Source organism: Sus scrofa, chromosome 14 (genome assembly GCF_000003025.6).
Source record: "Sus scrofa isolate TJ Tabasco breed Duroc chromosome 14, Sscrofa11.1, whole genome shotgun sequence".
NCBI lineage: Eukaryota > Metazoa > Chordata > Mammalia > Artiodactyla > Suidae > Sus > Sus scrofa.
The window spans coordinates 51028569-51289002 of NC_010456.5; the positions used below are offsets into that span (position 1 = coordinate 51028569).

Genomic DNA, 260434 nt, shown 5'->3' on the forward strand with positions numbered 1-260434 from the left:
GGTGTCAGTGGCCACTCATCCAGGCCTCCTTTCCAGACTCAGGACCACACAGCTGGCAGGGAGGCAACAATGAGGTTTAGGACCCAGGGGAGAACGTGCTTAGCCTTCCCTATGCTTGACGAATCTGACTCTCTTCTCCTGTGGGTCAGCATCTGGATAACTTTCTAAGAAAATCCCAATTTCCAGATAATTCTTCAGGAAAATCAAGTTTGTTTACTGATGAAATTGGCAAGTCAGTGGCAACCTTTGGTGTCCAACACGATCAGGGACCCAGAGCACAGAGCAGACAGAACCACAGACCTTGACACCAGGCTGGGGAGAAGACATGTACAAGGAGCCAGTCTGCTAGGCCAGCTCAGATTGAGATGCTGCACGGAAAGTGACCTCCATGCTGTGAAATGACTTCCGTGTGGAGGGGCCGGGGGGATGAGAGGACATCAAAGACCCCTTCTGGCTCCAGTGTTTTGTCACTGCCCATTTCAGGAGCAGAACCCACAGTGTAGGTGAGGAAAGTGGAAGTTGGAAGGTAGAGGCTGCTGAAATCAGGATCATTTGGTATCCAATGCGTGTTCATTTATTTTACACTTACAAAAGAAATCACCCGCCCTCCGCCCTATTCCCCCCAAAAGTCTCTTTTTACAAACATTGAAAAATTAAAACCAAATGAAGATAGACAAGTTAATTTCAGTACAATTTGTTTTCAATGTAGCTGTCATAATTAGAGTTTAAATTTCCTACAAGTGACCAATGTCCAAGTGACTTATAGGGAAATCCTGATTATTGGCCAAAAGGAAAATTCCATATTACAAGTTAGCAAATTCTAGTACAAAAATAGTCCGTGTGTTGGATAGCCTTTCCTTTCACATAGGTCTCAGGTCAGTCTGCTGACCACACAGTACACTAGCGTCTCTGGGCTGGCTCTCTCACACACATGGCTCATTTGTTGTAGTGGGAGCAGCACAGCACCTCCAGTGGCAGGGGCTACTATCCACCTTGGGGCCGTGCTGGAGACAGCCGGCCTCGGAGTGCCTCACTGGCCCCCGCTCTGCACTGAGGTCCTGGAGGGAGGGATGAATTGTGGGCAGAGCTACCTCCCTGAGGGGCAATAGGCCCAGGACACAGGGGAAGTTTGCCCAGGGGGCTGGGCCAGTGCTGGTGCAGGACAGCCCACCCCCTATTAGCATCTCTTCATCCTCCTGTGGCCCAGCGAGGTGAGAGGCGGCTCTGCGTTTGCTGTGGCCGGGGTGGGCCTGGGCAGGCTACTTGTCTCTCAGGATGTCGAGCTGTTCCTGACACTCGGTGAAGAGGCGCTGGAAGCGGAGGTTCTGCCCTATGACAGGCAGCAGCTCCTTCAGCAGATCCCTCTTCCGCAGACCCTGTGGGGACAGGAGTAACAGCTGAATGCAGATGACAGGAAGGAGACCTAGCCTGGGAGCCTTCACTGGTCTGACAGAGATCCCTGCAAGCACCTCCTGAAGAAACTAAAGATGGACAAAAATAATTTCTCTGTATGCTGGGAGGCCCTGTGACAGCTGAAAAGCTGAGCTGGGGCATTTGGGGTGGAGTGGCGGGGTGTAGGGAGGGACACGGGAACAGGTAACAGGGTAGGCTCTGCTCTTCTGTGTCCCCTAAGTCTGCTGGCATACACCTGGACTTTGAATGCATGGGTTAGTGGCCAGAGTAGCTTATTAGCTTTCCGGGAAGGATGGAAGCAGGCTATCAGGGCATAGGGACGGGTAAATGCTCTCCAGGGGATTGAGGTCAAGCCCAGGTGCCAGGAGGGGCCTGGGTGACAATGATGGCCCTGGGTTTGACAGTCCTCCAGTCTCTACCCTTGGCTCTTGCTGCACCTTCTTTCATGCCTGGGTGCACGGGCACCAGATGTGCTTGGGCCCTTCATTGCACAGGTCTGTGAGGAGCACAGCTGCTATAAATGGAAAGCCACCAACTGACAACAATGACCACTGGAAGAGAAGGACCAAGATGCTAAAATAAGGGGTAGAAAGATGATGAATTACAGAAAAGAACCAAGTATGGTATTAACTTTGAGCAACACAGTGGTTGAAGGAGACTGGACACTGCTGAGGGTAAGTCAGAGTGAGGTCAGACGGAACAGCGGTCCACACTCGAGCAGAGGGTTCACTGCAGGAGGAGAGACTGTGCAGTTGCCTAAAAGGATGATGGAGAGCAGCAATGGGCCCAACATCTATATAATGGGTCCCCCAGGAGATAAGACAGACAGAAGGAAATATTTAAAGAAATAATATGGGTATACTTCACTTAAGAATCAAATCCAGATGATGCTAAAGGGACAAGGAAAGCAATGTGATTAACTCTTGCTGAAGTTGATGTTGGTCTTAAAAATGACACATACAGAGGAGTTCTCATCATAGCTCAGTGGAAACGAATCTGACTAGCATCCATGAGGACACAGGTTCAATTCCCTGGCCTCACTCAGCGGGTTAAGGATCTAGTGTTGCCATGAGCTGTGATGTAGGTTGCAGACGTGGCTCGGATCTCATGTTGCTGTGGCTGTGACCCCTAGCCTGGGAACCTCCATATGCCGTTAGTGCGGCCCTTAAAAGACACACACACACAAACATATATATATATATATATATATATATATATATATGGTAACAAAAAAATGTAAATGGCTTGAATTTGGTGGTGAAAAAACAGCTGGTTAGATACAACAAAAGCCAGTTTTACCTGATGTTGGCAACAACATATACAACACAAACATGTATACAGAAAGGCTAAAATTTAAGATGGAGAAAGCTATATTAGTAAATAGTAAAAAACCCCAAAAAACTAGTATTACAATTATCAGATAAAGTAGATTTTGAGACAAAAACCATCACCGGAGAAACAGTCAAAAGAGAAGAACAAAACCACCCTTATAGTGAGGTTTCAATATACATTCAATTAGTGATGGGTCAGAAAGGCAAAAACCACCAGATTCTGGTAACTCAATCTGAACATTAATAAACATGACCTGACAGACATATACAGAACGAGGCCCCCACAACTAGAGAACATATATTTTTCTTTGGCATACATGGAGATATGAAAACTTGTTCTAATGCAAACCTCAACAAAATAAGTATCATGTAGATCATGGACTGGCATAAGCCAAATCAGGCCTACCATCTATTTTGATAAATGATTTTATTGAAATGCAGCCAGACCTGCCTATCTGCAACAGCAATCACATGGGTTTGCAAAACTTGAAAAACTTATAGAAAACCTAAGTGAATGAAGAGTAGTGATCGAACAGGGGCACAGTATGGAGAACAGGATAGAGGCTGCAAAAGATAGTGGTGAGCACTGTCGCATGTGAGAGCTTCAGGGGTCAGGAGATTATGGGTAGAGTACAATAGACATCTAAGGTTGTGGAACGAAACAGGAGACTTTCAGGGAAAGTAAATCATTAAAGGCAGTCTTGTACATGCCTGGGAAAGATGCATCTCCAGAAAAGGTCTGAGAGGACCACGAGCCTTCACAACAGGCTGAGTAGTGGAACCAGTGTGTAAAGATGGGGAAAGGTGTTTTTTTTTTTCAAGTGCCCAATATTCAATAAAAGATCACAAGTCATACAGAGAAACAGGGAAACATGGCCCATTCAGAGGAATAACATACATCTCCAGATTCTGACCCTAAAGGGACATAGGCTTGGAAGTTACATGACAAAGACTTTTAAAACGACTGTCTTAAATATGCTCACAGAGAACACGGACAGACAACTAAATGAAACCAGGAAAATGATATGTGAACAAAATGAGAAGATCGACAGACAGAAATTATAAAAGGGAACCAAACTGAAATTCTACAGCTTAAAACCACAATAACAGAACAGAAAAATTTACTAGAAAGGTTACAGCCAACTTGATTAGACAAAAAGAAGAACCAGTGAACCCGAAGTCAGGTTATTTGAAATTACGGAGTTTGAAGAACAACAACAAAAAAAAAGGCAAAGTGAAAATAGCCAAAGGCACTTAAAGGGCACCATTAAGCAGATCAATATATGTACTATATGAGTCCCAGAAATATAACAGAGAGAAAGGCTAAGAGCTTATTTGGAGAAAGAATGGCTGAAAATGTTTCAAGTCAGAGGAAAAAAAACATGGATCTACAAATTCAAGAAGGCTACCAAACACTCCATGCAGGAAAAACCCAAAGGGGAGAGTTCCCATTGTGGCTCAGTGGGTTAAGAATCTGACTAGTATACACGAGGATGCAGGTTAGATCCCTGGCCTTGCCCAGTGGGTTAAAGATCTGCTGTTGCCAAAAACTATGGAATAGGTCGAAGATGCAGCCTGGCTCCTGTGTTGCTGTGGCTGTAATTGTAGGCCAGTAGCTGCAGCTGTGATTTGACCCCTAGCCTGAGGACTTCCATATGCTGGAGGTTCAGCCCTAAAAAGGAAAAAACAACACAACAAAACAAAACCCCATACTGTGATACATTATAATCAAACTGTGGAAAGTCAAAGACTAAGAGAGAATTTTGAAAGCAAAGTGATATGTTATGTAAAAGGGATCCTCAATAAGATAATAAGTGGATTTTTCAGCAGAAACTGTGAAGGCCAGAAGATAGTGGGATGGCACATTTAAAGTGTTAAAAGAAAAAGTGACGTCTGGGAATACTACATCAAGCAAAACCATCTCTCAAAAACAAGGAAGAATTTAAGACATTCCTAGGTAAATAAACCTTACAGAGTTTATTACTATTAAACCTAATGTATGAGAATTGTTCAAGCTGAAATGAAAGGTCACTAGACAAAAAAGCATAAAATTCTCCAGGGGAGTTGCCACTGTGGCACAGCAGGTTAACGATCAGGCACTATCACTGCAGTGGCTCAGACTGCTGCTGTGGCATGGGTTCAATCTCTGGCCTGGAACTTCTACATGCCACAGGTGCAGCAAAAAAAACCCAAAAAACAAAACAAAACATAAAAAAAACAACTCTGGTAAACAAATACACAAATAAATATAAAAATCTACATTATGACGGGGTTCCTGTTGTGGCTCAGCAGTAACGACCCTGACTAGTATCCATGAAGTTGCAGGTTCCATCCCTGGCCTCACTCAGTGGGTTAAGAATCTGGTGCTGCCGTGAGCTGTGGTGTAGGACGCTGACATGGCTTGGATCCCACATTACTGTGGCATAGGCCAGCAGCTATAGCTCCGATTGGAGCCCTAGCCTGGGAACTTCCATATGCTACAGGTGTGGCGCTAAAAAGCAAAAACAAACAAAAAACCCAACCCATATTATGTGATAATATGGTAACTCCATTTTAATTCTTTTACAGGGTTTAAAAGACAAAAAAAGAGATATTATAAATTTAAGTTAATTGTGACATAATATATAAAAATATCATTTGTGACTTCAATTACAAAGTGGGCAGAGTGGACCTGTAAAGGAGTATGCAATGTTTTTGTATGCAACTGAAATTAAATGGTAATTTGGTTTAAAATAGATTGTTATAACTTTACAATGTTTTTGTTATCTCCTCAGTTACCAAAAATAAAATATCTATGAGAATATACACAAAAGGAAATGAGGAGGGAATCAAACCATTTTACCAAAACAATTAACTAAACAAAGAAAGATAGTAAAGGAGGAAGTGAGAGACAAAAAAAAAGGTATAAAACACACAGAAATAAATTACAAAATGGGAACATTACATCTTTACATGTCAATAATTTTTTACACTATAAATGGATTAAATTCTTCAATCAAAAAATGGATAAAAGGGAGTTCCTGCTGTGGAATGGGATCGGTGGAGTTTCTGGAGCGCTGAACACAGGTTCAATCCCCAGTCTAGCACAGTGGGTTAAGGATCTGGCATTACCGCAGCTGCAGCATAGGTTGCAACTGTGGTTCCGATCTGATCCCTGGCCAGCAACTCCATATGCCACAGGCTGGCCAGAAAAAAAAAAGGATTAAAGAACAGGATCCAACTACATACTGCTTACAAGGAACTCAGATCTGAAGGACACATATAGGTTGAAAATGAAAAGATAGAAAAAGATAACCTATGTAAATAATAACCAAAACAGAGAAGAGATGGCTATACTAATAGCAGACAAAATAGATTTTACATCAAAAATTGTTACAAGAAGACAAAGGACACTGTATAACAATAAAAGGGTCAATTCACTAAAAAGATGTAACAGACAGAAACATATATGATATGCATCTAACATCAGAGTTCCTAATCATACAGTGTAAACATTATCTGAGTTGAAAGGAGAACTGAGACAGTCCTACAATCTGTAGGAGACTTCAATATCCCATTTTCAATAACAGAACAACCAGATAGAAGATCAATAAGACACAGAGGACCTGAAAAGCATTACAGATTAATTTGACCTAAGGGACATACAAACAAAACACTCCATCCAACAATAGCAGAATATATATTTTTCTCCAGTGCATATGGAATATTCACCAGGACAGACCATATGTTAGGCTACTAAACAAGTCTCAGTAAGTTTAAAAAGACTGAATCATAAAAGCATCTTTTCCATTCACAATGGAAAGAAACTAGAATTCAATAGAAGGAAAACTGGAGTACCCACAAATATGTGGAAATTAATACATTGTTAAACTAATAATTCAAAGAAGAAATTACAAGGGCAGTTAAAAATATCTAGAGACAGATGAAAATGAAAACACAACACAGTAAAATTACGGGATGTAGCAAAAGCATTAGTTAGAGAGAAATTTGTAATTAGAGGACTCTGCAAAGAGGAGTTGAGTTCCCTAGTGGCTCAGCGGGTTAAAGATCTGGCATTGTCACTGTCAAGAAATTATATGTTCAATCCCTAGCCTAGGAACTTCTGCATGCTGTGTGCAAATCAAAAAAAAAAAAAAAAGGCGCTCCTGTTGTAGTGCAGTGGGTTGGTGATACGGCTTGTCTCTGAGGTGTTGCCAGTTCCATCCCTGACCCAGCGCAGTGGGTTAAAGATAGGATATCTCTGCAGCTGTGGCAAAGGTCGCAGATGTGGCTTGGTTTTGATCCCTGGCCCAGAAACTTCCATATGCAAGTGCGGCTGAAAAAGGAAAAAAAAAAAAGAATCTACAGAAAGATCTCAAATCAGTAATACATCACATTTAATAAAACTAGAAACATAAGAGCAAACTAAACCCAAAGCAAGCAGTGAAAATAAATAGAAAAATAATAGAGAAAATAATAAAAGCAAAAATGGTCATCAAAACTGACAAAGCATTTAGCTACATGGACTAAGAAGAAAAGAAAGAAGACTCAAATAATGACAATCAGAAATGAAACAGGCACATTACAACTGATGCCACAAAAATAAAAAAAGGATTATAAATAAGAGAATGCTATGAGCAATTGGACACCAACCAACTGGATGACCCAGATAAAATGGACAACTTCTTAAGAAATATATAGCCTACCAAGACTGAATCATGAAGAAAGAGCAAATGTGAACAGACCTATAAGGAGTAAGGAGACTGAGTCAGTAATCAAAAACTTCCCAACAAAGACAAGCCTAAGACTGACCATATGCCTTTACTGGTGAGTTTTACCAAACATGTAAAGAATTAACAACAATCCTCCACACACTCGTTCAAAAAATGTGAAAAGAATATGTTCAGATTCATTCTATGAGGTCATCATTATCCTGATATCAAAGCCAGACAAAGAAAGTATAAGAAAACAGACCAATGTCTCATGTGAACATTAATAAATCTTGAACAAAATACTTTATTGAACAGAATTTAATAGCAAACTGAAAGAATTATATACTATAACTAAGTGTGACTTATATCTGGAATGCAAGGGTGGTTCAAGAAACTAATCAACACCACATTAATAAAATAAAGGGGAAAAAAAAATCCCAGACCATCTCAATTGATGCAGAAAAAGCATTTGACAAAATTCAACATACTTCCACTACTAAAATACTCAACAAACTGGTAATAGAAGGAAACTACTTCAATAAAATTCAGGTCATGTATGAAAGGCCCCCAGCTAGCATCTTATTGTTAAAAGACTGAAAACTTTTGTACCAAGATCAGCAACAAGGTGAGGATGCCTCACCTTCACCACTTTTTCCCCCCTGAACCCACAGCATGTGGAAATTCCCAGGTCAGGGACTGAACCTAGCCACAGCAATGACCTGAACTGCTTCAGTGACAGTGCCAGATCCTCAACCCTGTGCACCACAGGGGACCTTCACTTTCACCACTTTTATTCAACTTCTATTCAATATTAAAAAGTCTTCGCCAGAACAATGAGGCAAAAAAGGAAAAAGGCACATTTGAAAGAAAGAAGTAAACTTATCTGCTTGCAGGCAACATAATCTTATATGTAGAAAAACCCTAAAGATTCCACAAAAAACTTGTTAGAACTAATAAATGAATCTAACGAATTTGCAGAATATGAAATTAACACACAAAAATCAATTTCGTTTTATACACTGACAACCAACAACCTAGGAAAAAAATTAAGAAAAACAATTCCAGAGTTCCTGTTGTGGCTCAGTGGTTAACAAATCCAACTAGGAACCATGAGGTTGCAGGTTCGATCCCTGGCCTTGCTCAGTGGGTTAAGGATCTGGCGTTGCCGTGAGCTGTGGTGTAGGTCGCAGATGTGGCTCAGATCCTCCGTTGCTGTGGCTCTGGTGTGGGCCAGTGGCTACGGCTTTGATTAGACTCCTAGCCTGGGAACCTCCATTTGCCGTGGGAGCAGCCCTAGAAAAGGCAAAAAGACAAAAAAAAAAAAAAAAAAAAAAAAAAAGAATTCCATTTGCAATAATATCCAAAAGTACAAATACTTAGGAATACACTTAACCTAGGAGGCAAAAGACTAGTATACTGAAAACTAAAAAATGTTGCTGAAAGAAATTAAAGACACAAATAAATGGAAAGACATCCCATGTTCATGGATAGGAAGGCTTAATATTGTTTAAGTTATCAATAATGCCAACAGCAATTTATCGATCTAGTGCACTCCCTATCAATATCTTAATGGCATTTTTCACAGAAATAGAAAAATCTATCCTAAAATTCTTATGGAATCTCAAGGGACCTGGAATAGCCCCAATTATCTTGAGAAAGATGATAAAAGGGTAAACAGCCTCATGCTTCCTGACTTCAAAACTTAATCAAAACTATTGTACCTTTTAATTTTTGAAATATGTGATCATTAAAAATAAGTTTAAGATAAATTTTAAAATTAAAAAACTGAAAAATGTATTAAAAATGAAATGGGGGAGTTCTTGTTGCGGCTCAGTGGTAACAAACTGGACTGTTATCCATGAGGACACAGGTTTGATCCCTGGCCTTGCTTGGTGGGTTAAGAATCCAGCATTGCTGTGAGCTGTGGTGCAGATTGCAGACAAAGCTTGGATCCCAAGTAGCTGTGACTGTGGTGCAGGCCAGAAGCTGCAGCTCTGATTCGACCCTAGCCTGGGAACATCCATATGCCGTGGGTGTGGCCTAAAAAAAAAAATAAAAAAAAGAAAAAAGAAAAAAGAAAAAGAAATGGAATGAAGTAAATTATTATAAGTAAAGCAAAATGTTCTGCTTGCATGTGGCATCAGGGTGAACTACCAAAGGATGTGCCCTTGGGCCTGAAAGGTGTACCTTCAGGTCCCCAGCACCATTTCCCACCCTGGGCTCTCAGAAATGGAAGATGCTGTCCACTGTTGTCAGGTAGCAGCCTGGACAGGATCAACACCACTTCTCTGGGCAGTGTCACAGGTATTGAAATGAAGATCTTGTCAAAGGGAAGCTTCCTAAGAGCAGGGAGGGCCTGGCTAGGGAGACACGTCACCAGCACAGCTGCTCAGTGCCCCAAGCCTCTGACTACTGCTTCCATCTTGCACAAAGATCTTTTGAGGGAAAGGATCCTGGATTTCTGGGGTCCTCCAAGGCACACAAGCAGCTCATATCACAAAATTTCCCAATACATAAAAAATTTCTATAAACTAGTAAGAAAAACACATGACACCAAAGTATTTCAACAGGAAATACAAGTGGTTCTCTTTTTTAAATTTAGGGCCACAGCTGTGGCATATGGAAGTTCCCAGGCAAGGGGTCAAATCAGAACTGCAGCTGCCAATCTGTGCCACAGCCACAGCAACGCCAGATCTGAGCTGTGTCAGTGACCTACACTGTAGCTCATGGCAACACTGGATCCTTAACCCTCTGAGTGGGGGCCAGGGATCAAACCCATGTCTTCATGGATGCTACCACTGAGCCACAAGGGAAACTCCACAAGTGGCTCTTAAATATATGAAATGATGCTTTTTTCAATACGCCTCTTGGGAGGGCTGCTGGGTTAGCACTGCTCATCAGCTCCATTTCCCAGACATCTAGAGGACCAGTCCCATTTGAATGACCAATTCTCACCATAAAAGTCTTCACAAAGAAACTCAACAAGAAGGCAGAGGGTTCATATTCAACTCACACCTTCTGTCCCTAATATTCAAATGAAGAGACAGTAAAAATATTTTTAAAAAAATGCATAAATTCAGAAGAGTGCTAAGGTGAGAGGGATGTGCAGACAGCAGGTGCTGGCTCTGTCCATACCTGTGCCAAGACTTTTCCCATGTGCTCTTTGCGGCTCATGTTCCCAACCTCCCTCCATATGCTTTGCTGCTTGTGTGGCACAGGCTGGCTTCTGAGAGCCTTTCTTTTCCTGGTAAGAGGGAAGGACACTGCTGCTGGCTTCCTTCTGTCCTCCTTCCTTGAACTGGACTTCCTCCTCATCTTGCAATCATGAGGCCAAGAGAATCACAAAGTTATAGACTAGCACTTAACTCCAAATGACTGGTTTTGGAAGACAGAATAAAACTAACTTCAGCCACTATTAGATGGGGTATCCTGTGATTTTAGGGTTTACGTATGGGAGAAATCCTGATGGTGCCCCTGAGAAGGTAGCCACAGGCTCTCCTGGGCAAAGTCCCAGTGAGGATGCCAGCAAGAATAGCAGGAAGGAGGGGGACTGGAGGGTGCATGGCTGTTGGCTGGTGGTCTGTCTGTGCCCCTTGCTCCCTCACCACTTTGGCCTAGAGGGCTTGCCTTCTGCTGAGACAGAGAAGGGGTATGTAGAGCTCTGGCTAATGTCTTGAGCTAAGGCTCCCAGAGTGGCAGGAGAGTCAAAGAGCAGAGCCCCACAACCTGGTCAGGGGGATGGCTTCATCAGGCCCATGCCTACCTACTGCCCACTCAAGCATATGGCAGGGAGGTGTGCTGGGAAATATCTACTACTGCAGGTAATTCAGAACAGCTCCTCCTGTTGAGGACAGAGGACAAAGCTGAAATAGTGTGTGCGGAGGTCAAGGACTGAGCCAGGGTGTAGAAGGTGAAAGCTAGAGGGACACTTTTGCCTTGGGAACATGCATTGATGAGGAAAAGGCTGAGTGAACGTCTGTCAGACTTGAGAAATGGGGGTTCTTGGGAAAAATGGGGGTCCTTGGGACAGCACCTTCCTCTGTGCTGGTAGACCCAAGGGATGCACCAGCAAGTGCCCAGGTTTGCGAAGTTCCCAGGCAGCCCAGAAAACCTCTAGCCCTGAACTGGGTGAAGAGACTCTGTAGTGCTGGAGCTTTAAGAGCTGGCACAGCAGTGCATCAACTGTTCTGCGGAGAAGGTAACATCACCTGAGGCTCAAACCATTTCTACAAATGCTTTTTCAAATACCATGTCCAGTAGATGGCTGAAAATAACCAGGCACATGAGATAGGATGATACGAATGACAACTAGCAGAAACACTTACAGGCAACAGAAACAGACCAAGAAGGGCACCTGGTACTAGGACTACCAGGCTCAACTTTTATTTGTGTGTGTCTTCTTAGGGCTGTACCCACCGCATATGGAGGTTCCCAGGCTAGGGGTCAAATCAGAGCTGCAGCTGCCGGCCTACACCATAGCCATAGCAACGCCAAATCCGAGCTGTGCCTGTAACCTACACCACAGCTCACATCAAAGCCAGATCCTTAACCCACTGAGCAAGGCCGGGGGTTGAACTTGAGTCTTCACAGACACTATGTCGTGTTCTTAACCTGCTGAGCCACAAGGGAACTCACAGACTCAACTTTCAATAACCAACTTACTGTGCTCAGCAGGTGAGAAGGATAGATTGAAAATTTGAGGGAGAATTAAAATCCTAAAAAATGATACAGCAGACTTTAAAAAGGGAGGATATGACCTTTCTGATGATGGGGAAAATAGAAGGGAAGACATAACCACAGAAGAGAGCCAAGTAAAGTCCACAGAAAGAATGAAAGCCCTGGAGCTTTGTGAGTCTTCAAACATGGAGGCAGGGTCCCCACAGAGCTTACAAAGCAATGGCAATCAGATTTTTAGCATCAACAGCAAATGCTAAAAGTTGGTGGCACATTGCTTTCCAAATGCTAAAGGAAAATGATTTTGAAACTTAGGATTCTATTAACCAACCAAGTTAAGACCTATGGCAACAAAATAATGGACTAAAAAATACAGGAAGCCAAGCACACACCAAGGCCTCCAATCCTCCCGGGACTGACTCTCCAAACTTCAGATCTCATCCCTTTCAGCCCCCTTGCCTCTGCTCAGCTGCTCCTTTTGCACCAGCCCTCCCACCTTGCCGTCCCCATACTTGCTGTTCCCTTTGCCTGGATTTCTTCCCCTAAATATCTGCAGGGCTTGTCCCTGATTTCTAACCTCCGACAGTCAGTCAGGACCTGCTTGATCACCTGATATAAAGCAGTGCCCTGGTAGTTCTCTGTACCCACTGCCCATTTTTACTGGTCCTCAGGGCACCCACCTCTGCCAGCACATTCTGGGTCCCCGTCACTTGTTTCTCCCCAAGAATGCAGAGCTGTGACAGTGGGGCCCCCCTGGTCTGCTTCACCGCTGCTGCTAGAACCCAGACCATGCCTGGACAGAGCAAGCACTCCACAGCAGCTGCTCAGCCACTGGGTGAAGTGGTGGGACCCACCTCCCCCTCGCCAGGTGGCTCCTTTGCACAGCCAGCCGCTGCACCAACACCCACTTGTGTGAGCCCAAAAGGTCTCATTGTTGTGATTTCATGATGTGTATCACTCTCTCCTTCACTGGCTCCACACCCACCTGCCTGCCCCCTGCCTTGTTGGATACATATAGACTCCATTTCCTTTTCCTTCTCTGTGGCTACTACATGGGGCCGAGTCACCTTCAGCTACTTTTGGGACCATGGCAGAAAAACATGCCCTGACTGGCTTGTTCCCACAGCTCACATGCCCCACGATCCACTTCCTACCCCAGTCGGACTCAGGTCACTCTCTTTTGTCTCCATGTACCAATGTCTCTGTGTCTCCTGTTGGCTCTACCAACAGACTCCCCAGGTCTGCACGGAGCTGGCTCACTTTTGCCCCGGTTTACCCCAAAGTCCTTTCTAGGCGAGGCCTCCCCAGCCCACTCTCCCAGGCACACTTGTCTCACTTCTGTTCACTTCTTTCTTAGCATGATCCACAGCCTAATACCACCTGGATGACCGAGGTGCTTATTGCTGATGTCTGCCTTCACCGCTAAACAGAGCCATCGCCCCTGGGGGGTAGCTGTCCCAGCACAGGTGCGTGGCTGAGAGGAGGCTCCCTTGGCCCTGATGTTAAGGCCCTGCTCCCACCAGGGTGGTCAGGGCCAGAACCTCACCCTCTGACACCGGGCCCTTGGCAGTGTGCTGGAGAAGTGTAACAGAGAAGAGTTGCAAAGTGCGGTGGCTTACTTTTCAACCCCAACTTTCACTTTTCAAGAAAGAATTCTTGTGGCAAGAAGGAAAGCAGCACCTACCACTACTGTGGACTCCCACTGGCTTCCAGTGGAGGAGTGAACCGGACCCAGTAAGTCCTTGCATATTTCTCGGAGTCGGTATTCAAACCCTAATTATAGAAAACAAACAAAAACAAAAACAAAAACAAAACAAAACAAATAGGAACACATTACAAAAAGAAATTAAAAAATCAAGAATATGCTAAGTTGCTGTGACGTCAAACAGAATGAACAAAGGCCACTTGCTGCCTTGGGGGCAGGTCAGGGCACCAAGACCTAAGGGACAGGCCTTGCTCACTCTCCCATGCCCTGGCCCAACGCAGTGGCCTCTGTGTCCCAGGCCCAAGGGAAGATGAATGGGGCAGCTTGGGGACAGAGTCCCCAAGGGGATGGGCTGCAGGGGGTTGAGGAAGGAGGGAGCAGGCCTGAGGCCTGCTTTCGAGAAGACCTGGCAGTGGCGGCAGTAGATGAGCAGGGTCAGAAGCGGGCTCCAGACAAGAGATGGTGTGGGAATGAGTCTGGGCTGGGGAGGTGGTGAGAGCAGAGGAGACTGGAGGAGACCAGCAATGCTGGAGGCAGAATGGGCAGCTGCACCACAGGGAGTGGATGAAATCACCCAGAGATGAGGGTGGAAAACAGGGGATGAATCTGGAACCTGAGGACCTTTGGAAGATAGCAGGGGTTCCTCCTCCTTCAGTGGAGGGAGCAAGGTACAGGCAGAGGGGGGATCCGTGCACAGATCATGGGCCAGATGCATGAAGACGGAGGAGGAGAAGCAAGTGGTGGAGGCAATGGCACTGGGGTAGTCCAGTGAGGGACGCCCACAGGGAACAAAGCAGAGGGGCTGGAGGCAGGCTTTCTGGGAATGGAGTGAGGCTGAAGTCTGGGCAGGAAGAGCACAAACCTAACTTGGCCCTGGCGTCTGGTAGGGAGGGGACTTGGCAACTCAACCTGGGAGTTCTGCTTGTAGGGGTCTGGCAATTTTTTCTTTCTTTCTTCTTTTTTTTTGGTCTTTTTGCCATTTTCTTGGGCCACTCTCGCAGCATATGGAGGTTCCCAGGCTAGGGGTCCAATTGGAGCTGTAGCCACTGGCCTACGCCAGAGCCACAGCAACGCGAGATCTGAGCCGCATCTGCGACCTACGCCACAGCTCAGGGCAACGCCAGATCCTTAACCCACTGAGCAAGGCCAGGGATGGAACCCGCAACCTCATGGTTCCTAGTTGGATTCGTTAACCACTGCGCCATGACGGGAACTCGAATTTTTTCTTTCTTATACTTAATTTGTTTTCTCCAAATCATACACAAAACAGGGAAGGAGCTGAAAGCAAAGCAAGAAGGCCAGAAAAGGCTTTGGGGGAATCTGCTCCGTAAGCAGGCTGGGGCTGTGTGGTGACACATGGAGAGCTTGGGCAGGACAGTCCCCAAGGCCATAGCCTGGGGCTATGCTTGCCTAGTGGGGAGATGAGAGGCAGCTGGAGGCGGCAGAAAGCGGTAGCACCTTGCTTTCTCCTGGTGGGCAGGCGGGCACACCACTGGGAAGGGGGACACAGTGAAAGAGCCCTGGTGGGGAAAGTTGGGCTGGAGGGCCGGCCCTTTCACGATATCAGGGGCTTGGAGGAGGAACAGAGGTGAAGGCCCACTGATACCAACAGATGCTGTTCCCTGGGGGAAGCTCACAGACTGACTACTGGCTGAGGGGCAGCAGGTAGGGGCCAGGGGAGAGCTGGGCTTGCACCCACTCTTCCGAGTATGCTTTCCACACATCCTCTGCCCCACACCTCCTGGCCCCGGGGAAGGGTTCAGAGCTGCAGTTGCAGCTGCACCTTGGCCCCACCTTGCAGGCCACTAGGAAGCTTACCTTCATTCACGAGGTACCGGGCGTAGAGGAGGAGCCAGTGGCGGTACTCGTGGCTGGACTGCAGGGTGAGTGCTGCGGCAACCTGGCTCTCCAGGTAGGCCAGGGTGGCTTCCCGCTGCACAGCATGCGGCACGGAGAAAAGCCGGGCCGCCTGCCGACCTGAGCTGCTGGGATGGCAAGTACATGTCACAAGACTGCCTCCATGTGTCCCGGGAATGGGCAGGAAGCCAGGGGGTGGGGCAGGGAGTGGGGCTGAAGCTGGTGTCAGACTCCACACTGCCTGTGGATCCCAGGTGTGCCCACCCTGCACCTCCCTCTCACCCGGAGGTGTCAGGCCAGCAGCCCACCCCCACCCAAGGTTCAGCCCAACATGATCATCCATGACCTGCTGCACCTCAGACCATCACCCTCGTGCTGAGGTGAGAGCTGTGTCCTGTACCCTGAGACAGTGCCATCACAGGTCCACCACCCGTGTCGGCACAACCCCCCATCCCACCCCAGCCCTCTGGTCACCTACGTGGAGGCGCGGCCCTGGACTATGGCTAAGGGCCCTGAGCACAGCATGGCGTCCTGGGGAGGCAGACTGCTCCTGAAGTCTGCGCACTGGGCCAAGGAGTCCTGCTTGTCAGAAACCAGGTTCCTGGGAGCAAAGGCAGGAGCAGAGCTCAGGAGACTGGGAGGTCCACCGCCAGAGCACCAGAGGCCACGTCCTCTCCTGAGGAGAACACTTCTGCTCTGGGAACACGGGCAGGGGGCTGTGCTCGGAATGTTCCCGGGTGCCCACCCTCCCTGAGCCCCCACAAAAGCCCAGGAGTCCACCTGCTCTGGACCCTTTGTGTCGTTGTAAAGAAAAATTTCCTTATACACTTTTAAAAACAGCCCAGTGCCTTTGTAATGTGTCTCAAACACACAGCCCAGATTTCCCTTCTTATATAACCACCTTGTCTCTGTAGTTACACTAACCACATATAATACAATATTCTGCAACTTGGAAAAGCAGATAGTGGGTTGTGTTTTGAAACTCAAGACGGAGATCTCAGTGTGAGGATATACTGGTGTCCAGCAACTCTTATCAGGAAGGACTGGGAAGCAGCAGTTGGGGGGGCCTAAAGGACAAGGGTACAGGCAGGAGAGAGCCGAGGGCATGCGATACAAGGCGTAACCTTCTTTCCAGGTCTGGGTTAGGGTCTCTGATGGATACGAGCTTTTCAGAAAGGGACTCCAAATGGCCGAGCACAGGCACAGACCTCACTAACCCATGGCGTCGGCCAGAGGTGCCACATGACTCCCACCAAGCCACAGAACAAACCAGGGCTGAGGAGTCTGCTGTGAAGGTGGCACAGGAGGCGAGGGCGGAAATACCCGTCAACAACCATAAAAATGCTCAAATGCCTGTTCCAAACAAAACGACGAAGGACAGTGCAGGCACAGTGCACAGGCCTGCGGGTGGAGAGGCTGCAGCTTCCATGTAGATGACGGCCTGAGCTGGCGGGTTAGAGCTCCATGTCCGCCAGCAGACAGGCTCAGGGGGTCACTATGGCCCCCACTCCAGGCGAGGCTCCAAGAGGAGAGGGCCAGGCAGAGGCTGTCGCTCGTTGGGCTGGGCTCCAGCTCAGACGGACACTCCCAAGAGAAGGGCTGGGCGGGTGGGCTTACCATGTAGACAGTGATGGGTTAAAGCAGTAGGCCTTCCCATCAGACAGGTTCATCACGGGGATTCCATGCTGTGTCAACAAGATCTGTGAAACTGTCATGTCACTTCCTAGAAAGACAACCAAGAAGGGGTCCCAGTGAGTTCTTGTCAAGAGGCGCCCCAGGGGCACCTCAGGGGTCACTGCTCCACTCTGCACGTGCTGTGCTCACTGCCACCCCCAAGCAAGCACACGGGTGCCAGAGCTGAACTTGGGCTCCCCACCCTGCCCACCCCTGCCAGCCTTACCTGCCAGGATGGAGTGGAGAGGCTCTTCCTTGACCACCACCACCTGTCTGTGAACGTCCCTGGAGGGGGACAGGAGTGGCTTACCCTGTGGCAGGGACAGTGCACCAGGACAGGCCTCGGGCTCAGACCCTGCTGGCCTCCTGAGAGGGGTGCAGCCTCAGGCGGCTTCCGCTCCCCACGCCACACTCCCCTGCACATGCAGAGCAGAGGGCTGAGGCTCTGACTGTAAGTCCATTACCAATGCCACGTCAACTTGGGAGAAGCATGGCCCCTGCCTGGTGCTGAGACCACATTTCTGAGGTCTCACAGACTTTAACACATGTGATCTGGCACCATGTCTTGTCACATGGTTTGCTCCTGTAAGGGTGGTGGTGGGCAGGCCAGCTGCCCCACTTCTGCAGGCCTCCCCTCACCCCGGAGAGCCCCCCAACACCATGTCCAAATGCTCAGGCCTCTGTGGGCATTAAGACCCACTGAGGGCCTGTCTGTCAGGGACAACCTCCCTGAAGTGAGGGGGACTGGCACAGCCCCTCGGGCCCCAATGCCACCTGCTTCTCACCAGACAGACAGCGTGGCCGCAGCGGTGAGGGCCATGACGTAGGAGCCGGTGCAGTGCAAAGTGGAGATCGGGGACGGCAGGAGGATGGGAGGGAGGAGGCGGCGCCCACAGGTGGAGAAGACTGACAGCAGCCTCTTTTCACAGGCGACACACACCACATCACTGAGAGGCAGAGGGGACGGGGTCACGGGGGGAAGCCATGGTGGCTCCAAGATACGGGGCGTCCCGCTGCCTGGACCGGCCCGTGTCTGGTACAACTGGTATAGCTGGCAGACAGGGACAGAGCAGGGCTGGGCAGCAGGGCTGCTGGAGCCCTCTGCCTGGAGACTGTCCGCCTTCTCCCAGGTCTGCTCACTGTTCTGAGCTTACAGCAAACCAACCCAGGGGAGCAGTTCGCAGGAAGCCAAGATGCAGCCGCACAGCAGGGGCTGACCACCTCCTGGCTATAGGAGGGCCTTGCCCAGGTGGGGTGGACACCAGAGTATGGCGGCACCCACTGTGCTCAGAAGGCCTTCCAAAATGGGTGGGAGAGACAAGTGACTCCCTGAGCAAGAACACCTGCCCGAGAGTGCAGGTGCTATCAGGTGTCTCTCTCTAGAGTGGCTACCAGGCCCTTGGGTGTGCCCGGCACAAGCTGGATCTGCCTTCTCAGTGAGGCCCCTGCCATAGGCCCAGGGTGAGGATGGAGCCTCAGACCCTGAGCAATGGGAGCTGAGCGCAGCCAGTGGACCACCAAGGCCCTGCTCTGTGTCACTTCTGTTCCACTTGGCCAGTGCCTTTGTCTCCAAGGCAAAGACCTGCTCTTACCAGCTGCCGGCAGCGGTGAGGATCCGGCCAGTGAGCACCGTCTCCCACTCCTTCCCTTCCCGGCTACACTTCAAGCGGCTCAGCTTTGTGCCCCCCACAGTCGTCACCTCATTCTCCACCTCGATGTACATGGAGGGGTCGGAGCTCACCTGGTGAGGAAATCAACCAGAACTCCTTGAGGCGCAGTGGGGAAAGATGTGGAAGGCAAATGGGACCGGCCGGCCAACAGGAAGCTGGCTGGTGGTGGGGGCAGTAACAGGGCAGGATGGCAGTAGGTGGGAGTGGGGATGGGGTCAGAGGTCCAATGTGCAGCCCTCGAGGCAGGGAAAGTGATGGGGGCTGGTCTCTGCTTTGTCCTCCAAGTAGTGGGTGTGGTACAGAATTGGGGTCACAACTGAAGACGCCCCAAGCCTTTGGATCCCACCACCTCCTCTCACGAGGCAGAATGCAGTGACGGGCAAGCACCTTGCCAAGAGCACAAGGCATGTAAGGCCTCGCCTGCTGGGGGTGACAAAGGTCTCTGGTCTTCCAACTAGAGGATCTTCAAAGACTGGGGGGCTTGGCAAGAACAGAGGCTATGTCGGCACTTGAAGAAAGTTCTGGAAACCCCTGAGTTTCCCTGGTTTCTTTGGCAGTGCACCTCCATGTGCTCATCAGAGCCCAGTGTCATGGGAGTGTCCCCAGAAGAGCGTGGCTCCACAGGAGGGCAGGTAAGCAGTCTTCACTCCCCTCACAGCAGGGGAGCCAGGGCCCGAGAAACCAAGAACAACCCCAGGCACCACTCTGCGAATAGGCCCCAGTAAGGGGTGAGGTGGGAGATTTGTGAGAGAAGAGCCAGATGACCCCAACTTGCCCACTGGCACCACCAAGGACATGAACCTCAGCCGAGGTGCAGAGGGAGTGAGGGAACAGTGTGTGATTTCTTCCAGACCCATGCTGTGAATAAGCACGTGGTTATAAGATGGCACTTGAGTGCTTCCCAGGGCCCTGGGAAGTGGATGGGGCCAGCAGGCTGGTGGGAGACAGACCACTAGCTCGCAGTCCAACAGGCATGGAGCTGAGACCAAGTGTGCAGATGGAAAAGGCTTCCAGGTGGGACACCGAGACGGGTTGTGAGGAGCAGGGCACCTTGCTGCCATCAGGAACATGGAGGGTACAGCCACAAAGGAGAAAGAGGCGGGGGGAGGGGTTGGTGGGGGGAAGCGAGGGGCCCTGGAGAGACCGGCCATCTTGTTAAGATTGGGGGGCTGCTCTGAAGGGGATGAAGGGCACCTGAAAGTGAGGTGGGGTGGGGGGGGCTGAGAGAATGTGCCAGCTCGGGAAGGAGGCAGGAGGCCCACTCACCTGGAGGGTGAACGCTCTCTGGGGACCCGGCATGGGCAGCTTCAGTGCAGGTGCTGGGACAGACAAACACATGGCATCCTTCTCTGCAGTCAGGGCGGCGGGGGACTGAAAGAGCAGAGATGTCCCTGAGCCCTGCCCTTGGTGAGGACAAAGGTGCGGAGGAAGGCTGACCCTGAGGACTCTGGAGGGGCAGGGGCAGCAAGGACCTGTGGCTTCACCTGCATGGATAGGGACATGGGCATGAGCCGGGAGTCCTTCCGAGGCCGCCCTTTCTTCTTCTTCTCCACTGTCTCCACCTCCAGGTCCAGCTTCCGCTTAGAAAGCGAGGAGGGCTTGGCCACAGGGACCTTCTCGTCGCTGTCACTGCTGCTCTCCAGGACATCCCGGGGCCTCAGCTCCTTCACAAGGCTCTGCTCTTTCAACCTGCATAAACATGGACACTCATGGCTCTTCCATAGCACCACTTGTTTTATGAAAATCAATAAAATCCATACTCATCCCCTAAAGCTGAGAAATTAAAAGTTGGGAGGGGATTTCTGGCTTCTGCTCTGAGATGCAGAGAGCTTATCCTCAAAGCAAGAAGAAAGCTGAAAGACTGAACATCAGCAACTCTTCTTAGATCCATCAGAGAAGTAACGTTACAGGGGAAACCATCACCCTGAAAACTGGGGACACAGGTAGAAAACCACAGCTCACCTGGAGCAGAAGTCCCTGGAGCCCTAACAGGGGGAAGAATGAAAAGGGCCCCAGTCCCTGGCTGGGTGCTTGTGAGTTAGAACTTCTGAGGGGCCAGTGGGAAGAGGGCACCCACACTTGGTTAATTTTATCTCCAGGAACTCCACTGGGTTCACAGGGTAGAGATCAGGAACAGAGTGCTCCCCCTGCATGCTTTGGGCTGGGGGAGGGAAAGTAAACATGATGAAACACACCCAGAATTCTGTCTGTCTTAACAAAAGCTTTTCCCCAAGGGAAACTATTCTTCTAGAGTAAGATGTGACCTGGGAACAGTGCAATTAACCAACTTCTGCCTAGGCCCCTCCACATGCAAGGAAACCCTCCTGAAAGTCAGAGGCAGGGACTCTGGCTCCACAATAAAATAGGAGACTTTAAACAAGACCTAATTCTTGCCCAGGTAAGCAAAACCTCACATTAAAGACTTTGGAACCTCAGTTCCTATATTATTCAGTATATTATGTTCAGCTTTCAACAAAAATTACAAGACATGATAAAAAGCAAAACAAAACCACACAAAAACCCAAAATGAAACACAGTTTTAGCAGATGAAGCAGGCTCAGAATAAGTCAGACATGGCAGCAATTTTGGAATTATCAGACCAGAATTTTAAAATAACTATGATTAATATGTTAAGGGCTCTAATGGAAAAAGCTGGACAACATGTAAGAACAGATGGGTCATATAAGCAGAGAGAATTTAACAATAATAATGATAGCAATAGCTGAGAATAATAGCTGAGAATTTTTCATAATTAATGAAAGACACCAGACCACAGATTTGAGTTGCTCAGAGAACACCAAGTAGAATAAATACCAAAAAATCAACACCTAGCTACACATATTCAAACTGCAGAAAACCAAAGACAAACAGAAACTCTTTGAGCGAAGCAGAGGGAAAAATACACTTCATATATAAGGGACAGAATAAAAATTATGTCAGACCTCTCTTCAGAAACCATTCAAGCAAAACTTGACTGAAGTGAAAAATTTAAGACATTAAATTAAAAACAAACCCACCTGAAGTTCCCATTGTGGCTGGGTGGAAATGAATCTGACTAGCATCCATGTGGATATGCAGGTTCAATCCCTGGCCTCGCTCAGTGGGTTAAGGATGTGGTGTTGCTGTGAGCTGTGGTATATAGATCACAGATGCGGCTCAGATCTGGCATTGCTGTGGTGTAGGCCAGCAGCTACAGCTCCAATTCGACCCCTAGTCTGGGAACCTCCATATGCCACAGATGCAGCCCTAAAGACAAAACAAAGTAAAAACAAAAACTAAACAAAAAAATCCCCTACCAATCTAGAATTCTGTATCCTGTGAAATTATACATCAAAAACAGAAATAAATACATTCTCAGACAAAAACAACAAAAAGAAATCAAAGGAATTTAGTTGCCAGCAGAACTGCCTTGCGAGAAAGGTTAAAAGAAGTTTCTCAGCAGGAAAACAGTAGAGGTCAGAAACTCAGATCTGCATGAAGAAAGAATAAATGAATATAAATTTTTAAATTTTTATTATTCTTAAAAATTTTTTTTTTTTTTAATTTTTAGGGCTGCAACCCAGGCTAGGGGTCCAATCAGAGCTACGGCTGCCAGCCTACACCACAGCCACAGCAGCGCAGGATGTGAAGTGCATCTGCAAGCTACACCATAGCTCACAGCAACGCCAGGTCCTTAACCCACTGAGCAAGGCCAGGGATGGAACCTGCAACCTCATGGCTCCTAGTTGGATTCTTTTCTGATGTGCTATGACGGGAACTCCGAATTTTTCTTATTCTTTTTTTTAAATTTTTTCTTTTTTTATTATAGTTGATTTAACACATTGTGCCATTTCTGCTGCACAGCAAAGTGACCCAGTCATACATATATATACATTCCTTTTCTTTTTTTTTTTTTTTTTATTTTCCCACTGTACAGCAAGGGGGTCAGGTTATCCTTACATGTATACATTGCAATTACAGTTTTTCCCCCACCCTTTGTTCTGTTGCAACATGAGTATCTAGACACAGTTCTCAATGCTATTCAGCAGCATCTCCTTGTAAATCTATTCTAAGTTGTGTCTGATAAGCCCAAGCTCCCGATCCCTCCCACTCCCTCCCCCTCCCATCAGGCAGCCACAAGTCTCTTCTCCAAGTCCATGATTTTCTTTTCTGAGATGTTCATTTGTGCTGGATATTAGATTCCAGTTATAAGTGATACCATATGGTATTTGTCTTTGTCTTTCTGGCTCATTTCACTCAGTATGAGATTCTCTAGTTCCATCCATGTTGCTGCAAATGGCATTATGGCATCCTTTTTTATGGCTGAGTAGTATTCCATTGTGTATATATACCACTTCTTCCGAATCCAATCATCTGTCGATGGACATTTGGGTTGTTTCCATGTCCTGGCTATTGTGAATAGTGCTGCAATGAACATGCGGGTGCATGTGTCTCTTTTAAGTAGAGTTTTGTCCGGATAGATGCCCAAGAGTGGGATTGCGGGGTCATATGGAAGGTCTATGTATAGATTTCTAAGGTATCTCCAAACTGATCTCCATAGTGGCTGTACCAGTTTACATTCCCACCAGCAGTGCAGGAGGGTTCCCTTTTCTCCACAGCCCCTCCAGCAGTTGTTATTTGTGGATTTATTAATGATGGCCATTCTGACTGGTGTGAGGCGAATTTTTCTTTTTTTCTTTCTTTTTTTTTTTTTTTTTGTTGTTGTTGTTGCTATTTCTTGGGCCGCTCCCGCGGCATATGGAGGTTCCCAGGCTAGGGGTTGAATCGGAGCTGTAGCCACCGGCCTACGCCAGAGCCACAGCAATGCGGGATCCGAGCCGCGTCTGCAACCTACACCACAGCTCATGGCAACGCCGGATTGTTAACCCACTGAGCAAGGGCAGGGACCGAACCCGCAACCTCATGGTTCCTAGTCGGATTCGTTAACCACTGCGCCACGACGGGAACTCCCGAATTTTTCTTATTCTTAACTAAAAGATGACTTTTTGTTCAAACTAGTAACAGCAACAATGTACTGAATTACTATAGCTTATGCATAAGTGAAATAAATAAATAGTAGCAATGTTCTAAGTCATGGAAAGAAGGAATTGGGAATACTCTGTTATAAGGTAACTTTGGCATTGTAACATTTGAAAGTATATTCAGATAGTTATAAGTGTTTATTTCAAACTGTAGGGCAACCACCAAAAAAATTTTAAAAAGCAGTATATAATGTAAGAGAAGAGAGAAAATGGAATCATACCAAAAACATGCTCAGTTAAAACCAGAGAAGGCATAAAAAGAGAGGAGATAAGAACAAATGCAACAGATAGAAAACAGTAAAGAATAGGAGTTCCCGTCGTGGCTCAGTGGTTAACAAATCTGACTAGGAACCATGAGGTTGTGGGTTCGATCCCTGGTCTTGCTCAGTGGGTTAAAGATCCGGCATTGCCGTGAGCTGTGGTGTAGGTTGCACACATGGCTCAGATGCTGCATTGCTGTGGCTCTGGCGTAGGCCCGTGGCTACAGCTCCGATTTGACCCCTAGCTTGGGAACTCCATATGCCATGGGAATGGCTTAAGAAATAGCAAAAAAAAAAAAAAAAAAACAAAAACAAAAAACCCAGAAACAACACCAGTAAAGAATATAATAGATATCAATCTACCTATAGCAATAATCACTTTAAATATATGTACTAAAGATACTAATAAAAAGACAAAAAAATGACAAAAAGAACAAAAAAGAAGACCCAACTTACATGTTGTCTACAAGAAACTCCATTTAAATATAAAGACACATAGATTAAAAGTGAAGAGTGGTCCCAACTGTATGGCATTCTGGAAAATAAACAACTACAGAGACAGAAAAATATCAATTGTTGGGGGTTAAGAGGGAGAGAGGGATGAACAGAGTGTGAGGGTTTTCAAGCCAGTGTAACTGTTTTCTATGATACCATGATAGTGATGGATACATGTCCTTATACATTTGTCCAAACCCACAGAATGCACAACACCAAATGTGACCCCTAATTTAAACTATGGACTTTTGGGTGATGTGTCAATGCAGTTTTATTGACTGTAACAAATGTACTACTCAGACGTAGGATGTGAATAGTGAAGGCAAAGGAGTATATGAGAACTCGCTGTACTTTCTGCTCAATTTTGCTGTGAACCTTAAACTGTTAAAAAAAATTCAGTCTATTTTTGTGTGTGTGTCTTTTTAGGGCTGCACCTGTGCTATATGGAGGATCCTAGGCTAGGGGTGGAATCGTAGCTGTAGCCACTAGCCTATGCCACAGCGACAGCAATGCCAGATCTGAGCCATGTTTGTGACCTACACCACAGCTCATAGCAACGCCTGATCCTTAACCCACTGAGCGAGGCAAGGGATCAAACCTGCACCCTCATGGATGCTAGTCAGATTCATTTCCACCGAGCCACAACAGGAACTCCTTAAGTCTATTTTTGAAAAATGGGATAGAGAAAGACATGCCATGCTAATACTAATTAAAAGAAAGCTGAAGCAGTTGTATTAATCTGACAAAGCAGTCATCAGAGTAAGGAAAATTACCTCTATCAGTAATCAACAGATCCAGCAGACAGAAAATCAATGATATAACTCACTGAGCAGTTATCATCATCCATTGAATTTAACTGACATTTATAAAATACTTCATTAACCAAGAGCAGAATATACGTACTTCTCAAGAGCACATGGAATATTCGCTAAAATAGACCACATTCTGGGTCAAAAAAACATATTCCAACAAATTTAAAAGGATAAAAACCATACAAAATATGCTTTAAGACCACAAGGGAATTAAACTAGACATCAATAAAAATATATATATACCTAGAAGATTCCCAAATCTTTAGAAATCAAACAACACAATTCTAATTAACACATGGGTCAAAGAAAAAGTCTCAAAAGAAATTTTAAAAATGTTGAATTAGGAGTTCCCTCCATGGCTCAGGGTTAATGAACCCAACTAGTACCCATGAGGATGCGGGTTCAGTCCCTGGCCTCACTCAGTGGGTTAAGGATCTGGAGTTGCTGTGAGCTGTGGTGTAGGCCAGCAGCTGTAGCTCAGATTTGACCCCTAGCCTGGGAACCTCCACATGCAGCAGATGAGGCCCTAAAAAGACAAAAAAAAAATGTAGAATTAAATGAAAATGAAAACATAATGTCAAAATTTATGGGATACAGTGGAAGCAGTGCTTAGAGGGAAAATTTATTGCAGAGAATGCATAAATTAGAAAAAGAGAAAGACCTGAAACAATATCACCTTTAGAAACTAGAATAAGATGAGCAAGAAGCAGCAAGCAAAGGAAAATTAATAATAAAAGCAATATAAAAAGTTCCTGTCATGGCTCAGCAGTTAACAAACCCGACTAGCATCCATGAGGACTGGCCTCGCTCAGTGGGTTAAAGGTCTGGCATTCCTGTGAGCTGTGGTGTAGGGTGCAGACGCGGCTCGGATTCTGTATTGCTGTGGCTGTGGCTGTGGCGTAGGCCAGTGGCTACAGCTCTGATTGAATGCCTGGCCTGGGAAACTCCATATGCTGAGGGTGTGGCCCTAAAAAGACAAAAAAAAAAAAAAAAAAAAAGTACAATATGATAATACAATATTAATGTACTAATAAACAAAATATACAAAGCAAGCAAAAGAAAGTAAAAAATAAAAATTAGAGCATAAATCAATGAAATTGAAAATGGAAAACAAGAGAAAAATCAATGAAAAGCAGTTCTTTGAAAAGATCAATAAAATCAATTAATAACTTACAGTGAGGATAATCAGGGGGAAAAAAGAGCAAAGACACAAAGTACTAATATCAGAAACGAAAGATGAGATAAACAATAAGGACTTACTGTATCATATAGGGAACTACACTAAATGGTCTTATAATAACCTTAATGGAAAAGAATCTGAAAAATATGTAACTGAATCACTTTGCTGTACACTTGAAACTAACACAGTATTGTAAATCAAAAATGCTTCAATAAAAAAAAGAAAGAAATGGAAGGGGGCTCTTACTATTGATGCCATGGACAATAAAAGGATCACAAAAGAATATTATGACCAACTATAAAATGGGCCTTTTTTTCTTTTTAGGGTGGCGCCTGTCGCATATGTAAGTTCCCAGGCTGGGGGTCAAATCAGAGCTGCAGGTGCCAGCCTGTGCCACAGACACGCCAGATCCAGCAATGCATGGCTGGATCCTTACCCCAATGAGTGGAGCCAGGGATTGAACCTGCATCCTCATGGATACTAGTCAGGTTTGTTACTGCTGACCACAATGGGATGACTGGGCCAGCTTTTTTTTGGGGAGGGGGAATCCACCTAAACTCACATAAGGAAAAGGAATCAGAATAGGCTTGTTACCTATTAAAGAAATTGAAGCAACAATGAATAATCTTCCAAGAAATAAATCAGCAGGCCCAGACAATTTTATTGATGAATTTTACCAAACATTTAAGAAAGAAACTATACTAATACTCTACAACTGGTTCCAGAAAATAGAAGTAGAGGAAATAAATTCTAACTCCTATGAGGCAGCATTACCAAAATCAGATTATAAAAAAGAAAAACTACAGACCAGTATCTCTCACGAACAAAGATGCAAAAATCCTCAACAAATTACTAGCAAATTTAATCCAACAGCATATAAAAATAATTACTCATTATCATCAAATAGGATTTGAGCCAGGTATGCATACTGATTCAACATTCGAAAAAATCAATGTAATCCACCACATCCAACAACATTAAAAAGAAAAGTCTCATGACCATATCGACAGATGCAGAAAAAGGATATGACAAACTAAACATTAATCATAAAAACTCAGCAAATTAGAAATAGAGAACTTCTTCAACTTGATAAAGAATAATCACAAAAAAACTTACTGTTAACACTGTAATAGAAGTCTTAGCTAATACAAAATGACAGGAGAAGAAAACAAAAGTATAAAGATTGGGAAGAAAGAATAAAACTGATTTAGTGAATGAAGACATTAGTGATAACACTGTGTCATTGTAGAAAACCCCAAAGAATCAACAAGAGAAAATTTTTTTAACTGATTAGCAATTACAAGAATTCCTGCTGTGGTGCAGTGGGTTAAGAAGCCAACTGCAATGGCTTAAGAATCCAATTGCAGTGGCTTGGGTCACTGTGGAGGCACAGGTTCAATCCCTGGCCTGGTGCAGTGGGCTAAAGGATCCTGCCAGTTATGGCTCAGATTCAATCCCTGGCCTAGGAACTTCCATATGCTGTGGGAGTGGCCATTAAAAAAAAAAAAAAAAAAAAAAAGCAAAGCAAGTATACCAAGGTTGCAGGATACAAAATTATCATATAAAAGTCAATTGTTTTTCTACATACCAGCAACGAACAATTAGTATTTGAAATTCTAACCATAGTACCACTTACACTCATGACAAGGAAATGATCTGATAAAAATCTAACAAAATATGTACAAATTCTGTATGAGGAAAATCACAGAACTCTGACGAAAAGTGAAAGATCTAAATAGAGATATTCTACGTTCATGAATAGCAAGACCTCACATTGTTTTGTTTTGGTCTTTTTGCCTTTTCTAGGGCCATTCCTACAGCATATGGAGGTTCCCAGGGCAGGGGTTGAATCAGAGCTGTAGCCGCCAGCCTACGCCAAGGCCACACCAACACGGGATCCAAGCCGCTTCTGTGACCTACACCACAGCTCACGGCAACGCCGGATTGTTAACCCACTGAGCAAGGGCAGGGATCGAACCCGCAACCTCATGGTTCCTAGTCGGATTCGTTAACCACTGCACCACGATGGGAACTCCAAGACCCCATATTGTTAAGATTTTAATTTTTTGTAACTTGATCTAGAGATTCCATGGAATTCCATTAAAAATCCCAGGAAGTTATATTGTAGTTATCAACAAATTGCTTCTAAAGTTTACATGGAAAAGCAAAAGACTGAGAAATTGATCCATACAAATGTAGTCAATTGATCTTTGATAAAGGCAAAGGCAGAGAAAGGATAGTCTTTCAACAAATGGTGTTGGTGCAATTGGATGTCCACAAGCAAAAGCTAAATCTAGACATAGACCTTACACCTTTCACAAACATTAACTCAAAATGGATCACAGATCTAATGTAAAATATGAAACTATAAAATTAGAATTTAGAAGAAAACACAGGAGATCCAGGTGAGCTTGGGTTTGGCTATGGGTTTTTGATAATCACCAAAAGAATGACCCATGATAGAGAAATAATCTAGTGAGTTGTACCCATCAATATTAAACATTTCTCCTCTGAGAAAGACACTTAAGAGAATGAAAAGCCAAGCCAAAGACAGGTAACAAATGTCTGTAAATCACATTATCTGGATAAAGACTTGTATCTAAAATATACAAAGAATTCTTAAAACTCAGCAGTAAGAAAACAAACAAGCAATTAAAAAAATGAACAAAGATCTGAATAGGTACTGCACCAAAGATACAGATGGCTAAGAAGCATATGAAAAGATGCTCAACAGCATATGTCATTAGGGAACTGAAAATTAAAATGAGATACCACTAAACGCTTATCAGAATGGTGAAAACCCAAGCAGCTGATGATACCAAATGCTGACAAGGATGTGGATGCAAGGAACTCATTCACTGCTAGTGGGACTGCAGCCATTTTGGAAGAGAGTCTGGCGATTTCTTATAAAGTTAAAGCTAGTCTTATCATATGATCCAGCAATTGCACTCCTAGGTATTTGCCCAGTGGAGCTGAAAACATGTATTCACACAAAAACCTACACATGAGTACTGACAGTAATCTTATACATCATTTATATATAATTGCCAAAAAAATGGAAGAAACCACAATGTCCTTCAGTGGGGGAAGGGATAATCTGTAGTACATAGAAACTGTGTGCATCCATAATACGGAATATTATCTAATGATATAAAGAAATAAGCTACTACACTATGAAAATGCATGGAGGAACCTTAAATGGCCATTACTAAGTAAAACACACCCATTTGAAAAGGCTACATACAATGTGATTCCAATTATATGATATTCTAGAATGGGCAAAAAAGACAGTAAAGAGACCAGTGGTTGGCAGGTGTACAAGGAGGAGGAAGGAAGGGATGAACAGCTGAAGCAGAAGGGGTATTTAGGAGGTGAAATACCAGGGCATACAGTGGAGGTTCTGCCCTCCAGCAGCCTGATTCAAGGGGCATGCTCTGCACTCCTCAAGCAGGGTCTGCACTACCCATGAGACAGGAACTGACTGTGACAAGGGGCGTGGAAGCCAGCAAGCGTCCTTCCTCATTGAAGAGGTGTTTCTGGCAATGGTGCTCCTCTGGGGTTTCACCAAAGTGGAGATTTCGTTTTATTCCTGCTATTCAGAATTCCCTCCATTTCCAAAATTGAGATTTCAGTACTTGCTTAACCCTGTAAAACAGTGCCCTCTGCCTCTGGACAGCTGCCCCATGGCATGTCCTCCTAGGAGCTCCATAGCCTCTCCTCAGACCATTCCCTCAGAGCAAATGCTCTTCAGCTGGTCTCATCTGCTGTCACGCATGCCCTGACTTTTTACTGAAATATTTATTATTATTCCTTTCTAAAAGTATTTTTGGGCTCATTTCCAAATTTATCTGGTTTTTCTGATGTATTATTTTTTTTTTATGGAGCTATAATTCACATACCATTAAGAGTCACCATTTTAAAGTGTAGAATTCAGTAGTTTTTAGTATATTCATAAGGTCTTCAACCATCACCATACCAGATCCTTTAACCCACTGCACTGGGCTGGGGATCGAACCTGTGCCTCCGCAGCAGCTAGAGCTGCTGCAGTTGGAATCTTAACTCACCGTGCCACAGCTGGAACTCCAAATATTTTCTTTTTTATCTTTCATGTTTTTGACCATCTTACACATTTATTTTCCAGTTTCCAACTGCCAATCTATGATCAGAGGCATATAGAGGTCTGTACCTTCTGCTCATGATGTTTCCTGCATTTGTGCATAAGCAAGGTTTCTTTTTTCTTTTTGGGGCTGTGCTCATGGCATGCAGATGTTTCCAGGCCAGGGAACAAACTTGTGCCACAGCAGTGACAATGCTGGATCCTTAAACTGCTGTGCCACCAGGGAACTCTAAGCAGGGTTTCTTCATGCGCTTTGTTTCTCTGGATTCCAAGTCATCTCAGGCAGTGTTTCTTTAGTGGGAATGCAGCACATCCTTGTCTGGGTCAGCTGCATTTGTAGTTGCTTTGCCAAGGGCCTCTGGGGTGTTAATTAGATCAGATCTTCCGTGTCCATTTCTCAGCTTGGTGCTTTCCAAATGACACAGGGAGTGTTTCACTGACCCCAAATCCCCAAGAGGGCAGGCCCATGTCTCCATAGCCTCAGGGAGACAGTCTTCCTAACTCAGAGAGCAGGCTGAGACACTGCAAGCTCTGGCCCATGTTTCTATGCTTTCCATTATGGCTTTCTGGTCCCCTCACTGGACCATAAAGTCTAGCAGCTGGACTTTAGTGTCTTAGTTCCATCCCTAGATAGCTCAGGCCCAAGGCTCAGTTGAATCTGTATGGCCATTAAAACTCAAGGTGCTTGGTCACTAGACCAGTAACTAACCTCCTAGCCCAATACCCACTGCTACAGTTGTTTTTGCACTCTTTGGCCAGGTTTTGGCTCCTGGGGACCTCTTTTGCTTTCTTGTCAACTAGTCACACATTTGAGGGATGTGTCACATCTCACCCAGCATGTCATAAGTTTTAGCACTGGGGAGATGTGAGATCCTGCATACTGCCGACAGAAATCCTGCTAGGTCAAAAGTTACATGAAATACCTGCACACTAAAACAGATGAGCACACTGGAGAGAAGAACACTAGCTCAAGGTCACAGATGCCACTGCTGGCCTGAAGGGACAGTCCTCCCAGGCTGGCTTCTGGGCCTGTTCTCCAAGGAGAACGAATCCTGCCTGAGACCCGAGGTGAAACCCCAGGTCGGCACACTGTGGCTTTTACCTCCAAGACATTGTCTATAGCCAGGTCCTTGCACACTTGCTGCCACAGTCTGACCCTAGGCCTGATGTGGATGGTGGCACAAGCGGAGAGCACTGGCCCAGGATGGATGAGTTCTGGCCCCCTCTAACTCTCCTAGCCCTTGCCTTGTCAGACCAGGCCCAGAACTTTGTGCCACAGCCTGCTTGGAGGGAGGTGCCCTCCTGGGGGGCAGGGCTCTGTACCACTGGCCCAACTCTGCACCTTCCTTGGTCCCTGGGGCCCCATACAGCTACCACCTACCTTTCCACGGCCGTCGGAGTCAAACTGGCCAAGGCAGGAGCACCTGGTGTGGCTTTAGACCGCTCCGTGAATCGGGAGTCGAATGCTTTCATAGGTTCAATTTTGGACGGGGTTGTCAACACTGAGGGCGATGATGCCGCAGGGGTGGAGGTAGCGTTCACACTGGGGTGGGTGAGGAGATGGAAGGCACATCAGCACAACCCTCAGGACCCGGGATTCATGCGATTGGAGCCAAGGGAATGGGGACATATCAAACTTCTAGAAGAGACTTCAGGACGAAACCTACTATTTCTAACTTTCTTTAATATTTTCACGTTAAAATTCTGGAAGATTGACTTTCTGAGAAGGCTGTGCATAAATGCACTCACAGAGGCCCCACTTTATTGTTCTGGGAGATTCTGGGGGTAGTGTGGGGCCTAAAAATGGTTCCCACAGGCTTTTCCCCTCACCATGGAGCCCTATCCTCACAGCCTGCCTCCAACTCCACACCCACCTACTCTGATGCTGGGCTTCGACAAGACCAGAAGCCCCAGCCTCACAGTGACAGTCACACACCCTTCATACTCTCCTTCAGGGCTCCAGGAGCCTTGCTCCCACTCCAGAGAAAGGAGGGCCCAGAACCCACATGTCAGCTTCTCCTGGGAACTGTGATACCTTAAGCCTAGAACATGTCTCCACAGCCATGTTACCCAAGCCAGGGCTAGGAGGCTGTGAGGATGCAACGGAGAGCCACTCTGACAGTGTCAGCGATGTACGCTGGGTGGCATACGTCTGGGCACTGGTGATGCTGCCCTTCCTAAGGGGCCAGTCCTGGTTCCCTCCGGCCCATTCTATCCTTCCCAGTGCTCCTCAGGGGTCCAGGCTCTGCTCTTCTGCTGCCGCTACTTTCCAACCCCTTCCCTGGGTCAGCCTTCCTGAGACCTACCCACCAAGGCCCTCAGAGGGCCAGCCCACACCCCTGGGGTCACTTCTTCCCTACCCATCTATAGATACTCCCCAGAGATGAGGACGCATTAGTCAACCCCCTGCAGCTGCCTGGCTCCTGGCTCTTAGCCATGCTCATCAGGCCCCTTCCAACATCTAATTTGGTTTTCAGGTGATGGTTGCTGAAGACCCCCTGGTTGGCTGGGGGGTGACACTCTGCACGGTGCAGACCGAGATGGACTGGTCCTGTGTTCCCACCCTAGCAGCCAGATCCTGTGACTGCCTATCCCCCGATCAAGGCCTCCTTTCTGAGCCCTCACTTGAAACCAAGCATCTCTTTCTTTGCTTGACAGAGGCTGCAAACTGTCCTTGATCTGTCTAAACTTTACTTTCCCTAGGGACCTACTTACCTGTCCTTACTAACAGAATCGCCTGCAGGCCTGGCGCTGGCCACCGACTCCGTGGAAGGCTTCGTGCCAAAGGAGGCGGGGGTGCTGGAGTCCAGGGGCAGCAGCTGTGGACTGCTGTGTGAGGTGAGCACAGTGCCTGCCAGGGAGCCCGAGAGTGGGATGCTGTTGAAGAACGCTGTGGAGAAGTCCCTGTTGTTAAGGAGGAGAAAAGTCAGCTTCACACTTTCAACACCAGTCAAGTGCCTACACATTCTAACTTTTGCTGGGACCAATGGTAATGTATTTTCATGGTAGAATTTTCAGGCAAGTTACAGAAAAGTACAAAGGGAATGAAAGTCACTTCATACACAATATTTAATCAAACTGAAGATGAACGGGTACTTTTATGCACCATTAAGAAACTGCTACCAATGATAATTGTCAGGCGCCAGTCATCTCAAGAGGTGCTAACATGTGCAAACCGCTTCAGGACTGAGAACAGCACTATCAGTGGGCCTCACTTTCATGATGGGCAATGTGGAGGTGCCACGATTTAGCAGCTCCCCTGAGGGACTAGCAGACGGCTCCCTGGCATTGCTGTAACGCACGCTGCAGTGTTGCAGCTGAGGGCCAAACCAGCTAGGTCTGACTGCTCTACCAGGCACTGGCTCGGGCCAGGGCCACTTCAACCAGTCTGTGCCTCAGGGTCCTGCCTGAAAAACAGGCAACAGGACCCCCCCATCTGGAGGCCACTGTGTGGACCGAAGTAGCTCCAGTTATACACTGGGAACACAGAGACACCTGCTATTTTAACTGTCATTCCACTGTTGTTTTCCTTGTTCCGTGGGACTGGGACAAGTTCCTAGAAGCAATGGCGGCAGCAAAGGCAAAGTTCACTGACAACTTTGGATAAACAGTCCTCAAGCGACCTCCTTAGAGGTCCAACTCCAAGCTGCAGATGAAGGTCTATTTCCCACACCCTCATCTACGGTTTTCATGCTGGACCATCCAACAGATGAAAAACGGTACCTTCAGTTTTACTTATTTATTTTTGGTCTTTTTAGGGCCGTACCTATGGCATACGGAGGTTCCTAGGCTAGGGGTCAAATAGGAGATGTAGCTGCTGGCCTATGCCACAGCCACAGCAAGGCCAGATCCTTAACTTACAGAGTGAGGCCTTGGATAGAAACTGTGTCCTCAGGGATACTAGTCAGATTTGTTCCACTCAGCTACAATCGGAACTTCCCAGTACCTTCAGTTTTAATTTGCCATTATTTTGATGCAAGGTTGAAAATTTTTCATCCAGAAACATCTCATTCCCACTTTTTTGGTGAACTCTTACATACCATCTGTTGTCATTTCCCTCGCAAAACATGTTATTTTTGTGTGGCTTAATTTTCTTGTTTTTGGCCACACCCACAGCATGTAGAAGTTCTTGGGCTAGGGAATGAACCTGAGCTGAGTTGCAACACCACAAATCTGACTGCGTCTGTGAAACAGATTTCTTCTTTTAGGGAGTTCCCATTGTGGCCCAATGGGTTAACGACCCAACATGTCTATGAGGATGGCGATTCAATCTCTAGTCTCACTCAGTGGGTTAAGGATCCGGTGTTGCTGTGGCTGGGCTGTAGGTCTCAGCTGCAGGTCTCATTTGAGGCCTAGCCTGCAAACTTACATATGCCACAGGTGTGACTTTTTTTTTTTTTTTTTTAAAAAAAAGGAAAGTGATTTCTTCTTTTATATCTTCTAAATGTAGTAACTGGTACTACTTGGTCTCATTATGGTGGTTATTCCCAGTTATCTTACTGTCTTCCTTTATTGCCTACGATAGTTTTTCCAGTTGATTCTTTTATAGATCATATCATCACTGAGTAATAACACATTTACCTCCTTTTTTTGAAATTTCTTCTTTCTCTTCACTAACCATATGAGCTAGGATCTCTAGAACGATGTTAAATTATAGTCACAAGAGTAGACACTTGTTTGGTTTTTAAATTTAATTTGAAAATGAGGTAGTTTATCAAGTTAAACATATATTTATTTCCATTTAATTGAGTTTTAAATAAGACTGATATTGGATTTAATAAAAATGCCTCTTAAGCATCTATGGAAATGATCACATAATTTCTTCATTTTTACCTACTGACATGCAGGAGTAAATTAAGTTTCCCCAAATTGTTTGAACCATCTCGCTTTCCTGAAATAAATTTTAGTTATAGTGTACCAGTACTTTAACATGTTTTAAGTTTCTGTTAACTACTTTATTTAGGATTTTGCATTGACATTTAGAAAGGAGATTGATCAGAAACTTATATATCTTTGTCATATTGAGATTGCGAAATTTCAGTATTGTGTTCATTTCAGAAAGATTCTACAAGCTTTCCTTTTCCTATGCACTAGAATATTTTCAACAGTGTTAGAATGTTGTTCTTTAAAAGTCTGTCAGAATTTTCCCATAAAGTCTTCTGAAGTCTGGTGGCTTTGGTAGGTTAACTCTTGGACTATGTCCTCTATTTCTTCTACAATAATTCATCTATACAGGTTTTTCTTCAATTTTGGTAATTTTTGTTTTCCTCAAAATCTTCTAATTCAAATTTATTTGCATAGAATTCAGCAAAAAAGTCTTTCATTCTTTTATTTTTCATCTGTGATTATTGCTCACTTATTTCTATTTTAAATATTTACACCTTTTCTTTCTTGATTAGCTAATAATTGCCTATTCCACCACTACTTGTTTTAACACGGGAATCAGGAGGACAAAAAAGACCAAAAGAATCAAGCTCCAGTGCCAGAAATATGAACCCCTTGGCAGAAAGCTGGCTCAAGATTGGGCAGCTACCACCACTGCCTCCTCATCAGGTGAGGCCTGGATGGACTCCATAGAACCAAAGTGCCACCACCACCTCTACCCCTTCCACCACCCTCACTCCCATAAGTATGACGAAGTTCTCAGGTAGTCGCATACTTGGTTCTAACAAAGGGCGGGCAAGTGGCATTACCTCCTGGCTCTCGATGGGAAAAAGGCTTGATCAAGGGAAAAGCTCTCCACAGGAGGAGTGTGAAGTTGGTTCTGGCCCCCCAGATCAGGCCTCTGCTCTTCAGAGCCCTTGCTTGCACACCTTATGTGAGAAGGGCATCAGTACATCACATGACTTAAAGTCTTGCAAGACTTCAGGGAAAATTTGGAACAGCTCATGGAGGAACTAGTGAGAAGTACAGAGGACACCCAAGCACAGGGCCTTACCATTCTTCATGTCACACACCTCACTCTGGGGAGAATGAGCAAGACAAAAGCAAGCCTGACTATAGATGCCAAGACAAAAGCAAATTAACTGAACCTACTGCCCCTCAGGGAGACCTACCTTTCACCCAGCAAGTCCACTTCTGGGAAGTGGCTGGAGGAACAGTCACAGGTGTGCAGAGTCATTTAAAATCACAAGAATACACGGTTAAGGGGCTAGGTAGGGAAATCATGGTGCATTCATGGGTTGGGCACCAAGATAGTCGGTAACCAATGCTTCAGAGGACTATTTATTAAAGTGGATGCAAGGTCAAGATACAGGAACAAGCAGGAGATACACACACCAAGATGCTAACAGTGATCATATCTGACAGACTGGATTATGGGCAAGATTTATGTCCTTGGGCTTTACCTATTTTCAATAATGTGTATATATCCCTTCTACAATCAGAAAGAGAGGCTAGAAAAGGAGAAAAAGAGATAGAAAAAAATCAGTATGACTTTTCTCTCTCCAGTGTTTTCAACGAGGCAGGGCGGCCACATGGCCACACTGGAGCTGTGCAGGCACCTTGCCAGCTGGCCTGCTTGTAACACCATCAAGTGTGCATCGGGCTCTGTGGGTGAGGCCGGCCCACGAGCCCAAGAAGACCCAGCTGTGACAGTGCTACCTGGCAAGAGCAGAGTGGCAGATACCCAGGGAAGGCCACAGAAAGCCTGGGGAGTGAACGAGTACCCGGTGTCCAGCTGTGCTATGCAGAGTGGTGTGATTCTCCTCCGGCCATCCGCTGTCCGAGTCTCCACTTGTTTCTTTAGAAGATTCTGGCAGGGAAGAATGACATAAATGAATAGAAACGTGGCCGAATCTCCAAGTACCGACAGACAAAACCGCTGATGAAAAGCATCCTAATTTCCTGGCCTGTGTCCTTTTGCTGCCTCATTGAGGAACAAGTGCTTTTATGAGGGTGTATGCTCGACCTCCTGCACAGCAGGGTGACAAGGACACAGGCTCCAGCTCAATCAGATCCACACTTTCCTCTTGACCTCCAACTTGCACCTGGCCAGGTTGCCAGGACGGCGAGGACATGCCAGGCTGGCCACCTGTAGCCAGCAGCCATGGGGTTGGATGAAGGAACTAGCAGGTGAGACCTGTACTCCCATCTCTCAGCCGTGCTTTGCAGACATTCCTTCACTGAAGGCTCACAACCAAGGGTTTAGTCACACGAGTCCAAATCACCTGGGGAGGTGTGACACCTTGTACAAGGTCCTGGAAACATTTCAGGGCCCAATATCGGTCCTGTTCCCGTCTATCTCCACCTCACCTCCCAGGGAAACATCGGCTTCCAGAGGAAAAGGGGGAGTCCATGGATGTCTCCTAGGGCAGAACTGGAAACCCACTCTTCCCAATATCTGGATTTCCTGGAAAGGCTGGAGTTCCCAAGAGATGCCCTGTCTCAGTTGCCTCTTCCCTTCAAGGCCCATGTCCTAGAGCCACTGGCCAAGCCCTCACCTTCCTGATATCCTCCAGACTCTCCCCATTGACGACGCCAGCAACTGAGGCAGTGGAGCCTGTCTCTCTGGCCGTGGTACTCTTCTGGTCCAGCTGCTGCTGCTGTTGCCGTCGCTGGTACTTAAGCATCTCGGGGTTCTCAATGACAGCAGTAGACAGTTGGGCTTCAGTCATGATGGCCAAGCTCTTGCCATAGGTGGACTGGTGAATGCGGCTCTAGAGGCAAAGAGAGTGCAACAACCCGGCTGTGACATCACCCGCCAGGCTCAGAAGCAGGAGAGCCCTGGGCAGGTCCCAGCTCTGAATGCCAGCTCTGCGAAACCTCCCCCTTTGTCCCGCCAGTCACTGATCGGGTGCCTTTGGAAGGTGGTGCACCCTCACAGGATGTCTACAGCCTCCAGGGGATGAGAGCGAGCCATTGGGGAAACACCCACAGAAGATATGGTGCACAACCAACAGCAGTAAACTCTTGCTGAACTAAAGACACTCAAATTGCTAATGTAAGGCTCTTAAATCACTCTAAGGACCCCAAACACCTCTTGGGAATCAGACACTGAAACCTAGAGTCTGCTTTCACTGCTCCTGCCTGCAGCCATCAGTCCCACATGTGGCTGGAGGCTACCTGAGAGTAGAGGGAGGCCTGGCATGCAGGCCTGGGGGAATTCTTCTCTGCCTGTGTTGTCCCCAGAGAGTTCTGACCCTTCTGAGCAGGGCCCCGACCTTCGCAGGTCTCAGCAGTTCTGTATCACAAGCCAGGCCACATGCGGGCAGGGAGAGTGGCCCAGCACACTGGAGCAGCAGGTGTGATGAGTAGCAGACTCACACAGAACATGCTAATGACCAAAGCTGGACCAGTAGAAGAGCTGCCTCCTAAAAAAGGTGCTGGCCAGGGGAGGCCTTGACCCACCCCATGGCCCAAGACTCCCCTCCCTTGCCACTGAGGCTCCTGCCCTGACTGGTGCCTCAAGCTGGAATTTGGAGCCTGGCCTAGTATTCCTCAAACCCAGGAGTGCACATCTAAAGGAGGATCCCTGCTGGCTTCTGGCACAGGTTAGTATGCAGCCCCTGTCACTCTCTAAGCTCCCTGATGACAGTGACCGGTGGGGAGGAGAGCTGAAGCTACAGACATTCCTCCACCAACATGACTGTGGGGCACCAGGCTGCTTCCAGGGCCATCAGTGAGGCAGACCCTAACCCTGAGGGTTCTGTCACAGTGGCGTCCCCACAGCAATTGCACCACTGCCCTGGGTGCTGTGAGTCCCTGTCCCTGTGTGTGGTGAGGGCCTGTCCCCAGGAACGCAGGCTCTGGGTCTCAGGCAGGGAGAGCAGCGTCTGCACAGAGCCCTTAGGTATGGACACGGGGCCACTGTCCTGGACAGAGCACAGCAGAGAGGCGGCCTGGTCCAAAGGCTGTGGGCAGGGTTCAGGCCTCCATCCCCAGACTGGAGGGTCATGACAGCCTCGGCATAGGAAGGGCCAGACCATCTTCTGAGGCTGTTACCTCATCAATGAGATAGGATCAGCCCTGCCTTGAAAGGTGTTGTGTAATTTAAATGAAATAATACATTAAATGCAGGTTAGGGTTAGGGTTAGGGCCCAGGGTCTGGCACACGGTAAGGGCCAGGAAACGACCACAATCACCATTATAATCACTGTCCCAAGGCAACCAGGCCAATACCCTGCGGATGGGGATGGGGATGGCAGTGAGCAGCCTGGCAGGCCTCCCTTGTGCTCCTAGGCAGACACCTCCCTGGGCAAACAGAATCAGCTCAAGAGATGTCGTTATTCTTCATTCCAGAATGGATTTCTGACATGAAAAGAGCCTTGTTTTAAAATGAATCTCTCTTGTCCAGAACATAAATACCACAACCTATAAAAGGCCAATATCCAGAACATTTCAAGAAACAGTGTGCCTGTGCAGGTCACAAGAGGAGGCCTCTCAGAGCTGCCAGGGACGCAGCTGTGCAGCACACAGGCCACGAGCTGACTGCATGGGGTGCCCTACCTTCTCCTCCTCACTCAGGGGGTCCCCGAGCTCGTCCTGGGAGAAATCGAGGAACGCCACAGACCCGTCCATGGAGCATACCAGGATGCCCAGCCCGTTCAGCGTCCTGGAAGAGACAGCCGTCAGCAGCTGGGCACCACCCGACGGCACTTACCTGCCATGGGGGTGGCCAGGGGAGGCAGAGCCTGGGAGATGTCCCTGTGCCCTGGTGGGGTGGCAGGGCACGTCCCACAGGGCTCTGGGCCCTTCACCTCTCAGCATATGTACAGAGTATCTCTCACCTTATGTTCTGTGAGTTTCCTTTTTTTTTGGTCTTTTTAGGGCCATGTCCAAGGCATATGGAAGTTCCTAGGCTAGGGGTCAAACTGAGCTATAGCTACCAGCCTACACCACAGCCACAGCAATGCAGGATCCGAGCTGTGCCTGTGACCTACACCATAGCTCATGGCAACAACAGATTGTTAACTCACTGAGTGAGGCCAGGCATCAAATCTGAGTCCTCATGGATACTAGCAGGGTTGGTTACCACTGGGCCATGATGGTTATTCCCATGTAAGTTTCGTTTTTATCTTATTTTGGAAACCATTAAGAAAATAAACAGGAAGGAGTGCACATCTAAATGAGGTCATTGAGAAGCAGGAAATGGTCTCCACGCTGACGTTGCTCTGATCCATGCAGCGACAGGGCACTGGGGTCATGCCCCTCCACCCTCCAGAGCCTCATCTGTCTGAGCAGGTGTTTCAGCAGCAAATCCCAGGTGTCCAGGGGTACAGCTGTGGACTGGCCGCCCTCCCCTGAGTCACTGCGTTGCTGGGACACTTGGGCCCCAGTCACCCAACCCTAACCACACACACAAGAGGTCCTGAGTTCCGACATGTGGCTTCTCCTTTCCCAAACTATACATCGCAATAAGAATCCTTACCAAGAAATGTCCATAATGGATTTGTCAAATAGCTCATGGATAACAACCAACGGCCGCTTCAGACACGTGAGCTGGAAGAGAACATTAGCGAGGGTTAATCAGCGAACAAAACCCTCCAGTCCTCTCTAGCTCAGCGAACGCCACCACAGCCAGAAGCCTTGGTTGAAATTTTCCTAACACAGTTTTCCTGAGTTTTGGACTCCACCCAAACAACCACCACCAAGACTGCAACTGTGGACCCCAAGCCTGCCAAAGATGCATGTGCTTGTGTGGGATGTCCCCAAAGGGCCTGGCAGGGGAGACGGCTATATACACAATGGAGGGCTTGGAAGGCGCAGGAGCAGGTGCAGGGCTGATGCTGAGACCCAGAGAGGGAGTGAGGCAGCAAAGGCAGCCCCAGGATAGGAAAGCAGCCCATCCAGGCCCCAGGTTGGGCACACGTCCCTAGGCTCAGCATGACAGATCCCAGGTCCATAGGCATAGGCTGTAGACTATGTGTGGACAGCTCGCCAAGCCAAGCAGGCTGCCTCAATGAGCCCGGGTCAGCCTCTACCACTGCTCTGCTGACATGCTGTCTCCCATCTCTGCACAGGCACATGCCCACACAGAGGTTTTTCTTAAAAGAGTGCCAACAATGGCCCTCACCACTCTAAGTGTTCTCCGGGTCTGGACACAAGAGCTGCTCTGGCCAGTGGGTCAGGGTGGCCTCTCCTGCCCAGGCCCCGCTTCAGGGAGGAAACACCCACTAACCACCATGAAAGCAGGGATCTTCCCTTTCCCAGGTCCCCAGAAGTGTGAAGGCCACGCTGGGCTCACCCAGACAGACAGCGAGCGATCCTTGCTGCCAACAGCACAGCAGCAGTATGGGCAGCTAGGCTTTGCAGAGCTCCCATTCTTCTGTTTCTTCTTGAAGATTTTTGGGTTGAATTTCTAAAGCCAAATGACAAACATTAAATCATAATTAAGCAAGCATCAAGCAGGTAACCCACCCAAATATGAGAGACATGCACAATCCCAGCCCACCAAGGAACCCAGCAGACACTCTGCAGGCCTGGCACGTGGTTCTGTGGCCTCACAGCTACCTGACAGGTATGCTGCTGCTCAGGGCTGGAGCATGCCTTATCAAACGAGCAAGTGGTGAGACCTGTCAGATGCTGGCTTTACCAACTAGCGCTCCCAGCCTGCAGCCAGGTCCATACATGAATCTCCTGACCAGGCCCTCCGAACACCTCTTGGTTTGGGTAGAACCAGCTCTAGGACCAGGCTTTAGGAACCAGGTCCTAAGGGAGGCCCAAGTGGTTGTCAGGAAAGGCTGGCTCTACCAATCCCTGCTCCTTTCTCCATATTTGATGCTCAGTCAAAACTGTCCAGTAGAGAAGAGTCAGTCCTACAGGACATGACCAGGCCAGGGTTGACGGCCAGGTCATGCTTTGGTCACTTCAGGGGGTTAACCCCCTGTCACCTCGGTGTCAATTTCTGAAAAGTTGGAAGCGCATGTGGAATTGAAAGGGGTGGGAGGAACTCCAGACTCAGACGTGGAGCTCGCAGGCCAGGATGAGGAGAAGCCTGGTACAGGCGGCTCAGAGCAGATCCAGTCCCAGAGGACAGGCAGGAATGGTCAGGGCTGCATGGAGTCTGGACAGCCTAGAACCAGAGGTGTGACCCTGGGCCTAAGTCAGCTGCAAGGCCTGGGGGCAGGAGGCTCATAGGAGAGTGACTGGAAGCACTGTGCCAACCACGAAGCAGTGCTCTCCAGATGTTTTAGCAGATGGGTTCTGGGCTCTAACAGAACTCTATGTGAAGTCCAATGTAATTACAGAAGCAGTATTTTACTTGCATAAAATTTATAGCTGAAGTCACAATATCTGATATTTATCATCAATTTAAGCAAAGGGAAGGAGGAGTCCGTTCTGATGGATGTCAGGGTCCGGCACAACCCTTCACCTTGGTTAACTGTAGCTGCCATCTATTGACTGTGCTTGCCTAGAGGTGACAAAGTCCTGGCTCTCAGAGGTTGTTTGCAATGAGGCACTCAGCCTGCCTCAGCTAAGGAATCTGGAAGCACTAACCCAAAAATAGATGCACCCAATCTTCTGGTGCCTTGCACCTACCATCAATGTTGGGCAGGTGAGTGTCCAGTGACCCACTGTGTGGCCTTGAAGCTATGCCTGGCTACCGTGGGCTGCAGGGAGCAGGTGTGCTCAGTGGGTACAATGGAATCCAGCCCATGTTCCTGGAGCCTGGCGAGTATGCGACTTGTCAGGGCCACCACGCCTAGGTACCCCTGAGTAGGCCCCAACATGTGAGGAGGCTAGTGCAGGCCTGAAACATCCCTGATCAATGCCTGATTTGGGTGATAGTCATCATGTCCATCTGCTAGTAAAACACATGGGTGTGTATGCTGCTTTGTGTGCTCAGTTTTTAAATAATGAAAATTAAATATTCAAAATGAAACAAGAATACGATATGTACTGAATCTCAGAGGCCAGCTCAGTCCACATGTGACCAGGCTCTGGCCGAGAGGACTCACCACGACCGTCACAGCTTTCCGGTGCCCAACAAAGTCCATGTTGGTCTTCCAGCCCTCCCGTTCGATAATCTGGGCAGTGGGGCCAGAGTTGTTCATGGCATGGGCAGACACCAGGTAGTGCCCGTCAGGTGACCAGCTGAGCCGCAGCACATGGGTCGTCCCTCCACACTGCAAGAGACACCCGTGCTTTAGCCCAAGGCCAACTCTGTGACCACACGTGGCCCCAAGAACCAAGCTGATCTCAGATCTACAGAGGCATGATGATGCTTCCGGCTGCACTGCAACTGCGTTCTGGCCTCTCCAGGTAACCCCACAGAAGGCTGTCAGGAGAGGCCCTCTACCCTCCCCTGAGGCATGGCTGCCTCTTCACTGTCAACCCTGTGTGGGCCTGACCACTGACCCTTTCCTCCCGCCAGTGCCTGTCAGCCTCCCATAAAGTCCTCAGAGCACTGACTGCAGCAGAGGGCCCTGCAGCCCCTCAGAAGCCATGTTGGGAGCCTGCCTCCTCACTGAAGCCTGGGGATGCTACCTGTCAAGGTTTACAAACCATAAAGGGCACAGCAGAAAGGCACTGTTCCCCCTGCTTGGAGAGAGGGCAGAGGCAGGGCATCCTTTCCCAATACACCTCCTGCAAAGTGAGGTGTTGGGTACAAGCCAGCCACCAGAGCTCAAGGCCAGTCCAGGATAGCCTGAAAGACTCGGGGTTAAGACCTAGGCTGCACAGCCCTAGAAGAAGCAGGACAGTCCCACCCAGAGGCTCCCACTGGGATACCAAACATTCCTGCCTGCCTCCCACAGCTGCCTCCCAGGCCCAGCTTGAGGGACCCCTGTGGCCTGGGAGTTGGAGCCCTGAAGAACCGCAAAGGGCATGGAGCACATAGCCCACTATACCAGGCAGCTGCCAGAGAGGGCGGAGCTAAGTACAGTGAATACCTGTGCTCTCAGGAGTTGCTGGCAGGGGGAGGGCTGAATACATGACTTCCACTCTCCTCTTGCTCCCAGACCTAAGCAGTTGGTAAATGCCCACCTTTCCTGCACAACTTGTGCTTATGTCCCTCTCTCTGAGAAGCCATCCCTGATGTGACCATCCCCTGCCCCCCCCCCAGCATTTCTGCACACTCTGCATAATTCCATCCCAATCCACATCCATTTCTTGTACTCAAGACTGCCTTACACACAGGGGCACTTAAGACACATCAACCGAATAACAGCGACTTTGAGCTATGATCCCAGGTGAAGATGAAGGCAGAGCTAAAATAGGGGAAGTGACAGCAAAATACCACACACCACTGTAGCCCGACCTGCATACATTCTGCAAACTGGACTATTACCTCCACCCCAGGTAGCTGGCTGGCCCAGGGAATAGCTGTCAGCAGGGATAGCCCAACACTGAGGAAGACATGAGAGCTGCCTCTATCCCCCACCCCCGTATACCCTTCAGCTTTCACACCTATAATCCTTTTCACTTCAAAAGTGGATGTTTCCCAGCTTCTGAGAAGTAAAAGATTTCTGTCACCAGCTCTCGGGCTCTAGGCAGGTCTGGCCCCGGGTAGCCCCTGTTCCATGTGTGGAGGCCAGGAAGGCTGCTGGGCCACTCTCCATACTACCCTGTTACCTCGTCAAAGGGCTTGGTGATGCTGGTCTCTAATTGCCAGTCCAGCGTCCTCCACACCTTCAGGCTGCGGTCATCAGCTTGAGAGGCAATGTATTTACCAACAGGGTCCCAAGTCAACCCCTTCACCAGGCCTGAATGACCTCTCAGAGTAGCCAGAATTTCTGTAAGGAAAAATAAGAAAGATTCAGAATGCATCACCCAGGGGGATACAATGACTCTGAACAGAAACAGGCCAAGGGACTTCAGGAGCAGCCTGCCAAGCAAAGGGACTTCAGGAGTCCACCCTGGCCATTCCCCACCCCTGGACACAGGCAGAAGAGCCCCCTGGCCTGTCCCCCTTTAGGAGTGGGCACCATACATTCCCCCCAGCCACAGACAACACTTGGAGGGACAGCCAGGGGCCAGGCCTGGGCTAGAGTCAAACCCTGCCCACCCCCCCTCAATCCTGACTATAGCCATAAGCCCTGCCTGTGGTTTCCCTCTCTGGAAAGAAGTCCATGCCCACCCAAGCACTTCTGATGTGACACTTCCTGGTAAATGGGGACAAGAGTTGGGGCTCATCAAGTCCTCTATTGTCACTAAGGACAAAGATGAGAGAGACTTGACCTCACAGAGCTGCAAGCTGGGTGCCACCCCAGCCCTGGAGGCTAGGCTGAGGCTCTACACACAGTGGACGCTCACAAGAAAGTGAGTGCCTAGGACCGAGCCCAGGATTAGAATACACTGCAGATGTGAGCTGTGAAGTGCCTCACTGGGTGCAAATCATGGTGCTGCTCCAGGCTCTGCCATTGGCAGAGACTTCAAAAACATCCATTGGGTGTGTCAGCCTGCGTATGCTCAAGGGCTTCAGAGAGATGGCTACTGAGCTGGGGCCAGAGCCCGGGCTGGGGAGCCAGCCCTTGAGAACCACCTGAGCACCAGTGCGCAGGGTCCTGGGCACCCACCCTCATAGCCTATGGCACATCCATGCCAACTGCATGCTTTTTCTTTAACATAGACATCTTTTTAAACCATAAATGGAACTGATAAAGAAGACCTAAGTTACTAAGACGCCAGGAGATCCAGCTGCTACCAGTGGATGGAGACCGAGCCCACCCGTTCCAGACCCCACCAGGCAGCGGTGTGGACAGGCTGCTGCGTCAATATGGGCCACTCAGAGGAGGCGCAGACCTGGGAACTTCACAGCGTTCCAGATGACCACAGTGTTGTCCACGCTGCACGAGGCCAGCCAAGCATCATGGGGAGACCATGCTACATCCATCACATCTGGAAGACAAGGGCTGGTAGTGAGTCTCTTACCTGGCACTTGGAACTACCCTGTTCATCGACTGGTCAGCAGTCCCTGATGTTCTCACATCTGAGGAGACAAGACCTGGGACCATAACTAGACTTCTTAAAACCAATCTGAGAAACTCCTCCATTACAGTTTCTCTATCAATCCTAAAGGCTGAAGGATCTAACTGACCCCGCCCACCTCTTCTCAGATGAAGCCACCGAGGGCTTCACAGAGAGCCTGGCACAGGCAGAGCTCCAAGTGCCTGCCAACCCAGTGAGTGTGACACTGTCTTCAGGTCCTGCTCCTCACGAGCTGGATCCCACCTCCACGGCCCTGGGAGCCCCACACAAGGTTACTCATGATTGTTTCTCCGCAGCTCAGCTTTACTACCTATGAAACACTGATAAGGAAAACCCACCAATCAATCTGTAGAGGGTCATCGTGAGGACTGAATGTGAGCAACGGCAACATGTGCGCTGGGCACATACCAAGGCAGTGACAAAGACCAGCTGTGATGATGACAATGACCACAGCCAGCCCGCCACGCTGGTGGGATGGGCAAGGTCTCACTGGCTTCCCACTTTAGGGCCTGCTGCCGCACTAGGCACACAAAGAATGGCTGATAAGGTGAAGAGACAGACATGGTGGCAAGTCATGGGACCTAAACCTTCAGTCAGTGTGGTGAGGTTCTGTCCTGTGCAAAGCAGCGATTTTACTAGCCCACACAGACCTGGTTCAGTGGATGTGGGCGGGGTCCCAGCTTCTGACGCCAATGAGCACATGCATGTTCTTCACCCTCCATGTTCTGGACTCTTCTTTGAGGGAAACTGAGCATCTTCACTTGTCTGAACTCAACGCTGTGGGCTGCTTTGCAAAGACCCTATAACTTCACACTTCTATAAGCAGAATGTCCATTTCAAAAGCTCCCTTATTAGCTGAGGACTCTTTTTCCCTTTTAACTTATTAAGCACATTTTCATGTTTTAAGTTTCCCTTTAATTTGCAAAGTGAAGAGTGCACCTTGGTTGTCTGAAGTTGTCCCAGACTTCTCTGCTCCTGCCCTGTCTGCCGGCGGGTCCGAGGCGAATGTGGCGTTTGCAAAGGCAGCCCCTTCAGTCTGCTGAGCAGACTGTACTCAGCTGGGAGCCCAGAAAGGAGACCGGTTTTCTTTTAGACATCCACGGACTATTGATAACTCAGACATGAGCTGCAAATCCCACCAGTTTGCCTCCTGTACTATAGAAGATTTATGTAGTGAAGTCTGTTATTCTCCTTTGTGGTATTTTAAAAGTTAATTATTTCTTTTATTGTTTGTTAACTTTGAAAAATATTCACTCTGCTAGAAACTTGATAAAAAAAATATACAGTTGTGTTTTCTCTTGCTTGATTTAGAATATTTCTTCAAAATCTGCAGTTGATTATGCTGTCTTTAGCTGAGGCTCTAAAGTACTCTTCTTTGACCCCGACCTGCCGCATGGCTAGTTACTCCAGTGAGTGCAGGGATTGAGAATTGATGCTGCCTTGACAAAACACGAGTTCTCTGGCACAGCAGCCTACTCTGACTTGCCAACCTTGCCCAGCTCTGAAGGAGTTCTTCTGCATCCTGACTCTTCTCCCCAGGACACCCTTTGCAGTCACTGCTGCGTCTGCAGTAAGTCCACACACAGGATTTGACTTCCTCCCTGATTTTGAGCTTTGGAACATCTGTATTCAGACCATACACCCCCTTTCCTCACCATAGCTCCACACCACGTAAGACCCTCCCTGCACTTAAAGAATGAAGTTTCTGGTCACTGTCATTTCCACCAACCCTCCATCACCATTCTTGGTGATTCCAAGAGGATGACTTCTCCTTTTTTCCTTTTTCTTTTTTTGGCTGTCATAGAAATGAATTAAGGAGAAATTTTATTTCTAAGCTGTTTAAAGACTATTACAAACACCCTCCAACTCTTCCACTTGCTCAAATGACTGTGGCTTCCATGGGCTCAGCCGCTATTCTCATGGTCACGCTCAGAGACCCTCCCTGCTCTCATCCCACCTTCTCAGATGCCCCCTGCCCCTTTCCCAGCTCACTCTCTGATGGGGCTCCTACCAACTATCTTCTCCAGGCTTGGGATCTACCTTCCTTTGGCTTTTCTGTCTGCACAGGCTCCTGCCTACACCAGCCTGGTTCCATCCAGCTCTGATCCCTGGTTGGGTCTTTCCTGAGCGGCCTCCACGCTGACCAGCCCAATAGCCAATCCTCAGCCCTAAAACTTGACCATGAGGCAAGATGCACGGTTCACTCTCTCCACCACCCTAATTAGCCTCCCTGATTCAGCTGTATCCTGGGCCCACCCCTGGCCTGTGTCCACCTACATGTCTGCCTGTGCTCTGGACTCACTCACCTCAACACCCAGGGGGCAAGTCCCCTCACCTCGCTGCCAGGCGGTATAAACCTTCTGTTCCATCCACAGGTAATGGCTGTCCAGGCTGCAGTCTGGGTTGCCAGCCAACTCCACAACCTCACCCCACATCTCCTCCCCCAGGAAGCTTGTGTGACCACCTCTCCCATGTCACCTCGGCAACACTGTCTCTCACTGAGACTGTCACTGGTCTCACCAATGTGGCCTTGGCCCCTTGGAGATGGGACTCCATACTGCACCATGGCCCCCTCCCTCCTCTATCACTCAGGGGACCCCCGTGGCCTGGAGGGCCCGCCCTTATACTCCAGGGCTCAGCCCTGGCTGCTCCCTCTGCCTGGGAAGCTCTTGTCCCTCACCTCCTCCACCCACTCTCCCCATGGTCACCACCTTCTCAGTGAGACCCTCCTTGGGACTCTGAGTAAAATCACACCTATCTTCTCATCTCTTACGTGGCTACTTGACTGTCTGTCTCTCTTATAAGAATGTGAACTCCCTGAGGGGTGAAACAGCACCTGGAACACACCAGGTGCTCAATAAATATCTATTAAATGAATAATAAATATTAATTTGGTAAAAAAACAACAACTTTATTTTAAAGTATTTAGTCTTTCCATTTATGAAGTTGTCCCTTTATCTCCTTCAAAAAAGGTTTGTGCTTGGGAGTTCCCATTGTGGCGCAGCGGAAACAAATCTGACTAGTATTCATGAGGACGCAGGTTCGATCCCTGGCCTCGCTCAGTGGGTTGGTTGGGTGTAGGTCGAAGACATGGTTCAGATCTGGTGCTGCTGTGGCTGTGGAACAGGCTGGTGGCTACAGCTCTGATTTGACCCCTAGCCTTGGAACCTCCATATGCCTTGGGTGGGGACCATTAAAAAAAAAAAAAAAGTTTGTGCATTAAGTCTTAGAAATCTCACATATTTCTTGGCAAGATTATTCCTGAGCATTTTCAATTTTTGATCCTACTGTGTAGGAGTTTTCTCTCTTTTTTTGGCCCCATCTGCAGCATGTGGCAATTCCCAGGCCAGGGATCAAACCTGCACCACAGCTGTAGCACTATCAAATACTTAACACATCGAAACACACAAGAGCTTCCAAGAATTCTCTTTTTAATCATTAGATATGCTAACTGGCTATTATTAGCGAAAGATAATTAAAAATTTTCTTGTATGAAGCCAATTCAATGACTCATTTTTATTAGTCTTAAGTGGTTTTCAATGCTTTATAAGTTCTAAGAGTAATATTCCTTGGCGTTTTCCTGATGTACAACAATGCCATCCTCATGATCACCTCATTTTTGTATTTTCCAGTTTGTCTACCTTCTTCTGATTCTGTTTAATGCTACTGCAGAAATTCCAAGGTAACAAATGAAGTGACAGCACCCATGCTTGGCTTTTCTTGATACTGACAGGAACAAGGCTCAATGTGGTAGGAAAACAGCTTTCTGTGGCCATTTTAAAAAGTATTTTTATTAGGAATTGATGCTGAATAATCTAATACTCCTTTCAGAACACTTCCTAGGATAACTCTGGCTTCTCTTATTTAACCTTTTAGTACATTATGATATGTTAATAGAGTACCCTAGCACAAAATTCTCCTGTTATAAGAGTTCCCATCATGGCTCAGTGGTTAACGATTCTGACTAGGAACCATGAGGTTGCGGGTTTGATCCCCGGTCCCACTCAGTGGGTTAAGGATCCCGCATTGCTGTGGCTGTGGCGTAGGCCTGCAGCTACAGCTCCTATTAGACCCCTAGCCTGGGAACCTCCATATGCTGCGGGTGCGGCCCTAAAGAAACAAACAAACAAAAATTCTTCCGTTATAAATCATATTTAGTGAAAATGAATTACTGCTTTCAAATGTTATTAAATTCACAAGTATTGTTTCTGACTTTTCTAGCTTTGTTCACATTTGTCTACACTTTATTTCACTGTTATTTTTATTAGGTTTGGAAACACAGGTTTATAGCCTCCTTTGAAGAATAAATATTTCTTTGCTCCATAATAGTTTTTCTTAATAGTTTGAAACAATGCATAATGGATAATGTAGAGTCAGAAGCCATTTTTGTAGCTAACTTCCAACTTCTTCAGTGTTTACTACTTTGTTCAGGCTTTCCTAACCCAATGTTATCAATTTTGAAAACTAGTATTTTCTAGAAAACAATATTTTAGTATTTTGTTTTGTTTTTCAGTTCAATACTATGAACATTATGTTGCATGCTTTGATAATTTTTTTCCCCCTTTAGGTTAAATGTTTTCCTAGACCTTTAACTTCTAATTTTATCTGTTTTTTTCCAACCCCCTAATTAAAGATACCAAGTATAGGTTTTTCACATTTTGCTTTTAAAGACCCAGTGCTTTCTATTCATTTATTTCTGCTTTACTGCTGATTTTTCTTGTTACATGGTTCTAACCATACCTGCTATGAGGACCACTGTACAAGAGCTGCAGGTAACCCCACTGCCCGCCTAATAGGGGAAAGCCCAGGAGAGAGGCTGAGGTCATGGCTCAGCTGAGTTTCAGGTGACAGGCCCCAGGTCAGCCCTCACTGAGGCCTGACTCCACACTGGATCACCTCATGGACACCGTGCCCATGTTCCAAAGAAGCCCAGTTAGATGCACCCTGGGGAGCTGTGAGTCAGGGTAAGTTACACATTTTTACTCTTATCAAAAATAACACAATGTTACTTTATCAGCTTTCAAAAGTGTACACCCAGCCTGTGATCACCAAGGGGTGGGTCTGTTCATCTATAAAGCTTCATCTGCAGTGTATGCTGAGCAATGCCCACCCCGCTGGTTCCACCCTGAGCTGTAGGCTCCATTCCAATAGGCTCGTGACACATCCCCTCCCCCTTAAACTCAGCACCTCCCAAACTGGTCTGGCACTTGGCCCCAGAAGCCTGAGTATGGTCTCAGCAGAGGAAACCACGTACTCTCTGGGCATTCAGCTAGGAGCCCCAACACCCCCAAAGAAGTTACCAAGTCAGCCTCCATCTCTCTCAACGACCACAGGCCTGGCTGGGGACCAAATCACTCCTTTTCCCCAGTGCTGTCTGATGACTCCCTCTCAGGCTTCAAAGCTTTAGTGGCTCCTGCCTCTTCCACAATAAAGGACACCCTCGGGAAGGGGGCCCAGGCACCCATGACCCAGCCCCTGGACACTCAGCCAGTCCAGCCCAGGCAGCTTGCTGCCTTCCATGTAAAGACTGGCAGGGTTGAGATGCTGCCAGCTGGCCCCCACCTGGCAACAAAGCTTTGTTTCTGCTGGACCCTGCTTTGGCACACCTTTCCTGGCCTGGCCGCAGGCTCTCTGAGGCAGAACCGGACTGTACTCACGCTGGGGTCCTGGCATCTAACTGAGAGCGATCAACTGCAGTCCACATCTGAAAACCCAGTCTCTTTCTGCACCAAGCCTACTGAGAACACCTTGCAAACACCAAGTCAAGTGAAAAGCCTTAGAGCGGGCCCCTGTGTGGGTTTCTGTGGAATAAGGAAAGTGAGCTTACGGACTTAGCGATCCACTGATGGAGGTAGTGACTCAGTTCCCCAGGACAGACAGCACAATGCAGGGAGTTCTACATTAAAGATATAAACACACACCCCATGAGGGCAGGGGTGGTGACTACCCAGACCTTGGGGGGCCAGGGAGGGAGTGCCCCACTATAGGGAGGGCTATCTGAGGCCCCGCCCCCCAAGGGCTGCCCACTTACCGCCTGAGTGGCTCCGTAGGATGGAGACACAGCGCCACTGCTCCACATTGGCAAGCTTACCACTGGAGCTGAACACAGTGCTGGGCCCGATGTACCTGCGTGAGAGAGGAGTCAGAAGGGTGCTCTGGGCACTGCAGAGATACTTGCTGCAGAGTGGCTGGTCAGTGACAGAACAGAGCAGACAGACAGTGCTGGAGAGCCCCACAACACTGACCAGTGGGACTGTCCTATGTGTCTGTGGCATACTGCATGCCTGCACCATACATCATCAGGTCACGGTAGCAGGCCACATAATGTCATATGGAACAGAACACCACCCATGTCATCTATGCGTGAAAATGGATCAGGACACATGTGAACATGTTAACCATGGCTTCCTTTAGGTGGTGGCTGAATTTTTCTTCTTTCAGTTTTCCAAATCATGTACTAAATATGCCGTGTGTGATGAATCAACAGTATTTTTCAAACCCTCTTGTAACGACTAGATAGATGCCTTTGCCATAACACCTGAGGCAGAGAAAGCATGGAACCAAGGGTGCTGGCTCCTGCTGCTCAAGCAGTAAGGTCCCAGCTCTTTCTGAGCCCAAAGGAGAGCTCAGTGGGGGGCAGCAGCTGGGTAAGAGGGCAGGGTTTGGTCCTAGCTGGACCCACCCTGAGACTCACTGAGGCTCGGAGGAGAAGAGTCTCCAGGGGATGGTCAGTTCCCTGAGGGTGCAGAGCAAGACCTTTAGGGTAGAAGGGGTCTCCTCAGAGCCCCGTGGAAGGCTGACAGGGAACAAAGTGAGTGGCACAGAGGGCAGGCTGTAGACCCCCTGCCCTGGATTCCACCAGAGCACCCGACCTTTAACTACTTTGTGTGCTGGGAAATTTCACTTGAAGGACAAAACAAATGAAGCCACCAGTGTCACCCCCAGAAAGGATCAGCTCTTCACTTTCAGGTGGAAACCCTACAGCCTGCTGAAGGGCAAGAAGGTCCCCAGGCAGGTGGGTGGCTGCCCACCTCCCTGGTCAGGCCCCAGCTGTACCCACTGACATGTGCTTCCCACTACTCCTCAAGGGTTCTACTCCTTGGAGCTTGGGGAACCTCAGTGCCAGGCAGGGGAAAGCGACTGTGATAAAGATCTGCAAAGAAGCTTTTAAAAATAAAATGTGAAGAAAGGAAAATGATGCTTACGTAGCCCGCTTCCACACCATAATCAGTTTGTCATCTCCCCCAGAAGCTAAATACATCCCACTGTTTGACCACCGCACACAGTTCACACATGCTGGGAAGAAAAAAAAATAGGGTGATGAAAATCCAGTACTCATGCTCATTTGCTCTGTGCAGTTTGGTAAGATGCAGAGGGTTTACCAGATCTCATCTACCTAATCTACTCAAGGCACCTACTGTGTGACAGCCCTGGAACAACTCGATTCAAGCACTAACCTACTAGTGCTGTTGAGAACAAATCTCCAGAACAGTCTCGAGGGAGAAGCTAGGTCTTCTGAGAAGCATTAGTGCTGGACGAAACCATCAACAGGAGAGGACTTTTTTCCATGAAAACTGATAAATAAACAAATCTTCTTATTTCAAAAGGGCTGTCTAATGAAGAGATCTATTTCTGAGTACGGATAATTTTCAAAATCAGGGCATGTCTTAAAAAGGCTGAGATGCCTTTTCCAGAACTTTCAGGGGAGCAGCTTGGTAGAGCATAAAGCTCTGAGCTCAAGCCACCTATCAGCTCTCTTAAACTTGTCAGCACTGCAGGTCGATGATCCTGCACTTCCAAGCTAAGCAGGAAGAACCCCCCCCCCCCCGGCCCTGAAGGGCCAGGGCCCCTGGGAGCCCCCCGTGGGAGGGGCGATATCCATGCTGTGGTCCACGTGTGGCCTGCGGGGTGCCTGGTGCTCCAGACTGGAGGATGCCAAGAGGCAGGCTGGGAGCAGGGACACACAGAGTGGAGGACCTCAGGGCATCCAGGTTGGAAACCAGAGCTGGGTATAGTCACCCTGATACCCAGGGCAGGTGTCTAAGGCAGGACAAGAAACCACATGGGCCTGGCAGAGGGCCTCCGAGCAACACGGTGGCCATCTGAGACGTTTGGGAGCTGTCTTTGTGCACCCTTCCCCAGAACCCTACTTCCTCCAGGTTGTTGGCCCCAAAGCCCCATGGAATCAGGCAGTAACGACTCATGAGCAGGAAATCACCAGAGGTACCTGCAGACTGTCCAAAGGTGGTTCTGTGGGCGGGCCGAGTCTTCTGCTGAATAACTCACCCAGGTGTGCAGCAACATCTGTGCCTTCAGACAGCAGGCCGAGGGGAGCTACCGCCGCACGGGCCTTATCTCTCTAATTACAAACACACGTGCTAACCTCGGGCACTGTGCCGACACGCAAAGCCTGCAAAGGGCCACCCTGTAATACCTAAATGATTGTCCATCTGGCAAAGCATCTTGGGGACATTTTCATCCTTCTCGTCATCCTCCTGGAGGACTGGAGACATATTCCAGATCACAACCTTCCCAGAATCCTGTCCTGGAACGAAGAAGCAGAGACAACTCAATGTGTGAGGAGTGTTAACAGGAGACTATGACTGCCCTCACCAGGCTATCGTATCAGGCCTGACCAGACTGGGGGCACTGGGGACTGTGGACTCAGCAGCAGGCTGAGGCCAGCCTGACCTTGAGAGAGGAACTCTGGCTGCCTCTAACACAGACCCCAAGGACCCCTAGAAGGACCCAGACCCCCTCACTGGTAACAGCTGATGCCCTAGGGTGCTCCCAGGTCTTGTGCGTGGGCACCCCAGCTACCAAGAATGTACCCTCAGCACAGGAAAAAGGCATTACTATCTCCTATTGCCCTCTGCTGCCCCTACAGCCGGGAGTCGGACTAAAAGGGGGCCCTGGGCTTCCTTTGGTCATCAGCTGATGCAGTGCTCTTATGAAATACATGCCTACATATGTTAGCAGTGATTTCGCTTTCTAAGGTTCCCATTATTATTAACTACCAGAAAGGCAGCCCCTCATTTAACTTTCTATTGCAGACGGCAAACACCAGGACAACACTACCATAAAGCACATTTGAAGTTGCCTCTTGGCCGGTAGGTAGAAACAGTTCCTAACAGTTTCCTAGACCCTGCTGAGTAGGGCGGGAAGCAGCTACTCCTCTTGTGGACCAGGACAAAAGCCTGGCCACAGTAAGGCTGGAGCTCCTGGGTGAGGTAGCTGGATTCACAAAATGGGCCTGATAACTACATGGCTGACTTCATAATCTAACCACTTCCTCCCCTTGCCTCTGGGGCTAAGACTTTGTCCATGGAACCACTGGCCACTCTCCATGCTCAATAAGGTTGAGATGCAAACTGATTTTTTTTTCTTTTTTGGCCATGCCTGCAACATGTGGAAGTTCCAAGGCCAGGGATCGAACCTGCGTCACAGCAACAACCCAAGCCACTGTAGTAACGCTAGATCCTTAACCCACTGAGCCACTAGGGAACTCCTCAAGCTGACTTTAATATCAACCCAATTCCTAGGAATTGGAAAGATAAACCCGCAACCAAAATACTTGCAGAGAGCATGCTGGAGCCCAAAAGGGTATTGGGAACAGCAAGCCCTCTCTGCAGCCCAGGGCACAGGATAAGTGGGCAAGGCAGCAGGGCCATACCACTTCCCCTACCCTCCCATCCCCGCCCCTGTTCCTCCAGAACATACCTTGTCCTCCAGTTGCAAACTTGGTCCCGTCAGGGTGAATATCAACTGAAAAAATTGGCTTGCCTGGGAACAAAGAAAAAAAAATACGTAACATCGATCTTGGCTTTTATTCATGGGAGAACAGCGAAGACTCAAACATGTAAACTATTGGTTCTTCAAGTAATGTCTCTAATCACTAGTCCTAGGAAAAAAAAGTGTCTACCAATAAATTAGCTGTGAACAAAGGTGGAATGATCTAACTTTTAGTTAAAATATAAATTACTGAGACTCTCCCCGTGACATTGAATAGCTTAGAGTCTGAAAGCAGGACAGGGCCTCCGGTCACTGAACAGTTGAGCCTGCAGCCCTGGGCACTCAGAAGTGAGAGCCTGCCCACTTCTTGGGGTACATGCTTGTTAAGGCCACAAGTTTCCTGGTGACAACAGCCCTAAGTCACAGGGGCTGCACCTCCAGCCATCTCCTTGTCCTACAGAGCCCCAGCTTTTCCATCCAGCTATCTGACAACTGAGCATGACCAGTGGCTGCAGTGCTCGGGCACCGCTTCCCTCACTGCCCTCCAAACCCCCCCCCCATAGGTTTGTGCTGCATTACAGCCCAGGCAGAGTCCTTCCCGATGTCTCCTCCAGCTGGGCCTCAGTGGACACACCCCAGGGTGCAGTAAGTTAGATGCCTCATCCCTGCAGGGGAAGGGCTGTGGCACAATATGGGCCCAGGAGCCTATAACTGTCCCCAGAACTGGACGGTTAGCTGAGCAGACCTGAGTAGTGAAGGCACCACAGTGGGCTGTGGCAGTCATCCTGGGGCCTGTAGCCAATGGGCGTGTGTCCAGCTCCTGGCCTCCATCCAGTCCAAGAATGGTATGTCAATAGCTGTGGAGTTTATCACTGCAGCAGCACCTGGCATGGGCCTGGGGACGGTGGCTCAGTAATATCTGTTCAGCTACAAATTAGATGCTTTACAATGAGCTGAACATCAACGATTGCTGATACAAAGGGCTGTTGCCAAGGAGTCTTTTAGCTGAGGATGCTCTGGCTTCCAGGAGGAGGAGGGATGGGTACTAGTACCAGGGTCACCACCGCTGAAATCACGTGGCAGCGAATGCGGGTCAGGCAGAAGCAGGTGGTGGCTGATGAAGGTCTGGCTGAGGTGCCCATCAAGCATGGGAGACCAAGCGCTGGTACCAAGGCCAGCATGGCCCCCAGCCTAGCCCACCTTCCTCTGGAGAGCACACCCCTACGGTCAAGCGTGAGCTTCTATGAGCCCAGGGACCATACCCTCTCCCTCTTACTGGTCATTATGTGGTGGGGGAAGCAGCTGTGCAGGGCCACCAGCCAGCAGAGGTACCAAATGCAAACTCCCTCTCCTGTCCAGGGAGCTGGGAGTAGCACTGGGAAATTTGGAAATCACACCACACGTCATCTCAGCTCTAGCATTACTGGTTCCAACAGCAAAGGCTACCACAACAGGCTCCAGTTGGGCTGGCAGCTCTGGCTGGGTCCGTGAGCTAGAGCTCTTCAGCGACAGGTCAAGTTCAGCCAGGCAGCTGCTGACTGGGCCTGAAGCACATGCAATGTGCTCAAACCTGTCCCCACACATGGGAAACTCAGTCCCAGCCTGCTGTGAGCACTTGCTCAAGGGCTCACAAGGTCAAGACCTGACACTGTCTGCCCTCCACCCAGCACTGAACAGCCAGACCATAAGTGGACAGTGATCTGAGGCCCAGCTAGCCAGAGCTCTTCCTGCAGGGCCCAGACAGGACAGACCCTAACAGTCCCACCTTGACTTTCAAGAGAAGGGCCCGGAGAACCATCATGGCGACTCCAGGAAGGCAGATATGCGGGGGGCTGAGGGGGGGATGTGAAGGGCTCCCGATGAGGTGGGGATGCTTGCGCCCTCCTGGGCCAGGTGGCTGCCACCCATGATACTCCTGTGCTGCTGGGAACACATCACCCTTCCCCACAGGCTGGGGGCTGGAGGGAAGCCACTGTGAGAAGGTGGTCTCTTGCCATCTGGGCTCAAGAAAGGCCAACCAGGGCTGCGGGTCCTGCACTGCTGCTCCTAGGAGCGAGGAACAAGGGACTGCAGCATCCAGTGCTGAGACCTGGCTGGGCCCTGCCAACACCAGAGGACAGTGAGCCTTGTGAACTCAGATGTCTCCCTGGGTGGTGATGACCTTGGCAGGGGTCAGGCAGGCGCCTGCACTCAAGGGTCCCAGGGAACTGCCTTTCTAGGACCAGCCAAGCTCCTTGCCAGCCCTAACTTGCTTCAGAGCCCCTCTTACCCATAGGCAGCAAAGCCCGGGGCCTTCCCTGAATCCCACATGGCCCTCGCGCATCCTCCCTTCAATGGGAGGGGAAATGGAGGCATACAGAGAAGTCAGAAAAGTTGCCCAAGGCCTCATAGATGCCCAGGCATAAGTGCCATGGTGTGCTCCTGCCAGTGAAGATGGGAGGGTGGGGGTGCTGCTCAGAGGGAGCCCATCCAGGCCAAGCCCCCGGAAGGAGAGAATAAGGGAGCACAAGCCAGGAAGAGAACAAGCACAGGTGTGAGGAAAAGCACCCTACACACCTCAGCCCTTCTACTCTGTGTGCCCCACTCATCCCCACCCATCCCTGGAACCTGGGCTGGCTTGGACTTGTCTTTAACTAACCAAACATGACAAAGGAGACGCTGTTGCAGTGGTGGGCCAGTGCGGAAGACCCAGAGGTTCAACATCTGCCCTGTGGACAAGGCCCTGTCATGTAAGAGACCACCATGCTGAGAGGGGGCCCAAGCACTGAGACAGCAACAGCCAGTGCTGGGCTGGGACATGGGCCCCATGGTGGGGACCCACAGTGGGATGTCCCAGTCCCAGGCTGTTCAAGTGGCCCCAGCAGATTCTGTGAGGAGCCGAGATGAGCTGGCCCCACTGAGCCCTGCCAAGGGCAAAATCACACACAAGTAATAAAAATGCTGTTTTAAGCCAACAAGTTTAGGGGCAGTTTGCTATACCCAAGATGCCAATTTCTTCACTTTTCTGCCTGTGCTGACCTGAGCTGGGCACTCATCATTTTAACCAAAAAGGTTCTGACTGATCCAGCATCAGTCATGAGTGGCCATCAGCAAGAAGAATTCACCTGTGAGCAGAGTGCTTTTTAAGTTCTGAGGTCTGTGCAACGGAGTTTACATCCCCTCCAGGAGCACATCAGAATCACATGCCTACAAGTCACAGGCCAGCCTGACTCCCTCAGAGCACAGAGGTGGGGGTGGGGGCCCTGCTTCACAGGGACCGACTACACAGCCCAGGTCCTTTCCACCACACCCTCTCACGACACTTCTAAGATGCATATGCCTCACGGGCCAGTGTTTCTGAGACTGGGGTGTGCCTGGGACAGGTGTGACTGGCGTAAGTGGTGCTGCATTTCTAGAGCAGACGTCACAAGGAAGTGGACCTACAGGAGGCCACCAGTATAGAGCTGGCTGCCCACCCCACAGAACTGGGCCTCTCGATTCCAAGGATTGCGGTGGCACCCTGCCCTGCTCCTCCCAAGGGCTTCTGGGGGTGGAGCTGAGGGAAAGGGCATGGGGCTGGACTAGTTGGAGAACTTTCCTGAGGCCCTGTACAATGACCAAGATGAGCTCCCGACTCCCTCTCCACAGAGACAGAGCTGAAAGCCAGATCAGCACACTCTGCTCCCTAGAGCCACCAGCAACCTTGCAGCCTCTGCAGGATGGCCCCCAGCATGCTTAGCCCACACCAGCACTGCTCTCCCATTCTGCTCCAATGATCCCATTCTCATTTGGACAGAATGAAAAATAAGAGTTCCTGTCATGGCCCAGTGGTTAACAAACCTGACTAGCGTCCACGAGGAGGCAGGTTCAATCCCTGGTCTCGCTCAGTGGGTTAAGGATCTGGTTGCCATGACCTGTGGTGTAGGTCGCAGACACAGCTTGGATCCCAAGTTGCTGTGGCTCTGGCATAGGCTGGCAGCTACAGCTCTGATTAGACCCCTAGTATGGGAAACTCCATAAGCCATGGGTGCAGCCCTAAAAAGACAAAAAGGAAAAAAAAAAAAAGAGTAAGCTACAGACACTGGTTCTTCCTGGAGTCAGGGAGATTCTGAGAGGAGCAGGCGAGCAGGAGAAGGGATACCAGTAGGGCACAAAACAGACGGCCACCGTTGGTAATCCGGGGGCCTCCAGTCTGGGCTCTGCTGGAGCAGAACCTGGAAAAGGCGAGGCCTTCACTCTCCATGCTGTTCTCACACAGCCCAATAATACTTCAGATCTAAAAAAGTCTGGTACATTTGTAATTCAAAATGAAACACCGGATTGTCTGAAACATTTACTAAGTGGAAAAAAAGTTACAAAACAATATTTAAATATAAGGTGGATACAAAAGACATGATCTTATATGTGGAAAACCCTGAAGATTCCACAAAATAAAGGAATTTAGTAGAGCTGAAGGACACAAAATCAACAAACATTTGTTGCATTTCTATACATTAACAATGAAAATCCAAAAGAAACAAAGAGAAAAAAGTCATCTAAAATAGAATCAAAAAGGAAAAAAAAAAAAGCTTAGAAATAAACTTAACCAAGGAAGCCAAAGACTTGTGCACTGAAAATTAGAAAACGGCTGCCCTGAGAACTAGCAGAGACACAAATAAATGGAAAGACAGCCCATGTTCATGGACATAAAGACTTACCACTGTTAAGGTGTCAACTACATGCAAAGCTCTACAGACTTAATGCATTCTCTACCAAAACTGCAATGACATTTTTTTTTTTGCAAAGACTGAAAAACCCATCCTAAAATTCATATGGAATCTCAAGGGACTCCAAACAGCCAAATGGAATTTTGAAAAAAGACAAAGTGGGAGGTCTTACACTTGCTGATTTCAAAACTTACTACAAAGTCACAGTAATCAAAAGTGTGTTATTGGCATGATAATATACAGACCAATGGAACAGAATAAAGAGCCCTGAAATAAACCTTTGCATATGTGGCTACATGATTTTCCACAAGACTGCCAAGACCATTCAACGAGGTAAAGGACATTTTCTTCAACTAATAGATGGAGGAAAACAATATCAAGAAGAATGAGGCTGGAATCTTACCTAACATATACAAAAATTACCTCAGAATGGCTCAAAGACCCAAATGTTGAACCTAATGCTCTAAAAATTCTCAGAAGAAAACATAAAAAGAAAGCTTCACAACACTGCATTTGGCAATGATTTTTTTAGATGTGACAGAAAGGGACAGACAGTAAGAGAAAAAAAAACAGACAAACTGGACTTCATGGAAACTTTCGCCCATCAAAGGAGACTATCAACAGAATAAAAAGGCAACCCACAGAATGCGGGAAAATACTGGGAAGTCACATTTCTGATAATATATGGAGAACTCCTAAAACTCAATGACAAAAAACCAAAAACCTGATTCAAAAATGGGCAAAGACCTTGACTAGACTTTCTCCAAAGGATAGCTACCATTTAAAAAAAAGAAAAGAAGGAGTTCCTGTTGTGGCTCAGTGGTTAACAAACCGGACTGGCATCCCTGAAGATGTAGGTTTGATCCCTGGCCTTGCTCAGTGGGTTAAGGATCTGGTGTTGCTGTGAGCTGTGCCATAGGTCACAGACGAGGCTAGGATCCTGAGTTGCTGGGGCTGTGGCATAGGCCAGCGGCTACAGCTGATTGAACTCCTAGCCTGGGAACCTCCATGTGCCACCAGTGCAGGCCCTAAGAAAAACACAAAAAGTAAATAAATAAATAAAAAGAAAAGAGAAGAGAAGTAAAGTAAAAAAGAAAAAGTAACAAGTGGTGGTGGTAGGGATGTGGTGAAACTGGAACAATACACAACTGATGGGAATGTAAAATGGTGCAGCTGCTGTGGAAAACAATACGGAGGCTCCTCAAAACATTAAAAATAGGCATGACACTAAATCAACTATACTTTAACAAAAAAAAAAAAAGAAAAAAGAAAAAAACATTAAAAATATAATTACCTGGGTATAGCAGAGCACAAGTTTGTAATAAACTATATGGGAAAAAGAATGGAGATAAGATATACCAATCCACTTTGCTGGACACCTGAAACTAATACCACTTTGCTGGACACCTGAAACTAATACAGCATTGTGAGTCAACTATACTCCAATAAAATTAAAATTAAGGAAAAAAAAAGGAATTACCTGTGATCCAGCAATTCCACTTCCAAGTATACAAAAGAACTGAAAGTAGGGTCCCGAAGAGTTATTTGTAGACCCACATTTGCAGCAGCACTATTCATAATAGCAAGAGGTGGAGGCAACCCCAGGGTCCATCAATGGAAGAATGGATAAGTAAATATGGTGCATCCATACAATGAAACATTATTCAGCAATGAAAAGGAAAGAAATTCTGACATAAGCTACAACATGGATGAACTGTGAAGACATTACTCTGATTTACACAAGCCAGTCACAAAAGCACAAATGCTATAAGATTTCACTTATATGAAGTCTCTAGAATAGTCACATTCATGTAGACAGAAAGTAGAATGACGGCTGCTGTGGACTGGGGGGCAGAGTTTTAAAGTTCTGCAAGATGAAAAGTTATAGAGATGGTGGCACAACACTACTGAACTATACCCTTAAAAGATGGTCAAGATGGTAAATTTTGTGTTATATTTATTTTGTCACAACTTTAACCAAAAACCAAACCAAATAAAACCAATAGTATATAAGCTGGAAGGGTGTGGGAGGGAGCTGGGTGTGGCTGTAAAAGGTACTGGAAACAGTCTTGACTGGTGGATACCCGAACATGCACAGGCGAAAAATTGTGTAGAACTAAACAGCTACCCCCACACAGATAAGTACTACAAATAATAAAGGGGAAGATCTATACAAGATAGGTGGAATCTGTCAATGTTGAGGTGGCATTATATTGCAGTTTTACAAAATGTTACCCCTGGAGAAACTAAGCAAAGTGCTCAGATGACCTCAGCTGGGTGGGAATCTACAAGCATCTCAATAAAGAATAAATATACATATGCATCAAGTCTGTTTTCTAAAAACTCTAAGTATGAGTATGCATAATGAAAGGTAAGAAAGATAAATATCCAAATACCAGTGGGCTCTCCTCATAAAGTTGGTTCTTTCCTTGTGCAGGGTATGCACCCTATGACCAACAAACCCTCCAGAGGCCCTGCACCAGAGCATTCTACCTAATGGTGGGAAACTCCTCTATCTGGCTGCCTGCCAAGTGTCTCACCCTTCACCTTGCCACAAGCAACTCCTGGTCTTCCTGCCCAAACCTGCCATCTCAGTCAAGGCCATGCCTCAGACAGGAGAAGCCAACAGGCCCTGCAGGACAGCCACACTCCTGGCGACTTCTCTGGCCTCATCTCTGGGTCCCCTAACTCAATGGGTGGTCCAGCATCCCCCTCCTCTCCGCTCCTAGACTGAACAGGCACCCTCCCACCGAGGAGGCCCGCCTCCCCTAACCGCCCAGTGTGGCACCACCATTCTGCCAACACTGAGCTATTTTTCCCTAAGCAATTTCTTATACACTATTTACTTTCCATCATTGTATGTCTGGCCGCTCTACCCAACAGACGTAAAATCCAAGAACTTAGTACTTCTTGTCTGTTTTAGTTGTGGAGTCATCCCCAGGGCCCAGTGGCTTAACACCTAGTAGGCACTCAATAAACACATGCTGTTGTTAATGGCCGGAGGAAGCCGGAGGCTGAGGCCCCAAATTTGAAGACCCCGATCTTGGGAAGGCAGGCCCCTCACCTCCCGAGGTGAGAGCTCACATCAGCACCCACCTGCAGGTGGAAGCACAGCCTTGGCGGCCCCCAGGGCCATCTGCTGCTGTTACCTCTACTGAGTTCAACCACAAAAACTTCTGTCTTCCTAAGTTGGCACCACACAAGGACACTTCACAGGGGTCAGGTGCCTGAGAAAGCCAGAACGCAGCACAGGAAGGAAGTTGTAACACTCATGCAACCGTTTTGGGTTTTTTTGTTTTGTTTTGTTTTTGCCATGAACTAGAGGGGAAAAAGTGGCAGGTATGTCATTCGCAGACCTGAGCCACTTCTGCAGCATTTGCCAACACCTTAACAAGGAAGTTTTAGTGTCTCTTTATATACTTTTCCCCTAATTTTATAGGACAGAGATACTCCTTAAAAGTTATCTGCAAGATGAATTTCTATAAATAGTCACTCCTCCTATCTAGTTCCATTAGGAAACCAAGACCAATTAAGGACAGCACTTCCATAGAGGCGAAAAATCTGTTAATTTAACAACAACCAAAGTTAAGGAAGTAACACTAGTTTGTTTGTTTGTTTTTTTAAGGGCCGCACCAGCAGCACAGGGAGGTTCCCAGCCTAGGGACTGAATTGGAGCTGTTGCTGCTGGCCTACACCAAAGCCACAGCAACGCAGAATCCCAGCTGCGTCTGCAGCTATACCACGGCTCACAGCAACACTGGATCCCTAACTCATGATGAAGACCAGGGATCGAACCTCCGTCCTCATGGATGCTAGTGACATTTGTTAACCACTGAGCCATGGACGGCAACTCCCAGAAATAACACTATAGTTAATAATACTGTATTATTGCATATTTGAAAGTTGCTAGAGAGTAAATCTTAAATGTTCTTGTCAAGAAAAAATAATTCTGTAACTATATGAGGTGACAGATGTTAACCAAAATTACTGTGGTGATCATCTTGCAATATATACAAACACTGAATCATTATGTTGTACACCTGAAACTAATCAATGTTACAAGTCAATTTAAAAAAAGGAAAAAGAAAAATAACAGACTGCGCTACAGTCAACCTCTTTCCCCGTCAGGTGCCTAGAGCTGGGTTCCAGGACCTCTTCAGTACTCCTGCTCATGGTCTGCTGCCTGAGACAAGGTCTCAGTTCACAGGTTACCTTTTCGCTCAGGCTTGCCCAAAAAACCCTATTTAAAACCCTTCCGACCCTGACCCCAACCCTGACCCCAGGGCTCATCTCTGCCTGCTGTTTCTTCCACACTCCCTTAGCTACTGCTCTGTTTATGGTCCCTGCCGCCTGTCTCCCTAGGGAGCTCCCCTCCTATACTTCTCCTCACTGGTCAATGTGACTCGGGCTGCTCCTGAGCAGAGCCCAGCACATGGCCTGGTCCATAGCACTTAGCCCCACACAGTTCACAGGCATGTGTGTTGATGGGACAAATGGACTGGGTGCCTCTCTGCGCAGGGCCCATTGGAGGATGCAGAGAGACCAGGAGTCTGCTCCAGTGCAGATCCATTCCCGGCCCTCAAGTGACACTGCCTTTTCTGTCTGTTCTTCACCGCAGTGGCTCTGGACAGGGTAGTTTCCCTGTCCTGGGCTGGTTATGAATGAAGACAGGTATTGCTTTTAAAAGAGGCAAGTTTTGACCTAACTGGGCTTACGCTTTGCCAGGGGTGTTCTAAACCATTTCTATCTGTTCTGTGTCATCTACTCACCCTCCTACAACAGAAAGCTTTAAGACACAATTGTATAAATGTGCTCCTAGGGTAAAGACTAGAGCAAAATGTGTCCCCTTGTCACTGGAATCCCCAGTGGATTCCCCAGTGGATTCTACCACAAGGTCTGGTCTACTAGAAGAGCTAGCCAAGATGAACAGAAAGTTTTATGAAGCAAATTAACGCTACCAGCCAAGGGCAGCAGATACTGTGGGCTGCCTGTCTGCTGGCCGCCTTGTAGTCGACACCCCAAGTACATGCCTTTCAGAGGGGTGGTCTCGAGTGGAGCCCCAATCTTACCCAGGCATCTACTTCCCCCACCCCCGATGCAGTCAGCAGGCAATGGTGATGGGTGTAAGAGGGCACGTGACCTAGCTGGCTTGAGCAATCAAACAAGGAAGATTCAGAGTCCAGGATTGGCCATAGGCCTGCCCTACCCCTCCCAGAAACCATTCTGCTGATATGTCATGACCAGAGAATTCTCAAAAAGTAAACGCCAGAGAAGGCTCACCAAGCACATCGAAGAGAAACCTGCCAGGTTAGAAGCCCTATGGCTCTCTGAATGGCTAGAAGCAGCCATGGGATAACAATACCCAAGCACGAGAGCACTCCTGGTGCCCAGATGGAGCAGTGCTTCCTCCCTTCCTCCCCGCCCCTCACTTTTTAGGCTGTATCAGCGGAGTATGGAAGTTCACAGGCTAGGGGTCGAACTGGAGCTACACCTGCCAGCCTACACTACAGCCACACAGTATCCAAGCCTCGTCTATGACCTACACCACAGCTCATGGCAACACCAGATCCCTGATCCACTAAGCAAGGCCAGGGATTGAACCTGCATCCTCATGGATACTAGTTGGATTTGTTTCCACTGCGCCATGATAGGAACTCCTGTAGCAGTGGTTTCTGAAAGCTCTTTCTACAGATGAAAAGGAACCCAAGCTCTCCAGGACAGAGGTGGCCACCCTCAGCAAGGGGGCCACCATTTGGCAACTAGAAACAATGAGCTTGGGTTCTGGTCAGTCTGGATGTGCCTCCCAACTCGTACCCTTCACATCAACTGCAATCCTGGGGCCACCTAACCTCAGCCTCAGTTTCTATCTGCACAATGCACTGTTGGGGATGTTTTCTTTCTGCTGCATGTCACAGAGGACTTCAAGGGTAACCTACTAACTCATATGACGAGTTCTGACGAGGGTCAGTTTCAAGAGTCATTAATTAGCAGCTTAAGGAGCCATGTCCTTCAACTGTCCCCTCCTGTCATGCTCATGGTCACACGCTGGCTACCATACACAGACGCAGTGAATCCAAGAGAAGAGAGATGGGCTAGCCTCTCAAGTATCTCTTCTTAACTGATTCCCCATGAGCCCCAGAAGACATTCCCCCAACACAAGGCCTACTGGCTGGAAGGGCACCACACAGCCGTTCCCCAACAAGTCTCCGCTCCATCCACAATCCAGCTTAGAGTTATTAAGCCTTGGCCCTGCAACTGGTCTGCAGAAGGGGGCAGACATGTGGAAAAAACCTGGGGTTCTGATAGAAAGGAAGAAGGGGGTGAGACACTCCCTCTCTGCTAGTTAGCAGTGCAGATGTTCACATCCCAAGGTGTTGCTGCTCACCTGTGTTTGCATCCATTTCTGATCCCCGGGGTTTATTTCACACGCTGGACACCTGTGCAGTTCACAAGCAAACACCCCAGATAAACCGGATAGCCTAGTAACCCTTGTGGAAAAGGAGGGGTCAGGGGAGAAAGGAACCCAGATGGGTGCAATGGCAGCAGGTCCCCTCGGGCTAAGGCTAGGCACTGCCTAGAGGTCACTCCCAACTGTGTAAACACAGCTTGATGCAAAAGATGAAAACATCTTTTTAACTACTTCTTAGATTAAAAGAAACATTTAAGGAGTTCCCATCGTGGTGCAGCAAAAACAAATCCAACTAGGAACCATGAGGTTGTGGGTTTGATCCCTGGACTTAGTGAGTTAAGGATCAACGTCGTGACCTATGGCTCAGATCCGGTGTTGCTGTGGATGTGGCGTAGGCCGGCAGCTGTAGCTCCAATTGGACCCCTAGCCTGGGAACCTCCATATGTTATGGGTGCGGCCCTGAAAAGCGGAAAAAAAAAAAAAAAGAAATATTTAAGAACAGTTCCTACTGTGGCACAGCAGGTTAAGACTCTGATGTTGTCACAGCTGTGGTGTAGGTTGCAACTGCAGCTCAAATTCAATCTCTGGCCTGGAAACCTCCATATGTCTTGGATGTAGTCAAAAAAGAAAAAAAATTAACATTTAAGAAAACCTCATTTCTGAGCGCTCATCTCCGCTCTTTCTTCTGCATACGAAAGAAACTAACTCTTGGAGTTCCTGCCATGGCTCAGGGCTAACAAACCCAACCAGTATCCATGAGGACACAGGTTGGATCCCTGGCCTCACTCAGTGGGTTAAGGATCTGGTGTTGTCTTGAGCTGTGGTGTATGTCACAGATGAGGCTTGGATGTGGTGTTGCTGTGGCTGTGGTGTAGGCCAGCAGCTGTAGCTCTGATTCGACCCCTAGCCTGGGAACTTCCATATGCCACTGGTGTGGCCCTGAAAAGGCAAAGAAAGAAAGAGAGGGAAGGAAGAAAGGAAGGAAGGAGGAAACTTTAAGTCTCAGATCTACAGTTATGTGCCTCTCCCCTGTCTTCACCTCCACCAACCTCCTGTCTCCATCATTACCTCTCTACCAAGACCCAGGGAACTGCCTCTGAGCTTGACCATTGGGCAATGTCCAGCCCCCTCAGACATATCAATGCTCCCCTCTCACAATTCCTAGAAGAAAGTCCAAGCTTCCAGGCAGGTGTCAGGGCCCTGACTCCAGCACCAACTCTCATCACATGCACTGTCCATCCCTAAGTGCCCCCAGCCCTCCTGGGGCCTCTGCTCCTGAGGTTTCCCTCACAGTCCTCCTGTGGTCCAGACACAGCTCAGGCCCTCTTCCCTGGGGCTTCCAGCTACCCTGCACCCTAGAATGTGGTCTCTTCCCTTCTCCCACATGGCGCAAGCTTCTCCCACACAAGGAGAGCCTTATTTACTTCTGACCCCACAGAACTTCTCTCCAGAAGGGTTCAATGTCTGGGGCACACATCACTGAAAATTCTACAAGAGTAGTATCCAAGGCAAAATCCCACCTAGTCTTCTGAATCCTCTCCAGAAGTATTCTGATTACTTTTTAAAAAAACCAAACTACTGCCCTCAGTGCTAAGTCAGTGAGAGACTGTGAAGAGGGCTTGCATTTCCTGAGCCTTCACAGGTGAGCAGGGAGCAGGTGAGGCAGGTGTCAGTGGCTTCACTTAACAGAGCAGGACAAGAGGCGTAAAGAACCTTCTGGAACACACATTTGGGGAGCAGCAGAGCACAGAGACTTGAGAACAGGATGGCTACCTGACTCCAAAATATAAAAGGCAAAATTCTTCTCTTCAAGAGGCTTACAATCTGGTTTGATGGTTGACACAAATACACAAAAAGGGAACTAACAATAGATACTCTTACCTAGAGCACTTTCTCAACCTTGGCACTGCTGACTTTGGGGCAGGGGATTCTTTGCTGTGGGGGAATGACCTGGACCCTGCAGCATCTTGTGGGCAGTCCTGTCCTCCACCCACTGGATACAAGAGCACCACCCACTCCAGCTCTGAAAACCAAAAATGTCTCCAGACACTGGCCCATTTGAGAATCCCTAATCTAGAGCAACTGCAGTTTATCTGAATGACCATGGCCATCACAGAATGTCACTGCTGGGATCCCTCCTGGCCTCTGTCTCAGCAGCTGTGTAGGTCTTTCCACACCCAGGCCAACCTCACTACTGTGTCATCCCTCCCTGTGTTTCCCTTTCAAGCTGGTTTATGTTCACCCAGATGTGGTCCATGTCTCAGGAGGAGATTTTAAACCTTTTGTGGAATGAGACAGGGTGGGGAAAAGAATCGAATCATAGGCAGGACAGGAAAAAACACACCATAAAGAAATGTGATTCACTGACATATTATCCCATTATTTAAAACTTGCCAAATAACTTTCCACAACACTGCCCTCAGTGTGATCAAGAGGGCAAAGGAGGACACGTGTCCTTCACTCCTGGTCCCTCTGGTGAGAATGGGTTTCACCAATGAGCTACTCATGAATACCATGAGAATTCCAGACAAACTCTCAGAAACAGAGGCCCAGGGATGGGAAGAAGCAGGGCTCTCAATGAAATCTTTTCAACATAAATGCTACATTTTCCTACAACTAATAACCCAACTGCTTTCACTTTCTGACCAATATGTGGTTATAACCTAACTTAAAAATAAACTTTATTTTGGGCAAGCCTAAAATAATATATGTAAGGAATATTATATCCGAGAACACAGAGCAAGGCCCATGCGTGTGTGTGTGTGAACAGTGTCTAGCATATATGTCCACAGTTCTTATCATACACCTCAGTTTAAGATAGTCCTTTTTTTTTTTTTTTTTTTTTTGGTCTTTTTGCCTTTTCTAGGGCCGCACCCATGGCATATGGAGGTTCCCAGGCTAGGGGTTTAATTGGAGCTGTGGCCACTGGCCTATGTCAGAGCCACAGCAACTTGGGATCCGAGCCATGTCTGCGACCTACACCACAGCTCACGGCAATGCCAGATCCTTAACCCATTGAGCGAGGCCAGGGATCGAACCTGCAACCTCATGGTTCCTAGTCGGATTCGTTAACCACTGAGCCACAACAGGAACTCTAGTTTAACATAGTCTTTACGTTTGCGGACAGGATTGAATGATGAGCATGAGTCTATATGCTTATTCAACTTCACCAAGGCCCAGAAGTGGAATCACAGTCACAAGAATCTACAGTCAATACACGATGGTGTCTGAATCCGTGTTCAACGCTCCTTACTGTGATGTGACTTTAACATCTGTGAACTTACTGATCACTTCAAAAAGTGATTCTGGAGTTCCCGTCGTGGCGCAGTGGTTGACGAATCCGACTAGGAACCGTGAGGTTGCGGGTTCGGTCCCTGCCCTTGCTCGGTGGGTTAAGGATCCAGCGTTGCCGCGAGCTGTGGTGTAGGTTGCAGACGCAGCTCAGATCCCACGTTGCTGTGGCTCTGGTGTAGGCCAGTGGCTACAGCTCCGATTCAACCCCTAGCCTGGGAACCTCCATATGCCGCGGGAGCGGCCCAAGAAATAGCAACAACAACAACAACAATAAAAAAAAAAAGACAAAAAAAAAAAAAAAAAAAAGTGATTCTCTGCTGGGGGTGACCTGGCCAACAGAGGACACTGGATGTCTGAGGCCAGGGATGCTGCTAATGTCCTATAACACACAGGCTGGTCTCCACAGTTCTGTAACCCAAAATGTCAACAAGTGCTGAGAATTAGAAACTCTACCTTAGAGGAAAAGTCTTACCATTATCATCAGTCAGAAAAATGAAGACCAAGGGCGCACTTGCGCCCAACAGATTGTTTTCCCTCTGCTTTCATCCTGCCCTCGCCACTCTGCCTGAATGGATCCTGCCGCCAGGGGGAAAGTGCAGGGCTCTCTGCTCCTTCCCTCTCTTGACTCTTATTAGACACCAGAAAGTATCTTCGAGCTGCGTAATGAGTGAGGAGACATGAATGCAGAGTCAGGAAGCCAGCTCTCCAAAGTACGATGGTCTTTTTTTTGCTTTCTAACCCAAAGAAGTGAGATTATACCAGCCACTACACAGCACTTGGGCTTCTGGCTGAGCAGCACCCCCACCCCGGCAGTTTCCACTAGTCACAAGACTTTAAAGGACTACTCAATAGTAATCCAGACCATCATCATGTCCTTCTGGAAAGTGGTTATTCTCCCCAACAGTCCTCCTGAACACTCAGTGAGACAGGGGTTGATTTCAGAAGATTTTAAGAGAAAGGAAATTTGACAAAGAACAGGTTTGTCTCAGTTTCTGTACTATCATCTCTCATATTTCTAAGGCACTTTAGAGTGTGGGAAGCACTTTGTGGCCTCACAATTGCTTATGAAGAAGGCAGGGCAGGTATCCTGAGTTCTACCCTAGGACTGTGGCTAGGCCATGGCAACAAGAGCCCCAGGTCCACTCCTCTGCTCACTCTGCCGTCAGGATGCTTGCTTGCTGGCCTGGCTGCACACTCTCACTCATTTGTACCTAAGTAATCGCACAAGCATCTTGACCTGCTTATGCTTACAGCATAAAACATGTGTCCTACAAAGGAGCTTATCATGAAATTAGAAGTTACATAGCAAAAGGCAGACTAGAGAAGGATACACTACACAAACAAGTCAATCTAGGCAAAGCATGTCAAAATAAAAATTCCTTCAGACTTGCACAGCAAACTAGATCATAAAACTTTTTCCTCTCTTGATTCACCAGCACCACAATCTATAATTACTGAACACTCACCCAGTTCTCCAAAGAAAAATCTCACACCACACATCAGGAAACACTCTTGGAGAGCAACACAGGAGAAACGAAACCAGAGTTCACAGCTTTTGCTTTCATGTACAGTAAACCTAGATGTCTTAGTAAGTTATGGTCACCTCAGCTCTCTTACCTGTATCAGCCAACATTTACCACAGACCCTCTGTGTGGAAAACATTGCCGAGTGTGGAGAGGAAATGTGGAGAGGAAAAGAGGGGAACCAGGCAGTCTCCACCCTGAGGGCATATGGAATGTACACCCACAGGGACAGGGTCCATCTAGCAGAGTGACTCAGATGGAATGTTACCAAAATGGAAAGATGACCTCACCTGGACCCTGAAAAACGACACAGATGACCTACAAGAAGATGGCAAGGGAAAGCACGCCTGATGGAAAGGACACAGACATTCAGTTCAGTTCAGCTGCAGCAGTAGGAAGCATCCTCAGATCAAGTTCAAAACCAAAAACCTAGGAGTTTAAGGAAGGTAAAAGCATCTACTCTACTTGGTAGAAAAGAAAACCGGAGCTCCCTCTAGTCATACAGCGAAGCAGAAACGAGGACAAAATCTGGGTGACCCTTTGCATAAGAGCAGTCAAAAAGGCCCTCCCTGGAACAGTATTCCCTGGGCTTCAGCGCTGTCAGGAGAGAGATGGGGCTCTCTCCCCTCAAAGACCAACTCCTGTAGCAGGTGCACGGACAAGGCAAAACTCAAACAAAACTGCTGGCGACCACGTGCTTCTCTATACCAGAATCCCTTCTCAACCAGGGAAACTGCATGCTCCCCCAAGGTGTGCTTCGGAGACACTGCCACAGAGCTAAGGAAGGCCCTCTGTGCCCTGGAGGCCCCAGACAGCTAGCGGGAACGTGGTTGCTTGGCTCCAGAAACAGCCTGAAGACACAGTTTCCCACCTGGAAGCACTGTCACCAGATCTAGCCCAGCTGGTATGGCAGGGACGTACCCATTCCAGGTCTACACCCTGCCACCAAAAGGCCAAGGCGGATTCACACACTGGACCATCCTGGCACATCCCTGCCAACTCCCGGAACCGGGCCGTGACCCCTGGCCGGACCACGCGTCGGCGACCGAGGGCTCAGCGAAAGGGCTGGGGCGAGAGTCGACGTGGCCGCGGCCGGGCGGAGCACGTGCCCGGTACCCGGAATCCCCGCGCCAGGGCAAAGTCCGCGCCCGCCAGTCCCGCGGCCCGGGCACCGGGCGCCCGGCATGGAGCACGCCGGGCAGGACCTGCGCACGGCACCCACCCGGCTCCAGACCCTGGCCGGTCTCCGGTCCGGCCCCCCGCGACCCCCACACGCACTCACCATTATGGTTGACCCAGGTCGGCTTCAGGAGCTTCATTGTTCGGCCGCCGCCGCCGCCGCCGCCGGGCTGAAGCGAGAGCCGCGTCCCTCAGCGCGCCCGGGCCATGGAGCCGCCGCCGCCCGCGCCGCTCGCCCTCCGGCTGCCGCCCGTCCTGCGCCCTCAGCGCCGCCGCGCCATCGCCGGCCTGCGCCCCCCGCCGCCGCCGCCACAGCCGACCCCCGCGCTCGGCCGCCGCCGCCGCCGCCACAGCCGCATCCCCCGCGCCGCTCCTCCTCCGGCGGCTCCCGGGCAACGCCGGAAGTCACGGCGCGCACCTGCCAAACCGCCCCGGCGGGAAACCGCTCTCCGCGCGCACGGGGAGCCCGGCTCCTCGGCCCGCTGGGCTGAGCGGGCAGACGGCTCCGCTTCAGGTCCGCCCCGTGCGGCCGCGAGCTAAGTGCTAGCCGACGGGAAGCGGGGCTTGGGGTGCACTCGGGCCGGCGGAGCTGGGCGGGGCGCGGCGGCGGCGCTGACGGCCTCGCCGCCCCGCCCGCCGACGCCGAGCCGACTAATTAACTGGCTTCCGCCGCTCCCAGCGCGCGTTCATTGGGCGCTCGCGAGCGCCGGCCACGTGCCGCGCCGGGCGCGGCCCGGCTGCTCCGGCTCGGACGCGCTTACTGGGCGGCCAGGCCGCCTCACAGACGAGGACACTCGGTCCCCTCCGGCCACGCCGGCCCCACTATGGGTATCGGCCCTCGCGTGGCGCAGGCCGAGCGGCCGGTGGCTGCGTAGGTGGCAAGAAGAACCCTAAGCCGAGCGAGGTGCGAGGCGCCGGGCGCGGGGCGGAGCCACGTCGGGGGCGGGGCAAGGCGCGGCGGCCGGAACAGGGGAGCGCGGGAGGGCCAGGCGGCCGGACCAGAGACCGGAGCACCGCGGCCCGGGGCGCGCGCCCGGAAGCGGCCGGTGTGGACCGGGAGTCATGGCGGCCGCCGCGCTGGGGGCGGCCTCACGCACTCTGCGCCCGGCGAGCCGGTGAGTGTGGACTGGCGGAGCCGGGGTCGCAGGTCTGCAGTCTCCCCCAGCGCTTCGAGAATCAGGCGCTTACGCCCCCTCCGTCTCTTCCAGGCTTGTGGGAGCGTGGCCGACGCAGACCAGAGACGCGCACGAGCGAGGCTCGCTATTCTCCTTTTGGGGTCTCGTGCCCATGAGGTAACCCGATTTGGGGCCGGCCTCGGGGACCCAACGTTTCTCAGTTCAGAGTAGGTGGACTCTATACTGTAGCTGTCAGTGTCCCGTGATAAACGTAATGCGGAATAATTTGGAGAAGAATGTATGGGTATAATCTAGTCATTGCTGTACGCCAGAAACACAACATTGTAGGCTAGCTATACTTAAATTTAAGAGAAAATTTGGTCAGATACCTTTCTGTCTTTTTATATGGAATACTGTTATCTGTACTCAGAAAATAAAAACGTGAAAATAGTCTTAAAAAGTTAGTTAGCTTTGAAGGGACTGTTGGGTGTTTTAAAGAGCCCAGCACTTCCCTTTCTTACTCCCTGGAGAGGTGGGAGAAGGTGCAAGGATGAGTTTTTCCACCTGGGACTCTGTGTCCCTTCTAGACTTGATTCATGAAAATCAGTCTTGATGCTGGAGGACTTATTTATTCTTAGTAGTAAATTGTCACCATAGGAGCTGTGTTCCTGGGAGTAAATCAATCTCATAAGTGCTCTAGGATGGGAAAATTTGTTAAGAAAGCCCAAGTAAATAGGAACCTGCTGGTCACTTTAGTTATACTATCTCTCTTTAGTCTTACTCAAATCATTTTTATAAATCACCAATTCATTAAAATGTGAGTAATGAGTTTCTCATTCATCAGTTTGGTATTTTCACTATTCAGTGCTGTGCTGTCTCAAGTCACAGGAAATCCTGCGCTAAAGATAAGCACTTCCCTTTAATTTATACCTTCTCACCCCTCCTGATTGGCTGTACCCACAGAGTTCTCACAGGGACCCCAGGTGAAGGCTGTCTCCCTGCCACGCTTAGGAGGTCAGGCCACACACTTCCTTCCCTGGCAGAGAGCTCAGTACAGGTTTGGGGCCCTTTACCTCAGGCTATGTCTTTATGTGTTCATGAGACCAGAGAGAAAAAGGTTTAATGTTTGCTTTATCGTTTAGAGCAGAACCTCTTCGAAAGAAGAAGAAAGTAGATCCTAAGAAAGACCAAGCAGCAAAGGACCGCTTGAAAAAGAGGATCAGACGACTGGAGAAGGCAAGCCAGGAGCTCATTCCCATTGAGGATTTTATCACGCCAGTCAAGTTCTTGAATAAAGAGAGGTGGGGCCCTCTATGTTTGAAGTCCTCAGAGCAAAGGACTTCTGTCTGCACTTCAAACCCGTGGTGGGAAGGGGTGGGGCTGGGACAGACTTGGCCCTGGTCTGAGTCCTCATCTCCTGGGTTGTCTGTGGGCCTTGAGAAAGCATTCCTTGGTGCTGCTCCTGGATGGCTGAATGTGGGAAGGGAAACTCAGGGAGATTGTTGATAGTACTTGAGCAAGTTTGCACTGTTGCTCTTGCAAGAGGAGTTTAGTTGTGATTGATGACTTGGGCCCTGGGTCTGCAGCCCTTACTCTTTCCTGATGCTAGGAAACCCTTAGCCTCTTGCTTTAGGGTGCAAATGTTCATAGTTGGGATGTGTCATGTGGGGTTTCTGCCTTGTCAGGAGCATACACCATGTATAAGGAACATGTATTGTGCATAAGTAGCACCTTGCCAGGTAATCGGGACATGACAGTGCTTTTTGGGGTCTCTGGGGCTGACATAGTTTCTTGACTCCCTGTGGTTTCGGTGTCTGTTTTCACAACTTCTGTTGACTTTTCTCCAAAGCTGCCTTTGGCTGGGGCAGAGGAGTTTCTTCCAGTCTGCTTAGAGTGATGCGTTCCTTGTCCCCATATAAAGCAAATGTTACTGGTTCCCACAGCTGGTGCTGCTGCCATGTTGTACGTTCCATACCTTTGTTTGTCCCCAAGTTCCATCTGTGCCAGGCAGTGGGTCTGCTGCTATTGGTTGGAGAAGTGGGTACCCCAGGGTCATGCCTTCTGCTCCGTGTATTTGCAGACAGCGGCCTCCTGTGGAGCTGCCCTTTGAGGAGAGCGAGCGGAGAGCCCTGCTTCTGAAGCGGTGGTCATTGTACAAGCAGCGAGAGCATGAGATGGAGAGGAGTGCCATCAGGTCCCTGCTTGAGGCCCAGGAGGAAGCTCTGCAGGAGCTGAGGCTCTCATCCCCAGAACTCCATGCGGAGGCCACCAAGAGGGACCCCAGCCTGTTCCCCTTTGAAAGGCAAGGGCCAGATTACACACCACCGATCTCTGACTACCAGCCCCCGGAAGGCAGGTACCAGGACATCACCAAGGTGTACACACAGGTGGAGTTCAAGAAATAGACTGTCCTTGAGAGCCCATGCCATTGGGGCCTGAGCCTGCTTGCGACAGGGTTACGTGGGCTATGAATAAATATGTTCAACCTGCTGTTTCTTTGTTGTATGTTGGAGTCAAAGTTAATTTACCTGAGAATGCACGGGGCTGAGGGAGGCTGCCCTCCCTTGCCTGCTACTGGGGAGAGGAAGGCCAAGATAAGAGGCAGACACCAGCAGCAGGAGGCACAAAGTGACCTCCGGAGCAGAAGTGGAGGACATGCATCTGTATTGCCTTATGCACAGGGAGGAAAGGCAAGGCAGGCTTTGGGTTTTAAGCCAGGGGTGGGGTCCTGTAGAGAGAGTCAGAGACCACTAGCCAAGCTTGCCGTGTTGTCAAGGAGGGTGCAACACCTGCCATTAGTTTGGAGTCATGAAGATGGGAGAATGTTTCTCAGTTTGGAAGCCCCTCTCCTTGCATGTAGATGCCAATTTCTCCCTGTGTGTCTGTGTCCAAGAGTACCAGTCATAATGGATTTGTGCCCACCCATGTGACCCCATTTAACCTAGTCCCCCCCCCATAAGCACCCAGTCTCCAAATCTCATACTGAGTTGAGGAGTGGGGTAGACACAGTGCAGCCTGACAGTGGGGTCCATGAGTGCGCAGAGCCACTTCTAGAGATGTGTATCGCCATCTTAGTGCAGACCAATCAGGGAAACATTCCATTTGATTAAGAATCTAGATTGTCCATTTTCCCAGGGTATGGTTCACTTTGGTTTACAAGCTATATCAGGTAAGCACTTTTACCCGATAAAGATGTAGCCAAGGATTCTAAGTCCGTCCTGAGACCTGTGCTGAACCCTGAGGCTTCACCTGTTCACTTCAGCAGCAGGCCAGCCTGTCCAGGCCACCCCAACTCAGTCAGTGCCCCTTCCTGCCACCTCAGCAGCCCTTCCTCTGCCTTGGAAGCCTCAGCCTCCTGCTTCAGACACTGGGTCCCACACTCTCAGGTACTTTGTAAACTTGAAGTTCATCCTTTTTTTTTTTTTTGGTCCTTTCGCCTGTTTAGGGCCACACCTGCTGCACATAGAGGTTCCCAGGTAGCCACCAGCTTACACCATAGCCACAGCAACACCAGATTCCAACCTGCGTCTGTGACCTACACCACAGCTCACGGCAACACCGGATCCCCAACCCACGAGCAAGGCCAGGGATCGAACCCAAAACCTCATGGTTCCTAGTCAGATTTGTTTGCACTGCACCATGATGGGGGCTCCTGGGGTTCATTCTTTAGTTGTATAGTAGTCAATTCAATGTGTCATGGTAGCCATCTTATTTTAACCTTTTATTTAGAAGTAATCGTGGATTGACAGGAGGTTGGAAATCAACATGAAGGGAGGTGCCATGTGGTTCCCTGCCTCCCCAGCATCACATCTTACACAGCCTGTGGTGTCAGCACCCAGGCAGGCCCTGCAGCCAGAGCATGTCCAGACTCCGACATTGTGTATAATCATGTGTGCTGCATCACAGTGCAGCCACATGGAACCCGCCCCCAAGGTCCAGGCACCACAGGACGCTTCCTCCCACGCCCCACCCCTGGCCTCACAACCATCCCCACTGATGCAGCATGTGTCCTGTGAGATTCTTGGAGTCTGAGCCGCCGCAGCAGGTGAGTGCTGTTTCCTGAAGCCTGTCTCAGTGACATGAACTATAAGCAACAGGACGAATATGGTCACAACGTAAACACTTATTACTGTGGGCATTGTCCCAGGTTTTGCAAGATGCCTCTCTTCCTTGTCATTTTGTCCGTTTTCTTCACAGCTGACATGTGAATTTTCACATCTGCCCCCAGAACTCAACTGGACTCAGAGGCCACTTGTCTGTTTCAAGCCTGTGGTACAGAGCCTCCAGTCGTGCCCAGCGAGTGTGCAGATGTGAGGGGTGGACCTCACTGAGTCTTGGAAGAGGGAGAGCCCTCACGGCAGGCACCATGGCCCCAAATAAGCAGTGGTGGGAGCACAAACAGCCCTTAGGACCACTGCCCTGGCTACCACCCCAGGAAACCAACTGCTGCAGTTCCAGGCAAGGTGCCAACTGCAAGAAGAGCTCTGCAGCCTGTTTCAGAGGACTCAGAGCTCTGGCAACCTGCCCTCTTCCTTCTCGCCCAGAAAGGCAGCCACAGCCACCATGGATGAACTTCAGACACATTTGCCTCAGACACATCGGGGACCTCCCCTGGGATGGGGGGATCCTGGTCTTTATACTCAACTCTGCTCCAGAGTCCTCTGTGCACCACACCCCACCACTCACAGGTACACACACAAGTCACAGAGGATTCTCAGGGTGCATAGGAGAAAACACACAATGGGAAATTTTATTCTTTAATGTACGGCCTTCTGAAGTGATGGATTATTTTGCCCCATGGAACGAGTTACATCATGTCTGACCTACCCCCATGGTCCAGTCCTGAGGGAGGCACCAAGATGCAGCAGGCCTGGCCCGCAGCAGCACACAGTGGGGCCTGCTAAGGAGCCAGAGAGGAAAATCATTTTATTAGTAATGAAGAGACCATCTGAGGAACTAGAACTCTCAGAATTCCTTTGTGGCTCAGTGAGTTAAGAAGTCGACACTGCCTCTCTGAGGATATGGGTTCGATCCCTGGTCTCACTCACTGGTTTAAGGATTCAGCTTTGCTGAAGGCTGTGGTATAGGTGTGGCTGTGGTGTAGGCCTGCAGCTGTGGCTCCAATTCGACCCAAAGCCTGGGAACTTCCATATGCCTCATGTGCGGCCATAAAAGGAAAACAAAACAAAAAAATCCCTAGAGCTCTTGTTGGTTCAAATACATACATATTTAAAAACATCTAAGCAGGGAGTTCCTGTCATGGCGCAGTGGTTAAAGAATCCAACTAGGAACCATGAGGTTGTGGGTTCGATCCCTGCCCTTGCTCAGTGGGTTAACGATCCGGCGTTGCCATGAGCTGTGGTGTAGGTCGCAGATGCGGCTCGGATCCCGCGTTGCTCTGGCTCTGACGGAGGCTGGCAGCTACAGCTCCGATTAGACCCCTAGCCTAGGAACCTCCATATGCTGTGGGAGCGGCCCAAGAAATGGCAAAAAGACAACAACAACAACAACAAAAAACATCTAAGCATACAAAAATCTAATACTGCCAGAGCACAACAGTGTCAGGTACCAAATCTAACCATTTCAACAATTTAACTGTGGATTAATTTTCAGCTATTGGGAATCACGTGTGAAATGTCTTTTGATATATTCCATACTCTAAAAATGACCAGGGGAATTCAGAAGGAAGGAGACTAAAATTCCATGTGTTTTGGGCTTGGGTGTCTTAAGCCAAGAGTCCATGAATCCTTTTAACACAAGACTGTGTGTTCTGGAGCAAAGTCCATGGCCAAGGGGCCTATTCATCATCTGAGGAGGCAATACCAGCCTACCCGCAACTGCAAAGGAGCTGAGGGAGTGGCCATTACCAAACCATGGTCAGGCCAGCAGCCTGAGAAGTCCAGACCTCAGGAGAACCACCACCTGTGCTGCTGTTCCCAGGCTTGGCCACATTGCCCAAAGGGAGATGTGGTGGTGCTTGTCTTCCTGGGGGCAGAAGCCGGGCCCCCTGAACACAAATGAGGATGGGTGAGGCTAGAGACAGGGCTCTGGTGTCTGGAGGGACCCACCAGACTGCTGAGGCCGGTCCCGCGGAGAAAGTTGTGAGGGTGTCACCCATCCTTGTCCTGAGGCAGAGGGAGGTGCCAGTCTGTGGGGGGACTCCGCCTGGGGGTCCACACTACGGGGTGCTTTTGCGCAGCCCGGACTCTCGCCCGCTCACTTTCACAGAGGGACCGCTGCAAAGGAGAGTGGTCACAGTCACTCTCAGCCTCACGTGCTCCCTGTACATGTCCACTCTCCGCACCAGCCACACACGTGACAATGCCCAGGAAACCTTGGTGAGCACCTGGCACATACACATCCAAGATGCTCATTCTTCTCCTGAGCTACCGCAAAAACCTGCTGTGCAGATAACCATTTTCAAGGATTTTTTTTTTTTTTTTTTTTTTGCTTTTTGGGGCTGCTCCTGTGGCATATGGAAGTTCCCCAGGCTTAGGGTTGAATTGGAGCTATAGCTGCTAGCCTGCGCCCCAGCCACAGCAATGTCAGATCTGAGCCACACCTGCAACCTACACCACTGCTCACGGCAAGGCAAGGGATTGAACCTGCAACACCATGGTTCCTTCTTGGGTTCGTTAACCACTGAGCCACGAAGGAAACTCTTCGAGGACATTATTTATTTATTTATTTGTCTTTTTGCCTTTCTAGGGCTGCTCCCGCGGCATATAGAGGTTCCCAGGCTAGGGGGTCTAATCGGAGCTGTAGCCACTGGCCTACGCCAGAGCCACAGCAATGCCAGATCCGAGCCGCAACCACAACTACACCATAGCTCATGGCAACACTGGATCCTTAACCCACTGAGCAAGGGCAGGGATTGAACCCGCAACCTCATGGTTCCTAGTCGGATTTGTTTCCACTGTGCCACAACGGGAACTTCTCAAGGAAATTTTAAAACTTTCCTCCTGGGCCTCAGGGTGCAATGCCTTCCCTTGACCTTACCAGACTCACCTGCTAGGACCAGCTGTGGGCTAAGCAGGAGAAGACAGCCTGAAAGAGTGGCTAGAGGAAGGGTGATGCTAGGGACACACGCCTGGAGTCCCACAGGCAACAGGTTCCACTCCCACCAATAACAGCCAGGACAGGGCCTACTGGGTGCAGGCGCTGTGCTGGCTGCTTTAAGTGTAGTTTCACCTCCACCTGTTTTCGTTCAAGTCCTACTGTCTCATATGGGATGTTTTTGATCTCATTTAAAAAACAATCAGAGGGGAGTTCCCGTTGTAGAGAGGCGGAAACAAATCCAACTAGTATCCATGAGGATTGGGGTTCTACCCTGGCCTTGCACAGTGGGTCAGGGATGTGGCGTTGCCATGAGCTGTGCTGTGGGTCACAGACGTGGCTTGGATCCCAAGTTGCATGGCATAGGCCAGGAGTTGTAGCTGCAATTTGACCCCTAGTCTGGGAACTTCCATATGCTGCCAGTGCTGCCCTAAAAAAATAAAAATAAAAAACACAGAGTCAATGTGGAAGACTCCTAGATCTCCATCTCTGCAGTGAATCAACAGCTTCCCCAATACCATCTGAGGCCTAAATTTTAGAGCTATTACGTTTCCCAAGGAAGGAATAATCTGGCTAGTGAACATCTCGCTTTTCTCATTAAGTGACATACTGTGGGTATCTCTGCACATGGGGATGGATTACTACCTGTTCTTAAGAGCTGTGTGATACTCCATGATGGAGAAGACATCATCTGGTCAAATGTCTATTACTGGGCTTTAGGACACTTTCAGTCTTTGCACTATTACAAACAGTGACACTATGCACATTTTGAACCTGTAATTTGTTACCCAATTACTTCCTTAGGATAAACTTTCAGAGTTAAAATTGTGGGGTTAAAAGGTATGTGTTTGACATTTAGATAATCAGAACTCCTGACATTCCATCAGCACTGCCCAAGTGCCTGACTCTGCAAACCCCTGTGGACATTCCACTGGGCAGAAACCACTTACTGTCATTTCAATCCTATACCAGACCATTTGGTTTCCTTTTAGAATGAATTTCTTTGTGCTCCTTGCCTGCTTTTCTACTCTAAAATCATTTCCATTTTTCTTAGTGATACATGACAGCTACCTTTAAAATATTATACAGCATTCTTCCCATAGAAACTACAACTATCTTTCCCACTTTCCACTTATCAAGACTTGGCATCATTTTCTTTTACACACACTAGTCCTGCTGGCTCCCTCCCCCGAAAACCCCCAACTCCCCATGAGCACTGCCCACTCACAGCTTCACTCCATCCCCTACCCCCACCCTCCGGCTCCAAGGCACCCCTGTATCCTAGACTGGGATGTAGGAGCCAGGACAGGGGCTGTGACCTTCCAAAGTGTTCAGTGTCTGCTGAATGAATGGACAAGAACTCTCTCCTGACTGGTCTCCCACGCCTCCACCATTATATTCTCTCACCCTGGCAGCCACACTGATCTTTTAAAGATGTAAATCAAAGCAGGCGTCCCAGCATGCGTGGAGGCTAGGATCTAGCCCCTCTTTTAAAGTCTGCCAGGTCTATCCTCACCGCAGCCCCTGCGGCCCGGCCCCTGTTCCCTGCAGCGTCAGGCCTTCTTGTGCCCCCGGCTGGGTGACGCCGCTGGGCTTGGTCCTCGTCTTCCAGAGTTCGGCAGAACCACTCTCTGCAGGCGAGGCAGATCACCTGGGCCTCACCTGGGCCTCGGCGCTGCGGCGCTCCTCCCACTCGCGGCAGCTGGCCAGGTCGCGTCCCCACTGCCCGCAGGCCGGCCTCTCCCCGTGGACGTAGTAATGGTGCAGGAAGTGCCCGGCGCTGCGGCACAGCTCCCACTCCGCTCGGTAGGCCTCACACGGGCGTGGTGGCTGCGGGGACCCGAGAGTGAGCGGGGACGCAGTGCCCGCCCCGCGCGGCCCGAACCCGGTCACCGTCCGCCGGTCCGCCCCTCCCGAACCCAGTCACCGCCCGACGCGGCACCTCCACCGATCACCTGCCAGCCTCCGCCTTCCGCCATGTCCAGGAGCCTGCTGAGCCCGCCTCCTGAGCCCGCGGGCCGTGTGACTGACGGTGGAGGAACCAATGAGCCCCGAGATCTCACCGCTTGCCGGGTGAACAGGACGTCCGGGTTAGCAGCCAATAACAGCCGAGGGCGGGCGGGGAGTGGGACCTAGAGGCCGGGGCGGGGCCTGCAGGGCCGGTGTAAGCGGAGCGCGCCGCCCGGGTCGCAGAGCTGCGTTGAGGTGGTGACAGCGGCCGTCAGCTCTGGCCCGCAAGCGCTGGGCTACAGAGGCCGTTTCTGACGGAACCACGCGGTTCAGACGGGTTCTTAACAGAAACTTTATTTTCATAAAAGACCTGTACATTTCGTAAGCACAAACCGGCATCAGCGCCTCGTGGCCAGGTCTCTGGCTGCAGCAATCTCGCCAGTGTCCAGGATGTGCCGGGCTATGAGGCCACGGAGGGGAAAGCAAGCCCTGCGGGTGGGTGTCCGGATGTCGTGTTAGGGGCGATGCTCACTGAGTCTGGGGAGACAGGACCTTTGTTCACAGATGCCCAGGAGACAATGACAGCGAAGGGGAGTAGTCTGGTGGGCCTGCGACACCGCTGCAGATGGTGGTTCTCCATCTCCTGCCAACCTTGTACAGGCCCTGGGGCCCCTTGCAAGGTGGATGCCTGGCTCCCTGGGGAGTGACACTGGGTCAGGTGGGAAAGCTGGCTCACAGAGCAAGCTCGGAGAAGACATCGTTTATGGCCAGCTGCAGGCCGGGGTACGGCAGTGACGACCATGCCCACAGACAACACCCCACTGTGTCACCAGAAGACCTACCAATGGGGTCCACCTGTGGCCCAAGCAGGGAGTGTGCCTCCAGGAAAGGACCAGGAGGGCTTTCCTTGTCTACACAGTGGATGTTGCTCAGAGAAGACAAAAACCCAGGACAATCATGCTCCATTAACAATCATTATGCATAAAATGACCTGTTAGCAGATGTGATCCAGCAAACTGTGGCTGTCTACCCGCTAAGGAGGGCTTTGACTTCTGCCAGTGACCCCAGGACCCCTTAAGTGGACAGTCAGGTAGGTCACATTCATTGCCAGTGGTATGGACCAGAGGGCCCAGCCCTGGTCACCATGATGACCTTTGCTCATTCTTAGGACATGTGGGTAAACCCTGGTCCATCGTCCTGCAGGGGAGCTCCATTCAGACAAGTAGGAACAAGGGAATACCCTGCTGGGCCTGACCATCCCCACCCAGGGGTCAGAGAACCTCATTTCTCCCTATATTCTTAGGGAGCCCCCAGAAGAGTTCTTTTCTAAGCACAGGATTGGATCGGCACCTGCAAGCAGGCCTCCCTCCAGCTGGGTCAGTGGCCCAACTGTCAACTCATGTTGGTACCTCATCAAACATTTAGAGGCAATTCAGATTTTAATCATTGCCTGTTTTTATTTGAAATTCTTGATTCAGAATTAGTTTTAAGGAACAAAAGATTAAAATAATTGGATTAACATGTCAAAAGAGCTCATATTATAGAAAGTGAGACTAAATTAATACTAGTAAATAAAGACAGGCCAACAGAAACTTTAATGATTTAATACATTAAAACTGGGAGTGGTGGGTAGGGAAGGAGAAAGAACACTTCTTTAGCTTTCATTTATTCTAATACTCATATATGTGCTTCACCATGTTGTTTTACAGCAGAAGAGACTGATTAAGAAGGCAGTTATTTCCAAATGAAATCAAAATAAAAGTGGAAATGCTTTCAGATCAGCTTTTCCGAGTAATGTCTTTTAGTGATGAAAAAAACAAACAAACCAACATTGTAAAATCAAAATAGAAACACCCTTCCTCAAATACTTAAATTGCAGCCAGAGTAATGGGAGAGCCACTATTTATAGAGAGCACTTATCTGTTTAAACCACTTTTTTTCCAGGCCAAAGGCAACTATGACAACTATGACCTGGAAAAAGAAAGGTCAAATGAAGAAAAAACACCACAGCTTGGAGCAGTTCAATCCCTTCACAGGTTTTGAACAGGAATTGGGGGACTCTGCTGCAGCTGAGGCAGTGAGCGAGCCTTGAGGGCTGAAAGCAGGGAGTGGTGACCCGAGATGGCTGCTCCTTCCCCCAATCAGGTGCACAACTCCACGGCCTGCTGTTCCACTTCCAGTCAGACCTGAGAATTCTTAGGTAATTCTAAACAAACCTAAGGTGACAGAGCATCCCCATCAGAGCCAGTAACTAAAAGCCATCATGTTGCAATTACTTTATTTTCCAATCAGCCAACAGTCCTAACCTATGGCTTTCTTCCCTTTTTACGCAATGACTGCCCTTCTCCAGAGAAGGCGACGAATCTGCCTCCAGCTTCATCCTAAGTGTGAAGAGAAAATACTATTTTCAGAAACTCCTTGGAATTAAAAAAAAAAAAAAGGTTTATCTGTTGACTCATGTACCATTTGCCCATTTTCCTTAACCCCCTATTATTTATAAGAAATGTCTTTGAAATAGAAATACAAATTATAATCTACTGAATTGAAAACAAAGCCATGGAATCACAAGCCTGCATCTACCACAGCCTTTCGTCTCAGGCTGAACGTGTACACATCCTTTTGCACAGGCACCACATTTCAACGCAAGCATTACAAAATATACCCCCCAAATAACACATGCAGCCACTGTCTCATACACATGTCTATAAACTATAAACTTCATACTTCATTCCCAAGTGTCAAGACACTGCTTTTCTCATCTAGCACTCGCTAGAGATGCAGAGAATCCCATCCCCTGGGAGAGGCAGTTCTCCCATCAGCTACTGTTCCAGACTGCAGTGTTCACACTGGCAGGTGAGCAGATTGATGTATCTGCACACGACTTTGATTTTCCTAGAAGTGGAATTCTGCAGTAGAGGGATGCACAGATTTTTAAGGCTTTTGAAAATTGTGACTCAACAGCCCTTGGAAACCCTCTACCCAGCTATTCTCCCACCAGCAGAAAGATGCTGAACCCTCGACAACAGCAGGCATCTTTCCACAAGCTGGGCTACTAGCCAGGTGGAGGCCCCATCTGTGGAAGAGGATTCCAAGGCCCCCAACACACCCCCCTGCACTAGCCCCCCTACTAATGCAGCTAGTGTTTCTGTGGTGCCAGTACAAGGTTCATGTGGCGGCAAGTCACACTGAGCTACACAGCCTTCCTTTCCAGAGGGCCCTCCATTTGTCCTGCTGTCCACACCTAGGCCTGGCTTCCCTCACGCACACAGTGTAGTTGGCATTCTGATGATTCCACCCACTCAAGGAGGCCATGCCCTCCAGGCCTTGGGGCAGCCCCGCCTGGGCCGCTGGCGCCTGGGTGCTACATGTGCTATGGGGACTTCCTGTTCCCAGGGTCTAATGCTTTCTCATTACCACCTTTTTCCTCCATGGGGTATGTCTTCCAATAGCTTCCCGGGAAGGGGTACATGAGGATATGTGACCAGAAACACCTCTTTCTATGCCCCTGCTTTGCAGACAGGGTGCTTGTGCTGTGCATGGCTGGGGCCACCACAGCAGAATACCAGAGGCTGGGGCTTCCGCCAGACACTTATTTCCTCCAATCTGGAGGCTGGGGGGTCTGAGACCCAGGTGCCAGTAGTCTTCTCCTCTCTTTGGCCCGCAAGTGGCTCCTTCTTGGTGAGTCCTCACACAGCCTCTCTCCTGTGTCCACAACTCTTCTTAGAAGGGCACCAGTCACAGGCCCACCCTAATGGCCTCATTTTACCTCAGTAAAGGCCTATTCTCCAAAACAGTCACTCTCTGAGGCGCTGGGCTTTAGGGCTTCAACACAGGAATTTGGGGACACGATTCCGCCCCAAGAGCTGGGCACGGACATTTGCGGACCCTGCTCTACTAAGTCCTGCCTCCTTTGTCCAGTGAGAAGATGCCACTCTTGATCCGTGGTAGAACCACTACCTCCTGGAAGCTTTAAGATCACTCCTTTCCCCCAATGTGGCGTTGCTTTCATCTGCTCTGTGGGATGGTGGGTGGCTGGTGCTGGAAACTTCCTGACTGTGCTCTTCACTCGGGGGTGAGCAGGCTGGGACCTCCCTGGGCCTGACTGTCTGCTTCCAACTGCAGCGAGCCCACCCAGCACTGAGGGTGGCAAACTGTCACTTGATCCCTTGCCACAATGCCGATGGCCATCTCAGAACTCTGATGCCTGTCCCTTCTCCTGGGTGGGCGGGGCAGCAGTCCCACTGGTCTGTGACAGACACTCAGTCTTCACCCCGGGTCCTGCCTCCTGGCTTCCCCACAGCCAGCTGGGGACAAGGCTCTCTGTGGTCTAGCAGGTCATGTGCCTTTGACCTTCTGCTCTGAGGCTCCCAGAGCTCTGCTGCAGGGGCCTCCCTCCTCCTCACTGTCCCTGTCACCTTGTCACCTGTGTCCCAGTCCAGGGGGTTCCAGGATAGGACAGAGCTGCACATGACTGCAAGCCCACCTTCAGTCACACTTCTCTCCTTAGACGCCTGTGAATGGACAAACAACCTAGCTTGCCCCTCTCGCGCCTCCAATAGTCAGGGACAGGTGAGCCTGAGGATGCCCACTGGAGGCTGTTGGACCTGGGCCAGCAGCCTGGCTGGGGATGGGCCAAGGCCTGGTCAGGACCACATCAGCTCCTCTGGGTTTGGAAAGGTCCCAACAACCACGTCAACTGGAAGAACATTAAGGCCAGGAGAGGCTGTGAGTAGGGCCAGGTATGCAGGCTGCATGGTGGTCTCTGCCCCACCCCTGGGTCCCCAAGGGGCCAAGCCTTGAGAAAAGCAAGCAGGAGAGCGAGGTTGGAGGTGTAGGTGTTCTAGAGTCACGGCTGTGGCATGGGGCCCACACCAAGCTGTGCCGGGTTTTCCCAGCCAGTTTCCTGCATCTGGGACAAGTGCCCACAAGGTGGAATGTCCCTTTGCCAACACCTGCAGCCTTCCCTTCCTGTCCCCGGGGAGCCCTGGGTCGAGAGAGGCCACTCACCCCAGGTTGGGGTGGTGGCCATTTCTGGAGTGCAGTGGCGTTGGGGTGGCGGTGCATTGGTCAAGAACTCTGCTCCAGGGACCTGGGCGCCTGGACCTCCACTCACCCTCATGCTCACTTCTGTAAAACGTGGACAGTCCCAGCAGCTGCCCACAAGATCGTCCTGGGAATGAAATTCCTTTTTTTTTGTCTTTTGTGCTTTTTAAGGCTGCACCCACAGCATATGAAGGTTCCCAGGTTAGGGGTCTAATTGGAGTTGTTGCTGCCGGCCTATGCCATAGCCACAGCCACAGAGGATCCTTAACCCACTGAGCGAGGCCAGGGATCGAACCAGCAACCTCATGGCTCCTAGTTGGATTTGTTTCCACTGTGCCACAACGGGAAATCTGGGAATGAAATTTTTTTTTTTGTCTTTTTGCTATTTCTTGGGCCGCTCCCATGGCATATGGAGGTTCGCAGGCTAGGGGTCTAATCGGAGCTGTAGCCACCAGCCTACGCCAGAGCCATAGCAACGCGGGATCCAAGCCGCATCTGCAACCTACACCACAGCTCACGGCAGCAACGCCAGATCATTAACCCAGTGAGCAAGGGCAGAGACTGAACCCGCAATCTCATGGTTCCTAGTCGGATTCATTAACCACTGCGCCACAACGGGAACTCCTGGGAATGAAATTCTTAAGTGCAGGGCACTCAGCATAGGCCTGACACCTGGCAGGGCTCAGTTAATTGGAGGCTCACTGGTCACCATCAGGGCACACCAGAACTGTGGCCTGCACACCTGCATGGCCTCAAAAAGACAAGCAAGCCACTGGGGAGAGGAGGGCCCCAGCACGGACAAAAACACGAAAGATACACCCTTATTCAGAATGCAAAGAACTCCCTCAGTCATCTGATAAAATTTCTCATTACCTACAAGATACACTCACCTCTTCAACCTTTTTGACCAGTGGACGTGAATTTCTGATGAACGTGATCTTACCGAGTTTAAATTCATAATTGGGAATTCCTCTGTGAAAAAGGGAGAGCAGAAGAGATGTTCCAGGAGAATGGGACTAAAACCCCTTTGACCTTCCATCGAGAGGAAGCCGCAGGAAGAGACGGGTATGCTGGCCGTGCCCCTCAGGAGGGGACAAAACCACTGGGGTCTTCAGACTCAGGGCCTGGCCCGCAGGGGTCACTTGGAGGCTTGGGGCCCTAGCATCTGTGTCCTGAGCCTCACATACCACTCTGTAAGGGCTACACCTGCACTACACCCATTTCCTTCCCTGGGGGGCTGGGTGTAAACCCCTTTCCACATTCTTTGTGTGCTGTCACATGGTTGGCAGGATGTACCTCATCCCGGCCACCACCATGATGGCCCCCAGAGTGGTCCCTGGACCACATGACACAAATAACCAAGTGAACAGCTCCAACTTCCTCTCGAGGGGAGCGGGGGCACTTACCTGAAATAACAGAGGACAAAAGGCACTAGACCTAAGAGAGGAACTGAGCCGGAGCCAGAGAGTAGGAGCAAGGCCCAATCAGGTGCAGGGCGCAGGGGGCTGGGCTGCAGTAGTCCTGGACCAAGGCCGGGCGATAGGGTAGGAAACTCTATGCACCCCCCAACCATGCTCTATCCACCTGCAGCCTCTGAGACCCGTGCCAGAGCTGGAGTGAGGCCTTCACACCTGGGCTTGGGTCGGGCAGAACAAGCAGGGCAGACCCACCTTTTGATGTCTCCAGGCTTGATGGGGGAGGGGCTAGGCTCTACACCTTTCTTCTTCCCGTCCAGTCTGTTCCCAGAGCCTGAGAAGGCCTAGACAAGCAAGCAGGGAGCTGTGAGCTGAGCCCTGAGGGCAGGGTGGAACCGTAGTAACCTAGTGCAGGGATGTGGGGCCAGGAGTGCCACCTGTGGACACAGCCTGAGTGCTCTGGTAGCCCCTCAGTCCCTGAGGTGCTGCCATGAGCTGAAGGGAGCGCCTCTGGGCCATAGGAGCATGCCTCCAATTGCCATGCCCCGCAGCTGCCAAGGACTGGGTGATGAGTCTGGCAGGGCCTGCAGCTCAGCTTCCCCTGGCAGCTTCCAGCACAGGCCGAGCCATTGCACACCAGCTCCACCACCTGTTTCTCAGTGCCAGGCAGGGCAGCAGTGCTATGGTCATGTTGCAACTTACTTTCAAATAGTGCAGGCAAGGGAAACGGCCACGTTTTAGAGAAAAAGCAAAAGCGGTCACTGGTGGTGACTCTTAACTGAAGGGAACGTGTGTCTGCTCTACAACTAGAATTTTCTGGCAGGCCAGAGATCTTCACAAAGACAGAAGAGTGGGGCTGCATGACAGCTGTTGGGAGGATCCCACTTTCGGGAGGAAATGAATGGAAAGTACATGATGCCAGGTGTGCGTGCACGGTGGGGGACTCACCCGGAAGCCCAGCTCCCCAGCGTAGCCTCCATGGTCAGCCTCGCCCTCCTGATGGGGACAGAAAAACAGGGATGAGCTTCTCAGCAAGCCCCCCCACTACTGCCGTGCCTACACCCCAACAGCCAGGACATCTCGTGTCCCAAGAGCAGGGCTGGGATGGCAGAGAGTAGCTGCGTCCACACCAGCAGAGGCCACACACCACCAGCTGTCAGGACATACCCAGGGCCCGCTTCCAGGGGTACACCCAGGACTTACGGCTGACTCCTCGTGCTGGATCTGTCTCTCAGGCTCTTTGTAGCCAAGTGGAGCATCAAAGTCCACCTGCAATCCCAAGATGAATGCACAATTTGAGACAGGGCCACATATGGCCTCCCTGGCCTCTCTGTTATAAGTTGAGACAAACGAGGGTCCACATGCAGTTTTAAGAGGTGACACAGATAGGCCTGCAAACCTCACCTGCTTTCCTCAAGGTCACTATGGCCCCTCAGCAGAACATCCGCACCGACGTGAACTGGCCCTTGTACCCGGTTGACATGTGCATGTGTACGCACACGCGCACACACACACACACACGAGTTTATATCATGTCCTCACAATTTTACCATCAGTGCAGGCCGAGACCCTGAGCAGTTCCAACACTGCAGTGACCCCTTCTGCTGCCACTTTGTAATCCCGGACCTCTGCAACCACCCCTCTGCCCTCTGTGTCTAAAGTCCTGTCATCTCAAGAGTGTTACATCAGTGGACCCAGACAGAATGTGGCCTCTCAGGATCGGCCCTTTCTGCTGAGCATTCTCCCTGGAGACGCAGCAGGTCACAGATACTGCTGGGTTTGCCCATCTCGGAACCCAGAGCAATCCCATCCAGTGACCACACGGTCAGCAACCTCTTCTCTCCCCTGCCAGCCCTGCACAGAATGCTGGCCTGCAGGGCCTCAGCCACCCATCCTCCCACGGCCACTCACATTCATGTCGCATTCAATGATGGACACAGCCTTGTCAGGCTTGGTCTCCATCACCCGAAGCTCGTAGATCTGGGGGAATAGAAATCAGTCAGTTTCATGGCAGCCCTGGGCCTGTCGCCACTCATGTCACGGCAGCCCCTACATGGCTGCTGCTCACTCCCTCCCTAGCCACACCTCTTGCTGTGAAAGAGTGGCTGTTTGGGGTGGCTGCTCTGACGCCAGGCACTCAGGCGACTGTTCCTCATAAGTGATGCAAATCAGACAAGGTAGTTATGCAGCAAACTGCACAAGACACCCATGATGTTTACATCAGGAAAGTTTACTTCTAAGATTTTACCCCGAGTAAATAATCAGCTAAACACTAAAAGAGAAAATGCTAAGAACACTCCCTCCCACATTGGTAACAGTGGTGTACACGGCAGATGCCCAGCACAAGGCTGGTTAATTAAGTGGTGTTTATTTACACAAAACAAGTTCGTCACCAGTGGGACAGCGTGCAGCCAGCAGGAAGGAAGCTGGAAACCAGTTACTCTGCCATGTGTCTAAGATGGTCTCATGCATGTAGAATTCGTACAAAGTCCAAACAGACAGGAACCAAGAGTGGCAGAACCTCTCTTCTATGTTGTTTTAGGTTCTTTCTCTCTACCTAGAGCACGTCCCGCTTCTCTAACAAGCACTAGGGGTGATCCCACCATTAAAAAACAAGATATTGGAGTTCCTGTTGTGGCGCAGCGGAAACGAATCCAACTAGGAACCATGAGGTTGCCGGTTCGATCCCTGGTCTTGCTCAGTGGGTTAAGGATCCCGCATTGCTGTGAGTTGTGGTGTAGGTCACAGATACGGCTCAGATCCTGTATTGCTGTGGCTGCGGCGCAGGCCGGCGGCTACAGCTCTGATTAGACCCCTAGCCTGGGAATCTCCATATGCCATGGGTGCGGCCCGAAAAAAAAAAAAAAAAGATACTGACGGAGGCCCATTCAAGTACAGCGAGAAGGCCCCATGTGCCTGGTCCACCCTCAAGTCTCCGGACTACTAAAAGAAATGAACATGTCGCTGGGTGGATGAGCCACCACTGTTTCACGTCGCCCCTGGGCGACCTCTCATGGTTCTGCTGCTACTGACAAGGCTCCACTAGACTGGGGTGCTGTTCCCAGAGAATCTGGGACAAGGACAATACCCACCTCTGCATCTATTTTGGCCCCTTCAAGGGCCCAGCTTCACAAGGATGCCTCAATTGAGAGCCCTCCAGACAATGATGGCCATTTTCTGCTGTGTACCAAGTGCCTACCAGAGCTTCCCAGTGGGTGGGACAACAACTCACAGGACAAGGACTGGGTAGGTCCATGTCCCCACAGCCCAGCCAAGGGCTTCACTAAGGTCACAGGTGCAATGAAGGCCATCCTGCTGAGGATGAGACCGCAACCAGGCAGTGCTCGAGACAGAGGTTCTGGGCAATCAGCATGGGGCCCTAAATCCAGCCCCTGAAGATTTCAGAATCAAACAGTGGGCCGGGAAGGAAGCAGGCAAACTCCGTTTCAACAGGGCCTCTGTCCAACACCAGAATGGCACTGAAGGTCCATGTTAGGTGTGAACTACCCCAGCCAGCCTCTAGGCTCCGCTGTGCCCACCCGCAGGCTGAAACTCACCTTCTCGTTGTAGTTGATGGCAATCACATCCCCGGTGGTCAGACAGGCAAAGTTTCTCAGTGCGTTTTCTAATCTGCAGACACACACTGTCAAGGCCACATAGCAAGATGGAATGTCTCAAATCTGAACAAGTCTCCATGAGGCCTTTAAGTGATCACGGTCAGACACATCCTAGGCAGAAATGCACCAAGCCACAGCTCACAGATGTGGCTGTTACACAAGGAGAAGGAAGAGCTCCTAACAGGTGCCTCACTCTCCTTGGAGTGGGGAGACCCCCATCCCCAGCCAGAGAAAGATGGATCTCTGATGTAGTAGGCAGCACGGGTGCTGGGGCCAGGGTGGGTGCAGATGGGCAGGATGGGTGCAAAGACCCTTCAGGAGGACGGCCACGCTCTGGCCCCACAGTGAACGCACCTGTCAAACCTGCCGAGCTGTGCGTTCAATTGTATGTAAATTACACCTCAATGAGTTGACTTTAAAGTCCCATGGGAGCACAGGGGAGAAAACTGAATGACCCATGGTAGGTCCCCTCAAACCTCCTTCCAATGCAAAGAAGTTTTCACTCGCTCTTGTTTCTATCTTTTGGGCGATAACACAACTTTAGCTATATGTCCCAGGATTAAAAAAAAAAAAAAAAAAAACTTGAATAAAAATTTAAAAGAGAAAAGTAGCCTGTAAGCCCCCTTTATAATTGTAAATAAGCTTTTAAAAACTAATGACCCAAGAGCCCAGACAAGGGAAAAAACCCCAGTCATGGGAACACTTTAGCCAGATCATCCTCGTCAGTTTACCGAAGTGCTTTAAACATAAAAGTCAAGCGTAAAACGTGGCCAGATCCACCACCATGATGTGGCACAGCTGGGTGAGGATCCAAGTCCATCACCAAGGGTGGAAGAGCCATGTCCATGTTCATGTCTCTCGGTCACATGGCCCTCCAGCTGCTGTGGCTCTGAGAAGTGTGGAGTGTGCTGTCTCCTCCCCTCGAGAAATGCCAGCTGCAGGGGTGACCCCTGAACTGTCAGGCCTGACCCACTAGCCTCTGAGGGCAACACTGATCCCTGCTGCACGCCCCACTCCCTGTCTTTGCCCCACACTAAGGCTGCCTTTGTCCAGACCCTCGGCCACTACAGCTGGCAACGCCAAGCCCTTTCTCCACGGTAACCAAAACCGTGTGTGAGGGGCCGACTCTGAAGGAGACCTGATAAGTCCATGCCGACACATGCGAAAACACTCCACAAGCAGAGGACACACAATGGGCCGGGCGGGGCCGGGCCAGGCCTCATCCCTGGGCTCAGAAACCATTCTACCAGGAAGGAGCCTCCTCTGGCGCCTGCTAAGAGCAGAGCCCAACATCCCCACGTGTCTGGCACTGACCCTGCAGCTCAATCCTGGCTCCAGCCTGGGGACTGCAGATGAGGAGGGTGGAGCCAGCTTTTTTTTTTTTTAAACTATCTGTGTTGCTCAACTGCACTTATTTATTCAAAAAGCATGCCTTTTTGAATAAATAAGTGGTAGAGTGACCACTGTGTGACATGATATCAACAAGCCAATCAGGACTCCAAGCTAGAGACCTTGATTGCAGGGCATACCCCAGGCCCATCCTAATCATCCCTGAAATTATATACACAGGCTGGCTCATATTCAGAGAACAAACACAGAAGAATCACTAGAACCTGAGGCCTTTGCTTCCTCTATTGAGAGAAAGAAAACATACTGCAACAGTGCTCCCCGCACCTGGGTTAAAAGGGAGGCTGAGCTGGGGCCTGAAAGGCCGACAAACTGCCCTCCCACCAGAGCACAGGTGCCTGGAGCAGGGACTCCACTCTGCCCTCCAGAAAGCATCCAGAGACACCCAGCATGCTCGTCTAGCCCAAGCCATGATGGATGTGCTGGCCTGACACTACTGTTCACACACATCAGTCAGGACAGGAATGTGGTCCCCAAGGCAGGCCCACACTCAAGCAAGCATGCACTGTTGCCTGCTGCCAGCTGCATAGCCCTTCCTGGCCCCGAAGGACTGGTATTGATTGACAAGGATACACAGCCTTGGGGTTGGTGATGTCCAGGAAATCCGGGCTCTGGGGCTGGAACTTGGAGTATGTGGCCACCTGCAGGTTGACGCTCTCCACCTGAACCAGGCCCCCCTCCTCCAGCAGCAGGTTCTGCATCATCTGAAAGAAGCAGATAGAAGGCTGATAAGGGGAAGGACTGAAGCTGCAGCCAGCAGTGCCAGCACCTCCGAGATGCCGATCACTGGAGGTGGGAGATGACTGCCCCAGCGGGCTGACCTTGCCCAGCTCGGCTCCGTAGCCATCTGCTCCAAGGCCTCTACAGTAGCACCCTGCAAGGCAAAGGCCAACTGAAGGATGAGATGGAGAGAGAGGAACCAGGACCTGAGGTACTGGAGTACAGGACCCTTCAGAGACAGGTTCAGGGGTCTGAGAAAGGAGCACCCCCCCACATCCCAGAATAGTTTTCTGCTTTTTTTATTTCAACCCTTCTTAAAGAGAGCTGCAAACATACATAGGTGGAAAGGACCACAGGAGAGCCAACACACTCAGCCGCTTCCATAGCCAGCAGGTGACAGCTGACCTCGTCCATCCACACAGGCTGCCTAGAGCTCAGGGGGAGCGAGTCTACAAGCAGCCGACACAAAGCACTGACTCGCACACTTGTTGGTCAGAGGACCCTCGAGTCAACTCTGCCACAGCAGCAGGAAACCCCAACCCAGGAAGAGGCCACAGGCATCTCCATGCTACCTAAAGAAGCTTCTTAGGGGTAGGATGTTTCCAGGCAAATGGATTCAGTTAGCTTTCTGGTTCAAAGTGGTCTGAGACCCTGGATCAGAGCCCAATCAAACTACACGTATGTGGACTAGAGAGAGACCCTTCAAAGTACAGCATCCCCACCTCCTTTCACTAAGGCTGTGCCACAGAGGAGCCTGGGGAGGTCGTCACTGCCCAACACGTCAACCACCCACAGCTCTCCACAGATGAGACGGGCCTTGCACCTGAGGGGCATCTGCAGGCACACAGCCAGGGAAGCAGGTGCTGGAGCAGATGTGTGGGCAGCTGGGGGGGGGGCGGTCCGTGAGGGAGGCAGCACAGGGGGGCAGCTGGGCCTAGCACTTGGGAAGACCCTGGCTCAAGGGGACAGCCAGCTCTCAGGGGAAATGGCCAGGGTCACCACTGCAGGAGAGCAGAAACCTCCAAACTTCTACTCATATTTAATCTTAAAACATGACTCAAGGCCCCTCCTTTCAAAGTGCGGTGACGACTATGACGGGGCCCTCACTGTGCAGGAGAGGTGGGGCTGCTGTTCAGGACATCTCCCTAGGGGCAGAGACCTTGTGGTGCCTTCCCAAGTTCACCCACAGACCCTGAGGGGTCTCTGAGTACCCTGACTTAGGTGAGCATGAGGAGAAGAACACACAGTCCTCTCTATGGGTTTCCCAAGGCCAAGCATGTCAGAGATGGGGGAGTGGGGGCTGAGCTGGGGGGAGGGGGCCAGCCTCTGCCTGGAGCTCCCTTTCCAAAACCATCCCAGACATGGAATTTCTGCATATGATAGAAGATGGCGCTGAAGGTCAAAGCACTCCGGTTCACCTGTGCCCGTGGACATACCCTGGCCCAAGATGGAGGGGGGGCCGACATGGACACCTCACACTGAGGGAATATGGCCTGGCCATATGGGCTTCTGGCCACTGCAGGCCCCTGCCCACAGCGCTGGTGCGGCTGTCAGCCCCTCGGAGGTGGATGGCACCAGCCAGCCTGGGTGCAGAGGCTTCCCTCAAATGGCAATGAAGCTCAGTGCTCTGGACAGGCTCAGGTGCAGGCAAGTGAGTATACACATGCGCGTGCGCGCACACACGCGCACACACACACACACACACACACACACACAGGACGCACTACTGAAGTAGAGGAAATGTAAAATCTAAAACTCTATATTTGGAAAAATACTCCTGCTCCATTGTTTTAAAAAAGCTTGAGGCAGAAAATGGCAGTTAAGGAGCAGGCCGCCCAGCCTGCAAGGTACCGCCCCACTCACCCAGTGAGGAAGGTAGCAGATGCCCTCGTCAGCCACAAACTCCAGCACCCCACAGTGCGTCATGCGGTCCGAGTTCTTGTTGGTCAGCTTGAACAGCATGGGGTAGGTGATGTTAAGTCGGCCTAAAAAGAACAGTAAGGTATGAGGCTCCACTTCTTGAGTGAGAGAGACCCTGCCCCCCAGGCCCTCCCCTGGGAAGTGCCCCCCCCCCAGAGCAAGCCCGAGGAACCAAGTGGCACTTAGCCCACTCTGCAGGCTCTCAGCTCCCAGAGAAAGCTCAGGAAGGTTTGCCACACCCAAAACTCAGCATTAGCTTACGCTTGTGACTGTCTGAAATCCCAATGGTGACACATTTTTTCACTTATTTACAGAGTTTAAGTGTCAACCGTGTGCCAGGCACAATCCCTCCTCAAAGGTCTCTAGTCAGGAGAGCAGAAAGCAGACCAACAAGTGCGCCCAGCCACCTGGCGCTGGGGGGAGGCTGGGCGGGAATTCCAGGCAGGAGAGCAGACTGAGCAAAGCATGGAGGGAGGGGAGCCGGGCCAGTTTGGGACCTGCTGGCAACTGGGCAAGACTGGGGCACAGGGACAGAGTGTGGGAGCAGTTGGGAAGAGGCCGGGCAGGGCCAGTCAGCAGCTTGGGTTGCAGCAGGGACATGGTGTGTCCCTTCCTGCCAACGGTCCCTGAGCCGAGGGCTGCATGTAGGATTGGACCAGGAAACAGGGCTGCCGGCCAGCCTGATAGGGAGGGTGGGGGGCACAGACAGGAGGGGCTGGTGGCCTAAGGCCGGAAAATCAGGAGAGTCAGGAAGCGGGGGGAGGGCCCTGACAGACCAATGCATGCCAAGCCTTCACTCGGTCTTCCTGGAACAATGAGGCGTATCATCCTCACCCTCTTATCTACAGGGAACTAAGGCATACAGGTTTGGTGACACACCCAGGATCACACAGTCCTGGACCTGCCATACTGGGAGTCAGCCCAGGCTGCTAACCCAGGTCTGGGGCTTGACTACTGAGGCCAACTAGCCTGTTGCTTTAGGTAAACGTGGCAAGAGAAGTTCCACTCAGCAGCAAGAGGCCTGGCAGCCTCCATCCGGGATCTCCCTTAAAAGATGGTGTTCCCCCATCATCAAGGGTGATTTGGATGCTGGCAGTGGTGGCCAAGGGTCCAGACAGCAGGCCCTCCATCACCAGGGTGCCTGCTTCCTGGCTGTAGAGCCATGGAACGGAATCCAGTCCGTTGTAAACAGAACAGATGGATGAGGCTTCAACCAATGGTCTGAGATTCTTGCCTCTGGAAGAGGCCCCATGTTCCTTGATCCAGAAATTTTCAAATTGCATTTTGGGATTCAAGAGACGCTTTGGGATGCCTGAGCCCTCTGTATCACCTCACCTGCTCCAACCTGAGCAGCCAAGTTTTTATAACTTAGAGCTCCCTGTGAGAGTTCATCTGGACTGAGGAGCTTTGACCAGCATCTACGGTGCACTATCCCACTCCTGGTTTTAGCTCCTGGGTCAGCTCCACCCTACAAGGCAGTCTTCCAATCCACTCCCTTGTCACGGTCCAGGCATGACAGGGGCCTGCGCAAGGACTGTGAGCCCTACGCTCTATCCACCCTCTGGTTGAGCTGAGGCAGAATGAAAGGTCTCCACTGGGTGTGGCCACTGCCACTAATTTCGGTTAAGCCCTGTTGGCTAAAGCACCTCTGTCTGCTACCTGGTGTCACGTGGCCTTGGGCAACATCTAGGAGGGACTCCTCCTGCCATAGAACAATTCCAATAGACAGCCCCGTGTGTCCCCGTTTAAAGACGCTGATACTGAAGTCCAAAGAGACCCAGTCATTGGTATAGAGACAGGCCAGGCAAGGTGTAAAGCATGAGCCAGAGCAACACAGAGCCGAAGCCTGATCCCATAGTGCTGCCCCCCTCAATACCTGACAATGTGGACTCCTGTCTCCCAGGAGCCTCTGCATCTCCTGCCTCACAATGAAAAGACCCCCAACAGAGTTCCCACCATGACTCAGCAGTTAACGAACCCAACTAGTGTTCATGAGGACTCAGGTTCAATTCCCTAGCATCGTTCAGTTGGTTGGGGACCAGGCGTTGCCCTGAGCTGTGCTGTGGGTTGCAGACGTGGCTTGGATCCTGCACTATTGTGGCTGTGGTGTAGGCCAGTGGCTGCAGCTCTGATTCAACCCCTAGCCTGGGAACTTCCATATGCTGCCTGTGGGGCCCTAAAAAGACCAAAAAAAAAAAAGAAAGAAAGAGAAAGAAAGAAAAGACCTCCAAGACTCAAAAGGACTGTGGTTGGGGCTCTGGGTCCAGTTGTAAGGTCTCTGAGATGCTCCCATGGGATGAGTGGTCGGGGAAGGAGAGAAAAGCGTGGCTAAGCTCATAAGTCCTGGGCCTTTCCCACTCCTGGTTAAGAGGCAGGATGCAGTGAGGGGAGCAGCTTATGGGGTGGAAGGGTTAGACCTACAGCTGGATCTGAGGGAAGAGGCTTGGGGAGGTGAGAGGCCTGCTGCACAGCATCCTCTTGGGAGCCACTGCTATCTTTTAGGGGAAAATCCAGCGGGCCCAGCCAGCAGCATCAGCTGCACTGGGCAGCGTGAATAGCACTGCTGCTCATCCCTCCTTCAGTCCTGATAGGGTTGGGGGGAAGGGGTGGGGGGCCTCCAGAGGAGCAGACCTAGAGCTGAGCACCTGTTGGCCACCACCAGCCACCACCTCACCAGCCCAGTGGGCACCTTCCAGGGGCAATTGTCCTTCCAGCTCTACCTGCACACAGTGAGGGGCCTAGGCCCGGCACCCCCATTCACATTTCCTCAGTTCTCAAGTCATGGAGAAGTACTTACTGAGTTGGTCGAGGGCTGAAGGCGGCATAATTACTGCAGAAAGAACATTTTAGAGATGTTAAGAAAATGAACGACAGCTGAAAGAACAGGACAAAAGCCAAAGTGCACTTTCTGTTACATCTAAGTGAGAGTACTAAACAATGCTGTAGGCACGCCAGAACTTCATAGTGGTCTTTCATAAAGGATTTTATGGGCTGTGATTCACTTGGCGGCACCGAATGGCTATTGGCCATAAACCTAGTCATAACTTGGCCCCCTCCCGCCAACCCCCTGGCAAGTCTGGGGCAGGCAAAGCTTTGACTGTAACTAGTGTCTGTTCCTCATGCAGAATGAGGGCTCTGAGCACTACGGGCACTGCAGGCTGAGGGCAGGAAGGGTTACCATTCAAAATAAAAACAGCACATACTCTTCCCTCCTTTCTCCACATCTGACCTGTCATTAGGCCCGGCGAGCATGGACACAGAGAAGCAGCGGTACTGCGTGGAGAAGCGGTTCTGGAAGACCCGGGGAATTGGGTGGTCAAACATGTTGAAGGAGAACTAGAAGGAGGAAAAAGACATGTGGTTAACACAGAGCAAAGGTGCATTTCCTCCACCAACACCCAAGTAGGACACGAGAGTTGACAATGAAGAACAAGACACCCTGGAAACACCTCCCGGAGCCAGAGAACCAGAAGCTGCTTCCAGAGGCTGCCCGCCCTGTCAGTTCCACCCACCTACTCATCCCATTTTCAGATGGTCAGATCTTACTAAAAGGTAAAACTGGCCCCTTCAAGCCTGTCCTTAACCTCTTTCAGTCCCCAGTTCCCCATCCAGGCCACACCTTGCACTGGCTTTAGGGACTGGTCCTACACCTGCCCTGTCTGCACCAGGCTGTACCTCTGCTTAGAACATGTTCCCTCTCCTCTTAAATACTTATCAGTGCCCACCATCTACCAGGCTCTGACCTCTAAGCACCAGGGAGACTTCACTCTAGTGGTGTTTGCTCACCAACAAAACAGGTACAACCCCTGCCCTGGTGGGGCTGGCATTCAAGACAAGGGAACCAGGCAAAGAAAACTGCATGTCAATGTTCTGAGGACATGAGAGGGGAAGGGACAGAGAGCTTCTGGGAATGCTATTTTAAGTGGGTATCAAGAAGGAATTCGGCAGAGGCCTGAAGAAGGAGCAGGCAGAAAACAGGGAACAGTATTCCAGGCATCGAGTTGTGCACCCCTAACCCTGGCTTCTAGAACCATCTTTTTCTTTCTCCAGAACCTTCCCATCTCTGCCCAGGGTCAAAGTTCATGCCCTTCCAAAGTGCTCTCAAGTTGTACTACACCATGGCACTCCCTCCCATTCACAAGCAAAGCCAAAATTGTGGTACTGAGGCAGAATATTAACTCAGGTAGTCAGTGTAGGAGCATGGGCTTTGATTGCATTCTTTGATAGGCCAATGATTAACATTTGCGGCTTAATGGCTCCAGGGAGTAACATCTCCACAGGCCTTGTTTACTTTAGGGAGTGTACCTATGCCCAGATGGACATTAATCCCTAATCCTTTGTGACCCAGTCTGCGGAAGAAAGGGGCAAAGAAACTATGAGACTTCCACCCCTAAGACCCTGCTGGACAAAGACTAATACTGGTAATTGATCAAGGCCAATGGGAGAAAACCACATATTTCTGGACTCCACGTTGGTAACCCCCCCATCTTTAAGGGGAAAAAAACCCCTATAGGACAATAGAGAAAGGGGGCTCTTCTCCCCACTCCCAGCAGCCCTGGGAGCTATTTACTTTCCTTTAATAAAGACTTTGCTTGCTTGCTGCCTTTGTGTTGGCGGAGTTCATTCTTCAACTGCCATGAACAAGAACTTGGATTCCGGTATCGTCTTTCTGGTATCAGTACCACCACAATGCTAAGACCCCAGCTCTGAACTATAGATTATGACAAGACTCAGAAAATGTGTTGCCCAGCAACCTAGAGTCTTCTTGAAGTACTGCAATTACTGTGACATTTCAAAAAGAAAGAATATGAAATTGCACAATAGGGTATAAATCCAAAACAATGAGAAGCTGGGTCTTGAAAATATGTATTTGTACACTGACAGTCACAGGAGGGCTATTTACAAGAGCAAAGAGCTGGAAACAATCCAAACACCCATCGACAAATGAATGAAGAAAGAAAACGTGGTCCATCCATACAATGGAATATTGTTTGGCTCTAAAGAGGAAGGAAGTTCCAACATTTGCTCTAACGGTAATGAACTCTGAGGACATTCTGCTCAGTGTAATAGGCCAAACACAAAAGGACAAATACTGCGTGATTCTATTTACATGAGGTACTTAGAGTAAGTCAAATTCGCAGAGAGGAAAAAAATGGTGGTGGTGGTTGCCAGGGGCTGGGGGAAGAGGAATTGTTTAATGGGGACAGAGTTTCAATTTTTCAAGATAAAAAAGTTCTGTAGATCTACTATGCAACAATGTGAATGTACTTAACACCACTAAACTTTACACTTAAAAATGTACAAACTGGAGTTCCCGTCGTGGCTCAGTGGTTAACAAATCCAACTAGGAACCATGAGGTTGTGGGTTCAACCCCTGGCCTTGCTCAGTGGGTTAAGGATCCAGCGTTGCCGTGAGCTGTGGTGTAGGTCGCAGACGCAGCTCAGATCCCATGTTGCTGTGGCTGTGGCCTATGCCAGAGACTACAGCTCCGAACAGACCCCTGGCCTGGGAACCTCCATATGCCGCGGGAGCGGCCCTAGAAAAGACAAAAAGACAAAAAAAGGGGGGAGGAAAAAAAAAAAACAGAACTCAGTTCAACAAAATCATGGCCAGAGGCATAACAAATACACGGCGCTTCTGCTTCTGGGTGAGTGGGCGCCTCGTCACTCGAACCCCACCTCTAAGCCCTTTCTTCTGGGTGCAACACAAAAAGGACCGCGTACACAAGGTGTTGAACACCGGGTCCCAACCTGCCCTCAACCTTCCCCTTATGATCCCGACGCGGAGCGCTCAGCCCAGAGCACGAGGATACTCGCTTGTTCGGTGGACTGGGCACTGACGCACTCAGCTTAAACTCTTGACAAAGCAAACGCGCGACCCTCTGGTGACAAACAGCGGTACAGCCAGGCCTGACTTCCAAGTCTCACTCCCCCAGCCTCTACACCTCGCCCCCGCCTCCAGAGGCATCGCTGGGGCCCAGGACTGAGAGGTAAGAGGGCCAGGGGAGCCACGGGCAGCGTGGCGGCGTCGCAAGCCGGCAGGGCTCAGTTGGGGGACGGGCCCCGAGCGCCCGCGCCCTTGCCCCTCAGCCTACCAGTCCATCCAGGGCTCGTTTGAGGGAAGCCGTCACAGGTCTAGAGCCTCGAAACGGAGGGCGAAGGCGCCCGCGGAAGGCTCAGGCCGGTGAGTCGGCACCTCCTCGGCTGCACGTTCGCTCGCCGAGCTCCCGCCCCGCCCCCGGCCCCGACCCCAGCCTGCCCCGCCACTCACCATGGTGGACCCCTCGGCCTAGCAGGTGCGCTTTGCCAAAGAACGTTGCGGTGGAAGCCGACTTCTCCTCACAGCCGCCGCTACCGCCGCCGCCTCGCGCGGACATCCGGGACTCACCGGAAATACCGCACCTACACTTCCGGGAGAGGCGCGCGAGGAGGGCGCAGCTGGGTCAAGGGACAAAGGCAAAGGCGCCAGGGTACAAGGTTTCCTTGAGTGAGCGCTTAAATACCCCTTCCTTCCTAACATGTGCACTCTAGACTACCTTTCATGATTATTTTAAACTGCAGTTTGACAGTGCCCCCTCCAGAAGAGTTTGATGGGATTAACGCCCCTTCCGCTTAAGTTACCCAGAATGCACGCAGACCTCCGGCGTCTGCCGCGGCCATCCAAGACTCGGGCGGAAGTAAGACACCCTTCCGCCCTTGAACCAGGCCGCGAGCCAATTGAAATCCTAAACGGAAGCACTCTTTGATGTACACACGAATTTAATTTGCAGAGGGAAGGTTTCTTTTTTCTAGAGGTCTCAGTGAGGGGCAGTAGGCTTTTCTTCCCAAAGTAAAGATAAACACCGAGCGTCGGGTTTCCAGTTAAACGGAGTCAGCGTTAACATGCGCAACCACCAGCGCGTCCAGCCTGTGGCAGATGCCCCTTTGGGGCAGGCCGAAGTCTTCCAGCCGTGAACGGCGGAGCGCTAGTGCCCGCCCTCCAAACAGGCCAATCAGAAAGGAGAAAAGTCTGGGAGCCGAGGGTCGCTGGTTTGTCCCTGGGCCAATCGAAAGAGCCCTGATTTGGCGGGAGTCTTGACGGTTTCCGGGCTCTCGGTCCCCGCGCGCGTTCGGGCTATCCCGCCGCCGTGGCCATGTTCGTGTCCGATTTCCGCAAGGAATTCTACGAGGTGGTCCAGAGTCAGGTGATCCCTGCCTTGGGCGCCCGAGGCCTTGTCGGGGAAGGGCTGAGGGGGTGTGGCCGTGGGGGGCGGGAGGGGCCGGGATTCGTGTATAAACGCTCGGCAAACTCGCTCCCCCCCTCCCCCCCGGTAGAGGGTCCTTCTCTTCGTGGCCTCGGACGTGGACGCTCTGTGCGCTTGCAAGATCCTTCAGGTGAGGCTGCAGACCTGGCCGGCGGGCGGGGGACAGGGCAAGGGAGGGGAGGGACAGGGCAAGGGTGGGGGTCAGGGCAAGGGGAGGGGGGACAGGGCAAAGGGAGGGGGGAACAGGGCAAGGGGAGGGGCGGGGCAAGGACCCCCTCCTGGGCGAGAGCTCGGCCTGGGGCGAGGGCTCTTCCCTGGCGGGACAGTGTTGGGTGGGTTAGAGGAGAACTAAGCAGAAAGCAAGGAGACTAGTTAGTGTGTCTGCAGTAACCTAGGCTGCATCGGGGAGACCTGAGACCCGTAGCGGCTTCTTTCTGTGGGGTTTGAGGCAGAGGGCTGCGGGCACCCTGGTGTCATAAGCAGTCCCGGAGATGACGATTCTTGTTAGAAAAGGTCGCTGCACAGAGTGTAGTGTTTCCATGAACTTCGATTAGGCCCTTGGGTCAGGATCCGCTCAGAAAACCTAGGTCAGCTTTCCAACCGTGTTTTCCTTTAGTGGTTTTCAGCGAAGTTGACAGAATGGTACAGTGAACATTTGTGTGCCCATCATCAACATTTTACTAACCTTACTTTATCAGGTGTTTTTATCTTTCAACTCTTTTTTTTTTAAGTGCATTTCAAGGTAGATTGCAGACATCCTAATAGGTTTTGAAAATACTCTTTCTCCAGGCCCTGTTCCAGTGTGACCACGTGCCATATACGCTGGTTCCAGTTTCTGGGTGGCAAGAACTTGAAACTGCATTTCTTGAGCATAAAGAGCAGGTATGAGAGATGCATTTGAGAATAGTAGGCTTCTTTAGGGAGTTCCCTTCGTGGCTCAACAGTTAACAAACCCGAGGATGTGGGTTCGATCCCTGGCCTAGCTCAGTGGGTTAAGGATCCGGTGTTGCCGTGAGCTGTGGTGTAGGTCACAGACATGGCTTGGATCTGGCATTGCTCTGGCTGTGGTGTAGGCTGGCAGCCGTAGCTTTCATTCAACCCCCAGCCCAGGAACCTCCATATGCCGCAGGAATGGCCCTAAAAAGCAAAAAAAAAAAAAAAGAGAGAGAGAGAGAATGGTAGGCTTTTTAAAACTCAACTACAACTTCTTAGCACTGAGCATTCTATTTCTCTAATGTGTTGTGTATATTTTTTACTAGAAATTTGATTAGGCCCTATGGAAAAGTGAGCTATATGTCTGGGTGACTTGACTTATCCTCAAATTGTGGAGACAAAGTCAACAACGAAAAAGAGATAATGAATGTGGAGGGCTTCTAACTTTGATTAGAAGACACATTTCATTGTAAGGTGTTTGGAATTTGGCAGGTTGATTTGATAAGGCCTAGTTAAAATTATTTTAGATTAGGGAGTTCCCACTGTGGCTCAGTGGTAATGAATCTGACTAGTATCTATGAGAACTCAGGTTTGATCCCTGGCCCTGCTCAGTGGGTTAAAAATCTGGCGTTGCTGTGAGCTGTGGTATAGGTTGCAGATGCAGCTCAGATCTGGTGTGTCTGTGGCATAGGTCAGAAGCTGCAGCTCTGATTCAAACCCTAGCCTGGGAGATTCTATCTGCCACAAGTACGGCCCTAAAAAAGACAAAAAACAAACAAAAAAATTATTTTAGACTAGAGTACTGTTTTACGTTTATCTTTCTAAGAAGATGAATCCCAGTTTCCAGGTGGGAATCTAGGAACATAACTTTTCCCTTGCAGTGTAAGCAGTAAAGGCTGGGACTCCTCCCACCTCTGCATGGGGCCATGATGAGAGCGGGCACGTCTCCGACCTCACAACCCCCCCCCCCCCCCGCTGCCCAAGGAGGGGCTGGAGTGTGCATGAGGGTCACTGGAGTTTCTGGCCAAGATACATCCTCACCTGGAGCGCCTATCATCGCAGGAGGGAACTCTACCAACTCAGCATTACAAGGAAAGGACTTTTTATAGTGACAGGATGTAATAAAAGGCTTAGCTTAATATTTAGGTGCTTGTTAGTTGTGGGCTATGCAAGGATTGCTAGCAATTTAAGCCTATACAACACAATTAGCACGGAGAAGCAGTTCATCACAATAGAGTGTCAGGTCAGGAGAGGCCCGGTTACACATATGACCTCTTGGTCTGTCCACCTCAGCTTCTACACCCCATGTGTGAGTCTCAAGTATGCTCAGCCTCTGTCTGCTCCTCACTGAAGCAGGGACACCGTAGGACTCCCCTTACAGTGTCGTGGAAATGAAATAGCGCACAGAGCTGTTAAACACTTGGCACAGGCCAGCCTCGGCCACAATGGACCCCTCGTCATCGGGGCCTCGCCAGCTGGCAGAGGCTGGGTGCCGTTCAGTAGGGCTCAGGCCTCATGCTGCAGACAAACAGGCTCCTCCAGGTGCTCGCTCACTCATGGTGCCCCTCTTCTTTTTCCAGTTCCATTACTTCATCCTCATAAACTGTGGCGCTAACGTGGACCTATTGGATATACTTCAACCCGATGAAGATACCATATTTTTCGTGTGTGACACTCACAGGCCAGTCAATGTTGTGAACGTGTACAATGATACCCAGGTAAGCAGGCCTTTGGGGCCCTGAGTTCTATCCATCTGTCTGTTCCCTTTTTGTGCATGGACAGCACTGCATCTGGTGTTCTTGGCAAGGAGCATGGCCACCTCTCCAGTAGGAGCTGGAGCAGCCTGAAGATGAGAACCCGGTCTTGTCCATCCTGGATGAGAAACACAGCATATACCCTGGAAGTGCTCAGAGTGCATGTATGGAACTTGCTCGACCTGGGAGGTGTAGGGACCAGAACCCTACCCTGAGTCTTTGCTCCCAGTTCAGGCCAACCCAACCTTAGTGAATATCAGGAGACCTCAGAGATGCCCCTAAATGGGGCAGGGACGTGCCCTACTTATCCAGGGCGGTATAGGGACCAGGTGTGAGAGGCCATGGTGAGCCTGGCTTGGCTCTGACTCACTTGCTCCTGGAGCCTGAGCAGAGCAGCCACCTAGCCCTTCTCTGAGTCTCCACAGTCTCTGTGTCCTCTGTCCGAGGCCAAGTTGCAAGGCGTTCACTTTGGTGGCTGTGTGTGTGGCCTGAGAGGGACCTTTTTCCCAGACTTAAGGGACTATACCTGTACCTCTGTGCACCATGTGGCACACAGATCCCAGTGCCTCACTGAGCAGAAATGAAGATGAGAAAACATCTAAGAGTCTGAGTTCTCACGTGGGGCTCTGCTACACAGGCCAGTCAGGAAGTAAGATTTTGTAAGAGATAAACACTATGGATAGTTTTTGGTCAAGGAGAGAGGAGGTTTATTGCTTTTTGTTTGAATCTTAGATCAAACTGCTTATTAAACAAGATGACGACCTGGAAGTTCCTGCCTATGACGACCTCTTTAGGGATGAAGAGGAAGATGAAGAACATTCAGGAAACGAAAGCGATGAGGGGTCAGAGCCTTCTGAGAAGCGCACACGGTTAGAGGAGGTGGGTTCAGGCCTCTCACCATGATCTTGAGGAACTCGGGGGTTGCTCCTGAGGTCAGAGAGCAGCCCGAAGCCAAAGGCCTTGGCAGAGCTGGGGGGCAGCAGGCACGGCTGCTGACTCAGGGCTCTCCTCTCCCCTGGCTGTGCGGCCTTGGGCAGGTTTCTGACTTTCTCTGAGCTTCGGTATCCCTGTCTGTGCCATAGAATCCCGGCTGATGAAATGAAACTTGGTACTGCTCAGCTTACCACCTAGGTAGCAAACACTTTCTAAAGCTGCACGAAGAAACAGTAAGCAGCACAAGCGGCCCCTCTCTTCCCCAGTCCCTCCAGTGTGTGCTCACTGTGGAGGAGCTGCAGTTCTAGACCATCACCCCAGGGGAAGTATTTTGTGGATAGATACCAGTGGTTTGCACCCAGTGGGCCTGGGGCCTGTGCACTTCTGCGAGATGTAGGATTACTGGTCGTTGCTGCAACGGGAAGGCTGAGATTATTCTAGTGCTCAGTGTTGTGAAGAAGTGGATGCCTCTGGCTCTGGGTCCTTGCTGTGCGGACTGATTTGCCTCTGGGATGTTCAGGGTCTTCCCCTCATCCTTGGCCTCACAGGGCCATGTCTGGGACGTCTGGACACTGTCCACTGGGGGGCGTCCTGCTTCCTCGGCTCGCCTGCTCTTTCTAGAGTGTCGGGTCCTCTGAGCAAGACTTCTCAGACCCACTCAGATTTCTTTCCTCTTGCCTGGCTCTTTACCTCTTTGTTCTATTTTCCAGCCAAGTTCTGGTCTTTGTCTTCTGATCTTTGATTTCTAAGAGCTCTTTCTTTTTACTACAAGCTTCAGGGGTACAGCATTATAGTCCAACATCTGCACACACTGCAAAGTGCTCACCACCCCAAGTCTAGTACCAGCCGCCACCATATGGTAGATCCCGGTTCCCTTCACCCTCGTCCCTGCCCCCCACCCCCACCCCCCGCCCCAGTAGCAGATCTCTGTATCCATGAGTTTGTGTTTATTTTCTCTGTTCATTTGTTATGTGCAGATTCCACATATAAGTGGTATATGATTTCTGTCTTTCTCTGTCTGGCTTATCTCACCTGTATGGTGATCTCTAGGTCCACCATGTTGCTGTAAATTGCATTATTTCTGTGGCTGAGTAGTATCCCATTGCATAAATACACGACATATTCTTTATTCATATCTCTGTTGATGGACATTTAGATTGCTTCCATGTCTTAGGTATTGTGAATAGTGCTGCAGTGAATACAGGGATGCATGTATCTTTTCAAATCATGGTTTTCTTAGGTAAATGCCCAGGAGCGATATTGCTGGATCATATGGTAGCTTTATTTTTAGTTTTTTTGGCCAGGCCAGGGATCGAACCACACCTCTGCAGCAACCTGAGCGGTCGGATTCTTAACACACTGCACCACCGCGGGAATTTTATTTTTAGTTTTTTAAGGGACTTCGGTACTGTTTTCCAGAGTGGTTGTACCAATTTACATTCCCACCAACAGTGCAGGAGAGTTCCCTCTTCTCCACACCCTCTCCAGCATTTGTTATTTATAGACTTTTTGATGATGGCCATTCTCCCTGGAGTGAAGTAGTTTTGATTTGCATTTGCATTTCTCTAATAATTAGTGATGTTGAACATTTTTTCATGTGCTTGTTGGTCATCTGTCTGTCTTCTTTGGAGAAATGTCTGTTTTAGTTTTCTGCCCATTTTTTTACTTGTTTGGTTTTTTGCTAGTGAGCTGTGTGAGCCCTCCTGCCCAGGCTTGGGGTCCCACAGTGTCCCACAGCCACAAGGGAAGGGGACAGGACCCTACTGTGCGCTCTGGGGAGGGTCAAAGAATCCTTGGACCGTGGGGGTTTTGTTAATCAGCTTTACTGACATTTAACTTCTACACAATAAATTTCTCTAGGTCTAATCTGATGAGATTTGACAATGTGTAAAGTCATGTCACGACAGAGAACAGAAGAGTTCCATCACCCTCCAAAAGTTCCCTCAGGACCATGGCTTGCCTTTTTGCGGGGGGGGGACACCTGAAGCACATGGAGGTTCCCAGGCTAGGGATTGAATTGGAGCTGCAGCTCCCGGCCTAAACCACAGCCACAGCAACGCCAGATCCGAGCCAAGTCTGAGACCTATACCACAGCAACACTGGATCCTTAACCCACTGAGCGAGACCAGGGATCGAACCCACAACCTCATGGTTCCTAGTCGGATTCGTTTCCGCTGCGCCACAACGAGAACACCTCCTTGCCCTTTTTTTTTTTTTGTCTTTTCTAAGGCCTCATGCGCAGCATATGGAGGTTCCCAGGCTAGGGGTCCAATCGGAGCTGTAGCCACCGGCCTACACCAGAGCCACAGTGACACTGGATCTGAGCCGTGTCTGTGACCTACACCACAACTCACAGCAACACTGGATCCTTAACCCACTGAGCAGGTCCAGGGATCGAGCCCAAATCCTTATGGATACTAGTCATGTTCGCTAACCACTGAGCTATGACGGGAACTCCAAGTTGCTTCCCTTTTGTTTCTGAGTTTGTTCCATGGTGTGGACCCACCTCGGTTTGTTTAGCCATATACTCCCTGACGGGCATCTGGGCTATCTCATTTCCGGCTATTGTGAAGAGAGCTGCTATAAACATTTGTGTGCAGGTTTGTGTGAACATGAATCTTCATTTCCCTGGAATGGATGACTAAGAGTGCATTTGTTGGCTTCTGTGGTAGTTAATATGTTCAGTTTTTTAAGAAGCTGCCAAACTTTCCCAGAGTGTCTGTACCATGTTACCTTCTGACCAGCAATCTGTGATGACCCAGTTTCTCCCTGAGGAGTGTGGCTCCTTCTTAGCACTGGGCACCATACCTGCCCTCTGACCCCACCCTGGTGGGAGGTAGGGAGGGGCACTGGGCCTTTGCTGTGGTGGATGGGGTGGGACCATGGTGTTTCTGGTGGTGGTGCAGTTAGAGTTGAGCAGTTATCCTCTAAAAGTTTTCTCTTTCAAGGCCGGTCCTTCCTGGTTCTTTGGCTTTTGTTGGGGATTTTTTCTTCTATCGGTGTTTCTGTGTGGCCAGCTTCTCTGGAATATATGAACAAAAAGGAAAACTCTGGGAACTCCCTACTGTGACATTCCCAGGTCCTGGGACCCTTGGCTGGTCAGCCTTCCTCTCCACCTTTCAGACTCTTTTCTTTTTTTAAATATGCACTACCAGGATTTCTAGGTACATTTAGTGTATGAATAGAGACAAATACATCTACCTATCCTTCTACAAGCAGAAGTCTAGAGACTACAGATTTTAAAACTGCGCCCTCACCTGTGCCTTTATTGTGGGAAGAGAAAGAGGTTGTGCCTGTAAAATTAGAATAGTTGCTGGAAACAGTGGGGTTAGGATGTGAGGAATAGGAGCGCTCTCTTTTTTTTTTTTTTTTTGCTTTTTAGGGCTGCACCTGCAGTATATGGAGGTTCCCAGGCTAGGGGTCGAATTGGAGCTGTAGCTGCCAGCCACAGCCACAGCAATGCAGCTCCGCTGCATCTGTGACCTACACTGCAGCTCATGGCAACACCAGATCCTTAACCCACTGAGCAAGGCCAGGGATCAAACCCACATCCTCATGGATCCTGGTCAGGTTCATTACCGCTGAGCCATGACAGGAACTCCCCGTGAGTTCTTTCTAACATGGTGGGAAAGCGGGGACGTGGCAGCTGTGGGCTTTTTGTGGCTCACATGGTACTGGGACAGTGGATCTGGGGTGTCACCTAAGCAGATGCTGGGGAAGCGTCCAATCCCATCCACAGTGGCCACGGGGCTGAGGGGCCCTGCCGTCCCACCAGGGGCAGGCTGTACCCTCAGTGGCTTCTGACAAATTGGATCCTTCTCAGCCAAACTCCTTGGCTCACCTTTTGTTCTCTTTGTCCTATATCAGGAAATCGTGGAGCGAACCATGAAGAGGAGGCAACGAAGAGAGTGGGAGGCCCGCAGGTGAGGGTCCTTCCATCAGCAGCCCTGCCTGCGGGACAGCTGGGGGTGGGGGGTGGGGTGAGTATCACTGATATGCCTGGCTTTTCCTTGGGGGCTTTGTGCATTTTTTTTTTCCATTTTAGGATAATGTGTTGAGTTTAGAGCCTTTGGGCCAGTGTCTCTAGGACTGAGCATGTGGCCCCTGCATTGGGGAAAAGCTCAGGGACCCTCCATGTCACCTTCATGTCCCATGAGTGATGGGCTGGGCTCAAGAGCTCCCAACACCTGCCATCTGTTAGGGATGACAGCCCTGGTCCCTCGTTTTAATAGTTTTCTAAATCTAGATACTTTTCTTTACAAATTCAATAGATGGAATTGTATGAAACTCCTCATAGAAAAAAAATTGAAAAGAAAACTAAGCTATCCATAGTTCCTCTTCATATTGCAAGTTAAAAAACTCAAGTGCTTTAAATGAAAATGTTGGAGAGGATACTCTAGCTCAAGGTGAACATGCAGCAGTGCGCTTGCTGGGAATTCCCTGCTAATTGCATCCCTATAAGGCCTCGTGGGTGTCTGAGTGTCCAGCCCCTGCCCTGCTGCTCCATCTAAGGGCGTGCCCCTGTCAGCCCCACTTGGGGAGGCTGGTTGTAAAATCATTTGGGGAAGTGCAGGAAAGAAAAGTGAATATAATCCATTTTCACTAATAGGAAGAGGTTCCAGCTTTGGATTGATCTGCCCGGGGTTGTCTGTGCTTGTGCACGTTTTACATCATCACACCTAATTTTGCACTTTTCCACGTAATAGAACCATAGTTCGGAAATCTCCACAGGCCTTTGTAAAGTGCACGGTGCCGAACTGGCCTTCCCCTTCTTTGTGAGCTGGAGGTTGCTTTCAGTGTTCTGCGGTGACTGTCAGGCTGAAGCAAACAACCTTGCACACCGCGAGGCCTGTCTGGCTTGTCCCTTTGAACTGCTGTCTTGCCTTAACTTCTTGTGGGGAGTGGAATCTGGGACTGTGCCATTTTACATCTTTGGTAGCCACACAAGGTTTGTGCCCCGGTCACTCCCTTCCCAATGCTGTACACTTTCAGTCCTTGGAAGAGTCAATAAGTGAAAACAAATGATTTCGTTTGGGTTTCTTTGAGTATCGTCCATTCTAGCATTTTTCCCACTGTTTGTTTTCCTATTCTGCTTCCTGTTGAAGACCTACTTTTGTGTCTTTACAGAAGAGACATCCTTTTTGACTACGAACAGTACGAATACCACGGGACGTCAGTAAGTCCAGATCCCGGGATTCACTGCCATGTCCGGACTCTAGGGGGCACTGTCCTAAAAGAGGAGGAGGAATCAGCAGAGGTTTTAGAGCCCCCGAGGACTGGTTTAAATCCAAGCCTGCAGCTTCCACCCTGTGGCCTGAGGGGAGGATCTGCTCTTAGCCTCTCCTCCTGGGAAAAAGGGAGATAGCAGGCCTCACTTCAAAGGCAGTTGTTGGGATGGCCTCTCACACTCAGAGGTGCTCAGGGAACAGCAGCCACTCTTTCTGTTCATCATCAAAAAACAGAACGAGCCTGCGCTGATTTCTGTGCAAGAAGATGAAACTTGATTTGTGTGTTAGGATTTTCATCAGAAAACCCAGTGGGTTGATTCTTGTGCTGCTGAGCAGAGCTCAGGGCCTTAAGGGGACCTAGAAAGTGGTTCTAGTAAAAATCCTGTATTTAGTCTCAGAATTTGACCTGGGGCCTTGGCCTCTGAGCAGGTACTTCAGAACCCCTTTTGAGATTGGTTTGCCCTTGGCGGGAGGATTCTGAGCTGTAGGTGGGTTCACGGGTGGAAACAGATGCATGGCTGGGAAGCTCTCTTGGAAACCAGTTTCCTTGGAGATGCTGAAGTCAGGCCAGTGTCTCACTGCAGACAGGGCTTTAGGGTCTCCTGGTCGGACGCTGATCTCCTGGTCTCCTTCTGGAACCCAGACCATCTTCTCAGAGGAGGCTGGACGCTTCCATTTATAGACCGCCCTGTCGGGAGACCTCTTTACAGGGACCTGGGCCTGGGAGTGTGGGTCTGGCCCTGCCATGAGCTCGGCCACTTTGGCCTCAGGCTTCTCTTCCTTGCAGTCGGCCATGTTGATGTTCGACCTGGCGTGGATGATGTCTAAGGACCTGAGCGACATGCTGTGGTGCGTGGCCCCAGTCGGGGCACAACTTTCTCTGCATAGCCCTGTCCTCCCACACCAGGTGAAATCTGGTGTAGGGGTAACCATTGGCCCACCTCTGAGTCTGCCACACTCAGCGCACTGTGGCATCTGAAGGTGGGTTGACTGGGGACTGAACCTGCAGAGCCTGAGCCAGGGGCAGTAGTTCTGGCCCTCCCAGCCCTCTGCCCTGGGTCCCAATTTTCTCCTCTGCAAGGTGACAGTCTGGTGAGGTTCCTGGCCCTGACCACCTCCAGTGGGGACTGTGACAGTCTGTGTTGAGTCAGAGCCCCAAAATGGCAGGGGGCTGGGACAGGGCCTGGCACTGGCCACGCCAAGGCCCAAAGGTGCTGTCACCCTGTGCCAGAGAGGGTAGCCTGCAGCCAGGCGAGTCAGGACGCAGGTGTGGGGGCCTGCTGCCCTTGTCATAGGGGATCTCCCTCCTGGGTACTGAGCATGCCCACAGTGGTGACAACCCAGTGGGAGCCCGGTCACCTGTCTGCTCCGCAGGGTGAGACTGCTGGTCTGATAGAGTGTCTGGGTCAGGTCACACAGTACCACCTGCCCTGTTCAAGACTCCATCTCATCTCCTTCCAGGTGGGCCATCGTTGGACTAACGGACCAGTGGGTGCAAGACAAAATCACCCAGTAAGGACGTGCTCCCTGAACTGTCTGCGATGGTCCTGTGCATGGCCTGGCTGCAGCTGAAGTTGCAGTGGGGGCTGAGGGGCAGTGTCCCTGAAGGCTTTGGTGCTCTCATCTCTCTTACCTCAGAGTGCAGATGCCTGGGGCAGTAGGCCAGCATCCCTCCTTCTGGCTGCTTGGGTGCCATCATGTGGAGACTATACCCCTATCCCAGGGTCCCTCCTCCTGCTCTGGGTTCCTGAACTTTGCAGAGGCCTATGAGCCCCCGATTCCTGTTGCACCCACTCTGCCCTGCCCACTAAAGCATCCTGGTGGCCCCTCAGGTGAGGCCCTGCTGTCAGTCCTGCTCAGTGGCCCTGGATGCGGTCTGCCCACTGCCCATGGCATCTACCCAGGAGGGCAAATGAGTGAGGCTGGCAGCCACCACCCAGAGGAGAGTGTGAGGGGGCAGCTGGCGAGGCCAGCACGCAGCCCTCCCGCTCTGGGTGCTCACATCCCCAGCCCCATGCTGCATGGTCTCTCCCAGGATGAAGTACGTGACTGACGTGGGCGTCCTGCAGAGGCATGTGTCCCGGCACAGCCATCGGCACCAGGATGAGGAGCATGCGCTCTCCGTTGACTGCATGCGGATCTCTTTCGAGTATGAGTATCCTTGTGGCTCAGGCCTCCTGGTCCCTGTCTGGCCTGGCCATGCAGCTTTGCTGTGTTCAGAAGCATTGCATATATCAGGGCACGCTGGGTGCTGCACACACTCAGGTGAACGCACATGGGACCCCAGCGGTTCAGGTAGTTTAGCAGGTTCACACACTCATGTCAAGCCAGGTGGGAAAACTGTAAGAGGTGTGACTACAGAGCTCACATTTCAGGAGAAAGACGTGAGGCCTTGGGGAGCAATGTGGACCATTGGGCCACAAGGCTCAGGAAAGTGTTGGAGAGGCTGAGCCACGCTCAGGGGAGGGAGAGCTTAGCCCATCGTCATGCAAAGGTCCTGAGGTGAGCTTGAGGAGGGGGCTGGATCTTGGTGCTTAAGATTATCCTGGGCTGCCAAATGAAGGGACAGACTGTGGCAGGCGTGGGTGTGAGCCATGGCAGTGGTCTCACTGCATTGATGGCAGGAATGGGGCCAGCCTGTGCCTGCTCTGGGATGGCTGGAGACCACAAAAGAGAGCTAGGACAGGTCGGGAGAGGGATATAGTGCCCCCGACAGGTGTAGGAGGAGGTGCCAGGTATGGGGCAGCCAGGTCCTGACATGTGACATCCAGGGACCAGGGCATGCCTAGATGTGGGCAGGGAGGACAGTGGCCCTAGGATCTAGCCGTCAGGAGGGGCAGGCCTGAGGGCAGAGCCCACCACATGCCCAGAGACTCTCGGTGTGGGTGAGAGGAGGCCTGCAGGGGTCAGGACCATCCTCACAGCCACAGTCGTGACCAGTGGAGAGCTCGTGTAAGATGTGGGGTGAGGAGGAGGCTGTAGGGTCCCACAGAGGCCTGGGCTAGTGGCATGTGCTGGGGCCTTCCAAGTCCTGTGTGGCTACAGGGCCCCATGGATAATTGTGCTTGGCCACACGTCATAGACTTTCCATATGTGCAGGATTCGGCCAAGGTTGAATTGCTCAGGTCTCAGAGGATAACTGGTTGTGCAGGAGGTGGTCACAGGGTGGTCAGATCACTGTGCAGCCACAGCTCCTTGACCAGAGGCCCAGCCTCCGCCTGGCACTCTACCAGCACTGGTCCCTGCATGACAGCCTGTGTAACACGTGCTACACCGCAGCCAGGTTCAAGCTCTGGTCCCTGCACGGGCAGAAGCGGCTCCAGGAGTTCCTTGCAGACGTGGGGTGAGTGAACGTTGAGGCTCCGAGGCCCTAGCCTTAAGTCCCCCAGGTAAGGGCCCCTCCTTGGAACCAACTGGGTTGTAACATCCAGCTAAGTTCCTCCTCACTCAATCCCAGAATCTGGTCTGAAGGCCACACTGGGGTGTCAGTGGAGGCATCACACCAGGAGCCCCTTCTTTGCATCCCATGGTGTTCCCATGATTTCTGCTTGAAGCCAGGCACCTCCCTTGACTAGTGCTCCCTCTTTCCAGCCTCCCCCTGAAACAGGTGAAACAGAAGTTTCAGTCCATGGACATCTCCTTGAAGGAGAATTTGCGGGAGATGATTGAAGAGTCTGCGAATAAGTTTGGGTAAACATGCATTGAAGCTTGGTTAAGGCTTCAGCTTTAACCACATTCCGAAAATAACAAAAAAAAGAAAATGAGAATGCACAGATAAGCATGACCTGACTAGCCTTCCCCAAAGTTTTGAGTTCTCTTTGGGTTGGAAATAGGACTTCATAAAGTGCCTGAAAAGTCTAGAATCCTTAAATCCCGGGGCGGAGGTGCAGACCTTTGAGGTCAGCCCGGCCTTTTCCTCACTGGACCCTGGGAAGGGTCCACTGAGGTCAGGCTCAGGTGAGATCCTCTGGTATTGCTGGAGGACTTGGGCCAGGCTGCCCTGGTGCCCTGGGGTGCAGGAAAGGACCACACGTACCCCCCTCCCCCGCACCCACAGTCAGCTGCTGCGCTGCCTGACGAGCTGTCAGCTTTGCACCAGGCACCCAGGGCCCCGGTTTCAGGGCTGGTGTCAGGCCTCCTGACCCCCTGCATTCTCTGACTGGAATGGCCATGCTACAAGCATCAATGGAGGCTGGGAGGGAGCGTTAGTGCTGGCCTGGCCGGCCTGAGAGCTCACCCCAATTTGAGGACACTCCTGTGCACATGCAGAATGACAGCTGTGTCGCTTCCTCCTTTTGCAGCATGAAGGACATGCGCATCCAGACTTTCAGCATCCATTTTGGCTTCAAGCATAAGTTCCTGGCCAGTGATGTGGTCTTTGCCACCATGGCGCTGATGGAGAGCCCCGAGAAGGACGGCTCCGGGACAGATAATTTCATCCAGGCTCTGGACAGTCTCTCCAGGTAGTGCTCAGGGCTGAGGGCCACTTTCCCCACCGGCCACTTCCAGCCCTTGGCCTCACACAGGGGAGGCAGTTCACAGGGCCCCCGGGTGTGGGGGTGACTGCATTCTGCAGTGAGTGCTCAAGCAGGGGTTGGGGTCTCAGTCCAGCAGAGATGGGGGGCGCATGAAACATGTGGCCTGCCTGTGTTGAGGATGTATCACTTTCTCTTTTTTGATTTAATGTTTTTGGCTGTACCCTCACCATGCAGAAGTTACCAGGCCAGGGATGGAACGCAGGCCACAGCAACAACCACAGCTACAGCTGTGACAACACTGGATCCTTAACCACTGGGCCATCAGGGAACTCTGTGTGTCACTTTCTCTTGAATCCTTTTCTTCTCTTTTCTTTTTGGTTTTTAAATTTTTCTTCTTTCTCACTTTCTATATCTCTTCAGGCATTATGGGGTTTTATTTCATTCCTGTGCTTCTTCCGAGTTCAGCCTTCATTTCTCAATTATTTTTCTGCTATTTCTTTTTTTAAATGATTTTTTATTTATTTTTTTTATTTTTTGGTCTTTTTGCTATTTCTTTGGGCCGCTTCCACGGCATATGGAGGTTCCCAGGCTAGGGGTCGCCAGAGCCACAGCAACTCGGGATCCGAGCTGCATCTGCAACCTACACCACAGCTCACGGCAACACCGGATCGTTAACCCACTGAGCAAGGGCAGGGACTGAACCCTCAACCTCATGGTTCCCAGTCGGATTCATTAACTACTGCGCCACAACGGGAATTCCCTTTTTCTGCTATTTCTAATTTTTTCCAACCTCATTTCCTGAGATGTCCTATATTACTTTTTTAATGTCTTTCAGCTTGTTTTGAAATAGAGCATTACAGTTTCGATCTTTTAGGGGCATGCATTTCTGGTTAATTTTCATTGTCAAGAAGGAGGCTATTGTCTTTGTTCTCTTTTTTCCAACTTTAAGAGGTGACTGTGGTACTTGTCTGTTGCTCAGATTTTTGTGAATTTAGTCTTCCTGACTTTTCCGGAGGAGGCACAGTTCACACGGCTCTTCCAGCTTCACAGAGTTTCCGTGCAATGTTAAAAATGGAGGGCCTGCTTTCTGGGGTTTCCTGATCTGTTCACTTTTTTCAAACAGCTTTACTGAGCTATAATTCACACGCCATATGACTCACTCATTGAAAATGTGCAATTCAGTGGCATTTAGTATATTCACAAGGTTGTGCAAACATCACCACTATTTAACTTTAGAACATTTTCACTGCCTTCTTTCCTCAGCCATTACCTCCCAAATCTGCCATCACCCCATCACCCCAAACCTGTCGTCTACAGACATTTCATATCCATGGATTCAGACACTAGGTGACCCTTCTAGACTGGTCTCTTTCACTGTGAATACTGTCCTCAAGGGTCATCCATGTTGTAGCCCATCAGAATGTCCTTCCTTTTTATTGAAAATAATATTGTATTTTAGGGATGGACCATTCATCAGTTGACGGACATTTGGATAGGTTCCACCTTTTGACTATAATGAAAATACTCTCATTAAAACACATATGTGAGTTTTGTGTGGAGAAGTTTTCATTTCTCTTGGTTATATCATGGGAGTGGAATTGCTGGGTCACGTGGTGATTCTGTTTCACCTTTTGTGTAACTGCCAGACTATTTCCAGAGCGAGACTTCACCTGTAATATGTCCCCACATGCAGCAGATAGGAGTTTGAGTTTCTTCATATACTCAGCAACACTTGTCATTGTCTTTCTGGGCGCAGCCGGCCTAGGTGTGTGAAGTGGTCTCACTGTGGCTTTGATTTGCATTTCTCAGTGGTTAATGATGTTGAGCAGCTTTTCATTTGCTTATTGGTCATTTGTGTATCTTGTTTGGAGAGATGTGTATTCAAGTCCTTTGTTTTTAAATTGGGTTGTCTTTTTATTATTGAGAATTGTATTATATAATCGAAATATAAGTCTCTCAACACATGTATATTTGCTAATGTTTTCTCCCATCCTGTGGGTTCTCTTTTTACCTTTTTAATTTTGTCCTTTGAAGCACAAAAGTTTTTAATTTTGATATGTTTGAGGTGTCTGTTTTTTTCTTTTGTTTCTTGTGCTTTTGGTGTCTCATCCAAAGTGATGAAGACTTACACCTATATTTTCTATAAGAGTTTTGTAATTTTAGCCTTGACATTAGGTGTATGACTCATTTGAGGTTAATTTTTGTGTCTGCTATAAGGAAGGGATCCAGCTTAATTCTTTTGCAGGTGGGCATCCAACCGTTCTAAAAGCATTTGCTAAAAAGACTTCTTTCCCCCACTGAATTAATTTGGCACCCATGTTGAAAATCAGTTAGCCATAAATGCGGGAATTTATTTCTGGATTCTCCTCTCCCATCCATCCACATGTTTGACTGTATGCCAGTACCACACTGTTTTGATTACTGTAGTTCTTTGGCAGGTTTTGGCTGTCAGGTTCCTTGAAATTCCACATGAATTTTAGGATCAGCTTGTCAATTTCTGCAAAGAAGTCAGATTGCACGGAATCTATTGATCAATTTGGGGAGTGTTGCTATCTTAATAATATTAAGTGTTCTAATCCCTGAACATGGAATGGTTTTCAGTTTACTTAGATTCTCTTTAATTTCTTTCAACAATATTTTGTAGTTTTCAGAGAATAAACTACACTTTTATTAGATTTATTTCTAAATTTTTTGTTCATTTTGATGCTGTTATGGACTTGATTTCACTTTTGGTTTGCTCATTACTACTGCACAGAAATACAATCAGTTTCTGTATATTAATCTTGTCCTGCAACCTTGCAGAACTTGTTTATTATTTCTAACCATTTTTTTGGTGGCTTCCTTAGGATTTTCTGTATACAACATCACATCAACTGCAAATAGAGATACTTTTACTTCTTTTCTGATCGAACTGCCTTTTACTTCATTTTCTTGCCAATTGCCTGGCTAGAACCTCCATGACGGTTCCAGTATGTTTCATCAGAGCCTCTGCCTGTCTTTTCCAAGTTGTTCTTAGGCTCAGTTTTGATCCCACCCTCAGTCGGTTCTCCTCAGTGAGGGGCCCAGGGTGGCACAGCACTCTGGCCCGTCAGGTGGACCTCCGGGAGCTTGCCTGCTCCACCTCCTGGTCTTTGCGGCCCTCACACTCACCTGCTCTTGGGTAGGGCAAAACTCCTCTCAGTTGCCTAGAGTTTTCATCTTTCTTAGGTCCCTCTGCCTCCCTGTTCCTTCCCACTCTGATGATGACAGTACACATCTTGTCACCGGTTGGGGTTCTCTTCTCACCTGCTTATATTCTGGGATCTGTGGTGTGCCTCACTCCCTTATGTTGTAAATGTGGGCCCCCGGTCTTTGATTTTATAATGGAGTTGCTCTGTTTTTATCTAGAAATATGGAAAAATCAAAAGACTGTACTGCCAACTACTGCTGCCTTTCTTCTAGAATTGACAGACTGTCTTAGCCATTGTCTCTGACTTCCTGCTATGACAAAAGATCATTTATCCCACTTCTGTGCTCTTTCCCCTCCTGTCTATAGTTGAGCTACTATTTTTAGCTCCTTTTAAGTAACATACTTGCGGCTTTTCTCACCAGTGTCTCCTCTCCCTGGTTTGTAAGAAAAGGGTGTTTGCACCCCTGGTTTTCTCCTGCCCATACCTTCAAACTTCCAGTATGTGAAGATCCTTTCAGGTGTTCAAGGTTGATAACACTTGATCATGCAGCAGAAGACAGAATGTGAGTCTTCTCATCCTTGGCTATAGGTTGATTCTAAAAGATGAAGATCAATAAATAGTGTTACTTGGTTGTGCTAATAAAATTTTTCAGAGTCACTAATGTGTGATGATCATATTCCCTTCAGGCACAGCTCTTTGTTTTTCCTGGAGCTCTTAATTGCCTCCTTTATCATATCCGGTTATCCCAGCTCTCCTTCCAGCGGGCAGTCCCTGAACCCCTTTTGTCCAGGAGCTTTGTCCTCTGGCTCCCCAGCCCTGTGGCTCTCTAAGCCTGCCAAAGGCACCACCACTGCTGGCCCAGACTGCCCCCGGGGTGGATCCAGCAGGTTGGAATCTTCATCTGTTTTTTTTTTCATCCCCTCATTTTGCTAGAGCATGATTCTCAAGCAGCTTTTAAAGAAAGGGCACATTTCTGATGAGCATTCTGAGCTCTTGCACATCTGACAATATCTTTCGTCTTTCCTGTCCTTGTCTGATTGCTGATTTAGCTTGTGCAGAATTCAGGGTTGCAGTAATTTCCTGTTGAACCTAGATTCCCTTGCTCTCTGTCTCCCAGCTGCCAGTGACGCCAATGAGAAGTCTGAGCCACTTTGGTTCTGTTTCTTTGTAAATGCACCCCCACCCTACCGGAAGCTTTCAGGATCTCTTTTATTCTCAGTGTTCCAGAATTTTCTGGTGATATCTGGAGTGGCTCTCATTTCATGCATTAGATGGAGTTTTTATTTATTTGCTTTTTAGGGCCGCACCGGAAGCATATGGTGGTTCCCAGGCTAGGGGTCGAATCGGAGCTATAGCAACACCAGATCCGAGCCTAGTCTGCAAACTACACCACAGCCCATGGCAATGCCAGATCTTTAACCTGCTGAGTGAGGCCAGGGATTGAACCCGAAACCTCGTGGTTCCTAGTCGGATCCATTTCTGCTGCGCCACGATGGACACTCCTAGATGGAGTTTTTAGGTGAGCCCTTTCATTCTGGCGGAATGCTTATTATAGCAAGGAAGATTTTCTTGACTTTATCCTCTAGCCTTTAAGCGAATTTTTTATTTGTTGCAACCATTTTACTTTCCACAAACACATCTCAGTTTCTGATTTTTCCTTTCCATAGCATCCTATTTTTAGTTTATTAATGTATTTCCCAAATCTCTCTGAAGATACTAATTAGACTTCATTTTAAGCTTTCTTTTGGTCTCCAAATTATCTGTTTCCTCTAGGGCCATTTTTTAAGGCCACAGGCATTTCTCCAATGTCTGGTGGTCTTCCACATTCAAGACGGGGGCAGTGGGGAGTCCTCTTGTGGCTCAGCAGGTTAAGAACCCAACATTAGTGTCTGTGGGGATGCAGGTTTGATCCCTAGCCTCACTCAGTGAGTTAAGCATCCCAGTGTTGTTGTGGCTATGCCGTAGGCTGGCAGCTACAGCTCCAATAGATCCCTAGCCTGGGAACTTTCCTGTGCCAAAGGTGCAGCCCTAAAAAGGTAAAAGGAGTTCCCGTCGTGGCTCAGTGGTTAACGAATCCGACTAGGAACCATGAGGTTGCGGGTCCAATCCCTGGCCTCGCTCAGTGGGTTGAGGATCCGGCGTTGCCGTGAGCTGTGGTGTAGGTCATAGACATCGCTCAGATCTGGCGTTGTTGTGGCTCTGGCGTAGGCCAGAAGCTACAGCTCCAATTCGACCCCTAGCCTGGGAACCTCCACTTGCTGCGGGTGTGGCCCTAGAAAAGACCCAAAAAAAAAAAAAAAAAAAGGCGGGGCTGTGGAAGACCAGCAAGCCCTGGGTCTCTGGATGAAGCCTGCATCTTGGTGGGTGGGGAGCCATCATGACACTCGGGGACCCTTAACTGCTGGGAGCTTAGGCTATGCTCCCAGACCTCACTTCTCCACAGAGGGGAGCCCTCCTTTGTGTTGGGGAAGGGAAAAATCCATCTGCCAGGCAGGGCACCTGCTGGCTTTCCATCTCCAGTTCTCTGATGCCAGCCCCCTGCCCACTTCCCACAGCCACTGCTCTGGGCTTGTACAGCTTTCAGTCCTGCCTTTCCCAGGACGGCAGCTGGGGAGGGAGAGGAGTGAGCTCTTTCCCCCAACCCCTGACCCAGTTGTGACCTGTGCTAAAGCTGTGTGTCTGCCATGTTTCAGGAGCAACCTGGACAAACTGTATCATGGCCTGGAGCTTGCCAAGCAGCAGCTGCGAGCCACCCAGCAGACCATCGCCAGCTGCCTCTGCACCAACCTCATCATTTCCCAAGGGCCTTTCCTCTACTGCTCCCTCATGGAGGTCAGCTCCCTGCAGGCACCGGTGCCAACCATGCCTGCCAGTGGCCCCCTGACCATCTGCCCCCCTCTGCAGGGCACTCCCGATGTCATGCTCTTCTCCAAGCCAGCGTCCCTGAGCCTGCTCAGCAGACACCTGCTCAAGTCCTTCGTGTGCTGGGTGAGGAGTGGGTGGGCACCCCCTTTCCTGAGCCGTGTTCCTCAGCTGAGCCAAGGCCTCCGCTTCCCACCCACCCTTGTGCTGCTGCTGCTAACCGACCAGGTCACTTGTGAGGAGAGGCCTCACATGGGCTGGGGCTCGTGTTCAGCAGAAGCAGCTCAGGGAAGGAAGGTTGGCTAAAGCCACTGTGGCACCCAGGCACCAGGCAGTGCGCTGGCCCCACGAGCTGTGACCAAGGTGTGTTTTCCCTCTGCAGACAAAGAACCGGCGCTGCAAGCTACTGCCCTTGGTGATGGCCGCACCGCTGAGTGTGGAGCAGGGCACCGTGACCATGGTGGGCATCCCGCCGGAGACTGACAGCTCGGACAAAAAGAAGTGAGTCCTGGGGGCCTGTAGAGGTGTTGGTCCATGGATCCTGCTAGTTGGCAGTGTTTGCCCTCAGCGCCAGGCCATGGATGGCCTTTTCCACCACGAGGCAGGGTGGTGGGGGCTTATGTACACAAGGGGGCTTTACGTACGTGGGCTGCAGGTTAGGGCAGTGTCAAGTGTGTGCTCAGTGGGGCCGAGGGCGAGCTGCCAGGTCCAGCCTGGGGTGTGCAGGGAGGTTCAGCAGCAGGCAAGCCCCAAGGATGGCAGTGACCTGCCCTGCCAGTCCCCCGAAGCCTGTCCCAAGCCCTGGCAGCCAGTCCTTGGGGCCTCATTTTGAAAGCACAGGATGGAAACCAGCACTGGGGCTCACAGATGAGGGCTTGTCTCTGGGCTCCAGGTAACCCAGTTTCCTGTGAGTGACCTGAGGCCTCTTAGGAACCCCACCCCAGCACGGGGAGGGGAATGCAGGGGTGGTGTGGGTGTCCAGCCTCCAGGCGAGGGCATCCAGCTACCCCAGGAGGGCCAGGGGCCATCCCACCCAGGATGGGTGGCAGGGTGCCCAGCTCTCCAGCCTGGGTGGGACCCCCTGCCCTCCTAGGGCCTGAACACTTTCTTGAGGAGCAAAGAGTTTGCACTGAAAAACCCGAAGGGTCAGCCACCCCAGAAGTTAGGCTTGACCTGCAAGGTACCTTGAGACCAGCTAGGTATCATCTTGGAAATACTTATGAATGGTCCTTCACTGACATTAGAGGAGAGCCGGGCAGCGCCTCCCATCCCTACCCCACCCCCGGAAGTCTGAACCCCAAATGTTGACATGTGCCAATTGCAATGGAAAGCTGAGTTACAAGACTGAAACACAGGATGGCTCCCTGTGGTGTGGAGTGCCCACCTGCCAAGATCACTTGTACCTCTGAGGTTTAGGGATGCCAGCCTCTCCTGGCAGAGCGCTTGCAGGGTAGAAGCAGCTGGCCGTGGGGCCCTGGCTCCCCTCTTTTCTTGGCCTTTTCTCTGTTCAGAGTCTAGGAAACCCAGTTGGGTTTCAGTGGCTTTTTCATTTGGTTTTGTTTTCTCACTTTTTCACGAATGTCTTTGTGGAGGGGACTCTAACAGCAGGTGGCTTGCTGAGTGGAGGGGACAGTCCCTGTCATCCCCATTGGCTGTCTAGACTGTGTTTAGCTTTCTTTCACAGACACAGGCTTTTCCTTGCACAGGCTCATCGCACACTCTTGAGAACCTTTCCCACGTCTCCTTGCATCTTTCTGACCCTTCCCCCCACCCCAGACCTGTGTTGGCCCTCAGGCAGAGTGTGAGGGGCACCTTGATTCCCCCCACTGCCTCTCCAAGCTCTGCACAGCTGGAGGACTTGGTGACTACTACCAGAGACTTCCTGTCGCTGTCCTCAGGTGTCTGCCTCCCTGGCGCAGTCGGGACCCTGGGCCTGGGCCTCACCAGCACGTCCCAGAAGGTGACCTTGGTTGGACACCGAGTGGGGGCTGAGGACCACCCCATGTCCCAATCCTCTCAGTTTCTCCAGTTAGCTCCTATTAGCCTCTGCCTGGAGGACACTGGATCTGGACCAGGCCCAGCTCCACTACTGTGAGCTTTGACCTCCTTTGGTGTCTGCAAAGCCCATTTAACAGTGAACGGGGGACAATGGGCTTTTAAGACAAGTGCGTCCATGCTGCTGGGCTGCTTTCCAAGGCTTCGCCATGGTCTCAGAGTCAAAGTCACAGGGGTAGCAGCTGACCTGGGGCTCCTAGGCTGGGTTCCCAAGGTGGCATCATGGCCGCCTGCATCCTCACTCAGGCTGCCCATCTGTGGCTGTGCTGGGCAGCGGTTAGCTCTATGCCACACTGTCTCCTGGGAGAGCAGCCATGGAGGCTCGTCTCCTCTGTCCTCCGTCCTCCCCCAGAGCCCCTTCTCCACTACTCTCTAACTCCACGGCAGCCCTGAGCCCCTGGGCTGGATCCATGTTCCCCGTGTCTCCACTGAACTGTACCCTCTTGGCAGCTCTGGCTAGTCCACACCAGGTGCCCCTAATCCCCCAAACACCCTGTAACCCTTCTCAGTCCCCCAAGTCCACTAAGACCCCTGTCGCCTCATAGCTCCCACCGAGCCTCTGCCTCTCACTGCCCCAGCTGCCAGCACGGTGCCGGCCTGAAGCCAGCTGCATTGGGCAGTGGGTGTGAGGCTCTGGGGGATGCTCATGCCGAGGGCCAGAAAGGGCTCGGTGGGATGCAGGGGTGGGAGCAGCTGTGAGATGGTGGCTGTCCAAACAGTGGCCTGAGCCCTCAGAGGGCAGGGGGATGGCTGGTGAGGAGCCTAGTCGAGTCTGGCATGTCCCTGGGCAGGGAGGGTCCATAGTAGGGACAGTCCCCAATGAGCCTCTGTGTGTCCCCAGCTTTTTTGGCCGGGCGTTTGAGAAGGCGGCAGAGAGCACCAACTCCCGGACGATGCACAACCATTTCGATCTGTCAGGTAAGTATCCACTGCCAAGTCCTTCAGGGTCAGTGCTGGCTTTGGAACCAGGGAGGTGCTGGTGCTGCCCTGCCAGCAGCCCCCAGGTGCCACACCAGCTCTGGCAGCTCCAAAGGCCCAGGCCCTGCACCTTGACCCTGACAGGCAGGCCGGGCTCTGTACAATCCAGCCTGAGCCCACTTTACCAAGGAGCCTGGGGACTGGCCAACAGGGCCTCCTGGGCCCAGCCTCACTCCTCAGTGTCACCTGCCACTTCTGTGGGTGCAGAGACAGCAAGGCCTGCAGCAACGAGGGCACCACCTCCGCAGCCGTGCAGGTCACACCATGGTGCCCTGAGACTGCTGTAGGGTGGTTCTGTGGAGACTTTCCTGTAGGCTGCCAGCAACCCCCACTCCACCCACAGCTTCTCTAGATGCTAGTGTGAACATGGTTCACATTTGGCCATGTTTGCTCCTTTTTTTTTTTTCTCTTTTTAGGGCCATACCTGTGGCATATGGAAGTTCCCAGGCTGGGGCTTGAATTGGAGCTGCAGATGCTGGTCTATACCATTGCCACAGCAACACCAGATCCGAGCCACGTCTGGGACCTATGCCACAGCTCATGGCAACACCGGATCCTTACTTAGCCCAGTAAGTGTGGACAGGGATTGAACCCACGTCCTCATGGACCCTATGTCAGGTTCTTAACCCGCTGAACCGCTGAGCCATGTTTGCCTCCTATGCTTGCAACAAATTTCAAAGTAAAGCAGATGTTTGGCACTTAACCCCGTGTTAGTGAGATTGGCTGCTGTGACAAAGTGCCACAGACTGGCGGGGGTTAAACCACAGAAATGAATGTCTCACTGTGTGGAGCTGGACATTTCAGGTCAAGGTGGCAGGGCTGGTTCCCCCTGAGGCCTCTCTCCTTGGCGTGCATTCGGCTGCCTTGACTGTGTCCTCATGCGGCTCTCCCTCTGTGTGTCTGTGTCCTATCCTTCCTGTAAGGACAGTAGATTAGATCAGGTCCCACCCTAATAACCGTATTTAACTTGATTCCCCTTTTAAAAGGCCATTTCCAGGTATATTCACATTCTGAAGTGCCGGGGGTCAGGGTGCAACATGGCAAATTTGGGAGGTTGGACTTCAATCCATGGTACCCATCTCTCAGAAGGGACACCACCTCCTGATCCTCAGCGAGGACCAGTCACTGCAGTCAGAGCCCCAGCCTTCAGCCCATTGCCTCGGGTGTCCAGAGCAGGCATCCTCCTGCCTGGTCCTCTCAGCTGTGGCCCCGTGTTGGGTGGGTTCACTCCAGGGGCAGCCCCCTGACTCCTGTCTCATGCCTGAGACACGGGACAGGTTGGTGCTGGCTGGCCTGAAGAGTGTGCCAGCTCTTCCACATGGGGAGCTCGGGGCTTCCCCTGGGCAGACAACTTACAGAGGATATGGTGGGAGCTGTGACCTGAGGTGTACAGCTCACAGGACCAGGCCGGCCTGGCTTTGCCTGATAAGGGCCCACATGCTGGTCCGAACCTGATGGCCCACAGAGGGGGCAGGCCACACTGCATCCCCTCCTACAGAATAGAGCACTGGGGCTGAGGGACAGGCCAACGCAGGAGGAAGGTTGGCCTCCTGCCAGACCCCAGGGCCTCTCCCACCACTCAGTTGCAGGGCTTTGTGTCTGCAGGGTGGGAGGCTCCTCTGTTGGGTCTGTGGTATTCAGAGTGTCACATCATGTGTTCCCTCTGTTGGCTGTTACTGTCCCCTGGGTCCTCCCCACAGCCACAGCCCCTACCACATCGATGAGGTAGCTGACTGTTTCTGAGGGTTAAATGGGCCCCAGGCCATCAGGGAGCAAAGGCGCTGTGGAATGTGGTGGAGGGCTGTGGCCGCGGGGATGTGGGAGTTAACCTGACAGTTGACGGCTTCTCCCCTTGCTCTGTCCCTGCTCCTCCCATCCCAACCATGTTTTCCTTTCATTACTGCAGTGATTGAGCTGAAAGCCGAGGACCGCAGCAAGTTCCTGGATGCACTCGTTTCCCTCCTGTCCTAGGGTGAGTCGTGGGGGCAGGCAGGGCTCCTGTGGAGACCAGGGCCAGTGCCTTTTTCCCAAGGCTATCTGTCCCTGAGCTGGCGTCAGAGCCACAATGGAGCATTTTGAAGGAGCTAATTTCATTAAACTCCTGGGATCCCTTCAGAAAGAGCTGACATTTACCCTCCTGTGACCACAGGGTGCTGGGCACTGCTGGGAATGAGGGTCGCCAGGGCCTCCTGGAACCTTGCTGTTCTCACCCCAGCATCAGGCCCTGGGCTGGAGCCCACGGGGGTGTCTATCCAGGCTCTCATGCACTTTTGAGAAGGCAGAGCTGGTGGCAGCCACTCAATAGAGGGTTACAACATGCGAGCCTGTGATACCCACACATCAGAGAGAAGACCTGGGCATTTAGTTTGGTTAATCTGGGATACCATCAGAATTGTTAGAAATTTACTTATTTTTTCTTTTTTTTTTCTTCCACAGAGTTTGATTTCTTCAAAAGTGACCTCCTATTTATGTTGGCTGGCTTTTATTTAGATTCTAAGTTATAGGCGTAGTTCTAGATGTAGGAACAGTGGTTTTTAATGGAATAAAATGCTGATTTTAGGTTTGACGGCCTAGTCTTGGCTCTGGTCCCAGGGCCAGTGTCTAGTTATACCGAGCCTTCTATGTGTCCAGAGGGGCCTTGATCATATGCCCTGGGCACCCCCGACACCCAGCGGGAAACCACCAGGACTGGCCTACGGGCTCCCTGGGTGGCAGTGGCTGGGGACTGGGTCCTGAGGCACCCAGCTGACCACTGCCTAATGATGCCAGCCAGGACCTGGCTCAGTTTGTCCTCCCACCACTTCCTATTGCCCACTGGCCTTGGCAGCATCTCAAATCCACCCTCTTAACCGTGTACCCCTCCCAGGCCCAGTCCCCATGGCCATCATCTCACCCCCAGCACCTGCCTGTCCAGGCACCCCCATCTCACAGACAGAGTATGCACTGCCAGGCGAGTGAGGTGGGGATAGCAAGGGCAAGGCCCACCATTCAGGAAGGGCAGGGCTGGCTGAGGGACCTCAAGGTCGGCTTCACCCACATCCTGCCACCAAAGGTCTGAGCTGGATAGACCTCTGCAACTTCAAAAGTCTTCAGAGCAGCAAAAGGGGAGTTGTGGGATCATGTGGCCCCATCCTGGATGTCCCCAGAGCACAAGCCACATGCCAGGGTTGAGGGATTTGGAGGCAAAGGGGAAGCCATTTCTGCCCTTCAGGAGGCAGTAAGCCATTCACAGAAGTGTCCAAGGCCATCTGGGTGGTACCTGGGGCCACAGGCACAAGAGGTGGCAGAGTAGTTGAGGCAGGCTTTGAGTTAGTGGGAAAGCCCAGAAATCATGTCACCAAAGAAACTATGTCCTGGAAATGAGGGTGCGGGTGGGTGGGGCTGGGTCTCAGGGTGGCCCTTGGGGAGGGAGTGGCAGGCTCTCACCTGACTTCTGCCAGCTAAGTGCCCCTGCCTTTCCTGGCATGTGCCGGGGGCAGCAGCCTGGCCCCCCAGGGTCCATTTGCAGAAGGTGAGGCTGGGCAGCTACTGTTCAGAATCTAGCTAATGCCTGGGGCCCTGGAGTCAGAGAGCCCTGGGCTGTGTGGGATGAAGCCTTAGGCCAGCACCCTTGGCCAAACACCCTGTATGCAGGACTGGCTGGCCCCTGTGGCCAGGAGCAGGAGTGTAAGGACCTCTTTTTTGGCTCCACCAAGAGCTGAGGCCACAGGATCACACACTCCCACGCTCGGGGGCTGTTCTTGGTCAGGCCCAGGTGGCACTGCCAAGGACCTCTGTGTGATGGGGCCTGTGCTTCTGTAGTCCCACCATTGAGAGCTCAGGCCTCCAGAGAGTTCGGCCTCCCTGAGGTCCTGAGGTTTGGGCTGAGTTCTTAGCAGCTGCCTGAGTCTGTGTCCTTGGGTTCTACCCCTCCCTAACAATAGGGAGACTGGCCAGGCCTGGGAGACTCCTTGCCGTTGGACCCAGCCCAGACATTTCTGGACATGGCCCCCATGGCCAGAGTTGGGGCAGATGCCAAGCCTTCCCTCCTGGCTGGGTTTGGAGCTTCTCCCTGCAAACCCCACTCCCGTCTATTGTTCTCTTATACCCTGGCCTTTGGCAGAAGCAAAAATGTATTAATTCGAAGTGCCAAGAACAGGGTTGGAAGCAGTGAGCTCAGGGCAGTTCTGGTCAGCTGTGCCCTCCTGAGACCCCGCCCCACCCCAGTGCCTGGCTACAACCAGCACCAGCTCCCAGAGGACCTACCCATAGGATGAATGTCACAGAGGGCTCCCAGCAGGGGCTGGCACAAAGGGGCTGGTGGTCGGCCCAAGTCTGGGCTGGCTGCCAGGCCACCAGGTGGGCATGGACCCTGCGCAGAGTCAGGATGTAGGGGCTGGACCTGAGCCTAGGCACTTTGGGGAGCCAGCCGAGGATGCCTCCTCCCCATGGCAACATGCTTGTCAACCTGCAGCCAGCTCCACTGGAGCCCAGCACACATGCTAGACTTGCCCCTGTTACTGCAGTACTGAGCAGAAGGGGCCCAGTTGGTGTTATACAGGTGTTGGGCCATGTGATGTGACCCAGAGCTGGGTGAGCCCCAAAGGGCAGGTGGGAAACACCCAACCTCCTCTAGGTAAAACTAGCAGCCCACCCTCAGCACTGCCTGCATCCTAAGACCCACACAGTGGCCGGAGTCAACTGCCATTTTTTGCTGGGGTCTGCGTCACAGCTCCTATTCCCCTCATTGCACCCCCTAAGCCCCATGACTCAGCAGTGACCCTTAAGACTATAGATCTTGCCTTTCTGGATTGCAGTGAGCTGTGGCTGTTTCCCACCCAACAGGAAGGTGATCAGGTAGCAGGAAGGATCTGAGAAATGGCCATGGGATCTTCTGATCCCAGAGGCCAGCCCTGGGAGGTCCCCACAGGAGCTTTTGGGGGGAAGAAGGTAGGTGGATGAATGGGGGCTGCTGGGCATGGGCAGTGGCTGGACAGAGAACAGGACACGGATAGGAGAGTATCCAAACTATTTACTAAGCAGATTTAACCCTTCCCCCAAGCTGTGACTGAGGGCAGGGCCCCAGCCCCACACCCAGGATCTGGTGCCCATAAGCGTTGTCGCCTGGGGAACTGCTAGGGTGAGGCCAAGTCTCTCGCCCCTACCCTGGGGCTAGCCCGATGATGGAATAAAGGCCAGCTGTAGGCTTCCCTCTGGGGTCCCTGCGCTCTCTGCTCTCCCGCTGCCTCTAAAATCAGCAGGAGCCGCTGGGGAGTGGCCGGCATCCGAGACTCTGAGGGTCGGGCAGGGAGCGTCATCTTTAGTATGGTGCCCACACAGCCAAAGGAACGCACGCCCTACCCACGTTGGAGCCAACACTGCACGCAGAAAAAGAAACCGAGCGAGTCCTCCCAAGTGCGCGTTGCTTTGCGCGGCAGCAGGGCCGGCCAGCGGCGGCCGGAGAGGACGGGGTGCGGGCAAAGTCTGGTCTGGGCACAGAGCTGGGAGTTCTGCGGAGCCAGTGCGCCGCGCACTCCAGCGAAGGCCGCCCTCCAAAGCGGAGTTCCTCTGGCTAGTCCAGCTCGCGGCCCTGTTGTGCCCGACACCCTCAGACGTAGTTCTTCTTGTCGTAGTCGCCGGTGGCCGTGGGCCGCCGCGGGGCCGAATACTTGACAGGGAAGCCGAGGTCGGGGCGGCCGGCACAGAGCCAGGCACCACAGCACACGAGGCCGCCTCCACACATGAGCAGCGCCGAGGCGGCCCAGCCGATGTAGAGGGCGGCGCCCAGCTCGTACTTCTGCGACATGGGCACAGTCGGGTCGTAGAACTCGCGGACCACGATGTTGGCGAACCAGCAGAGTGGCACGAGCGCCAGCAGCCCGCAGAGCGCGTAGAGCGCGCCGCCGGTGAGAGCTACGCGTGCCTTGCCCGGGCCGGGGGCCACGCAGGTGGTGCACTGCGCACCTGCCAAGGTAACGAAGAGCGCAACGAGCGCCAGCAGCACTGCGCCGACGGTGAGGGCCCGCGCTGCCTGCACTTCGGTGCTCAGCGCCAGCACCGAGTCGTACACCTTGCACTGCATATGCCCCGTGCTCTGCACCACGCAGGACATCCACAGCCCCTTCCAAGTGGTCTGCGCCGTCACGATGTTGTGGTCCAGGAAGGCGGTTACCTGCCACATGGGCAGCCCGCACGCCAGGATCAGGCCTACCCAGCCCACCAGGCACAGCACGAGGCCGAGGATTTCCAGCGCTGCCGAACCCATGGCTGGAGACAAGACGCGCGCCCGACGGCCCGGGGCCTCCGGGCGCGCACGGCTCACTCCCTCAGTCCCCCGGACCCGCGGCTTCTCAGCACAGCCTCGAGTCTGCGGGAGCCTCTAGAGGGGCTTCCCATTTGAAGGTTCGGGGCGGACTCTGCCCCTCTGCCCGCCCCCCCCCCCGCCCTAAACAGCCAATCCGCGCGCGGGCCATCCGCCCGCAGCCAATCGCAGGCGCCTCCGGCAACCAGTCTTCGGGAAACAACGGCGCACCGGGGTAGAGGGGCGTGGAGGCGGGCATGGGCGGGCATTATCGGGGGTGGGCGGGGGGACCGCTCCTCGCTAGGCCGCCGCCCTGGGTACCCCACTGGCGATGGTCCTGGTCTAGGCCGAGCGCATTTCAGGCTGGCTGGGGCAGCTGCTCGCGCTCCGCACGCCACCTCTCCGTGCACCCCCCACCTCGCGGTTTCAGGTGCTGCCTGACCCTGGGTCTGCATCGACATCCACGCCACCTCCCTGAATGAGCCTGTTGGTCCCTACCTCCCGGGCCAGCTCCGCTTTTCCCTGGCCAAAGTCGCCGGGAGTCCCCACCTCCGAGCCGTGCATTGGGGGCTCTCTCGGCCCCTTCTCTCGGGTTAGGGCAAGCACAGCTCAGCCTGTTCTTCCAGGAAGCTCTCCCTGGAGTCCAAACCCAACCCAGGCCCCCTTCTCCGCACCCTTCCTGCAGAGGCCCTCTGAATGTTGACACTGTCTTTCCCACAGGCCAAGAAGCCAGGAAGGCCTGTGTGGGTCAGGCCCAGGGTTCCAGCTTCGTCCAAGGTCCTACCCAGCACTACGACGTCCCTGGGGTTTTAGGCTCCAGCACCAAGCAGGAAGAACGGGGGTTCCTGAGTTCCTTCTACAGCCTCTGCAATCCACCCTCCTCCCACCCCCCGCCCTGGGGGGCTTCTCAGACCTCCCAACCTGTGCATGCACTGCTCCTCTTCCGGAGATGCTGCCCATCCCCCATCCTTTGAGGCCCTCTCTGGTGACACCGTCTCAGAAAGTCCCCAATGGTCCTTAATGATCCAGCACAAAGGGTGTCCTTCCAGGAGCAGCCTGTGGCCTCAGGCTCTGCCGCCTACTCCTACTCCCGCCTCTCGTCTCTCACTCTCAGACAAGAGACACAAAAGCGTAGGGGCAGCATACTGCTCTACCAGTGGCAGTGCTTCGCCTGGCACCCCAGCCCCCAGGCCACCCTCCGGAAGCTAACATGGAGTTTCCTGACAGGGAGGAAGAGCCCCCATCCTCGCTGAGGCGGGAGGCGAAGGATTTCCGGGCATTCTTCTGCACAATGGCCCAGCCGTTTCTCAAAAGGCCCACTGGGATGAACCCTGGGCCCCCCTGAGGCTCAGGTCCGGGAACCAGCCCCTTTCTGGCAGCGCTCTTCTCACTCCCTGGTGGCCCCTTTGTCTCCTGCAAAGTCTGTACTCTGCACTGAAATGGGGCTGCTAGGACCCCTGCTCCTCCCTCAGGTCCAAGGTGCCTGAGGAGAAGCCCTGATTCTGAGGCTGCCCACAGGTTAGGAGCTTTGATAGATCTGTCTGTCTTGGGCCCAGTTGCTTCTTCCTCCTCAGGTAGCAGAGATTGTACCCTGCAGTCCAGCATGGGGAGGCACCCAAGGCAAGTTTGCTGGCCCCTGTGTGATTGGGGAGGACTTAACCCCTTCCTTAACCCAGCCCCTCACTCCCTGCACAGGATAGGACTACCAGCACTACAGCCTCCTCCCATTCCCAGCCGCACTTCACTCACTGCTTTTCTCCTGCTGTAGAATATCCTGGATGTCCTCTCCCCCATCCACTCCAAGGGGCCCAGTACAACCCCCTTTCTTTTTTTTCTTTTTGCTTTTTAAGGCCGCACTGCAGCATACGGAAGTTTCTAGGCTACAGGGCAAATTAAGAGATGCAGTCATCAGCGTACACCGCAGCCACAGTAATGCCAGATCTGAGCCACATCTACACTAACGCTTGCAACCATGCCAGATCCTTAATCCAACAATCAAAGCCAGGGATGGAACCCGCATCCTCATGGATACTAGTTGGGTTTTGTACCTGCTGAGCCACAACAGGAACTTCCCACACACTCCTTCAATCCCACTTGCCCATGGCCCAAATCCAGGGATGTTTCCCAGGGTCCCTCCACCACATTCCACACTGCCGTCTTACCAGGACAACTACTGTGGCCACCTCAGGCCATCCAGGTCCCACCCTTAGCCACTCTCCTCAAGGCAGCTGGGCCATCTTGGCAGGCCCTACTCCTGGGTCACATTCTGCCTGAAACCCTCTGTGGCTCCCACTGCCCATGGACACATCACTAACTCTCAGGAACAGCTCATATGGTATGTGCCAGCTGTACTAGGTCTGGCCAGTCCAGCAGCACACTCCATGCTCCATCCAGATTTGCCTCCCTCCGGGCCCTCAGACTGGTCTGTCCCTCACCCAAGCCTGCAGTGCATGTCCCTCGAAAGGAGCCTGCATCTTTTTTTTCAGGGCTGCACTTGCGGTGTATGGGGGTTCTCAGGGTAGGGATCGAATCCGAGCTACAGCTGCTGGCCGGCCTACACCACAGTTCAAAGCAACGCCAGGTCCTTAACCCACTGAGTGAGGCTAGGGATTGAACCCAAAACCTCATGGTTCCTAGTTGGATTCGTTTCTGCTGTGGCATGACAGGAACTCCTGAGCCTGCATCTTCCAAGTTGTGTTATCAAGGTCAATTCTCCAATGCCTTTCCGCCCCCATTCCTTAGCCTTGCCCTCAGAGGCCCAAGCTGGGACTGTCCATACGCTTGTTGGTTTACCTCCCCAGTATCCAGGAATGAGCCCCAACACAGTGGCCATCTTCACACATCTATTTCAGGTGAGCAGGGGGCAGCCCATGATCCACCCTCTGGCCACCTGCCTCCTCTCCACCAGCTTGGAGCTATAGCCAGTATAAGGCTCTCCCCCATCGCCTGCCCGCCTGCCTCCCTCTCTCTACCACTTTGGGCCCATCCCAGCCTGGCACCCTGAGGTGTCCCCAGTGAGTTCACATCTCTTTGGGGACAGCCTCACAGTATTGTGGGGACTTGGTGGAAGGGCCTCAGTCTCTACCTCTCACACTCTGATGTGCTGGTTGTGGTGGGCCCAGCCCCGACCAGCAGGGGCATGAGAACGTGCCCTCCCTTCCTTCAACTCTAGAATCTCCTGACCACTTACTGTGCACTGAGCATAATCTCCGGGTAGAACACACACCAAGGGGGCTCCTGCCCTCAGCCAGGGGGTGGGTAGGACTCCAGGGTATGCCCTTGGCTGTGAGGGAAAGAGACAGCAGTGTGACACAAGTGATGAAAGCCTGAGGAGGTGGAGGTTCAGCCCAAACTGAAGTTCTGCACAAGAGCCCAGAGGCGGGAAGGGCAGGAGGCCAGTAGAGTTGGGATGACATGGTGGGCCCAGGCCTGCAGGCCGAGGTCAGAAGGGGTCCGGGTTGGGCAGGGTGTGAGTCCCTGTTTTCTGGCAAGGGGCTCTCAGGCCAGTTTGCCAGCCCAGCCCACCTGCTCATCTGCCACTATTGTTCTGCTTTCCCAGGGGAAGTGCAGCAGGATCTCATTAACTGTGTGAGGGAAAGGCCTGAGTCGGCAGAAATAAGTTTATCTTGGGCAGCTGATGGCTGACCCTGCACCAGGGTGATCTGGTGAGCTTCCAGGGACAATCTAAATTTAGGCTCCAGATTTCGGGGGATTGGGGTTTGGGAAGTTCCCAGTTAAGGGATTTCATTTTGGAGAAGTAAGAAATAACTTCCCTCTGTCTTTCAGCTTTAAAATAGTTAAGAATGTTTTCCTCCAGGGCAGCAGCTGTCTGCGGAGCCTCTGAGCACAGAGCACTGCCTGGTGCCCTTTCTTGGCACCACCAGTATTTGAGGTAGCTCCTCCACAGTTCCTCCAGCACTACTGGCTCTGCAGAGGGGCTGAAGTGCCCTGCGTGGGAGGGGCATGGGCATGGGTGGCTGTGCCCACAGTTCAGAGGGAACTAGGCTCTCCTTGCCTCTGTTCCACCGCTGACACGAAGCCCTCCATGCTGGAGGCTGCAAGGTTGAAGGGGAGGTGGCTGTCAACCCTGGGTCCTCTGCTGCCATTCCTGAGTGCCCTCCAGGTTCTAAAGACAGGGTCCCTGGCTCCCTTGACCTTCACAGCTCATCTGATTCAGTCCTGTCCTCAAAGTGGGCACCACTAGCTGGCTGTCAGAATGGGAGGGTACTGCTGCTTAATCTTACCCAGCAAATAGGGGAGCAGGGGGCAGGGGACTCTGGTTGACAGAGACCCAGGATCTTGTGGACCCCTGAGCCCTGATGGACCACAATGGATGGTGATCTCTGTGTAGTCTCTTGGAGGCCAGACAAGGCTCTGAAATGGCAGCAGTGGCTCTAGAAGCCCCCCACCCTCTCTACCCTTCATGCCTTTTCTGCCTCTGTGGCCTCTCTGTCCACCTTCTCTCCTTAAGCCCTTTCCTTCACAGATTCCTTTCTTCTCTGCATAAATGCAACAATTTTATACTCTTTTCACTTAAAATCGGTAGCGTGATTCTGGATCCTCATCTTTCATTTAGCATTATATTGTAAACATGTCCCTTTGTTAAAAACACTCATAATTTGCATTGTTTCCAACTGCCTTGGGAGCTAGATCTATCTCCACCACTCCCGGGGGCAGCAGGGGCAGGGGGTGCAGGTTGGGACCAAGGCAATCTGTTCCAAGGTTCTGTAACATGGGATAGCAGTGGGCTCAACATCAAAGGGCTACCAAGCTGCTTAGTGGAGACCACTTCCTGGCTCAAGGTGGACGCTGGGTTAACATTAATGATGATGAGTATCCTGGGAATTACGCTACCATCCCTTAAGGCATGGTTTTATTAATGACATTTTTTCTAAATAATGCTGCCATGAATGTCATTACTCATGAGCCTTGGTATTACAGATGATTTCCTCAGGAAAAATTCCTCAGAGTAGCATTTCTTGCTCACGCTCAGGAGGGTGTGTCCCTTACACCCCTTATATGAGTATGCATTTTTGCTGCCTGTCATTGGCTCTGGGTATTCAATTTTAAAACTTTACTAATCAGATAAGCAGAAAATGGCATTTCTTTGCCCAGTAATGAGGTTCATTTTTTTCCAATTCATACTGCTTATTTTTATTTCCTCTTTGGTAAATTGTACCCACAGAGAGCCTTAGTGTTTTATCACTTTATATGTTAGAAACATTACTTACTATCATATATGTGGCATATATCTTTTGTTGTTTTCTACTTAATCTATTTAATGTTACAGAAGTTTAAATTTTTGAGTATTCATATCTATTAAGGTTTTCCTTGTGTGATTTCTATCTTTATCTTTAGCCATCAAAAAGTATTTCTATACCCAGGAGTTCCCACTGTGGTGCAGCGGAAACAAATCTGACTAGTATCCATGAGGATGCGGGTTTGATCCCTGGCCTCACTCAGTGGGTGGGGGATCTGGTGTTGCCATGAGCTATGGTGTAGGTCACAGGTGTGGCTTGGATCCTGCATTGCTGTGGTGTAGGCCGGCAGCTGTAGCTTCAATTCAGCCCCTAGCCTGGGAACTTTCATATGCCATGGGTGTGGCCCTAAAAAGCAAAATAAATAAATAAATAGAAGGAGGGAGAAAGAAAGAAAGAAGAAAGAAAAATATTGAAAGGAGCCAGAAAAAAAGAACACCTCACCAATAGGAGGGAGACAAATCAAATGACAGGATTTTTCCTCAGAAGCCATGGAGACTAGAGAAGGCAGCACATTTTTTTTTTTTTTTAGGCACTAAAAGGAAAAATATATCAACTCAGAATTCTGTATCTAGTGAATATATTCTTTAAGAATGAAGGGAAAATAAATATATTCTCAGATGAAGGAAAACTAAGAGAATGTCAATAGCAGATGTACCCTAAAAGACTGGCTAAAGGATGTTCTTTAGACAGAAGGGAAATGACAAAAGGAGGAAACCGTGATCATCAAAAAAGGAAGAAAAAATATGATAAGCAAAATTTTGGTAAATAAAATAGACTTCCCATCTCCTTTTGAGTTTTCTAAATTATGTTTGATGGTTGGAGCAAAAATGATTACACTGCCTAAAGTGGTTCTCAGTGTAGGTAGGAAATGCCTAAGATAACTGAATTATAAATAGGGAAGGGTAATGGGACATAAAAGGAGGTAAGGTTTTCTTCATTCCACTCTATCTGGTAGTGTTGAGATCAGTAGACTTTCATGAGCTATCTGTATAAAGTATAATCCTAGAGCAACCACTAAAAATGATACAAAAAGATACACTCAAAAACACTATAGATTGGAGTTCCCGTCATGGCTCAGTGGTTAACGAATCCCACTAGGAACCATGAGGTTGTGGGTTCAATCCCAGGTCTTGCTCAGTGGGTTAAGGATCCAGCGTTGCTGCGGCTGTGGTGTAGGCCAGCAGCTACAGCTCTGATTCGACTCTGAGCCTGGGAACTTCCATATGCCGCAGGAGCGGTTCAAGAAATGGCAAAAAGACAAAAAACACTATAGATAATTCAAAAAACTCTAAAAGATGTTTAACTAAGCCATAGGAAGACAGGAAAAAGGTAAACAGAGAAACAGAGAGGGAGAGAATAAACAAAACAAAAATAAAGTGGCAGACTTAGCCTTACCATATCAATAATTACAGTAAATGTAAATGGTCTAAATACAGCAGTTAATCAACAGAATTTGGTATAGTGGACCAAAAAAATTACCCAGACACATGTTATTTAAAAGAAACGCACTTCAAATACAATGACATGTGGGCTAAAAGCAAAAGCACATAAAAAGAGTTCCCTTGTGGCACAGGAGGTTAAGTACCTGGCATTGTCACTGCAGTGGCCTGGGTTGCTGCTGTGGTGCAAGTTCAACCCCTAGAACTTTCACATGCCACAGGTGCAGCCAAAAAAAAAAAAAAAAAAAAAGTACAGAAAAAGATATACTATGTAAACATCAAACAAATAAATATAGGAATGGCTATATTAATATCGGGTGTAGTAGACTTCATTAAGAAAATCACCAGGGAGTTCCTGTTGTGGGTCAGCAGGTTAAGAACCTGACATAGTGTCCAAGAGGATGCAGGCTCAATCCCTGGCATTGCTCAGTGTGTTAGATCCTGTGTTGCCTCAAGCTGTGGTATAAGTCGCACATGGGGCTCATCCAGGATTGCTGTGGCTGTGATGAAGGCCAGGAGCTGTAGCTCCAATTTGACCCCTACCCCAGGAATTTCCATATGCTGCAGATGACACTGTAAAAAGAAAAAAAAGAAAAAGAAAAGAACGAAAATTACCAGGGACAAAGACATCACATAATGATAAAAGGGCCAATATACCAAGAAAGCACAACAATTCTAAATCTTACTTCCCAAACAACACAGCTGGAAAATATGTGAAGCAAAACCTCATAAAACTGAGTATACATACAGACAAATTGAAATTTATAGTTGAGGCTTCAATACTCTTCTCTCAACAACTGATAGACAAAAAATCAGCAAGAAGACAGAAGAATTCAACACCATCAAACAAAAGGATCTAATCAAAATTTATATAACATTACTCAGAAACAGCAGAATACACATTCTTTTTATGTGCCCAGAGAACCTATGCCGGACAGACCATAGCCCTAGCCATTTAAAAAACCTCAAATCAGAGTTCCTTTCGTGGCTCAGCAGCTAATGAACCCAACTAGTATCCTTGAAGATGCAGATTCAATCCCTGGCCTTGCTCAGTGTGTTAAGGATCCAGCGTTGCCATGAGCTGTGGTGTAGGTCTCAGACTTGACTTGGATCCTGAGTTGCTGTGGCTGTGGCCGGCAGCTACAGCGCCAACTGGACCCCTAGCCTGGGAACCTCCATATGCTGACGGTGTGGCCCTAAAAAAGACCAAAAAAAAAACCCTCAAAATCAATGAAAGCATAAGTTGCTTCTTTGAAAAGCCAACAAAATTAACATGCCTTTACCTAAACTGACCTTTAAAAAGGGAGAAGGAGTTCCCATCGTGGTTCAGTGGTTAACGAATCCGACTAGGAACCATGAGGTTGCGGGTTCGGTCCCTGCCCTTGCTCAGTGGGTTAACAATCCGGCGTTGCCGTGAGCTGTGGTGTAGGTTGCAGACTCGGCTCGGATCCCGCGTTGCTGTGACTCTGGCGTAGGCCGGTGGCTACAGCTCTGATTAGACCCCTAGCCTGGGAACCTCCATACGCTGCGGGAGCAGCCCAAGAAATAGCAAAAAAAAGACAATAAATAAATAAATAAATAAATAAATAAAAATAAAAAAAATAAAAAGGGAGAAGACTCAACATTACTGAAATTAGAAATAAGAGATATCACTAATAATATCTCACTAATAATAACAATGATTTTAAGGGAATACTATGAACAATTGTATGCCAACCAAGTAGATAAGCTATGGACAAATTCCTAGACATGAAAACCACAAAATCTGACTTAAGAAAAAATAAAAAAAATCTGAATAGATCCATAACAAGTAGAGATTGAGTTAGTAATTTGAAAATTTTCCTACACAGAAAGTCCAGAACCAGATGGCTTCACCAGTAAATTCTACCGAATGTTTAAAGAAAAACTAACACCAATCAATCTTAAATTCTCAAAAAAAAAAAAAAAAGAAGAAGAGGGGAGTTCTTGCTGTAGTGCAACAGGATCAGTAGTGTCTTGGGAACGCTGGGATAAGGGATTCAATCCCCGGCCCAGCAGAGTGGGTTAGGGATACCATGTTGCTGCAGCTGTGGCTTAGTTTGCAGCTGCAGCTTGCATGTGATCCCTGGCTTGGGAGCGCCATATGCCACAGAAAAAAAAAAAAAAAACAAAGAAAAAGGGGTCACACTCTGTAAGGCCAGAATTGCCTGGTCCAAAGTCAGGCAAAGGACATAGAAAACAAACAAACTTATGATTACCAAAGAAGAAAGGGGGGGAGGGATAAATTAGGAGTTCGGATTAAAATATATATACACACTAATATATATAAAATAGGTAACCAACAAGGACTTACTTTACAGCACAGGGAACTATACTCAATATCTTGTAATAACCTATAATGGAAAAGAATCTGAAAAAGAATATATGTATATATCTGAGAGTATATATCTGAATCACTTTGCTGTATACCTGAAACTAACAGAACATTGTAAATCCACTATAATTCAATAAAAATGTTTAAAAAGTCAAAGACATCATAAGAAAACTGCAACCAATAATGTCTGTGAATACAGATGCCAAAGTACTCAACAATATTCCAGCAAACCAAATCCAGCAACACATACCAAAAAAAACATGAATGAATAAATTCTATTTGGTTTAACATGAAGCAATCCTATTTTGCCCCAGGAATGCAAAACTGGATTAACATGAAAAACCCATCAATGTAGCATACCTAAATACTCTGATGTAAATTGAACAAAATATATACAGGAATTATATAATGAAAACTATAAAACAATGATGAAGAAATCAAAGATTTAAATACATGGAAAGGCATTTTATGCTCATGGATTGGAAGACTCAGTGTGATAAAGATGTGAATAATGCACTTTCCTTCAAAATCCCAGAAATATTTCTTACATATATAGACAAGATTATTCTAAAATGTTTTAAGGGGAAACATCAGAATAGCTAAAACAATTCTGAAAAATAAGAATAAAGTGGGAAGAATCACATTACCTGATTTCAAGACTTATTATATAGATACTAATATAGTGTTTTTTAGAGGACAGAGATATTGTTCAATGAAACAGAATAGAGAACCCAGAAACAGCCCCATAAAATCGACTTTTGACAAGCATGCAAAAGCAATTCAATGAGGAGTTCCCCCTGTGGCTCAGCGGTAATGATCCCGACTAGCATCCATGAGGACACGGGTTGGATCCCAGGCGTCGCTCAGTGGGTTAACGATCCAGCGTTGCTATGAGCTGTGGTTTAGGTCGCAGATGCAGCTTGGATCCCTTGTTACTATGGCTATGGTGCAGGCGGCAGCTGTAACTCTGAGTAGACTCCTAGCCTGTGTATGGCCCTAAAAGCAAAAAAAAAAAAAAGCAATTCAATAACCCCAAAAGTACTGAAAGCAGGGTTTGGTACACCAACACTCATAGCAGCATTATTCACAACAGCCAAAACGTAGAAATAACCCAAATGTCCACCCATCAGTGACTGGATAAACAAACAAAAGTAGTATATCCATACAATGGAATATTAGTTTCAAAAAGTAAGGAAATTCTGACACATGCTACAACATGGATCAACCTTGAAGGCATTATGTTAAATGAAATAAGCCAGAAACAAAAGTGAAGTATTGTATGATTCCACTAACATGAAGTCCCTATATCAGTAAGATTCATAGAGACAGAAAGCAGAATAGTGACTGACCGATTGACAAGGGGCTGGAGAAGGAGGGGGTGGACAGTTATAATTTAATGGGTACAGAATTTCAGTACGGGATACTGAAAAGTTCTGAAGATGGACCATGGTGATGGTTGCACAACAATGTGATATACTTAATGCCAATGAATTGCACAAATGGATATAATAAATTTTATGGGATGCACATCTTACCATAAAAAAGCAACTCAGTGGAGGAAGGATAATTTTTTCAACAAACATGTTAAAGCAATTAGATATCAATAGGAAAAAAAAAATCAACCTCAACCAAAAAAAAAAAAATCTCAAAATAAATCCCAGATTTAAAAGTAAAATGCAAAACTACCTAACTTTTAGAAGATAACCTCAGAGAAAATCTTCAGGACATGACACCAAAAGCATGATCATAAAAAGAGAAAATAATCAACTTATTTTATCAAAATTAACTTTTTACCTTGTAAAAGACACTTTTTCTTTTTTTAATCTTTTTTGTCCTGCACTTTTGGCATATGGAGGTTCCCAGGCTAGGGGTCTAATCAGAACTGTTGCTGCCGGCCTACACCAGAGCCACAGCAACCCCAGATCTGAGCTGAGCCTGTGACCTACACCACAGCTCATGGCAATGCCAAATCCTCAACCCACTGAGCAAGGCCAGGGATCAAACCCACAACCTCATGGTTCGTAGTCAGACTCATTTCCGCTGCACCACAACGGGAACTCCAAAAGACACTTTTTATTTTTTGGCCATACCTGTGACATGTGAACATTCCTGGGCCAGGGATCAAACCTGTGCCACAGCACTGACTCAAGTCACTGCAGTGACAATGCTGGATTCTTAACACTGCATCACAGGGAACTCCCAAAAGACACTTTTTTTTTTTTTTTTTTTAATGGCTGCACCCATGCCAAATGTAAGTTCCCTGGCTAGGGGTTGAATTGAAGCTGTAGCTGAGGCCTACACCACAATCACGACAACATCAGATGAGCTGCATCTGCAACCTGTGCTGGAGCTTGAGGCAACACTGCATCCTTAACCTACTGAGCAAGGCCAGGGCTCGAACCCTCATCCTCATGGACATTATGTTGTGATCTTAACCCACAGAGCCACAATTGGAATTCCCCAAAAGCCATTTTTTAAAAGATGAAAAGTCAGGGTATATACTGGGAGAAGAACTGCTTAATAGAGTAGTAATGGCCCATAAGAAGTGCCACAGATACTATTTTTACTAAATTACTGGGTTGTAATTATTTTATTAGATTTACTCCTGGATTCTTTGTATTTTTCCTGCTATTTCCAAATCTTTTTAAATCTACATTTTCTAACTTATTTTTACTATTGTATAGAAATGCAAATGAATTTTGTTTTGAATCTAGCAACATTGCTACAAATCTAGCAATTTGTAGATGCCTTTGGATTTTCCACATAGAATATCATATCATTGGAGTTCCCGTCGTGGCGCAGTGGTTAACGAATCCGACTAGGAACCATGAGGTTGCGGGTTCAATCCCTGCCCTTGCTCAGTGGGTTAAGGATCCGGCGTTGCCGTGAGCTGTGGTGTAGGTTGCAGACGCGGCTCGGATCCCGAGTTGCTGTGGCTCTGGCGTAGGCCAGTGCCCACAGCTCCGATTCGACCCCTAGCCTGGGAACCTCCATATGCCGCGGGAGCGGCCCAAAGAAATAGCAAAAAAAAAAAAAAAAAAAAAAAAGAATATCATATGTGCAAATGATGAGTTTTGTGTCTTTCCTTCTAATGCTCTACCTTTTATTTCCTTTTCTCATTTCACTGCACTGGTTAGGATATCCAGTAGCATGTCATGTAGAAGACTTCATCATGGGCATCATGTAGAGCTCCTGATCTCACAGGGAATGCTTTCATTGTTCATGTCTGCTATATATTAGTAGTGTTCTTTATTAGCTTCTATTCCTATTGTCATATTTTTTATCATGAAAGTTTTATTTCATCAGTTTTTTCTACATCTATTGAAACACTACCATGGTTTTATTCTTTTATTCTGTTAATATGGTGATTTACATCATGTAATTTTATAATGTTACACCAATCATGCAATTTGGGGATAAACCCAACTTGGCCATGAGAATTTATTCTTTTAAAACTCAATGAATTTTATTATATTTATAGTTGTATAACCATATCATAACCCAATTTTACATTTCCATCCCAAACCCCCAGCCCAGCCCATTGTAGTTGGAAAACATGCTTAGTATGATTTCAGTTTTCCTAAATTTACTGAGGTTTGATTTGTGGCCCAGAATGTGATCTATCCTAAAGAATGTTCCATGTGCTCTTGAGAAGAATGTGTATTCTTCTGCTTTTGGATGGAATATGCTATAAATATCTATTAAGTCTATCTGGTCAAGTGCATCATTTAAGGTCTGTGCTTCCTCGTTGATTTTCTGTCTGGATGATCTGTCCATTTCTGTAAATGGGGTATTAAAGTCCCCCACTATTATTGTGTTATTGTCAATTTCTCCATTTAAAGTTATTAGCAGTTGCCTTATATACTAAGGTGATCCTATGTTGGGTGCATATATATTTATAATTGTTGTATCTTCTTCTTGGATTGATCCTTTGATCATTATGTAATGTCCTTCTTTGTCTCTTAAAATATTCTTTATTTTAAGGTCTATTTTGTGTGATCTGAGTATTGCTACTCCAGCTTTGATTTCTGTTTGCATGGAATATTTTCTTCCATTCTCTCACTTTCAATTTGTGTGTGTCCCTAAAACCGAAGTGGGTCCACTGAAGACAGCACACTACGGGTCTTGTTTTTGTATCCATTCAGCCAGTCTATATCTTTTGGTTTGGGCATTTAGTCCATTTACATTTAAGGTAATTATTGCTATGTATGTTTTTACTGCCATTTTATTAACTGTTTCAGGTTTTTTTTCTTTGGTTTTTTGTTTGTTAGCCTGCTTGCTTTTTAAGGCCACACCCATGGCATATGGAAGTTCCTGGGCTAGGGGTCAAATCAGAGCTGTAGCTGCCAGCCTATGCCACAGCCACAGCAACGTGAGAACTGAGTTGTGTCTGAAATCTACACCCCAGTTCATGGAAATGCCAGCTCTTTAACCCACAGAGTGAGGCCAGGGATCAAACCTGCATCCTCATGGATACTAGTCATATTGGTTTCCACTGAGCCACGATGGGAACTCCTAGATTTATTTTTGCTAGTCTTTTCTCTTCTTTTCTTCTCTTGTTCTCTTATGGTTTGATGACTATCTTCAGTGTTGTATTTGGATTGCTTTTTTAAAATTTGTGCATGTATCTACTGTAGATTTTTGGTTTGCAGTTAGCATGAAGTTTCTATACAGGAATCTATATATAGACAAGATTGTTTTAAGTTGTTGGTCTCTTAATTGAAAGTACATCTTCAGTATTCTGCATTTTTACCCTCCTCTTCTCACAATTTCTGGATGTGGTAGCATATTTGTGCATGGATGACTTCCAACATTTACTGTATGTATGCCTTTACCAGTGAGCCTTGTCGTATGTAATATTTTTGTTTCTAGTTGTGGCCTTTTCTACCTAGAGTAGTTTCTTTAGAATTTGTTGTAAAGCTCGTTTAGTGGTGCTGAATTCTCTTGGCTTTTGCTTGTCTATGAAGCTTTTGATTTCTCCTTCAAATCTGAATGAAAGCCTTCCTGGGCAATCTTGGGAGGTTTTCTTCCTTTCATCACTTTAAGTATATTGTGCCACTCCCTTCTGACCTGCAGTTTCCACCGAAAAATCTGCCAGTAACCTTATCAGAGTTCCCTTGTATGTTATTTGTTTCTTTTCCCTAGATGCTTTCAATATTTTGTCTTTAATTCTGGTCCGCTCGATTAACATGTGCTTTGGGTGTTCCTCCTTGGGTTTATTTTATTTTATTATTTATTTATTTATTTATTTAATTTTATTTTTTTGTCCCTTTGCCACTTCTAGGGCCGCTCCCATGGCATATGGAGGTTCCCAGGCTAGGGGTCTAATCGGAGCTGTAGCCACCGGCCTACGCCAGAGTCACAGCAACGCGGGATCCGAGCCGCGTCTGCAACCTACACCACAGCTCACGGCAACGCTGGATTGTTAACCCACTGAGCAAGGGCAGGGACCAAACCCGCAACCTCATGGTTCCTAGTCGGATTCGTCAACCACTGTGCCACGACGGGAACTCCGGATTTATTTTAAATGGTACTCATTATGCTTCCTGGATGTGAGTGAGTGACTCCTTTCCTATGTTAGGGACGTTTTCAGCTATTATCTCTGGAAACATTTTCTCTGGCTCCTTCTCTCTCTCTTCTCCTTCTGGTACCCCTATAATACAGATGTTCGTGCATTTAAATTTGAGAACCAGAGTTCTCAAAGTTGGGACCAGATTTCTCTTAGACTGTCTTCATTTCTTTTCAATCTTTTTTCTCTTTTCTGTTCTGCATCAGTGATTTCCACTAGCCTGTTTTCCACCTTGCTTATTTTTCTGCCTCCTGTATTCTGCTGTTGGTTGCTTCCAGTGAATTTTTTATTTCAGTTATTATATTTTGCACTTCTGCTGTTAATCCTTAAATCTTCTATTTTGGGTTTTTTTTTTAAGGCCACATGTGCAGCACATGGAAGTTCCCAGGCTAGGGGTTGAATCAGAGCTGCAGCTGCCAGCATACACCACAGTCACAGCAACAGCAATGCCAGATCCAAGCCGAATCTGAGACCTACACCACAGCTCATGGTGACACTGGATCCTTAACCCACTGAGCAAGGCCAGGGATCAAACCTGCATCCCCATGGATGCTAGCAGGGTTCATTAACTGCTGAGCCACGATGGGAACTCCACCTGCCTTTTCATTTTGTACAGATTTTAGATGTGGTCTCCTTTTTTTGCAGACAATAGGATTGCAGCTTCTCCTGCTTCTGATGTCTGCCCCCCTTGTGGCTGAATTTGGTGAGGGGCCTTACTGCAGGTTTCCTAATGGGAGGAACTGGTGCTTGCCCACTGGTAGGTGGAGCTGATTCTTATCCCTCTGGTGGGTGGGGCTTTGTCTCTGGATATGATTAGAGGCAGGTGTGTGCCTGGGGGGCGGTCTTTGGGCATCCGGTTTACTGATGAAAGGGGCTGGGTTCCCACTCAGTTTGTTGCTTGGCCTGGGGCTTCTCAGCCCTGATGGGTGGGGCCACATTTTTCCAAAATGGCCATCTCTAGAGGAGTTCATGCTGATGATTATTCCTGAAATTTTTGTCTCCAACATCCTCCCCTCACAATGAGCCACAGTCAGCCCGTTTTCCTAGGGTAATCTCCAGAACCTGCGGTTTGACCCAGATTCCTATGGAGTCTCTGCTTTGCCCTGGGACCCAGTGCACATGAAAGCTTATGTGAGCCTTTCAAGAGTGGAGTCTCCCATTTCCCAAAGTCCTGTGGAGCTCCTGTGCCCAAGCCCCGCTGGCCCTCAACACCAAATGCTCCAGGGGGGTCCTCCCAATGCCAGATCCCAAAGTGTGGGAACTTGACATGGGGCTCAGAAGTCTCTCTTCCATGTGTAAGCCTCTGCAATATAGTTACTTTCCAGTCTATGGGCTGCCCACCCAGCAGGTATGGGGTTGCTTATATCACATAATCACGCCTGCCACCATCTCAATGTGGCCTCCTTTTTGCCTTCTGGAGTAGGATATGTTTGTTTGTTTTTTTTTGTTTTTTTTTTTTTTGTCTTTTTTGTCTTTTGTTGTTGTTGTTGTTGTTGCTGTTTCTTGGGCCGCTCCCGCGGCATATGGAGATTCCCAGGCTAGGGGTTGAATCGGAGCTGTAGCCACCGGCCTACACCACAGCCACAGCAACGCGGGATCCGAGCCGCGTCTGCAACCTACACCACAGCTCACGGCAACGCCGGATCATTAACCCACTGAGCAAGGGCAGGGACCGAACCCGCAACCTCATGGTTCCTAGTCGGATTCGTTAACCACTGCACCACAATGGGAACTCCGGATATGTTTTTTTGATAGTTTGCGTCTTTTTGAAGGTTGTTCAGCGGTTGGTTGTAATTTTGTTGCTTTTATGGGAGAAGATGAGGTCCAGTCCTTCTACTTGAACATCTTAATTCCCACTCAAGAATTTATCTTTTTGATCCATTATTGAATTCAGTTTGCATCAGTGTTTGAGTGAGATTTACTAGTAATTTTATTCTTGTCCTATTCTTGTTCAATTTGCATATCAAATTACATAGAAATTATGTAGAAATAAGGTGAGAGTTTTCCGATTTTCCTATTCACTGAAATAATCTGTATAAGATTATTAAATTTTTTTTTTCCTGTTTAAGAAACAGAGCAGGAGTTCCCGTCGTGGCGCAGTGGTTAACAAATCCGACTGGGAACCATGAGGTTGCGGGTTCGGTCCCTGCCCTTGCTCAGTGGGTTAACGATCTGGCATTGCCGTGAGCTGTGGTGTAGGTTGCAGACGCGGCTCGGATCCCGCGTTGCTGTGGCTCTGGCGTAGGCCAGTGGCTACAGCTCCGATTCAACCCCTAGCCTGGGAACCTCCATATGCCACAGAAGCAGCACAAAGAAACAGCAAAAAGACAAAAAAAAAAAAAAAAAAAAAAAAAAAAAAAAAAAAAAGAAACAGAGCAGGGAGTTCCCATCGTGGCTCAGTGGTTAACGAATCCAACTAGGAACCATGAGGTTGCAGGTTCGACCCCTAGCTTGCTCAGTGGGTTAAGGATCGGCGTTGCCGTGAGCTGTGGTATAGGTCACAGACACGGCTCAGATCCCACGTTGCTGTGGCTCTGGCGTAGGCTGGCATCTGGAGCTCCGATTCCACTGCTAGCCTGAGAACCTCCACATACTGCAGGCAGCGGCCCTAGAAAAGGCAAAAAGACAAATACATACATACATACATAAGATCATGTGTCTCCCCCCTTTATCCTATTAGTATACATTGATTTGACTTTTGTGTGTTAAACTAACCTTGGATTCCTTGGATAAATCCCACTTGGTTGTGGTATATAATCCCTTTTACTATGTTGTTGGATTCAGTTTGCTAGCATCTTGAAGATTTTTGCATCTCTTTTCATAAGGGATATTGATCTGTTTTTCTTGTGATGTCTTTGGTATCAGGGTAATGCTAGCTTTGTAGAATGAGTTAAGAAATGTTCCCTCCTCTTCTATTTTTTGGAAGTATTTGAGAAAGATGGATATTAATTATTCTTTAAACATTTGGTAGAATTCACCAGTGAAACCATCTGGTCCTGGGTTCTTTGTTGAATTTTTTTTATTACTAACTCAAAATTCATCAAAATTGGGAAGATGTTAGCCTTTATATTTCTTACTGAGAATCAGTTAGGTTTTGTTTGTTTGAATAAGCTTTCCCCAGGTTGCTACAAGCCTTTGCTAATTTCCTAAGTTCCAAAAAATTTGATTTTTTGTTTGTTTTTTTAGGGCTGCACGTGCAACATATGGAAGTTCCCAGGCTAGGAGTCCAATCAGAGCTACAGCTGACGGCCTACACCACAGCCATAGCAATGCCAGATCTGAGCCACATCTGCAACCTACACCACAGCTTACAACAATACCAGATCCTTAACCCACTGAACAAGGCCAGGAATCGAGCCCATGTCCTCATGGAAACTAGTTGGGTTCATTTATCGCTGAGCCACAATGGGAACTTCAATCCTGACAGTTTCTGCCCCAGTTTTCATTGCTTTCATGAAAGGGTGGAATTTCTTACTCCTCCGTTTTTGCTGATTATCATTCCTTTTATTTAGGCTTCTGATAGAGCAGAAAAAAGCATTCTAATTGATGAGATTTATTTAGTTATAAAGGTAGGTACTGGGATGATGATCCTCAAACCTTAGTGTGAATAAGAATTAACTAGAGGTAATGATTATAAATGCATATTCCTAGATTCCACCACAAATCCCAGTACTTTTGCCTGGGGACGAGGAATCTTCATTTTAGGCAGGCACTCAGAGGGCCCTCTTTGTAAGCACTGGATCTAAAAAATGAAAAAAGTATAAACAAGTTGGGAGGTTGAGAGAAAAAATCATGTGAATGTTTTCACTTTATATTTTTCACAGAATAGAGCCAAGAAAAACCATGTAGAGTTAAGAAATCGAGACATGGGGTGTACACTTTAGAGTTATGGAGGTAACCACAGTAAAAATTAGAAACAAATGGTGAAGGGAGGTGACTGCCAGGGAGGGGCTGGAGTAGGACATGGCAACTTTGACTTTTTCCTTTACACTCTGAACTTTCTTTTCTCAAATATGGCTTGGTATCTTTATTTTAAAAAAAAACACACAAAACAAATACAAACAAAAGCAATGGAGAAGTCAGTAGGAGGGGGCTACTAGCCAACAATTCTGCCTTGTTTCCTCAGTGCCACGGCTAGTGTAGCCCTTCCTACCATCCCTTACCCAGGCTCAGGATGCATCATGCAGCTGCCACCTTGGAAAGGGCACTACAGAGTGGGGCTCCTCTCCTTCAACATGGGCCACGCCCTTGCCATGTCCCTCCAGAGAAGAGGATGCTGGCAATTGAGTGCCAACAGATAAGGGGGACACTGTAGTATGAGGGAGTCAGGAACTGCAACTTAGAGTCACAGAGCCCTGGCCTCTCTGGGCTGCAAGGGACCTTCCCAAGGTCACACAGTGACCCAGTCCTTCCCAGAACCAGCAGTCTATGGGGCTTAAAAACATAAGCATAGAATCAAAAACAAATTTTGCTTGGAAGCCAGCTGTGGGCAGTTGGCTTAGCTTACACAGTGGACTCACCAGCCAATTGTTTCAGAGGTCTGGGCAGGGGGCCACCTGACAGGATGTGCTAGGGAGCCAAGTGGGGATGGTTGCTTCTGGGAGAGGGATAGGTGATGACAGCCACGCCCCTGGACAGTGGAGGGTTGTGACTCTTATCGCCTGCCCCCTTTACTGCAGGGCTGTTTTCAGGGTGAAGGTTATCTAGCCCAGAGCCCTTCCATCCAAAGCCGAAGACTCGCTGTCCTTTCCACAAGCAGAGGTGTTTCTCCCTTCCCAAATATCCTGTGCCAGCATCCGGACGTGCCTCCAAACAGAAAAGTCAAAAAAGCCCCACTTCTCCATGGAGCAGGGGTAGAGAGGGAGGGATCAGCAGAGGGAGCCTGGGACCAGAGCCTCTGATACCCCCAGCCAGGGTGATGCTGTGCTCTGATAAGCTGGGCTGCAGACTGGGGAGTTAATGTCTGGGAGTTCTCACGTAGTGAGAAGTCAGGGAAGGCCACTGCAATAGAAAGGCTTCTCTGAAAAAAAAAAAAAAAAAAAAAAACCACCATGAGTCGGGCCTGATGACTGGCAAACTTTGGATGCAGGAAGGCAGGGAGCACCCCTGTTTTCCTCTAATGGGCAGGAAGGCATGGTGACTTGACACGACTGCCACTCAGGCAAAGCTTGCCTCTTGCTCCTGAAATGTTCCCGGAGGCCTGGGGAACTCCAAAGGCAACACCAAATATGACCTCACCTTAAGACGCTCACCAGCTCCTAGTCCAAAAGGCAAACACATCAGTTCTTCTGCTCTCACCCCTGGTGCTGGGAGTGGTAAAACCAACTCTGGCTCTTCCACCACAGTTCTTGGCCAGGTGTGGGTCAGAATCTCCCACCTTCAGCTTTTTTTCTCACCTGTCAAATGTGTCTCAGGTGTCATCAGCACAAGTGCCAAAACCCAACTAAGTTGACCGGCCTGTGATATAATGACAAAGCAGTAGCAAGCACACTCACTTGGCACCTGCCATACGCCAGGCACTGTTTAGAGCGATACACATACGACTCTCCAATTTTGCTCCGGATTATGATATGCAGGGTTTTTTTCCCCCACAACCAAGCAATTCTCCAACAGTAGCTGAATGTCCAAGAATTTTTGTTTGTTTGTTTGTTTTTGTCTTTTCTAGGGCTGCACCCTTGGCATATGGAAGTCCCCCAGGCTAGGGATCTAATCAGAGCTACAGCCGCCAGCCTACTACAGTCAGAGCCATAGCAATGTGGGATCCAAGGCACATCTGTGACCTATACCACAGCTCACGGCAACGCCAGATCCTTAACCCACTGAGCGAGGCCAGGGATCAAACCCACAACCTCATGGTTCCTAGTAAGATTCGTTAACCACTGAGCCACGACGGGAACTCCTAGAATTTAACTCAATTCTGACACTATCGACCTGGAGACAGCATCATATTCCACAGGTTAAGGGCTTGATCCTACAAGACGCCCCACTTCAGATGTCAATTACAAGTCCAGATTGTTACCACTGCCTCTGACCTACTGGCTATAAATCAGAGGTTCTCATTGCCCCCTTCCTTGGGTCTGATTAATTTGCTAGAGCAGCTCAATGAACTCAGAGAAACACTTTACTTACTAGATTACCCATTTATTATTAAAGAATAGACATCAGAAACAACCAGATAGAGAAGACAGGGCAAGGTATGGGGAAGAGACACAGAGCTTCCCAGCCCTCTCCAGGCATGCCACTCTCCCCAAATCTCCAAGTGTTCACCAACCAGGAAGCTCTATGAACCCTTTCAGATTTTTACGGCGGCGACATTACAGAAGCATGATTGAATATGTCACTGGCCATTGGTGACTGATTCAAATTCCAGCCTCTCTCCCCTCGCAAGGTTGGAGGTGAGGGAATGGGACTGAAAATTCCAAATCTCTAGTCTCCTGGTTGCCCCACCCACCCCACCCCAAACCAGCCCCCATTCGAGGTGCTACCGCCCAACCACCTCATTAACATAACAAAAGACACTTTAACTGCCATCACCACTTCAGAAAATCCAAGGATTTTAGAAGCTCTGTGCCAGGAACAGGGATGAAAACCAAATATACATTTCTTTTCTTTTTGTCTTTTTTAGGGCCACACCCACAGAAGTTCCCAGGCTTGGGGTTGAATTGGAGCTGTAGCTGCCGGTCTATGCCACAACCACAGCAATGCCAGGTCCAAGCCAAGGCTAAAACCTATACCACAGCTCATCACAGCCATGCCAGATCCTTTACACACTGACTGAGGCCAGAGATCAAACTCACATCCTCATGGATACTAGTTGGGTTTGTTACTGCTGATCCATGATGGGAACTCCCCAAATACGTATTTCTTACTGTAAACCACAATATCACAGACTCTAACCCTTGGGCTTAGCCATCAGCACACCCAATCAAAAGGAAAAATACTGTGATATGTCACACAGGATTACCAAGTAAGCACAACTAGGATCTAAACAGGCAATGATTGAGCTGAGACTCTTGCTACTGTTTAGGAAAAAAAGGAAAGAAACAAGAGCCCAGGAGTTCCCTGGTGGTGCAGCAGGTTAAGGTGGTGCTGTCACTGCTGTGGTGCAGGTTTGATTCCTAGCCCGGAAACTTCTGCGTGCTGTGGGCATGGCAAAAAAAAAAAAAAAAAAAGGAAAGAAAGGGCAGGCCCAAAATGGAGTCACTTGTGCTAAGCCTCATATCACCAAACCCAGAACTTAATTACAGTGTCAACCTCTTCCTGGAATGGACTCTTAAACCAGTCAATCTGGAATTAACTGGTTATTACTAGTGAGGTAATTTGGTCTATAGGCCCCTGCTCTAACCTAAAGGAAGGTGACTTTGCCTGCTATAATCAGCTTTTTGCTAGAGTAACTTCTGTGAGAATTAACATGTCTTTTCTAGCAAAGGAAGCCTTGGTTACTCCATTTTATTCCTGCTTTGCCTGAGACACCCTCCTCCACCCCTCCCCCTCTCCTCCCAGTAACAGTTTGTTTCAAATTAGCCAACTGAGGAGAATGTGTGCCTTGGAGTTTCCATCCTGGAGCGGTGGTTAATGAATCCGACTAGGAATCATGAGGTTGCCAGTTCGATCCCTGCCCTTGCTCAGTGGGTTAAGGATCCAGCATTGCCGTGAGCTGTGGTGTAGGTCACAGACGTGGCTTGGATCCCGCGTTGCTGTGGCTGTGGCATAGGCCGGCAGCAACAGCTCAGATTAGACCCCTAGCCTGGGAACCTCCATATGCCATGGGAGTGGCCCTAGAAAAGGCAAAAAGACAAAAAAAAAAAAAAAAAAAAAAAAGGGTGCCTTGACCTGACCATTGGGAAGGGGACAGATGTACCGCCTGCTTTAGGGATAAATAGTGGGTTCTTCCTTCTTTGCACAGGCTTGCTCGCTTGCCTGCTCATCACGGATGGGGAGCACTTGCGCCCTTCTGCAGGAGTAAAGAACCTTGTCGAGATCTCCTTGTGTTTGTGTGTCTTATTTTCCAACACTGATGATCTGAGCTGGGGTCACTTTTCCCCAACACTTCCTTGTCCCATTTCCTTCTACCTATAAAACTTCCATTTTGTACAGCTCTTTGGAGCTCCTTTCTATTTGTCAGATGGGATGCTACCCAATTCATGAATCACTAAATAAAGCCAGTAAGATCTTTAAAATTTACTCAGTTGAATTTTGTTTTTGTTAACACTATCCTGATGATTGTTCATCTGTATAACCTCAAGGTCCAGCAAAGGGCCAGAGGAGTAACCCCATTAATTGTTTGCTGAACAAAAGAATGAAAATGAGTATCCACAAACCTCCAGTATATAGACTCTTATTATAACTATAAGGGATATGAGTGAAATTAATGGAAAAGTATCACAATAAAATGAATTGTGACAAGTGCTGCATCAGTGTGATCAACTACAACCTTTGCCTTGTAATAATTAGAGTTCCAGATGAAGATGTCAGGCATCTGGAAACTGTGTGTACCATTTATAAGTGCAGCTAGTTCTCAGCTTCAGGTTTCACCGGGTCAAAATGAAGGTATGGGTGGACAGAGCTACATTCTCTCCTGGAAGCTCTAGGGATGAATTCACTTCTGTACTCACCAAGGTTGTTGGCAAAATTCAGTTCAAACATGAGTGGGATACCTGTTTCCCTGCTGGCTGTAGAGTAGAAGTCATTCTCAGTTTCTAGAGGCTGCCTGCAATCCCTGATTAGTTGTCCCTTCCAAGCCCTAAATGGCAGGCCAAGTCCTTCTCACACTTTGCCTTTCTGACCCTGTCTGTCTCCTCCCCTCTACTACCTGACCTGTCTCTGACAGGTGCCTTTTGCTGCTGAGCTTCTAAGAGCTCAGGAGATTCCACTGTGCCCACCCAGGTAATCCTGAATGAGCTCACTCACTTAGGGTGGGACCATTATAACCCCCATTCCACGCAAAGGCCTTCAGAGCTGTATGAAAGCAGCATTTAATTGAATGATTGGAGGAAGGAAATCTTTGGGACTACCATTAAGAGTTCTTCCCACCATAGTTGCCCTTTGGGAAATTAAACTCAAAGAATGCACAAGAGGGTGATAAAACTAAAGTAAATGGAAGAAGAACAGAGCGATGGCTCTGTAGGCAAAGGAAGGGGTTAAATCAAAGTATGCTTTGTTCTGCAGAAACTAACAAGTTGCAGAAAGTTCCAGCTACCAGAATTTCCAAAAAGGTTACGATGCATTCCAGTCTACAAAATACCACAATGTGAACAAATAAGCACCTACCTACTTGCAGTTTTGGGCAACCTAGAGTAACTTTTGCCTCATTATAATAATCCTGTCTACCTTTTCATGAATATGCATGCTCCCCCCACCCCCAGGCTTTAAACTCCCATGGACAGCAATCTCCCTTATCCTTGCCACAAGTAAAAAAAAAAATGCTTCTGCTTTAATGGAATGCTTGGTGTGTTCACTGACTAAGCACTCCGAGCCATAGACCTATTCTATTGTGTCTGGTAACAAGAAGACCAGTGGAGAATGGAGAACCATAGAATCAACTGGAACACGAGGTTCAAATGGCAATAAATAATCATCTATCAATTATCACCTTAAATGTCAATGGGCTGAATGCCCCAATCAAAAGACACAGAGTGGCTGAGTGGATAAAAAGGCAAAAACCTTCAATATGCTGCCTGCAAGAAACTCACCTTAGGACAAAAGATACATATAGATTGAAAGTGAAAGGGTGGGGAAAAATATTTCACGCCAATAGATATGACAGAAAAGCAGGAGTCGCAACGCTCGTATCAGACAAAATAGACTTTAAAACAAAAGACATAAAGAAAGACAAAGAAGGACACTATTTAATGATTAAGGGATCCATCCAAGGAGAGGATGTTACTATCATCAACATATATGCCCCAAATATAGGAGCACCCTGATACATACAACAAATATTAACAGACATAAAGGGAGATATTGATGAGAATACAATCATAGTAGGAGACCTAAATACCCCCCTCACATCAATGGACAGATCCTCTAGACAGAAAACCAATAAAGCAACAGAGATCCTAAAGGAAACAATAGAAAAGTTAGACTTAATTGATATCTTCAGGACACTACATCCAAAAAAAATCAGAATACACATTCTTCTCAAATGCTCATGGAACATTCTCAAGAATCGACCACATATTGGGACACAAAGCTAACCTCAATAAATTTAGGAGCATAGAAATTATCTCAAGTATCTTCTCTGACCACAATGCCATGAAATTAGAAATCAACCATGGGAAAAGCAAAGAGAAAAAACCTACTCCATGGAGACTAAACAACATGCTACTAAAAAACCAATGGGTCAATGAGGAAATCAAGAAGGAAATTAAAAACTACCTTGAAACAAATGATAGTGAAGACACAACCTCTCAAAATCTATGGGATGCTGTGAAAGCAGTGCTCAGAGGGAAATTTATAGCAATACAGGCCTTTCTCAAAAAAGAAGAAAGATCCCAAATTGACAACTTAACCCTCCACCTAAACGAATTAGAAAAAGAAGAACAAAAAAGTCCTAAAGTCAGCAGAAGGAAGGCAGCAGAAGGAAGGAAATTATAAAGATCAAAGAAGAAATCAATAAAATAGAGACTCAAAAAACAATAGAGAAAATTAATAAAACCAAGAGCTGGTTCTTTGAAAAGGTGAACAAAATTGACAAACCCCTGGCCAGACTCACCAAAAAGAGGAGAGAAAGAACCCAAATAACCAAAATTATAAATGAAAAAGGAGAAATCACAACGGATACAGCAGAAATACAAAAAACCATAAGAGAATACTATGAACAACTATATGGCAACAAGTTTGACAATCTGGAAGAAATGGACAATTTTCTAGAATCTTACAGCCTGCCAAAACTGAATCAAGCAGAAACAGACCAACTGAACAGACCGATCACTAGAAATGAAATTGAAGAGGTCATAAAATCACTCCCTACAAATAAAAGTCCAGGACCAGATGGCTTCACAGGTGAATTTTATCAAACATATAAAGAGGAATTGGTGCCCATCCTCCTTAAACTCTTTCAAAAGGTTGAAGAAGAAGGAATACTCCCAAAGACATTCTATGAGGCCACCATCACCCTCATTCCAAAACCAGACAGAGATACCACCAAAAAAGAAAACTATCGCCCAATATCATTGATGAATATAGATGCAAAAATTCTCAACAAAATCTTAGCCAACCAAATCCAACAACATACCAAAAAAATTATACACCATGACCAGGTTGGGTTCATCCCAGGTTCACAAGGATGGTTCAACATACGCAAATCAATCAGCATCATACACCACGTTAACAAAAAAAAAGTCAAAAATCATATGATCATCTCAATAGACGCAGAAAAAGCATTTGACAAAGTTCAACATCCATTCATGATCAAGACCCTCGCCAAAGTGGGTATAGAGGGAACATTCCTGAGTATAATCAAAGCCATTTATGATAAACCCACAGCAAATATAATACTCAATGGGGAAAAAATGAAAGCCTTCTCACTCAAATCTGGAACAAGACAGGGATGCCCACTCTCACCACTGCTCTTCAACATAGTTTTGGAAGTCCTAGCCACAGCAATTAGACAAACAAAAGAAATAAAAGGCATCCATATAGGAAGAGAAGAGATAAAACTGTCACTGTATGCAGATGACATGATACTATACATAGAAAACCCTAAGGACTCAACCCCAAAACTACTTGAACTGATTCATAAATTCAGCAAAGTAGCGGGATATAAGATTAACATTCAGAAGTCAGTTGCATTTCTGTATACCAGCAATGAAACATTAGAAAAGGAATACAAAAATACGATACCTTTTAAAATTGCACCTCACAAAATCAAATACCTCGGAATACACCTGACCAAGGAGGTAAAGGACCTATATGCCGAGAACTATAAAACTTTAATCAAAGAAATCAAAGAAGATGTAAAGAAATGGAAAGATATTCCATGTTCCTGGATTGGGAAAATCAATATTGTAAAAATGGCCATACTACCCAAAGCAATCTACAGATTCAATGCAATCCCTATCAAATTACCCATGACATTTTTCACAGAACTAGAACAAACAATCCAAACATTTATATGGAACCACAAAAGACCCAGAATCGCCAAAGCAATCCTGAGAAACAAAAACCAAGCAGGAGGCATAACTCTCCCAGACTTCAAGAAATACTACAAAGCCACAGTCATCAAAACAGTGTGGTACTGGTATCAAAACAGACAGACAGACGAATGGAACAGAATAGAGAACCCGGAAATAAACCCGGACACCTATGGTCAATTAATCTTTGACAAGGGAGGCAAGAACATAAAACGGGAAAAAGAAAGTCTATTCAGCAAGCATTGCTGGGAAACCTGGACAGCTGCATGCAAAGCAATGAGACTAGAACACACCCTCACACCATGCACAAAAATAAACTCCAAATGGCTGAAAGACTTAAATATACGACAGGACACCATCAAACTCCTAGAAGAAAACATAGGCAAAACACTCTCTGACATCAACATCATGAATATTTTCTCAGGTCAGTCTCCCAAAGCAATAGAAATTAGAGCAAAAATAAACCCATGGGACCTCATCAAACTGAAAAGCTTTTGCACAGCAAAGGAAACCAAAAAGAAAACAAAAAGACAACTTACAGAATGGGAGAAAATAGTTTCAAATGATGCAACTGACAAGGGCTTAATCTCTAGAATACATAAACAACTTATACAACCCAACAGCAAAAAAGCCAATCAATCAATGGAAAAATGGGCAAAAGACCTGAATAGACATTTCTCCAAAGAAGATATACAGATGGCCAACAAACACATGAAAAAATGCTCAACATCGCTGATTATAAGAGAAATGCAAATCAAAACTACCATGAGATACCACCTCACACCAGTCAGAATGGCCATCATTAATAAATCCACAAATAACAAGTGCTGGAGGGGCTGTGGAGAAAAGGGAACCCTCCTGCACTGCTGGTGGGAATGTAAACTGGTACAGCCACTATGGAGATCAGTTTGGAGATACCTTAGAAATCTATACATAGACCTTCCATATGACCCCGCAATCCCACTCTTGGGCATCTATCCGGACAAAACTCTACTTAAAAGAGACACATGCACCCGCATGTTCATTGCAGCACTATTCACAATAGCCAGGACATGGAAACAACCCAAATGTCCATCGACAGATGATTGGATTCGGAAGAAGTGGTATATATACACAATGGAATACTACTCAGCCATAAAAAAGGATGACATAATGCCATTTGCAGCAACATGGATGGAACTAGAGAATCTCATACTGAGTGAAATGAGCCAGAAAGACAAAGACAAACACCATATGGTATCACTTATAACTGGAATCTAATATCCAGCACAAATGAACATCTCCTCAGAAAAGAAAATCATGGACTTGGAGAAGAGACTTGTGGTTGCCTGATGGGAGGGGGAAGGAGTGGGAGGGATCGGGAGCTTGGACTTATCAGACACAACTTAGAATAGATTTACAAGGAGATGCTGCTGAATAGCATTGAGAACTTTGTCTAGATACTCATGTTGCAACAGAACAAAGGGTGGGGGAAAAAATGTAATTGTAATGTATACATGTAAGGATAACCTGACCCCCTTGCTGTACAGTGGGAAAATAAAAAAATTAAAAATAAATATAAAAATAAAGTAAAAAAAGTAAAAAAAAAAAAAGAAAAGAAAAAGGAAAGCAACTCCAAGGAAACATAGGTAAAAGATTACCATTTTCTCATGAAGACTGAATATAGCTAATAAACATTTAAAAGATGCTTAGGCGTTCCTGCTGTGGCACAATGTGACCGGCAGCATCTTGGGAGCACTGGGTCAAAGGTTTGATCCCCAGCCTGGCACAATAGGTTAAGGATCTGGTCTTGCTGCAGCTACAGCTTAGGTCGTGATTGTGGCTCAGATCTGATCCCTGGCCTGGGAATTCCACAGGCTGTGAGGCAGCCAAAAATGAAAAAAAGATGCTTAAATGTCCAAGTAGTCAATGGAATCAATAAGACAAGCTTTTTCATTCAACAGATTAGGGAAAAAATTAAGAAAGGTGAGGAGTTCCCATCATGGCTCAGTGGTAATGAACCTGACTAGTATCCCTGAGGACATGGGTTTAAACCCTGACCTCGTTCAGTGGGTTAAGAATCTGGCATTGCCGCAAGCTGTGGTGTGGGTCGCAGATGCAGCTCAGATCGCACATTGCTGTGGCTGTGGTGTAGGCCAGCAGCTGCAGCTCCAATTCGACCCCTGGCCTGGGAAGTTCCACTTGCCATGGGTTCGACCCTTAAAAGAAGGGGAAGTTAATTTGCAGTTACTTTCCGCTTCACCTCTCCTTGGGCTGCGGCTGTCCCTGGATCCAGGAGCAGGGCTATTGCTTAACAAACTCTGGCAACACTCTCTGGTCCCCCAACCCTTCCCCCAACTCTCTCCATCACCTGGCCACTCAGGTCTCAGGTGCTACACAGGTGAGTCCCAACCTCCAGAACTCTCCTCTCCCTCTCCCTGACCCTGGCGCCCAGCTAAGTCCTGGTCAGTCCCCAGTCCTTCCGTGAAGCTCACTGTGGCCCACCCTCAAAGGTTTCTGCTGCTCAAGTTTTTCTGTGCTGCAAAGAACTGCTGTTTGACATTCAGTGTCTGCGTGACATCAGGTTAATGTTGGTCCCTAGCTCTGAGTGCCACGAAGGTAGAGAATTGCCACAGCATCCAAACACCCCACAGTGTCTGCAGCAAGCCATGAGTATTATGAGGTTAGACATTTAAACAAATGCTTAAAATACTAGCCTAGTTTTAAACCTTTTTTATTTTGGAATTTTCAAATACATACAAAAGCAGAGGGAAGAGTATCAGGAACCCCCAGTCAGCGGTCACCCAGTCTCAGTAACTATCAGTGTGCTGCCATTTGGCCATCCACCCTCACACCTCTTTTCTTTCCTTGTTCCACTCACAAAAACTTGATTGTGTGTATGGATGCACTTTTACACACTAAAGGCATATACAGAGGAGCTCCATGTATCTCCTCAGGGTCATGGGGTACCTGGAACACATAATGAGCAATGGTCCCAGTGCTGCCAGGACCACGCAGGCCTGCTCGCTTCCCACATGCTCTCAGCGGCAGGGCTGGACCCTCAAAGCACCGCCTTGCAGCTCAGGTGGTAAAGTGATTTGGCCGCAAGCCGAGCACTGTCACACCCTTCCGACACGAACAAACACAAAGAGACGCATCCCATCAAGTCACCTACTTGGCTGAACTGTGTACCTGGTCACCCTCCGGGGAGCTTCCCTTTCGAGTATTTTTCTCCTGTACACAAAACACGTAAAAGTAAATGGAGAATGACGAAAACAGGAAAGCCTGATCTTGCAAGACTGAAGAGCCAAGGCCACCTGAGAATAGGCCCCAAACTCAACACCCAGATCCCAGGGAAAACAGATGATGCCATGGGTTCTGTGTTCACTTTAAACTAAGAGATACAGTAGGGAGAGTAAATCACAGTTACTAGGAACTGCTAGCCCCTGTGGGTCACGGAATGAAAAGGGACAAACGTGTTTATCCTTAACAGTCACAAATAATTTCACAGCTGTTATTTCTGGCAGCCACTGCCCTGGGGGCAGCATGGGCGCCTGGCTCACAGATCTACCACTGACTCAGGCAAAAGTCCCATCTTCCCAGGAGTTCCCGTCGTGGAGAAGTGGAAATGAATCCGACTAGGAACCATGAGGTTTGACGGTTACGGGTTTGATCCCTGGCCTTGCTCAGTGGGTTGAGGATCTGGCTCTGCCGTGAGCTGTGTAGGTCACAGACACAGTTTGGATCTGATGTTACTGCGGCTGTGGCCTAAGCCAGCAGCTGTAGCTCTGACTGGATCCCTAGTCTGGGAACCTCCATATGCTGCAGGTGCAGCCCTAAAAAGCAAAAAAAAAAAAAAAAAAAAAAAAAAAAAAAATCCCATTTTCCCAAGGTGTGGTGTGTGAGGGGAAAACAAGTTTCAGTAGAAGGGTTTTTTAATGCTCAATATTAATAAACACACCTGAGATTTTTCTAAAGCCCAATAATAAACTCAGAGATTAGTGCCAAGGCCTTATCCAGATCACATGGCTGCTTCCAATGGACCCTCTGGGCCAGATATACTGAGTGGGAACACCACAGAGAAACCAGATAGACAGGGTCTGTGTGGCTGTGGCCCACCTGAATCAGCTCCCTCCTCTGTATGGTGCCCAGACTCCCCTAGTCCCCGTCCCCTGCCCCCAGAGTCTCCAAGTGACAGGCACTGGGTAAGAGAGGGTAACAGGAAGCAGGCAGACCTCAGCCTTCCCAGATTAAGCCAGTGTCTAAGACTCTCAGAGGTCTCTGGGTCACTATATCTTATATTTCAGAAAAAACTCTTAGCTTAAGAAAGCTATCTTCTGGAGTTCCTGTTGTGGATCAGTGGTTAATGAAGCCGACTAAGAACCATGAGGTTGTGGGTTCAATTCCTGGCTTTGATCAGTGGATTAAGGATCCGGTGTTGCCGTGAGCTGTGGTGTATGTCGAAGACGTGGCTCGGACTCCGCATGGCTGTGGCTCTGGTGTAGGCCGGTGGCTACAGCTCCATTTAGACCCCTAGCCTGGGAACCTTCATATGCTGCGGGAGCGGCTCTAGAAAAGGCAAAAAGCCAAAAAAAAAAAAAATAAAAAAAAAAAAAGAAAGCTATCTTCTACACAGATACCAAATCATTTTTGAAAGCGGAGAGTTTTCACTCCAGCACCATCTCCTGAAACAGTTCTCTCAGCTTAGCACACAGCCCAGGGTGAGGGCTGTGGGTGTCCTCAACCTCCAGCAGACACCCACTTCAGCAAAACTGAAAAAACCTGCCTTTCTTTTTTTTTTTTTCTTCCCAGGCCCAACCCATGGCATATGGAAGTTCCCAGGCTCAGGGTCAAATCGGAGCTACAGTTGCCGGCCTACATCACAGCAACGCAGGATCCTTAACCCACTGAGCGAGGCCAGGGATTGAGCCCGCGTCCTCATGGTTCCTAGTCGGGTTCATTAACCTCTGAGCCACAACAGGAACTCCCAAGAAAACTTGCTCTTGATTTAGCCTGAACAATAAGGATAAGAGGAAGCGTGCAACTCTTCAAGTTAATGATTTTGGCTATTGAGTTATTGCTGTTCCTAGTAAGATCCCAGAGATAAAGCACATAAGGGGCACTGAGGCCAGTGGTCATCAACTAAGATTCTATGTCTAAGATCCTGGGTCAAAAGTTGGTTCTACCTCACACACTAAACGACCTTGGACCAGTTAACTCCACCTCACTAACAGTCAGTAAAAATGGTGATGATGATCACACCTAGCTCATGAGGATGTTATTAAAATTGAGGAAAAAACATATGAAGTATCATGTTGATGAAGCACTCAAGAAATATTAACAATTTTTTTTTGGTTGTTGTGCCTGCAGCATGCAGAACTTCCCAGGCCCAGGATCAAAACCACGCCACAGCAGCAACTCAAGTCACTGTTGTGCAACTCCAGATACTTAACCCCCTGAGCCACAGGGAACAATATGACAACTGTATTAGCCTTTGATGATTTCAAATTTGGTTTAAAAATGTGAATATAAATTCCAAGTTTACTTACTTATAAATTACTTATAAATGATTTATTAACTTAATAAATTATTGCTACTTCATTAAAAAAATTAATTTGTCATTTATGTTAATCTGGAGCTATGACATATTTCTGGGACACAGTTCAAAGAGTCAAGAAAAAGCTTCTTCAGATAACTGTGGGGCCTCTAGCAAAATGCCTAATCTCATCATGACTTAATCTTCCCAACTCTAAACAAAATTAACCTACTCTGAAGAATGGTCATAATAAAAGTCCTGTCCCTCTCTTATGTACCCAGCAAATACTTGGTCCACTGAAAACAGGTGTATTGAGAGACAGCTGGCCCCTCGCAGAGCTCCACAGGCCCGGGGTCCTCCCGGGAGACCCCTAGGATTTTGGATCTATGTGACTAAACCCTGAATCAGCTCCTTCACACACAGAAATGGGTGCACACAGGTCATCAGCAGAAATTATGGCACCATGGAAGAGCTTAGAGATACAGTTCCAAACCTTTAAAGCTGGCCTTGTCAAGGCTATTCAGACATACACCAGCACTCACTTCCTCCGCCAGCCAACACAATGTCACCAAGTGGCCTCTGTCTTGTCCTGCAACTGGAGGGATCTCACTCAGGGCTCATCTCCCTCTTTTCTGGGAGCTTAATGTGTATGTGGCTAAACTGAACCTCCACCTGGCCCTTCTATTTTTAGCATAACCTGTATTTTCTGGGCACCTAGAACACTGGAAGGTGCTTAGTAAATATCTGTTGAGTGAATCACCACAACATTAAAGAGGTGGGTATTGTTATATTCATTTGCATGTGAAGGTCAAGTGATCTGCCATGTGCTTAGCTAGTAAACTGTTATTAGGTATCTCCACTGGGATGTCCCCAGGGTCCCAGGCATCCTCGCCCCCATCCTCACTTCCTACCCCACTGACTCCACACCAGTCTCCTTCCTGTCCTCACCATGGCAAACATGGTCCTGCCACCACTGCCCAGATTCAGTCCCACCCTCGCTCACCAGCTTCTCACCTCTACAACAGTTCTCCAAGATGCACTCAGCTGCCCCCCAGAGCCAAATCCGAATAAGCACTCCTCCACATAAGGCCCTGCAGTGGCTCCCCACCCCCTAGAGAATAAAATTCAAGTTCAACCTCCCATTTCAAACTCCAGTATCTAGTTCTACTAGTTCACCTAGTTTTGACCTCCAGCATCTGCTTTTAGTGCTCTAAGCATATCACTAATGGTCTGGCTTTCCTGCTGATTTGCTTTCTGTGCCCAGATACCACACTGCCTGGGAACTCTGGTTTCCCTGAAGTTCATGCCTACTTCGTCTAGGATGTCCTCCTTGCCTCCACCTCAGGCTCACGCAGAAACACCTGTGATGCTCTACACCCCATGGAATATAAACACCTCCTCTGGTCAGCTACAAACACCTTGAGGACAGAGGCTAGGTCTTTCATCTCTGTTGCTGAGTGACTGGCTCATTGTCCTAGTGACTCAGGTCCCTTACTTTCCAGACCCAGGAGTCATCCTAGACTCATCTGTGCCCAGGTCTGTGAAGCCTGTCAATGATTGTCTCTGAAATCCGGCCTCCACCTGCATCCCCACCGCACTCCTAGGCTCAGGCCCTCATTACTCCCGGGACTATGAGATTAGCTTCCTTCCTCCAACATCCCCTTTATACAATTACACTTCCTGTCTGGTTCCTGCCAAAGTAACTCTACCGAAACACGCATCTGATGTTACTTCTAAGGACCCTCTGAAGCTTTTCCCGCCCACAGGAGCTTTCAAGGTCCTCCATAGCCTGTCCCACCTCCCCGTCCAAGCCCCCATTGCCCCCCAAATGCCCAACGCTGCATTGACGGCCACTCCCACCTCTGCAGACACACCGATGCCCTGCCCCTAGCACTCCAGGCCCACTCAAGGCTCAGCTTGGAGCTCATCGGGTAAACCTTGTACTGACGTCCCCTACTCCCGCTCGTGGCACTGTCAGGTCCGGGCCATCGTGGTCTGGCTAGTTTCCTGCCGTTAATAACAACCTGCAGCATGGAGATGAGGTGCCCCCTCCTCCCGCTGACAACCGGAAGCAAGAGCTAGGGGTCTGAGTCGGCTGGGCATCTACAGTTGGCTGAGACCTTGCGCTGAGAGAGACGGTGGGAGGCTTCTGGATTCCGGGAGCCGGCTCAGGCCCCCAGCACGGTCCTCAGGCGGCTCCCGCACCACGGGGCCGAGGGTTCAGTTTGCCGCCAGCTCCCGGCGCAGGTAACCCTGCAGCTCCCGTTCGCCCTCAGAGCCGAAGCGCACCTGCGCATGCACCACCCCCGGCCCGGTACGTGCCCCACCGTCACTGCGCACATGCGCAGTCCTCACTCTGGCGTGAGCTAGGCCCTGCGGTCGTGTCTAGAGTTTGAGGCACATCCTCTGTCCGGGTCTTGAAGCGTGGTTTTTCGGCACCTGCCCTCAGGGCCCCTGGCCGTGTAGACTGGAGCACACCCTGAACTCGGGCCACGGCTCCTGGAGGGCCCCGCACTTGGCCTCCTCAGCGCTGTTCCTCCTCCGGCTGAGAAGAGTTCGTGGAGGCTTCTCACAGGCGGGTTGTGAGGTCTGTACCGGGCAGTGTTGGCAGCGAGCGGGAGGGGCCAGCGGCACTCGGGCGAGCGTTTTGGTGTTGTTATTACTGGTTTTATTAGTGTGTGAAGCAGGACGTTTAATGGGCCTTTTCCTGTTGCCCTGGGATTTACGAGCGGGGCACAGAAGTGACCAGAGGCATTCAGCGGCCACGTGGACAGGGAAAGGCCCGGTGCTTGTTACCCGGCTGCTGAAGCCATCTGCTGGAATGAAGGCGGGGAGTGTGGGGAGGCAGGAATATTCCGTTCCTCGATGTGGTGGTGGAATTGTAGGCCGTACGCCTAGAAAGGGTGAATGTACCTCAGGAAACCTGAGGAAAATTAAGTTTTAAAAGACTCCATTAAAGAGTTCTTGTCGTGGCTCAGTGGTAAGGAACCTGACTGGTATCCATGAGGACACGTGTTGGATCCCAGGCCCCACTCAGTGGGTTAAAGATCCAGCATTGCCATGAGCTGTGGTGTAGGTCGAAGATGTGGTGCAGGTCTGGCGTTGTGGCGTAGGCCAGTCAGACCCCTAATAGGGAATGTCCACATCCCACAGGTGCAGCCCTAAAAAGAAAAAGAAGAAAAAAAAAAAAATAGAAAGAAAGCCCCCATTAAGAAAATGAAGGACATGGGAGTTCCCATTGTGGCTAAGTGGAAATGAATCTGATTAGTATCCATGAAGATGCAGGTTTGATCCCTGGCCTCGTGGGTCTTGCATTGCCATGAACTGTGGTGTAGGTCCCAGGTGCAGCCTGGATGCTGCCTTGCTGTGGCCCTGGTGTAGGCCAGCAGCTACAGCTCCAATTTGCCCCCCAGCCTGGGAACCTCCATATGCCGCGGGTGCAGCCTAATAGACAAAAAAATAAAAATAAATAAAATTAAAAAGAAAATAAAATGAAGGGCAGGCCACAGACTGGGTAGAAATTGAAACCCATACCTCATAAAGGACTTCTATCCAAAATACATAACCCCACCCCTACAGCCCTGTAATAAAACTACAAACATAACAGATACTTCATCAGAGATGCAAATAAGTACATAAAGGATGCTGGACCATCATCTGTCATTAGGGAAACAAAGCCTCAGCAAGCCACCACAAAACCACACGTACCCTCTCAAATGGCCAAAATTACAAAGATTGACAACAGTAATGAGGATGCAGAGCAGCTGAATTGCTGGCACTGGCCTTCTTCTTCTTTTTTTTTTTTTTTATTTTCCCACTGTACAGCAAGGGGGTCAGGTTATCCTTACATGTATACATTACAATTGCAATTACAGGTTTTCCCCCACCCTTTGTTCTGTTGCAACATGAGTATCTAGACAAAGTTCTCAATGCTATTCAGCAGGATCTCCTTGTAAATCTATTCTAAGTTGTGTCTGATAAGTCCAAGCTCCCGATCCCTCCCACTCCTTCCCCCTCCCATCAGGCAACCACAAGTCTCTTCTCCAAGTCCATGATTTTCTTTTCTGAGGAGATGTTCATTTGTGCTGGATATTAGATTCCAGTTATAAGTGATACCATATGGTGTTTGTCTTTGTCTTTCTGGCTCATTTCACTCAGTATGAGATTCTCTAGTTCCATCCATGTTGCTGCAAATGGCATTATGTCATCCTTTTTTATGGCTGAGTAGTATTCCATTGTGTATATATACCACTTCTTCCGAATCCAATCATCTGTCGATGGACATTTGGGTTGTTTCCATGTCCTGGCTATTGTGAATAGTGCTGCAATGAACATGCGGGTGCATGTGTCTCTTTTAAGTAGAGTTTTGTCCGGATAGATGCCCAAGAGTGGGATTGCGGGGTCATATGGAAGGTCTATGTATAGATTTCTAAGGTATCTCCAAACTGATCTCCATAGTGGCTGTACCAGTTTACATTCCCACCAGCAGTGCAGGAGGGTTCCCTTTTCTCCACAGCCCCTCCAGCACTTGTTATTTGTGGATTTATTAATGATGGCCATTCTGACTGGTGTGAGGTGGTATCTCATGGTAGTTTTGATTTGCATTTCTCTTATAATCAGCGATGTTGAGCATTTTTTCTTTGGAGAAATGTCTATTCAGGTCTTTTGCCCATTTTTCCATTGATTGATTGGCTTTTTTGCTGTTGGGTTGTATAAGTTGTTTATGTATTCTAGAGATTAAGCCCTTGTCAGTTGCATCATTTGAAACTATTTTCTCCCATTCTGTAAGTTGTCTTTTTGTTTTCTTTTTGGTTTCCTTTGCTGTGCAAAAGCTTTTCAGTTTGATGAGGTCCCATGGGTTTATTTTTGCTCTAATTTCTATTGCTTTGGGAGACTGACCTGAGAAAATATTCATGATGTTGATGTCAGAGAGTGTTTTGCCTATGTTTTCTTCTAGGAGTTTGATGGTGTCCTGTCGTATATTTAAGTCTTTCAGCCATTTGGAGTTTATTTTTGTGCATGGTGTGAGGGTGTGTTCTAGTCTCATTGCTTTGCATGCAGCTGTCCAGGTTTCCCAGCAATGCTTGCTGAATAGACTTTCTTTTTCCCGTTTTATGTTCTTGCCTCCCTTGTCAAAGATTAATTGACCATAGGTGTCCGGGTTTATTTCCGGGTTCTCTATTCTGTTCCATTCGTCTGTCTGTCTGTTTTGATACCAGTACCACACTGTTTTGATGACTGTGGCTTTGTAGTATTTCTTGAAGTCTGGGAGAGTTATGCCTCCTGCTTGGTTTTTGTTTCTCAGGATTGCTTTGGCGATTCTGGGTCTTTTGTGGTTCCATATAAATGTTTGGATTGTTTGTTCTAGTTCTGTGAAAAATGTCATGGGTAATTTGATAGGGATTGCATTGAATCTGTAGATTGCTTTGGGTAGTATGGCCATTTTTACAATATTGATTTTCCCAATCCAGGAACATGGAATATCTTTCCATTTCTTTACATCTTCTTTGATTTCTTTGATTAAAGTTTTATAGTTCTCGGCATATAGGTCCTTTACCTCCTTGGTCAGGTGTATTCCGAGGTATTTGATTTTGTGAGGTGCAATTTTAAAAGGTATCGTATTTTTGTATTCCTTTTCTAATGTTTCATTGCTGGTATACAGAAATGCAACTGACTTCTGAATGTTAATCTTATATCCCGCTACTTTGCTGAATTTATGAATCAGTTCAAGTAGTTTTGGGGTTGAGTCCTTAGGGTTTTCTATGTATAGTATCATGTCATCTGCATACAGTGACAGTTTTATCTCTTCTCTTCCTATATGGATGCCTTTTATTTCTTTTGTTTGTCTAATTGCTGTGGCTAGGACTTCCAAAACTATGTTGAAGAGCAGTGGTGAGAGTGGGCATCCCTGTCTTGTTCCAGATTTGAGTGAGAAGGCTTTCATTTTTTCCCCATTGAGTATTATATTTGCTGTGGGTTTATCATAAATGGCTTTGATTATACTCAGGAATGTTCCCTCTATACCCACTTTGGCGAGGGTCTTGATCATGAATGGATGTTGAACTTTGTCAAATGCTTTTTCTGCGTCTATTGAGATGATCATATGATTTTTGACTTTTTTTTTGTTAACGTGGTGTATGATGCTGATTGATTTGCGTATGTTGAACCATCCTTGTGAACCTGGGATGAACCCAACCTGGTCATGGTGTATAATTTTTTTGGTATGTTGTTGGATTTGGTTGGCTAAGATTTTGTTGAGAATTTTTGCATCTATATTCATCAATGATATTGGGCGATAGTTTTCTTTTTTGGTGGTATCTCTGTCTGGTTTTGGAATGAGGGTGATGGTGGCCTCATAGAATGTCTTTGGGAGTATTCCTTCTTCTTCAACCTTTTGAAAGAGTTTAAGGAGGATGGGCACCAATTCCTCTTTATATGTTTGATAAAATTCACCTGTGAAGCCATCTGGTCCTGGACTTTTATTTGTAGGGAGTGATTTTATGACCTCTTCAATTTCATTTCTAGTGATCGGTCTGTTCAGTTGGTCTGTTTCTGCTTGATTCAGTTTTGGCAGGCTGTAAGATTCTAGAAAATTGTCCATTTCTTCCAGATTGTCAAACTTGTTGCCATATAGTTGTTCATAGTATTCTCTTATGGTTTTTTGTATTTCTGCTGTATCCGTTGTGATTTCTCCTTTTTCATTTATAATTTTGGTTATTTGGGTTCTTTCTCTCCTCTTTTTGGTGAGTCTGGCCAGGGGTTTGTCAATTTTGTTCACCTTTTCAAAGAACCAGCTCTTGGTTTTATTAATTTTCTCTATTGTTTTTTGAGTCTCTATTTTATTGATTTCTTCTTTGATCTTTATAATTTCCTTCCTTCTGCTGCCTTCCTTCTGCTGACTTTAGGACTTTTTTGTTCTTCTTTTTCTAATTCGTTTAGGTGGAGGGTTAAGTTGTCAATTTGGGATCTTTCTTCTTTTTTGAGAAAGGCCTGTATTGCTATAAATTTCCCTCTGAGCACTGCTTTCACAGCATCCCATAGATTTTGAGAGGTTGTGTCTTCACTATCATTTGTTTCAAGGTAGTTTTTAATTTCCTTCTTGATTTCCTCATTGACCCATTGGTTTTTTAGTAGCATGTTGTTTAGTCTCCATGGAGTAGGTTTTTTCTCTTTGCTTTTCCCATGGTTGATTTCTAATTTCATGGCATTGTGGTCAGAGAAGATACTTGAGATAATTTCTATGCTCCTAAATTTATTGAGGTTAGCTTTGTGTCCCAATATGTGGTCGATTCTTGATCCTTTTTCTTTATTGAGTTGTGACAATTCCTTATGCAATATATGGATATTGACTGTTAGCACTTGAGTCTGAGGTTGCACCTGGCTATGACAGCAGTCTGAGAATTCTGCTTCTTCCATGTTACCAGTCACCAGGCCCAGCTTGTTCTCCTCCAGAGCTTTGACAGCTCTGCCCTTGGCCCCTTAAGATTGGTGACACACTGCAGAGCATTCCCTGAGATGTTCCCAAAAGTGAGCTGACCTGCCCAGGGGCTCTGTTTCTGCAGAAGCTTCAGATGATGCAACAATAGGGATCTGGCCCAGCAACCTCCCGGGTCAGACTTCATCTTGGGACCTCCTGCGTTGTTGTCACCAGTCTTGCCCGTGCTTGCACTACCATTTCAGGTCCCAGGTAACCTCTGGGAAAGAGCTACTGTCAGCATGCCACAAAGATGTTCAGTTGGAAATGCAGAAATCTGTCCTCAAGAATGTATGGAAACTTCCAGTACCCAGAGCTCTGGGACCCTGGGGTGATTCGTTCATGGCAAATGCAAGTTGTGAGGTCTGACCTCAGGAAGGCATATGAGTCCGTGCTGGAAGTTTCTTGGTGTGCTGTGCTTGGTGCCGCAGCAGGAATGTGAGTGATTTTCCTGTCTGTGTCTTCTCTCTGGTTTTACGAGGGGAGCGTGTGTCTAGGGCCCAGGGCATCACCAGAATCTCAGAGAGCTGGCTCCTAACCTTGTGACCCTGCCAAACACCCCACAGTCCAGCTGAAAGGCTCCCCCTGCCCCCCTGCTGCCAGGCCCTGGCCCCCAGGGGACATCCAGTCACCTGCTCTGTGCCCCACTGCCCCACGACTTCCAAAGCTAGTGTGTGCACCTCCTGTCTCCCTCTTCTTTCTTGATGTGTTTTCTTTTTCTTTTTCTTTCTTTCTTTTTTTGGTCTTTTTAGGGCTGCACCTGTAGCATATGGAGGTTCCCAGGTTAGGGGTCGAATCGGAGCTGTAGCTACCTGCCACAGCCACAGCCACAGCAATGCCAGATCCCAGCCGCATCTGCTACCTACACCACAGCTCATGGCAACGCCAGATCCTTAACCCACTGAACAAGGCCAGGAATCGAACCCGCAACCTCATGATTCCTAGTCGGATTCGTTTCCTCTGCGCCAGGACGGGAACTCTTTGATGTGTTTTCTTGGGTAGCAGACTTAATAGAGATTTAATTCACACATCATACAACTCATCCATCCAAAATATACACTTTAGCGGTTTTTATTATACTCACAGAGCTGTGCAACTGTCATCACAGTCACTTGTGGAACATGTTCATCACCCCAGAGTGAGTCCTCTACCCATTAAACAGTCATCTCCCTTCTTTCCCCTCCCCAAGCCCCCAGGCAACACTAATCTACTTTCTGTCTCTACTGATTTGCCTTTTCTGTACATTTCATATCAATGGAATCAGACAATTTTTTAAAAACTTATTTTATTTAGGTATAGTTGATTTACAATGTTGAGATAATTTCTGCTGTACAGCAAAGTTATTCAGTTATACAATACACATATCCATTCTTTTTCAGATTCTTTTCCCATATAGGTTATCACAGAACATTGGGTAGAGTTCCCAGTGCTAGACAGCAGGTCCTGTTGGCCAAGCAACCATACCATACCAGTATGTACATGCCAGTCCCAAACTCCCAGTGCCTCCCTCTCCCATGCCATGTAAATTTTTGCTGTATGGCAAAAATTCTTTTTTTTCATATTCTTTTCCATTATGGTTTATCATAGGATATTGAATATAAATCTCTGGGCTACACAGTAGGACCTTGTTGTTTACATCTTATGTGTAGCAGTTTGCACCTGCTAATCCCAAACTCCTAATCCTTCCCTCCTGTGGGCAACCACAAGTCTGTTCTCTATGTCTGTGTGTGGAATCAGACATAAAATATGTTAAAAAAAATTTTTTTTTGTCTTTTTAGGGCCAAACCCTCAGCATACGGAGGTTCCCAGGCTAGGGGTCAGATTGGAGATGTATCTGCTGGCCTGTACCACAGCTCACAGCAATGCCAGATCCTTAACCCACTGAGCAGGGACAGGGATCAAACCTGCGTCCTCATGGATACTAGTCAGGTTCTTTAACCACTGAGCCATGAAGAGAACTCCTAAAATGTTTTTAAAGTTGTGATTGGGGGCCAGGCCGCTCACCATCCAAACTGGGATCTCTGGGGCCAGTTGCTTGGTACCTATGAGCTGCCAGGCTGTGGAGAAGACCCGGACCGGGTTATTCCTGTCCTTGGGTGGGGTCCCAAGGCCCCAGTTACGTGGGATCTCTCTTTATCCTTTGGTAAAACAGCAGACTCTGGCTGGGATGTGGTTAGTGGTTAGCCAGGCCTGTGTGAAGTCCAGGCCACGTCTCCTGGATGCAAGCTCTGGGTTGTCCTGCACAGCCTCCTGCCAGCCCGACCTGGTCACCCTGCAGCCTCACAGCATCCCCAGCCCACCCTCACGTAGCTCTGTTCTGTGCTCTGCCCACACTCTGTGCTCCCAACTCTCCCCATGGGATACCTGTTCCTGCTGTTCCTTGGTGACAAAATGTGGGTTCATTTGCGAAACATTTTCTGGCTCAGTTCAGCTGGAGCAGGGTTGAGTCCTTTCTGCTGAGACAATCAATCTTTTGTTTTTGTTTAGAGAATACCAAGGGAGAAAAAAGGAAGAAAGTTTTTTGTTTTTATCTTTTTGCCATTTTCTTGGGCTGCTCCCATGGCATAGGGAGCTTCCCAGGATAGGGGTCGAATCAGAGCTGTAGCCACCGGCCTATGCCAGAGCTACAGCAACATGGGATCTGAGCCGCGTCTGCGACCTACACCACAGCTCATGGCAACGCCGGATCCCTAACCCACTGAGCAAGGCCAGGGATCGAACCCTCAACCTCATGGTTCCTAGTCGGATTTGTTAACCACTGAGCCACGATGGGAACTCTGAAGGTTTTTTTGAACACACACACACACACACACACACACACACACACAGCAACTTTATTATAGAAAAATACTAGTACATGCAAAGATGGAATAGTGACCCGCCCCCCCTTAATCCAACCCCAACAGATCCCAATGAATGTCCATCCTGCTTCACTCGCTCCCCTCGCCCCTACCCCTAGATGAATTAGAAGCAAACCACAGAGATCTTATGCCATTTGTACATATTTTAGTTTGTATCCAAAATGAAGCTTCTGGAAACAAAGGCTTAGGGAGAGCTGAACTGCTGGAGCCACGATCTGCTGGCCCCCAAGGGAATAGTGAAATGGCGCCCGGGGTGCTGTCAGTTACCCGCCGCAGGTGGGTGTGCATGCCATTTGCATGACGTCTGAAAGAAGCAAGCCTGGCTCAAGCCATTGCACAGGTGTCCCCATGGTCACTTCCTTCCTGTGCTGGTCAGAGGCACCGTCATCAGCTTACAAAATCTGCGGTGTTTTCCCTCTTTTCATTTCCTGTCACTGTTTTGAAACAAAGGAAGAGAGATCCCTCCATCTGATAGCCGTTCATTTACTATCAGAGTCAGTGCCCATGTTTATAATGAAGTGTAGTCAAAATCATGAATATTGGTGCCTTGAGAAATGCTAATGTTCAGGGAGGGTAGGAATAAAACAGATGTTCATTATGTACAGTTGTTTTCTGCCATAGCACTAAAGGCGGGTTATTACATGAGTGACAAAAATGTGAACTTCATATCTCTCTACATTTAACAACTTTTTTTTTGTAAAAAAAAATGGCTGCACCCATGGCATGTGGAGGTTCCCAGGCTAGGGGTAGAATTGGAGCTGTAGCTGCTGGCCTATGCCAGAGCCACAGCAATGCCAGATCCTTAACCCAATCACTGAGCAAGGCCAGGGGTGAAACCTGTGTCCTCATGGATGCTAGTTGGATTCATATCTGCTGAGCCATGACGGGAACTCCCACATTTAACAACTTGAATGGAATGTCAATTCTTGTTAAAAAAAATTATGGGGAGTTCCCGTCGTGGCCCAGTGGTTAACGAATCCGACTAGGAACCATGAGGTTGAGGGTTCGATCCCTGCCCTTGCTCAGTGGGTTAACGATTCGACGTTGCCATGAGCTGTGGTGTAGGTTGCAGACGCGGCTCGGATCCCGCGTTGCTGTGGCTCTGGCGTAGGCCGGTGGCTACAGCTCCGATTGGACCTCTAGCCTGGGAACCTCCATATGCCGCGGGAGCGGCCCAAGAAATAGCAACAATAACAACAACAACAACAACAACAACAACAAATTATGGGAGTTCCCATCGTGGTGCAGTGGTTAACGAATCCAACTAGGAACCATGAGGTTGCGGGTTCGGTCCCTGCCCTTGCTCAGTGGGTTAGTGATCCGGCGTTGCCGTGAGCTGTGGTGTAGGTTGCAGATGCGGCTCGGATCCTGCGTTGCTGTGGCTGTGGCTGTGGCCGGCAGCTACAGCTCCGATTTGATCCCTAGCCTGGGAACCTCCATATGCCATGGGAGCGGCCCAAGAAATGGCAAAAAGACAACAACAACAACAACAACAACAAAAATAGTCCAAAACCAAAAACAACTAAAATTTCCATCAACATGTGATAAGCAGATGTGGTGTAGTCACACAGTTGGACAGTATCAGTAATAAAAAAGGAAAGCCTGGAGTTCCCGTCGTGGCGCAGTGGTTAACGAATCTGACTAGGAACCATGAGGTTGCGGGTTTGGTCCCTGCCCTTGCTCAGTGGGTTAAGGATCTGGTGTTGCTGTGAGCTGTGGTGTAGGTTGCATACGCGGCTCAGATCCCGCGTTGCTGTGGCTCTGGCGTAGGCCGGTGGCTACAGCTCCAATCAGACCGCTAGCCTGGGAAGCTCCATATGCCATGGGAGCGGCCCAAAAAATGCCAAAAAGACAAAAAAAAAAAAAAAAAGGAAAGCCGGATAAGGGCAGATCTCACAGATGGAATGTTGAATGAAGTCAGACCCCAAAAGTAACTGCTATGCGATTTTATGTATGTAAAACTTCAGAAAGGACAGATCTTGCATAGGTGGTCAATGGGGGCCTGGTATCACAGGGAAGGGACCTGACTAGGAAGAGTCACGAGGGAACGTTTCCCATGACGGAAGTGTTCTTTGTCTTGATGTGACAGTGGTCACTTACACAGACATACACATTTGTCAGCTCATTGAACTCATGTAAAACAAATGTATCCCAGGCCAGGGATCAAACCCATGCCACAGCAGCGACCCCAGCCATTGCAGTGATAATACCAGATCCTTAACCCACTATGCCACAAGGGAACTTGAGCTTGCTACTATTTTCTTAAATTTGTTTTGTCTTGGAGTTTCCGTCGTGGCGCAGTGGTTAACGAATCCGACTAGGAACCATGAAGTTGAGGGTTCGATCCCTGGCCTTGCTCAGTGAGTTAAGGATCTGGCTTTGCTGTGAGCTGTGGTGTAGGTCGCAGACGCAGCTCGGATCCCACGTTGCTGTGGCTCTGTTGTAGGCTGGCAGCTACAGCTCTGATTCGACCCCTAGCCTGGGAAGCTCCATATGCCGTGGGATCAGCCCAAGAAATGGCAAAAAAAGACAAAATAAAAAATAATAATAATAAAAATTTGTTTTGTCTTGTTTTTTAATGGCCACACCCATGGCATGTGGAAGTTTCCAGGCCAGGGACTGAATCTGAACCACAGCTATGAGCTATGCCACACCTGTGCAGCACCTCTGCAGCAACTGGAGCCACTGCAGCCATATTCTTAACCCACTGTGCCACAGCAGGAACTCCCATTGCTACCATTTTTAAAGGATCTTTTTACACATATGCCTGTCATCACTTGCAATATTTCGTCATAGACCCATGGTTACCCTTGGCGATGGGAGATAGGTGGAGTGGGGGAGAAACTTGAATTATGCACCATGAGCAATCATTTCCCAACAGCAACAGAAACTTCTTCTTCTTCATTTTTTTTTTTTTTTTTTTTGGTCATTTTGGTGCCACACTTGAGGCATATGAAAGTTCCCAGGCTAGGGGTCAAATTGGAGCTGCAGCAGCCAGCCTACCCCACAGCCACAGCAACGTGGTATCTGAGCCACATCTATGACCTACACTGCAGCTTGTGGCAATGCCAGATCCTTAACCCACTGGCCAAGACCAGGAATCAAACCCATATCCTTATGGATACTAGTCAGGTTCTTAACCACTGAACCATAGAGGGAACCCCCTTGGCCAGCCTCTTGTTATGCCCAGCCATACTTTCCTTTAAGAAAAGGAAAGTCACAGCAAAAGTCCCATTCATTTGAAGGGTTGAATATTAGGCTGTTTACTTAAGCAGAGGCTGCCTGCCCTCAAAGCAAGACAACACACCTGTCCCCTTATTTGGTCAGCGGCAGTGCTGGAATCCATGTGTACAGCCACCCAGTGCGATCTAAAATAACAGTTATCCATGAAATGAAATTCTGGTAACTTCAGAAAATGAAACTGTACTTATTATAGTGAATGGGTTATAAGGAAAAGCTCATAGATGTAGAACAGATTTTAAAACCCTGAACTTATTTTAAGTGATAGGTTCATAAAATAGAAATCTATGTGACTGCAAAGACTTGTTATTAGTTCAAGTCCATGAACTTCTCTAGGAAAATCCCTGTTTCAAAGGAAGAGGGTGACTGTATCTAAAGATCTGATTTATTTGGGTTTTTAAAATCAAATGTGGAGGAGTTTCTGTCATGGCACAGTGGTTAATGAATCCGACTAGGAACCATGAGGTTGCGGGTTCAATCCCTGGCCTTGCTCAGTGGGTTAAGGATCCAGCGTTGCCTTGAGCTGTGGTGTAGGTTGCAGACGCAGCTTGGATCCCGCGTAGCTGTGGCTCTGGCGTAGGCCGGTGGCTACAGCTCCTATTAGACCCCTAGCCTGGGAGCCTCCATACGCTGCAGGAGCAGCCCAAGAAATGGCAAAAAGACAAAAATAAATAAAAATAAAGTAAAATGTAATGACATGCAATTTACATACAATAAAAGGCGCTTTCTTCTGAGTGAACTGGTCAGTGTAACCACCATCACCAACAAAATATACAACCTTCCCATTGGTCTGGAAAGTTTCCTTGTGCCTCTAGCTCCCCGGTCTCCTTGTTCACAGACCCAGGTGGACACTGGGCAGATTTCTGTCACTCGGTTAGGTTTATCTCCTAGAGTTCATGTAAATGGAGTCATTCAGTGTACACTGGTTCCTGTCTGACACCTTTGGGGCAGCACTGTAGGCTCAGATTTATCCACGTTCTTGCATGTGTCAGTCACTCCATTTGATTGCTGAGTTGTATTCGTCAAGTGGTATTTTTGTTTTATTTCATTTTATTTTATTTGGGCCGCTCCTGCAGCATATGGAAATTCCCAGGCTAGGGGTTGTATCGGAGCTATAGCTGTTGGCCTACACCACAGCCACGGCAACTCGGGTTCCAGGCCGCATCTGCGCTTATACCACAGCTCACGGCAACGCCAGATCCTTAAGACACTGAGCAAGGCCAGGGAACGAACCCACATCCTCGTGGATGCTCATTGGATTCGTTTCCACTGTGCCACAATGGGAACTCCCAAGTGGTATTTTTCAATCATTACCTGTTTCCTCATTACTTGCAAATAACTTCTGGAAATGTGATGAGTAAGAGCTTATGAGCACCTGAATAATAAAGCCAGCGAGCAGAAGTCATTCAGCCCCTGGCCAAGCCAGAAACCTGAGAATTTGTTTTGGTTCCTCTTCTCATACCTTTCTCAAATCTAATAACCACCAAGTCTGGTCAATTTTAATCTCTCTCAGATTGATCTCTTCAGCTGGTATTTTAAGCACATTATCATTTCGCAGCCTCATTACTCCAGAGACCCATTTTTCTTTAATTTGCCCCCCCCACCAATTCATTCTCCATCTTCAAACAAGAATGATCTTACTCAAAAAATCCTACTGAAATGATCCTGCTGAAAGAATAACTGAAGTAGAAAATATATACGTTTCAGATTTTTCCCATCATCCCAGACTGAAACTCTGTACCCTTTCAACCATCACTCCATATTCCCCCCTCTCCTGAACCCCTGGTGACCTGTGTTCTACTTTTTATCTCTATAAATTTGCCTATTTTAGGGACCTCAAAAAAGAAGACTCATACGGTATTTGTCCTTTTATGTCTGGCATCTTTCTTTGTCTGTCTTTCTTTCTTTGTCTGTCTTTCTTTCTCCTCCCTCCCTCCCTCCTTTCTTCCTTCCTTCCTTCCTTCCTTCCTTCCTTCCTTCCTTCCTTTCTTTCTTTCTTTCTTTCTTTCTTTCTTTGCTTTTTAGGGCCGCATGTGCAGCATTTTGAAGTTCCCAGGCTAGGGGTCGAATCCAAACAATAGCTACACTACAGCAATGTGGAATCCAAGCCTACACCACAGCTCACAGCAACACCTAATCCTTAACCCACTGAGCGGGACGAGGGATCAAATCTGCATCCTCATGGATATTAGTCGAGTTTGTTAATACTGAGCCACAATGGGACCTCCATATGTCTGGCATATTTCAAACATGTTTTCAGGGTTCATCCATGTCATAGCACATGTCAGAATTCCATTCTTTTTATGGCTGAATAACATTCCACCATATGTCCATACCACATCATGTTATCCATTCATTTGGGTTGTTTCCACCTTTTGGCTATTGTGAGTAATGCTGATATGAAGGTGGATGTACAAACATCTGTTAGAGGCCTTGCCTTCAGTTCTTTTGAGTATACACCTAGGCGGGGAATTGTTGGGTCATCGGATAATCTTGTATTTGACTTTTTGAGGAACCACCTATTTGCCACAAGGGCTGAACCATTTTACACTCCCACTAGCAACACGCGAGGATTCTAATTCCTCCAAAATCTCTGCTACATTGAACAAAAATTTGGGGAAATTTAAGCTCTCTGTGCCTCAGTTCCCCAATTTCTAAAATGCAGGTAGTAATAATATCATTCTCAGGGTGGTTGTGAAATTGAAATGAGAATGAATATGTAAATGACTTAGAAAGGCCCTGGCAGATATGAATGTTGTAATAATAAATGCTACCTGGTACCATCATCAGCACCATTACTGAAGGTCAGCATGTCTGAATCTGTACTTTTTTGGTGCACACCCCTCCGTGCATCTCCCCGGGCTCCTGGTGGCTGTTGTGGGCGGGCAGCACAGTGGGACAGTGGCTGGATGCTGGGGCAGTGGGACGAGCCCTTGGAGATGTGCACAGACCTACGTGGCTGTGGGTGTCATGGAAGGGGCCACGCAGTGCAGAGGGGCAGCCAGGCAGGCCTTTATCTTGCAGAACAGGAAGGGGAGGCTCTCGGAGGCTGGGGAGGCCTGCAGCACACACTTCCTGTGGTGGCATTGCCAGGACATGGGAGCAGTCTCCCGCTCCGCCTTTCTGTTTGCTTTAAGAAGCACAGTGGGGTGCTTGGCTTCTTGATGCGGGCCAGGTACGTGCAGAGAGCCTGGTGTCATCACCAGAATGGTGAAACAAGGCACGAGGATGCCACAGGGTCCCTGACTGTGGCCTGAGCATGGGGACAATGCACCTGGTTTCCCTCAGGATTGCTTTCGGATTCAGTGATTGAGCTCACAGGATGTGCACATTCTCTCAAGATCCCTTGAGCAAAAGCCTGGCCCAAAGCCAATGCTCTGCATCACCTGCTGCCATCACCCAGTCATCAGAGCTGTTCCTACAGGCTTATTCACATGAGCTAGAAAGCCCTCCGTGTTAAATTTCCAAGTCCATAACTGTGTAGATCTTTGCTTTTTAAAAAATGATGTTTAGGAGTTCCCACTGTGGCTCAGTTGTTACAAATCCAACCAGTATCCATGAAGACATGAGTTCAATCTCTGGCCTTGTTCAGTGGGTTAAGGATCTGGTTGCCAAGAGCTGTGGTGTAGGTCACAGATCCAGCTCAGATGCCGTGTTGCTGTGCCTCTGGTCTAAGCCAGCAGCTACAGCTCTGTTTTGACTCCTAGCCTGGGAACTTCCATATGCCACAGGTATGGACCTAAAAAGACAAAAAAAAAAAAACAAAAACCGAAAAGCAAAAATGATGTTTACAGTTTCCTAAACTATTGTTATCATTTTATCATGTACGTAAATCAAATAAGTACGTTGTACACCTTAAACTTACATAGTGCTGTATGTCAGTTATAGCTCATCGAAATAGAAGGAAAATAAATAGAACAAAATTGGCATTTACAAGGTAAAAATATGTGTGTTTTTTGTATTGGGGGGGATCTGATGCGTTCCTTTGTTACGCCTCATTCCTAATGCATCTGCTATCCTTTCCAGCTCCCTGTGAGGCCACGGGCAGTGTGGGCTTTGCCCTGCCAGACACACAGGAAGTCTGCCAGGAAAGGCTCTGCCCTCAGCCTTGTGGGAGCTGGTGGGTCACTTCCCGGTTCTTTCCTATTATTATTGTTTGTTAAGTTTGAATGGTACTTGTGGCTGGGCATTATGAAGTTTTTCTAAAACCTCCTTTTTCATTATTAAAGGTTTATTACAACAATATTTGGAAAAAACAAAGAAAGATCATGTCACTCGTATTCCCACCATCCTACCATAATATCTGCTTTCGTTCTCCCAGATTTATTTTCTACCTTTCCTCATGCTAATGGATATTTTACATTGTTGTAATCATTATATTTGGACAGTTTAGGTTCTTCCTGCTCAGCTTTGTTTATAAAATCTTTTCCCTGCCACATTTTTTTGTTTTTGTTTTTGTTTTGGCTGCCTTGCAGCATATGGATTTCCCAGGCCAGGGATCATATCTGAGCTGCAGTTGAGACCTACGCCCCACCTGTGGGTACTTTTTAGCCCACTGTGCTAAAAATAGTCTGGGGTTCAGACTGTGTCTTGGTACTGCAGAGATACCAGCACTTCCCTTGCGCCACAGCAGGAACTCCATGTGACATTATTTTTAATAGCCATATGATGATCTGTCAGGTTAATATTTATGTAGACATCCTTCTGTAATTGACAATTAGTTTTCCCTAAATTTTCACCATTGTGAATTTTATTTCATTTAGCTCTTTTTAGTTATATGCCGTTTGTAAAAAAAGTATAGGCTTAGGTTTAAACATATAATGAAAATTAGCCACAAGGTCAGTCACATTCACTGAAATGGTTTTGCTGTTTTGTATAACAAAAATCTTCTTTTATACTTTGTCCTATGGACTTTCCCAAGTGGGTCATGCCACAAAATTTTAGACCAGTTGTTGCCATCCTCCTTCATCCCTCATATCAGACCTGTGGGGAGAGCCACCAGAAAGAAGTACCCTGGCAGCAGCATTTTGGAATCACGAGGCCCGTTAGTGAGGGCCGCTGACAGGCGAGGCATGTGGGCTCTCTTGGGGTGGCATCTGCTCCGAGGCTGGGCAAGCTTATGTGCTTGGCTGGACTGTCCCAGGGTGGACCATATCAGAGTCAAGTAATCAGCAGCTAGATGGGGTAATCTTGTTGCAGGTACTCTGCCGCCCTAAGCAACTGGAAACCTAGGCAAAATGTATGAATCAGATATTCTCAGACATTGGACAACAGGCAGCACAGAGGTGGGATCCCTGAGCACTTGTGGGTTATGGAGCTATGTGTGTGCATGTGTGTGTGTGTGTGTGTGTGAGAGAGAGAGAGAGAGAGAGAGAGAGAGACCTTGTGGAGCTGGACCAAGAACAGCTGCCAGGGGGCTGGTCCCAAGAGCTCAGCCACAGTGGACAGCTCTTACTGACCCTGGACATGGTCTGGAGACCCCTGAAGGGTCCACCTTAGTACACAGTGGGGTAAATGAGTCCTAGAGTGGGGATGGGGCCAACCTTCCCAGCAGTGTTTAAAACCAAGCCTTGAGGAGTTCCCATTGTGGCTCAGCAGAAGTGAATCTGACTAGCATCCATGAGGATACAGATTCAATCCCTGGCCTCACACAGTGGGTTAAGGATCTGGCGTTGCCATGAGCTGTAGTGTAGGTCGCAGTTGCGGCTCGAATCTGGTATTGCTGTGACTGTGGCATAAGCCAGCGGCGACAGCTCCGATTTGATCCCTAGCCTGGGAACCTCTGTATGCCATGGGGGCAGCCCTAAAAAGCAATAAATAAATAAATAAAACCTAACCTTGAAGGGTCAAGCTAATCTGGAAGTCATGTAAATGCCTAAATAGACTCAGGAAGGGAAAACTATAGACCATGGTCCTGCATGAGCATGGATGTGAAAATCCTTATCAGACACATCAGTCTATTCAGCCATGCATAAGAAGGATAATACATGTATGTGTATAACTGAGTCACTCTGCTGTACAGCAGAAATTAGCACATTGTAAATCACCTATACATCAATAATTTTTTTTAAAAAAAGGATAATACATCACAGGCAGTAGAATTTATCCCAGGAATAAAAGGTTGGTTCCACATTTGAAACTCAAACAAATGGTTTTCCTCAAGAAGGAAATGTTATAATCACCTCAATAGATCGAAAAACAGTATTTAGGAGTTCCCGTCGTGGCTCAGTGGTTAACAAACCAGACTAGGAACCATGAGGTTGCGGGTTCGATCCCTGCCCTTGCTCAGTGGGTTAGGGACCCGGCGTTGCTGTGAGCTGTGGTGTAGGTCACAGGCGCGGCTCGGATCCTGCGTTGCTGTGGCTCTGATGTAGGCTGGTGGCTACAGCTCCGATTAGACCCCTAGCCTGGGAACCTCCATATGCCGTGGGTGTGGCCCTAGAAAAGGCAAAAAGAAAAAAAAAAAGAAAAAGAAAAAGAAAGAAACAGCATTTAACAAAATTCACCATCTATCTGTGGTAAAGACTCAGCAAGCCAGAATTTAGAGCTCTTCCTTAACCTGGTGGAAACAAAGCCCCTTCTGCAGTATCATGCACAGTCATGGAAGACTGGATGCTTCTGCTCCAAGATCAGGAACTCAGCAAGTAGCTCCACTCTCAGCACCTCAGCTCCGCATCGCCGTGGAGGGTCTAGCAAGCTCAGAAGGCAAAAGAAAAAAGTAAAAGGCATACAGATGGGAAGCAAAGAAATAAAACCACTTTTTTGCAAATGATGTGAATTTCTTCGTAGAAAATCAAATGGAATCTACAGGCTATACAGCAGCAGAGAACCATTGGAAATTGAAATGTAAAACATTTGCATTTACAATAGAACAAAAAAAACCATGAGATACTTAGAATAAATCCCACAAAATATGTGCAGCAACTTTTTGCTGAAAACTACAAAACACCAATGAAGGAAGGAAAAGAACTCCTAAATAAATGGAGACATACATTGTGTCCATGGATTGGAATAGTCAATATTGTTTAAATGTCAGTTTTTCCCAAATTGATGGAGACATTAAACTCAGTCCCTGAGTCCCAGCAGGCCTTTTTGCAGACGTTACCAAACTGATGGTAAGATTTGCTCTGAAAGGCAAAGGTGCTGGAAGGCACAAGACTTTAGAGGAGGAGGCTATGGCCATGGAACACATGCTCTCTGGTTCCAGGACCTGATGCAGAGCTGTAGCCACCCAGACAGGGCAGTGTTGGAGGCAGGTGGGTACATGGTTGGTGGCAAAGCTGAGTCTGGACACTGCCCCATCCAGGTGTGCTCTGTGGATGGTGGCCATGCAGCCTGTGCAGCAGAGGCTGTTTGGGGCTGGGAGGCCTTGCAGGATACCTGAGGGGCAGTTGGAAGTTCAAGGGGGTCTGAAACTCAGGCAGGGCACCTGGGCCCAGAGACACAGTTTGGGGAGCCCCCAAGTTAGAAGTGTGAACCTGAGCCCATGGAGGACAGCGGTGCCGAGTCAGAAGGCAAGCACAGAAGCTGCCCCACTGCACAAGGGGGTCCAGGCTGGGGGGCCAGGGTAGGGTGGCTCAGGGAGAGAGGTGAGTTGGGGAGAATAGACCAAACATGGAGGCAAGGTGGGCGGCTGCTGCACAGAGTCACCCTCCCCTCCACTGGGACGAGACCCATCACATCAGCAGCCTCTCAATTTTCCTCATTAGTGGCTTTTTTGAAAGCCACCGGCATTTGGAGTGATTTCTAGGTGCCAAACACTACTCTGAACGCTTCCTAAATGTTGAGTCTCTTCCCCTCACTACTCTGAAGCAGGGCCTGCTGCCCCCATTGCACAGATGAGGAAACTGAGGCATGTCCCCCCCCCGCCCCGCCCCACAGAGCTCTGCTTCTCCAGCTTAGGATGGTAGATGTAACAACTCGGCCTTGGAGGGTCTGCACAAGGCCCTACATCTCCTAACCTGGCGAGGCCGCACACTTGGTACAACTAGGCCCAGATCAGGCCTCGGCTGCCCTGCCCTGAAACCCGCAATGGCCCCAAACCTCCCCCTGAGCAGACCTTGAGCTGAGGAGGGGACCATGAACCCTGTCTCCCGCCTCTGCCCCCTGGGGCTGCCTGACCCTCTGCTGCTCAGAAACAGATGCCTCTGCTGCCCCCATGGAGCGGCCCTTGGGGACTGACGACGTGTTGCCGCCTCCCTCATTCAGTCTCAAGCTCTAAGCTTGTTTCCTCCAGCTTTTGAAAGAGCGAGATGGAGTGGAGAAGGGGTGGCACAAGGCCAAGTGCAGGTTTGAATCTGAACGGAAAAAGGCTTGATTCTAAAATGTTTAGCCATATGCATTTGAATGACTTAATCTTCAACTGAGAGAAACCCAGAGGTATTTCCATGTTATTTGAACAGCCATAATCTCTTTAAAATCTGTGCATGTGGAGTCTTCAAGTGAACGTTGAGGGCTGGCATTTGGGGCTTTTGGCTTACGGAGAGACCAGCTCTCCATTTCAAAGTCGCCTGGTATTTTTGGTCTTCTGTACCCTTTGTAACTTCCTCTGAATAAGAGGAAATATGGTTGCCAGTTGTGTTTAATTTATTTTAAACAAATCAAAGCACTGATTTCTACTTCCTGCCTATGTAACACTTGAGCTGCAGGCTGCTTCAAAGGGCAGAATAACTGTGTTCTTGAGTGATTGTGCGTCTGTTGTATTATATTATAAACAGTTTAAAGCTCGGCATTGTATAGGAGCAAAGGGCACGACATTGAGATCCCCTTTTCTATGGAAGCGGTAGCAGAGAACTCGTGTGACCTTCTGATTGGTCTTGGCTGGTTAAGAGAATAAATTAGAATAGAATAAATTTAGATTTTGCTAGAATATATATTTATGTAAAGACTCAGAGTTTGTTTTTCCTGTTTTCTCCAGCGCGTCTTAACATTCTCTGAAACGTTTATCGCAAACGGCAGGTTGTTGCAAAGGGCAGTGGGAAGAAAACCAAACACTTATTCATCACTTGGTTTTCTTGCAGATTCACGGGGTTTAGGAAACTCCACCTAGATTAGCTGCTTGTTTCGGACAGGCCTCTCCCCAGAACTCCGTTCCTGGGGCTTCAGTCACCAGGGCTTCAGAACCCAGTGTTCCCAGGACTGCTAGGGCAGAGCCCCAGCCCGCAGAGTGTTACAGCAAAGATGTTCGGCACCAGATTCCCAAAGCCAGTTCAGTTGTTTCAGAAATGGTTCCCTAAATGCTCTGCTGATGTCACTCAGCCTCCTGGTCCAGGCTCTGTTGCCCTGTCCCCCTACTCCTGCCACAACGGCCTCTGTGCCTTATGCTGCCAGGGACAGAGGGAGGTTTGTATGCCCGCAGCCACCGACTGCCGATCTGGGCCCAGGGGACAAGCCCTCTCTTCTGAGGGACATGTGGGAAGAGCGTGTGTGAAAGCCTTGTGGGGGCGCCACTGGGGGCGTGGGACAGAGTCTGCCTGGAGTGCAGGGCACACGAAGAGCCCAGCTTCATTGTCTGGGGGCCTCCCTCCATAAGCCCTGGGGTGTGCAGACAGCAAGCAGGCGAGGCACCTGCCTCTCTGGAGCACCGCTTGGGGAGATGCAGGGCAGCTATTGTCCCACCTGAGGCGAGTTGTGGAGAGGCCGTGAGGGCCCTGAGCAAAGGCGGCAACCCTGTGCCCTTGCCATATCAGTGGCTGGACCCAGCAGGGCAGACCTCTGGGAAGCGGCTGGGACTGGGCATTTCAGTTTATTCCCTGTCTTTACTCTGAGACTCCAGAGTTCCAATTCCGTTTTCACTTCTTTGGAAGTGCTGATAAGAGGGGGACAGAATAAATCAAAATTACATGTTTCCTGACAGAGGAAGCAAAACTCTCATTGTGACCTTGGACATGCTCCCGGACGCCTTTTATTTATTTATTTATTTATTTTTGGTAATTTTTCCCTCCTCTGTGACTTTTTCTTCTTGCATTTTATTGTGGTGAAATCTATATAACATAAAATGGGCCAGTCTCACCATTTCTAAGCATGCAGTTCAGGGGCACTAAGCACAGTCGTGCTGTCACACAGCCATCCCCACCATCATCTCCAGAAGTTTTTCATCTTCCCACCAGCAGCACTGCCCCCCACATACCAACTTCCAGTCCCCATGCTGCCAGCCCGTTGCCCAGGAAGTCGGGCTCCAGCAAGAGCCCTACCTCCCAGGTGTCACCTTGGGACGTGCTGGAAGGTTGGTGGCTCCCTGGTGACTGAGTTCTTTCTGGTGCTGGCCGGCGGGGTGGGGGTGGGGGTGCTGGCTGGCAGGGTGGGCACCGATCACCCCTCGTCCCACCCCGAGGGCAGCCATACCCCTTCCAGAGAGGGGCCTGTCGGAGACCAGTCTTCTATGTAGTGGTCACAGGGGGCGTGGATTGCATGCCTGTTGCCCGGTGCCGTGCTGAAGTTTGCCCCTCGAAGCTCTGGTCCCTCAGGAAGGAGGTGGCCGGAGCAGGTTAACTTGCATCCTGGACCTTGATGGGGGTGGGGGTGGGGTGGGTAGAGGGCCACTCCCAGACCGTTCTGTCCAGTCCCACGGGGCCAATTAGAGGCACAGATATTTCACTCCCATTTTGATGATGAGGAAACAGGTACAGAAGCTAAATCAACAGTGTGTTTCTGAGTCCTGCCAGAAGAGTCAGAATGGAGACGCTACTGCATTTGGCAACAGATGTGGCCCAGTGTCCTGAACCCCTGCCGAAGGGGCAGAGGGCAAGCTGTGGATGGTGCCTGAGGGTCTGGCCTTTGTCCCTTGGTGCCTTTTCTGGGTTAATTTTCTAGTGCTTTTTCAGGCAGCTTCTGTTCAAGTGAAGACGCCAGCACTGGACACAAGTCCAGGCCGTCCATGCGTGGTCACTGACCTATGTCCCCAGAGTCTCTTGTTTATCTACTCTGCTTCCTCTGCAGCTGATGTCACCGTGGCTCCCTACTTCACTCAGGCTGACCTCTGGGGAGGGATGGTGAGGGGCACCCCAGGCTGGAGCCCACCCCTGCCCACAAACCCATGGCTCATGAGCTCAGAATGGTCGGTGCATGTTACACAGTTGGAAAAAATTCCCCATGCAAATTACATGAAATACCAGCCTCAGGGTCTGAAACAAAGCTCTGTTGTGACACAGTCACACACGCTGTCTGCCACAACTGGATACCATGTGCCCCACCATAGAGCCGAAAATAACTGTTACCTGGCCCTTCCCAGCCCAGAGTCCCCCTTCCTGTGGTGACAGAGGTTCGGACTGGTGGCAGCAGCTCACGTGCTCACACCTCTGGCTGTGAGTAAGGGTGGAGAAGCTGTGTGCCGGGAGGCCGGCCTGCGTGATTCCTCGAAAGGGACAGCGTCCTGAGCCTCACCAAGCGATCCCACACCTGTGGCTGCTCACCTGAAGCACCTAATGTTCGTGCAGGTTCAAGAGCCTGACACACAGTGAGGCCAGATGAGAGAAAGATTCAGCACAGGCCAAGCAATGAGACAGGTGGCTCATGCCCCAAACCCCAAACTCACCGGAGGGTTGCAGCAAAGCATTTTTTAAAAGCCAGGTAAAGGACTTCCTGTTGTGGCTCAGCAGCTTACGAACCTGACTAGTATCCATGAGGATGTGGGTTCGATCCCTGGCCTCGCTCAGTGGGTGAAGGATCTTGTGTTGCCATGAGCTGTAGCATAGGTTGCAGATGCAGATGTAGTATAGATCTGGTGGGCTGTGACTGTGGCACAGGCCAGCAGCTGCAGCTCTGGTTTGACCTCTAGCCCAGGAACTTCCACATGCAGCAGGTATGGCTGAAAAAGAAAAAATCTGTGCAGGATCCAGCCAGAAATCCAAATGCTGTGGCCCTGCTGGCCCTGCTTGGACACCATCCCCTTAAAACATCCCTTTTTTTTTTTTTTTTTTTTTTTTTTTTTTTAAGGGCCGCACATGCAGCGTATGGAAGTTCCTAGGCTAGGAGTTGAATCAGAGCTGCAGTTGCTGGCCTATGTCACAGCCACGGCAAGGTGGGATCCGAGCCTCATCTGTGACCTACACCACAGCTCACAGCAACACCAGATCCTTAACCCACTGAGCAGGGCCAGGGATCGAACCCGTGTCCTCTTGGATACTAGTTGGGGTTGTTACCACTGAGCCATGATGGGAACTCTAAAACATTCCTTCTTCACAAACAGTTCTCAGGGGCTGTACTGCCCAGAGACATCTGTTTGCCATCACTAGTTTTCTTTGGTTTGGGGCTTTTGTTTGTTTTGATTTTTATTGTGGTAAATTATGCATAACACAAAATTTACCATTTTAACCATTTTTAGGTGCACATTCAGTGGCATCAAGTACATTCGCATATTGTGCAAACATCCTCACCATCTCTCCAGAACATTTTCATCTTCCCAAACTAACACTCTTTCCCTATTACACACTGACTCCTCATCCCCCTCTCCCAGCCCCAGCCCCCACTAATCTACTTTCTGCCTCTATGAATGTAACTCCAGGGACCTCAACTGAGTGGAATCACACAGTATTTGTCCTTCCATCCAGCTGATTTCACTGACATCAGGTCCTCAAGTTTTATCCCCATTGTAGCCTCCGTCAGGGCTTCCTCCCTCTTTGAGGCTGAATCACGTTCCGTTGTGTGTATATTTTGCTTTTTATGTTGCCAACTTTGCTTATCCACTTAGCCAGCAGTAGACACTGGGGTTGCCTCCACCTCTTGCTATTGTGAGTAGTGCTGCTGTGAACACCGGTCTACAAATACTTCCTTAGGACCCCGCTTTCAATTCTTTGGGCTCTATACTCAAAAGTGGAACTGGAGTTCCCGTCGTGGCGCAGTGGTTAACGAATCCGACTAGGAACCATGAGGTTGTGGGTTCGGTCCCTGCCCTTGCTCAGTGGGTTAACGATCCGGCGTTGCCGTGAGCTGTGGTGTAGGTTGCAGACTCGGCTCGGATCCCGTGTTGCTGTGGCTCTGGCGAAGGCCAGCGGCTACAGCTCTGATTAGACCCCTAGCCTGGGAACCTCCATATGCCACAGAAGCAGCACAAAGAAATAGCAAAAAGACAAAAAAAATAAAATAAAATAAAAAAGCAAAAAAAAAAAAAGTGGAACTGCTGGATCATTTGGTATTCTGTTTTTATTTTATTTATTTATTTATTTATTTTGCTTTTTAGGGCCACACTTGGGGCATATGGAGGTTCACAGGCTAGGGGTCCAATTGAGCTGTAGGGGCCAGCCTACACCACAGCCACACCAGATCCGAGCCATGTCTGCCACCTACACCACAGTTCACAGCAACCTCAGAGCTTTAACCCAACTGAGAGAGGCCAGGGATCGAACCTGCAACCTCATGGTTCCTAGTTGGATTCGTTTCCACTGTGCCACGACGGGAACTCCTGTTTTTAATTTTTGAGGAATTGATGCTGTCTTTCATAGCAGCTACACTATTTTTCATTCCCACCAGCAGTGCATGGGGTTCCAGTTACTCCACACCCTTCACCCACACTCACTTGTGATTTTCTGTGTTTTTGTTTTCTTTAAATAGTATTCATCAGAATAGTTGTGGGGTGGTTTTATTTTTATCCAATGAAATGCACAGATTTTGTTTTCCATCAGAGGAGTTTCAACAGAAACCTTCATGAAACTCACACCCCATCAGGAGAGAACATTTCCAGCACTCCGGAAATTTCCCAGTGACCTTTCCTGTTAGCCCCTCCCCATGTCACACATAGCCACCACCAGGAAAGAGCGTGTTATCTTTGCTTTCGGCAGGGGCTGTGACCGGTTTGGGGCGACCAGAGTGGGCCTCCCTGTGCCTGGTGGGGTCAGGCCACTCTCCCCAACAGAATGAGGTGCCTCCAGGAGCGAGGAGGGGTGGTGGCTGGGTTTCTCCCGGTCAGGCTGCATTTGCTTTTGGAGTACGTGGTACAGGATGCCCTCCTCCACTAGACGACGGGGAGTGATGTCAGCCCAGGTGCTTCCCGGGCAGGGCTGGGGAAGGTTCCCGAACCCATGCTGACAGCCACTTTCCCCAAAACGAACGTGCTCAGCTTTGCAAACAGCACAATAGATTTTCTGGGCAGCAGGTTCCTGAAAGCCTAAGTCCAGCCGGGGCCCAGAGGGCCTGTGCCCGGTGAGCTGGGTCTTGCCACCTATGTGGATGTGCTGAGTGACAGTGGATGAATCTTTTCCTCTTTCAGAGACTTGCTTTTTCATTTATCCATCCACAAGTGATTCTTTCTGCCAGGCATTTGGGACATGGGACCCAGCGGGCCAGGTAGTGGGACAGCAGTGGGCCGATGGCAGAACAGCACATAAATATCGATGGACGTGTGGTGAAGGGGTGGTGGTCTGAGAAGGTCCCTCTGAGGAAGTCACCCCTAAAGGATGGGCAGGAGTTACCCAGGACACACACTGGGGGGCTGAGCCTCAGGGCGCCAAGGCCACGGCCCCAGTGCTCCTCGGAACAGCATGAGACAGCTCGGGGACAGCATGGGACAACGTTGACTGCTCCCTGTGTTTGGTCAGAGTGAGCGGCAGCTCCTGGGGGCAGCGACATGGCCCCTACTCAGAACTATCCTTCCAGTCTGAGTGGCTTCCAGGCCCTTCAGAGGCTTGGGCAGGGGAAAAAAAAAAAAAAAAAGGTCTTCCATTCTCTTCCCTAAGATCAGGTTTTCTAACACTGGTTTTGATGACTTTGCTGGGTTTTATGGCTCCTTTTCTCAAAAGAGGCTGGGTCAAACTCAGGTCTGGCCCCAAGAGGCCAGGGTCCAGGTCCATACAGTGCCAGGCAGGGGCGCCTTCTGCCTCTAAACCCCTGCATTGTGTACAGCCCCTTAGAGCTCCTTTCTGTCTGCTGGATGGCATGGGTGTGATTCACAGGCCATTGAATAAAACCATTGAGATCTTTACATTTTAATCATTTGAATTATGTTTTTTTTAATAACAGGAATGCCACCCCCAGGCTGGGCCACCACATCTGTTCTTTCCTTTCCTTACGGATGGACTGTCGAAGGATTCCCGTTTTCTGCTTTCCCAGGAAAGTGACTCAGCCCTCTCCCGCAGGAGCATTCAGTATGTACACATTTAAACAGACTCGCCCAGCCAACTGGGCTGCTCCAGGTCACCTCCTACCAGCAGGCATCAGAGCTGCCTTTGCCTGTACTTCATTCATTCTTGTTCCAACTTGTGAATTTCCAGTTCCTATTTCCCCCTTTTTCTGATGGGCATTATTTTAAGTGAAATAAGTCAGACATAGAAAGGCAAATACTGGATAGACCCAGCAATATGTGGAATATAAAAGAAAAAAAAAAACAAAAAAACATGCTCAGAGATACAGGAAACAGATTGGTGGTTGCCAGAGGGTCCATGAAATGGGTAAGGGACAAAGATTTAGACTTCTGGTTATACGATGATTGAGTCCTGGGGTGTAATGTACTGCATGGCGACTGCGATTATAACACCGTGTCAAAGATTTGAAAGTTGCCAAGAGAGCAGATCTTAAAAGGTCTCATCACAAGCAAAAAAATGCTAAATGTGTGAGATGACAGGTGTTAGCTAGGCTTACTGTGGTGTTTGCCTCACGGTGCACGCAAACATTGAGTCACTATACTACACACCTGATACTACCGCAAGGCTATATGTCAGCTGTACTCAAAAAGATCTAGACCAGGAGTTTCCATTGTGGGACAGCAGAAATGAACCTGACTAGTATCCACAAGGATTCAGGTTCGATCCTTGGTCTCGCTCAGTGGGTCAGCAGCTGTAGCTCTGATTCAACCCCTGGCCTAGGAACTTCATATGTCGAAGGCGCGGCCCAAAAAACAAAACAAAACAAAAAAAGCCCTAGGTCTAAAAGAAACAAGCGCACCTTTTGTTGCTCCTTTTCCTTATCTTTTACAATTGTTTTCATCACAGCTATTCCCCTATTTTAAGGGATAATATGTAGAGTAGCAAAAAATAAAACAAAAGCCATACAATATGTTGCTGTTGCCCTCTCTCCTTTTTCCTGCTCCGAGCACCAAGGGAGAGGTGGACAGAGCCAGTATCATCTCTCCATGGGCCACAGCCACAGGACCATCCCTCCAGGCACTACTTTCGCAGAGAGCATGGGCCCAACTGGCACTACATTCCGGACAGCTGGACCTTGGCCGTTGGGAAAGACGTGGGCCTGGCCATGTTGGACATGGGACACTTCTTGGTTTGTGTTAGCAGGAATCCCGAGTAGCACGACAAGCTTCCACTGAGAGATAGTCACCCCAAGCCATCAGATTGCCAACCCATGGTAGTGGTCTTTGGGACAAATACTTCTGTTGACTTTGCATTCCTGGAGAAGTGTGGTGTCATTTGGGTGAAGCTGGCTTCACCTAAAAGCAGTAGTGTTGGAAGGAGCTATGGTATCATCACAGACACTGCTCAGATACCTTGTACGAGCTGAAATGGGTGGGAGCAAGATCGCTGTGGTGTGATTGTGCACGTGTGATAAAAATACATATCATAAAACTTGCCATCTTAATCACTATTTTTTTTTTTTAGGACTGCACCCTTGGCATATGGAGGTGCCCAGGCTAGGGGTCAAATCGGAGCTACAGCTGCCGGCCTATGCCACAGCCACAGCAATGCAGGATCCGAGCCGCATCTATGACTTATGCCACAGCTCACAGCAACACTGGATCCCCAACCCACTGATCGAGGCCAGGGATCGAACCCGCATCCTCATGGTTACTAGTCGGAATCATTTCTTCTTTGCCACAATGGGAATGCCCTATTTTTTCTTTTTTTGAGAAACCCCCATACTACTTTCCCTAATGGCCATATTAGTTTACTTTCCCACCAATATTGCACAAGTCTCACCAACACTTTTCCCCACAGTCTCACCAACACTTTTTTTTTAAAACTATCCTATCATAACTATCCTAACAGGTGTGAAGTAATATCTCTTTGCAGTTTTGATTTGCATTTCCCTGATGATCAGTAGTATTGAGCATATTTTCATGTGCTTATTGGTCATTTGTTTATCATCTTTGTAGAAACGCTGATTCAAATATTTGCCTATTTTTCAGCTGGGCCATTTGGTTTTTTGTTGTTGAGTTGTAGTTCTTTCCGTATTTTTTAATTTTTTTTTTCCTTTTTAAGGTGGCACCCACGGCATATGGAGGTTCCCAGGCTAGAGGTCTAATCAGAGCTGCAGCTGCCGGCCTACACCACAGCCACAGCAACACTAGATCCGAGCCACATCTGTGACCTACACCACAGCTCATGGCAATGCCGGATCCTTAACCCACTGAGCAAGGCCAGGGATAGGGGTCAAACCCACAGCCTCATGGTTCCTAGTCAGATTTGTTTCTGCTGCACCACAACGGGAACTCCAAAATGATTTTAATTTTTTTCATTATAGCTGGTTTACAGTATTCTGTTCATTTTCTACTGCACAGCATGGTGACCCAGTCACACATACACATATACATTCCTTTTCTCACGTTATCCTCCATCTTGCTCCATCATAAGTGACTAGACGTAGTTCCCAGTGCTATACACAAGATCTCATTGCTTATCCATTCCAAAGGCAATAGTTTGCGTCTATTAACCCCAAATTCCCAGTCCATCCCACTCCCTGCACTTTCCCCTTGGCAACCACAAGACTGTTCTCCAAGTCCATGAGTGTCTTTTCTGTGGAAAGGTTCATTTGTTCCATATATTAGATTCCAGACATGTTACATCATGTGGTTTTTGTCTTTTCTTTCTGAATTATTTCGCTTAGTATGAGAGTCTCTAGTTCCATCCATGTTGCTGCAGGTGGCATTATTTTGTTCTTTTTTATGGCTGAGTAGTATTCCATTGTGTATATATACCACATCTTCTTAATGCATTCATCTATCCAAGGAAATTTAGTTTCTTTCCATGTCTTGGCTATTGTGAATAGTTCTGCAGTGAATATACAGGTGTATGCATGTCTTTTTCAAGGGAAGTTTTGTCTGGATATATGCCCAAGAGTGTGATTGCTGGGTCATATGGTAGTTCTATATTTAGTTTTCTGAGGTACATCTATATTGTTTTCCATAGTGGTTGTACCAGTTTACATTCTCACCAACAGTGTAGAAGGGTTCCCTTTTCTCCACACCCTCTCCAGCATTTGTTATATATGGACTTATTACTGATGGCCATTCTGACTGATGTGAGGTGGTACCTCATAGTAGTTTTGATTTACATTTCTCTAATAATCAGTGATGTTGAGCATTTTTTCATGTGTCTGTTGGCCCTCTGTATATCTTCTTTGCTTTGCGTATTTTGGATGCTAACGCCTTATCAGATACACGATCCTCAGATATTTCCCTCATTCCATAGGTTGTGTTTTCACTCTGTTGGATGTGCCCATTAATGAAGCATGTTGTTTGATGTAGTCCGCCTGGTTTGATTTTTGTTCAATACACATCTGTGGGGCCCCATCCCTAGGCAGTCCCCTACCTCTGCTGACGCTGCAGCTGGGCCAGGGCACTTTCTTGCCATATTTGCTCTTTCCCAGCCAATGTGGAAAGAACAGCAGGAAGTCAGCCATTCCTTTCCATTTTCTTTCACAACAGCAAAAAGATGCCAACGTTTTTGTGTGCCCCCTTGTCATGAATTGTGTACCCTGCCAAAGTCACGTGTCCAAGATCTCAGGATGGACTGTGTTTTGGAGATGGGCCTTTCACAGGGTGATTAAATTCCGTGAGGCCATCGGGGTGGGTCCTGGTTCAGTCTAATGGTGTCCTTATGGGAAGGGCGCAGACACACACAGGATGACCTTGTAAGTTCCCAGGAAGAAGACGGCTATCTACATGCAGAGGGGAGGTCTCGGGAGCAAGTATCCCCACTAACACCTGGGACATCTGGCTGCCAGGACTCTCAGAAAGAAACCCCTGTTGTTTACCCCACCCCTATCTCCAGACTTTGTCATCCCACCACAAATCATCATTAACGCCAGCAGCTCTCTGCCACAGGCACTGTTCTGCCAAGCTCTCCCAAGGCTGGCTGGTAACTTTGGCAAGTGACTGAGAGCCGTGAGCCCGCGTCCGGTCATGAATGGGTACCATCCTTGTTGAAATGCCACTCTCAACCCGTTTCCCGGCGCTCTTGGCCACAGCCCAGCCTTATGTTCCAAATAGGAAAAGGCGGGTTGATTTAGAGATTCAGCCGTCGTTAGGCGTTACCTTGATTTATGCAAAAATAATATTAACCAGTTGAATAACAATGGCTCAGCATTCACCTGCGGCCTGGAAGGCTAATAAAACGGGCACATTAATCTCTATTGTGATGACATCAATTTGTACCAGCCGTTCTTCCAAGTTGAGAAATGTGTCATGTTGTTCCAAATGTGCCTTTACTTGGTACAGGGTTGTGTTAAGTGGTTCCAAAAAACGAGCGTGTCGATTTTCTCTAGGGAAACTCTTGTATATTATTTCAGCTGAAAACATCTCTCACACACAATTACTAATCAGGAGTAGAAATCGGCATTTGTCCTGCTGGCCCAGCCGGCCCACCTGCTGCCTCAGGGACGTGGCTGGCGGGGCCGCCCGGCGGGGCGGGTGCCCCAGTTCCACTCTTTGAGCAGGAGGCACTCTTGTGATGCTCAAGGAGGAAGCACGGCTTGGGGCCATTCCTGTTTTGTCTCCCTGGAATTCAAAGATATTTTGTCAGCCTTTTCCCCACTTGAGTTGAGAGGGTCTGGGCCGCGGGATCACACGCTGTCCTGCAGAACCGCCTCCCAAGGAGACTGCTCCAAGGAGTGACCTCATGCGAGGGGAACTAATATTTGCTGTTTCTTCTTTCTTTCCCATTTCCCAAGGGAAGGCTAATCTTTAGAAACACAGAGCCTCTGGAGGCCAATAAAACGGAGCCCAAGAGAAGCGAGATTGTTTCATTGTTGCCGCCATGAAATAGAGTTTGTTTTCCTAGCGTTCCTTTTCCCTTCAGGAAAGCGCTGGGTTAAGAGCCCCTTTGGGTTATTCTTGCACCCCTGGTCCCGGCTTTCCCGCCATTGTTCCAATTGCCTTTTTATCACGGAGATCTCTGTCAAGTTCAATGCCGTTCTTGTCTCATGTGCTTGTTCCCGCCACTGGACTGCCCGCCCACCAGTACCCAGGCTCTTCAGGGTGATGGCGTGCGAACTTGGCAGGTTGTAACAGTCCAAGCGTCCCTGAAAACTGGCAGGAGGTCAGTGGTACTAAGGGCTCGGCATCTCCCAGTCCGGTGGCCTGGGTGGAAGCCCCCCCCTCCGAGCGCTTGGTGCTGCTGGTGGGTTCAGGAGGGCATGGCCTTCCCCAAGCACTCAGGCCTCCGGTGTCTGAGCAAGTGCTTCTTGTACAGACATGGGGCCCGGGACAGAGTGGACGCAGAATGGGCACATCACACATGGAACCGAAACAGCTGAAATGCAGGCAGGGGGCTGTTCAGACAGCGGGGGGCTTAGACAAGGAAAGGTGGAAGAGGGGAGTTCCGAGACGGCGCAGTGGAAACAAATCCAACTAGGAACCATGAAGCTGTGGGTTTGATCCCTGGTGGGTTGAGGATCTAGCATTGCTGTGAGCAGATGCAGCTCAATCCTACGTTGCTGTGACTGTGGCATATGCCAGCAGCAACTGCTCCGATTGGATCTGTAGCCTGGGAACCTCCTTATGCCGCAGATGCGGCTCTAAAAACAAAAGAAAAAAAGAAAGGGGGAAGAGCCGAATGGGCTGGGGGCATGCCCAGGCTCTGGTGGTCCCTTCCTGATGGGCTCTTCCTTAAGAGAGGAACTTTTTCAGTGTGGTCATTTTTTAATTTATTATGGTAAAATATACATAAACATAAGATTAACTTTAACCATTTTTAAGTGCACAGGTCAGTGGCGTTAAGCACATACTTACTGTGCTGTAGAACTTTCTCATCTTCCCAAACTGACACTCTGTCCCCATTTGACACTCATTCCCTGTCTCCCTGAACCACAACCCCTGGGAACCACCGTCCTACTTCTGTCTCCATGAATCTGACTCTTCCAAGGACCTTATGTATGTGGATCACACAGGGCTTGTCCTCTCATAATGGGCTTCCCTCGCGCACCACCATTGGGGTTGGCCTGTATGTGGCACACACCAGAATGTTTTTTCCTTTGTATGGATGGACCACACTGTGTTTTTCTCTTCCACCTGGGTTGCCTCCACCTTTTGGCTGGTGTGAATGATGCTTCTGTGAGGAGCCCAGGGGCAAGGAGGACTGTTTCAGAAAAGGGAGAGCATCCTGCTTTTGTCAATGCTCACATTTTCCTTCTTTCTTTGTTACCCTGGTGATAGCTTTGGCAGTAATCCAGAGCAATTGGAGCCAAAAAGTTCCATTTCGTTTGCTCAGGCTCCCAGCACAAGTGGTTGCCGCCGTGTGCTCACATGGCAGAGGCCAGTCTAATAGGGGTGCTATGGAAGCCCTGAACCCCAGATTCCTCGGGAGCACCTAGGACCAGCCAGGTATTTTCCTTTCTTGTGATAGAAGCGTGCTCCCCTGTTAGCACAGGTGGAAAGTGGCCTCTTGTAGAAAACCGGGCTTAAAAACAGTTTCTCTAACCCCCCCAGGTCATCCCTGGGCGGTGGCCACCTTGGCTGGAGTTAAGGGCTCCACGCATTGGGATGGAGGAAGGGCGCTGGCGCGGGGGCGGTAGGACAGGTCAATAGATGGGGCAGAGGCCCACTTGCTGATGGACTGCCAGGGACTAGTGACACACAGCCACCTGAACCATCTCTCCTCTGAGTCCTTCTGGGGTCTGTGCTGTTTGTCTGCTCCCGGTAACCATCCTGCAGGGCATGCACAGAGCAGGAGAGGATGAGAGGACGAGAGGCACTGGGTCTGCAGGCGCCTTCGGTGACCGGTGACGTGAGCAGGGCACAAAGAAAATTACCTCCTGGGTCCTCTTGCCGGAGGGTGGAGGGTCCTAGGCCTCAGTCAGCGGGTGCTCACCGCCCTCTAGTGGTGAGATGGATGTGAACAGCCCCAAGTTTCTTCAGCAGCATTGACCATTACTTGCACACTGCTGCAGTAGTTACACGTGTGAGTTTGCACATGTGTCAGCTGCTGTGGGCAGATGAGATGAGTTACACATTGTTCTGGGCTGAGTCATGTCCATCCTACCCCAAGAACCTCGGAATGTGACTTCACCGGCAGATGGGCCTTCAAAGAGGTGGTAGAAGAGTTCCCGTTGTGGCTCAGTGGTAACAAACCCGACTAGTATCCATGAGGATGCAGTTTGATCCCTGGCCTCGCTCAGCAGGTTAAGGATCTAGCATTGCTGTGAGCTGCAGAATAGGTAGCAGACAGCTCAGATCCAGAATTGCTGTAGCTGTGGTGTAGGCTGACAGCTGCAGCTCCAATTGGACCCCTAGCCTGGGAACTTCCATATGCTGCAGGTGCGGCACTAGAAAGAAAAGAAGAAAAAAAAAAGAGGTGGTGGAGTTAAATGAGGTCATCCAGGTGGACCCTGGTCCACTATGATTGGTTCTTTAGAAAGATGAGATCAGTACACAGACATACACAGAGGGACAACCATGTGAGGCCACAACAAGAAGGAACCGTCTTACATGGGGCCCATGATCTTGGTCAGGACATGAGTTACAACGTGCTTCACCTCAGACCCATGTCCTCGGTGCGGCTGGGCTTCTTCACGTCCCACTTGGTGTTTGCTGTATCTTTGGAGAAATAGCCTGCTAGGCCTGAGCCCCGACCCCACCAACATGCACACTGTCCAGCCTCCCCCTTAGGCCAGGTGCTGCTCTGTACCCTGATACTCAAGAACTCACCCTACTCTGGGTGCTTGTTGGGGAAGGCTGCCGCTGGCCTCCCCAAACTCCTGAGGGTCTGCTACCCATCCATACAGCTCTCAGCCTCCAGCTACCAGCCCACAAACAAGGCTGGTCATCACTCACATGGTCCACTCCCCCCCCCCATTTGTCCAGCAAAGGGTAGACTTGTAAATGTGATAGAGAAGCACAATGCACCTTAGATAAGGCCATGAGCCTGATAGCAAGACACTGGACACATTCGCCTGGAGCTGGAGAAACATCTCAAAGTGGCCGACGAGGATCTTAAGCCCTCTCGCTCCCACATCTTCCTTCATATTCAACACAAAGGAAAGCAGTAATAGAGGAACAAAAAGACACAAGGAATGTACAAAACAAATAGAAAAATGGCAGATAATCCTACCTTACCAGTAATTATTTTACACACTCCAATTAAAAGACTGAGATAGGCAGAATGGATAGAAAAATATGATCCATTATACATTGTCTACAAGAAATACATTGTAGGAGGGCCCTTAGCATCTCAAAAGAAAAGAATCTGCCTTAAAAAAAAAAAAGAAAGAAAAGAAAAAAAAAAGAAATACTTTTTTTGCTGTTGTTGCTGCTATTTCTTGGGCCGATCCCACAGCATATGGAGGTTCCCAGGCTAGGGGTTGAATCGGAGCTGTAGCCACCGGCCTACGCCAGAGCCACAGCAACGCAGGATCCAAGCCGCGTCTGCAACCTACACCACAGCTCACGGCAACGCCGGATTGTTAACCCACTGAGCAAGGGCAGGGACCGAACCCGCAACCTCATGGTTCCTAGTCGGATTCGTTAACCACTGCGCCATGATGGGAACTCCTTTTTTTTTTTTTTTTTTTTTGTCTTCTTAGGGCTGCACCCTTGGCATACGGAGGTTCCCAGGCTAGGGGTCCAATCAGAACTATAGCCACCGGACTACACCATAGTCACAGCAATGCAGGATCCAAGCGGTGTCTGCGACCTACACCATAGCTCACAGCAACACCAGATCCTTAACCCACTGAGCAAGGCCAGGGATCAATCCCAAGTCCTCATGGATGTTAGTCAGGTTTGCTAACTGCTGAGCCAAGACAGGAACTCTGAAAAGAAATACATTTTAGATTCAAAGACACAAAAAGTTTGAAAGTGAAAGAATGGAAAATGATATATCATGCAAATAAGACCCAAAAAAGAGATTGAGTAGCTATGTTCATATCAGACAAAATTGCTGATTTTAAGGTAAAAGTTGCTATTAGAGGCAAGTAAGATATTTTATAACAGTAAAGGGGTCAATCCATCAAGAAGGTAATTATAAGCATAAAGCAAAAACTGACAGATTAAAGGGAAAAAAATAAGCAATATAGAGTTCTCTACTCCACCTTTAAGGATCAATAAAGTAATAGAATAGTTGAAAACACTATAAACCAACTAGACCTAACAGACATCTATAGAACATTCCACCAAATACACATTAATCTCAAGTTGACATGGAATATTCTCCAGGATAGATGATATTTTAGGTCATAAAACAAGTCTCAATAAATTTTAAAGCATTGAAATCATATAAATTATATAAATGATATTCCCCAACCACAGCAGAATAAAATGAGGAATCAGTAACAGAAGGAAATTTGGGAAATTCACAAATATATGGAAATTAAACAACACAGCACTGAATGCCAATGGGTCAAGAATAAAATCTTGAAAGCAATTAGGAAAGACCTTGAGATGGGTGAAGACAGAAGCACAGCAGATCAAAACTTATGGGATACAACTAAAACAGTGCTCAGAGAAAAATTTTAAATTTTAAACACCTATGTTAAAAAGAAGAAATTTTTCAAATCAATAACTTAAAGTTCTACCATAAGAAACTTAAGAAACGGAGTTCCCGTCGTGGCGCAGTGGTTAACAAATCCGACTAGGAACCATGAGGTTGCGGGTTCAATCCCTGGCCTTGCTCAGGGGGTTAAGGATCTGGCGTTGCCATGAGCTGTGGTTGAGGTCTCAGACAAGGCTCAGATCCCACGTTGCTGTGGCTCTGGCTGGAGGCCGGTTGCTACAGCTCTGATTGGACCCCTAGCCTGGTAATCTCCATATGTGCCGGGAGTGGCCCTAGAAAAGGCCAAAAGACAAAAGAAAAAAAAAAAAAAAAACTAGAAAAAGAAGATCAAACTAAACCTAATGCAGCAGAAGAAAGGAAATAATAAAGATTAGAATGGAGATAATTTAAAGAACAGAAATTATAAAGAAATCAACCAAAACAAAAGTTGATTTGTTTTCGCTGACCAGCAAAATTGATAATCTTTTCTACCCTGACCAAGAAAGAAAGACTCAAATTACTAAAATCAGAAATGAAAGAGAGGATATTACTATCAATGTTACTGAAATTTTTTAAAAGATCAGGAGGGAATACTGTGAACAGTTGTATGTTCCCCCTAAGATATCTGTGTCCTAATCCCTGAAATCCATGAATGTGTTCTCTTAAACTGCAAATAGGATTTTGAAGATATGATTAAGGCTTTTTTTTTTTTTCTCCATTTTTGGCCGCCACCTGCCTCTCAGCCTATGGACTTCCCAGGCCAGGGATCCGATCTGGGTCTCAATTGCAACCTACTACATCACAGCTATAGCAATACTGGATACTTAAGCCACTGTGCCAGGCCAGGGATCAAACCTGAAGTGCCAGAGCTCCCAAGACACTGCTGATCCTGTTGTGCTAGGAACTCCAAGATTAAGTTTTGTTTCTTGTTTAGGGTTTTTTTAGTTTTTGTTGTTGTTGTTGTTTTGTCTCTTTTAAGGCCGCAACCAAGGCATATGGAGGTTCCCAGGCTAGGGGTCGAATCGGAGTTGTAACATCTGATCTACACTACAGCCACAGCAACACCAGATCCAAGCCTCAACTGCAACCTATACCACAGCTCATGGCAACGCCAGATTCTTAACTCACCAAGTGAGGCCAGGGATCGAACTTGCATCCTCATGGATCCTAGTCAGATTCGCTTCCGCTGAGCCACGACGGGAACTCCAAAGTTTTTTTTTGATTGAAGTAAAAGTTGATTTACAATATTTTACTAGTTTCAGGTGTACAGCATAGTGACTCAGGATTTTTGCAAAAGTGAAGGATCTTGATGGGATCTTAGATTATCAAAATAGGCCCAATGTAATCACAAGAGTCCTTATAACAGAAAGAGGGAGGCAAGAGGACTAGAGTCAGAGATTTGAAGGGTCTATGCTGCTGGCTTTGAAGATGGAGGAAGGGGACTCCGAGCCAATATGGCCTTAAGAAGCTGGAAAGAGGAGTTCCCATTATGGTGCAGTGGTTAACGAATCCGACTAGAAACCATGAAGTTGCAGGTTTGATCCCTGGCCTTGCTCAGTGGGTTAGGGATCTGGCGTTGCTGTGGGCTGTGGTGTGGGCCGCAGATGCGGCTCGGATCCCATGTTGCTGTGGCTCTGGTGTAGGCCGGTGGCTACAGCTCCGATTCAACCCCTAGCCTGGGAATCTCCATATGCCGTGGGAGCGGCTCAAGAAAAGGAGAAAAAAAGAGAAGCTGGAAAGAGGAGTTCCCATCGTGGCTCAGTGGTAACAAACCGAACTAGTATCCATGAGGATGTGGGTTTGATCCCTGGCCTCACTCATTGGGTTAAGGATCCAGTGTTGCTGTGACCTGTGGTGTAGGTGGCAGATGTGGCTCAGATCTGGTGTTTCTGTGGCTGTGGTGTAGGCCGGCAGCTACAGCTTCAATTAGACCCCTAGCCTGGGAACCTCCATATGCCAGGAATGCAGCCCTAAAGAGACAAAAAAAACCAAATTAATTAATTTAAAAAATAAAAGATGACTGGTTGACAGGGTTGGGATGGGGTAATGAACAGGTGGAACCTAGGAGTTTTAGGGCCATGTGACAGCTCTGTGTGACACTGTGATGGCAGACACATGTCTTTATACATTTGTCCAAATGTATGGTGTGCAAGAAGGACCCCTGATGTAGACTGTGTGACTACATCAGACAGTGCATTCTGGGTGCACTGACTGTGACAAAGGTCCCACTGGGTGTAGGTGTTTACTGTGGGAGGTTACGCGTTGAGGGGGTGGGGATATGTAGGAAATCTTGCCCTTCCTGCTCAACTTTGCTTTGCTCAACTTTAAACTACTCTACAAATAAAGTCTATTAAAATGTTTAAAAAATAAAAGTGAATGTGGCCCAGAGTGGCTGGGTCACAGTGTGGCTGGGTCACAGTGTGTGGGGTCTGCGGAGGTGACATCCTGTGTCTGCCTGCGGCCTTGCAGGCTCTCCCACAGGCACACCCTTTGCTGCAGATCAGCCAGAGATCCAACCTGAACTTGCAGTCTCCTTCTGCAAGACCCTGCCCCTTCCTGCAGGATGCATTCCTTCTAAGCTGTGTGGGAAGGGAGCCGGGGATGAAGGAGCTGGAGGCCCGTGAATCCAGAGAGGACGCTGCAGGTGGGAGGGAGAATGGTGGCCTGACTCAGGGTCCAGGCACTGCCCAGGGCAGCGCAGTCTTCCTAGACAACCTGGGAGCCTTGGGATCTCCTTTCCGAGAGAGGGGCTCAGAATCTCCTTCACAGAGGTCAGGCCAGAGGTTATCAGAAAATGTGACACCCCATCTACAGTGTTCTTGTCACCTGGTACGCTCCGTTTCCTGTCTGAGGCTCTGCAGCCACCTGGCCACTACCTGTGTTCACGACGGGGGATGGGGTCACCCATGGAAACCAGTGGTTTGCTTCCTTCTCTGGGTATAGAGTTGGGGGGCCCAGCCCTGCCCAGGGTGCTCCTGGTGCCACAAAGAGGGCTCTGCTGGGCATCAAACAGCCTGTTTGGCCTGGGTTTTGGGGCAGAAGATGTGGAGCCTCCAAGAAGCCCCTGGAGGTAGCCAGGCTACGGGATGAGGGCTGGGGGGGGAGGCAGGCTTGGGGGAGACAGGCTGGACGAGGGGCTGGGGCTGGAGGAGCTGGGCCAGGAAAGGCAGGGGGCCAGCTGGGGTACTGGGCCAGGTCTTTTGGGAGGAGCTGGGCGTGCAGTGTGGGTGCAGGGCCAGGCTGGCCTGAAGGGCAGCTGCAGGCCCCTCCTCTCAGCGGAAGCCCCCTCAGTCACACAGCATGTTTGACTCAGTGTGTTTTTCTTGGCTTGAATGAACAGGATTGGTTGCACTCTTTGTAATTTTTGGAATTGAAGGTATTTTTAACAAATGCAGCCAGTATCGTGGGAACATCCTGAAGTTGCTGGCGTGTCTGTTACTCTACAATCAACCCTGTCCCACCCCCAGCCTTCCTCCCTGCAGCGCCTAAGTCACTCCGTGGAGGTCTATTTTTGTTCATTAAGGTTTCAAACTGTGGTGTGGACAGAACCGAAGAGACTGGCCTCCTCTACAGTCACTCCTTTGTCCTGCCCCTGACCTGTGAAAACAAAGCAAAAGGTAGAAACAGCCAGACCCCATGGCATGTTCCAGGTAGGGCAAGTGGGGGCAGTGGCCTGCCCGCACCCCCAGCCCCCTTCTCTGTTAACTGTAGGCTCTAGTTGGGAACAAGCAAAACAAAAGTGAAATACACCACCCGTCCTCAAATTAGGAAGGTGTATTAAAGATATGTTTTATGATTTTTATTTTTTCTATTATAGTTGATTTACAATGTTCTGTCAATTTGTGCTGTACAGCAAATCAACCCAGTCATATGTATATACATTCTTTGTCTCACATTATCCTCCATCATGTTCCATCACAAGTGATTATAGTTCCCTAAGCTATACAGCAGGATCTCATTGCTCATCCACTCCAAATGCAATAATTTACAACTACTAATAAAATGCAATAATTTACAACAACCCCAAACTCCCAGTCCATCCCACTCCCTCCTCTCCTCCTTGACAACCACAAGTCTGTTCTCCAAGTCCATGAGTTTGTTTCTTCTCTGTAGATAGGTTCCTTTGTGCCGTATATTAGATTCCAGATATAAGTGATATCATACAAGGAAGGTATATGAATTATTTGCTGCTGTGTAACAAAATCACCCAGACCCTAGAGAGCATATCTTCATGTCCTTAGTGTTTATGGGTCAGGATTAGGCACGGGGGCCTCTGCTAAGCGTCTCTCACAAGGTTGCAGTCAGGGTGTCAGTCTGGGCTCAGTGTCCTCAGAAGGCCCCACCAGGTAGGATCCTCTCCCAAGCTTCAGTGGCTATTGGAGCAAGGCCAGCCACCCTCAGGTCCTTGCCACGTGGGACTCCCCAGCATGGCAACTTGTTTTATCAAAGAGTAGTCTAATCCCAGAGCAACCTCTGCAGTGGAACATGCACGATGTCCTGTGGGTTAGAAGGAAGTTACACAAACAGCAGGGATCACACCACCCATGCCTTCTGGGAGGGGAGCAGGGAGCCATCTGCCATAGAAGATGTGACAACATTCACTCGGGTTACCAACACATGCCTTGCTCTCACAAGCCTGGTAAGTGGCACAGCCTTTTCAGAAAGTGCTTTGGCTCTAGGCCCAGAGGGAGAGCACCAGCGGCCGTCTTGAACCCAGACCCTTGAGTGATCCACTTAGCCACTCTGACCCTCCGTGTCCTCTTTATGGTGGTCATGGTCACCGTTGTGTCATTTAGGGACACTTTTGGATTAGATATGATAAGTTTTAAAGAGCTGGACAAGGCAGCTCCTTGGAAGATGCACCCAGAGATTCTTGTGGGATGAAGGAGTGAGCTTCCTATTGATATGGTGGGGGCAAAGTGTTCCTTTACAAGGTTTGGATTTCTGAGGGAGCGAGACCCACTCCAGCTCCTGGGCAGGAGGAGTGAGTCAGATGTATTTTTTTGGTTTCCCAGTGCAAATAAAAGTTAGGTTTACACTAGACAGTAGTCTCTTAATATGCAACAGTGCTATGTCTAAAAAACAATGTATATACCTTAACTTAAAAATACTTTATTGCTGAAAAGTGCTAACCATCCTCTGAGCCTATAGCAAGTTGTAGTAGTAACATCAGAGGTCATTGATAACAGATGGCCCTACAAACATAATAATGAAAAAGTGTTTTTGGTTTTTTTTGTTTTGTTTTGTTTTGTTTTTTTGTCTTTTCTAGGGCCGCACCTGTGGCATATGGAGGTTCCCAGGCTAGGGGTCTAATCAGAGCTGTTGCCACTGGCCTATACCACAGCCACAGGAACACAGTATCCGAACCGCGTCTTCGACGTACACCACAGCTCACAGCAATGCCAAATCCTTAAGCCACTGAGTGAGGACAGGGATAGAACCCGCAACCTCATGGTTCCTAGTTGGATTCGTTAACCACTGAGCCATGACAGAAACTCCATAATGAAAAAGTTTTAAATATTACGAGGATTGGAGTTCCCCTTGCGGCTCAGTGGTAACAAAGCCGATGAGTAACTATGAAGATGTGGATTTGACCCCTGGCCTCACTCAGTGGGTTAAGGATCCAGTGTTGCCATGAGCTGTGGTGTAGGTCGCAGACACAGCTCCAATCTGGCATTGCTATGGCTGTGGTGTAGGCCAGCAGCTGCAACTCCAATTCAACCTCTAGCCTGGGAACTTCCATATGCCATGGGTGTGGCCCTAAAAAGAAAAGAACAGAAGTAGTGCAAGAATTACCAAAATGTGGCACAGAGGCGAGAAGTGAGTAAATACTGTTGGGAAAGTGGTGCTGAGAGACTTGCCACAAACCTTCATTTGGTTAGGAAAAAAAAAAAAAAAGCCATATCTTTGAAGTGCAATAAAAGGAGGTTTGCCTGCATATGATTCCATTTATATTTTAAAAACTGTTGAAATGAAAAAATTATAAAAAAGGAAAACTGATGACTGGTTGTGGATGGCAGGAGGGAAGTGGGTGTGGCTATGAAAGGGCCACAGGAGGGTCCTGATGATAAACCACCCTCTGTCCCAACCTTTGGCATCCGGTTGAAATGTCCTGTAGTTCTGCAAGATATTACCACTTGGAGAAACTAGGTGAAGGGCACCAGGGACCCGTAGAGACGGTGAGCCACAGGGGCTACGTGGGCTGTCAGCTGGTCTCCCTCCCAGAGCCCATTTGTCTGCTCTCAGTGTGGGCCAGGCTCCCTCTTGGGTTATAGCTGCTAAAGAAATGCATTGCACCACACCACCATTTCCACACATCTGGGAGCGGGGGCCCTGGGGGCAGGGCCTGGTGGGGGGCTGGGAGGTGCTTTCTACATCGCAAGCCATGCACCTCCCTACCTGCTGCCTCTTGGGGTAGCACTCCAACTGCAGCCACATCCTGTGCCTATGGACCCTGTGTGCCGTGCAGCTGGGCAGATGGTGTACACAGGAGGGGTTGACCAGGGTCCCAAGGAGGGTGGAGGGGTGGGGCGTCAGGGCCACAGCGCCCCCGAGCTTGCAGTTTGCTTTCTAATTTGTGGCCACAGCCAATGAAGGTGGAAACCACTGCAGTATCGTTCTCAAAATAGAGCAGCCACAGACGTTGCTTCACTACCTCCCTCTGCATCTCGCCATCCATCCTGCCTTCCTTCTGCCATCGGCCCCTTCCCTCTCCTCTCCAACCACATGCTGAGGCCCTGGCCAGCCGGCTGTGGTCTCCCAGCTGGGAGGCATCACCCCAACTCCCTTCCTCCCAGGACGCTGCCACTGCCACATTGTTCCTCCAGAACACTGGCCTGGCCATGCCACCCCCAAAACTGCCCTGGTCCCTCTCAGCAAGTTACAGTGGGGGTCTTGACCTCTTGAGCCTGCCCCTGCCTGCCCTCCCCCCTCTCCCCCCCTACTGCTCAGGCCCCTGGCACTTTGGCTGCCTCTCAGCCCTTCCCGTCCTCCAGGCTCGCTGGTGCTCCATCAGGGAGGGGCAGTTCCACTCCTCACCTCCACCCCTCTTTTTTTGGAGATGGGGGTGCTGGCTCATTTTATCCCCCAGAACCCAGGCCTCAAGGCACCCCCAGGCTGCTGCTCAGCAGTTCTAGACTGTGCCCATGCTTGTAATGCCCAGTCTTCGCACTGTGGCACATTCCTGGAGGCCGGGACACAGATCCCAGCGGAAGGGATATGCAGTCTCACTAGATGTCACCCGCCCCCTGGGACCCCTGGTGTGAGTTAACCTGGGCACCCGGCCCATGTGTATGGTGTGTGTTCAGCCTTGTCTGTGTCTTTGGCCCCCTGGCTACTGAGACTTTGCCCGCAGGCCCCAGATGTTCTCTCTCCACTTGTCATGATCCATCTCTTTCTTTATGCTCCCTTTACCATGGCAGTGATGTGATTTTCTGTAACTGTGTCTTGTCTTTTCTTGGGTGTGGAGTTTTGAGTCCCCACACACCTCCTGCCAGGGAATTCACTCAGGGAATTCATATCTCTCCTGCCAGTGAATTCACCCAGGGAATTCATATCTCTGCTGTTATCACCTGTGTGTTTTCGTTGACTGCTTCTGAGGTTTGGTCCATTTGCAGCTTAGCTTTCTAAAGGAGTGAGGGTTGCATCTGATCACACCTGTTTCTAGATGGCTTCCCTGTTTTCCCACCCCACTTTTGTTCAGAAAACCCACTTTCCCTCGCCTTTTGCAAATACTAAGTCTCCAGAGGAGCTTGGGTCTGTTCCTGAATTTTCCAGATCAATGCAAGCTACATGCCGGATAAAAATTTTCTGGGAGCCACATTAAAAAAATAAAGAGAGGAGTTCCTGTCATGGTTCAGTGGTTAATGAATCTGACTAGCATCCATGAGGATGCAGGTTTGATCCTTGGCCTCGCTCAGTGAGTTAAGGATCCTGTGTCGCCATGAGCTGTGGTGTAGGTTGAAGACACAGCTCGGATCTGGTATTGCTGTGGCTCTGGCGTAGGCAGGCACCTACAACTCCAATTGGACCCCTGGCCTGGGAACCTCCATATGTATGCCGCAGGTGCAGCCCCAAAAAACAAACAAAAAAAAAAAAGAGAGAGAGAGAGAGAAAGAGAGAAAAACAAGTGAGACTAGTTTTAACATTTACAACGTAATCCATCCAAAGATCCCTCCACCTGTCAGTAGGTGTGTACAAAAGACCGATGAGTAGTCTGCATCTTTTTCTCTGGCCTGGGTGTGTGTGGTTTCCACCAGAATAGCCAAATCCCAGGGCTCAGCAGACACTCAGGGCTGTGCCACCCTGTCCCTCCCGCCTGGCCCTCACCGTGATCCTTGTAAGGGTGTACAGGGTGTTTGCATGTCTGGCAGGTGCCTGATCCTCTCCAAGTGGAGGCTGACCGCTCAGCGCCTGAGCCCCCTCCCCAGAGAACGTTCTTCTTCCCCAGAGGGAACGGCCTCAGGGAGGCACCAGGGGCAGCTGGCATTGGGTGAGAAAGTGCGAGATCTTTATGTTTGTCTGGGACTTTGTTTGAGGAAAATTTGTTTCTCTCATTTTGCTAATAGAGGTCTGTTCATCTGCCAGATACTATGAGATGACTTCTTCATTTGAACATAGAATTTTCTTCGGATTCTTAAACCTCAAACCAGCTTTGAGGTAATGTCTTAGGAAATTTTTGGAACTATGAAAATAAAAATAGGAGCCAGGAATACGCCTTGTATTATTGCTGCTTAATTAGCTGAGGGCCTGGCTTCACGGGCTGCTGGGATGTAAATTCTGAACAAAATGGACTGTGCTTTCCTTTTTAGGACGTGTGCCTGTGCCAACATCTCCTCCTTTACAGTAAGTAGGCTTTAATTGCCTTTAGGCAAACCCTGGCCTCTTCTGTTAGTTCCATTTCACTCTTTCCGCTAAGAGGGTCCTCCTCTGTAAGACTCTTGCCCAGAGAGCCCCCGACGTGGCTTTTGGCCTGAACGTCACCATGGGAAGGCCGCATGCTTCCTGCCTGCTGCCTCAGAATCCCACAGGCTCTGGTCTGGCCAGTGGGGCCAGCCGACCACACAGCTGGACGTCTGCACAGAGGCTGGGAAAGGAGGGGACAAACCCAAGTTGGCTGGATCTGTGGACACTCGTCACCATTAGTCAGCTTGCGGTGGAACGGGACCTTCAAGTTCTCCCCGATGGTGGGGCGCAGGGCAGGGCTGCAGGGCTGCTTCGTCTGCACAAGAAGCCGGTTTGGGGCAGGGCCGAGGGCTCCTCCCTGCCCAGAAAATGCCCCTCAGCGGGTGGAGCCGCCTCGTCCTTGGCTCTTGCTCTTTTCCTTGGCTGGGCCTCTGAAGGCCGTCTGTTTCTTGACTTTCCAGTAGGTGACAGAGTCTCAGGACTCAAAATTCCAGAGCAGAAAACTTCCCACGTCCAGAAGCCCTTCCCACTTCTGGGCAGCTGACGGGTGTCCCTCTGGGCGCTTATGTATGTGCAAGCACACATGTGTCGTCTGAGGCATGTTATGCGTGTGCAAGCACACATATGCATGCAGAGGCAGATTTTTCTCTTCTGCCACCCTTTCTGCACACATGGCAGCCTGTTGTGCCCGTAGGCCTATAACTGCGTCTATTTTTTTTTTATTGTGGTAACACTCATCATGAGATCTGCCCTCATCACAAATGTTTTACAGGTTTATTAACTGGGGGCCCATCGTACAGCAGGTCCTCGAATTTAATCATCCTGCAAAACTGAAACTTTATGCCCCTTGGATTATTTTTATTACTTCCTTTTAAAGACTTGTAGTAAAATAAAATATACATAACACAACCATTGTTTACCATTTTAGCCATTTTTAAGTGCACAGCTCAGCAACATCAAGGACATTCACCCTGTCATGCAGCCACCCCCACCGTCACCTCCAGAACATTTCATCTTCCCAACCTGACGTTCTGCCCCCGTTAAACACTGACACCCACCGCCCAGACCCTGGCCCCTCCATCCTGCTTCCTGTTTCCATGAATCTGACAGCTCCAGGGCCCTCATGTAAGTAGGATGGTGCAGCATTTGTCCTTCTGGGTCCTCAAGTCCATCCTCACCGTGGTGCCAAAATGTCCTTCCTCCTTATGGCACAGTCCTATTCCACTGATGGACAAACCATGCCGGCTCACGGTACTCCTGGCGGGACTCAGGGTTAAGGAGGAGGGAGTCAGGAGAGGCACCAAAGGAGCCGGAGCAGGAGCTGGGGGAAAACCAGGTCTCGGGGGCAGGGAGGGGTCTGCAGGTGGGCACAGGCTAGGTGGTGAACAGTCTTGATGAAGCTTCTGTTCAAAAGAATGTGGGCGCACAACCAGGCTTTGAGAGGATCCCAGGAGCCTGGTGTGTTTGAAGAGAGGCAAGGAGGCAGAGTCTGGGATGAAGGAGGAGCTCAGGCGGCAAAGGAGACAGGGCAGGGCTGTGTGCACTGCGAGGCCAGAGCCTGAGGCCTGAGCCGCTGTTCTAAAGGGTCCCCACTGGGCCGAGGACTGAGTGTGGGACAGACGCATGGCCTAAGCTGAGATGGTGCAGATGAGGGTGGCATTGGGTATATCACAGGCTGATTTGTGCCCCCCAAATGCTTATGTTGAAGCCCTAACCCCAGTGCAGCATGTGACTGTATTTGGACATGGGCCTTTGTGATGAAGCAAAATGAGGTCCCTAGGGTGGCCCTGGTCCAGTAGGATTAGTGTCCTTATAAGAAAGGTGTTCAGGACACACATGAGGACACAGGGAGACCACAGCGGGAGCATGTCAAGGAGACAGGCCTTGGGCCCGCCCTGCCCACACCTTCTCCATCACATACTTCCAGCCTCCAGACTGTGAGGAAACAGACTCCTGCTGTTTAGCCACCGGGATGTGGCCCTTGTTACAGCAGCCATAGCTCCTGCCCGGGGTGACAGAGCAAGTAAGGAGTCGTGAATGCACTTTGGGATAGAATCCATGTTGAATGTAGAGGGAGAGGGGAGGGGACAAGCCACGTGACTTGAGATTCGCATTTGAGCCACTGGTGGGTGGTGACGTCACGGGCCCGTGGGAAAGCTGGGCAGAAGTGGGCCAGTCCCCTCGTGGGCAGCCAACAGGGATGTCTGTCTGGGGTGCTGTGAGAAGGACACAGACCACCCTGGGCAGCCCCCAGCAATGGTCCTCGCCCAAGCCAGGGCAAGGTCTCCTCCCTGCCTGCATGGTGGCAAATGAAAACAAAAACCAGGAGGTACCTTCGGCCTAGCAGAGGCCCTGCTGAAGCCCAGGAGACTTCCTGAATGGGGGATGCTCCCCCATCGTGGACTAGTTCCAAGATACCAGTGCTTGCTGAAGGCATCACAGCCTCTTTGGGGAGGGCTACGGAGCCTGCCCCCATCAGCAGTGATTTCTGAAGAGTTTCCTTTGATTCGAGAGTTGGAAAGGGGGGTTGTCAGCAAAGGAGAAACACTGAGATGGCCACAGATTCTTTGGTTCCAGGGATTTGGGGGGGGGTGTGTGTCAACACCTTGGAGAGAGCCCGTGAAACATACACCAGTGCCCCCTCCCCAGCCGCCCCGACAGCACGGGCCTGTCCTTGGTGGTCAGGCCGGGGGTGGCTGCCAGCACGGAATGCGCCCTCTCACTCAGCGCCTCCCCCAGAGCCTGAGACGGCTGCACTCAGCTCTAACATCCTCCCCCGGAACCCTCGCCAAGCCAAACACGCCTGTGTGTCAGTGCAGCGTGGCTGCAGGCTGAGCTCGCCCCGCTCTGTCCCTATACCTCGTCACCCATCCACCCTGCAGTCCTCAGCCCCCGAGACACATCCCGAGTAGGGGCCAGACTCATGCTCCCACACAACTGAGATGAGAGGGTCAACAGGTCCCTCTGTCCCCCATCAGGCCTGACCACACACCACTGATGGCCACTCTTCCCCCCCACCACCATCCTGCTCTCATCTTGCGGGCCTCAATGTAACTCAGCTGGACAGGGGAGTCTCCCACCACACACTCCAATCCACCCCCAAAGGATGGCCAGAGGCAGATCAATATAGATTATCCAGGGTGTGAACAGAGAGAAAGAGGATAGGCCCCAAAACGATGAGATTTTGCAGACGGTATTTTTCAGACGGCCACAACAACGTCATCCAGCCCACGCATGCCCCCGTGAATGTCAGTGAGCTTATACTGTCCCATCGGCAGTGGGCTACAGCACATGTGATGCTGCACAGCTTCTGAGGCAGCATCTACTTTGGGGGCTGGAGGTTTTGTGCATAAAGCTGGAGGCCCCACACATTCAGGATGGTGGCCTAGCCCCCAGCAGAGACGGTGTGAAGACTTCATGGAAAAGAGGGCTCCACTTCTAGACACTGCTGAAGTCACACCAACGACCCACCTGAGCCCTTCTGAATTTCTGACCCACAGAAATTGACTAAACTGATGTTCTAAGTCACTAAGGTTTGAACTGTTACACAGCAACAGATAATCATTTCAGAACAGAAGAGAGGCCAGAAAGATATCCACAATATAGCCAAAAAAAAATTTTTTTTTTTTTTTTTTTTTTTTTTGCTTTTCAGGGCCACACCCATGGCATATGGAGATTCCCAGGCTAGGGGTCGAATTGAAGCCACAGCCACAGCCCACAGCAATGCCAGATCCAAGCTGCGTCTATGACCTATACCACAGTTCATGGCAACACTAGATCCTTAACCCACTGAGTGAGGCCAGGGATCAAACCTGCATCCACACGGATGCTAGTCAGATTCGTTTCTGCTAAGCCACAATGGAAACTTCTCAAACTCTTGATTTTCTTTCTTTCTTTTTTTAATGCTTTTTTAGGGCCGCACCCAAGGCACATAGAGTTCCCAGGCTAGGGGTCAAATCAGAGCAGCAGCCGCTGGCCTACACCACAGTCACAGCAACGTAGGATCCGAACCACATCTGCCACCTATGCCACAGCTCATGGCAATGTCAGATCCTTAACCCACTGAGCAAGGCCAGGGATTGAACTCGCAACCTCATGGTTCCTAGTCAGATTCATTTCCGCTGCGCCATGATGGGAACTCCTCAAACTCTCGATTTTCATCAAGATGTCATGGCAATTAAATGGGGAAAATAAAAAAATTTTTTAACAAATGATGCTAGAACTATTGGATAAACTTAGGAGGGGGGACTTTGACCTCTGCCTAACGCCATACACAAAAATTAATGCAAATGGATCATAGTCCTAAATATAACCCTGAAACTACAAAGCTTAGAGAAGAAACAGTAGAGAATAAATTCATGACCTTAGAGTAGGTAGGCAAAGATTTCTTGGAGAAGGCAAAAAAAGCTTGAGATAGAAATTGAAAAATCAATAAATTGAAATTTATCAAAATTATAAACATCTGTTTCTTAAAAGACACCTTTAAGAAAATGAAAAGCAAAACCACTGTCTGGGAGAAAATACTTGCAATGAACCTATCTAACATTGGACTTGTACACAGAATATATAAAGAACTCCTGCAGATCGGTTATAAAAAAGGTGATCCAGGAGTTCCTTTGTAGTGCAGTGGGTTAAGGATCCAGTGTTGTCACTGCAGTGGCCTAGGCTGCTGGTGTAGGTAGCATGGGTTTGATCCCTGGCCTAGGAACTTCCACATACCATAGGTGTGGCAAAAAAAAAAAAAAAAAAAAAAAAAAAAAAAAAAAGAAATCCAATTTAAGCATGGACAGAAGATTTGAATAGACATTTCACAAAAGAAGACATTCAAATGTCCAGTCATCACTAAAGAGACACCCAACATCATTAGTCATCAGGGAGGGAAATACAAATGCAAACTGCCGAGAGATACCCCTATGTATCCATTAGAATCGCGAAAATAAAAGGCTGACACTAATAACTGTTGTCAGGGATTCAGAGCAACTGGAACTCTCATACATCCTGGTGGGACTAAAATGGTACAACAATTTTTTTTGGAAACAATTTGACAGTCTCTTACAAAGTTAAACATACAGCTATATGATTCAGCCATTCTACTCCTAATTATGTACCCAAGAGAAAAGGAAATATATATATGACTCCAAATTTGTACATGCATGTTCATAGCAGCTATATTTGTAATAGCCAAAAACTAGACGCAATCCAAATGTCCATCAATGGTGAATAAATACACAAATTGTGGTATATCTGTACAGCAGAATATTACTCAGCAGTAAAAAAAAAAAAATGAAATATTGATGCTCTTAGCAACATGAATTCATCTCAAAATAATTATGCTGAGTTAAAGTGAGATTTTAAAAGTACATATTGTTTAATTCCCTTTATTAGAAGTTCTAAGCAGGCAAAATTAATCTGTGGTGATAGAAAGCAGATCCAGTGTAAACCCCAGGGAAGGAGAGGGGGGCCACCTCTTCCTCCTACATGTGCCAGACTGGCAGGGCTGGCAGCCGCCATGTAGGGGAGAGGCACAGTCCTGCCACATGGTACCCTCCACCTAGGCAGGTGCATCCTGCCTAGGAGGCCAGGCGCAGCTGTCCTTCTGGGTGAGAGCAGGAGGTGCAACCCTCCCAGACTGCGCCAGCACCCGTGGGTACTTGTGAAGTTGTGGCTCCAAAAAGGAGGCTTTGGAAAGAGCTTGAGGGAGGGAAGTGAGCCCCAGGGACAGCTTTTCCCTCATGGCCCCACTTGGGTGGCCCCACCAGCCCTGATGGGATGCTGGCCAGAAGTGCTCAGGCTAGGCGACCGAGGCGGTGCTCCCTCCATCCCCCCCACTCCGAGCCACTGGTAATTTAAGGCTTGGGGGCTCCTGCCACTGATCCCCCAACTAGAGTGGACCTCATCTATGGTTCCCCTCGGCCTTGGGGCAGTCCCATAGTCTCAGCAGTGTGTGGGCAGAGCTCTCCAGAGGAAACCCCAGTGGTCTGCAGCCACATGGAGGGGTGGGGGGACCATGTAGGGAAATGAGCTGATACCCAGAGCCCTTGCTCTTCCCCCAAGTGGCTGTGCCAGCATGCATAGGGGTGGGGTAGGGCAGCATGCACAAGCAGCAGGGGACAGCAGGCACAGGTGGGGGCTGTGGCTGGGAGCTGGGGCCTGGCCTCAGCCCCTCCTGTTTCCTTCTGGGGCATTTTCTGGCCTGACGATCATGTGACAGAGGTAGGGCTGGGATCCAATGGGGAGCTGGAGCCAGCCTTTGGAACCCCAACACTCGGCCTTCCCTGGTGGAGAGAGGAGGTCATATCACAGGGGAAGGGGGTGCCTTGCTGGCCGTGGAGGATCTAGGTCACCACTCTGCCTTTTGCAAGCGTGGCTCTCTTGGGATTTTTACTGCGTGAACGCCTCTGGGAGCATCTCCATGTTGGCACCATCTCATGTCTCCACCTCTGCTGGTCGGGAAGCCACAGAACTCAGCGAGGACAGTCAGAGGTGCCAGCCCATAGTCAGGGAGGTCTGGGCACAGCCCCTCCTGCTGAGTCACACTGCGCTCAGGGTCTCTGCTCTCAGAGTCCTCTTCCAGGGACCGTGTCTCACCATAAGTGGACAGAGGCCCCCACTGACCCTTGTCAGAAATGGGGTACATACTGCTGCTCTGGGTCCCCAGGCTGGCCCACTACCACCAAGCACAGCCATCATTTGTCCCATTGTCCAGCTGCCCAGTGAATGGGGGACACAGCATGGCCTGAGGCTCTACCCACTTGGAAAACTGCTGTATCCCCTGCAGCACATAAGCCGCTGTGGTGGGGCTGGCAGTGCCCTCCTGGGCACTGGACTGGGTACCCCTCTAACCACATGTCCTCCACTGGAGGTGAGACTCTGTGACACCGTTCTACAGCCCTCATTGCATACACGTGCCCCTGAGCTTGAGGCAGGTGCCCCTAGAACTCCTCGGGCAGGGCTGCGGGGGCAGAGGGCACTTGCAGCTTGGAGCCTTGGAACATACCTGCCAGCACAGGGTGGAATGTGCTGGGGTGGCTGAGCCGAGCCGGCTGAGCTGAAGCAGCAGATATAGCAAGGACAGGGCTTGGTAACAGTGCCCATAAGCCATTGGAGGCAGGAGTCGGAGGCCTCAAGGCGGATGAGGCCACTTGACCTGGGCAGGTCACATCCACCTCCTGTGGGTCAAGGCCTGGGCTCAGGGTCCCTGTTCAGCCCATAGGTCTCCCACACTCTGAAGTCCTGCTTCCTTATCTGTGCACCCGCACAAGGCCCAGCCCAGCACGCAGGGCTGCCCAGAGAGGATCCATGCAGGAGGGAGGCTGGCAGGGTATCCTTGCCCTGCTTCCTCTCCCTCGGTGGGGGCGGGGCAGGGGAGACTCTCCTTCCGCACCAGGAACTACCGTGTGAGAGGAGGACCCCTGACCCCAACCTGGGCCCCCACGTCCCCAAGACTGCATGCTGAGGGGGGCCCTTGGAGGGAGACAGTGCCTGAGCTAGAGGCACAAGAACACCTACCTGCCGCATGTCTGTGTCCTGGGCAGGGTGGCAGGCGGAGCTGGATGTGGAAGCTGGCCGAGCAGGTGTGGGACACACAGGTCACAGGGTGCTCACTGTGGGCATGGGCGGGCCCCTGAGCAGAGCTTCCTTCATCAGCCACAGCCAACGCTGATCTTGACCTGGGCCTGCACCACACACTGGCCCCATACCTGGCCACAGATTTACCAGGAGTAATCCCGGGGAATCATAGCATTGAGCCTTCTTTGGGGCAGTGAGGGTCCCACAAGCTACCAGGCACAGGGGGTGGGCTTCTCCAGGGGCAGCTGGAGCAGGAGGGTGTCTCAGGGCTCCAGGTTTCGGGGTGTCTGTCTTGCTTGCCCCAGGCTGCTGCCAGGCCCAGCTCCCAGAGCGCTAGCACTGGGCTTTCATCACTGTCCCAGCCACGCGTAGGCTGAGGCTCCAAGTGAGGTCTAGTAGGAAGGCAAGCGAGGTTGCCACTGCGCATCAGTAACATTCCATTCAGGGGATTCACTCCTTTTGAGCTGATTAAGGTCCTTGTTTGTCCACCTAGAGGGCTGTGTGTTTCTCCCCCTCCTGTAGTGCCTCTTTCTTCAAAGAGGTGGTCTGATCTGACCCCCAGGGGCCAACATGACCCCCAGGCCTATCCTCCAGGCCCCCGTGGGGGGTGTCAATGACAAAGCTGTGTCCAGAAGTTCCCGTCATGGCTCGGCAGTTAGTGAACCCAACTGGCATCCATGAGGTTGCGAGTTCGATCCCTGGCCTTGCTCATTGGGTTAAGGATCCGGCGTTGTCGTGAGCTGTGGTGTAGGTCACAGACATGGCTCAGATCCCAAGTTGCTATGGCTGTGGTGTAGGCCAGAGGCTACAGCTCCAATTATACCTCTAGCCTGGGAACTTCCATATGCCATGTGTGTGGCCCTAAAAGAAAAAAAAGACAAAAAATAAATAAATAAATATGCTGCGTCCAGCTCAGCCTCTGCCCTCCTCTTTGGCTTCAGATGGACTGAATGCTCTAGAGCTTTGTCGCCAGTGGCCTTGCTCCACCTGACACCTAATTGTCACCTGGACAGACTGCTCCACCTCTGAAGCTGGCACCTCCATTGTCACTGTCACTGTCATGGGATTTACACCATGGAAGCACGCAAGCTCTTTCCTTCTCCATCCTGTGTGACCACAGACGCCTACAAGTCTGTGCTGACAGGGAGGAGACCCAGCACCCACTAAATTCGGCCTCTTGAGAATTTCCTAACTAAAAAGAGGTTTTTTTCTGAAAAGCGTCAAGCTATTTGTAGCCCAAGTTGGCTGAACAGATTTTTCTGGGTGTAGCTTATTTTTTACTCATTAACTTCCTTTTCTTATGAATTAAAAAGTAGCATTTTCCCCACCCAGGAACATCTGACTTACTTCTCTCTGTACCACAGCCAGCCTCTCTCCCCCTGCCGGGGAAGCCGACTCAGACCCCACAAGTGCAGGCCTGAAGTGGGAAGTGTGGTGGCCGGGCCCTGCCCGCCTCGTGCTCCTTCCCAAAGGTTGTGTCCTTTGATGGGCAGGGGCGGGTAAGGGTTTCACTTGGCACCGTCTAGGCTGGAGAAAGCAGAAGAGGCCTTTTGCATCCTACCTGGCAGAACTGGAAGCACATCCTGGCTTCAGAAGTGTCCCCAGTGCCTACTTGCCTGTGGATCCTTGGATGCTGTCACCAACATCTCCCAACCAGACTAGGGCAACCCTGGTGCCTGTGGAGGGACTCAGGCTGTCCCGTGGACTCACATTTGTGGGTGACCACAGCCCCTGGGCTAGGAGCAGACAGCGCTTTCCTTCCAGGCCAGCAGCCTGTGGTCACCCCCAGGCATTCAGAAGAGGCCCGTCCCAGGCCTGCTGTGGAATCTCCTTCCTTTCCATCAGCTCCACGCTGGTTTTCCAGGCCTGGGACACTGGTCTCTAACCCAGCTTCGTTTGTGCACACACTCCTTTGGGATGCACTTACCTTAATGAAAACAGATCCCTTACGCCGTGCGCCTCGTCCTCTTTGCCTCCCTTCTCCAGGATTGTTTTCAAATTCTGGGTCCAGCCAAGCTAGGCCCTTGATCTGCAGTCCAGTTTCCTCAAGCCTGAGTTCAAATCCTCTGACCTGGGGCTACCTGGAGTCCCTCCCCCCAACCCAAGGGGGCAGTGTTGCCAGGTCCCTTTGTAGGAGCACACCTGCCCCGTCAGGGACAGGCTCTAGCCTGGCCTCCTATGTCCCCAAGCATAGGCTTGCATGGCCTGCTCTAAATGTCCAACTGAACCATTTGGCGAAAGATCCAGGTCCCCTGAGATGGGATCCACCCCCTAGCCTCTTGGGCTGGTGAAGGCTCAGAAGCCCTGCCTGGCACTCCAGGTGTCCCCCCTGGCCCCAGTCTTTCATCTACAATTCCAAATGCCCAGAGGCTCAGAAACAAAGGTTTTCAAAACTTCGTGGCAAAGCCAGTTCTGAACTGGCTGTTTATTATGGTCTTTATTCCAGTTCCTGTGAGCAGTTGTTTCACCACAAAATCTCAACATGGTTGATTATGGGGTGCAGTCTCAGGATCCAATGAGGTATAACGTAATATGCAAAATATACACAAAATTCTGATTCCAATCACATCTGGCCCCCAGGCCTGGATGAGGGGCTGGCCTGGTGGAACATCCCCGCACTCATCACAGCGCTGGACCAGGCAGAGTACAGATAGAGGGAACCAGGGAGGGACAGGGATTCTTGCATGCGGAGAGAGGGGTACAGGGCACAGCAGCCCTTCTCCATGGGGACCCTCACCTGGGAAGCTAGGTGCCCCAGGCTTGACTGCCCCTTTCTGAGGGACACCTGGATTGTGACAGTGACAGGAGGCACTCATGCTCCGGAGTCCTCAGCTTCCCCATCTGGAGCTGGGGTGCAGGCTCTGGCGGCAGGGGAGCAACCCTTCTCAGGATGGTACCAGCTCTGCCTGTGGGTCTGCAGAGCAGAGGGTGCATGGTGGCTTCACATACGGCTGTTCTGTCCCGAATGGCAGCCCCTTCCTCCCCAACAACCCTGGAAAAGGGGCGGGAAGACCGCCCAGGGGTGTGTCTGAAGAGCAGCTTTAAGAGGAGAGCTGGGGCTGCCCCTCCACTGCCTACCCCAACCCCTGCCAGGTAACAGGCCTTCCACACAGCGACCATCATCACTTTTCCTGCCATGGCCAGGAAGAGGACACCCCAGGCCAACGTTCCCCTCACCCCACTCCCTGCCCCACGTCCATCTTGATGAGGTGAGAAGAGCATCCACTGACCTCAGCGGGCAGAGACCTGGGGGGCAGGCTTTACACGCGGGCCACACCAAGGATGACCAGAGGCCCAGGCCTGGACTGAGGTCCCACGAGGGCAGAGGAGTCAGAGCCAGGGAGGGGGAACATGGGCGGGGGCCCGGCATCGGGGAGGGGAGGGCGATGGCCTCGTAGGTCTCACGGGGTCCGGGAGCCAGCCTTTGGGAGGCGAGGGCGTCTCCCCAAGCTGGAGGCAGTTGGGGGCTCCCAGGTCCCTGCCCCCGCCGGCCGCGCCGGGTCGCGCGTGGGCGCGGCGGGTGCCGATTGGCTGGCGGGCGCGCGGGCGGGGCGGGGCGGGCGGCGGCGCGGAGGGGCCGGTCACCCTGCAGCCTGGCCTCGGCCTCCGCTCGTCGCCGCCCCGCCCGCGTGCACGTCCCCCAGGCGGCCACCATGAGCACAGGCCTACGGTACAAGAGCAAGCTGGCGACCCCAGGTGAGCCCGGCGCCCGCCCGCGCGAGCGCGCGCGCCTTTGTCCCCGCCGCCCGCCAGTCTCTCACCGTGTGTCTCCGTCTCTCCCCCGCCCGCCGGCCCGGACCCCGACCCGACCCCCGACCGGACCGCGCAGAGGACAAGCAGGTACGTGTGCGCTGCTGCTCACCCCGCCCGCTGTCACCCATTGTGCCACCAACACCGCGGCACCCCGGCGCGACCCCGCCCCCGCCAGCTGTCATCCCCCCCCCCCCCGTCGCGATAAAATAACCGATAAACGATTGTCCAGCTTGGGCAGCACCGCCGCCCTGGGGCAGCAGAGAGGAGGAGTGAGCGGAACCTCAGGGCCTGGCTCTGGACCCTTAAGGCACGCCCGTGCCCCCCTCCCCGGATGGGGGATGGGCCTGGTGCCCTTCTCTCACTGGTCCAGTACCAGCATCTCGCCTGTGATCATGTGTGCTGGAGGTCCTGAGTGAGACCATGGTCCTGGAAGGCCACGGACTGGGGGAGGGGTCTGAGTACACCAGCCAGGGCCAATCACTGAGCAGCCCCACAGGAGTGCCTCTGGCCACTCCACCCAACTCCTCAGCATCTTATGTCTTCTCTCCCCACACCAGTTTGGACAGGCTGATCTGTGGCCAGGCCTCTTCCCCAGACTGAGAGCCTCCAAGGCCTGAGTCATCCCAGTGCCCAGCTCCAATGGCAGACCTAGGGGGCACAAATTGGTTTCCCAAAGGGCCAGCCTGGACCCCACCCTGTATCACAGGGCCCGACCATAGGCTGGCCTGGGCACCCACTCTGAACCCAGCTGAGGTCAGATTTAAACAGCTGGGAGACCCCCAAGAAGGGATGGAGGACTGGGTAACCAGACCACCTGGGGTCTATGGGACAGCCCTGCCAGGGGCCTCTCTGGCTTGAGCTTGACCATCTTTGGGGCAGAAACAAAGGGCTGAACTCTGGCATTGGGGTAGCCTTGGCAGCTCTTGCCGAGGATGGGGGTTCACACCCTGGGCGAATGCTGGGTGGAACCCCAGAGTCCTGGCCCAGATGTGGCAGGTGGGCCAGGAGTGGCCCCGGAGTCACCGGTTGCCCACTGCCAGGCCCCTGGCAGGGACGCACCCCGCCCTGGGACAGGTGAGGCTCATGGGGAGGGGCCTCGTCAACCTCACCTTGCCAGCAGGGGCTCCCTGGGGGGCCTAGGCCAGGAGCTGCCTCCCCATCGGGGCAGGTCAAACAATGACAGAGATGCAGGGGCACACCACCACCAGGCTATTGTTCTAGGGAGAGAAAGATGGAAGGCCTGGGGGACCAGCCCCCACTCTTCTCCTGGGCCTGTGGGCTGGCGCTTGGAGTCACTGGGCAGACAGCTGCTGCTCAGCACTGCTCAGGGACCCCCTGCTCAGGCCTGGGTCTGTCCCTCCTTGAGCTAGGGTGGGACCAGCATCACCCATCTCCTGCCCCCAGGACCAGAGGGAGAGGGCATTGTGCAGGGGGGTGGGGGGTTGGGGAGGCCCAGGAGGGCCAGGGAGCCAGGTGTTTGGGGAAGGCACCCCATGGGTCTCAGGGGAGCTAGAAGCACGTGGCAGCCTCACTGTTTCATTGTTGGTATTACTGAGCCTCAGCCTGTCTACACTCTGGGAAAGGGCGCCCTCTGTCTCTGTGCCCACCCCATCTCAGGCACTGGGGAGGGTCTGGTGGCCCTCACTGCCCCTCCCCCAGGCCCACCCCCACCTCAGGGAGTGATGGAGGCTCTGCTGGCTCTGCCGGCTGTTTCCAGAGCTGACTCGGGTGATTCTAAGAATGGAAATGCCTCGAGAGTGTCAGTCACCAGGAGGAGGTGGGTGCAGTGCTGTCTATGGCTCAGGAAGTCCTGAGGAGTATTTGTTTGCCTCAGAGGCCAGAGGAGGGAATCCACAGGCCCTGTTTGGGCAAGGTTGGGAGACAGGGCAGGTAGGGAGAAGCTGGTCTTCCTGACCTGGGCCTCCCCTGAGGCTGGACCTCACCGATGGGAACATTGAGGTAGTCGGGAGCAACAAGCTCCATCAGGAGCCAGGCTGTGGAGTCCTGAGCCTCCTTCTCAGTCTGGTTCAGGCCCAGCTCTCTCTCTTCTCCTGGAGAGGCCCTGGGTCTGAGATGCCAGCCGGTATGGGCAGGAGCTGGGCTGAGGGGCTGTATCTAAAGTGGACCAGGGGTGGAGGCTGAGTGGGACTCATCCCAGAGGCCTCCTGCAGGTCAGCGTGGCCGAGGGTCGGGGCCAGTGTGGAGGCTTTCTCAGCACAAGGGCTGGGGGACAGGCTCGGGGAGCCAGGCCTGTGGCTTCCCCCCTTCTCCTCTCGGATGAAAGGCTCCCCTGTTCCAGTAATGGGCCCACCCCTCCTCCCCAGGTGCCAGCATCCTCCAGGCCTCACAGAAGCACCACAAGCCAGGACAGGGGGACAGAGGCCCCTTAAGCCGGGAGCCAAGAAGGGAGGGCCTGGGTTGGGGAGGGGGGGCACCTCACTGACACAGAGTCCAGGGCACGCCTCTTCCCACCCCAGCTCCATCGCAAGCCTCCCTTCCCACTGGGCTGGCACTGGCTTGTTCAGTTTCTGGTGGGGTCCCACAAGCAGGATGGGTGAGGAAGGGTGCAGGGGCTCAGGAGACCCCTGTGGTTCCTGGGGTGGCCACACAGGGGTGAGGGCTGAGCTGGCAGGAGCTTTCCAGGCCCTGATTTGCCCAGTCCTGTGGCTGAGAGCAGGACTGGAGCTCAGAAGGAGTGACCCCTGTGGAGGGGCCCACTCCAGTTCCCCTACCTGTGCTGGCAGCGGCTGTCTGGGGGCCAAGGTGGCGGGTTTGTGGAGCTACACACTGGCCACAGCTTCCAAGTTTGTGAAGGTGGCGACGGGAGGGTGCACATCTAGTGTTCTGACGGCCCATGCCCCCAGCGTAAGCCTCCGTGGGCCTGGGTGGGGAGGTGGGCTCTACCCTCGCAGGTTCTCCACGTGTCTCAAGGGCTACAGCGGTAAGAATTCCCCAGACACCCGGCGCACACACACACGAGGGACAGGTAGTGCAGGGAGGGGTGTTCCCGTGGGTAGTTGGGGCGCCGCTGTGACACCGCCCCGGGGAGAAGGGGCGCATCGTGCGCGGGGATGGGGGCTTCCTTGGGCGCCCTCTGGTGGGTGGGACGCTGCAGCGCAGACCCAGTGGACCCGGCCCCCCGCCCACCCTTGCGCGGTCGTGGGACTGACGGACCCAGCCGCACCGTTCCGCGCAGCGCCGCGCAGCCGCTCGCCCCTGCCGAGCTCCGTCCTCCTCCGCTCCGGTGGCTCCGCCCGCGCGGCCCAATTTCCAGGCGACTGTCTCCGGGAGACTGCGCGCTCCCTCTGGTGAGAGGCCCCGCCTGTACCGGGGCGGGCCTGCCTGGGGCCGGAGGAGCAACGCGGTAGCCCCGGGGCGAGAACAGGACGTGGGGCCGCACAGCCTGCAGGCTCCTCGTCCCCGCGTAACTCCAGGTGGGCCTGACGTGCTCTGGGTCCCAGCGCAGCGGGTAGGGGCCCCGGGTCGCTGCGATGGACTCTCTGGCAGCACCCCAGGACCGCCTGGTGGAGCAGCTGCTGTCGCCTCGGACCCAGGCCCAGAGGCGGCTCAAGGTGTGTGTGGAGAGGGAAGTGGAAGGTGGGTCAGTTGTGCACTGACCTCAGCCCGCATACTGGGGATGCGTCAGGGGCCTCTGGGCCAGGGTCGCTGGGGTGGGCCGGCTCAGAGACTGGGGGCGGCTGGGCGCCGATGTCTATAAATAGCCCCTGCTCAGCCATTGTCGCAGTCAGCCACCCCCGCTGCTGGATCAGGGCCAGAAGGGGGCCTCCCACCCTTACTTGGGAGGGGTGAGTATCGAGGCAGGGGCTTCTCCAGCCTTGAAGGCCTTGGGCGTGTCTGAGGAGTCTGGGTCCTGGTGCCCTCTGCCCAGCACCTAAGAGAGGACAATGCACTGCCTGCTGTTCCTGCTGGCCCCTCCACACACACACAGACATAGTCTTGGGTCCCTGCAAAGCCTTGGGAGGCACCTCCAGCCTCCACCCTACCTGCCTTCCGCCTCCAGGCCTTTGTCCACACGCCCTCACACATTTCTGCCACTGAAATGCCCCACTCTGGGGACCCTACCTACCTCTGCCTGGCCTGAGCTGGGTAGGGGGCAGGGCACTGGGCTGCCCCAGGAACTGGGAACCATCACAGTGCCCTGACCTGCCCCGCCTCCGCCCAGGACATCGACAAGCAGTACGTGGGCTTCGCCACACTGCCCAACCAGGTGCACCGAAAGTCCGTGAAGAAGGGCTTTGATTTCACGCTCATGGTGGCGGGTGAGTGGACCAGCTTCCAGGGCCGGGGGGTGGGGGGCACTGGTGGTCAGGCTCAGCCTCAGACCTGACCGGACTCCCCCACTGCACCCGAGGGCAGGGGAGTCGGGCCTGGGGAAGTCCACGCTGGTCCACAGCCTCTTCCTGACCGACTTGTACAAAGAGCGGAAGTTGCTCAGCGCCGAGGGTGAGTGAGCCTGTTCGGCCCTGGTACTGGCCACTGTCCCCTGCTGCCTGAAACTTCCCAGGGTTACCTGCAGGCCCAGCCCCGCTCCTCTGTCCCTAAAGCATGCCTCTTCCATTCAGGGTCCAGACCAGGGATAGGCCCCATGGCCAGGGATGAGAACGAGGGTCTGGGTTTCCCTGGGGTTGGGTGAGGGTCACAGAGGCAGGTTCAGACCCCACCCCCCACCACAGAACGCATCAGCCAGACGGTCGAGATCCTGAAGCACACGGTGGACATTGAAGAGAAGGGGGTCAAGCTGAAGCTCACTATCGTGGACACGCCTGGCTTTGGGGACGCCGTCAACAACTCTGAGTGGTGAGGCAGGCCTGCCCTGCCCGGACTACCCCAGCCTCCCCTCACCCCCCAGCCCCACCCAGCCTGGCCTCATGTGCTCCCTGCCCCCAGTTGGAAGCCCATCACTGACTACGTGGACCAACAGTTTGAGCAGTATTTCCGGGACGAGAGCGGCCTCAACCGCAAGAACATCCAGGACAACCGTGTGCACTGCTGCCTGTACTTCATCTCCCCTTTTGGGCACGGGTATGTGGGGACCCAGGCCAGGTGTGCCAGTTGCTGCCCATTCCCCATGGTGCCCCCTACCACCGCCTAGGCCCCATTTACACAGGTTGCGGCCAGTGGATGTGGGCTTCATGAAGGCACTGCACGAGAAGGTGAACATCGTGCCCCTCATCGCCAAAGCCGACTGTCTGGTCCCTGGTGAGATCCGGAAGCTGAAGGAGCGGGTGAGCCTCTGAGGCAGTGCAGCCCGGCCCAGACTCTGGGGCCAAGGGCAGTTGGGTTGGGTGGCATGCTGACTGGGTACCTGCCCCTCACCTGACCACCGTTGCCTGCCGCAGATCCGGGAGGAGATCGACAAGTTTGGGATCCATGTGTACCAGTTTCCTGAGTGTGACTCAGACGAGGACGAGGACTTCAAGCAGCAGGATCGGGAACTCAAGGTGTGTCTGCAACCCCATGGGGTGGGGAGGGATCCAGAAGCCTTTGACACCAGGCCTAGGGGAGGGCCCAGGCCCAGGCCCAGGACTGATCTGGGTGGCAATACAATCTTCCCCTGGGGCCGGGCCAGGGTTGCCCAGGCCCCCTCCGCCACATCTGGCATGTGCAATTTGGTTAATAGGTCAAGGAATGCTTGCCAGGACTGAAAGGCACAGCTACTGGTCAGGCCCCCACCCTCACCCTGCTCTCAGCCCCCTTCCCATGCTTTATCCACAGAAGGGCCCAGCCGGCCCAGTGGTCTCAGGCCTACGTAGCCCTAGCACCAAGAATTCTGAGCTCCAGGGGAGGACATGGCTTTGGGTGCCCCAGGGGATAGTGGCAATGGCAAGCCTAAGCTGGGGACAGGTGGCCACCAGGCCAGCAGCAGGGTGGGCCTTTTACCCCAAAGTCAGCAGGGGCCTCACTAACGGGAGGCATGGGCTCAGCTCTGGGGAAGGAAGGGAGGCATGAGGGGGAGTGATTTTTGATGGGAGGGTTTTAGGAGGGGATGGTACTCCTCCTTGGGCACTGCCCAGGCAAAAACCCTAAGGTGCAAGTTGCATAGGCTCTGGCTTCAGCTGGCAACAGGCCAGAGGTGGGAACAACAGGATCTCTTTGGGGAGAGGTTGTTGATGGTGATGCTGGAGGGGCCGGCCAGGTGCTGAGTGCCCACGCCCCCTCCCACCACTGACCCCACACCCCCGCTAACTGGGCATGAGCCCTTGCACCTGCCCCCCAGGAGAGCGCACCCTTCGCTGTTATCGGCAGCAACACGGTGGTGGAGGCCAAGGGGCAGCGGGTCCGGGGGCGACTGTACCCCTGGGGGATCGTGGAGGGTGAGTTAAGGCCTGGGGCACAGCACTTGGGTGGGAAGGCTCCACTGGGCTGGCGCCCAACCCACTGCCTGTCCCTGCCCGCAGTGGAGAACCAGGCACACTGCGACTTTGTGAAACTTCGCAACATGCTTATCCGCACACACATGCACGACCTCAAGGACGTGACGTGCGACGTGCACTACGAGAACTACCGGGCCCACTGTATCCAGCAGATGACCAGGTGTGCACTCCGCTCCCCCCCCCCAATCCTGTCCAGAGGTACAGGAGCTGCAGGGCCTTGGTATACTGGGGAGGTCAGCCCAGCCCCCAGCAGTTGTGTCCCTGGTGTCCACCCTACAGCAAGCTGACCCAGGACAGCCGCATGGAGAGCCCCATCCCCATCCTGCCACTGCCCACCCCAGATGCCGAGACGGAGAAGCTCATCAGGATGAAGGATGAGGAGGTTGGCAGGCAGCGGGGGAGAGCTGGGGCTGCGGGTGGGGGCTGGGCCCTTCCCCTTGCATTTCTCACCCCACCCTCTGTTGTTCCTGCCCTGCCCCCCAGCTCAGGCGCATGCAGGAGATGCTGCAGAAAATGAAGCAGCAAATGCAGGACCAGTGACCCTGCTGCAGCCCCACGTTGTCATGGATATACTGCCCACTTCCAGGCTGGCCCTTCCCACCCCTGGACCCCGACTGGCCTGGACTCGACCCCGGATTCATCTGAATCTCCAACAGGCCTGGACACAACCCCAACCCCAGAGTGGCCCAGACCTGGACTTTTCCCTACTGTTCCCTACCTGACCCAGAGACGCGGGGTTGCAGCCCCCAGCCAACCCTAATTTATTCTCAGCATTAGCTCCTCCCCTCATTTGTATCTGATTCTATGGGGCCTGGACAATGCTCCCCTGCCCCCAGCCCTCTCTGGCCTTGGGGGAGCAGGGGCTAAGTTGGATGGTGACTTTTGAGGTCACAGCACTCCGCCTCCAGGCCCTACTCCGAAGGGCTGGTAAATCAAGGCAAACTAGGGGAGCCGATCCCAGGATCCTGGCCTTTCCTCCTGACCTGGTGCAGCAGAGTGAACTTGGGAACACTCACTCTGTGCCTAGGTGGCCAGGGCCTTCTTACCTCCTGACCAACTCAACAGGCAGCTCAGCAGGCAGGTTGGGCAGCTGAAGCAATTAGGATCTTTCCAGACCTAAGGAGGCCAGTTGGCTGCTGGGGAGGAAAGTGGGGGCTGGGATGCCCGTCAACGCCTGTGACCATCCCCCAGGGCCATGGCCCTACTGGGCTCTAGGAGCAGTGGGGGTGGGCAGCCTGGCACCCCCATCCTGCACCACCCTCTCTGCCCCTGGGGGCTGGAGGGCTCTTCTCGCCAGCGCTCTTGCCCTGGGTTCCTGAGTCCTTGGTACCCCCCCTCCTTCTACCCGCATGATCCCTGCCTCCGAACCCCCTTCTCGGTTTGTTCATTTGTGAATGCTGCGTCCTGTCCTGGTGACAGGAGAACAATGTTGGTGAACTCGCAGAGGGTGTCCGTGTGCTCCCTGCACTCCTGGAAACGGTGGGGCGGAAGTTGGGTCGGCCGGCGGCCTGGCGATAGCGCTCTATCTGCGCCGCGGGCTCGGCCTCCGGGTTATTTCTGGCGGGGAGGCCGCGCTGCGGTCGGTTCCGCGGGCACGCTCGAGCCTGGCAGGGGCGGGGCGGCCTTATCGCCTGCTTCTGAGGCCATTGCCTCGTGCTCCAGAGCTAGCCGGTCGCCATCCTCTCGCCATGGGCTCCGGTGAGTCTGGGGTCGGAGGTGCTCGGTCCTTTTGGCCTTAGTCGAGAGATACCTGGGTCAAACTCAGCGGGTACTTCCAACCTGCGCGACAGGCAGTCGGGTGGAGAGGCTCGCGGGCGACTGAGGGGTAGGGGGCGCTCAGGAACCCTGTCAGGTGGCCCGCTGGCCGGCCTCATCGTGGCGCTTCCCTTCCAGGGCCGCGCGGCGCGCTGAGCCTGCTGCTCCTGCTGCTCGCGCCGCCGATCCGCCCGGCCGTGGGCTGTCCCGCCCCGTGTCGCTGCGCGGGGACGCTCGTGGATTGCGGGCGTCGCGGGCTGACCTGGGCCTCGCTGCCCGCTGCCTTCCCGCCAGACACAACCGAACTGGTGCTGACAGGCAACAACCTGACGGCGCTGCCACTCGGGCTGCTGGACGCGCTGCCGGCGCTGCGTACCGCGCACCTGGGAGCCAACCCCTGGCGCTGCGACTGTCACCTGGTGCCGCTGCGCGCCTGGCTGGCCGACCGACCTGAGCGCGAGCCCTACCGCGACCTGCGCTGCGCGGCGCCCCCGGCGCTGCGCGGCCGCCTGCTGCCCTACCTGGCGGAGGAAGAGCTGCGTGCCGCCTGCACGCCCGGCGCGCTCTGCCACTGGGCACTAGCGGCGCAGCTCCTGCTTCTCGGCCTCGGGCTGCTGCACGCGCTGCTGCTGGCGTTGTTGTTGTGCCGCTTGCAGAGGCTGCGCGCCCGCATCGCGCGCAGGTGGGCGCTAATCACACCACTGGCAGCTGAGCCCGCGACAACCGAGCAGAGCTACTGACGGGACCCGCCGCGAGCGCGTCCTCCGCTGGCACAGTCTCCCTGACATGCCTCCGCAGCCCCAGCACAGGAGCCCTGCTGCTGCGAACGCACCGCCGGCGAGGGAACCCACGCCCTGGACGCTGGGGCGGGCCCGGGTCCAGCTGCCGCCTAGACCTGCTGAGCCACCTATGCCATCTTCAGTGCGAATAAACCCTGCTCCCCTCTGGCGGACCTGTGCACCATGCGACCCGAACTCTCCCTCCCAAAAATGAGGAAAAAGTCCAGGGGCTGGTTCAAGGGGGCACATCACGTTGTCATACACACACATCACCTCCTGGCAAGAGCGAGGTCCATGAGCAAACTCCGCGACACTGGCTTTCGCTGAAGTTTAAGTAGGAAGAACTCAAGGGACAGTGACCAGGCTGTGGGGATCGAGTACACTGAGGGGACAGTGGGGATACTGGAGAGAACACTGGGGACAGTGAAGGCCCCAGGAGCAGTGTAGATGCAAGAAAGAAAGGATGTTGGGAGTGGCAGTTTCTGGGAGTTAGGGTCTTCAAAGTGGCTCTGAGGACAGTTCAGGGTGTGAATTTTCGCCAGTGGTAGTGACCATGCCATGTAGGTAGCTTTCAGGGGTCAGGGCTGGACAGGGATGATGAGAACCATTGGGTAGTCCAGCTGGGACTTCCCAGGCGCCTGAGAGAGAAGCTCTGGAGAGCCGGGAGGCGAGGTCCCTAGAAGTTCTCTGCAGGGGTGAGGAGGCACAGGGTTAAAGGGTCTCTGGATCCTGTCCTCTGCCTGGCCCCCTACTTCCTGCATGAAGGTGCCTGGACTGCCTCTGGTCCCTGGTCTCCCCTGTGCCAGCCTTGAGTCCAGGCCCAGCAGCCAGGGCCTGGGAATCCTGCACAGATGCCCCAGCGAGGTACAGGCTGCTAACAAGGGCCTTGGTGCTCCAAAGAGAAGCGGATGCGTTCCTCACCGCTGGGGTCCTGCTCCTGCCCTAGGCATGGCCTCCACCTGGCCTGCAGTGAACAATGAGGGCTGCTCACTCTTCACCCCAAATGACCCTGATGAGGAGCCTCAGGCCTGGCCCCAGCTGCCTGGCACAGGAAGCCTCCCGGCCCCACTGACCCGGTCGGGGAGGCTGCCACTGACATGGCCTTTGTCCTGGCCTTTGTGGGACAAGACAGATGGCCGATACTATCTCGGGGCTGCTGGTGGGACGCGAGGCAGGAGTCACTCCCTCCTTTGTGGCCAGGTGTGTGGCATCCGGTCCATTGTGGGCTGCAGGGGACTGTCCGGCCGTCCATCCAGCCTTATCACCACATCTGGGACAGCAGCCCCTTTTGTACAGATAAACTGCCACCCCACCTTCCCCAAGGAGTGGCCCAGCACCCCCAGAGGCCCTGGGGGGTGTCAGAGGTAATAGTCACTGTCACAGCAAGGTCCACAGGCCATTCCCTAAATTCTGTCCCAGTACGGTACAGGAAGGGGTTTCCACTTCCCAGAGAAGGAGACCAGATCCAGAGAGGGGTCTCCCTGCTGGGCACCAGAGCTTTCTCCGTGGCTGCACTGGGAGTGAAGCTCAGACAAGGCCCTTGGGACCCCCTCTCTTCCTCACTGAGGCCTTCAGGGAGCAAATGCAGGACCCAGAGAAAGTGGCCTGGTGGTTCTAGGTGACCCCAAGTGAAGAGAAGGAGGGCCCCCAGGCTATGGGACAAGGTCCCAGTAGGAGCTGTGGGGTATGGTCCCAGGAGCCCAGCTCCACTGCTCACCACCCCATTCGAGGGCCCCCAAGCCAGTGTCCTGCTGAGGGGGTGGGCATGGGGGTCCCAAGGCCCAGGATACAGAAGGCTGAAACTTCTCTGGTGAAGGGAAAAGGCTGGCATCACAGTGTGGTTAGACTTGAGGAGGAACTTCCCACTCACTGCATGACAGGGCAGCTGAACCTCATGGTCTCCCCAGGACTTGCATTCCCACCCCCTCCAGTGTTCCATGATTTAGATGGGCTCCTGCCAAGGTACTGACCACAGGGGTGCTGGCCTGACTTCGCCTGCTCTGCCTGGGAGCCCCCAGACTCAATCCTGATGCTGAACTGACCCTTCACACACTGACTTTGGGGCCTCAGCCTCCAGAGTGTGGGGAAGTGAATGGTCCCAGCTCAGGGACCCTGAATGGCTCTGTTCAGGGAGGGGGCATGTACACCCCTCCCCTAGCTCAGGGGTCTGCAGTGCTCCTCCCTTCAGTGTTGTCCTCCAAGTGGCAGGCAACACACCTGCCCCATGGGCCCTTCCCTACTGTTAGGATGGTCCCCTCTGTGGCTTCAGACTCCTTTTAGATGGGAACAAGTTGGTGTCCACCCAAACCCCTGTCAGCCCCCCACATCTCCATCCCCCAGGCTGGCTGATTCAGGACCCTGTGCCCTGCAGACCCAGGGTCCTCCAACCACACACCAGTAGTGTGGCTCCCAGGACTCCCAGCCTCCCCCAGGGAAGGGATGACCTTCCCGTTGTGACTATGTCCTAACCAAGTTCTTCGCTCAAACGCTGCCCTTAGCAGTGAATGTCTTGGTCCTGCCCAGACACATGGCACAGACCCTGATGTCGCCCTGAGGCTCAAGCCACATCCTAGCAAGTGAGACCAAGGGGCTGAGTAGAGGGAGACGGGGCAGGGCTACACGGTGACTTTCCCTGAAAGCCTTGGTGTTCTGGTCTATGAACCGGGCACAAGCTTGTGGCCGGTCGTCCCTGGGCGCACAACCCCAACCCGGCAGTAGAGGGCGCCCGCGACCTGCGGAACGGCCAGCGAGGAGCCCACTGGGCGGAGGGACCGAGGGGCGCTGGTGCCTCAAGCGGAGGAGCGCAGAGGGACGTGGGGAGCACGAAGCCGAGGGGCGCGGGGCAGAGGAGCGCAGACCCCGGCCCGCCGCGAAGTGGCGCTCAGAGCAGGACCTGCCCAGACTACTGAGGGCGGGCCGCCGGGGTCGGCAGATTGCTCCCGTAGGGGTGGGGCGGGACTTTGGCGCCAGCCGACCTGGGGGAGGGGCGCGGGGGGGACGTGGGGGCACCCCTCCCCCGCGCGCTGACAGCTGGTCGCTGGGAAGATAAGGGACCTCTTCCGCCGGGCGGGGCGGGGCGGGGGAGCGGAATCAGCCCAGGTGAGACCTCCACCCTCCGCCACTTGTTTGCTCCATAAACACTTATTGAGTCCCTGCTGTGTGCACCCGAGCCGTGGGGAAGGCGACAGTGAGAAGCTAGCGTCGCCTCCCGGACGACCAGGCAATGGGACAGCGGTCCCGCCACCTCTCAACCAAACCTGGTGGCGGAGTGAGGGTCTTTCGTGGGCCTTTCCAGCCTGGGGAGGGGTCGCCCTCTCGTGGACTTGAGGGGCCCACGCTGATGAGGCTCTGAGAAGGGTTGGGGGCCAAGTCTTGGCCACGTTGGGGGGTGGGCGCACCGCCGCCCAGACAGAGCAACAACATTGGGGTGGGTGGCGGGGCCCTGGGGGCCCATAGTTCAGGCACCGTCTGCGCCCACCCCTGTCGTTTCCGATGGAGGACAGGCAGCGGGTGATAAATCACCCTCCCCCACCCACCCGGCGGCCGAAGGGGGCTTTCGTGGGACAGAGATGGAGCTGGAGGCAGACAGAGACAGAGGCAAGAGACAACCGCACAGAGAAAGGCAACGATGGCCTCCAGCTGACACCGCCAGGTTCCTTTACCTTCCACCCTCAGGCGCCCGCTCCACCAGGCCCATCTGGAAACCAGCTGAGAACCACCCCACCCCAGCCTGCTGACCCCCAACAAGGCACAGGAGGAGGAGGGAGCAAGGCCTTCGGAGCCATAACTCCTCTCCTCCAGGACCATAAATCAGTAGGGGCTCTGGGGAAGAACTACCCCTCCTGCCCCAGGCTGAGGGGGTCTTGGGGTCACTGGCCTTGGTGACTGGGCCTGGCCCTAGCTATGTTCCTCCCTCCTTAACAGTCCTTAGGGGATCCCCACCACCACCCCCAACCCTCTTTTTCTGCAGCACAGTTACAAACCCAGAGCTGTCTACACCCAGTGCTGTCTACACGAACACTCACCACTATCATCTTTTCTGTCCACAGACAGGAAACGTCTGCAGGGAGATGTCCTGTCCTATCAGGACACCCTGGGCTGGCCCTGCAGGAACTGGGGGTCAGCGGTCCTCCCCAGTGAAGCCTCCTGGGGATCCACTCTGCCCCAAGGGAAATGCTGTCGGTCCTTCCTTCTGTCCTGCTTTCCTGTCACCACCACCCCCAGCTGCCAAGGGCCAGCTGGACAAAAGGTGCTGAGAGATGGGCCAGGTGGCCCCTCCACCTGTGAGCACCCCCTGAGGTCAGTACTTGGCAGGCAAGGCTTGAGAGGACCTGCAGGATGTGCCTGGAACCTGAGCCCAGCCAGGCTGGCCGGTGGACAACCTGCTGGGCTGGTGGCAGGAATAAGGAAGACCACAAACGTCCACCATGAAATCTCCTGGCTTGTCCTGTAGAGGGTCAGGGCGAGGACAGGGCTTCCCTGACTCAGAAGACCTTGGAAGGCTTAAAATTCTGAGTCATTGAGTGTCCTGTGGGCTGGCCTGGGCCTTGTCATGCACATGGTCCCTTTGACCCTCCTGAGCCCTGGGATATCGAAAGCACTGACTAGGTATGTGGTGGTGGGGACAGGAAGGGTCTCTTGAGGACATCCAGGGGCTGCGTCTCAGGGGAGGGTACAGAGAGTGCAGGGGTGGGAGGTACACTAGGTTCAGCCTTGGGGGAAGAGGGGGGATAGACCCCTCCCCCAGTGTGCTGGGGGGCCCCATCCAATCTTTCATTCATTACAATTCTTTTCTGGGCAGTGTGCACAGCAGCTGGAGGGAGGGCTGGGGTGGAAGTCCTTTGATCCCCTGGACCTCCTCCCAGCAGAGGCCCCACCTCTCCTGACTGGGTCACTACCAGTGTCCCTGGGGCCTCTGGGCCAGAGGAACCCTCATGTTTTAAGATGTGGGGGAGAAGGCAGCACCTTCCCAACTTGCCCAGGTGTTGCTCTTTCTGTTTCTGTGCCAGTCACCCAGGACCCTGGGTCCATCCCCATGGGGTCACTGTGCCCCCAACACGGGGGAGGAGTGGGGAGGAGTCGGGGGGAGTGGGAGGGTGTGGGAGGAGGTCATTCAAACTTGGCCTGATGGACCCCAAAGTGTGGGGGTACAGACCCCAGGAGAAGCAGAGTGTTGCCATAGAAGCTGCTTCTGCCCAGGTGTGTGGACAGGCCTGGAAACCCACCCCCCAGAGGGAGGCTGCAGCCTGGGACAGGGGTCCTGGCAGTGTGGGCATCACTCAGGCAATTGTGCCCCCTTGGCCTCTGACGGGCCCCAGGGGGAGGCCGTGCATCTATGGTGGAAATCTATTTTGATGTCATTTGTGTTGAGGAGTTTGCTTTTCTCTGTGCTTTGTTTATTTAAAGATGCTCTTGAAGAATTCCAGCCAGTCTGCAGATACCGAGGAAAAGGCTTCTGTCTGGGCAGGGCTGAGGAGGGGCAGGCCCCCAACAGCCGCCTGTCCCAGCATGCCCGCCCTGCCCTGTACCCACTGGAGGTACTCCCCAGGCCGAGGACAGCACCAGTGACAGACTCCAAGCAGGCAGGAGCCCCTGGACATTGCCATCCAGAGACATCGTGTGGACAGCAGTGCAGGAGGTAGATGGCTTTCTTTATGAGAAAAGTAGGGTGGACCTATGTGTGGGCCCTGGGTCTCACCTGGGTGCGCCCTGCTCTGTGGGTCCCTGTTGGGGGGGCCCTCTTTTGTGAGTCGTTCTGCTGCACATCCCTGACTGAGGCCCCTGCTTGGAGGCCTCTTCTCTGTGGATCCCTGGTCGGGGAAACCTTTGATGTGGAGGTCAGTGCTGCCTCCGTGTACTTGGGGTAACATGGTTCTGCCACACGGTCTCGGGAACACTGTTAGCCTCTTCTCCCGGGGCTGAGGGTCCACTGCTACCAGAGCCTCCCCAGGGGCCACACTCCTGAGCCTCTTGTGGCAGGCAAGCGGGCGGAGTGGCTAAGCAGGACTGTATCCCAGGTCATCCACGGGAGGGTTGGGGGTGTTGCTGACAGCTAAGGTGACCCGTGGCCTCAGCTCCGAGAAGCTCCAAGTCCTCGCCCATCTTCAGTGGTGTGAGCCTGCTGAGTCCTCCCACCTGCCCCGGCCCCCACCCCCAGGCCTCTCTGGTCTCCCTGAGGCGCCCTGGACCCACCTGCCTTCTCAGGCCTGGGATCTTGCACCTGGCCCATCCCCAGCAGGTAGCTGATGCTGGACAGTGGGCAGTGGGCAGGGCAGCCTCAGGACTGTGAGGTTTGCTCCTGACTTCCGGCCTTGCTCCCTTAGCACCTGGGCCTGGGCTGTGTTCATTGGCTACCTGCACCCCTGGGCCTCTGAGACCATGAAGTGAGCCCCAAGCAGACTGAGGTTTCTGCATCCTGCCCTGGTCCCCCATGTCCTCTCTCCCAGCGCCTCGTCCTGTGTCCTCTTTGGGCAGCTGGTCTCCTGCTCTGCCTTTGCCTCGCATGCGGTGGCCAGGCCCGCCACCAGGACACCCTCATGGGCTGTGTGGGGATGACCCTGCACACACGCATGCACTCACACAGGCAAGTGTCCAGAGACTCTCCGTTCTTGGGCTGCTTCCTCCGGGGGGTGGGGGGCGGAGGGTGTCCAACAGGAGAACCACCTTGTGATTCTGGGCGGAGCCAGGTCCCAAGCAGCTGTGCCACCTCCTGATGTGTGCGTGTGCGTGTGGATTGGAGGTTATAGTCCCACCACCCTGGGTGAGGGTGTCCAGGTCCTTACACCTCCCACGTGCATGTGTCCTGCCGGCCTGCCGTGCCCCCGTGTGCCCTCAGCAGCCGCCCCTCCCTGCCCGCCGCCGTGTGTACACAGGCTTGTTTTCTCTGCCTCGCGGGCCAGGGGTGTGCTCATAAATCGTGCAGCCGATGACACATTTATCCCGCGGGCGGCTGGTGGTGTGAATTTATGGCTGCCCCTCCCTCCCGGCTGAGGCAGGCCAGGGGCCTGGACACCCCACAGGCAGGCACCTACGAGCCCCTGGGCCGCCTGGCTGCTGCAGGGCCACCAGGAGGGGCTCAGGAGCATTCCCAGGTCTCACCTGCTCAGAACCTTGCAATTTCAGGGGACAGATGGCAGCCTGGGGCATGGAGCACAGAACCCCCCCACCTATGACCTGGGCAGGACAGGAAGGGCAGCTTCCCAGGTGTGGACTCCCCCCATCCACTGCTGCTAGGCCTGTTGGAGGCATTGAGGTTTGGGGGGAGTGGTCTGGAAGGGTGGGTCCCTGAGGCAGCTGGGGCTGTGTACAGGGAAGGTGAGGGTTGGAAAGTCAGTGTGGGGGCCCTCAGAGTGCACCTGCCTTCCCCTGTAAACTTGGGGAAACCAAGGCCCAGGAAGGAGAGGGGCCGCAAGACCCCAGATTCCTGCTTCCCAGCATGCAGTGTGGGGGTCCCAGGCTCAATCTCTTTCCCTCCTCTATTCTGTACAGTCTGCAGGCTGGGGGGCAGCCAAGGCAGACAGAGAGATGATGGAACATGGCAGGTCCCCTTGGGCCACAGCTGGAGGTGGGAATCGGCAGGGGGTGGGGCCTGGCTGCCTCCCCTCTGTCCGTCTGTCTGTCTGTGTGCAGGGTTGGGTCTCCAGGGGACCCTCTGTCGGCTCTCATGCTCCCCCCCTGCTCTGGTCCCCAGCCCCCCACCCTACCCCCGCCAGCCCGCCTGTCAGGATGAGCGATGGCGGTGCCCCTCCCCAGACCCTCAGCCCCTGGCCGGTTCCCGCTCATTAGCTGCTGACACTGTTTGCTTTCCCGCCCGGGACGCCCACCCCCGTCACAGGCCATTTCTCCCGGCGCCCCCCTACCCCCATGGGCCTGCCCGGGGGTCCAGGGTGCAGGGCAGGACCTGTGTTAGGCTCCCAGAGTGAATGCCAGACACAGCCCAACCCCAACCAAGAGGACAGCTCCACTGAGCGCACAGTCAGGCCACATCAAGGGTGAAACTGGGCCATGCCCGTGAGCCTCGGCTCGCCTTGCAGTGACACAGGGGGTGGGTCTCTGGTGTCAGGCACCAGGCTCACACTTCCATCTCTGTCTCTCTGGGTCTTGCCACAGCTTCATTCCAGGGGATGGCCACTGAGCCACTAGCCCCATGCAGAAGGCATGTCTTCCAGCTGGTATCCCTCTGTCCCCCAAGCAGCCCTGATGCAGTGTGGGGGTCAGAGGGTGAATCTGTGATGCCAAGTCTTGGGGGAGAAGGCAGGTGGCAGGGGTGACCAGAGTAGGGCTGCTGCAGAGGGCTCCAAGCAGGGGAGGCTGCAGATGGGCAGTGGGGTCCTTGGCATTGGCCCAACCTCCAGGGCAGCCTTGGGGAGCATGACGGGGGCGGCAGGCATGCCTCCCTCAGGCCGCTGGCTGGCCTCCCATGCCCCAACTCCATACCCTCCCCCACCTCAACCCCCACCCAGTGTGGCCACAGCTGGGCGGCATCAGGGCCCGCAGGCCAGTGGCAGCCAGTCCTTCACTTAAAAATGTGTTTGTGATTTTGGCGGCGGGGCAGATAACGGTGACGAATGGCCCGCCTGCCCCTCGGGGCCCCCAGCCCATCTGGTTTGACTTTGGCTTGTCGTGGGGCGCCCCAGAGGCCCCACCCCTGCCCTCGGGCAGTACCCTCCAAGGGGCAGCATGGCAGCTTCATACCTCTAGCCTCTGCAGGCAGGGTCCCTCTGCCAGGAAGGCCCTGCCGTCTGGAGTGTGTCCCACCTGAGCTACCGCACTGCCCTGGCCCAGGCACTGGGCACTGGCTGGGTTGTATGCAGAGGCCTTGCTCTGCAAGGTGGGGAGCAGTGGGCACCTGGCCTGGCAGGCGCTGGAGCTGCCTGAGGGTGGCGAGATGGAGGGGCCTGAAGGCAGCGGGGGCGGGGCCTGGGCCTCTCATCCCCACGGGCAGCGCATGTGGTCATTGTCAGGAGGAATTTCTGACAGGGCCTCCGACCCTCCCGCAGCCGCTCTGGCCCCCAGACCATCGATTATCCCCAGAGAACAGCTTCCAGGTCTGGCCCCGCAGGGCCAGGGGGCATGAGGTTGAGCAGAGCCCCTGGGCCCCAGCCCCTCCCTCCTCTCCTCCCTCCTCTCCTCCCTGGGCTTCTGGAGGTGGGCAGAGGTGGGGGCAACCTCTGCCACTAGGGCCTGCTTCTCCCCACAGCCCACGAAGAGCACCCCAGGCATGGTCGGGGTCACTTGGTTTGCGTGGCCCCAGGGACATGGGCACAGACCTTCCCACCAAGCCTTCCTTCCAGGGTCTCAGAAGGGGCTGGACCCTGCCCTGGGCAAGGAGATAGGAGAGGTGGGGGCTTGGACGTCCCCTCACCTGTCTCAAGGCTGGGAGGGGAGGGGAGGGGAGGGGAGGGGACCAGGAGCAGAGCTGCCCTGTGCCCAGGGTGGGGACAGCTGGGGGAGGGGAGAACTTCTGCCCCTCCCCCCAAGGCAGGAAAATCCCTTTCCCTCAGTATCACATTGTTGAGAATTAACTTTGTTGAAATAAAAATTGGTCTTGGTATTAACTCGGCCTCTAGGATTTTCTCCGGGATCCTGGAGGCCGCAGAGGGGTCAGACTCCCATTCCCAGAGCTGACTGCCGGCTTGGGTTTCAGGGGGCGCCAACGACCTCCTAATCCTCCTGGGTTGTAACTCCCTGCCCTCAGGGACAGTTCAGGGTGGGGTGTGGGGGAGCCCCTGTCACCCTGCCCTCTCTGGCCCAGCTATGACATGTGGACAGTGAGGAGCTCAGGTTGGGTCCCTGGATCTCCCCTCCCCCCTCTCCCTCTGCCCCCCCACCCCTCCCCCCCACTTCCCCACGTCACTTGGTGGCCACTGCTGACATCCACAGGATTTTTCCTGCAGCCTCAGGGTTCCCCACCTGTGAAATGGGAGGTTTGGCTCAGCCCAGGTGTTGGAGGTCCTGAGAACAGACGGGGCAGCCAAGTGTCCCAATACTCAGAGAGGCGGACACCCTGATGTGTGACCAGGGCCAGAGTCTCTGAGGGTAGGGATGGGGAAGAGCACCAGGGGCACCCCTCACCTCACCGCCTCAGCCTCAGGTGGCATTTCCTCCCAGGCCAGGCAGAGGGTGGGGAGTGAGGACGGAAGCACAGGGTCCCTAAGACAGTTCCCAGGGAGGCAAGCAGAGACCTGCATCCCATGGCAGCCACCAAAATGGTATGTGTCTACACCCACACAAACCTGAGAATCATCGCCTGGAGGATGTGTGTGCCCGCAGGGAGGCTAAGCCCAAGGACATGACGAGAAGATGGGGCAGGCAGGGAGCATCCTATCCCCCTCCCTGCTCTCTCCCCACCCAAGGATGTGGTCTATGTCCTGGTGATCAGAGGGAGGCAAGAGTCCCAGCCGGTGGTCCTCTCAAAGCTCCTCTGACCACATCCCGAGCAGTGTGTTTTGGGGGGTGAGGTGCAGCCTGGGAACAGGCCCGGGTGGGGGCCTGGGAATGAAGGCAGGGGCCCCAGGGGACACTCGAGTGGGGCCAGCTGTTGCTGCCTGGCTCCAATTCCTGCTCCACACTGAGGCGGGTCCCCCAGGGCCGAGGCTGGTGGTCTGCCTGGGAGGGTGGGCGGGCCAGGGGGCCTGTGCCTCCTTCTAGGCGGTGGCCCTTGGGGCAGTAGAATTAGGAGGGGGCCACCTTCATGCTGAGTGGCAGTACCAGTCATCCAGGAGGGCCCTCCCATCCCCCAAGGAGCAGGTCCCAAAGCCTGAACCACCCAAGCCCCCATCCCCACTCATCTGGGCCTGTGCTCCCAGCCCCTCAAGGCCCCCAGGTCTCTCCATTCTAATCCACAAGCCTGGACCACTCCCATCTGGTACTTGTGTCCAGGGAGCCTAACTACCAGGACCAGGTCCATCCTAAAACTGCTGCTCACCCTGAAGGACCCTGTGCAAATGTCCCTGTCCATGGGAGACACTGCAAATGCTAGGCCTAGTGTCAACCTCGTGTCACCATCTTTCCAAGACTCCTCCCTAGTGGCCCTGCACCTGAGCCAGGGCTGGTCACCAGGGTGGGTACACAGCTCCACGGCTGTGAGCGAGAGGCTTGCTTCCTGGACCTAGGTTTCCTCATCTGACTGTGCTTGGCTGAAAGCATCCATAGATCCCACTGAAGCAAGTTTGGGCAGTACTGGGCCCCATGCCTCCCCCACCTAAGGGTTCTAAGGAGGTAGGCGGGGTCCAGAGAGGTGGGGTTTGATGTGGGCACCCAGAGGTTCCCCCAGAGTAGGAGAGTGGGGGCCCAGCTGGCCATCCACCAGACATGTGGCTGGCTGCAGGAGGCTCAGGGCCTGCAGGGAGGCTGGTGGGTAGGGCTAAAAGAGAAGCCTCTTACTTCTGAAATCCCTCCCGCCTGCCCGACAGCCCCCAGGGAAGCCCTGTGATGCAGGAACCTGATATTTTAAGACTTAAAGCAAATGTTTCTGGAGCCCAAGCTGTGCTAAGGCGCCCGTCCGGGCCTTGTTGGGGGAGGGCTGGCCACAGAGAGAGGACCCCCACCCACGAAGCAACCCTGCCCCTCCTTGGGCTACAATTTCTGGTGACAGAAGGGATGATGAGACGGGAATCCCCTTGAGGGGCTAGAGCCAGGTCCAGCTTCAAAGCTGAGGTGGGGAGGCCTAGTACTGGCCCCTCGCTCTGGCCTCCAGCACCACGTGAAGCTGGTCAGAAGCCCTGAACCATCTAGGACTGGCCTTCCCTGCCACCATCCGGTCAGGCAAGTCCATGTGCTGTTTCTGACCCACAGCCAGAAGCCACCTGGAGCTCAGGGTGGAGAAACCTGAGGCTTCCCAGTCCATGGAGCAGGAGATCTGGCATGGATTGGTGATGTCTGCCTGGTCACAGGTATGAGAGTGGAGATCTGTGCATTGGAACTGGTTTGATTAAAAAAATAGCATGCTGGGGTTTCTTAACCCCATGCCAGAAGAGACTCCCCGATGTCTAGATGACAGAAGGGCCTGAGGCTCCTTTCGGCCCCAGAAGAGCTGACCAGGGCAAGGCCCAGGCTCTAGGCCCCACCTAGGAATGCATGGAGCCATCTTCCTCTGGGAGTGTCCTGGGGGGGGCAGAGCATCATGAATGGGGGACCCAGGTGTGTGTGGGGGCAGTGCAGGGCAGGGAGGCCCTGCTGGGATGGAGGGGGATTAGGGCCTGATCTCTAAGAAGTGTTGCAGGGTCTGGGCCAGACTGGGCCCAGCTGGGAATGTGGCGGGGGGGCAGAGGCTCTGGGGTTCTTCCAGGCACCCAGCCCTCAACACAGCTGTGCTGAGTCCCTGGTCCCCTGGTCTGGTCCCAGCTGATGGGGCCACATCCCAGCCCCAAGCCAGGGAGCCCATCAGAGCCAAGAGCCTCTTCAGGAGCCTTCGACCACTTTACAGATGGGGAAACCAAGGCCCAGAGAGGGGACAGACCTTCCAGAATCCCTCAGAGAGCCCATAGCCAGCCCCTGAGCCCACAGCCAGCCCCTGAGGCCCTTCTGTCTTAGCCTGTGAGGGAGGGGGCTCTGGGCAGCTGTGTGTGGATCTCAGTGTGCTGCCTCCAGGGCCTGGGTCCTGCCTGCTCATTCTGGGACCTGGGTCCCCCCACCCCACCATGGTTCTGCTTCTCAATGGCCCTTCTGCCCTGGTCAGCTCCTATGTACCCTCAAAACCCAGGGGGGCCTGAACTGTGGGCCCAAGAATGGCACTTACCCCCTGACAGGGGGGGTTTCTGTGCCTAGGGCCCCCCGGGAGCCCACCAGGCCCCCTCAGGTATTCCCAGGCCTGGCCCTACTCCCTTACCTTCCTAGACAGGCCACCATCATTGCCAGGCCTGGATTCTTGCTGTGAGGAGAGACACCCTATCACCCTGCCTTGGTTTTCCCAACTCTGACATGGAGATGGTGGGTGTCAGTGGGTGATAAGCCCTGGGCGTCCTGACCAAATGCTCCGAGGGAGATCTAGGTGGGCTGCCTGGAGGAAGGGCGGCCACTGGGAAAGGCTAATGGTGGCTTCCACAATCTCCTCATCCAGCTGGCTGCTCAGGGCTCCTACCCCTCATCAGGCCCCGCTGTCTGCAGGCAGACCCCTGCCTAACGCGCCAGGCTGTGGGGCCAGGGAACTGTGCCCACCAGGGCTGACTCCCGCAGAACCCCTCCCAGCTGCCCAGAAGCCACTGCCTCCCAGTGGTCATGGCCAGCACCACCACCACTGCCACCATCACCCCAGTAGAGTCCGACCACACCACCCGTCCCTGCTTCAGCTCAGCACTGCCTTCTGTTCCTTGGGCCTTGGTTTCCCCATCTATACCCAGGAGCCTGGCAGGTGGGCAGAGTTTGGAGGAGAGGGCGGGGGGAGGTCTGGTGTGGGGACAAGAGGCAGGCAGTGAGGAGTGGGGCCAAGAGGCCAGAGGAAGGAGGAAGACCCCTTCAGCCCCTCCAAAGGCGTGAAGAGGTCCAGGGCCCCCAGGTAGGAAGCAGAGACAGACCAACGCCATGTGGGTGGCAGATGCCCCCTGTGAGAGCTCTGCACACCATGGGCTTCAAGCCACACTGGCTGCCCGCCATTTCCATCTGGGGCCAAGAGCCAAACTTCACAGCTCACTCTTCTGAAACTGTGACCACTGGGAGCCCTGTCCAGCCTGCAGCCAGGCCAGTGGGTGGAGGCAGACGGCTTCAGAACCAGGTCTCCTCCTGGACGCCCATGTGGTGAGCCCCATTCTGAATCATGAATGGATAGGAAGGCGGTAGCAAGGCAGGGCCCAGGGATGGCCTCGCACCCAGGCCCAAGCCCTTTCCTCAGCCACACCCCTGCCAGGGCCCCCTCCTCCCCTACACCGCAGTCCCAGGGCCCTAGCCCTGCGCAGGCTCCCAGGCTCCAAACCAGAAAAACTAGATGAAGAACAAACAAGCAAACTCAGGTTGCAGCCTCCAGCACATGCAGCATCCAGCGCAGTCCTGGCCGTGGAGCTGGCTCCTACCCTCCTGTGGCCCTGAGGGTCTGTGTAGAAGGGTCGCCTGGGGTGCAGATGGTGTATCCCCCAGTCTGCCCCTCCTGCCTTCCCCCCACCCCACACTCCGCCACACCAGGCATGTCCCCTGTGCCAGGTCAGGATTACAAGAACGGCTGCAGTGGGCTCCCCAGGAGTGAGCTGCTCATCACCAGGGGCATGCAAGTAGGGCCGAGGAGAAGCGCGGGCTTGGGGAGTACCAACAGTTTCCTGGAGGTCCATCTCAGATGGAGGGTCCCCAGGCCCAAGGCTCTCTTTGAGAACCCAAGGCCCAGGATTCTGACCTCTAGGAGGCGACGTGTCCCGTGAAAAGCGCAGTGTCGGGTGTGTCACAAATACCCATTTATTCCACGGGGTCTCTGTTTCATCAGCCTCCCCCCTCCCTTCCCCTGCTACTTCTTCTCCCATGCCCCCTGTGGGTCAGGCCTTCCACCCACGCCTGCCACTCCTGCCCCAAGTGTCTCACATGTGACCTTAGTCAAGCCAGGGAGAAACTGTTGGTTTGGATTCCAGTAACTGGGAAGACCCCAGTGGGCTCCTAACAAGAAGCCATCTCCCAGGCTGTTCGGCACATGCCAGCATTTTTGCAGATCCTTGGTCTGACAGTCTCCTCGCTACCGAGAGTGGGAGGCAGAAGTTCCCGTGTGGCACAGCGAATTAAGGATCTGACGTTGCTGCATCCAGGGCACAGTTGGAAACTGTAGCAAAGGTTCAGTCCCTGGCCTGGAAACTTCCACATGCAGGTCCAAAAAAAAAAAAAAAAAGTGGGCAGCAGGGCTTGTGCTTTATGAGGATGGGGACAGCAGAGGGGCTGGCTAGGCAGAGCCATGTCCAAGGGTGGGCTGGTGGGTGTCCAGGATTTGCCCGGGGGGGGGGGCGGGGGATGCGGTACAGGGCTGGGGGCATCGGCCAGGGTGGGTCCTGGAGCCCAGACTATGGCCCGAGGGGCTGGAGAGGGCTGTGAAGAGATTGAAAAAGCTCCATGGACCCTGAGGGAGGCTCTGGTCATGGACTCAGTCCTGGGCCCAGACCCACCTGCCTCCCTTGGAGCCCTGACTCCAGTGGTATGGGGCTGGGACGTCACCAGATGGCCAGTTTGGAGTAGCTTGAGGCTGGGATGAGAGGAGGTGAAGTCCAGAGGGGGCTGCGGTGTCACGCTCCGTCAGCTCAGAGCAGCTGGAGAAGAGGAGTTCTGGGGGGAGAGGCACAGAGCAGACATACAGGGTAGGATGGGGCCTGCGGATAGAGAGTCTGAGGACTCTGAAAGGGGAGGGACACAGGGACATTGGACAGGGCCAGACAGTGCTGTGAGCATCCCTTCTCTTTTATTTTGGCCCCACCCTTGGCATTTGGAAGTTGCCGGACCAGAGACCGAACTCACACTGCAGCAGCAACCTGGCCACTGCAGTGACAACACCAGATCCTTAACCCGCTGTGCCACAAGGGAACACCCTGAGCATCCACTTTTGACCCCACATGGTCAGATGGATGATCTGTCACCATGTGGGGCTACAGGCCCAAGGTGGAGGCTATGGAGGCCAGAAGGCGGCCAGGCCAGAGTGCCAGTCCTGGGTGTGCCAAAGTTTTCGGGAGCACCTCTGATGTGGGGTGTAGGAAAGGGTCGAGGTCGGGCCCGAGCAGGACGAGCTGGGCACCCAGCTGTCCTGTGAGGACACACTGCCCCACCCTTGGGTCTCACCACCGGACATTCACATGACCCACATCTGGCTGCCCGCCCGGCCCGCATCCCCGCCAATCATGCTGACCTTCCCCCTGCGGCACCTGCTGGAGGCTGACAGAGGTCTCTATTCCCGGCCAGGCGCCTGCTCAGGTTATATTTAGGCCATGAGGCGGGGCACTGGGTCTGAAACAGGGCAGTGGGGGTGGGGCGGTTCTCTCCCCCTCCCCCCGCCCCTCACCAGGCAGTCTGCCTGGGTGGCTCAGTCTGCTGCCCCGTGGGCCCTCTCCCTGGGCTCCTGGCCCTCATTCCACAGCCACACACAGGCAGGAGCCATGGGCTATGCCATTGGTGGTGTGGGAGCTCCTGGCCATGGAAGAGGCAGGCTGGCAGGGTGGGAAACTGGGAGCTCAGTGAGCGGGGGCCAGGGGATGTGGACAGGAGGTCCAGGTCAGAGGTGGGGGAGGCCCAGCCGGCCTTTCAGCTCAGAGACTCCACAGGCCATGAGGTCATTCCCTCCCGGGACCTCCCAGGGCCCTGCCTGAGGGGATAGGGGACGCCTAGCCCTGGGCCTTTCCTGCCCGCCCGGACTGAGCCCTCTTCCCTCCCACTGCCCGGCAGGATGTTCCTGGGGAGGAAATGGCCCCTCGGAGGCCACCCCAACCCCGCTGGAGCCCAGGGCCACTTCCTGCCCCGTGGGTCTTGGTCCTGCCCCCGATTCTGCCAGCCCAGGCCAGACCCAGACTTCCTGCCCCCACAGTGTGGAGGGCAGGGACATCTTATAGCCGGCACAGCAGGCACAGTCCAGACTCGCCAGACTCGAGGACTTGAGGGCCTCCACCTGGGACCTCTGATCCCTGCCCACAGACCCTCCTCCAGATACCCAGCTCTGGCATCGCCCACTGCCCCTAGAGCCCATCTCCGTGGGGATGGACCTCAGCGGACCCCAGAAGCTGACAGCTGCATCGGAGCAGCATCCTGGCTGTGGCAGAGCTGAACCCATGTGGCACCCAGGGGGCTGTCCTTGAACCTGGGGGCTTGCCTGGATCCAAAGGGTCCTACAGTAGAGGTCATGACCCTGGGCAGCCTCAGGTCCGGGGGAGGCCCTTTCTTGGCCCACCCCTTCTCTCCGCCCCGGCCCCTCACACCTCATTCAGGGGGACTTCCTGCCCCTGCCGACCCTAGATCAGGGCAAGTCGCCTGGTCACTCCCTCCACCCTCTGCCCCAGGAAGCACTCAGCTGGGGGGCGTGGGGCTGCAGGCTGGGTTGGAGGAGTGGAGGGCAGGACTGGGGGCTCTGGAGGGAAGTGGGCGGCCCAGCCCAGCTGGCTCTGAGGTTCAGGAAATGGGGGTCTCAGAAGCTTCCTCTTGGCTAGACATGCTCCCGGTAGGACTGGGCAGCTGGGGGGTCAGAGGCCTGGCCCCAGCTGCCCCTTCCTTTCTGGCCGGTCACCAGCTGGGTGGCCTGTGTGGCTGCAGGCCTCAGACCTGGTAGCTGGGTGTCCCTCCAGACCTGCAGGTGGCCGGCATTCAGTACCGGAAGGTCTTTGGGCCACTCCAGCTGGAGGCATGTCACCCATGGGCTCTGTGAGCCTGTCAGCACCACCAGCACCCCCGGCCCTGCCCCAGGAGCTGCTGTCAGATGGGGGTGGTGGGAGCGACCAGCAAGGTGCCCTCCCCCAGCCCAGCTTGAGTTCCCTCGGGTGACAGTACCTGCCCCGACAGAGACAGAGGGGCCGCCAGTGGGTGCTGGGCTAGGAGGGCCGGGCAGAGGACCCTTGGGGCCTTCTGGGACAGAGCCGTAGAGGATCAGGACCCCTGCCCAGCCTTCCTGCCACACCTGCCACACCTGCCCTGAGAGAGTCCCGGGTGCAGAAGGCTGAGGAAGGGGGTCCGGCCCCCAGGGAGCCAGGTGGGGGTCTCGGAGGAGCTGTGGAGGACCTGACCATGACAGGGGCCTATGTCGATGGGGTGACTGAAGCTGGGGGCTAATTTGCCTGATCTCAGTACCTCTGGTGTTCAGCCCGGGAGGGTTTCCGGGTGCAGTGAAACCAGCACCACAGCTCATGGCCGTATGTCTGTGCCTGTCTCTGAGGCCTCTCTGGGCCCCCGCCCCTGGCCCACACATGATGGGCGGTCGTCCGTCAGCAAGGCCAGCCCCTCTGGCCATCCATCACCAGCCGTGGCCACAGGAGGAACGGCCTGTTTGTTTTGCCAGCTCTGTGTCACTCCCTGGGGCGTGAGCCGGAGGAAATGGCCATTTCTGCCTGGGCGGGCGGTGGACAGCAGGGGTGTGCAGGCCACCAAGGGCAGGGCCAGGCTGGCAAGGCCCTTCATCAATGTCCTGCTCTGCCTCAGTCTCCCTCTGGCACCAGGGCAAGTGACATTGGGATTTTCTGACTTTTCCCACAGCAGCTGTCTCCAGCCAGGTCACTCACCCCTGCCCTTACCACTGGGTGGGGTGGGCTCAGGTGTCAGCTGCCACCAGGTGGGGGGTCTCTTTGTCAGAAACCCAAGATGCTTGATGCTGGGTGTCCACACTGGCTGCAGGGAGCTGCTTTGGGGTAGGGTTCAGGCTGTACACCAACTAGTGGGGTGGGGGTGAGGCTGCCAGTAGGTCTGGAGGGCCTGGGCACCTATTTGGAGATGTCTGGTCTCAAGATCAGAGCCTGGGGCACTTGGGGCCATCTTGAGAGAGATAGAACATGTAGAATAGAGAAGGTGACATGACATACCAAGAGGGTGGGGTCCAGACCCCAGGGCAGCATCCCCAGCACCTACAGAATGGACTTTGCTGTCTGGTTAAGGGTATCCCCACAGACAACAAACTAGCGGAGTGCTTGGCGCAACAACCCCTGAGGCTCTTGAGCTAGGATGCGTCTTTCACCAGCGCAGCCTCAGACCTCTGTCCTCATCTCCAATCTATAACACAGTCACTCCTCACAGTCCCAGCCCTGGGCTCCCGCTGGCCCTGTGGAAAAGGGAAGCAGGCTCTAAACGCCACAGCCCTAGGGCCACACGTCGTGGACCCGTTCCCAGGGCAGATGCTTTGCAGACAACAGTCTTGGGCTGGGTCCGAAGGGCCTTGTCCCAGGAAGCAAAGCCAGAGGCCCACAGGAAAATGCCCTTCAGGTTCTGTGCCCGCACCCCTCCTCCCAAGCAGCCCTGATCATCCAGGCTCTTCATCTGGGAGCGGCAGTTTCCTTCCAGAACATCCTCCCTGAGACCAGGCTCAGCCCTCTGCTCCAGCAACCCTGCAGTTTTCTCCCACCTCTGTCCCCTGAAGCAAGACCCCAACGGGCCTTAGAGGATGTTGAAGAATTTGCAGGACTCCTTGGAGGTGAGCATGAACTAAAGGCACCCCGTCCTGAGCTATGGGGTGGGGTGCTCAGGAGCAGCCACATGCGGGTGCAGGGGCCCAGCCCTCCTCCCCTACCCCTGTAGCCTGACCCTGAGGTCAGCTGGTCCAGTCATAGGGGCTAGCTTAGCCCCACTCCTGTGCCGCCTCCTGCCTCACCCACCCCTGCTCTAGACATGTGGGACACGTCCGATGCCCAGCCTGTACAGGGACAGTGACTAGACCAGCAAATGCCCGCCCCCAAGTTCGAGGGACAGGTGGGGCAGCAAAGCAGAGCGCAGAGCCCAGCAGGCACAAGGGGAGCCATCCTGAGCCGGTGTGGTTGCCCGTGGGGCCAGAACCACAGCTCAGAGCCAAGAAGGAGGGGACACGTGGCCAGGATCTGGCAGGCGGGCACTGTTGCTGTGGATCAGAGAGGAGCTGGGCCCACCAGGGGAGCTCCCTCGCCATGCTGGCTTTGCTGGGGCTGCCTCGGTTTCTCCAGCAGACACCACAGAGGCTCACATTGGCCCCAGGGCCCAGCTGTTCCCAGCGAGGCCTGAGACAGCCCGGCGCCCGCCTACACCCCACCCAGCATGGGGCTGCCGGTGCATTGGGTTCTGGCAAACACCCTGGTGGGAGGGGCTGGGTTGGCTTTGGGGCACCAGTGAAAACTCACATCCGTCTGTCTGTCCACAGACAGCTGGTGCCCAGGACCCACTTAGCAGGACAAGACTTCCACGAAGCCCACACCTCCCCCCTATGCCCATGGCATGGAGGCCAGTCTCACCCATCACCTGGCCTCAGTTTCCCCTCCTCTCAGAGTCCCTCCGTGTGCAAATGGTTGACACCCCCCCACCCCTCCCCTCTGTCCTCTGGGGCCCAGGCTGGCCAAGAGCTCCTCCTTCCTCCTCCCTGCCCCCCTCCAACCTGAAGCTTAGCGTGTGGCAGGAGACCAGAATGGGGGCTTCAGCAGAGGCAAAATTGACCCAGCCCTGCCCTTCCCAGGTAGACAGCAGGAAGGGCCAGGCAGCTCCACTCTCTCTGCCACGTGGACAGAAGGGGTCCGACTGGGGCTGTGGTATAAGAATCAGCTCTGAGCAAGTCTGGGCCCAGGTCCCCTCCGGGACTGACTTGGGGAGTGGGCCCGCGGGCAGGGGCTCGGCCGGGCCTCAGGGCTGCCACCCGCCCCCTCCCCGCAGCTGTCTCTAGCTCCGCAGGCTCCCGCCTCCCCCGCCTGCCCCAGGACTCCTATTTCACTGAGGAGATTAAGACCACCTGGCGAGAGCCCCCCTCCGGCCCCTCCCCTGCCCAGCCCTCCCTCCCAGCCCATCGGCCCCTTGAGGTGCCCTCCTGCCCCCCAACCCCACATTCCCACGCGGCCTCGGCTGCCCCGCCTCCATGCCTGGGGTCACCCTGGGCATCCACACTCGGAGCCCCGAGCCCTCCGGTGCTCACCCACTGTATGCCTCCAGCCCTGCTTGGTGGCAGCAGCCCCACGGTTGTCCCCACAGCAGTCCCTGTAGGTGTTGTCTGCCGGGGATGGGGTCCTTTCTGCTCAGCCTCCTGCTGTCCCTGGGGGTCTTGGGAGGGAACATCCCTGTGCTTCGAGGGTGGCAGCCTCTGAGTCTGGGCCCCCGGGGGCTCAGCCGCGGGCCTGTCCAGCCTGCCGTGGGCGGCGGGGCCTGACGCTGGCTCAGACAGACGGAGGAATCTGAGCTCCTAAAACCGCAACTCTGAGTTCGCCTGTTTGTTTGCTTTTGAGAAATTCCAACCTGGTTGAACAGAGCAAGCGTGGAGGGAAAGGACTTGTCTGGCTGGGGTGGGGCGGGGCTGTGCTCAGGACGCGGGAAACCGAGGCCTAGTTTGGGCACCTGGGCCTGGCAGGGAGTCCAGGCAGTGCGGGCCTAACTGGGCTTCCCCAGGGCACAGCTAGGAGCCCCCCTCTTGGCCACCCTGGCCAGGTCCTGAGACATCCCCCAGTGCTGGGGCACCAGCTGGGCTGGGGGACAGCCCAAGGAAGCTGGGGCAGCAGCAGTGGCAGCGGTGACATCAGCTAAAGAGCCACTTTGGGAGCTGATGTGAGCTTACATGATCCACGCAGTGGGGCCTCCAGAACTGTCCCCATTTCTCAGACAAAAACACTGAGGCTTGGCGAGGACACGGCACTGCAGGCCAAATTTCAGGCTGGCCCAGCTTATGATGCCTGGGCCACACCATGTGCCCTGGTTCTGCCTGCTCCGAAGGGCCCTTTTCCTCCAAAACACTCTCCCAACCTTCTTCCAAGCAGCTCCTCCCCTGGGAATACAGAGATCCAGGCAGACTCCTTGGGAGGGACATGGCTGCCTCCCTGGGTCCCCCCAGGTCTTGGTCCCCTATCTGCCCACAGGGTGCTGGAGATTAGCCCATCAGGCCATGCTGCCTTCACACTGACTGCTGGGACAGCAGTGACCCTGACACCTGGCTGGCATACCCTAGGCTGGACAGTCCACCTGCCCCCTGCCTTCAGCCCCAGGCAGCAGGCAGAGGGCGGGGAGGCAGGCCTGCGCAGAGCAGTGGACCCAGCGGCTCAGGATGCCCAGCCTCAGAAACGGGCATGGGGTGGGATGATGGGTGATCCAGCGGCCCTGGCAGCTGGATGGAGAGGGGCTCAGGCACAGAGACCACCTTCCTGTGACTGGGACTGGACTCCCAGCTCAGCCTCTCCAAAAACACCCCTTGGCTGTCACAGTGAAAATGTGGTCAAGCAGAATTTAATAGCTAATTGAATCAAGTATTTAATTCAAAGTCCAAGCCTGATATATTCCATTATTCTAACTGTGAGTAGTTTAGTTTAGAAAGGAGACACAGTATTGTCAGGGGCAGTGGAAAGCTTACCTGGTCATGTACACTATCCCTAGCTTGGTGATCATTCCTTTTTTTTTTTTTTTTTTTTTGTCTTTTTGCCTTTTTTAGGGCTGCATGCATGGCATATGGAGGTTCCCAGGCTAGGGGTCTAACAGGAGCTGTAGCCGCCAGCCTACACCACAGCCATAGCCATGTGGGATCCGAGCCGTGTCTGCGACCTACACCACAGCTCACGGCAACGCCGGATCCTTAACCCACTGAGCAAGGGCAGGGATTGAACCCACAACCTCATGGTTCCTAGTCAGATTCGTTAACCACTGAGACATGATGGGAACTCCTGGTGGTCATTTTTCATTGCCTCCAGCCTTGCCCCATTTCTTACTTTTCAGAGCTTCCCTGCTTTTCTCGTCCCTCGGCCTGACTCTGGACAAGGGGTGGAGATGGAAAGGGACCCCAGGTGATTGTACCCAGAAGGGTCCTATTGAGTGAGGCTATTACAGGAGTCCGTGGCATCATCCCAGCCAGCGCCTCCCTGCCCCCCCCCCATCATCTGAGCATGTCGCTTTCAGGAAATGATCCATAAGAACAAACTTAAACAACTGGGTCACTAAGGTGAGTGTTGCTCACCCTGAGGACCTGTTCCAGGGGCCATGGTGAGGGATGCACCTGCACACACATGCGCGTCTGTGTCATGTTCTGCATGTGCCCATGTGTGCACTGGGTCCAGGCTGGTGTCCATGCATGCCTGTACTGTGTGCTGCGAGAGTATGCACGCTCGTGTGCAAGTGTGCTCGTGCATGTGGGTGCCATGTCGCTCGCAAATGGATGTGTACCCAGCCAGGATCCCCTGCTGCCAGAATAATATGAGGAGAGGGTCCACGGGTATCCTTCTTCTGGCCTCGCCTTCAGCCAACACACCCTGGGGCGTTTTCCCTGGAAAGTGCGGTTCCCCAGCCCTGGCCACAGAGGGGAAGCTGCAGGCAGCCTGAATTCAGCTCACCTGCTCTGAGCCCCACCTCTGCCTGACAGGACATGGGGTGTGGGGGCTAGTGTGGCCAGTAGATGGACAGACAGATGGACAGCCAACTCCCCATGTGGCTGGGTCCTCCCACCAAGTGGGCAGCTAAGTCAACAGGCCCAGAAATTGGAGCAGGGTTGGGGGCTGGCTGTGCAAGGGGCCGGCTGTTTGTTTGTTCTGGAGTTGTGGGAACTTCCAGCCTGCAGGGGGCCCTGGTGCCCTGTGGGGGGTGGGGGGGGCAGGGTGCCATCGCCCAGGCCAGCTGACAGCCCCATCCGGTCTGGCCACCCCTCTCGCCATCTCCCCCCATCTGTCCTCCTGGGCACTGGGCCCAGAAGACAGCACCCTCAGTGAGGGGGTGCAGCTAGGCTCCGGGGCAGACAGGAGGCTGCACCCAGCTGTGCACGGCTGTGCAGAACCTGGCCCACCCCTCCCAGCTCTGAGGAGTTGCTGTCACAGTGCATTGTGTCTCTCTTTTCCCATTCCTGTCACCCCTCCAGTGTCCACTCCTCGTTCTACAATCATCGGTCCCACAGGGTCCAGACCTTTGGATCAGGAGGCAGGTGGCGCTGAGGACCAGAAAGAGTCCCCTTGGTGGTGGCTCAGCTCATCCTGAACCAGTGTCATTTCCAAGCCACCAAAGCACACACACCAGGCTGGTTTTGGTCCCCAGGTCCCCAACCTTTGCCAAGAACTCCCCAGGGTCTGCCTGGTCCCCTCATGTAAACCCCACTGTGCTGTGCACTGGAACTCAGTGCAGGGCATGGCCCCCCCCCACCAGAGTTCAGGGTAAGGGCCCATCACCCAGGAGGAGTCCTGGGAAACTGCAGGGACCTGTGCTTCAGTTGGGGGCACCTGGAAGGAAGGGCCAGGGAGCAGTTAGGGGCCCACAGAGCCACTTCTCCCAGGTGCGAGGAGGCCCGAGGCTGGGAAGAGGGTTCTGTTTCTTCCAACCCGCAGGCAGGTGGTGTCACAAGAGACCAGTCCAGTGGATCAGGGGCAGGGAAACTCCCGCACAAAGGCCCCCAGTCTCAGCCCAGCCTCGCCCACTGGAGGGTCTGCAAACCCCCAACCCCCACAGCAGAGCCATGACCTGGGCACACAAGATCCACCGGTGCAGACTGTGCCCTGCCCCGCCCCCGCCGCGCAGAGCCAGTGGGTCCTCTTCAGCTTGGTGGTGACCACAGGGGACCAGGGGAGCGAGCCGCAACACAATGGCCTCCCCCCGCCCACCTCCAGGACAGGGGTCGCCGCTCCACGAATGCACGCCCTGCATTCGCCATCGTGTTGCCTTTGTTGGATGGAGGAAGATGAGGCACGCCCAGGGGCCAAGGCCCTGCGTGAGCCCCCTCTCCCCTGTGGTGGGCGGGGAGCAGAGAAGAAGGATGGAGCTGAAGAGAGAGGATGGAGCCTCCCTGTGCGCCTGCCTCTCCCGGCTCCAGAGAAGGTCGCTCCCTTGCACCTCCTGCCAAGGCTTGGACCCCAGAGGCTAAGCGGCCGCAGGAAGGCAGGGCGCTGGCGGCTCCCAGTGCGGGGCCTTCCTGTGAGACCGCTGAGGCCCATCTAGGCAAGCGCTGGAGGCAGTTCCCAGCTAATCAATCCTGAAACGAATTAACCGAGTCAAGGAAAGCCCAGCCCCTCTCTTTCTAAACGCAGGGTGAGGCAGCCCTGTTCTGCCCGCTCCATGCTCCGCTTCCTGGGGGATGGGTTCCTCAGTGCGCAGTGAGCTCACACCCTGCACACTCCCTGCTCTGCTCCATCTATGTGTGCATGTGCTCCAGCTGGCGGGAGACCCACGATGGGAGAGCAGGTGGTGACCACCTTGTCTCTAGGAGCACTCGAGTACAACCATTGGTGGGCTTTGCACCCACCAGAGATGCGCAAGGGCGCGCAGGTCTTTCCAGGAATGGAAATCAGGAGGCCTGGCTGGAATTCTGAGCTCTGGGCGTGGCGCCGTGGATGCACCTTTACAGTGGCGGGATAGTGAGGAGTGGGGTCCCACCAAAAGCTGTGAGGGCTCGGGTCTTGACGACTCCCCTAGGGAGCCACGTGCACTCTGGGGAGGCGGAGCTGGGTGGCTGCGGCCAGCCAAGAAGACTCCAGGGGCCGCCTCCTGCATGCGGGAGAAAACAGCCAAAACAGGGCTTGCTTCAGGCAAAACTCCCAAGATGCTGGGACAGGGGATGAGTGAGCCTTCGATCTCAAGGCACCAGGGGCAGTGCCAGGGTGCAGCCCAGAGCCCACGTGGGACCCTGCACAGGGCCCAGAGGGAGAAGCACAGACTACAACCCTATCCGTGCCCCAGAGGGGCGGCTGCCTCAGCTCCATCCCGCCTCTGCTGCCTCTTGCCCTCAGCTAGACTGCTGGTCCCCATCCTGAAACTTGAGGCTGCTGGTCAAAGCAGAGTGAGGGTTTTAGGGACTGTAAAGTGGTCCCGCCATAGTTCGCACCTTGCTGCCCTCTGGTGCGGTGAAACGTGGGTCTTGTCTTCAGTCTGCATCTGGGGTAGAGGGATGGCCTGCGCAGCCCAGGCCCTGAGCTCAAGCAGAGCCTTAAGGAGGCAGACCCCCGCCCCCAGCAGCACGAGACCCTGGCGGCACCCAGCACTCCTGGCCCGTGCAGACAGCCGCCCAGCCAGGCCTCCTACCTCACGCTCTCAGAGGCATGGCCGGCAGGGGGAGTGAAGCGGAAAGGAACCGCGACCGATCCAGGTGAGAAAGGAAGACTTCCCGCAGATGATGGTGGCGATTGCGTGGGGTGCTAGTGGCGGATGTGCGGGGCGCAGGGCCACTGGGCGCGGGCTCCCTCTGGGCGGTAGGCACCAAGGGTGGGGTTACAGTGGTGTCGAAGAAAGCTGTGGGGCGGCCCCCAAAAAGGACAGAAGGAGGCGTGGAAGGCAGCAATGCTGTGGAGGACTGGGGGCTCAGGCCTCCACTTCTGGCCCTTTGGGCCCCTCTGGCACTCCCTGGGCTTTGACAGTGGGTTCAGTCAGGTTCTGCAACCACTTGGGTGAGTATCAGCTGTGGGTGGAGCAGGGGCGCCCCTCCAGCTGAGCAGCCTAGCGGAGGATCCTGACCTCTTCCAGCATGCTCTCGATCAGATCAGAGTTTGTCCATGCCACAGTCCTTTCTGCTCCCACACTTTTTCTCACCTAGCCTGGTCTCCTGGTCCCAGCCTAGGTGTGAAGGGGTTAATGAGGGGCTGGGAGGACCCCCTCCCCTCCACCACCTGACTCACAGGGCCAGGGACCTCAGGAGGCTTACCTGGAGTGTCCAGCAGCCCCAGGGTTTTTCACTTTCACTTCTCCCTTCTCTGTACTGACGTCTCCCTCGGACTCCACATCTGGGCTCCGCCTTCAGGCCGCTGCTCAGGTGTACAACGGAGGTTCCCAGGACACAACCCACACACCCGCCTGCCGGGACAGCACACAACCCAGATATCACACAACCACACGCACCCAACACAGAACACACCGCCTGCAGGGTGGATGCAGACTCCGGGTGATCACCCTGCGCACCTCTCTGGGTGCAGACTGTCAGCACCGGGCTCACGTCCTGTGGCCACCAGGACCTCCCCTCACCAGCCAGCTGGGCTCTTCCCCTCCACCAGAAGCAGTCACCTAGGGTCTTGGAGGCAGGGGGCTGGCCCCTGCTCATGGAGAGGGGACGGGGACCTCAAGCCTGGCTGGTTCCAGCAGCACACCCATCCCTGGACCTGCCCCTGGGCCCCACAGATCACTGTCACTGCCACAGTGCCTTACTCAGGTCCACAAAGTTGTAGCCACAGCCTGGGGGGTGGGGCAGGGCTCTCTGTACCTGAGGTCACATGAGCCCACCCCAGTCACATAGAACGACCCAAATGCTCACCCTACTGGACTCTAGCCTTGTACTCTTTCCTGGACCTCAGACCCGGGAGCCAGGCACTTTCCGCTGGAGCCCACTGCCAGGTCCTCAGTTCCCTCTAACCTGGGGTCTGAGGCCCTGGGACTGTAAAAACCCTGATCGAGGCTGCTGCCTCCCACCCCCACCCAGGCAAGCCCAGGCCAAGGCCTACAATGGAGGCCTTGGAAATGGAGGCCTGACTGCCAGAGCCTCAGCACAGGGCCAAAGAGAATCCTGGGATCGGGAGGCTTGGCACCCTGCTG

General features: G+C 51.1%; 8 protein-coding genes across 34 annotated transcripts; 4 read left to right on the forward strand and 4 right to left on the reverse strand.

The window, feature by feature from the left end:
* LOC100152722 (protein HIRA) lies at window positions 549-73841 on the reverse strand. Of its 9 annotated transcripts, none has more exons than XM_005654115.3 (25): window positions 73696-73841; window positions 56491-56553; window positions 55205-55315; window positions 53976-54066; window positions 52802-52896; window positions 46585-46680; window positions 45415-45575; window positions 43800-43967; window positions 42086-42199; window positions 41270-41340; window positions 40348-40453; window positions 38343-38558; window positions 37569-37654; window positions 33616-33804; window positions 32282-32443; window positions 20500-20704; window positions 20282-20386; window positions 18938-19086; window positions 18131-18292; window positions 17572-17630; window positions 17289-17394; window positions 16150-16272; window positions 15633-15796; window positions 13794-13882; window positions 549-1376 (listed from the first exon to the last, which is right to left on the reverse strand). In XM_005654115.3, exons 1-25 carry the CDS (start codon window positions 73730-73732, stop codon window positions 1260-1262), a joined length of 3045 nt encoding a protein of 1014 aa, XP_005654172.1. In that variant the 5' UTR covers window positions 73733-73841; the 3' UTR covers window positions 549-1259. The 9 variants fall into 9 exon arrangements, with proteins under 9 accessions (XP_005654172.1, XP_005654171.1, XP_020929954.1 ...); XM_005654114.3 differs by having other exon boundaries at window positions 15633-15799; XM_021074295.1 differs by having other exon boundaries at window positions 15633-15799; window positions 54998-55315; window positions 73696-73752.
* Window positions 74332-77201, forward strand: MRPL40 (mitochondrial ribosomal protein L40). 2 transcript variants are annotated; one of them, NM_001243560.1, is made up of 4 exons: window positions 74332-74496; window positions 74801-74884; window positions 75850-76008; window positions 76788-77201. In NM_001243560.1, the coding sequence occupies exons 2-4, from the start codon at window positions 74880-74882 to the stop codon at window positions 77110-77112; spliced, it is 489 nt and encodes a 162-aa protein (NP_001230489.1). In that variant the 5' UTR covers window positions 74332-74496; window positions 74801-74879; the 3' UTR covers window positions 77113-77201. The 2 variants fall into 2 exon arrangements, with proteins under 2 accessions (NP_001230489.1, NP_001230488.1); NM_001243559.1 differs by lacking the exon at window positions 74332-74496 and adding an exon at window positions 74568-74707.
* C14H22orf39 (chromosome 14 C22orf39 homolog) lies at window positions 78416-83817 on the reverse strand. The gene is made up of 3 exons (XM_001929616.6): window positions 83719-83817; window positions 83426-83593; window positions 78416-80943 (listed from the first exon to the last, which is right to left on the reverse strand). The coding sequence occupies exons 1-3, from the start codon at window positions 83740-83742 to the stop codon at window positions 80818-80820; spliced, it is 318 nt and encodes a 105-aa protein (XP_001929651.1). The 5' UTR covers window positions 83743-83817; the 3' UTR covers window positions 78416-80817.
* Window positions 85290-104252, reverse strand: UFD1 (ubiquitin recognition factor in ER associated degradation 1). 2 transcript variants are annotated; one of them, XM_001929622.7, is made up of 12 exons: window positions 104107-104252; window positions 101065-101171; window positions 100633-100665; window positions 97779-97900; window positions 95769-95899; window positions 93729-93801; window positions 92083-92151; window positions 91375-91440; window positions 91120-91167; window positions 90427-90515; window positions 89647-89728; window positions 85290-86094 (listed from the first exon to the last, which is right to left on the reverse strand). In XM_001929622.7, the coding sequence occupies exons 2-12, from the start codon at window positions 101069-101071 to the stop codon at window positions 86020-86022; spliced, it is 795 nt and encodes a 264-aa protein (XP_001929657.6). In that variant the 5' UTR covers window positions 101072-101171; window positions 104107-104252; the 3' UTR covers window positions 85290-86019. The 2 variants fall into 2 exon arrangements, with proteins under 2 accessions (XP_001929657.6, XP_020929784.1); XM_021074125.1 differs by having other exon boundaries at window positions 101039-101171; window positions 104107-104251.
* Window positions 104543-130036, forward strand: CDC45 (cell division cycle 45). 16 transcript variants are annotated; one of them, XM_001929624.7, is made up of 19 exons: window positions 104548-105019; window positions 105150-105209; window positions 105869-105961; window positions 107593-107730; window positions 108499-108645; window positions 112567-112622; window positions 113827-113875; window positions 114715-114776; window positions 115389-115439; window positions 115963-116082; window positions 117139-117270; window positions 117519-117617; window positions 118229-118390; window positions 124269-124407; window positions 124480-124563; window positions 124820-124938; window positions 127334-127410; window positions 129377-129442; window positions 129907-130036. In XM_001929624.7, exons 1-18 carry the CDS (start codon window positions 104969-104971, stop codon window positions 129439-129441), a joined length of 1704 nt encoding a protein of 567 aa, XP_001929659.3. In that variant the 5' UTR covers window positions 104548-104968; the 3' UTR covers window position 129442; window positions 129907-130036. The 16 variants fall into 16 exon arrangements, 10 of the variants coding, with proteins under 10 accessions (XP_001929659.3, XP_020929777.1, XP_020929780.1 ...); XM_021074124.1 differs by having other exon boundaries at window positions 104549-105019; window positions 107593-107930; XM_005670938.3 differs by having other exon boundaries at window positions 104556-105019; window positions 112564-112622.
* On the reverse strand, window positions 132922-133814 carry CLDN5 (claudin 5). The gene is given in 1 exon segment (NM_001161636.1): window positions 132922-133814. A coding segment is annotated over 1 exon segment (657 nt). The 5' UTR covers window positions 133715-133814; the 3' UTR covers window positions 132922-133057.
* Window positions 224247-232283, forward strand: SEPT5 (septin 5). Of its 2 annotated transcripts, XM_001929628.7 has the most exons (12): window positions 224247-224388; window positions 224522-224532; window positions 228629-228725; window positions 228823-228909; window positions 229140-229263; window positions 229354-229488; window positions 229574-229691; window positions 229806-229907; window positions 230684-230780; window positions 230865-231000; window positions 231120-231222; window positions 231324-232283. In XM_001929628.7, the coding sequence occupies exons 1-12, from the start codon at window positions 224346-224348 to the stop codon at window positions 231378-231380; spliced, it is 1110 nt and encodes a 369-aa protein (XP_001929663.1). In that variant the 5' UTR covers window positions 224247-224345; the 3' UTR covers window positions 231381-232283. The 2 variants fall into 2 exon arrangements, with proteins under 2 accessions (XP_001929663.1, XP_003133058.1); XM_003133010.5 differs by lacking the exons at window positions 224247-224388; window positions 224522-224532 and adding an exon at window positions 227625-228017.
* GP1BB (glycoprotein Ib platelet beta subunit) lies at window positions 232529-233335 on the forward strand. The gene is made up of 2 exons (NM_001141985.1): window positions 232529-232538; window positions 232734-233335. The coding sequence occupies exons 1-2, from the start codon at window positions 232529-232531 to the stop codon at window positions 233333-233335; spliced, it is 612 nt and encodes a 203-aa protein (NP_001135457.1).

Excerpts from the sequence above, each read along its gene's own strand:
- C14H22orf39 (XM_001929616.6), bottom strand. The coding sequence starts at position 83,742 with ATGGCGGAAGGCGGAGGCTGGCAG. Across the intron at positions 83,594-83,718 it reads CGGAAGGCGGAGGCTGGCAG|CCACCACGCCCGTGTGAGGC; the intron begins GTGATCGGTGGA and ends GGGTCCCCGCAG. Across the intron at positions 80,944-83,425 it reads GCCGCAGCGCCGAGGCCCAG|CGGTCCCTCTGTGAAAGTGA; the intron begins GTGAGGCCCAGG and ends TCTCCTTTGCAG.
- LOC100152722 (XM_005654114.3), bottom strand. The coding sequence starts at position 73,732 with ATGAAGCTCCTGAAGCCGACCTGGGTCAACCATAATG. Across the intron at positions 37,655-38,342 it reads GTCTGGAGGATATCAGGAAG|AATCTTCTAAAGAAACAAGT; the intron begins GTGAGGGCTTGG and ends CTTCCCTGCCAG. Across the intron at positions 17,395-17,571 it reads TCTCCACTCCATCCTGGCAG|GAAGTGACATGACAGTTTCA; the intron begins GTAAGGCTGGCA and ends TTGTCTTTCTAG.
- MRPL40 (NM_001243559.1), top strand. The coding sequence starts at position 74,655 with ATGGCGGCCGCCGCGCTGGGGGCGGCCTCACGCACTCTGCGCCCGGCG. Across the intron at positions 74,885-75,849 it reads TGGGGTCTCGTGCCCATGAG|AGCAGAACCTCTTCGAAAGA; the intron begins GTAACCCGATTT and ends TTTATCGTTTAG. Across the intron at positions 76,009-76,787 it reads AAGTTCTTGAATAAAGAGAG|ACAGCGGCCTCCTGTGGAGC; the intron begins GTGGGGCCCTCT and ends GTGTATTTGCAG.
- SEPT5 (XM_003133010.5), top strand. The coding sequence starts at position 227,937 with ATGGACTCTCTGGCAGCACCCCAGGACCGCCTGGTGGAGCAGCTGCTG. Across the intron at positions 228,018-228,628 it reads AGGCCCAGAGGCGGCTCAAG|GACATCGACAAGCAGTACGT; the intron begins GTGTGTGTGGAG and ends GCCTCCGCCCAG. Across the intron at positions 229,264-229,353 it reads GCCGTCAACAACTCTGAGTG|TTGGAAGCCCATCACTGACT; the intron begins GTGAGGCAGGCC and ends CCCTGCCCCCAG.
- CDC45 (XM_021074117.1), top strand. The coding sequence starts at position 104,969 with ATGTTCGTGTCCGATTTCCGCAAGGAATTCTACGAGGTGGTCCAGAGT. Across the intron at positions 108,646-112,563 it reads AGCGCACACGGTTAGAGGAG|CAGGAAATCGTGGAGCGAAC; the intron begins GTGGGTTCAGGC and ends TTTGTCCTATAT. Across the intron at positions 124,564-124,819 it reads TCAAGTCCTTCGTGTGCTGG|ACAAAGAACCGGCGCTGCAA; the intron begins GTGAGGAGTGGG and ends TTCCCTCTGCAG.
- UFD1 (XM_021074125.1), bottom strand. Across the intron at positions 91,441-92,082 it reads TCATTGAATGCGACATGAAT|GTGGACTTTGATGCTCCACT; the intron begins GTGAGTGGCCGT and ends TTGGGATTGCAG. Across the intron at positions 86,095-89,646 it reads TGGTCAAAAAGGTTGAAGAG|GATGAAGCTGGAGGCAGATT; the intron begins GTGAGTGTATCT and ends CTTCACACTTAG.